The sequence below is a fragment of the Neophocaena asiaeorientalis genome, unplaced genomic scaffold (assembly GCF_003031525.2).
Source record: "Neophocaena asiaeorientalis asiaeorientalis breed wild unplaced genomic scaffold, Neophocaena_asiaeorientalis_V1.1 scaffold320, whole genome shotgun sequence".
Lineage (NCBI taxonomy): Eukaryota > Metazoa > Chordata > Mammalia > Artiodactyla > Phocoenidae > Neophocaena > Neophocaena asiaeorientalis.
Genome location: NW_020174826.1, coordinates 943,891 through 1,223,135, shown reverse-complemented (window position 1 = coordinate 1,223,135; position 279,245 = coordinate 943,891). Strand labels below are relative to the sequence as shown.

General features: G+C 36.8%; 3 protein-coding genes and 1 pseudogene across 6 annotated transcripts in view; 3 read left to right on the top strand and 1 right to left on the bottom strand.

The window, feature by feature from the left end:
* The window catches only part of PIP4P2 (phosphatidylinositol-4,5-bisphosphate 4-phosphatase 2), an 81,203-nt gene extending 2,756 nt beyond the window's left edge, over window positions 1–78,447 (bottom strand). For 2 of the 3 annotated variants that reach the window (XM_024760418.1, XM_024760420.1), the window contains exons 1-5: window positions 78,323–78,428; window positions 55,991–56,157; window positions 41,581–41,687; window positions 34,713–34,836; window positions 20,360–20,412 (exon numbers count right to left, since the gene is read on the bottom strand). In XM_024760418.1, coding sequence (XP_024616186.1) covers window positions 20,360–20,412; window positions 34,713–34,836; window positions 41,581–41,687; window positions 55,991–56,157; window positions 78,323–78,428 — 557 coding nt within the window. Of the gene's footprint in view, window positions 1–20,359; window positions 20,413–34,712; window positions 34,837–41,580; window positions 41,688–55,990; window positions 56,158–78,322 lie in introns of all 3 variants that reach the window. The other variant, XM_024760419.1, reaches the window with a different exon arrangement.
* Window positions 78,448–137,167: 58,720 nt separating this feature from the next.
* OTUD6B (OTU deubiquitinase 6B) lies at window positions 137,168–153,590 on the top strand. The gene is given in 8 exon segments (XM_024760424.1): window positions 137,168–137,201; window positions 137,204–137,341; window positions 137,994–138,145; window positions 140,406–140,486; window positions 145,535–145,847; window positions 147,457–147,518; window positions 150,338–150,444; window positions 151,228–153,590. Coding segments are annotated over 8 exon segments (972 nt in total). The 3' UTR covers window positions 151,313–153,590.
* An 8,682-nt stretch (window positions 153,591–162,272) lies between these two features.
* Window positions 162,273–254,181, top strand: LRRC69 (leucine rich repeat containing 69). 2 transcript variants are annotated; one of them, XM_024760422.1, is made up of 8 exons: window positions 162,273–162,455; window positions 175,928–176,054; window positions 177,595–177,667; window positions 180,348–180,543; window positions 183,220–183,291; window positions 228,688–228,789; window positions 234,747–234,926; window positions 254,071–254,181. In XM_024760422.1, the coding sequence occupies exons 1-8, from the start codon at window positions 162,273–162,275 to the stop codon at window positions 254,179–254,181; spliced, it is 1,044 nt and encodes a 347-aa protein (XP_024616190.1). The 2 variants fall into 2 exon arrangements, with proteins under 2 accessions (XP_024616190.1, XP_024616191.1); XM_024760423.1 differs by lacking the exons at window positions 175,928–176,054; window positions 177,595–177,667; window positions 180,348–180,543; window positions 183,220–183,291.
* A 2,843-nt stretch (window positions 254,182–257,024) lies between these two features.
* LOC112410008 (40S ribosomal protein S20 pseudogene) lies at window positions 257,025–259,548 on the top strand (annotated as a pseudogene).
* The last annotated feature ends 19,697 nt before the right edge of the window (window positions 259,549–279,245 follow it).

Here is a 279,245-nt window from a genome sequence, read left to right as displayed (position 1 = left end):
TTCTTTTATTTTTTTTTTTTGCGGTACACAGGCCTCTCACTGTTGTGGCCTTTCCTGCTGTGGAGCACAGGCTCTGGACACGCAGGCCCAGTGGCCATGGCTCACGGTCCCAGCCGCTCCGCGGTATGTGGCACAAACCCGTGTCCCCTGCATCGGCAGGCGGACTCTCAACCACTGCGCCACCAGGGAAGCCCCTATTTGTAGACTTTTTAATGATGGCCATTCTGACAGGCATGAGGTGGTGCCTCATTGTAGTTTTGATTTGTGTTTCTCTAATAATTAGTGACATTGAGCATCTTTTCATGTGCCTGTTGGCTATCTGTATGTCTTCTTTGGAAAAATGTCTATTTAGGTCTTCTGCCCATTTTTCAATTTGAGTTGTTTGTGTTTTTGTTTTTGAGCTGTATGAGCTGTTTGTATATTTTGGAAATTAAGCCCTTATCAGTCACATCATTTGCAAATATTTTCTCCCAGTCTGTAAGTTTTCTTTTCACTTCCTTTATGGTTTCCTTTGCTGTACAAAAGCTTGTAGGTTTGATTAGTCCCATTTGTTTGTTTTTGCTTTTATTTCTATTGCCTTGGTAGACTGACCTAAGAAAATATTGGTACAATTTATGTCAGAGAATGTTTTGCAAGTGTTCTATTCTAGGAGTTTTATAGTGTCATATCTTATGTTTAAGTCTTTAAGCCATTTTGAGTTTATTTTTGTGTATCATATGAGAGTGTGTTCTAACTTCACTGATTTATATGCAGCTGTCCAAATTTCCCAACACCCTTTGCTAAAGAGACTGTCTTTTTACCTATTATATATTCTTGCCTCCTTTGTCAAAGATTAATTGACCATAGGTGTGTGGGTTTATTTCTGGGCTCTCTATTCTGTTCCATTGATCCATATATCTGTTTTTGTGCCAATATCATACTGTTTCGATTACTGTAGCTTTGTAGTATTGCCTGAAGTCTGAGATGGTTATGCCTCCAGCTTTGTTCTTTTTCTTCAGGATTGCTTTGGCAATTCTGGGTCTTTTATGGTTCCATATGAATTTTAGGATGATTTGTTCTAGCTCTGTGAAAAAGGTCATGGGTAATTTGATAGGGATCACATTAAATCTGTAGATTGCTTTGGGTAGTATGGCCATTTTAACAATATTAATTCTTCCCATTGTGCTTATTTTTCATTGTTTTCTTATGATAAATTTTTAGAATCAGAATTACAAAATTAAAGAGATTAAACTTCTAAAAATCTTTTAATACATACTGCAAGAAGCCTATGGGAATTTCATAAAATATATTTCTCAATTGAAATTCCAAATCCAATAGTTTTCAGTTCTCTCTACTTCTAATTTTTTTAATTTCCAAAATGATAAAAGTATAGCAAAGATCAAAAAGCCAACTGGTATTTTTTTCTCTTCCTAAATAAACATATATTAACACATATCATATATCACACATTGTGTTAGTGGATGATATAATTATCTGATTTGTTTGTGTATGGCCAGTGTCCACATTATGCCTACCACATGGTAAATTACTCATAGAATGTCTACTAAATAAATGAAACACAGAAATGCATCACTTACTAGGCATAATTTAGAAGTGTGCTATTCCAAAAGGTTAATTTTGCATAACAGAAAAATAGCTTCAATTCCCAAATCTTTTTTAAAATTGATGAATATTATTGCAAATATGTATCATAAAAATTCCTGAATAGTTGAAGAAAAATAGAAACATGTGGATGACCTGGGGGGGTCATCATTAATTGCAGTAGTGTACAACCTGCTATCTGGAGTTATTAGGGCATCTGTGATTCATTGCCTTTATGTTACATTTAGCCTTAGACTGCTTTTAGTTTTAATAACTATGTCTGCATTTGGTGATTTTTCCTGCCTTATATCTCACAGCTGGCCATCATTTCTCATTTACCTATGTATCTGCCTCTGGCAGTCTAATCTACCATGGATTAGAAGGCAACAAATTTGTTAGAATATACTCAATAATTCAAAAGGGTCTAAGTGAATACCAGAGTAGCTTTTCTGTGAGCCAAAGGAACACACTTTAGTATATTAATTTCAGTGCATGAATTCTACTTAGAAAACCCATGCTCATTTTTCATCACTCAACTTAAATAGTCACTACCTCTGGAAAATCTTCCCAGGAAAGAAATAACCTACTGCTACTCTACAACCCAAGTGCCATCTTATCATAGGGAGAAGGCAATGACAAAAACACCTATCACATGCACAATAAAATCTCATACATTTAATACAAATATGGTATCTGTATGCAATATATAGTATTGTTTTGCAAGTGTTAAAACTTTACACGTACATGTGTTAAACTGTATGCTTCTGTGACTTGATTTTTTTTTCCTCAGTACTCTACATGAGACTCTTCCATAGTCATATGTGGAAGCTTACTTCATTCATTTGCACAACTATCTTCCATTATATGGAATAACACAGCTTACTCATTCTCCCTGTTGATGGACAGTCAGGGTTTTGTTTTGTTTTGTTTTAAATGTTTTTGCTATTATAACAAGGCTACTTTGAATTTGCTTTTACGTGTTTCCTTATGTACATATGCAGGAATTTCTCAAACATATACCTAGGAATAGAATTGCTGGGTAGTACTGTAGACATGTTTTTAATTTTAACAAATGCCAAATTTATATACCCACCAACACTATTTGAGAGCTTCCACTGCTCCACCTACATCCTCATTAACCCTTCAACACTTGGTATTGTTCTCATGTTTGACAATTTCACGAGTGTGAATGGTATTTCATTGTGATTTTATTATGTATATCCATAATTTGCAGTGAGGTTGGACATCTTTTCAAATGCAGGTTGACTACTGGTTTTATTTTTCTATTAATTGCTTGTTCATACCTATTGTCTCTGTCTTGGGCTGTCTTTAACTTACTGATCCATAGATGACATTTATATAATCTGCATACTATTCCATGTAGCTATATATACTGAACATATTTTCTTATAGTCTGTTTTTATAAATTCAACTTTAATAACATATTTTGATCATGAGTATTTACTAATGATACCAATGTAACACAAAGTACTTCTAATATAGTCAAAGCTATCAGTCTTTTCCTTTAAGGTTCATACTTTTTATGCCTTGTCTAGGAAACTCTTTCCTACTTCTGTCATAAAAATATTTTTCTATCTTTTCTTCTAAAAGTATTACAATTTTGCTTTTTGTATTGCCAGCTACAAATTGGCACTTGCCATCTACCTCTACAAGGATTAAATCATGAGTCACTGCAGCTGCTGACCTTCAACATCCCCTGAAAGGAGTTCACGGAGGAGTTCAGGAATGAGGCACTTTGTGCTCTGGGAAAAACTGGCAGAACAGGTCTTCAGATAGTTAGATATTTTCAGGAGATTTTATGAGCCCAATTCTTGTATTTCCTTGTATCTAGAAAAGTACTAAAATCCTTCATGGTGATGTCTGCTCCTTGTGACTAGTGGTAATCTTCATGAGACTAGCAGCAACCTCCTGCAAAAAATATGTGCTTGCCTGCATGTACTCCCCCTTTGCCAAAATTGCATTATACTGACCTTCCCCCCTCCCTCTTTGGAGCAGTTTCTCAGGGCTATCTGAAATGCAGTCTCCCGGGCTATAATCCTCATTATGCCCCCAATAAAAACTCACAGCTCTCACATTGTGTATTTTTTTTAGTCAGTAGTATTTATGTCGATCTATAAGAGCAGATTCCTTATAATTATATATTTTTATTTTACATATTTCAAAGTTAGATTATTTGTTGCACTCAAGTTCAAAATTTATATTTCTGATGAAGTGACCATAATGATAAAAATTCTTTTTACATCTGTTCTATGATTGCCATTGACTCAATATGGTAACAAGTCTTCTGCTGCAGTTGCCTTTTCCAAGCAATTGGAGGAAGGGAGAGAAAAGGAGGCCAAGCAGCTTTTGTCTTTAAGGAGAGTATCAGGAAGATGTATTCATCACTTTGTTCATATTCCATTGGCCCTAATATAAACACATGGTCACAATTATCTGCAAGAGAGGTTAGGAAATGTAGTCTCCAGCTGGGTGGCCATTAAGACTGACAGTTCTACTGCAAGGAAAAAGAGAACAGCAGTCTTTGCTATTTTAACTAATATTACTATTGCTATTTTATTGTTGGTTAGTGTTTGCCTGGTATATCTTTCATTTTGGTTAGTGTTTCATGGTTTCACCTTTTACTTTCATTCTATGTTCTCATATTTCATGTGTTTCTTCTTCAAATTGCATACAGATGTACTTAAATCTAGTCTGATAATTTCTTGCAAGTTTTATTGACAAGTTTAGTCTAATTATATATATTCTGACAAGTAATATATTTTGATTATCCCTTCTACCGTATTTTGGCTTTCTATTGTTTCTCTATCTGCTTTTCTACCCACTTTTCTGGACTTCTTTTGGATTGACTATGATTCTTTTATTTCATTTTCTACCTACTATTTAGAAAGTTTTACAATTTATTTTTATTCATTTAGCAGTTGCACTTAAATTTTTAATATGCATACCTTTTAAAAACTAAAACCATTTGGTAAATCTATCTTCCCAATAAATGCAAAGATCTTAGAAAGCTTTAACTCTAAACATTGCACTCCCATCTTACATGTTCTTGTTCTTCAATATTTCAGTTCAATTCTTTTATCTATCTATCTATCTATCTGTTTATTTATTTATTTATATAATTTTGGCTGTGTTGGGTCTTTGTTGCTGCATGCAGGCTTTCTCTAGTTGAGGCAAGCAGGGGCTACTCTTTGTTGCAGTGCATGGACTTCTCATTGCGGTGGCTTCTCTTGTTGTGGAGCATAGGCTCTAGGGGGCACACGCAGGCTTTGGCAGTTGTGGCATGTAAGCTCAGCAGTTGTGGCTCGTGGGTTTAGTTGCTCCGCATGTGGGATCTTCCTGGACCAGGGCTTGAACCCGTGTCCGCTGCATTGGCAGGTGGATTCTTAACCACTGCGCCACTAAGGAAGTCCCAATATTTCAATTCAATTCTATTTTTGTTCTCCAAATTTGTTAGCATTAATACTATTACTGTTATGTTTTTGGTATTTTATATAGTTAGTGTTCCTGATGAATGTTTAGAATTTCTTGGTTTATACTTTCCTTATTCTTACAGAGCAGAAATTTCTTCAGGGATATTTTCCCTAAATTCATCTTTTATCAATTTTTTAGTGAGGGTATCAGAATGGTAACCACTCTTTTTGGTTGTTACTGCTGGTTAGTTGGTTCTGCATCTGCAAATATCTTTATTTTACCTTCATTAGTCTGTGATGGTTTAGACACTTTGACAGTTAATTTCTCTTAGAACTTTGAAGTATTTTTAAACTTTTTGGCTTCCATTGTTGTAGTTGAGATGTTTGCTGCTATCTTTTTCATACTAAAAATCTGACTTTTCTGTCTTTGCTTTTAATATGTTCTATTTATTTTAGGTTGTCTGCAATCTCACTATAACATATTTGTTTATTCTGCTTGGATTTCATTGTTCCTTTTGAATCTACAGGTTCATATCTTTCATAGATCTGAAAATCCTTAGGGATTATCTCTTCAAAATTCCTCTAGCCCATTCTCTAGTTTTTCCTTCTAGATCAGAAATATATCAGATGCTCTTATATATATTTATTTCAATATTATTTTCATCTTTGTCTCTCTGACAGATTCTAGGTAATTTACTTTACTCTATCTTCCAATCCATAACTTTAGTTGTCAACTTAATCTGACCTGCTGTTTAGCTTGTTCCACTGTACTTTCATTTCTGTAATTTTTAATTTCCAGAAGTTTTATTGTATCTTTCAAAACCTGCCTGCTTATTGTTTGGGTTAATTAATTTTTTATTTTTAAATAATTGTAGACTCAAAAGCAGTTATAAGAAATAATACAGAGCGCTCTCATTCATCCTCTACCCAATTTCCCCCAGTAGTAACATCTTGCAAACTACAGTACAATATTATAACCAGCGTACTGGCATTAATACAATCCACTGATATTCATATTTCCTGTTTTACTTATATTCATTTATGTGTATGTGTATATTTAATTCTGTACAATTTATCCCATGTGGAGGTTCATGTACCCACCACCACAGTTAAGATACAGAAGAGTTCCATCACTGCAAGGATCCTTTTATAACCACACTCACCTCCCTCTTGCCTACCCACCCCCTGTACTCACCACACTATCACGCACCTGTTCTCCATTCCTAAAATTTTGTCATTGCGAAACTGTTATATAAAAGGAATCATGCTGTAAGCCACCTTGTGTGACTGGTTTTCACTCAGCATAAATTCCCAAAGATTCACCCAAATGGTTGCATGGATGAACTGTTGTTCATTCCTTTGACTGTTGAATAGTATGTCAAGGTCTGGAAAAATCACAGTTTGTTTAACAATTCAGCCATAGAAGGACATCTAGGTTGTTTCCAGTTTCAGGCTATTAAGAATAAAGTTGCTATGAACATTTATGTACAGATTTTTGTATGTGCCCAGGTCGTTTCTTATAGACTCTTATCTGTCTTCTCTTATTTCTATTTTAAAAAAAAGACATTTTAGACATGGTTATAACATATTTTATAGCTAACATTATAATATCTGAAGTTCCTAGAAGTCTAATTATGCTGTTTGTTATCAATGCCAATTCTGCTTATTGTATCTTGTGTCCTCATGTTGGTATTTTTGTTAAGAACTTATTTTGACAGACCTTAATATAAGAAACCCTAGCAGGCATGGTTTAGGAATGTCTTCATCCACAGAGAATTTTCATTTGCTTTTCCCAGGCTCCCTAGGAGCCTAGAATGATACCAATCTTAAACTACTTTAAAATGATTTCTGGGACTGGGTTTTCTTAGACCATATAAACAAGGTAAAATATAAACCTGAAATTCACTGTTCTTATAAAAATTTCCATTTGTATTCTTCCTTTTCTGGTGGGCATTTTCCTTGACCTACTCTATTCATGAAGAATAGTCCTTTATTGGGGGGGGGATGGTATTCCAACTCTCCACCTTCTGCAAGACCAAGGTCTTCTCTCTCATTCTTCATTTGAACACTGAAATCCAAGTATCTGGGTCCCTAGTATCCTTAGGACAGCCCTGGTGGTCATTTGCTCTCCATTTTTGTCCCCTGGGGATTTTCTTAACTTTCATATGAGCTGAACAATGCATTTAAAAGGATATTTGTAATGGTTAACTAGTCTTTCATATTACTGGATGTGAAAGTCAAGAGCCTCTAATATACAAAAATGTGGACACTGAATATCCAAGAGGAAAAGATCATGCAAGGTTTCTCAAACATCTGATTATTCACCCTTCAAATTATTTACCTTCCCCTTCATAACACTCCCCTGTGAAACACTAGCATTGTGAAGGACACCTGGAAAATAAAGATGGTGCCAAGCAGTGTTATTTAAGCACAATTTTCAGATGAGTTAGCCAGGGAAGTCTTTATTAGGTGAAACTTAAGGGCAGGGTAAGATGTGAATAGGTGGGAGAGTAAGTCATCTTAGCTGCTAACAGTAGCTAGAAAAAATAATACTTTTGTTCAAGGAACAAACAGCAAAATAACCTTTCTTCCAGAGAATGTTTCTGTAAGTGAGTAAAATTAAAGGGATTTTCAGCTAATTTGTGAGGTTAAGTAGTTATTTTCCAAGTAAACAGGAATGAGAAAGGGACGAGCCAGGTCACTCCAGTCCTAGCAGGAGATTAAGGGACAAAAGCAAGAAACTCTATTGTATATTTATGGAAGTAGAAGAATTTGTTGAGGCTGGTGGTGTGTGTAGAGGTAGAAGAAAACATAATAAAGATACCACTAGAGAAATTAGGCAAATATCTAAACTTGGAGGGCTGTATAAATCTTGATAAGAAGTTTAGCGTTTGATTTTGGATTTTAGGCAATGGGCCTGTAATAATCTACATGGTGCATTTATGTCAATAAGTATAAAATATCTTTCCTTAGCACACTTCATATGGCCCTAATAGAAAAACCTAAAATAACAATGGCAATGGCACCTCCTTGGGTTGTGCAATATACAACCTGCACAGATGTATGCTATGGCCATGAATTTGGGAGCTACTAAAAGGTTTGAAGCTGGAGAGTTTGAAATCATATTTTCACTTGGAGACCTTTACTCTAATAAACTGGAAGAGAACTATAAGGCGGAAGACCAAGAGATAAATTAGAAAGCTATTGCAGTAGTCCTGGTGAGAGATCCTGAATGCTTGAACTGTATATAATACAAATAGTAAGAATAAGGTGACAGAATTGAAATGTCAAGAGACAGAATTGACAGGACCTGTTTCCATTTGGATATTGTGAATAAAGATACACTCAGATTTCTGGCTTGGTCAGCTGAGCAGATAGCAAAACATTCATTAATGTAAGTTATTCATCAACACACAAGGACGATTAGTTTGCAGAGTGGGGTGGGCAAGTTGGATACATTCTGTTTGAGATGCCTATGGGACACCAGGTTGAAATAACTACAGGCAAATGGTGAATACAGATTGTATATTTACATCTGAAGGTCTGAAGAGAGATCTGGGGTGATTTAATGATATATTGGTTGTGATTTAGTGGCATATAAATGATATAAAAACATATAAGAAAGCACAGATATATTGTGATTAGATTCCAATCCTGGAGAATAGCAATATTTAATGAGTTGGAAGAGGAAGTGGAGCCAGGAAAGGAGATAGCAAATGAATGTTCTGAGAAGTGGGAGAAAACCAGGAGAAAGTGATGTCTGAAACCGAAAGAAGAACAAATTTTAAAGAAAAAAAGCAGGGTAATCAACAGAACCAAATACTAAAGAGAAAAGAAGGAAATGAAGATTGAACAGATCTATTAAACTTTGCAAGTGGGGAGAGCAATCAAGATGGCAAAGTACTCAGACGTGAAGCTCACCCTCTCTCACAAATACAACAAAAGTACATCTATACATGGAACGATTCTCATAGAATATCTACTGAATGCTGGCAGAAAACCTCAAACTGCTGAAAGGGCAAAGAAAATCTCCATGTAACCAGGTGGGAAAAAAGAAAACAGGAAAAAAAAAAAAAGAAAAATGAAAATTAAAAAGGAATCAGGACCAGACCTGTGCCCCTGGGAGGGAGCTGTGAAAGAGGAAAGATTCCTGCACCCTGGGAAGCCCTTTCAGCAGCTCCCCGGACAGACGTAAGGGGAGCTTCAGAGCCTCTGAGGAGAACACTAGTAGCCGTTTGCAGCAGCCCAGCCTGACACGCCCATCTTTGGTTCTGGCAGGGACTGTGTGCTGGAATTCGGGCTTTAGAGATCAGAACCAGGGAGAAGACTGGGGTTGGCTGTGTAGAAACAGACTCAGAGGGCTGGAATCCAGAGTGGCCATGCTGCGGGTGTACACCAAGGAAGCCTAGGCCACCTTAGAGGCCAGTCGCCATTGTTTGGGGGCTGCTCTAGGGAGGGGCGGGACCTGGATTGTAGCTTTTTTCCCTGTGCACGTGCTTGCAGAGGCAGGATACTGCCTGCACAGGCTCCAAGGGTGGTCCCGAGCCTCCACTGCAGCTCACCCAGACACCAGGAGTGGTCGCCGGGCCCCTGCGGACACCCTCCCAGACCCCAGGAGTGGTTGCCACGCCCTGCTGACTCCCTTCTGGACCGCAGGAATGGTCATGGGCCCCTGCTGATGCCCTCCCGGACTCCAGGAGTGGTCATGGCCCCCCTACCGACTTCCTCCTGTACCCCAAGAGTAGTTGTGGACTCCCACTACCACCCATCCGAACTCCAGGAGTGGCTGTAAGCTGCCTTCATTCCCATTGCATGCCCCAGGGGGTGTGCCTGAGCCACCCGCTGCTGTCAAAAACCCCAAGACCAGAAACCAGCAACCTCAACCAGCACCCCCTATCAAGGAAATAACAACCAGCACACACTGAAGAAAGAAGTAACAGGCATCCGTATTAAAAACAGCCCTTGCACCAAACATACTAAACCCACACAAGCTACACAGGGACAGCCCTACATATAAATAGCCCTCCAAGACCACAGTAGATAATTGTTTCTCCTAAATTCACAGAGTAAGAGAAATATAAGTAAAATGAAAAAGCAGAGGAACCACTCACAGTTAAAAGACCAAGAGTATTCCCCTGAAAGAACAAACAACGAAGCAGACCTCTTCAGTCTAATAGATACAAATTTCAAAGAGAAGATAATGAAAATACTGAAGGAATTAAGAAAGGCTATTGACAGAAATGCAGAGTATTGTAAAAAGGAACTAGAAACTATAAAGAGGAACCAAGAAAAATTAGAAACCTCATTTGCAGAGACGAAAGCTGAGCTAAAGGCAATACATACCACAATAATGCAGAACAAATAAGTGACCCGGAAGATAGAATAATGGAAATCATGCAATCAGGACAGAAGACAGAAAGTTAAATGAAAAAAAAATGAAAGTGATGTAAGAGACCTATGGAATAATATAAAGCATGCCAACCTATGCATAATAAGGATTCCAGAAGGGGAAGAAAGAGAAAAGGGGATCAAAAATGTATTTGAAGAAATTATGGCTGAAAACTTCCCAAACTTAAAGAAGGAAACAGATATCCAGGTACAGGAAGCAGAGAGGGTCCCAAACAAGATAAACCCAAACAGACCTACACCAAGACATACCAAAATGGCAAAAGTTAGATAAAGAGAAGATTCTAAAGGCAGCAAGAGAAAAGCAAAGAGTTAATTACAAGGGAACCCCCAAAAGGCTGATTCCTCTACAGAAGCGATGAAGGCCAAAAGCAAGTGTCAAGATATACTCAAAGTCCTGAAAGGGAAAAATCTGCAAATAATCTCTACCCAGCGAGATTATCATTTCGAATAGAAGGTGAGACAAAGAATTTCTCGGGCAAGCAAAAACTAAAAGAATACAGCAATACTAAATCTATCCTAAAGGAAATATTGAAAGCTCTTCTCTAAATAGAAAAGAAGTAAGAATCTATAGAAAAGAGAAAATCACAATTGGAAAATAAATCACTTAAATAAGCCAGTACGCAGATTAAAAAAAAAATTATGTGAAAGTTATGATAACCACAATGAACAGCAAAAGGATGAAGATGAAGATGTAAAAGAGGACATCAAAATCATAAAATGTGGGGGAGGATAGTAAGAAAATGTAGATTTTTTTCCCCTAGAATGTGTTTGAGCCAATATGACTACCAGTCTAAGGCAAGTAGATATAGGAGGGTGTTAACATTTTTGATAAACAGGGTAACCACAAATCAAAAACATACCATAGATTTACAAAAAACAAAAAGAAAAGAACATAAGCATAATACAAAAGAAAAGCATCAAGCTACAAAAGTAAAAAGAAAAAGAAAGGAATAAAGAAGAAATATGAAATCAATGGGAAAACAAGGTTTAAAATGGCAATAAATACATATCTATCAAGAAGTACCTTAAAAATCAATGCACTCAATGCTGCAATCAAACAACACAGAGTGACAGATTGGATAAAAAAAAACAAGAGCCTATGATATGCTGCCTACAAGAGACTCACTTTAGGGCAAAGGACACAATAGATTGAAAGTGAGGGGATGGAAAAAGATATTTCATGCAAACAGAAATGACAAGAAAGCGGGGGTCACAATACTTACACTAAATAGAATTTAAAACAAAGCCATAAAGAAACATAAAGAAGGACATATATAATGATAAAAGGACCACTACAAGGAGAGGATTTTACACTCATCAACATATATGTACCTAATACAGGATCACCCAAATACATAAAACAAATACTAACAGACATAAAGGGAGAAATTGACAGGAATACAATAATAGCAGGAGACTTTAACACCCCAGTCACATCAATGGACAGATCTTCCAGACAGAGAATCAATAAGGCAACAGAGAAAATAGATGATACAATAGAACAGTTAGACTTAATTGATATTTTCAGGACATGACATCCAAAAAAAACAAGTGCACATGTAACACTCTCAAGGATTGATCGCATATTAGGGCCAAAACAAGCCTCAACAAATTTAAGAGTATAGAAATTATCTCAAGCATTTTTTCTGACTACAAAGGCATGAAACTAGAAATTAACCACAGAAAAAGAAATGAGAACAAAATGATCACATGGAGACTAAACAACATGCTACTAAAAAACAAATGGGTCAATGATGACATCAAAGATGAAATTTAAACAAAATACCTATATAGTACTACCATATGACCCAGCAATCTCACTACTGGACATATTCCCAAAGAAAACCATAATTTAAACAGACACATGAACCCCAATGATCATTGCAACACTATTTACAATAGCCAGGACATGGAAGCAACCTAAATGACCATCAACAGAGGAATGGATAAAGAAGATGTGGTACATATATACAATGGAATATTACTCAGCCATGAAAAGGAACAAAACTGGATAATTTGTAGAGATGTGGATTGACCTAGAGTAGAGTAAGTCAGAAGGAGAAAAACAAATATTGTATATTAATGCACATATGTGGAATCTATAAAAATGGTATAGATGATCTTATTTGCAAAGCAGAAATAGAGACACGGACATAGAGAACAAATGTATGGATACCAAGGGGGAAAGAGGAGGTTGGGGGGAATTGGGAGATTGGGATTGACATATATACAGTATTGATACTATGTATAAAATAGATAACTAATGAGAACCTACTGTATAGCTCAGGGAACTCTACCCAATGCTCTGTGGTGACCTAAAGGGGAAGAAAATCCAAAAAATAGGGGATATATGTATAGCTGATTCAATTTGTTATACAGTAGAAACTAATACAACATTGTAAAGTAACTATACGCCAATAAAAAATAATTTAAAAATAAGTAAAAAATAAAAAAATACCTTGAGACAAATGATGATGAAAACACAACCATACAAAACCTATCAGATACAGCAAAAGCAGTTATCAGAGGGAAGTTCAGAGATACAGGCCTTCCTCAAAAAACAAGAAAAATCTCAAATAAACAACCTAACATACCACTTAAAAGAATTAGAAAAAGAACAAACAAAATCTAGAGTCAGCAGAAGAAAGGAAATAATAAAGATCAGAGAGGAAATAAACAAAACAGAGATTAAAAAAATAGAAAAATTAATAAAACCAGGAGCTGATTCTTTGAAAGGGTAAACAAGACTGACAAACCTCTGGCCAGTCTCACCAAGAAGAAAAGAGAGAGAATACAAATAAACAAAATAAGAAATGAAAAAGGAGACATAAAAACTGATACCACAGAAATACAAAAAACCATAAGGGAATACTATGAACAATTATATGTCAACAAATTCGAAGACCTAGAAGAAATGAACATTCTTCTAGAAGCATACAGCCCACCAAAACTTAAAGAAGAAATAGATGATTTGAACAGACCAGTCACTAGAACTGAAATAGAATCTGGAATTTAAAAACTCCGTACAAACAAAAGTCCAGAACCAGGTGGCTTCATAGGTGAATTCTACCAAACATACAAAGAACTTATACCGATCCTTCTCAAACTCTTCCGAAAAGCTAAAGAGGAAGGAACACTCTGAAGGACATTCTATGAAGCCACAATCACCCTGATACCAAAACAAGACAAAGACACCATGAAAAAAGAAAATTACAGGCCAATATCTTTGATGAATATAGATGCAAAAATTCTCAACAAAATATTAGCAAATCAAATCCAGCCACACATAAAAAAGATGATAAACCATGACCAAGTGGGATTCATCCCAAGTTCACAAGGATGGTTCAACATACGCAAATCAATGTAATATACCACATAAACAAACGAAAGGACAAAAACCACATGATCATATCAATAGATACAGAAAAAGCATTTGACAAAATTCAACATCCATTCATGATAAACATTCTTACCAAAGTGGGTACAGAGGTGACATATCTCAAAATAGTAAAAGCTATTCATGACAAACCCACAGCCAACATAAAATGAAATGGTGAAAAGTTGAAAGGCTTCTTGCTAAAATCTGGAACAAGACAAGGATGCCACTCTCACCACTTCTCTTCAACATAGTATTAGAAGTCCTAGCAACAGCAATCAGACGAGAAAAAGAAATAAAACATATCCAAATTGGAAGAGAAGAGGTAAAACTGTCATTTTATGCAGATGATATGATTCTATGTATAGAAAATGCTAAATACTCCACACAAAAACTACTAGAACTGATAAACGAATTCAGAGAGATATCAGAATATAAGATTAACATACAGAAATCAGTTGCATTTCTTTATGCCAACAATGAAATATCAGAAAGGGAATGTAAAAAAACAATACCTTTTAAAATCACAACCCAAAAAATAAATACTTAGGAATAAACCTCACCAAGGATGTGAAGGACTTACATGCTGAGAAGTATAAAACATTAATAAAGGAAACTGAAGGTGATTCAAAGAAATGGAAAGCAATCAACAGATTTAATGTGATCCCTTTCAAATTACCCATGACCTTTTTCACAGAACTAGAACAAATAATCCTAAAATTCATATGGAACCATAAAAGACCAAGAATTGCCAAAGCAATCCTGAAGAAAATGAACAAAGCTCGAAGCACGACCATCCCAGACTTTAAGCAATACTACAAAGCTACAGTAATCAAAACAGCATGATATTGGCACAAAAACAGACATATGGAACAATGGAACAGAATAGACAGCCCAGAAATAAACCTACAGGCAATTAATCTTCAACTAAGGAGTCAAGAATATACAATAGGAAAAAGTCTCTTCAGCAAGGGGTGTTGGGAAAGTTGGACGGCTGCATGTAAATCAATGAAGTTAGAACATGCCCTTACACCATACACAAAAATAAACTCAAAATGGCTTAAATTCTTAAACATAAGACATGACACCATAAAACTCCTAGAAGAAAGCATAGGCAAAACATTCTCTGACGTAAATGGTACAAATGTTTTCTTAGGTCAATCTCCCAAGGCAATAGAAATAAAAACAAAAATAAACGAGATGCAATCAAACTAACAAGCTTTTGCACAACAAAGTAAACCATAAACAAAACAAAGAGACAACTTACAGAATGGGAGAAAATATTTGCAAACGATGTGACTGACAGGGGCTTAATTTCCAAAATATACAAACAGCTCATACAACTCAACAACAAAAAAGCAACCCCAATTGAAAAATGGGGAGAAGACCTAAAGAGACCTTTCTCCACAGAAGACATACAGATGGCCAATAGGCACATGAAAAGATGCTCAACATTATTAGAGAAATGCAAATCAAAACTACAATGAGGTACCACCTCACATCAGTCAGAATGGCCATCATTAAAACGTCTACAAGTAACAAATGCTGGATAGGGTGTGGAGAAAAGGGAACCCTCCTACACTGTTGGTGGGAATGTAATTTGGTGGAGCCACTTTGGAAAACATTATGGAGTCTCCTCAGAAAACTAAAAATAGAACTACCATATGATCCAGCAATCCCACTCCTGGCATATATCCTGACAAAACTCTATGTCAAAAAGATATATGCATGTCTATGTTCATAGCAGCACTATTCACAATAGCCAAGACATGAAAACAACCTAAATGTACATTGACAGATGAATCGATAAAGAAGATGTGGTACAGGGACTTCCCTGGTGGTCCAGTGGTTAAGAATCCACCTTCCAATGAAGGGGACACAGGTTCAATCCCTGGTCGGGGAACTAAGATCCCACATGCTGCAAAGCACTCTAGAGCCTGCGCACCACAACTAAGACCCGACACAACCTAATAAATAAATATTTAAAAAAAAAAAAAAGATGTGATACATATATACAATGGAATACTGCTCAGCCATAGAAAAGAATGAAATAATGCCATTTGCAGCAACATGGATGCAACTAGGGATTATCATATTAAGTGAAGTATATAAGAAAGAGAAAGACAAATACCATATGATATCACTTATATGTGGAATCTAAAATATGACATAAATGAACCTATCTATGAAACAGAAACAGAATCAGGGACATAGGGAATAGACTGGTGGTTGCCAAGTGGGGAGAGGGTTGGACTGGGAGTTTGGATTAGCAGATGCAAACTGATATATATAGAATGGATAAACAACAAGGTCCTACTGTATAGCACAGAGAACTATATTCAATATCTTGGGACAAACCATAACGAAAAAGAATATGAAAAAGAATGTGTGTATATATATATATATGTATAACTGAATCACTTTGCTGTACAGCAGTAATAACAACATTGTAATTTGACTAAACTTCAATTAAAAATAAATTTAAAAAATAAAATTTGCAATTGGGACATGAATTTTGTCAGAGCAAATTTCAGTGGCCTAGTGGGGACTGATAATAATTCTACTTTACTCCTGGAGAAATGTGGCACCATGATGAACTAAAGAGATATGTCTTGAAAGGAAGAGACATGCATCCCTCTAAGAAGAAATAAAGTGAGTATAGATATAAAAAATTGTTTAGAGGTAGGAAGTGTGAAGATGAGGGAGTTCACAGATAGCCTTAAACATCTGAGAGAGACAGGAAGAAGGCAACTCATTTGCTGAGATAGAGAAGAAGGTATGAGGGATGGGGGTTTAAGAGGAACAGAAAATATCTGGAGATAACCACTTTGAGGAATGGGGGAGAGAGTTAATCAAGGACACTTAAATAGGGAATATCAAGCAAGGGTTTAGCTGAAATGTAAAGCTCTACATTTGTAAAGAGCTAATCAACATAGAATTTTTTCAGCTCTCAGTTGTCTTGGTAAAGGAAGGAAGAAGCCATGGCCATATTGATGCAAGATTGGTGGTTTGAAAAGCAGGTAGATGGATCTGAATTTCAAGGGATGATGATCTAGCCAATCTAGAAAACCTAAGAGTCTCTCTATACCTACATTCAAAATGAGCTTATCATCTCTCTGCTGGACACAGTTCTTCTAGATCTTTCATTCCCTATCTCAGTGAATGGTTCTACAGCCTCTCAGATACAAGGTCATTCTTGACCCCAATCTCTCTCTTGTCCCTTCACATTAAACCCTATCTATTCCATTTCCTTCATAGCACACCTATACTTTGACTCCTCTGTACCTCTATACCATTGCACAGGTTGCTCCTTCTACAAGGAACCATTGGCCCTTTTTTTCATATCACTCCAAGTCATTTTTAACATCCCTCCTTCCTGGAAGCTTTCATTCACATTCCCTTTCCCTCCAGTCTGGATTAGGGGCCCTTCAGAGCAGAGCATGCTGGGTATACCCTTCCAAAGCGCTTAAAACTTTATTGTAATGGTCTATTCTCTTCCGTATACCCACAAGACTAAGTCCCTTGAAGGCAAGGTTATATCTTTATTTTGAGCACCTAGTACCTAGCACAGGACATTGAATTAATGAATAATTATAAAAGAAAGCACTAAACAGAAAAATAAAAGGATAACTTCTAAGAATGAGTCTGCTATTGATTAAAATGACTGGAAGAGATCCCTAAAGTACCTCAGTGATGTAGGAGAAATGATATTCATTGATAATTATCATGAATTAAATCATCATGTCTACTAATCTTAAGTCCATTAAAACATCTTCATGGAAATATCGCCCAAGTTGTTATTTCAGAATGCTAGGACTACATCTCCTGCCCAGCAGTAGCTACAAGCTGCCCAATTGAAAGAGAAACCTCACCTTCAGCTACAACAGCCTCAGTGATTGCATGAGTAAAAAACAGTGAGATAAAAAATGCTTCTTGGTCTCTGGAGCCCTGGGGGAAGGTATTCCCCACTTGTTTTGTGAGATATAAAAATAACACGCTAGTTTCATAGCAATGATTTAGTAACTTTTATAACTTAAAAATAATTTTAGGACATTTGCTATTTGAGTTTAAAGAAATAAAAATCTCAGAATCTTACTTCAACAGATGACTCATCAGTTTTTTAAGAAAAACATTCAAAAAGAAAAGAAATCTAGATATGACCCATGAGTGTTCATGTAATAACAGCATCTTTGCTCAAATAAGTAATGCATGCCCTAAGTCCTCCCAAGCTCAGCATGTGATTCCAATTCTACACACACATTCCTCTAAGAATGATATTTAAGCTGATTTATTTCATGTGAATTTGAAAGCAAGTTGTTCCTTAATTGATAAATTCTTCTCCACATTAATACAGTCTTGTGATACCTTAACCAATGGTAGAATATCTAGACATTCAATACTTCTTTATTATTAGCAAAATATTGCCATTGTTCTAAAATAATTAACCAACCAAGCAAATCACTTGAGCAAAATCCTTACCCTTTCTAACAGTTCCTCATCTAGAAAATGAGGATAATAATTCTTGCTATCCAGGATTTTTGTAAAGATTACAGCTAATATATATGTGTACACAAAGCAACAATCACTGTGCTTAGCACACAATCTGCTAATCATTAGAAGTTTTTTATTTTCTAAAAGATTTTTAAAATCTAATTTAATGTTCTTCATAAAGATATATGCAACTTAATTGTCTTCATTTTTGTGAAAACACAGATAACATACAGAAATATGGATTATTCACACACACGTGTATTTGGTATGTCCCTGAAGTATATATTTTTCTGTGCACTTATTTTGGGTTATCCACTTTGCTTCTCCATGTACAGACTTGTCCTGGATTCAGCTAAGTTAAGCATTCATATGATTAATTTCACAAATAAATAAAAAAGGAAATATCTGTTCCTTTGAAGCTAGAAATGTGCTATAAAGAAGTTATTCCCACAGGATTATATTTAGTTGGAATCAGATCTAGCACAAATAAATGGCAATATTTTGTTACATATATTCTACTTCTTAGACACTTTTTAATTCTTTCCTCCTATAAACCACTCTTAGGATTATTTTACTCTCAAAATAGATATAGTATTTATATTATTCTAAGGATCACAAAAATGTAACTATGAGCTGATATTTTTATTTTAAATATTAATTATCAAAACATTCCAGTCTAATTTCCTTTGCTTACTTTCCACACATGTAAGTGGAAAACAGTAATTTTTGAATTAAAATTTCATTATCAAAATAGATGCTGTGGGGGCTTCCCTGGTGGCGCAGTGGTTGAGAGTCCGCCTGCCAATGCAGGGGACATGGGTTCGTGCCCCAGTCCGGGAAGATCTCACATGCCGCAGAGCGGCTGGGCCCATGAGCCATGGCCACTGAGCCTGCGCGTCCAGAGCCTGTTTTCCCCAACAGGAGAGGCCACAACAGTGAGAGGCCCGTGTACCACAAGCAAAAAAAAAAATAGATGCTGTGCAGAAAAGAGTATAGCAGGCCTAACACTGCTATCCTTAGACAAGTTGGCTTGTAAGGTAAGCCCTGGCTGACACCTGGGAACTTAGATTTCAAAAAAGTTCTAACTATTCCCTTACTGATAAGAGTGGGTTGCTATACCTAAATTAATTGTACAACCAATATGGCTTATGCCAAATACCTGCTTTCCTTCTGGGAATATGGAATTGTGGCATGCGCTATGCAGCAGGTGCCTATGTGACCAGCTCCAATTAGACCTAATAAGCTTCTCTGGTCAAAAACATTTCACATATGTTGTTAACAATTCATTGCTGGAGGAATGAAGTCCTGTTATGACTCCACTGGGAGAGGACTCTTAGAAGCTTGCTCCTGGTTTCCTCCAGATTTTGCCCCACATGCCTTTTTCTTTTGCTGATTTTGTTTTGCATACTTTCACCATAAAGCTGTGAGTATAACTGTATACTAAGTCCTATTAGTTCTCCTAGAAAGTCAAAATATCTTAGGGTGACTTGGGCGTCTCCCAACATAGATGGCATAAAATGTCTTTAATCAAAATGTCTTCTAGTTTCTCCCATTTTTATATTGCCTTTTGTTATTTTCCTTAGGTACACCATTTAGGAATACAGAGAAATTGACTGAAGAGAGATAAATAATTATAAAAACTTTGCCATCCAACTTCCTAATTATAAACCCCCCAAAATTTGGCTTTTTCTCCAAGATTACAGTCCAATTTTTTTATACAGTCCATTTTAAAAATATAAATTTTAGATTATTTGCAATAGATTATATAACCACTTAGCACATTTGAAAATCATTACCAGGTTACTGATAATTTTAGTAATTTTCACTTTCTCTAAAGGTAAATTGATTTACCTTTAGAGAACAGATAATCCCAATCATTTCAATTTCAAAATGGAATATATTAATCAGTCCAAAGACGTCTTTTTTTTAGTCTTGAAAAGCATAAACATGTTAACCATACATTCATCCCATAGTATGTCTTAAAGTCAAAATTTACTTAAGTGAGAATTCTGAACTCTTTAAATTGTTCTCAAATATTTCCCAACATTATTTCCAGTGGTACAGAACTTACATTTTTTTGCAGTGTGGGCATTTTGCCAGAGTGTTGAACCTCAGTTCCATCCACTGTAAAACAAATAAGAAGAGAGGTTGAAAACAAAAACTGAAAACTATCCAATCTGATAAGATGTTTCTTTTAGTTCAAATGTCCTCAGGGATCACAGCAGAAGCCATCAACCTTTTCATAGTTATATGAGCTTTTCCCCTCCAACACATCTCCCCCTCCCTTGAAATAAAGGTTGGGATTCCCCTCTGAAACAGTTCCCACGATTTTTTCAAGGTTCTGATGCAATCTAGGTTTGCTTTACAATGAAAACTGGATGTAATGTTGAAATTCGGGTCATTTCATTCACCTTTATGTTTCAGTCCACTGCCAGAAAATAAAAACGTATTTCATGTACCTTCAATGTTGTTTTTCCTCTAAATATTGATGATTAGCTTTTTAAATACATGAGTATTCAGACTCATTACTAAAAATGCAACTATTCTATTTATGTAGAAAATGCACAAAGTAAATAAACTAAACAAATTAGATACAGGTAGAACTAATGTCAGGAAGCTGCTTTCTGTTCTATAGTAGCTTATTCTATGTAACAAAATACATTTCTTCTACAGACAACTTTCTTTCAATTTTCTTCCCTGTAACATAGGTAATAAAATGGGTTACCTTCCTCACAGTATTGTTATTCAGATGCTTGAAACAGCTTACTGGTAGTAAAGTCTTTGAAAGGAGGTACAATATACATTTAAAGTAAAACTTAAAAATTAAAAAAAATAAAGTAACTCTTTACCACAAAAAATATATTTCAAAATACCTTCCTCACCTTCCATCATTTGCTTTTCTATATATCTTCTTGTAAAGTGTATATTTCTTTTGTATAATTCCGTGTAGTACATTAGCAGTTTTATCAAAATAACTTTTCTTTCACTAAAATTAATTTTTGCTTAGGATTCCAGGTCACTCAGTTTTCTTCAAAACTCTCAAGTTCTAGGTATAGTAGAGCTTCAAAAAGTTATGCATATTCAAATGTTTTCCACATAATAGGGGAAAACTTTCAGAAAGTATGTGTTACTTGACTATTTTTTCTTTTTAATTTTTTAATGATTAGCTTTTTAAAAAGAACAAAAATAAATCTGAGTTTGTTTGGACTTCTTTTTATTCATTTTTATTTCAAACCTCCTGAAAGTTACTTAACCTTGAAATAATCTCTCTCAGTCACAGTAGGAATATAAAGTCCCAAGGTAAATAAACTAGAAATGAAACTTTACATGAATGTTCACTCTTTTCACAATGATTATTTTTCAATATCTAGAATGTCAAATGAAGGCTACATTGTTTTTCAAGAAGCCTTAACTCTTTCTTTTAGCGTTTATTTTATAACAAGTTAATTTATTCTTAATAGAAAAAATGCTTAAATTAATGTGCTAAACAGATTTACATAGATTTCTACAGAAATTGGCACCAGAACAGTAAGAAGTGAAGAATACAGAAATCTTACTAAGTACTTTTTCATGTTTTTGAAATTAGTTTTAGGGTAGTTGTTGAACTTGTAATGTCATTTCAAATTTTATTTATAAATAACAAACACGTTTTTCATTGTTAAGAGAAGCAAAGTGGCTGAGGAAGCAATTATGAAACCCTTAAGAGAAGAGTAACTCAAAATCCAAGCTTGAAGGCTAACACACTGGCACAGAAAATCTAGAATTTTAGATGACCAACCTATGGGAGATTATTTAGTCCAATTTTATCATTTTAGCACAGATTATATATGATAAATTCAATTATTACTAACAAACAACTAAGACTCTGTTGTATGATTAGTAAGTTATACAGCCAGCAACCTAACACATCTGGTTTTGTTGTTATCTGTAAGTACTCATTTGAATGCCGCAAACTAAAAATAGAAAAATATTTATTATTAGAAATGTTTGTCATAATCTATTTGAATGAATGCAAATACCTGTGATTTTGAAAGGATTTACTACTATTCTCTTGTCTAAAATGCAGCCTCTGCACTTTTAAAATTTTACTGCCAAACCTTGAAGTGTCAATAGAAAAAAAATCTAATTTTTCCTGTTTTTTTTTTTTTTTTTAAATATTTATTTTTTAATTTTTATTTATTTATGCGGTACGCGGGCCTCTCACCGTTGCGGCCTCTCCCGTTGTGGAGCACAGGCTCCGGACGCGCAGGCTCAGTGGCCATGGCTCACGGGCCCAGCCGCTCCGTGGCATGTGGGATCTCCCGGACCAGGGCACGAACCCGTGTCCCCTGCATCAGCAGGCAGACTCTCAACCACTGTGCCACCACGGAAGCCCTCTGCTTAATTTTTTTATCCTAGCAATTCCCAACGATCCTGGAACTCTTTACTGGCATAACACTTATTATTATCCTATAAAATGAGTGTTCTAATGAATACACTTTGGAAAACACAAATCTAGCTTTTCTCAACATTATCCATGGTTCCAGCCAGGCTGTTAAATGAATACTGTGAAGTGAATTCCTAGTAAATTTAATTTTAGCATTAGAACAGTGATATTATATTACATTGTATTATGTTATTATAAATGAAGAATATTGTTGAGGACACAGTCCATTATAATGTTGTTTTATCTTAATCCATGGGAATAATTCTCTCTTAGGTCTCAGTATTCCAGTAAAAGCTCCTATGTGAACTTTTATGAAAACTTCACAAATATCTTATAATACAGCAGTCCCCAACTTTTCTGGCACCAGGGACCGGTTTCGTGGAAGACAATTTTTCCATGGACCGGGGGAAGGGGGGAAGGGATGGTTTCGGTATGATTCAAGCACATTATATTTATTGTGCATTTTGTTTCTATTATCATTACATTGTAATATATAATGAAATAATTATACAACTCACCATAATGCAGAATCAGTGGAAGCCCTGAGCTTGTTTTCCTGCAAATAGATGGTCCCATCGGGGCGTGATGGGAGACAGTGACACCGGAAGTGTGTTGCTTCTGTCCAGTCTACTCTGTAATCTCGTTTTGGTTGCTGTCACTGCAGAAAACCCTGCTTCACAAAGACAGGATGTTGGAAATTGAAGCAGGCTTTTCAGTGCTTTTGTGGCAATCTCAGGATATTCTGCCTTGACTTTAATCCAGAACGTATGGAGATTTGAAGTTGTGTCAAACATACTTTTAAGGCCACCGTCATCTTCAGTCTGAAGAAGTTGATCCTCTTCTAGCACGGACAAAATTGATTCACCTGGCTTATTCACAAGTGGGTCACAGATCCATTCCTTCCCAATTCAGGGGTCTTTTCTGGTTGGGAAGTAATGCTCAAACTCTTCTGATCATTTTGAGATAGGTGATCATGCACCAGCTGGGAAAAAGAAGGCCCTGGCTCAGTCTCTTTCAAAATTTCTGCTTATGTTTGAAACATGACAAAAACCCCAATGTTCACTCATCGCCCCCATAATTCCAGTTTGGCTTTGAATGTAGCCACTTTATCTGCCAAATTGAACACAGTTGTCATTCTCCCCTGAAGTGACAGATTGAGTTCGTTGACCAGGTTGAATATGTCACACAAGTAAGCAAGTTTTGCAACCCATTCTGTATCACTGAAATGTGCAGCCAGTGGTGGCTTTTTCTAAAAGAAATCTCTGGAGCGGCTCTCGTAACTCAGAAACTCTGGTTAGTGATCTACGTTTAGAAAGCCATCTCACTTCTCTGTATAAGAGAAGACCTGTGTGCTCTGTGTCCCTCTCCTCACAGAGCCACGCAAACAGGTGTGAGTTAAGAGCATGTACTTTAATGTGGTTGATAATTTTAATCACATCCTGCAAAACGTTGTTAAATTCAGGTGATATTTTTCAGCTAGCCAGCATTTCTCTATGGATGACACAGTGTGTAGACTCACATTCAGAAGCGACCTCCTTGACCAGACTAGTGAAACCAGAAAGTCGTCCAGTCACTGCAGCTGCTCCGTCTGCATATCCAGACACAAAATGACCAATTCAGTTTTCCTGATATGTAATCATTCAAAAACTTGAATAGTTCTACAGCTGTGGTGTTGATTGGCAACAAAATTGCACATAACATACACTCATGCACATCCTCCTGAAAAATATATCACACAAAAGCGAGCATTGTTGCCTTGCTGTCAACATCAGTAGACTCGTCAACCTGGGTTGCATACCACGGTGACTCATTAATTCTCTCTGACAATTGTGCCTCAATATCCTCTGCTAATTCATCTAGTTATGGTATTAGCTGAAGAGGAACACGTATCACCTTCTGAATTGCAGCCTCTCCTAAAAGTTCACGACAAACGTCCTTATCAGTAGGCAGGATCAACTCTTCACCAATAGTAAAGGGCTTCTTAGCTTTAGCAATGCGGTTAGCCACTAAGAATGATGCTCTCAATGCAGACACATTTGATGAAGTGGTGGCCTTCAATAATTGCTTCTGTTCTTCATGTTCACATTTTTTTCTTTTGAAAGACTCCAAAGACTTGTCTTTTAATGCAGGGTGCTAGGTCTCCCTGTGGTGAAGCAGTTTTGAAGGTTTCATGGCTTGTTGGCTAGCTGGTCGCCACATATTATACAAAGCAGACTTGCAGAATGTGAATCACCTGTGGCAATGAACCTATAATTTAAGTAGGACTCTTGGTATTTTCTTTTAAATGCAGCTTTCTTTTCGTTGGCAGTATTAGAGTCTTCTGCTGTCTAATCATTGAGTCTCTCCCCCTTTTCAAAGAAGCTCTCCAGCAACATTTGTTTTTTACTCATTTTGGCTAGGGTTAGCTTGTGGGCTTACCAAAACTGTGACTGAGAGAAGTGTGCAGCGTGGGAAAGAGGCGCAGATGGAAGTGGTAGACAAAATAATGGGCGGGCCATGCACGGACTAAAATAAGTGTAGGATTCTGACTTAAAGCCTGCCATTAGATGCAGCTGTACAACTGAAGTACATCAACTCACTTGCCACCATAATGCCTGCCACCAGATGCAGCTTAATTGTCACTTGCCACTCACTGATAGGGTTTTGATATGAGTCTGCAAGCAATTGATTTATTATGGTCTTTGTGCCATCAAACTTCTCTGCTAATGATAATCTGTATTTGCAGCCACTCCCCAGCGCTAGCATTGCTGCCTTAGCTCCACCTCAGATCATTAGGCATTAGATTCTCATAAGGAACTTGCAACCCAGATCCCTCGTGTGCGCAGTTCATAGTAGGGTTTGCACTCCTGTGAGAATCTAATGCTGCTGCTGATCTGACAGGACGCAGAGCTCAGGCAGTAATGCAAGCAATGGGGAGCAGCTGTAAATACAGATGAAGTTTCTCTCGCTGGCCTGCTGCTCACCTCCTGCTCTACGGCCCAGTTCCTAACAGGCCACAGACGACTATCAGTCCGTGACCCAGGAGTTCGGGACCCCTGTTGTAATAGATTATGTTTTCCTCCTTTCATTAACCATAGAAGGCTCATAGCTAACATTCAGTAAAATTTTATCAACTACACAGGAATAAATATTATGCGTACTTATACACTTATGCATGACCATCATATTTCTGTCCTATTTTTCATTCTCCCTGACCATTTCATATTTTATTTTTCAATGCTATTGGACTTTGTAATTTTTCTCAATTGCTTTTGGGCCTTGTAAGCCAAGGCTGAAACAAAGTATGGAATAAATAGATGAATTATCCTATTAGTTAAAAACTTGAAGGGCAAAGACTACTACAAAGAATATAAGATTACTTGGATCAGCATAATAACAAGGATAAGGTGAAGTTCTCAAGTCAAAATTAATAGTTTCCAGGTCTGTTTATTTTTTATTTTTTGTGCTGTACGCAGGCCTCTCACTGTTGTGGCCTCTCCCGTTGTGGAGCACAGGTTCCGGACGCACAGGCTCAGCAGCCATGGCTCATGGGCCCAGCCGCTCCGCGGAATGTGGGATCTTCCCGGACCGGGGCACGAACCCATGGCCCCTGCAATGGCAGGCGGACGCTCAATCACCGCGCCACCAGGGAAGCCCCAGGTCTGTTTATTTTTTGTAACACTCAGTATCTCTCATTAGTCTGAAACTCTCCAAGGTAATAGCCACCCTAAAGGTATGTACTCTGTTCTAGTCACCAAAAACTTTGTTTTCTGGGAATTTTGAAATAATCTTTAAATACCACACGTTAATCCAAAACACCCTTTCCTGCCAAAGACTTAAAGTTTTAAAATCATAATTACTATGCTAATATGATTCAGGTGCCTGCACTGAATATTAAGTAAGAAGGAGCTTACTTTTAGAAGTTCATTTCTGACTTGCAAATTACTTTAGTAATTTTCTTCTGTGGAGAAAATATCTAAATGCATAATTTTTTTTTTTGTTTTGTTTTGTTTTTTTTTTTTGCGGTACGCGGGCTTCTCACTGCTGTGGCCTCTCCCGTTGCGGAGCACAGGCTCCGGACGCGCAGGCTCAGCGGCCATGGCTCACGGGCCCAACCGCTCCGCGGCATGTGGGAGCTTCCCGGACGGGGACACGAACCCGCGTCCCCTGCATCGGCAGGCGGACTCTCAAGCACTGCGCCACCAGGAAAGCCCTAAATGCATAAATTTTAATAAAAGCCATGTCACACACATCTATCTAACCTCTCAACTTGGATCATTCTCTAGAATTCACTTCCAGATGATTTCAAAAACTTAAATATAAACCTTTGTAAGAGTTGTCTTTAATTTTACTTTTTTCCTCATTCCTTCATCTATACTAATATCAGTATAGCCAATTCTTTCTCAAATTCTTTATGCTATTCATGACTATCATCATCACTTTTCTGAATAATAAAACCTAAATATCTGGTCTTGTGTTTCTTCAGGCTTGCCCATATGCAATCTATTATAGACATAGCATCAATACACACAAAATTAATTATAAAGCCCTGCTTTAGCTTTCCATTACTCTTAGGATAATTTCACTTCCTCTAGGCTAGATGCTTCCGTATGTACACTAAGAACACTCCATATTTCTCTACTTAGCCTAACTAGATTTCATATAATTATTGTTTTAATTTTCTTTCTCCTATTAGACTGGAAAAATCCCATAAGGGCAGGGGACACAGCATGTAGCCCAGTGTCTGGTACACACTCAATATATATGTTTGAAAAAATGAAATCGGCTCACTTACAATGTGTCTTATAAGGACTATCCATGCCAAGGATTTGGAATATAAAACATAACTGGGCAAAAATGCAAATGCAAGGTAATTGTGGAAGGGAACTCACTGAAGTAAGCTGAAAAAATCTATTTTGAAGAGTTTTAAATGATATTTCAAATGAAATATGCTTGCATATAAGAAAGAAAAAGATAGTAAATATATTTTATTTATATTTAAATTAGTCGATTAATTCATATATATCAATACTTACAGAGGGAGTAATCCTATAGTAAATCAATAGTGATTTCTTTTTCTTTTTTTAACATCTAAATATTTTCCTTTTATCTATTTATTTACTTTTAAACATCTTTATTCGAGTATAATTGCTTTACAATGGTGCGTTAGTTTCTGCCTTATAGCAAAGTGAATTAGCTATACATATACATATATCACCATACCTCCTCCATCTTGTGTCTCCCTCCCACCCTCCCTATCCCACCTCTCTAGTTGGTCACAAAGCACTGAGCTAATCTCCCTGTCCTATGTGGCTGCTTCCCACTAGCTATCTATTTTACATTTGGTAGTGTATATATGTCCACGCCACTCTCTTTGTCCCAGCTTACCCTTCCCACTCCCTGTGTCCTCAAGTCCACTCTCTATGTCTGCGTCTTTCTTCCTGTCCTGTCCCTAGGTTCTTCACAATCAATTTTTTTTTTAGAGTCTATATATATATGTGTTAGCATACGGTATTAGTTTTTCTCTTTCTGACTTACTTCACTTTGTATGACAGACTCTAGGTCCATCCACCTCACTACAAATAACTCAATTTCGTTTCTTTTTATGGCTGAGTAATATTCCATTGTATATATGTGCCACATCTTCTTTATCCATTCATCTGTTGATGGACACTTAGGTTGCTTCCACGTCCTGGCTATTGTAAATAGTGCTGCAATGAACATTGTGGTACATGACTCTTTTTGAATTATGGTTTTCTCAGGGTATATGCCAAGTAGTGGAATTTCTGGGTCGTATGGTAGTTCTATTTTTAGTTTTTTAAGGAACCTCTATACTGTTCTCCATAGTGGCTGAATCAATTTATATTCCCACCAATAGTGCAAGAGGGTTCCCTTTTCTCCACACCCTCTCCAGCATTTATTGTTTCTAGAATTTTTGTTTGTTTGTTTGTTTTTTTGTGGGACGTGGGCCTCTCACTGTTGTGGCCTCCCCCGTTGCGGAGCACAGGCTCCAGACGCACAGGCTCAGTGGCCATGGCTCACGGGCCTAGCCGCTCCGTGGCACGTGGGATCTTCCCAGACCGGGGCATGAACCCATGTCCCCTGGATCGGCAGGCAGACTCTCAACCACTGCACCACCAGGGAAGCCCCTGTTTGTAGGTTTTTTATGATGGCCATTCTGACTGGTGTTAGGTGATACCTCACTGTAGTTTTGATTTGCATTTCTCTAATGATTACTGACATTGAGCATCCTATCATTTGTTTGTTGGCCATCTGTATGTCTTCTTTGGAGAAATGTCTGTTTAGGTCTTCTGCCCATTTTTGGATTGGGTTGTTTGTTTATTTGATATTGAGCTGCATGAGCTGCTTGTAAATTTTGGAGATTAATCCTTTGTCAATTGCTTCATTTGTAAATATTTTTCCCATTCTGAGGGTTGTCTTTTCATATTGTTTATGTTTTCCTTTGCTGTGCAAAAGCATTTAAGTTTCATTAGGTCCCATTTGTTTATTTTTGTTTTTATTTCCATTTCTCTAAGAGGTAGGTCAAAAAGGAACTTGCGGGCTTCCCTGGTGGAGCAGTGGTTGAGAGTCTGCCTGCTGACGCAGGGGACACATGTGCGTGCCCCGGTCCGGGAAGATCCCACATGCCGGGGAGTGGCTGGGCCCGTGAGCCATGGCCGCTAAGCCTGCGCGTCCGGAGCCTGTGTTCCGCAACGGGAAAGGCCACAACAGTGAGAGGCCCACGTAGCCCCAAAAAAATGGACCTTGCTGCGATTTATGTCATAGAGTGTTCTGCCTGTGTTTTCCTATAAGCGTTTTATAGTGTCTGGCCTTACATTTAGGTCTTAAATTCATTATGAGTTTATTTTTGTGAATGTTGTTTAGGAGTGTTCTAATTTCATTCTCTTACATGTACCTGTCCAGTTTTTCCAGCCCCACTTATTGAAGAGGCCATCTTTTCTCCATCACATATTCTTGTCTCCTTATCAAAGATAAGGTAACCATATGTGCGTGGGTTTATCTCTGGGCTTTCTATCCTGTTCCATTGATCTATATTTCTGTTTTTGTGCCAGTACCATACTGTCTTGATTACTGTAGCTTCAGTATAGTCTGAAGTCCAGGACCCTGATTCCTCCAGCTCCATTTTTTTCTCAAGTTTGCTTTGGCTGTTTCAGGTTTTTGTGTTTCCAAACAAATTGTGAAATTTTTTGTTCTAGTTCTGTGAAAAATGCCAGTGGTAGTTTGATAGGGATTGCATTGAATCTGTAGATTGCTTTAGATAGTAGAGTCATTTTCACAATGTTGATTCTTCCAATCCAAGAATATGGTATATCTCTCCATCTGTTTGTATCATCTTTAATTTCTTTCATCAGTGTATTATAGTTTTCTGCATACAGGTCTTTTGTCTCCTTAGGTAGGTTTATTCCTAGGTATTTTATTCTCCTTTCATCACTTTAAATATGTCCTGCCAGAACCTTGTGGCTTGCAGAGTTTCTGCTGAAAGATCAGCTGTTAACCTTATGGGATTCCCTTGCATGTCATTTGTTGTTTTTCCCTTGCTGCTTTTAATATTTTTTTCTTTGTATTTAATTTTTGATAGCTTGATTAATATTTGTCTTGGCGTGTTTCTCCTTGGATTTATCCTGTATGGCACTCTCTGCACTCCCTGGACTTGACTGACTATTCCATTTCCCATATTAGGGAAGTTTTCAACTATAGTCTCTTCAAATATGTTCTCAGTCCCTTTCTTTTTCTCTTTTTCTTCTGGGACCCCTATAATTCGAATGTTGGTGCATTTAATGTTGTCCCAGATGTCTCTGAGACTGTCCTCAATTCTTTTCATTCTTTTTTTCTTTATTCTGCTCTGCAGTAGTTATTTCCACTATTTTATCTTCCAGGTCACTTATCCGTTCTTCTGCCTCAGTTTCTTGTATTTTCTCCATTCTATTTCGAAGATTTTGGATCACCTTTCCTATCCTTACTCTGAATTCTTTTTCAGGTACACTACCTATTTCCTCTTCATTTGTTTGGTCTGGTGGGTTTTTACCTTGCTCCTTCATCTGCTGTATGCTTCTCTGACTTCTCATTTTGCTTAACTTACTGTGTTTGGCGTCTCCTTTTTGCAGGCCACAGGTTCGTAGTTCCCATTGCTTTTGGTGTCGGCCTCTAGTGGCTAAGGTTGGTTCAGTGGGTTGTGTAGGCTTCCTGGTGGAGGGGACTGGTGCCAGTGTTCTGGTGGATGAGGCTGGACTTGTCTTTCTGGTGGCAGGACCACATCCAGTGGTGTGTTTTGGGGTGTCTGTGACCTTATTATGATTTTAGGCAGCCTCTCTGCTAATGGGCGGGGTTGTGTTCCTGTCTTGCTAGTTGTTCGGCATAGGATGTCCAGCACTGTAGCTTGCTGGTTGTTGAGTGAAGCTGGGTCTTAGTGTTGAGATGGAGATCTCTGGGAGAGCTCTCGCCATTTGATATTACATGGAACTGGAAGGTCTCTGTTGGACCAATGTCCTGAACTTGGCTCTCCCACCTCAGAGACACAAGCCTGACACCCAGCCGGTGCACCAAGACCCTGTCAGCCACAAGGCTAGCTTCCACTGTCACAAACTTTGGACAAATGTCTTTACTACTGCTCTCAGCAATCTTGTGAATATGCTATTATTCTCCCCATTTTCAGATGAGGAAATCAGAATTTAGCAAAGTTACATAACTTGCCCAGCATCACATAGTCAGGCTTTAGTATGGCCAGGACCCAAATCCAAACCTAATTCTCAATAGTGATTTTTTAAAAAGAAATCTTTTCACTATCCCCACCAAATATATCCCCTAATTGATGTACTTGGTCACTGACTTAATCAATAAAATATAAATGCAAGGAAGAAGATTTATCTTATCCTAGTAGATCAGAAAAATCATAGAAATTCTGGTTAAATGTAATAAGTTGGACAAATGCATGCATTTGTATTTCCTTTCCCAAACCTGACTAAAATGACAGTAAATTGTGTTTACAAATGTAAAATACCATAAGAACAAATAGAATCCGAAGAGAAATTACCTTGAATTTTCAGACAGTGGAAAGCTGATGGAGACTTGGTAACAAACTGAAAGGGATGCTGAAACCTGATTGCCTAAAGAGAGATATCCAATGAAAAGCAGGCTGATTCAACTGAAGAACTACAAAATAGTTCAGACCTTGGGACTCCAAGGTGCTTTCAAAGATAGGAGTTAGGGGTAGTGATAAAAACAGGAGTATCAGTTCTAGACTCTTCCCTCCATATCACAAAACCAAAAACCCCTCCCTCCCCAACACATGCAAGAGAAGAGTGATTTATTCTCTCAAAGAAGAAGGACTGTGAACTTAGGAACACCAGGCACAGCAGAAGGCAAGAATAAGACACCATTCTAAAAACAAAGGAGTTAAATAAGTCTACAGTCTGAACAGTAGATGAGACCTTCATTCCTATTATCCTTTCTTAGCTCCTAGAATGCTGTCTCCCAGATATACCTCTTACAAGAAGTCAGAGGATTATTCCCCAGAGAAACTTGCCCTAAAAAAAAAAAAAAAGACATTGATACTAATAGTTGGCAGTTCTTCAAGAAAAGAGAAAAAGGAGAAGAGGAAGAAGAAAGATGAGGAGGAGGAGGAAAGAGAAGAAGAAAGGAAAAAGGGAGGGAGGGAGGAAAGAAAGGAAGGAAGGAAGGAGAAAAAGTTTAGCCCCTGCTGCATACTTAGAGATTCCAATCAGTAACTTGCTCTCATATATAAATGAGCTCCTCATTAAAACCTCTATCAGAAAATAAAAACAAATAGAAGCAATGGAGAGAAAATAGAGACAAGGCATAAAGAAGAATAATACCTCAGAAAACATAACTAATAGCTTCAGAAAGATGCCATAAAGAAGAGAATGTGATTTAGAAAAAAGAAAAATTAATCAGAGAACACAGGAGAACTCTTAGAAATTAAAAATTAATTTAGATCATCTGAAATTTAAAATTTTAATTAAGTTTAGAAGATATAGTTGAGGAAATTTCCCTGTAAGTAAAAGAAAAAGCCAAAACTGAAAGATATATTAAAAAAAAAAAGAGAGAGAGAGAAAGAGAGAGAGTGTGTATGTCAATTCAGGTGATCTAATCTCAGGGGTTGTAGAAAGATGGAAGAAAGAAAATGGAGTGGACTATTAAAGGATTCACTGAGTAGCCAGACAATGAGGTCAAAAAGATTCTCCTTAAGGCACATTCTAATACTATTTCAGAACCTTGGAGAAATGAAAGAGGAAAATAAGAGAAAATAAAGAGAGAAAAATAGGTCCATGGTAAGGGTCAGGAGCCAACAGCAGTTGATCTTCCCATCAACAGTGGAGCAAAGCCCTCAAATTTCTAAGGAAAGAATTGGCAACCTATAATTCTACATCTGGACAAATTATAACGTGAAAATAGGGTTAGATTAAAAACTGTTTAAGAAGTAAAAGGTTCAAATTTATTTCTCTGCATCTTTTCTCAGAAAGCTAAGAGAGGATGTGCTCCAACAAAATAAAGCAATAAACCAAGAACTGTAAGGATGGCAGAGGATCCAACACAGGAAAGAGGTAATAGGAATTCCTAAGATAAGATGAAGGGAAGTCACAGGATGACAGCTGTGAAGGAGGAAGTCTAAATAATAGATTCCCTGACCCATTTGACTATATTGACAGGAATTTTGTAGTTCTATGAAAGAATATGAGAAGAACTAGTGATTTGTACATAAAAAATTAAAACAAATCTAAAAGAGGGAGGGACAGGAGAGAAATGTAATATATTACTTGGCTCAGCTGTGAACACAATTTACCTAATCATAAAAAATGTAAAGACTAAGTATTAAATAAATAAAATATTATAACTCTACTGGGAGTATGAAAGTGGAGAAAGGACTATGAGAGCAGGCAGGGTGGTAAGAGTGCTAAATCTTCAACCTGCGTTTTACAAAGTAATAGGTAATATCTAAAACTGCTTAATCAAAAAGAAAAAAACAAGCAAACAATTTAAACACATGGAAGTACATACCAGAAGAGCAGCTGAAAGAGTCAAAAGTATTTGGGGGATGAAAACTGGGGTTGTGTTAGGTAAAGAGATGACCACCATTTTCCCTTTAAGCTTTACAGTCCTATTTGACATGTGAAGTTATTATACATGAATTACTTTATCAAAAATAAAAATTAGAAGGGAAAAAGAGCAAACAGTCTACACTTTCTTAAGCTCATTCATCCCTTAGTGACAGCAGGTCTTGTTTATAAACCACTGCAACCTCAGCTCTCCCCATGCCTACACTCTGGAAGGTTTCTTTAGTACTTAGGTTCTAAGGATAATCTTTTGTCTCCTTTGGAGGCTAAATAACAAAGAAAACCTGTTCTTATTCTTCCTGATGGGGTAAGTCATTATGAAATTAACATTTAAAAATCAAGCTTAGGGTTAAAGTTAAAAGTAGTAAAACAAGAACTCCTATAACTTTTGTTCATGTCAAACTACTTATACTTTATTTTTTATCCAATAACTTATCTAATTACAGATACCACAGTAATTCCCGTTACTCCAAGTTTCATATATAACAATCAGAAAAATTTTGATAAATTATAATGAGAATATTTCTTGAATCCAGAACCATGAAACAAGGCCACTACATGAGAGTGTGCATTTTGCGCTCTGCTGAGGAGATGAGGGTAGGAGGTAGATTCAGTTACTCACTAAGCCAGGATACCCAAGTTGCTCTGCCTGGAGCACAGGGTTCTTGTTTGTTATTAGCCTACCCAGAGAGGCCCTTTTTGTAAATGAATCAGTCAGGGGATGCACCTTATATGTAATTCACAAACAATGCAGTACATCCTAGTCGTGGCTCTGATTGACTGTCTTTCTAACAAAGGCTCTATTTTAATCTTTTGATCAATTTTCACTTGGACAAACTATAAGACTATGAGCAGTGGTCAAATCTGTGTGATCAAGACCTACATTTACAGATTGATGTCCCTATCACAAATGTCTTGTTACGTACCAAGAACGTATTTCCACAGTGCCCACACACAACTCTTGTACCTTCTGGTTGGACTGGCAGTGCAGGTTGAGCTGGCTGTTCTTCAGAAATAAGCATTACTGGGCCAAGGTTAATTATGCGTCTACTGTGGAAACAGACAGGAAACAACTTCATTATCCCACAAATGGACTGAGAGCGAAACCTACACTATGGGGCCAAAAACATGGAATATAGTATTGAAAATAGGTTATACTTGTTTTATAAATTAAGTGAATTAAATGTCAGCCTTTAAAGCCAAAATCACAGAAAACAGCAATAGTCAATATTTCAAAAGCAAAAAAATTATTTGGAATTGGACCTAATCAAATCACCTTGGGAACCATTTAACTACTGTTTCCAAGTTCTTATAAATTCAAATCTTATCATTCCTTATCTTATCTTACCCTATCTAGGAAGACAACTTGAGTAAAAGACTAAGTAAGTTAAAAAATTGTACATTAACAGATATATGTGTGCCATGAATGTACCAAAGTGCTGAGTCACAACCAAATTTCTCTGGGTAGGCTGGTACTCCTTAATGTCTGTTTAATTGGAGTTGGACAGAAAGGACAATGGTAGGCTCCTTTCCTTTCCATTTCCCAGGTTACCATCAGATGGGGTTGCAAATGATTCACATAATGGTCAAGAAGACAGGAAACACAGAAACAAAACACAGTTAAGGTTTTGATATACTTCTATCGGTGCACTTCCATACACCATTTGGCAGAGGCACATGACTACAGAATTTATTGCATAGCTTATACTCAGCAAAGACTAGTGAAATAACACAATTTAAAGTATACAATGATTACTAAAACACTTCCAACTTAAGATGAAATATATCAAAGATAAACTAATTGTTTGTTTTTAATAAAATATGAGTCACTGATTTATTACAATCTATTAAGTAGTTATGTAGCATCAAGAAAACTTTCATTGCTTATTCAAGAACATCAGTTTACAAATAAGTGTAACCAGAGGGGATTCAAGATGGCGGAAGAGTAAGACATAGAGATCACCTTCCTCCCCACAAATACATCAGTAATACATCTACATGTGGAAAAACCCCTACAGAACACCTACTGAATACTGGCAGAAGACCTCAGACCTCCGAAAACCCAAGAAACTCTCCACGTACCTGGGTAGGGCAAAAGAAAAAAGAAAAAGCAGAGACAAAAGAATAGAGACAGGACCTGCACCATTGGGAGGGAGCTGTGAAGGAGGAAAGGTTTCCACACACTAGGAAGCCCCTTCGCGGGCGGAGACTGCGGGTGGCGGAGGGGGGAAGCTTTGGAGCCGTGAAGGAGAGCGCAGCAACAGGGGTGTGGAGGGCAAACTGGAGAGATTCCCGCACAGAGGACCAGTGCCGACCAGCACTCACCAGCCTGAGACGCTTGTCTGCTCACCCACCGGGGCAGGTGGGGGCTGGGAGCTGAGGCTCCAGCTTCGGTCAGATCCCAGGGAGATGACAGGGGTTGGCTGCGTAAACACAGCCTGAAGGGGGCTAGTGTGCCACAGCTAGCCAGGAGGGATTCTGGGAAAAGGTCTGGAGCTTCCAAAGAGGTAAGAGACTTTTTCTTCCCTCTTTGTTTTGTGGTGCGTGAGGAAAGGGGATTAAGAGCAATGCTTAAAGGAGCTCCCGAGATGGGCACGAGCCGTGGCTATTAGCGCAGACCCCAGAGACGGGCATGAGATGCTAAGGCTGCTGCTGCTGCCACCAAGAAGGCTGTGTGCAAGCACAGGTCGCTCTCCACACCTCCCCTCCCATGAGCCTGTGCAGCCCGCCACTGCCAGGGTCCTGTGATTCACGGACAACTTCCCCCGGAGAACACACGGCATGCCTCAGGCTATTGCAACATCATGCCGGCCTCTGCCACCACAGGCTCACCCTGCATTCTGTACACCTCCCTCCCTCGGCATGAGTGAGCCAGAGCCCCCGAATCAGTGGCTCCTTTATCCCTGTCCTGTCTGAGAGAAGAATAGGTGCCCTCAGGTGACCTACACTCAGAAGCGGGGCCAAATACAAAGCTGAACACCAGAAGCTGTGCGAACAAAGAAGAGAAAGGGAAATCACTCCCAGCAGCCTCAGGAGCAGCAGATTAAATCTCGACAGTCAACTTGATGTACCCTGCATCTGTGGAATACCTGAATAGACAATGAATCACAACAAATTGAGGAGGTGGACATTGGCAGAAACGATATATTTTTTTTTCTATTTTTCACTTCTTGTGAGTGTGTATGTATATGCTTCTGTGTGTTATTTTGTCTGTATAGCTCTGCTTTTACCATAAGTCCTAGGATTCTGTCTGTCCATTTTTCTTTCTTTTCTTTTTTTAGGATAGTTTTCAGTGCTTGTTATCATTGGTGGATTTGTTTTTGGGTTGGGTTGCTCTCTTCTTTCTTTATTTTTTATTACTTTTTAAGTTTTTTAACTTTATTTTATTTCATTTTATTTGACCTCTTTCTTTCTTTCTTTCTCCTCCCTCCCTCCCTCCCTCCTTCCCTCTCTCCCTCTCTCTCTCTCTCTCTCTCTCTCTCTCTCTCTCTCCCTCTCTCTCTCTTTTTCTTTCTTTCTTTCTTTCTGCATTTTATTCTCAGCTGTGTGGATAACAGGCTCTTGGTGCTCTGGCCAGGCATCAGGGCTGTGCCTCTGAGGTGGGAGAGCCAAGTTCAGGACATGGTTCCACCAGAGACCACACAGCTCCAAGTAATATCAAACGGGGAAAATCTCCCAGAGGTCTCCATCTCAATGCCAAGACCCAGCTCCACTCAACGACCAGCAAGCTACAGTGCTGGACACCCTATGCCAAACAACTAGCAAGACAGGAACACAACCCACCCATTAGCAGAGAGGCTGCCTAAAATCATAATAAGGTCACAGACACCCCAAAACACACCACCAGACATGGACCTGCCCACCAGAAAGACAGGATACAGCATCATCCACCAGAACACAGGCACCAGTCCCCTCCATCAGGAAGCCAACACAACCCACTGAACAAACCTTACACACTGGAGGCCGAAACCAAAAGCAATGGGAACTACAAACCTGCAGCCTGCAAACGGGAGACCCCAAACACAGTAAGTTAAGCAAAATGAGAAGACAGAGAAACACACAGCAGTTGAAGGAACAAAGTACAATCCCAGCAGATCTAACAAATGAAGAGGAAATAGGCAGTTTACCTGGAAAAGAATACAGAATAATGATAGTAAAGATGATCCAAAATCCTGGAAATAGAATGGAGAAAATATAAGAGACATTTACCAAGGACCTAGAAGAACTAAAGACTAAAAAAACAATGATGAACAACACAATAAATGAAATTTAAAATTCTCTAGAAGGGATCAATAGCAGAATAATTGAGGCAGAAGAACGGATAAGTGACCTGGAAGATAAAATAGTGGAAATAACTAATGCAGAGCAGAATAAAGAAAAAATAAGGAAAAGAATTGAGGACCATTTCAGAGACCTAGGGGACAACATTAAATGCACCAACATTCGAATTATAGGGGTCCAGAAGAAGAAGAGAAAAAGAAAGGGACTGAGAAAATATTGGAAGAGATTATAGTTGAAAACTACCCTAATATGGGAAAGGAAATAGTTAATGAAGCACAGAGAGTCCCATACAAGATAAATCCAAGGAGAAAGACGCCAAGATACATATTAGTCAAACAATCAAAAATTAAATACAAGAAAAGAGATTAAAAGCAGCAAAGGAAAAACAACATATAACATACAAGGGAATCCCCATAAGGTTAACAGCTGATATTTCAGTAGAAACTCTGCAGGCCAGAAGGCAGTGGCAGGACATATTTAAAGTGATGAAAGGGAAAAATGTACAACTACAGTTACTCTACACAGCAAGGACCTCATTCAGATTTGACAGAGAAGTTAAAAGCTTTACAGACAAGAAAAAGCTAAACGAATTCAGCACCACCAAACCAGCTTTACAACAAATGCTAAAGGAACTGCTCTAGGCAGGAAACACAAGAGAAGGAAAAGACCTACAATAATAAACTCAAAACAATTAAGAAAATGGTAATAGGAACATACATGTCGATAATTACCTTAAATGTAAATGTATTAAATGTTCCCACCAAGAGACACAGACTGGATGAATAGATAAAAAAAACAAGACCCATATATATGCTGTCTACAAGAGACCCAATTCAGACTTTCAAGAGACAAAGAAGAACACTACATAATGATCAATGGATCAATCCAAGAATAAGATATAATATTTATGCACCAACATAAATATTTATGCACCAACATAGGAACACCTCAATACATAAGGCAAAGGCTAACAGCCAAAGAAGGGGAAATCGACAGTAACACAATATAGTAGAGGACTTTAACACCACACTTTCACCATTGGACAGATCATCCAAAATCAAAATAAATAAGGAAACACAAACTTTAAATAACACATTAAACAAGATGGACTTAATTGATACTTTTAGGACATTCCCTCCAAAAACAACAGAATACACTTTCTTCTCAAGTGCTCATGGAACATTCTCCAGTATAGATCATATCTTGGGTCACAAATCAAGCCTTGGTAAATTTAAGAAAACTGGAATTGTATCAAGTTTCTTTTCTGAAAACAACGCTATGAGACTACATATCAATTACAGGAAAAAATCTGTAAAAAATACAAACACATGGAGGCTAAACAATACACTACTTCATAAGCAAGAGATCACTGAAGGAAACAAAGAGGAAATCAAAAATACCTAGAAAGAAATGACAATGAAAACACGCCAAGTCAAAACCTATGGGATGGATTAAAAGCAGATCTAAGAGGGAAGTTTATAGCAATGCAATCCTACCTTAAGAAACAAGAAACATCTCAAATAAACAACCTAACCTTACACCTAGAACAATTAGAGAAAGAAGAACAAAAACACCCAAAAGTTAGCAGAAGGAAAGAAAACATAAAGATCAGATCAGGAATAAATGAAAAAGAAATGAAGGAAATGATAGGAAAGATCAATAAAACTAAAAGCTGGTTCTTTGAGAAGATAAACAAAATTGATAAACCATTAGCCAGACTCATCAAGAAAAAAAGGGAGAAGACTCAAACCAACAGAACTAGAAATGAAAAAGGAGAAGTAACAATTGACACAGTAGAAGTACAAAGGATCATGAGAGATTACTACAAGCAACTATATGCCAATAAAATGGGCAACCTGGAAGAAAAGGACAAATTCTTAGAAATGCACAACCTTCTGAGGCTGAACCAGGAAGAAATAGAAAATATGAACAGACCAATCACAAGCACTGAATTAAAACTGTGATTAAAAATCTTCCAATAAACAAAAGCCCAGGACCAGATGACTTCACAGGTGAATTCTATCAAAGATTTAGAGAACAGTTAACACCTGCCTTTCTCAAACTCTTCCAAAATATAGCAGAGGGAGGAACACTCCCAAACTCATTCTACGAGGCCACCATCATCCTGACACCGAAACCAGACAAAGATGTCACAAAGAAAGAAAATGACAGGCCAATATCACTGATGAACATAGATGCAGAAATCCTCAACAAAACACTAACAAACAGAATCCAGCAACACATTAAAAGGATCATGCACCATGATCAAGTAGGGTTTATTCCAGGAATTCAACGATTCCTCAAAATACGCAAATCAATCAATGTGATACACCATATTAACAAATTGAAGGATAAAATCCATATGATCATTTCAATAGATACAGAGAAAGCTTTTGACAATATTCAACACCCATTTATGATAAAAACCCTGCAGAAAGTAGGCATAGAGGGAACTTACCTCAGCATAATAAAGGCCATATATGACAAACCCACAGCCAACATCATCCTCAATGGCGAAAAACTGAAACCATTTCTATAAGGTCAGGAACAAGACAAGGTTGCCCACTCTCACCTTTATTATTCAACATAGTTTTGGAAGTTTTAGCCACAGCAATCAGAGAAGAAAAAGAAATAAAAGGAATCCAAATCGGAAAAGAAGAAGTAAAGCTGTCACTGCAGATGACATGATACTCTACACAGAGAATCCTAAAGATGCTACCAGAAAACTACTAGAGCTAATCAATTAATTTGGTAAAGTAGCAGTGGAATGTAAATTGATACAGCCACTATGGAGAACAGTATGGAGGTTCCTTAAAAAACTAAAAATAGAACTACCATAGGACCCAGCAATCCCCCTACTGGACATATATCCTGAGTAAACCATAATTCAAAAAGAGACATGTACCACAATATACATTGCAGCTGTATTTGCAATATTTTTGTTATAAAGCAGAAACTAACACACCATTGTAAAGCAATTACACTCCAATAAAGATGTTTAAAAAAAAAAAGAAAGAAAGAAAAAGAAAAGATAAATGGGCAGAAACAGAGTAAGTAAAATACGAAAAAATCTGAGTGCACTGCATATAGCAAAGGTAAATTTTTTGTGTGAAACTTTTGTTTCAAATATATGTGTGTGTATGTATGTATGTAGATGAACATATATGAATTTTGGGTTGTAAAATAAAATGTATTTTATACTTGGCATGCAGCCAAAAGTTTAAAAATTGTGGAAAGCACTGATTTGAACTATTTATTTTCTCTCTCAGAGCTTCAGATTTGTCATCTATAAGCTGGAAATAAACATAACAGCAAATAAAAGTAAAGCAAATAACTGTAACCATTAATTTCAAACTAAGCAGTATTATTCCTTTAACAAAGAAAAAAATGCTGTAGGCCATATAATTACTTTGAGGTGAAAGACTGTTTAGCACAAACCTGCCACATAATGAATCTTTAATAAGTACTTGTTGAATGAACAAATGAATGAATGAATGAATCTTCATGTCTTACCAGTTGGGTCTTGGACATCCTATTCGCCGTGATGTGTCCTTACAAATGAGGAGACAATTACAAGGGCATCTAACATACTTCTTCCCTGTTGGGGGGTTTTTGATTGGCTATATAAGAGAAGAAAATATAAACACAGCAAATTAACCAAAGTACAAACTGCCAAAACTTGTTTGTATATAAAATGGAAATGATTCTTAAAATCTAAGGCTCCCCATAGTGCTACCAAAGTACACATTAAGGAAAAATGCATCGTAAGTGATTTTTTAAATTTTATTGTAGTTGATTTACAATGCCATGTTAATTTCTGCTGTACAGCAAAATGTCTTGGTTATACATATTCTTTTTCATATTCTTTTCCATTATGGTTTATCACAGGATATTCAATATAGTTCCCTGTGCTATAAAATAGGACCTTGTTTTTTATCCATCCTATATATAATAGTTTGCATCTGCTAGTCCCAACCTCCCAATCCTTCCCTCCCTAATCCCTCTGCCCCTTGGCAACCACAAGTCTGTTCTCTATGTCTGTGAGTCTGTTTCTGTTTCATAGATAGTATCATATTTTAGATTCCACATATAAGTGATATCATATGGTATTTGTCTTTCTCTTTCTGACTTACTTCACTTAGTATGATAATCTCTAGTTGCATCCATATTGCTACAAATGGCATTATTTCATTCTTTTCAATAGCTGAGTAATATTCCATTGTATATATATATATATATATGACATCTTCTTTATCCTTTCATCTGTCAATGGACACTTAGGTTGTTTCCATGTCTTGGCTATTGTAAATAGTGCTGGTATGAACATAGAGGTGCATGTACCTTTTCAAACTAAAGTCTTATCTGGGTATATGCCCAAGAGTAGGATTGCTGGATCATATAGCAACTCTGTTTTTAGTTTTTTGGGGAACCTCCATACTGTTTTCCATAGTGGCTGCACCAATTTACATTCCCACCAACAGTGTAGGAGGGTTCCTTTTCCTCCACAATCTCTCTAGCATTTATTATTTGTAGACTTTTTAATGATGGCCATCCTGACCAGTGTGAGGTGGTATCTCATTGTAGTTTAGATTTGCATTTCTCTAATAATTAATGATAAATCATAGGTGATTTTAAATAGCTCAAATGTTGGTAAACACTCTATAAAATTTGGGGAACTGTAGAGATTTAATTAGAAGGGTATATTTCAAAATTAGTTTGTATTGGCCTGGAGTTGTTTTCCATTTAAAGTTCACAAGGCAAGGTCATTTATCTGCCTGGCCAGGGGCAAACATTCACTGAGGGTTCTTGCACATGTCTGAGAAAAGCAAGCTCAAAAAGAATAGTAAGGAAAGAGGAGTATATTACAAATTTGAATTTTTCTTAAACTTTACTCACTAGAATACAAGTGATTAATTTTATGGCAACTTTTAGCTTAAAAAACACTTATTATAGCTCCTAATGCTAGCATTTCCTTTTTTCTTTAACTTTACAGTAAATTTAAAAGTTAGAATAAATAACACCAAAGAAAACACTCCTCTCATTACTAGGACTTAAGCTTGTTAAAGCAAATAAACTCTGATGCACTGAGAGGAATAGAACACCACTCCTGTGGCATGCTTGCCAAAATGTATAACCTGAATTTAATCACAAGATAACATCAGACAAACCCAAATGAGGAACATTCTACAAAATATCTTACCTGTACTCTTCAAAACTGTCAAGGCAATAGAAGACAAAGACTAAATTTCAGATTAAGGGAGATTAAAGAAACATGATAATCAAATGCAACATGTAATTCTAAATTGACTCCTGGACCAGATTTTTTTTTTTAATGGAACAATTGGGCAAACGTGAATTAAGTTAAAAGATTAAATAACAGTATTGCATCAATGTTAATTTCCTGAATTTGATAACTGTACTGTGATTATATAAGTGAATGTCCTTTTTTTTTAGGAAAATTTACACTAAGTTTTAGTAAATTTACACTAAAATGTTTAGGGGTAGAAGAGCACCATGTCCACAATTACCTTAAAAGATTTTGAAAAAAATATTTATTTATTTAGAGAGAGAAAGCTACTTTGGCAAAGTGTCAATGTTTGTGGAATGTGGGTGAGGGGCCCACATGGGAATTCTCTATACTATGTACTACTATTTTTCTAACTATCTGTAAGTCTACAACATATTTTTTTTTAAGATTTAAGAATTTTAAGTAAATAAACTTGGTAGAAATATATATAAGTTAGCAATAAGCCATCTGCAATTTATTAAACTATATTATAGATAGAATCTGACAATCTAAAATTCACAAACATCCAGAATGTGTTCCTATATAATCTAAAGTATCAAAAACCAGAATTTGTCTTAATTTCTCTGTATACATATTTTACCATTAAGTAAATGTGTGTTGGGCAAATGACAAGATTTATTTTTATACAGACATACCTCATTTTACTGTGCTGTGCTTTATTGTGCTTTGCAGATACTGTGCTATTTTACAAATTGAAGGTTTGTGGCAATCTTGCATCAAGGAAGTCTATCAGCATCATTTTTCAAATAGCATTTGCTCACCTTGTGTCTCTGTGTCACAATTTTGGTAATTCTCACAATTTTGGAATGTTTTTCATTATTATAATATTTGTTATATTGATCTGTGATCAGTGATCTTTGATGTTAGTACTGTGATTGTTTTGGGGTGCCACAAATTTTGCCCATATAAGACAGCAAACTTAATCGATGAATGTTGTATCTGTTCCGACTGCTCCACCTAGTGACCCCTTCTCTCTCCCTCTCCTTGGGCCTCCCTATTCCCTGAGACACAACAATATTGAAATTAGGCCAGTTAATAACCCTACAATGGCCTCTAAGCATTGAAGTGAAAGAAGATTCACACATCTCTCACTTTAAATCAAAAGGTAGAAATGATTAAACTTAGTGAGGAAGGCATGTCCAAAGCTGAGACAGGCCAAAAGCTAAGCCTCTTGCACAAAACAGCCAAGTTGTAAATGCAAATGAAAAGTTCCCAAAGGAAATTAAAAGCACTACTCCAGTGAACATACAAATGATAAGAAAGCAAAACGGTCTTATTGCAGATATGGAGTAAGTTTTAGTAGTCTGGATAGATGATCAAACCAAATACAACATTCCCTTAAGCCAAAGCCTAATCCAGAGCAAGACCCTAACTCTATTCAATTCTATGAAGGCTAAGAGGTGACAAAACTGTAGAATAAAAGTTCGAAGCTAGCAAAGGTTAGTTTATGAAGTTTAAAGAAAGGAGCCACCTCCAAAAACTAAAATTGCAAGGTGAACTGCCAACGGCCCAGCTCGCAAATTCCAGATATCAGGAGCAGCTCTGACCTGGAAACTCTAATCCAAACTAATCCAACTCATTAGGTGCAAGTCCTCTGCACAAGGTCCCTGAAGCTAGACTAAGGGTGAAAGAAGAGGTATAAATTCCATGAAGATAGAGACATTAGCTGTCAATCACATAGAGGTTAAAGGAAAGAAGCTGAATCTGAACCCCAGCAGTCTGACTCCAGGGCTTGTGTGCTTAACTGCATAACCAACAGTATGTGTTATGCAAAACTGCAGAATTTTTCAATTCCTGTCCAAGATGACAGAGTAGAAGGGCCTTCAGCTTACTTCTTCTCATGACTCACTGCTGAACAACCATCGATTAAGAAGAGTGGAACCCACTAAAAAAGATATTTTACATCCAAAGACATAAGAAGAACCACAATAAGACAGTAGAAGGGGTGCACTCCTGATATAATAAAATTCCATACCCCCCCAGGTGTGTGGCCCACAAACTGGAGAACAATTATATCGCAGAAGTTCTCCCATAGGAGTGAGAGTTCTGAGCCCCACATCAGGCTCTGCAGCCTGGGGGTCTGGCATTGGAGGAGGAGCCCTCAGACCATTTGGCTTTGAAGGCCAGAAAGGCTTGATTGCAGAAGCTCCACAGGACTCCTGCAGAGACTTTGGAGACTCAGAAACAGAGACTCCACTCTTAGAGGGTGCACACAAGGTCCTATGTGCACTGGTAGCCAGGGTAAAAGCAATGACTTCATAGGAGCCTGGGGCAGACCCACCTGCTGGTCTTGAAGGGTATTCTGCGGAGGCGGGAGGGTGGCTGTGGCTCACTCTGGGGACAACAACACTGGTGATAGTGCTACCAAGGGACATTCATTGGTGTGAGCTCTCCTAGAGGCCAACATTTTGGCATCAAGACCTGGTCCCACACAACAGGCTGTAGGCTACAGTGCTGGGATATCTCAGGCCAAACAACCAACAGGGTGGGAACACAGCTTCATCCATCAGCAGACAGGCTGCCTGAAGGGTTCCTGAGCACACAGCTGCCTCTAGACACACCCCTTGATACAGCCCTGCCCAACAGAAAGCCAAGACCCAGCTCCACCTACCAGTGGGTAGGCACTGGCTCCACCCACCAGGAAGCCTGCATAAACCTCTAGACCAGCCTCACCCACAAGGAGGCAGACACCAGAAGCAAGAAACCACAGTCCAGCAGCCAGTGGAACTGAGTCTACAAACACAGGTCAGAATCTACCCTGGGACCAGCTGGTCCCTGGCCCTCGGTGATGAGAGGGGACTGTACTACTGGGACACACAGGAAATCCCCTACAGATGGCCACTTCTCCAAGGTTGAGAAACATAACTAACCTTCTATATACATAAAAATACAAATAGAATTTTAGACAAAATGAGAAGACAGAGGAATATGTTCCAGACGAAGGAAAAAGATAAAACCCCAGAAGAACAACTAAGTGAAGTAGAGATAGGCAAACTACCCAAGAAAGAGTTCAGAGTAATGATAGTAAAGATGATCCAAGAACTCAGGAAAAGAATGGATGCTCAAGCAAGAACTTACAATAACGTTTTAACAACGAGTTAGAAAATATAAAGAACAACCAAACAGAGTTGAAGAAAACAAAAATGAAATACACACTAGAAAGAATCAATAGCAGAATAAATGAGGCAGAGGAATAGACAAGTGAGCTGGAAGACAGAATGTTGGAAATCACTGCTGTGGAATAGAATAAAGAAAAGAGAATGAAAAGAAACAAAGACAGTTTAAGAGATCTCTGGGACAACATCAAATGTACCAACACTTGCAATATTGAGGTCCCAGAATGAGAAGACAGAGACAATGGGCCTGAGAAAATATTTGACGAGATAATAGCTGAAAAATTCCCTAACATTGGAAAGGAAACAGGAACCCAAGTCCATAAAACCACAGAGAGTCCCATACAGGATCAACCCAAGGAGGAACATGCCAAGACACATAATAACTTAACTGATAAAAGTTACAGATTAAGAGAAAATATTAAAAGCAACAAGGGAAAAGCAATAAATAACATACAAGGGAATCCCCAAAAGACTATCAGCTGATTTTTCAGTGAAAACACTACAGGCCAGAAGGGAGTGGCATGATATATTTAAGTGATGAGAGGGGAAAAACCTACAACCAAGAACACTCTACCCAGCAAGGGTCTCATTCAGATTTGACAGAGAAATCAAAAGCTTTACTGACAAGCAAAGTTAAAAGAATTCAGCACCACCTAAAACAATTTTACAACAAAAGTTAAAGGAACTTCCCTAGGCAGAAAAGAAAAGCCCACAACTACAAACAAGAAAATTATGAAATGGGAAAGCTCACTGGTAAAGGCAAACATAAAGTAAAGGTAGAAAATTATCCACACACAAATATGGTATCAAGACAAGTAATCATAAGAGGAGAGTACAAATTCAGGATATTTGTAATGCATTTAAAATTAAGAGACCAGCAACTTAAAACAATCATGTATATATAGAGAGACTGCTATATCAAAACCTCATAGTAACCACAAATCAAACATCTATAACAGCTATACACACCAAAAAGAAAAAGAAATCCAACAAACACTAAAGTTAGTCATCAAATCACAAGAGAAGAGAACGAAAGAGGAAAGGAAGAAAAAAGACTTAACAAAAACAAAACCAGAACAATGAACAAAATGGCAATAAGAACATATGTACTGATAATTACCGCAAATGTAAACAGATTAAATGCTCCAACCAAAAGACATACACTGCCTGAATGGATAAAAAACAAGACCCATATATATGTTGTCTACAACAGAGACCCACTTCAGATCTAGGGACAAATACAGACTGAAAGTGAGGGGATGGCAAAAGGTACTCCATGCAAATGGAAATCAAGAGAAAGATGGAGTAGCAATACTCACATCAGACAAAGTTAGACCTTAAAATAAAGACTGCTACAAGAGACAAAGAAGGACACTACATAATGATCAAGGGATCATTGTAAGAAGAAGATATAACCATTTTAAATATATATTCACCTAGCACAGGAGCACCTCAATATATAAGGCATATGCTAACAGCCATAAAAGGAGAAATTGACAGTAACACAATAATAGTGGGAGACTTTAACATCTCAGTTTCCTCAGTGGATCATCCAGAAAGAAAGTCAATAAGGAAACACAGGCCTTAAATGACACAGTAGATCAGATGCACTTAATTGATATCTATAGAGCATTCCATCCAAAAACAGCAGAATACATTCTTTTCAAGTCCACATGGAACATTCCCCAGGTTAGGTCAAATGCTGGGCCACAAAGTAAGACTTGGTAAAGTTAAGAAAATTGAAATCATATCAAGCCTCTTTTCCAACCACAACACTATGAGATTAGAAATCAACTACAAGAAAAATACTGCAGAAACCACAAATACATGGAGGCTAAACAATAGGCTACTAAACAACCAAGAAAAAAAGAAGAAATCAAAAAATACCTAGAGATAAATGAAAATGAAGATGCAATGATCTAAAATATATGGGATGCAGCAAAAGCAGTTCTAAGAGGGAAGTTTACAGAGATACAAGCTTATCTCAGGAAAAATCTCAAACCTAACGTTACACTTAAAGCAACTAGAGAAAGAACAAACAAAACTAATAGTTATTACAGGAAAGAAATCAAAGAGATCAGAGCAGAAGTAAATGAAATAGAGATGAAGAAAACGATAAAAAAGATCAATGAAACTAAAATCTGATTCTTTGAAAAGATAAATAAAATTGATAAACCTTTAGCCAGACTCATCAAGAAAAGAGGGGAAAGAGGCCAAATCAATAAAATTAGAACTGAAAAACAGAAGTTACAATGGACACCACAGAAATACAAAGGACCATAAGAGACTAGTACAAGCAATTATATGCCAAGAAAATGGAAACTTAGAAGAAATAGACACATTCTTAGAAAGGTGCAATCTTCCAAGACTGAACCTGGAAGAAATAGAAAATATAAACAGACCAATTACAACTACTGAAACTGAATCTGTGATTTAAAAACTACCAACAGACAAAAGTCCAGGACCAGATGGCTTCACAGGCAAAGGCAAATTATATAAAACATTTACAGAAAAGTTAACACTATCCTTCTGAAACTGTTCCAAAAAACTGCAGAGGAAAGAACACTTCCAAACATTCTATGAGGCCACCATCACCCTGATACCAAAACCAGACAGATACCACAAAAAAAGAAAATTACCTGCCAATATCACTGATGAACTTAAGACACAAAAATTCTTAACAAAACATTAGCAAACTGAATCCAACAATACATTAAAAGGATCATACCCCATGATCAAGTGGGATTTATCCCAGGGATGCAGGGATTTTGAATACCCGCAAATCAATCACTGTGATACACCACATGAACAAATTGAAGATTAAAAACCATATGATCATCTCAATAGATGCAGAAAAAGCTTTAGACAAAATTCAACACCCAGTTATGATAAAAACTCTCCAGAAAGTGGGCATAGAGGAAACATACCTCAACATAATAAAGGCCATATATGACAAACCTACAGCTAACATCATACTCAACGGTGAAAGCTGAAAGCATTTCCTCTAAGATCAGGAACAAGACAAGGATGTCCACTCTCATCAGTTTTTTTTTCAATATAGTTTTGGAAGTCCTAGCTGTGGCAATCAGAGAAGAAAAAGAAAGAAAAGGAATCCAAATTGGAAAGGAAGAAGTAAAACTGTTACTGCAGATGACATGATACTATACAAAGAAAATCCTAGATATGCTAGCAGAAAACTATCAGAGCTCGTTAATGAATTTGGTGAAGTTGCAGGATACAGAATTAAAACACAGAAATCTGTTGAATTTTTATACACTAACAATGAAAAATCAGAAAGAGAAATTAAGGAAACAATCCCATTTACCATTGCATCAAAAGGAATAAAATACCTAGGCCTAAACCTATCTAAGGAGGCAAAAGACCTGTATTCTGAAAACTCTAAGATACTAAAGAAAGAAATCAAAGATGACACAAACAGATGGAAAGATACCATGTTCTTGGATTAGAAGAATTTATATTTTCAAAATGACTATACTACCCAAGGCAATCTACAGAGTCAATGCAATCCCCATTAAATTACCAGTGGCATTTTTCACAAAACTAGAACAAAAAATTTTTTAATTTGTATGGAAACATAAAAGACCCCAAATAGTCAAACAAATCCTGAGAAAGAAAAATAGAGCTGGAGGAATCAGGCTTCCTGAATTCAGAGTATACTACAAAGCTATGGTAATCAAGACAGTATGGTACTGGCACAGAAACAGAAATTTAGATCAATGGAACAGGATAGAAAGCCCAGAAATATACGCATGCACCTATGGTCAATTAATCTATAACAAAGGAGGCAAGACTATACAACAGAGGAAAGACTTCTCTTCAATAAATGGTGCTTGGAAAACTGGACAGCTACATGTTAAAAAAATGAAATTAGGATATTCTTTAACACCATACAGAAAAATAAATTCAAAATGGATTAAAGACCTCAATGTAACAACAGATACTATAAAACTCTTAGAGGAAAACATAGGCAGAACACTCTGACATAAATTGCAGCAATATCTTTTCTGAGCCAACTCTTAGAATAATGGAAATAAAAACAAAAATAAACAAATGGGACCTAATTAAACTTAAAAGCTTTTGCACAGCAAACGAAATCATAGACAAAATTAAAAGACAACCCACAGAATGGGAGAAAATATTTGCAAATGATGCAACAGACAAGGGATTTGTCTCCAAAATTTACAAACAGCTCATGCAGCTCAATATCAAAAAACAAACAACCCAATCAAGAAATGGGCAGAAGACCTAAATAGACATTTCTCCACAAAAGACATACAGATGGCCAAGAGGCACATGAAAACATGCTCAACATCACTAATTATTAGAGAAATGCAAGTCAAAATTACAATGAGATATCACCCCACACATCATCATCAAAAAGACTACAAATAGGGCTTCCCTGGTGGCGCAGTGGTTGAGAGTCCACTTGCCGATGCAGGGGACACGGGTTCGTGCCCCAGTCCAGGAAGATCCCACATGCCGTGGAGTGGCTAGGCCCGTGAGCCATGGCCGCTGAGCCTGTGCATCCAGAGCCTGTGCTCTGCAACGGGAGAGGCCACAACAGTGAGAGGCCCACGTACCAAAAAAAAAAAAAAAAAAAAAAGACTACAAATAATAAATGCTGGAGAGGGTGTGGAGAAAAAACCCTCCTACACTGTTAATGGGAATGTAAATTGGTGCACCCACTATGGAGAACAGTATGGAGATTCCCTTAAAACTAAAAGTAGAGCTACCACATGATCCTGCAATCTCACCCCTGGGCACATATCCAGAGAAAACCATAATTTGGAAAGATACATGTACCCCAATGTTCATTTCAGCACTATTTACAACAGCCAAGACATGGAAGTAATCTAATTGTCCATCAGATGACAGATGAATGGATAAAGAAGATGTGGTATATTGGAATGGAATGTTACTCAGCCATTAAAAAGAATGAAATAATGCCATTTGCAGCAACATGGATGGCCCTAGAGATTATCATACTAAAATGAATAAGTCAGACAGAGAAAGACCCATAGCATATAACATTGCTTATATGTGGAATCTAAAAAAAATAACTTATATACAAAATATAATTAGACCCACAGACATAGAAAACAAACTTATGGTTTCCAAAGTAGAAGCGGGGATGAGTGATAAATTAGGAGTTTGGGATTAACATACACATACATACTAATCATAAAATAGATAACCAACAAGGACCAACTATATAGCACAGGGAACTATATTCAATATTTTGTAATAATCTATAAGGTAAATGAATCCAAAAAGGAATATATATATGCATGTGTGTGTGTGTGTGTGTGTGTGTATACATATGAATCACTTTGCTGTACACCTGAAACTAACACAACATTGTAAATCAACTATACTTCAATAAAAAAAAAAATTGCAAGTTCTGATGTTGAAGCTGCAGCAAGTTATTCAGAAAATCTAGCTAAGCTAATTAAGAAAAGTGGCTACACTAAATATTTTCAATGTAGATGAAAAGCCTTTTAGCGGAAGAAAATGCCACCTAGGACCTTCATAGTTAAAGAGGAAAAGTAAATGTCTGGCTTCAAAGGACAGGCTGACTCTCTTGTCAGGCTGATGCAGCTGGTGACTTTAAGTTGAAGCTAATGCTCATTTACCATTCTGAAAATCCTAGGGCCCTTAAAGAATTATGCTAAACTACTCTGCCACTGCACTACACTATAAATAGAGAAACAAAGTCTGGATGACAGGACATCTGTTTACAATATGGTTTACTGAGCATTTTAAGGCCACTGTTGAGACCTACCACTGAGAAAAAAAAATTCCTTTCAAAATATTACTGCTCATTGGTAATGCATCTGGTGACCCAAGAGCTCTTATGGAGATATACAATGAAATTAATGTTTTCACGCCTGCTAACACAACATTCATTCTGCAGCCCATGGATCAAGGAGTAATTTTGACTTTCAGGTTTCATTTTTTACGAAATAGATTTCATAAGGCTGCCATAGATAGTGATCCCTCTGATAGATCTGTGCGAAGTAAACTGAAAACCTTCTGGAAAGGATTCACCATTCTAGATGCATTAAGAACATTCGTGATTCATGGGAAGAAGTCAAAATACCAAAATCAACAGGAGTGTGAAGAAGTTGATTCTAACCCTCATGGATGTCTTTGAGATGTTCAATTTCAGCGGAGGAAGAAAATGCAGAAGTGGTGGAAATAGCAGGAGAACTAGAATTATAAGTGGAACCTGAAGATGTGACTGAATTGCTGCAATCTTATGATAAAACTTTAATGGATAAGGAGTTGCTTTTTATGGATAAGCAAAGAAAGTTGGTTTCTTGACATGTAATCTATTCCTGGTGAAGATGCTGTGAAGATTGTTAAAACGACAACAAAGTATTTAGAATATTACATAAATTTAGTTGATAAAGCAGCCGCAGGGTTTGAAAGGATCGACTCCAATTTTGCAAGAAGTTCTACTGTGGGTAAAATGCTACCAAACTAAATTGTGTGTTACAGTTGGTTGTGGTTCAGAATTGTGGTACAGAATTGTGGTACAGAATTGTGGTTCATGAAAGGAAGAATTGACTGATGCAGCGAACTTCACTGTTGTCTTATTTTAAGTAATTACCACAGACACCCTAACCTTCAGCAAGCACCTCCATGATCAGTCAGCAGCCATCAAAAGGGAGTCAAGATGCTTCACCAGCAAAAGGATTATGACTTGCTGAAGGCTCAGATGATGGTTAGCATTTTTTAGCAATAAAGTATTTTTTAATTAAGATATATCCTTTATTTAGACATAATGCTATTGCACACTTACTGAATAGTGTAAAAACTTTTATTTGCACTGGAAACCAAAAAAATTGTGTGACTTGCTTTATTGCAATATTTGCTTTATTGAAGTAGTCTGGAACTGAACTTGTAATGTCTCTGAGGTAGCCTGTATTTTATTCCCACCATACTTCTAGACCTCAGTTCTCTCATTTGTAAAACAACATGATTGAAATAGAAGATTTCAAGCACTGGTCCTCAATGCCAGTCCTCACCATGTCATGTCTGGTCTACAGCAAAATGGTGGGGCTGGGGTGGGGAGGCAGCAGGGGAGATGACATTGTTCATATGCATAAGTTTTGATAGTCTTACTTGGCAAAATAAGCTTACATGTTCCAGGAACTGTGCTGGGCACTTTACCTCTGTAATCCCAACAGCAACCCTAAGAGGTAGGTATTATTACTATTATACCTCTTTACATGAAGAACCACAGTTTAGAGAAGTCCCCAAGGATATATAGCTACTAAGTGGCAGATTCAAACCCCAGTCTATTAGTCTCCAAATCTCAGACGCAATCAAGTATGCAGCCAACTAGCTCCACTCTTTCTCCAGGACTTCTCAAATTTTCCATTAACTAGTCATAGATATTGCTTCTCCTTTTAACCTTAAATTCTGTGTCCTCCAAGTGTTGCTAAAATTTGTCCATATTCTTTCTCTCTCTCATATACAGACACACACACACACACACACAGACAAACACACACACACACAACACACAACACACACCTTACTTCCCTTCCTAATTCTATCTACTGAAGTAAAAAGGACTTTTATTAACCTTGATTTTTTTGTTTTGTTATGTTTTATTTCTTTCAATCTCCACAGGAATGTCCAGTTCCTGTTAAAGGTGGCTACCCAAGAGAATAGATACACTGACATCCTGTTTTAGGTGACATGAGGAGAATGAATAACCAGTTAAATTGAGTAGGAAACAGTGATAGTGAACATAAGAGAACTGTTCTCTTGGGCCCTGGTCCACTATATCTGTCTATTATATCTGTTCTTTTCAACATAGAATTTCTCCAGAGAAGCTGCCAGTTGCCTAACCTCTTCATTCATAAATTTAAGATCACATTACACTGTAAACATTAGCAGGTCATATGTTACAGCATTCCTCAAAGGCTTTTTTTTTTCAATTTTTTCTTCCCTTGTAATGTTACTAATTCCATACAAGGCAATCTGATTAAATACTATTCATATTCTCTAGAATATTCACAATTATTTACATTTCTTTACTTAACAGGGATAGTAATGATATAAAAATTTCAGCACAATTTTCTTTATGTCCAAAAGTAGCTAGCTTATTTGTAGCCAAATTTTATTGACCCTATATGAACTCATCACTTCTAAGTAACCAGCTTGAGACTGCTGGTTAAATCCATAATGACTTTGAGATTCTTTCATAATTGACCTACTCTGTTCTGTTTACTTCCACATGTAAATATAAAGCTTTAAATCTCCTTTCTTTCTTCTCATTAAAGAACAAAGTTTGTATGGGTGAAGGAAGAGGTGAAAAAATTCAACACTAATGCCAAATCCAAGGAAGCCTTTAAGACACTTTTATTTTTTTAAGTTGCTATTTGTGTCTAACAATTCTTATTTGCTTGCCAACTCTAAAAGGAGCACTAAGGAAGTTGATATTAATTAAATTTACTATTTAAGTGTTCAACTGATAAAGAAAATAGCTAGTTTTGTAGGTATCATCTATTTACACAATAAAGTTCTCTAAAAGATGTTCCTTATAGAAAAATTATTTACAATGATATATATTGCTTCATGACTTAAGGTTTTAGCTTATGACTTTTCCATAAAACATATTATAAAGTCCCAAGTATTCATGTTTCAGGGTTCTTAGAGATACACTAATCATTGGCTGACTTTTTTTTAGGCTTTTTCTAAAGAGGAAAAACTACAAATACCAAAAATTAAATTAATATTTAATTTCAAATTTTGAGACAGATTGAAATTTAAAAAATAAAGCCTAACCATGAAAGTAGAAATATATTTACTTTAACCAGTATACTCTTTATACCAGTTTATTACTTAAAACTGTAAAAATCTTACTTAAAATTTAGTTGCTCTTCCCAAAGTTCAGTAAAAAAATATGCCCTTAAGTTGTTTTGAATATTTCACTGAATTAATATTAAATAAATGGAATAATATACCAAGCTGTTAATAAACACTTCGACACAAATGCCAATAATAAATGCACAATCACGAAAGCCCAGAAAAATTATATCAACAACCTACAGACGTAAAACAAGTTTAAATAATTTTCCACATAATAAGTACAAAGTCCACATTTGTAGTGAAGCTCAGTATATTTCATTTTAGTGATAATCAGAATGGATTTCGTTGAGATGTGGATAGACACTGAAGATAATTGTAAATGACTGTCCATGGTCAGTCTCATTTTAGAAAATAAAGAGCCAAATGGCATTATATTTAAATTCATCATGAAATTTTCATAATGGAGTTAGCTTTAAACACCTGGAGGCATCCTTGTATGATAAAAGAGAAATAGCCAGAAGGAAGAAAGGATAAAAAAATGGCCATTTCAGTATCCAGCCCACATCTACTTGTAAGTAACATTACTGGAGTACATTTTTAGGGAGATGTCAGATAATAATTTCTGCTTTTATTAATGAAAATCTCCACTTACCGTAGCTTCATTGCAAACCGTGCACTTAACCACATGCTGGTGAAGCTTGCCATCCAAATTGATGAGAGATTGGCACACGCGGCAGTTTATTACTGGAATACCACTGGCATCTGGACTGGCAATGGCTGTATACGGAGGTGGGAGTTCCGCTAAAAAGATATTAGCCACTGAATCAGAGTCTCAGAGATATTACGGCTGGTTTGAGCAAATAAGCAATAGAAGTAAAGAAGGAAAACTATCAAAATTCTCCTGTTCTTTATGTTTTTAAAGCTGGCCAACATAATATAGTTTCAGAGCAGAAACACATATAGGCCTATATTGCGAAGTAGAATAATTCTTAGCTCCTAAAATCCAAATCACACCTGCCTACATTTACACCTTTTATTAACCTATACTTGAAACATTCACTCAATTTCTATGTGCAAATTCATAGAGTTTGTAATAGGAAGGTGATAATTTATGCCTAAAAGTAAAAATCTTACACTAATGATCTGACTCCCAAGAAACAGAAATAGTCAATGAAGACAAAGCTTTAAAATCACTTACATATATACATATACGTAAATTGTGTAGTTGTCATGCTCTGTTTATACTAGAAGCAGTATAATAACTGCTGAGTATGACAAGAACAAAATAGGGTTTTGGTGGCAGTCAAGGAGAGACAAAAATGAACCCAGAAAACTAAACATATCAACATGGAACATGTTTTAATTAGAATGGAATTATGCTAATTTCAGAGAAAAAACAAGAATGAAGTAAATTTAACAATTTTTATCTCAAACTTTCACCTAACATTAAAAATCTAGAAAATGTATCAAAGTATTTATGGGTAAAAAATATATTGTCTGGGATTTAATTTAAATACTCCAAGAAAAAAATGGGTTAATAGATGCAACAAGAGTAGCAAAATGTCTATATTTATGAATATAAAGACACAGAAGGTCATTTTGCTCTTACTACTTTTGTGTATGTTTGAAAATTCTGAAAATACAAAGATACATACACACACACACACGCGCACACACACACACACACACACACACACACACACACACACTGCTTTTTGAGAGTCCTTAAGTCGACTGATTGGGTAGAGGGTAGAAGCCCAATTTCAGAACTGTGTTAATCTACCAGAAGTATATATTTGTTACAAAAGTTAGAGAAAAAGAATCTAGATATACTATTCCAGAATGGGATTTCTAAAGGGGACTGCCTAGCCTCATTTTGTAGCTATCTTAATTACAGGAATAGGAGCCCCTTTCAAGGTAAGATTTTGTCATAGGCCATCTAGAAAAGGCTATGCCTCAACACATGATTGAATCCCCACTAAAGAGAACTGATAGTTCAAGGGGCTACTGTGACACTGTAAAATACAAAAACAATACCTAATCATGAAAAGAGCTATTTTTGAAATAGAGATTTTTCTATCCACTGGATTAGATTCTGAACTCTATGATAGTCTGAAATGAGTTAGAGCACAGCACATTATGGTATGTTTAAAATCCACATATTACCACCTGGCATCCTTAGGGTATATCAGGTAGATTTTTTAGACTTGCAAAGAATTAACAACAAGTGTTATCCATTCAAATATTCATAATAAACCAAATTTCTCCAGCAGCCAAGGCTCTGAAAGAGGTCACATTGAAATGACAATATGCACACATCCCTGGAAGTCTTATACCAGAACACTGCCAAACACTAAATTTAAAAAGAAGCTATAGATGTCTAAATTATAAAAATAGTTTTATAATTTATAAAACTATAAATTAGGTACACAAAAAGCTGCTCAACATCACTAATTATTAGAGAAACTCAAATCAAAACTACAATGAGGTATCACCTCACACCAGTTAGAATGGGCATCATCAGAAAATCTACAAACAATAAATGCTGGAGAGGGTGTGGAGAAAAGGGAACCCTCTTGCACTGTTGGTGGGAATGTAAATTGATACAGCCACTATGGAGAACAGTATGGAGGTTCCTTAAAAATCTAAAAATAGAATTACCACATGACCCAGCAATCCCACTACTGGGCATATACGCTGAGAAAACCATAATTCAAAAAGACACATGCACCCCAATGTTCAATTGCAGCACTATTTACAATAGCCAGGACATGGAAGCAACCTAAATGCCCATTGACAGATGAATGGATAAAGATGTGATACATATATACAATGGAATATTACTCAGCCATAAAAAGGAACGAAATTGGGTCATTTATAGAGACATGGAATGGGCCATAGAGACTGTCATACAGAGTGCAGTAAGTCAGAAAGAGAAAAACAAATACCGTATATTAACGCATATATGTGGAATCTAGAAAAATGGTACAGGTGAACCAGTTTGCAAGGCAGAAATAGAGACACAGATGTAGAGAACAAATGTATGGACACCAGGGGTGGTGGGGGTGGGATGAATTAGGAGACTGGGATTGACATATATACACTAATATGTATAAAACAGATAAGTAATAAAAACGTGCTGTATAAAAAATAATAAATAAAATTCAAAAAACAAACAAACAAAAAATAGTTTTAAATCCTTGAAAGAATTTAAGGTTGATGCAGAATGACCTGTAATGTATTAATCAAGAAGAAAAAACAGGTTAAAGGATCAATGTGTCAAAATACATTTGAGCCTGTGCAACTTGCAGATTACTTTATCAGATCTTGGTAAAGAAGGTATTGTTCTGGGAAAAAGCATACACACCTCACTAGAAATTCAACACACACTGCCTGGTGTGTAATAATAATTTTTTTAAAAATAATTATTAGCAATAGCATTATTAATAAAAGTTTCTTCTTTTGCCTTTTCCTTGAGTTATAAAGTAACATAAAGTAGGTCTCCCATTAATACCAGGTTTCCACCTTACATAGTGTGATAGAAAAGAAATTTAAAGACAAGATAATTTCACAAAGAAAACAAGGGTATTGAGGGTGAGGGGAAGAGGCCACACATTGCAGCTACATATAAGGATGGTAAAACCCATTCACTCCAACAGGCAAAAGTTTTGTTCAGTGGAATCTCCTAAAGATTTTAATGGTTGATCTTTTTTGGTTCTGATACGTTTGAAGTGTATCAGAACCAACAAGACCCTGTGAACTTTTCCTCTAAGATTTGTACTATATAATTTTTAACCTGTAAAATAAAAAAAGCTTTCAATGACAAAAATATGCCAGAATCTTCTGGAGGCTTGGGAAGTGGAAGGAGGGGGAAAGAATGAGTGAGGATTAGGAGTCTAAAATGGGAAAGACTATAAGCTCCATGAGGCCAAGGTCATGTTTGGCTTGTTCAGGACTGATACAGCACTTGTTATAAGTGCTTGGTCTATGATAGTTGCTCACTAAATATTTATTGAATGGATGATGGATGAATAAATGAATGAATAACTGAATCACTGAAATTTATCAGGCTCATCTATTTCTCCTGGGAAAATGATACTAAGTATATTACCACTACTCTCCTTGAAGAGGAGCTAGGGTCCTAGCAGGGGAGTACAGCATGACTGAAAAAAAGGCTCTCTTCTATATATAGAATACCCTCTCCAAATCATGCACTGAGAGAGGGAAGTGGACAGGGGACACTGGCCTGGCCCACCAGATAAGTACAATCAATCCAAGAGATCAATAGAATGACAGATGTTGCAGCCTAACTGCTCCACTAAACAGTGCTTTCAGGCCTATAATTTCAATTTTCTGTCCATTAATTACTTTAGCACTAAACTGATTTAGAGATATTTCTTGTACTTTTATCCCAAGGAAACCTTGACCTACAACTCCATCTCCTCTTGTAAAGGACTTGTAATTACAGAAATTTATTTCACTGTCGGTAAACCTGCAATAATTAACAACTTAGATTGTTCATTTCGTCTCTTTTCACTTTAAAACAGTCAACAGATCACCACTATTATACCTATTTTAAATTTCTGCCTTGGATAAAAAGTCCACTGTAATCTCAGAACTTGGGATCATTGGATATTAAGAGTCACAAAAGTTCTTCATTTTGGAAGAGTCTTACTTGTTATTTAAACAATGATCATTTTCTCTATGGGGTTTGCCTAAGTGAAAAATCTTTTTTCTCCAAGTGAGCAGTATTTGTTAGACCAGTAGTCCTCAAACCTGAAAAACCCCCTCAAAGTTCCAGAATTATACAGTGTTAGAAATTCAAGCAATCTTAGTCTAGTATTTAGTCTAATTTCTTCATTTTATGGAAGAGAAAACTGAAGACCAGGGATTCTGACTTCTTAGTAGACTTTTATATAGCACTTCAGCAAAGCCAAGAGCTGACTCTTCTCCCAGAGGTCACTCCATAATGACAGCTGCCTCTCTTAATGAATATGATTTAATATAGGGAAAAGATGTAAGGACTAATGGGCATTCTGCACAAATACTTAGACAAGAATCAGATCTGAGTTAAAGGGGATTAGGAGGAGGAGAAAGAAGAGTCAGGGAAAATGAAAATTAGAACATAATATGAAGAAAGAATTAGTTCATGATAAAAAATTCACAGGGCTTCCCTGGTGGCGCAGTGGTTGAGAGTCCGCCTGCCAATGCAGGGGACACGGGTTCGTGCCCTGGTCCGGGAAGATCCCACATGCCGCGGAGCGGCTGGGCCCATGAACCATGGCCGCTGAGCCTGCGCGTCCGGAGCCTGTGCTCCGCAACGGGAGAGGCCACAACAGTGAGAGGCCTGCGTACCGCGAAAAAAAAAAAAAAAAAATTCACAGAAAAACTGAGACTCCTAAAAGAGACAAGACAAAATAACATAGATCACAAGGCATGCATAATGGTCTTCCTTAAAACACTCAAAAGGAACCATTATTATTCTATAAACCCACAAGTGATCAAATTACACTTTTCCATCATAAACATCAACCTAATTAATCTATTTTATGCCCAAAAGCTCCTCTTTCCTGCTAATTCATGCTGGTGTAATAATCCATACTTCATTTTTTACCAGATATACCCAGATATAGCATTTTAAAGGTTGCAAATGTTTTGCTGGATAGCTCTGATCTTTATTATCTCAGTTATTCCTTTATAAATCTCTGCAGTGGCAATATTTTCCAGTTTAATTCACTTACTTCACTAATACAGTCTTATATGCAGTCCTTGCCCTTGACAAAGATGTACCAAAGTTGAAAAATGACATCAGATTAAAATGAGAGATCATTTAGAACACTATGATTATAGGATGAGCAAGAAAAGTATAAAGGACCAGCCTGTGAGGAAAGCTCTGGCTTTTTCTCCTCCATAGGATTTTTGTGGATAGTATGGTTAGGGACAGGTTGCGCTTGGCTGCTATGGGATATCTACTTCCTGTGTAAAACCTCTCCAGTCCAGTTCAACACAGAGAAAGGGAAGACCACCTTCTGTTCCTCCCCTCTCTGAAACCAAATAAATAAAACTATTCCAGGAGACTCTTGGATTCTTCTAGAACCATTATACCCTCATAAGGATCCATCTGGCTAAAGTCAGTTTGGAAGGTAAATGTCCCAGCTATTAGGCTACTGAATCTCAGCTCCAAATCCACCCTTCTATGCTTTGTCATGCTGGTGCTAAAACTCTCCAAACCACATTTTTTCTTTGCCAGCTGGCTGCAGGTTATGTTTTGTTAATAGGAGGTGATAAACAGAACCTGCAAGGTTGAAGGAGGAAGAAGGGACTTGTAGCCCTTTCTCCAGGTGTACAAAATCTCCAGGGCTGAGACATCACCACCAGTGGGCTGGTACCTCTGAGAAGTCATGTTTCAGTTATGTTCCTCTAAATTACTAAATTTTAATAATTCCAATCTCTTCCCTTTGTTCTCACAACCCTAGAGGTAATAGCTGCTTCCTGCATTTAATACCTATTTGATAAGTTAGAGTAATATCTTTACCTTTTAGTTACCTACTTAACAACTTTATACCAAATTAATTCTTTCTGTTATATTATATTGTTTGGTTTCTATCTTCAGGTCCTAACTGTTATAAAACTCATACCAGGTGTAATCCCAGGAAACAGACCCTCAAAAATGGGATTGGAGAAATGGGTTGGTCATGCCTTGGGCTTGAATGCAGTGCTGAGCTCCTTTACCAGTGAGACATGGTATGGTAGTGATTGATGGCATGCAGTGGCATCCTGGTGAATCAGATTATCTCCTATATATGATTGTGATATTTGAGGCTCCTTTACTTGACCATTATGGCAGTAATAATTACTGTGTGGATTGTGATATGGGGTAAAATGAGAATCTCAGGTCTTTAAACTCTCAGCACAAGTCATGGTCACAGAACTTCTATTGCAGCCCTAAAAATACTGCTTATTTCTAATTGTCACAGGGCTTATATTGCTGAAAATCAAACACAAAATTTAATTGTATAGATAGCTAAATTATAAGGTCAGGGAAACCCACAGCCTTACCAAGTCTGCCATGTGAAACTGAGGACACTGATTGCAAAGAAGTGGAACTCTGAAACTTGGAATGGGGCCATCTAGTTGTACCCAAACAGAGCTGAGAATCCTACACTCCTGAGTCACTCTGAGCCTCCCCTGTGAGTGGAGCACAACATTTCTTCTTATATCTGAGAACATGAGCCTCCTTTTAATGGAAAACTGTAATAACCTCACCTGAAGTAGTTGTCTTACAAGGAAATGACCATTTTTCTTAAGACCCATCATCAAACCCCTTGTTGCCTCAAGACCCATAAACTAGGATCAGATCTCAACAAGCTTTAGGAGGACAAGTACAAAGTGTGACTCAGAAAGAAGCAACTAATACATCAAGAGAATTGCAATGTTTTGATAATATATATTGTCAGAAACCTGGAGAATATGTGTGGGAGTGAATCCTATGGGGGTTAAAGCAAAGAGGATGGAATATAACACTGAGTTGAGCCAAATTTAACAATCCTGGTGTACTTGACAAATGTTCTGGTTTCAATGTTTGTTTGAAATCTGGAAGTGGCTCTATCAGTTTACTTTTTGGTTTGATGAGACTTGGCCTTACATTCAATGAGGCTGAAATGTCAAAACATCCCTAGCGTGATGCAGAAGAAGCAATCAAAGGTTTAAGGAGTCAGGAATATTAGAGTGAGTTTATCATATGAAATCTGCATCCCACACCCCACTACATCCCCTGAGAGGACCCAGAAGATATGCCTTTAACTAAGGCATTGATTTATACATTATTTAGGGGAACACAAGCATTCTGCTGTGGTGGCTCTCCTACATAGGCCAGGCATTACAGTGCAGGATGACTCCAATTGAGACCATGGAATCCCAGAGTAACAGAGGCCAAATGGCAGCACTTAAAAGTCAAAGAAAAAGTGGGTACATTTAATGTAATGGGAAATAGTGGATATTAGAAAATTTTGATCCATGAGGACCTTTGGCAGTGGCTCATTGAAATAAGCCTAAGAATGAAATGGATGGGTAACCTACACAAATGTTACTTGGTTATATATAATAGAAAAATCTAGGTCTTAAAACCAGCAACCTGACTTGAGTAGCCACAGTGACGAGTCCTAGTTTTTCAACCAGTTTCCAACAAAGCTAATTCACAGACCCAGAGCATCTTTATTGAGGGTTTGTTGATGTCTCTGACAAGTGATCCAGCAACACTACTATAAGTATATATTATAAATCTCCAAGTCTCCCCCAAAGACCTGAGATCATTTACTAGAGTGACTATTCACTGGGGAAAAAGAAAATACCCAGATATTTCAGGTATCACTAGAAACTGGCTCATAGATGGTGTTAATTCCTCAAGACTCAAAACTCCAATGTGGGCGGCCTGTCAGAGAGGTTATGTAGATGGTCATCAGGTTACAGATGGAGTCTTGCCCCAGATCCACCCATAGTGGTCCCAGTAAATCTGGGTACCCATGCTGAAGTTATTTTCCCAGTTTCTGAATATATTATTGGAACAGACATTCTTGTCAACCAGCAAATACCTAAATTGGTTCTCTGGCCCACAGATTAAGGTAGGAAGGGTCACACAGAGGGTCCCTGTATCTTCTACTAAGAGCAGCTCCACATTCCCTGGAAGGACTACAGAGGCAGTGCTACTATGAAAGATGTAGGAGTGGTAATAACTGTCACATCTTCATTCAACTCACTCATTTTCTAAGTTTGACTGCTGCTCCAGGGCAATTCTAGTTTTGTAACTGAGGAGACGTGATATAAGCCCCCTCTATGAGCTCTGATGCCAGAGGAAGTCAAGAGGCCTTCAGCTATAGTTAGGCAAAAAGCAGCAGCCAGCCAGGCCCTCTATGGTGGATTTCCAAGAGTTAGTTAGCACTCAGTCACAAGTACTTAGCATCTGTTCTGTACCAGGTACTGTACTGGATGTATGTCAGGGATACTAAGGAGAAGAAGGCATACCCCAGGGCTCAAAGAGCTCACATTCTTAACATGTAGAAAGACAGTAAAACTACAAGTACAACTTGGTGTGGTAAGTGTTCTAACAAGGATATGCACACACGGGGCTTTGGGAGTATAGAAGAGAGCATATAAACCTGACTAAGGCGCAGTGTGTCAGGAGCGAGGTGTAGGGGTGGAAGAGAAATGTCACCCTAGCACAATTTAGCATTCAAGTACTGCAATCTTTCTATATACTTTAACCATCAACTCCTTTCTCCAAACTGCAGCTCTAGAAAAACAGCTATACCTTATTAAGTTTGGTCGTGAAATCAGCTTGGCACCAATACCAATCTACATCCTAGTGCCTCTAGTATTGCTTGTAGGCGCTTATGTGGGTCCATGGTAGACCCCAAGGCAACAACAAACTGGGTATTCTTACACAGCTGGTGATGATGAGTACTGAATTCCACTATGGGTAGCTTATCTGCCATTTTTCCCTCCCTAAGTGGTCTTAGGCATTTGGGTTGTATCAAAATGCTGCCATATAACTGGAGATACTGGCAAGAAATGCCCAGTGACCTGCCAATGACAAATTCCCAGATGACAAAAACTTATGCTCTGTCTTTTCTATTTCTCATTAGGCAATATTTTTACCTCATTCTAGTGCATTTCATTTGTGGTACTAGTACTTCCTTCCAGTATTGGCAGTTAATAAGTTACATATTCTCTCATTTTATCAACTACTGTGCTTATTTTTATTGAAAATACAATTTTTTCTGACACGATTTATGTGAAATCATATTGTTTGTATATGCATGGCTCCATTCTTAATTTTTTATTTACAATATTGCTTCCAAGAACGCATGTGTTTCAAGAAAAATATAGAGATACTAATGTTTAGTACAGAAAAACAAATTGTTTCCAAGGCAAAAAATGTACCTGCCTAGAAATTTAGAAACTCTTCCCATAGCCAGAGGAGGTAACAGATTCCTACTCTGTCACTCTTCCTAGACAGCTCATTTTCACTCTTACAGACTTGCTTTTTCTAAGAGAAAGCAAGACACTCCTTTGCATATACCTACTATACACACTAAATGATAACTTGCAGGTTACAAGTATTCATGAATCACAGTTATAAAATGTACTTAAATATAACTGAACCCAAAATTTGTTTTAAGACATTTTAGATGAGAAAATATGAGGGGGGAAATTACCTCAGTATATGGGGAAGGGAAAAATTTCAACTGGATTTGCAATGTTTTATTTGCTTCAATATATGAAACAGTATGGCATAATGTTAAGGTCTGATAGAATTAGATGATGATATATGAATGATTATATTATACTCAGTATTTTTCTATCTTGAAATATTTCACTCATTTTTTAAAAAATGACTTAGCGATTAATAGATTATAGATAAAAGTCACCAGTTTAGTAATTTTAGAATTTGGGACATATTCATCATAAATCTAAGCAAAATCAGATAGATACAATATATGGAGTGAACTGAACCTCTTAGAAACAGTATTTATTTTTTAAGCATATTTAGTGAATAAACCCCTTAAATTCTAGTGCTTAGATATTTCTACCACATGGGTCAATTAAATTTTATTTTAAAATATAGCGATTAATAAAAAAAATCCAGAAGTTAATCCATTAAGAGGAGAGTTCTTCATTGTAGCCAGCAGAAAGTATAGTGATGGAGATCCTTCCTTTGCTATGTGGGCATTTCTAATGAAACAAATGGATTCAGCTACATGCTCTGCTGGATCACTTCCATTTTTTGTTCTCATGTTCTTCTGTAAACCTGTAAAACCTTCACTCTCTAAGTGACTTCAAAATCACCATGATGGCATCCTTCTTTATTTTCTCACTCATTCATTCATACGACTGATCCTTGTTCAGTATAAGATCAAGTGCAAGAGACTATGTAGGACTCACAGATAAAAGATACAAGAATCCTGTCTCCCTCTTTGTCTTCCTTGATAAGGTCATGTACACAAATAAGTATTAAAATATATAGTAGAAATGTTGAGAGATATTGCTTTGGGAACATATATCGTCCAGTAACAGAGATTAGAAAGGATTACATGGAAAGAAAGGACTTTGACGAATGGATAGAATTTGAATGCTTCAGTTTCTAAAATCCCTTTCCTACTTATCTACCCATAGGAAGCAAAAAGTAAATCCTCATCTAGAGAAGACCAGAAGTGCCTAATAAATGATACTGGTATGAGGCAACGAGCATGGTCTTAGGAAAAAGCAGATACATATAGTGATACATTTCCCATATCAAAACAGGATTCTTCCTATTAAGATCTTGACAAGTGGGAGTAATGGACCAAATCAAACACAATGAAATATAAGGTTCCACTGCAAGGACCTGTATAGAGATGTGGGGACATGGTCTAAAAAATAGCATTTGTTACATTGTTCAGGGTCCTAGTGAAGGATAAACTCTACAAGGATCAATAACATAATGTGGCCAAAGTGCTTTCTGATACATTAAATTTTTATTAGTAACATATTTCCATGGCTCAAAAATCAATATTAATGTAAAAAATATATGCTTAGAATTGTTACTCCAATTTCTGTGCCAATCTACCACGCCCCACTTCAGAGATTTCCACTTAAATTACTATTTTTTTAATCCTTTCAGTGTTTCTTTAGCCTGGTACAGGTAATATATACCTGTAATGTGTAATACACATATTCTTTTTTCTCCATCTTTCGTACAAAAAAAGGGAATATGGGGCTTCCCTGGTGGCGTAGTGGTTGAGAGTCTGCCTCCCGATACAGGGGACATGGGTTCGTGCCCCGGTCTGGGAAGATCCCACATGCCGTGTTGTGGCTGGGCCCGTGAGCCATGGCCGCTGAGCCTGCGCATCCGGAGCCTGTGCTCTGCAACGGGAGAGGCCACAACAGTGAGAGGCCCGCTATAAAAAAAAAAAAAAAAAAAAAAAAAAAAGGGGGTATATGCCTTCCTCATTCTTCATCTTGCTTTTTTCACTTTATATCTTGGCAACCTTTCCACAATGGTACGTAGAGTTTCCTCATTTCTTTTCCAGCTGCACAGTGTTCCAGTTTGTGGGTGTATCACAGCTTATTGTGGTGGTTTTAAAATATTAAATTTTAAAATGCAAATTCTTTGATACTCATCCCATTAGAATTGAAGTCTATGTTCCTTCACCTTACGTGCAGGTGTTTGGACCAATAGAGCATGGCAGAAGCGACACCACATTTGACTTCTGAGACTAGGTCATAAAAGACCATATGGCTTTCACTTAGGTCATCTTGTGTTCAGGCATGTCTGATAGTTTTAATAATAACCTATGTCCTCATTAGGGACTGGCAGTAAATATAAATACTACTTTTGTTGAGCAAGGCAAAGCATTCTATATAGAGAAACAGGATCCCTGAATTCTGTAAACTTGGAAAATGGTTTTCTTATAAATAACTTTGTATTAATTGGCAGAATCCATACAGCTCAGTAGAAATCAATGTTTATTTGGGAAATTCCTATGGTCTAAGATTAATAACAACTCAGGCATCTGTGAAAGTCTTCTACTTTAAATCTGCTCACTATCCCTTCTATGTATTGCTGTTCCTCTGGATGGTGAATCTTAGCACTTTAATCTCTGAAACTTTAAAACTTCACATGTTCAAATGATGAACTATTAGAGGCTTTCTTGTATACTGTGTGTTTTGTTTTTTGTTTTTTGTTTTTTTTTTTTTGCTGTACGCGGGCCTCTCACTGTTATGGCCACTCCCGTTGCGGAGCACAGGCTCCGGATGCACAGGCTCAGCGGCCATGGCTCACGGGCCCAGCCGCTCCGCGGCATGTGGGATCTTCCCAGACCGGGGCACGAACCCACGTCCCCCGCATCAGCAGGCAGACTCTCAACCACTGGGCCACCATGGAAGCCCTATATACTGGTTTTAAATCCATATTATGGATCTGTGAAGCTTAACTATCTCAACTTGACAAAGCATAGGAGGAAAAAATATTTTGCCATTGCCTTTAGAAATACATGCTTTGAATAGAATGCCCTGACTGGTCATGTGGCACATACAAATACTTCCTATGGAAGAAAAAAATATTGCACACTAGTTGGTCTTCTGATGCTTAAAAAAGCCATGTAACACTCCTTAATGTTCAATAATACTGTCTTTGCAATTTTCAAAAGGGTATTGGAAGAAATAGAAATTTAAGTAAAAAAGGGACATTGGAAGTAAAAGAATGAGGTAAAAAAAGATAATCATCATCTATATTTTAAAGTCACAGATATATTCTCTTAGGTGTATCCAGATTCCTTACCAAGAACAACTGTGTTATGGAATATAAAAGCAAAAGGGAACACACTACACCACTCCTTCTCAGGTGGAAAACTGAGGCCCAGAGATGTAAAGTAACTACTCTGAGGTCAACAGCTAGTAACTGGCAGAAAGAATTCAAGTGTCAGGTCCCCCAGGCCAAACTACACCTGGTGGCAGATCATTTCTGAGACTATACAGGGATTTAGTTATATAATACTTGAGAAACACATGAAGACCAGGAAGAGGAGATACACTTTTCACTTCTTTTTCACATGTTTATTTTTATTCTTATAAAGAAAAAGAAGTTCACTTTATAACAGCAACCAGGGAAAGGAAAAAAAATCTAGAAAAGTGCCAAAGCAAAACAAACTCTGATGCACTCCCTACTCAATCCACCAAAAAAAAGTATGGAAGTTCTCTTGAAAGAATACCAGGCAGAATGTGTTCCCTTTTAAGAACTATTAAAGGGTTGTCATTCTCAGGTTATGCAATATCTCTACATCCTTATAAAAATGGAACTCATAACAGCTGAATGTAAAGCTGTACTCAGGGTTGTCTGATTTTCCCCAAAGTGGAAGGATTAGCATTTCCATTGATCACTTCGCAGACAGTAGCTTACTGCCTTCAAATATAGTTATGAACATCTGTCCTGCTAACTCTCCTCTCTAACATCTGAGCTATCTAGCTAACATCTGCATCTGGCAAATCTTGCAAGATTTTTACAGAATGCTCTGTCCTAGAAGTTTGACATTCCTGAAAAGAGTTTGAAGAATCCTTGGAAATAAATGAGAAGCCGAAAGCATCATCTCCCACTACAGTGAAGTATTACCATACATATAATAAATAATTGTTGAATGAAATGTACTCCTCAGGCCTGATCTCTCCCCAGACTCCAGACTTGTACATCCAATTGCATACTGGACATTTCCAATTGAATGATGACTAAAGGTATTTCAAACTCCACTTGTCTGAAACAAAATATTTATTTCCACTGTCCTTCTCCTCACCACCCCCGCAACACACATCCAACTCCTTCTGTTTGCCCATTTTAGAAAAAAGTGCAATTTTTTACCTAGCTGTTTAGGTCATTTTTGAGATTTGTGATTCCTTTCTTTCCACTGATTCAATCCATCAGCAAGTCCTTCTGCTCTATGCATAAAATATGTCCTGAATCTAACCACATTTCACTGCTTCCATCACCTATAGCCTGGCTCAGAACAACATTACCTCTTGCCTATTCCACTGTAACAGCCTCCTGATTAGTTTCATGTCTTATTAGCCTCTTACCATTTTTCACCCAATAATTCATTCTCCAAACACCAACCAGGATGATCTACTTAAATGTAAAACATTTAATATCTCGTGTCTCTCGTCTGCTCCAAGCCCTTCATGGCCTCCCATTATCCTCCGCACACAATCCCATTTCTGATGGTGGCCTACAAAGCTGCCATAAAACTTGTCACCCTCCATCTGCCTCTACAAGGATGAAGTACTAGCCACTGCAGTTGCTGACCTTCAACACACCCTGAAAGGAGTTCACGGCAGAGATCAGGAATGAGGCACTATGTTCCTTGGGAAAAACTGGCAGAACAGGCCTTCAGAGAGTTAGGTATTTTTCAGGAGAAGATATTATGAGCCCAATTTCTTGCATCTTCTCATATCTAGAAAAGCACTAAAATCATTAAAGGAGACATCTGCTCCTCATGACTAGCAGCAACCTTCTGCCAAAATGTGTGCTTGATTGCATGTATACCCCTTTCACTAAAATCACATATATACTGACCTCCCACCTTACCTCTTTGGAACAGTTCCTCAGAGGTATCTGAGGGGCTGTCTCCCAGCCTATATTTCTCATTTTGCCCCAAATAAAACTTAACTCATAACTCTCACATTGTGCATTTTTTCAGTTGACAAAGCTCTCCTGGACTTCCTAGTATAGTCCTCTAACTTCTTCTACCACACTCCCCTAAGTAACCACACTCTAAACTGTCCTCCTTGTTTTATAACAGCATGTTTTGTGCCTGTTGTTCCAGCTGCCTGACACACGCCTCCCCTAAATCTTCCAACAGCTGATTCCAACTCATTTTTCACGTCTCTGAGCAATTGTCATCTTCGAGATATCTTTCCTGAACACACTACCTGAAATACTCCCCACACCACCATTTACTCTATCCTCATGCCCTGCTTTATTCTCTTCACTCTCTGGAGTTATAATCCTTACCAAGGGTATCTCTCACTGAAATGTAAGCTCCCTAGCATCTGGAACAGTATAACAGGTGCTCAAATATTTGAAATGATAACTGACTGAATGAAACATTTCTTGATTAATGTTCTAAAGATGTTTGGTAGAGCCAGAAGGAAATGTGGGCATTATAAAATAGAATAAAAGAATCATAGAGCTTGATGCCTGCTGAATAACAGAAAAGGATTATAATAGGAAATGGGCTTGCCATAATATTGGAAAACTGGAAGCAGATAGACTTCAGCAACGTTTGGGCTCTATTTTCCCTTCATAAGAATGTGGTCTCACTGAAGGAGATTTTGATTCAAGAACAATTTTGTACAAGTATCTACTGTACAGCACAGGGAACTATATTCAATATCTTGTAATAAACTATAATGGAAAAGAATCTTAAAAAGACTATATATATATAGTATAACTGAATCACTTGGCTGTACACCTGAAACAACATTGTAAATCATTTGTACTTCAGTAAAAAACAAACAAAAAAGAACCATTTTGAAAAAAGAAAAAACTCCCTTAAATGGAGCATCAGCTTTAGCACACAGCACAATATCAAGCTTCCCTACTTTCTCAGTATCACAGCAGGTCCACACCCATATTGGGACCTTCACGGAGCTTCCAGTAGCTGCTCTCAAATATGCTGCAACTATTTCCACTCATTGTGACAAACTGGTTTCTAGTGGGTTTCAGAAACCTTGGCAAATATTGATAAAATGAGAATTTAATTTAATCTTACAGTTGGTTGTGCATATAGTGTGGGTCCCTGGGTCTACATCATCTCTTCCTGCTGGTCCACAGCCAATCTTAAACTCTGCAAGGATGCAAGGAGGTTCCGAAATTTAAAAGACTGCCCAGGGCTTCCCTGGTGGCGCAGTGGTTGAGAGTCCGCCTGCCGATGTAAAAAAAAAAAAAAAAAAAAAAAAAAAAAAGACTGCCCAAATAGATTCAAGGACTCTAACTCAGTGCAATGGACTGAATGTTGTGTCCCCTCAAAATTCATATGTTGAATCCTAACCCCCCATTAGGAGGTGGGATCTTTGGGAGGTAATTAGGTCATGAAAGTGGAGACCTCATGAATGAGACTAGTGCTCTTATGAAAAGAACCCAAAAGAGCTCTCTTGCCCTCCTCTGCCACATTAGGATACAAGGAGAGGTTGGGGGTCTGCAACCCACGAGTTCTCACTAGACAACAAATCTGCTGGCACCTCCATCCTGGACGTCCCAGACTCCAGAACTGTGAGAAATAAATGTTTGCTGTTTAAGCCACCCAGTCCATGGTATTCTGTTATAACAGCCTGAACCAAGACACTCTAGTGCCTAGTAAAACTCTAGTCTAGTGTAGAACATAGTTCCACGTGAAATAAAACTTTGCCTCACTTTAAAGTAAGGCACCATTTTTAACTTTAGATTTTTCAGGTAGAGGATCAGTAAAAATATACTTTATTTATTGTACAATTTCTAAGAAGTACAAAAGTTCATATTAAATAACTTATCTCTCAAACCAGGAGTCAATTTATTTTCTAGTCACCGAAAACATTTCCTCAAGCAACTTCCAATTTACACACTTTTTAAAGTGAAACAAGGTGAAAAGGAAATGGCAATGCCTTCTAAACTGCAATTATGTTTCATAGGAAATCTAAGTGTGTTTCAGAATAAAGGAATATTAACCTCTTCATTGAAGTTAAGTTGCTTTGAGGTAATTTTACAATTAAAATAAATGCACATTAGAGTATTACATTAGATGGAAATGAACAGTTCTTCAATGCTTAAAAAGGATTTGAATATAAACATCTTTTTTTTGAATTTTATTTTATTTATTTTTTATACAGCAGGTTCTTATTAGTTATCCATTTTATACATATTAGGGTATATATATGTCAATCCCAATCTCCCAATTCATCACACCACTACCCCCACCCCCACCCCCCTTGCCGCTTCTAAACAAACTCTCACTAATAACCTCCATGGCACTAAGTTCAAATGACATTTTTTTAGACCTTACCTATTTGCTCTTTCTTGTAGCTTTTGACATGTTTGACCACCCCTTTCTCGAAGTGTTTTCTTCCCCTTGATTCTGTGATATTACAGTCCCCTGGCTTTCATCCTACCTCACTGGAAGACACTTATCAGCCTCTTTGCAGGCTCTTCTTAATCTGACTGCTCATTAAATTTGGGAGTTTCTCAAAGCTTTGTCCTAGGCTCTCTCTTCTTTTATGTTATTGTTTCTCCCTGAGTCTCATATAAAGCTTCCCAAACTTTTTCACATTTTGGTACACGGAGAAAACAACAATATTTGTATAGCTACTCAGAGCTGGAGGCCACTGGACTAAAGGCTTCTGCTACTCCAAGGACTGAGGATAATCCATATCTTAACACATGTATGTTCTATCTCATCATATTCCATGGAACACTGATGGGGCTTTGGGAAACTCTAAATCAAGATCCATGTATTTGGCTGTCACCAATAGGTAAATAACATAGTTTTATATTTTCAGCCCAGATCTCATTTCTTAGCCCTACACCTGTAAATCCAATTGCTTATCTGACATCGCTTCTTGGATATTTGAAAGCACCTTAAATGTATCATGTCTAAAACTAAGCTCATGATCTGTATTCTTCAAAACCTAGTCTTCTTCTAGTGTTTTGCCTCAGTGTAGGCAATCACACCAAGTTGCAGAAGCCAGAATTCTAGGAAATATCCTTTCCACCTCCCTCTCATTCCTACATTCAATCTATCATCAACCCCTCTTCAGTAATTCTTAACATCTACGTATCTCTCCACTTCTACCACCACCTGAGTCCAAGTTATCATCACAGTTTATCAGATTTGTCCAAATCATTATAGTAGCCACTCAAAGTCATCTATCCTCATCTACTCTGGCCCTTCTCTAATTCATTCTCTAATCAATAGATAGAGTAATTAAAAAATAATAAAAGATCTAACCAGATCATCCCTTTTCTTAAGGCAAAATTCTTCAACATGACCAATCATCCCTGCATGCACTGATTAATACTTATTGTTCTGGTCATCTGTTGCTGCAGAACAAATCACCCAAAAACTTAATGCTTAAAACAACAATTTAATATTAGCTTTCATGATTCTGTAGATTGTTCAGACTCAGTTGGGATGTTAATTACCTAGAATCTGCCATGCAGGTGCAGTAAGAATTTGGCTTGGCTTGGAGTCATCTGAAGGCTCAAATGGGCATCCAAGACGGCTTCTTCACTCACATGTTTGAGGGCTGGTCAGGCATCCCTCTCTCCATATAGCCTCTGCAGGTGGCTAGTTAACAGTTCCTCAAAGCATGGCAGTCTCAGGATGTTCAAATTCTTATATAAGTTACTTTCCTCAGAGTGTACTTTATAAGAGACCAAGGCAAAAGCTGCAAGACCTCTTGTGACCTAGTCTCCTAAGTCATTCAGCTCTCTATTATCTTATTCTGTAGGCCAAAATCAATCACAATGTCAGCCCAGATTCAAGAGAAAAACTATCTAAGGACTTGAATATCAAAAAGCATAGTTCTAAGGAGAGTCTCTGGAGAATATGAACCACACTAACCTCTCCACTCCCATTTTGCAGCACCTTCCCTATTGCTGTTTCTACTTTGACCACACTGGCTTTCTTTCAGTTCCTAGTACTTACTATACTCTATCCTGCTAAAGGCTTTTGCACATACTTTTTTTTTTTTTTTTTTTTTTTGCTTAGAGTGTTCTAATCCCCTCCTTGCCAAGTTAACTATTGCTAAGCTTTCAGAGCTAAATCAAGTCTCAGGAAAGCCTTTCCTGACCAGGTCAAATCTTTTCATTATATACTCTCATGGCGCTGGATATATTTTTAGCACTGTCCTCATCCCCACTGCACTTTTGCATTTGTTTGAATGATTATGTAATTTATGTCTCAATATCCCCCACTAGACTGGAAGAGGAGCCATGTCTGTCTTTCCCTTCTTACCACAGAGTTTGGCTAGTACTCCAATATTTATTTGCTGAATGAATAACAGAAACAAAGTAAGCAAATGAAACTATCTCTGTATAACAAAGTACTCTTTTCCTTATAGAATTATAGTGAAGTAGATAATCACATTCCCATATTCAATACATAATCAGACAACCCAAATATAAACCATTTTTCACAGATGACGTCTCATAAATTTAGAGGTCATATTCATTTGCCACATCCTTCCTATAAAATTAGCAGATGTATAAAGAAAGCAAACAAATATAGCCAAATTGTATGTTTTGTGGTATTTTTTCCAACCTCCTTTCAAATGAGCCTAAAACTCTCTTTGATTTTAATTTCTATGATTTAACAAAAGCTGACAAATATACCAAATGGGGCACTGTGATCACAGGAGAGGTGATGTCCTCCTACTCTATGCAGGAATCCAGTACTGACAGCAAAGACCACTAGAAGCATTCCACTTAGAAACCCAGGAGGATTTGTTACACAAATAAAACCAGATGCAAAATACTAACTGCTCCCCCACTACATTATCGATAACTTGTCTATAAATAAACACTCCATCAACTTTCAATCTGAAGTGGAATATTTCATCTTGGGGTGGGATCTCACATTCCTGTTCTTAGAAGGTTACACAAATAGCGAAGAGTTGAATTGGAGAAAATAGTCACTAGTTATGGCTATTAACCAGTTCTACGAAAATTTTTTAATGTCTGGGTAATTATAGATGGTAATTATCATAAACCAAAGTTCTTTCCCAAAAAGTACATTCTATTTCTGGTCTTTTGAATCCCAAGCTTCAACTCTACTGTTGTCAACTACTGAAAATATTTGGTCTAGTGACAGACTGTTTCTTACAATCTGAAATGATTCAACCATGCCTTTACTTATTCTTTTTCCTCATGTTCCATGAGGGCATGGATTTGGTTACTCTTGTTTACCTAGAGCAGTCTCCGGCACGTTGTCCCACCTGATGAATTACTGAATGAGTAATTAGCACTGTTCTTCTAGAATCAGATCTTGTGTAGTTACTCAAAATATTTATCAAGATTCTTATTTGTTATTAAGAAAAGATATTTTGCCGAAAATGCAAAAAAAAAATGTCTTTTACTTCTCATTTATGCTTCTTGTTTCCTAGGTATTATGCCATATGAAATTAGTGTTTCTAATTATCTAACCTGTCTCATTCACCAGTTAAGAAAAAAAAAAAATTGTTCTACAATAGGCAGAAAGAGTTTTTGCTAAAACATGGTTACAAACAAGACAACAGACCCAAAATGGAGTCACTTATGCCTCTCTCAGAAATGGACTCTTAACCCAATCAATCAGGAATCTCCTGATCAGCACTAGTGAGGTCATCTGCCTGATAGGCCCCTGCCATCCCCTAAAGAAAAGTGACCTTGCCACAACCAATCCACATTTTGCTAGTATAACTTCCCTGTCCCACTCCCTTCTGCCTATATGAGTCTTTAATTTTGTACAGTTCCTTAGAGCTCCTTTTTATCTGCTAGGCGGGATTCTGCCTCATTCATGAATCACAAAATAAAGCCAATAAGATCTTTAAAATGTACTCAGTTGAATTTTGTTTTATAACACATTGAATTTCTTTGGTAAAAGTTTTCTGGAATGAAACTTCTTTTTCTTAGTGGCTGAGCTGAAATTGTACCATATTTTGTGCTTTGAGAAGTCTTATCAGAATAACAACTATTTGGCAAATGATAAAGAAGTCTACAAGCAGGTCCGGGAGTATGACCATTTTTGTGGGATAATTTAGCCACTCTCCGACTAAAAATAAAAAACATAGATGCAAGATAGAGAGCATGAAAATCTGTTATGGGACAGTTTCTTAAATCTAAATTCTGTCTCTCAATAAATCATCAAATATTTTGTCTTAAAAGGGTGAATTGATGAAATTGAAACAGTCATTAAATAAGTGTTTAAACCTGTTGTAGACCATACAGTTTAGATAACAGTAAACACATTAACATCAAATTTGCCTTTTAAGGAAGTTCCCCCAAGAGGTGTCCTCTGACACGTGTTTAATGCTGACAAACATGACTTGTGGGTTTTCTATGGGTGAGTATCTCTACCATTTTGCACCTTATTTCTCAACTCATTAATCACACTAAATTATTCACAGCTAAACATCCTTTTCCTTTGTCCTGCTTCTTGTTAAGTGTGGATTAAGATCTAGATTGTTGCTTTTCAAGTTATAAAGTATTAAATGGAAATTTTAAATACTTGACAAGTTCGACCTGCTCTACAGTTGCTCCAATTCCAGACTTGAATGTAGAAAAAGTTGTGCTACAGGAAACAGGATCCACCCACATTTTCAAAGGCATTAATGTTTGCCTCCTTGGGTTTTTAAATGTCTCACATTCAGCCAAAAAGGAGAGATGCATTTAACCTACATTTGCAAGTGCCATATTTGACCAATCTTTTCACTACTCTAAGTGGTTTTTTAAAGTCTTGCCTTCCATTTTCTATAACTACTGACTCCGCCTTATTTCTACTATAGGAATCAACTAAAAGGCTTAGAACAAGGATAGATCTTTGAATAAATTGAATAGTTTGGTAAATAGATTTCCCCCTTCTTTCTTCAGACCCCATTGCCATCAAATCTTTCTTGATTCCATTTTACGAAGAGAAATAAATAGAAATATTTATTTTATTAACTTGGGTTACTTTTAAAAGTCAATTTCAATCTCACTCAATGCACTCAATCTCACTGCATTTTTGATATGCATCAAAAATATTCCATCTTCTCTTCTATTCCTCATTTTACCACTAAAACTAACACATACTCCTTACAAGTAGAAGCAATAAGGAAGGGCAGAGATTTCAGACATGTTAGGAATATTGATTAACTCTTCTCCTTTTGCTAAGGCAATTCCCTGATTGAACAGACTACTGGTGGGTGAATGGTAGGAAATGCATATTTTTCAAGCTAAGCCCTTTCAAGGACAGATGCCAAGGTGAGCAGTACTCCTGGTTTCTCAGCAACGTGGAAGAATTTGTGAATGACTGTGAAAGATTTGCACAACCATCCAGCTGCACTTAGGAGCTGCTCTAAAACAGCAAAGCCCAACCTGGGAAATTCATGTCACATCCTGTACTCCTGGGTCAGAAGTGGTGAAATACACACACACACACACACACACACACACACAAAAACAGCAGTGGGTAAGACACGGTGCACACACACACACACACACATCCCATACCCGTGGGTAAGAAGGGGCGAAATACACACACACGCACACACTCACACACCCCACACTACACCACGAGAAAGCCCTGCGGTGAAGCTCTCAGGCAGGCAGGCAGGCTCTGCTTCAGAAGGCACAGTCAGCATCCCTCTCTCCCAGCCCAAGTGAGAGGCTGGCCTCCGCCTCAGAACTCCCTGGTCTTTACATCCTAGGCTTTTTCTTACAAAGTAGAAAGATCTATGCTGGCCTTACCTCTGGGGCTGCTTTCTTGTAAGTATGGTGGGGCCGTGGGAGTGACATTTCCAGAATGGGATGCAGAGAGCAGAGGCGAGCGTTCGTCCACCCCATCAGCAGCCATGACTGCAGCAGTGGCGCCGGGGCCGGGGTGGAGGCTGAGTCTGGGGTTGCGGCTCCGGTTGGAGGCGCTGTTAGTGCTACTGCCGCTGCAGCCGCCTCCGGGAGGACCCGGGATGTGTCACAAGGTAGGAGGCGGGCAGGGAGGGGGGATGCGGGATCGAGAGGCAGGGAAGAGAAGCGCGCTGGGAAGCACGCCTAGGGGAGGGGAGCGGATGAAGAAAAAAAAAAAGAAAGGGCCCGGGAGAGCTGGGGGAGGGGAGAATGGGAGGAGCAGGAGCCCTGGGAACTTAGTAGGGCTGACTGGGAAACGCTGGGAAGGGAAGGTGCCAAGTAACCGAACGCAAAGAGGAGGTAAGTGGGAGGGAGGGGTTACAACTCTTTCTTCTTTGTACTTCACATTTGCTTAACTAAGTAAAAAGAAGAGTGAAGGGCAGCCTGAAAGGGGGCAAAAGGCCTGTGGCTTGATTACAGGAAAACTACAGCAATCACAAATCCAAGTTTAACTCCTCAAGGGAGGAAGAGGAGTTCTTTGCTGTCAAACTTTGCAGCAATTATATAAAGAAAACTTATTCCTGGGTTATCAATTCCTTCTCGAGGGCTGCTGCTTTTGTTAGGAAATCATTTTTCAACATCTGTTGTCTAAGAGGACGTAAATTTTTGTATGAGCAGTGCCATTTCCTGCTTTTCCTTGTTAATTATTAAATATCTGTTTGGCACTCTAGTAACTGTATCTTATTGAAACTATGCATAGTGTGTTGGTTTTTACAAGTTTAATTTAACAAAATAGGTTGTCATTTTAGTTTTGTTTTTGTACTGTATTGTCCCTGACACATATAAGATAATAAAGCTTATGAATAATGTAAGACAAATAACTATTTTCTTTAGTAATGTCTTAAAATAATCATTCACATGTAAAACAGTATTAAAAACAAGCTAAGTACAGTTCTCATCTTGCTTTTTGTGTTTATTTTTTCTTTTCTTTTTTGGTGGCTTGCTAGTGTGGTTTTAAAATCAAAGTTTTGAACATGCCCAGATAAAAAATGCAGTGGGAAAATAGTCATCGTCTCAAACCGATCATTTTTCTGCAATAGTTCTTTGAGTCATTCATCACATATTATCATATGATTACTGGTCTACACATATGAATAGGGGATGGTCTTGGTCTTCAAGATGTCTGTGAGATAGCACAGTCAAAAACAAACCAAAAATGAGGCTGGTAGTCTTTAAAGGGGCTGGAGATTTAAAGGGGCATGAGTAAAAGCAAACTGTAGACATTTGAAACTACCTCTTATATTACGTGCCCTCTGAAGATACTCTTTATTCTGAAAATTCCATTTAGGCACCAGCTGGAAATCCTAAGGGAAAATCAAAGAATAATGTTTTCTATTATGCAGCATCCTTTGTGGATCAGTAGTATCAGGAGACAACACAATATAAGGATTCCCAGGGACTTCCCTGGTGGTCCAGTGGTTAAGACTCCGCACTCCCATGCAGGGGGCCCAGGTTTGATCCCTGGTCGGGGAACTAACACCTCACTTTTGGCAACTAAGGCCACACGCTGCAACTACTGAGCATGTGTGCGTTCTAGACCCCCCCCCCCGCACTCTGCAACTAGAGAAGCTGGCACACCGCAACAAAGAGCCCTTGCCCTGCAACAAAGACCTAGTGCAGACAAAAATAAATAAATAGGATTCCCATAGGATATAATCCAAGGGCATTTATAGGTCTCTAGGAACTTGGAATGTGAGGGGTAAAGATGTAGCACTCCCTGCAAAAGTGAACAATTTACAAAAGAAACAACAGTGTTTTTACAGTTGCAGCCTAGAAGCTATTGAGATAAAGAAACTTTTAAAAAGAATCAACAAAATCCTATTTCTATACAGTTAGCCCTCCATATACATGGGTTTCCGCATCCACAGATTCAACCACAGGTGCAAATTTTTTGCAAAAAACAATTTCAGAAAGTTGCAAAAAGCAAAACGTAAATTTGCCATGCTCAGGCAACTATTTACATATCATTTACATTGTATTAAGTATTATAAGTAATCTAGAGATGATTTAAAGTATACAGGAAGATATGCATAGGTCATATGCTATACTGTGTAATACTACACTATTTTATGGAAGGATATCCAAAGATTTTGGTATCCTTTGGGGGTGGCTGGGAGATGGTGGTCTGGAACCAATCCCCCAGGGATACAGAAGGACAAAGGGCGATTTTATTGTCCTATCCTGTCACCTATCACACTTTATTGTAGCAGTGTATTTACATTTCCATTACCCACCCACCTTTTATCCCCAACTGACTTTGTGAGGTCAGAAACCAAATCTATCTCATTCACTATTATATCTCCAGTATCTAACACAGTGCATGACACATTAATAAGCACTTGATAAATGTTTGCCAAATAAATAACAAATGAGTATATGAACAAATCCTACACAGTCCCAGAATCTTACTAAAACAATTGTTAACGGGAAAAAAGTTAAGAGCGTTTCTTGACTTTTTGATGAAGATGAGAGTTTTGCCACCTGACTATTTTATTGTTGCATTTTATCTTTACAGCTAGACTTTCTTTATTGCCCAGGTAATAATGATCAGTATAAAGGTTTTTTTTTTCTTCATTCTTTACTTCTTTATATGACTTCTCTATTAATTTCAGAATTCAATTGAGGGTGATACAGTTAATGGGTATATTGAGATTATCTTTGCAACAATGCCAAATTTCACAAAAAGTAAAAAACTTATTAGATGAGTATCACTTCATTCTAGTTTAAAGATAATTCTATAGTTTATGGTTACTCAGTAAATGTTAAATAATACTGATCAATCTAAGGCCTTTTATGATTATGATACTTTGCCATCACTATTCACTTTTGGAATAATTGTATGATTAAACAGATAATGTATGAGCTAGTAAGAGATCTATCTTACCACTTACTTAAGCTGCTTAAACTACAGTTCCAGTTATCTACTACTAAGTAACAAATTATATCAAAACCCAGTGGCTTAAAATAATGTGATTTGTTATTTTTCATGATTCTGTTGGTTGACTGAGTAGACATTCTGTTGCTCTTACCTAGCCTTACTTAGGCAGCTGCATTCAGCTAGCAGGTTGTCTGGGGGCTGGGCTCAGCTGATGAGACAGCTGGGATGGCCACGAGTCTCTCTCCATATAGTCATTCAAACAAGGCTTCTTCACATGCTTAGTAGCTCAGAGCAGTGTTCTAAGAGGGCGATTGTGGAAGCTATGGCACCTCTTAAGATCTAGGCTCTGGACCTCAAATAATGTTACTTTCACTACATTCTTTGACCTCCTTCAGCCTGCCTCCTGCCCAAAGAAAGCTGGAGGCCCAGAGACCTCTTTTCATGGTCAAAGGTAGTCACAAGGCCAGTGGAGGAATAGATTCCATATCTTCATGGATGGAGTGACAATGTCACAGTGCAAAGGGCTGTGGAACACAGGAAGGCATGATTCATTGCAGGCCATTATATAGCAAGCTACCATAGTCTATTCTCTGGCCACAATGGTTCATGTCCCTCTCACGGGCAAACTACATTTGCCCATTCCTAAGACCCCAAGGTCTCATTTAATCACCAAAGTCATGTTTGTATATCTTGTCACCTAAATCAAGTACAGGTACAGGCAAAGTTCCTTGGGTATGATTCCACAGGTTCAGCTCCTTGGGTGCAGCACCTGTTGATTCAAAGAACTGTGAACTAAAAAGACAAATTATGTGCCTTCCTCATCTCCCCCTGCCCCAGCCTCCAACATTTAACAGTGAAACACGAGCAGCATAACAGCAATAAACACTCCAATTTCATAAAGTGAGGGGAGGGAGCAGATGTGCATTTAGAATGGAAAGAACATAGTGTAACATAGTGTACACTGAACCACAGAATTCTGAAATCCAGTTGAGCATATGTCACTAGCTCCCTTGACACTAGAGCCAGGGAACGCTCCTTTATTAGGGCATAGTTCTGCTCTTAGTGTTACTGGGTTTCCTCATCTATTGCTGTCCTTGGCTCTCTGCCCTGCCACTGACTTCTTTCTTTTCCATAAAGTACGACTCCTGTTTGTAGTTGAGTAGCTTTCCCAGTCTGCCTCCGACCCAAACAAAGTTGGAGGCCCAGAGGCCTTTTTAAAATTTTGAACTGTCTCTGTTCCTTTTAATCCAAGTTAATACAATTCCCTTAAAAACTTTGCAGGCTTCTTATAAATCTGACTGGGGTTTACTTCCTGCCCCCAAAGCCACAGACATAATTCTTTTTGAGATAGGCATCTCTCTACATTGGGCCACATTTGAGACCCTTCAGATTTGTAGAAACCCCTTTGTCTTACCTAAGGAAGTCTTCAAATCACTGACTGAATCTTTCAGAGGTCTTAACAAGGAGTTTTATAGCCATCCCCTTGGATTAAAATTTTATCCTGAGGCCATTTCGTATGTTAAAAATCTTTTACTGGACTGTTCTGAGTCCTCTATATTTCCTCTAAATTCTGTTGTAAACTGAAAGTTCTTTTTTAGTTCATCTCTATGGTAGGGAAAATAATGACCCCCAAAAGGTGTCTACACCTAGTCCCTAGAACCTAGGAAACCTTACATAGCAAAAGGGATTTAGCAGATGTGATTAAGGGTTGCAGATCTTATGATGGGGACGTTATCCTGGGTAATCCAGGTGGGCCAATGAGTCTTTAAAAGCTGAGAACCTTCTTGGCTGTAGCTAGTGATATTCACAGAAGAAGAAGGAGGAGAGATTAGAAGTGTGAGGAGGACACAACCTACCATTGTTGACTTTGAAGGTGGAGGAAGGGAACCAAAGAGTGTGGGTGGCCTTTAGAGCTAGGGGTGACTCTCAGCTGACAGCAGCAAGGAAATGAGGATTTCAGCCCCACAAACACAAAGAACCAGATTCTATAAACAACTTTAATGAGCAAAGAAATTGTGAGCAAAGAAGAACATAGAGCATCGCTCATCACCCAGCTATATAAGGGTTAAGTTGAAACCCACTGCAGTCTCCCCTGAGAGGAATTCAAGATGAAAAACAGGATGAGGCACTCTGTGCTTTCAATAAACAGGCCCCTAGATAGATTCATGTCTCAGGAAGAATTTCAATGACCCCAAATTCTTGCATCTTCCATACATAGAAAAGCATTAAAATCATTAACTCGAGGCTGTGTTCTTTGTGATTAGCAGCCATCTTTTACCAAGATATATGCGTGACTACATGTATTTTCTGGCCAAAAAAATCATATATTCTGTCTCCTCCCCTATCTCTTTGGAGCACTTCCTCAGAGCTGTCTCCCAGGCTATACTCCTCAGTAAGACCCTGAATAAAACTTAAACTCACAACCCTTTATGTTGTGTGTTTTATTTTCAAGTCAACAAATAGATCTTCCCCTAGAGCTTATAGGCAGAACACAGCCTTGCTGATCTCTTGATTCTGGTCCAGTGAGAATTATTGGACTTCTGACCTATGGAAATGTTAAAATAAAATAAAATAGAGGGCTTCCCTGGTGGCGCAGTGGTTGAGAGTCCGCCTGCCGATGCAGGGGACATGTGTTCGTGCCCTGGTCCGGGAAGATCCCACATGCTGTGGAGCGGCTAGGCCCGTGAGCCATGTCCGCTGAGCCTGTGTGTCTGGAGCCTGTGCTCCGCAACGGGAGAGGCCGCAACAGTGAGAGGCCCTAGTACTGCAAAAATAAAAATAAATAAAAAATAAAAATAAAATAGAGACCAGGCTTGAAAATCCTACAAGCAGACAAAATCATTTAAGTTACATAACGAAAATAAATCTAGCTTATTTCATGAACATAAGTAAAAATCAACATAGTTTTTTTCTTCTAAGTGCCTTTGATAATCATCTTCCTAAAATGGTATAAGTTAATCACTGTTAATGAATCCCCTACCATCTGGAAACCCCCATTGTAATACCCGATCATTGTAAAGGTTAAACACCTTTCTTACTTCTACTTTACAAAGCCATCCTGTGACATCATGCCTCTGAGTTTCATCTCAGTGTTGGATTTGAAGACTCCCAGTTTGCAAAGTATCCTTCTGTACACCATAAACTCTTACTTAATACTATTTTACTGACCTAGTCTTAATTTTTACTATCTCTAAATTTTGACAGAACTATAAAATAATAAACTTATGTTGTTTAAACTGCTAAGTTTGTGATAATTTTTTTATGGCAGCAATATAAAATACCACCTCTCATCAGACAAAGCTAAAAGAAGCTAATTGTTATTTTCTATACCCTACATGGAAATTAGTGAGATCAATAAGTTCATTAGGTGCATTTTCTACCTTCCAGGTTACCATAAGCAATAGTTAATTGGTAGACTTCTGTTCTCGGGTCTCCCGTAGCAATTTCCTCTCTGCTTTTTAGCTTCTACTAACAGTTTTCCCTCTATTCCTTTCAGCATTCTCAGGCTACCTAGTCCTGAAGACAGTGCCATATACTTGGGTTTATTTTAGAGCAATACTAATTTCTATTATATTTACCTATTGCTTTGTACTTCCAGTACCACTTTCTGCTTTTTTATTGCTTTTTAAGAATCCATCATCTTACAACTTAGTGGATTAAAACAACAATGTATTATTTTTCAGAAAGATACATCCATCTGGTGGATCAGCTGGGGACTGAGCTCAGCTGAGAAAGCTGCATTGGCTGAACCCCTGTCTCCAAATGTACTTTTACCCTGGGCTTCCTCTTTACTTGTCAGTCTCAGAATAGTACACTTAGAGGGCAAAGGCAGATGCTTCCAAGGCCTTATAATGTTACAGGGAAGAACAAAATCTGACTACATATTGGATCTGTTACTTTTTCCTTAACCTCTTCTTCCGGTTGCTTTTGTTCACTAAGAGGATACTGTCTATACATAACGGCCTGCCTCCGGGAACCCTGCCCCTCTGCCTGAATGTTAAACCAAAGTGCCTTTGTTCAGGGAAACATCCTGACCCTGTCCACCTATGGATGGCTAGGAGAAAGAAGAAATTAACACATCCCCTTCCTGAGGCTGGCCATTCCAGGAGATATTTGCAAGACTTATGGCCTTTTTACTTTATTCCCTTACCTCCTCCCCGTCTCTGTTCTATAAAAGAAACTGGTATCCAGACTCCAACAAAATGGTTCTTTTGAGACACTAGTCTGCCATCTTCTCGGTATACTGGCTTTCCGAATAAAGTCATTATTCCTTGCCTCAACACCTCATCTCCTGATTTATTGCCCTGTCATGCAGTGAGCAGAATGAGCTTGGACTCAGTAACAATAAGCCCAAGGTTTTGGAACATGTACAAGTTTACTTCTACCACATTCTGTTTGTCAGAGCAAATCACAAGGCCAGGTCACATTCAAACAGGCAGAGGGATAAATTCAGTCTCTTGATGGAAGATGTGGCAGTTTCACAAGCAGAGGAGCATGGATGCAGGGAGATGTGATTCATTGGAGGTCACTTTAAATTGATCAATCACAACCACAAAGGATATTTTGTGTAAAAAAGGAATAAAGACAAAGGAGAGTTCTTCAAGGGACATGATGCTTTGGAGAAGTTTAATTTGAAATTCTAAAGTCCATCTGAGAAGGCTATTTTATGAATATCTATGCAAGATATCTATGATATTTAATGAATATCTATCATAGATTTTATGAATATCTATGAATATTTTATGAAACTCTATGTAAAGTATGTTCATATTAAATATGTACTCGTAAGGGTTATAACTGCTTTCCTTAGCACATACCAGGGTACCACCTCTACTCTCTCACTCTGACCTCTGTTTCTCTACTCTGTGCCAGGAGAGCCCAGGCTTGGAAATCAAATAAAATTATACTTGAATTCACTACCTCTGAGTAATGATCTTATTTAAGTTAGTTTAACCTTTCAAAACCTCAGTTGTCTAACTAGTCTGTAAAACAGAGTAATAATACCTACCTTATGGAGTATTTATTATAATTTAATGAGAAAATATATGGAATGTAACTATCAGTGACTGGCATATAGACTTGCCATAAACATAAGCTTTTTTATCACTCTCCTCTTTTAGCTCTATTAGAAAGAAAACCAGGGGACAGGCATCACTGAACTAGGCTAGAAGCACAATGGGCCAGAACATGTTTGTATTTTTAACTCATTAATTCATCTACATTCACCTTACAGTTATTATATAGTACATCTCAGGTGTGTAGTCTGTATGCTTAATGTAAGAACTCCAGGGTATCTCAGCAGGCCTGAGGGAGTTGTATTTATGCATGAATGGGGACTTCCCTGGCAGTCCAGTGATTAAGACTCAGCACTGCCAATGCAGGGGACACAGATTCAATCCCTGGTCAGGGAACTAATATCCCATATGCCACGTGGCATTGCCAAAAGAATAAAAAAATATGCATGAATGTTCCTAAGGCTTTTGGAAATGCCCAGTGAAAAAGACTTTGAGGAAATAGGGATTTAGATTTCACATGAAGGATGAAATATGAATGCCCCTTCATTATATGCATACCCTGAAAAAGCAGGAAACTGGTTCTTAAGTGAGGAAAACTTGAAGGATGGGTACACACTCTGCTAAGACTAGGGTAAATAGGTTTACCTTCAGCTCTGAGGGATTTTGTTTACTTCTCCAGCAAACAGAATTATAACTCTGAGAAAATAAGACCATGTTCTGAAGTTGAAAGAGTGCAACATTTTGCAAAAACAATAGAGGAGGGTTGAAATCTTGACTATAGTCATAGAAGAGTCATTTTTTTCAATTAATTAGTCCTAGATTGTCTCTTATTTTCTCAGTTTCATCAGCAAAATGGGAGATAGCTATCCTACAACTCACAGGATGCTAATAAGAGTAAAATAAGGTCCAAGCTCTATAAGCACACCACAACAGAACAGAGTGAAATACAAAGTTCCATAGACAAAATTTGACTTGAAGTTGTGTGGAACTTTTCTTGTTGATCCAAAACTGATAATTAGGGTCCAAAACTGAGGCCATAAAAAAGCAGTAAGTATCTCCACATACTAAATCAGCAGAACTGGCCCCTCAATAACCACAATTACCCCAATCCGTATAAACAGGAGAATGAGAAGGAAGAAAATGGAAATTATTGAAGTCATGAATTGTTGGCTTAGGGAGTTCTGTGGCTTCTCCCTGCCCTCTTCTGAAAAGTCAAGTGAGAAGTGCTCTAAGAATAATTTGCAAAGTTTGGATGTATCTGCATAAAAGGAAAACTAACACCTCATTTTCAAATTAGGACACAGATTACCTGCTCTTCCCAAAATCTGTGTGAACAGGAAAAAAAGAATTGGTGAATTATGGCAGGGCAAACAGAAAGGCCTGTGGTGTAGCTCAGCTATCACTTCTGCTTTGATGAGAATGTGAGTTTCTTGTAGGCCAAAGTAGCACCACAAAAATTAGCTGGGCTTGTGCCATCATGATGGCAGCAACAAAAGAAGCTAACTGCTGGGTGAAAAAACTCCAGCAACCAGAGCCCATGGGGTATTCCACTGAGTACAAGAGCTGAGGAGGACTGGAAGAAGTTAAGCAGGACACCATAGATTGGGAAGGCCCTAAAGAACTCACATTTGTGCCTCCTCTAGAAATCCAGTGTTTGAGTGCCTGCTGTGGAGAGAGTATTGTCAATGGCCAGTCAGTGTTGGCCCAAGAGTTAGTATCAAGGAACACAAGGAAGACTACGACAGCCCATTGACTCCCTCCAACTCCTCCCTGTGTCCACTTCTTGAAGGAGGTAGAAACTAGAAAAGGGAGGAAGGACCTGAAGCCCAGAGGTAAACTACATTCTTTCCCCCAAGGTGGAAAATGGGAAAGAGGCAAAAGGAAGACCATACCCCCTCCCCATTTCAGGTCCTTCAAGCCACAATACTAGCAGATGACAGAAAAGAGGAAATCTTTGATTTGGATATGAAATTGGAGTTTTAGACTGGATGGATTTTTAATCACTGAAATTGACAAGGAAGTTATAGAACCTACCCAAGATGTGATGATGTGATAAGATATGTTACAGTAGACAAGTGAGAATTTTAAATGGCCCTATTAGGGGCAGTATTTGTAGGAAACTATAATGGTTTCTTATCTGTACTTTGATAAGTTCTGTTTGTTTAATAACTTGTAGAGATAGATGATTAGATCGATAGATAGATATGGATAAATGTAGAAATATATATGACTGTTGCCTCAAATTCAAGCTTTTCCTTGATTCAAATATTTTTGATTAATAAATATAAGAGTTTGGTAGTAAATGCTGCGGCTACAAAGATGACAGGGCATTTAAGAGGTAATTGAGGTTAGGACTTCTTTGTTAGTCCAGAGGCTAAGACTCTGCATACCCAGTGCAGGGGGCCCAGGTTCAATCCCTGGTCAGGGAACTAGATCCCACATGCCACAACTAAAGATTCTGCATGTCGCAACTAAAAGATTCCACATGCTGCAACTAAAAATTGGTGCAACGAAGATCCCTCATGCAGCAAGGAAGATCCTGTGTACCACAGCTAAGACCTGGCGCAGCGAAATAAATAAATACTTTTTTAAAAAAAGAGGTAATTGAGGTTAAATGAAGTCCTAATGGTGGGACCCTAATCCAATGACATTCATGTCCTTATAAGAAGAGACACCAGAGAGCTAGCTTGCTCCCTCTTTCTTTCTTTCTCTTTCTCGCTCTGTCTCTCTCTTTCTCTCCATGAATCTGCACTGAGGAAAGACCATGTGAGGATACAATGAGAAGACAGCCATCTGCAAGCCAGGAAAAAGTCCTCACCAGAAACTGAGCCCTTGATCTTAGACTTCCAGCCTTCAGAACTGTGAGGAAATAAACTTCTGCTGTTTAAACCATCTGTGGCATTTTGTTATGGCAGCTTGAGCTAATAAAATCTACATAGAATAAGATTGTTTTTTTAAAATACTTTTAGCCCTTGGAGGTACACATACGCACATTTCACGGATAAACCTATTTGAGACCATAGAAGCAGTTGATTAATGTAAAAACACATTTTATGATAAGAAACCTACTTTTCCTATGGTTTCAGAAAACAGTTGGGTAAGAAAAATACCTATTACCTCTTTAGAAGTTGGTATTCCCAGCATTTCTTCCTGTGAGATACAGAACCACATTCTAGTTTTCATTTCCTCACTTCTAGGCTTTTTTAATTTCTACTTCTAGCTCTTTGAAGGGTCTATCTGCCTGATACTTAAGTGCAACATCCCAGTTTATTTAACCAGTCCTCTATTTTTTAATTTTTCAGAATTGTTGCAGTATTTTTCTATTCATTCATTCAGCAAGTGTTTATTAGGTACCTTCTATGTGCCAGGCACTGTTTAAGGAGTTACAATATCCCTGACCTCATTATAATGAAAAATATAGGTAACAGTTTAACAAGGATATATAATATATCAGATGGTGATAAATGTTATAAAAGAAATAAAGCAGGGTAAGGGAAAATGGCAAAGATGGGTGGAGGAAGCACATTGCTTTTTTACATGGAGGAGCTAGGATAGGCTTCACTGACATTTAAACGGGTATGTGGACAGTGAACATCAAGGCCCTGAGAAGGGAGCATGCTTGGTATATGCAGGAACAGCAAGGAAGCCTGAGCAAACTGAGCTGGGGGGTTGGGGTGGGGGGGGGGGGAGTAAAAGATGAGATCAGAGAAGTTTGGCATGTACCCCAGATGGGGCAGATCGTATGAGGCCAGTTTGGTATATCTTCTGAGTTGAGAAAACTTTGGAACTCTTGTTGGCTTTTGAGCAGAGGAGTAATGATATTGTAAAGGAGCAGGACCCTATAAGGCCTTCCCAAGACAGACCTTCCCCCATATCCTCTGCTTTAGCTCCTCTCTGAAGTACCTAGATAACAGTATTTGATGCTCATTTCCTGAGTTGTTTTACAGATGTGAAAACCCCCCACCAAATGGAAGATATTAACTACTTGATGACCCTGAGCACATAGCTCCAGGCCTCTTGGAGCCAAAAGATTGATAAGGTTAACCCCTGTGACACCAGCCTGTTCCCTCACCATCAGCCAGTCAGAGACTGTGCACAAGCTGATCACATACCCTGCAACCACCTCCCTCACCTGGCTTTTAAAAATGCTTTTCCAAAATTTTGGGGGAGCTCAGGGCTTTTTCAGGGCAGGAGCCACCTGTCTCTTTACAGGGCCCTGCAATAATCCTTTCTCTGCTCCAAACTCCAACATTTTGGTTTGTTTGGCCTCACTGTGCACTGGGCACACGAACTTGTGCTAACAATATGACATAGACTTTATTTTTTTTAATATTTATTTATTTATTTTTATTTGATTGTGCCAGGTCTTAGTTGCGGTAGGCAGGCTCCTTAGTTGTGGCTCGACAGCTCCTTAGTTGTGGCTTGCCATCTCCTTAGTTGTGGCACGTGGGCTCCTCAGTTGTGGTATGCGAACTCTTAGTTGCGGCATGCATGTGGGATCAAGTTCCCCAACCAGGGATCAAACCCAGGCCCTCTGTATTGGGAGCACAGAGTTTTAACCACTGCACCACCAGGGAAGTCCCAACATAGACTTTATAAGGATCACAAGGGCTACTATGTTAAAATTGAACTATAGGCAAGAAAGACAGAAGCAGTGGAGGTGGGAAAAAAGGGATCAGATTCTGGATATCTTATTAAAGCAAATCTAACATGATTTCCTTATGGATTTCACATAGTTTATGAAAACCAGAAGTTAAGGATGACATCAATCTATCTTAGAACACTTTTCTGATTATTTATTCCTGAAAAAGGTTTTGAAGTGGTAGGCTGGATCAAAGGATATGCACATTTTATTTTATTTTTAAAATATTTATTTATTTATTTATTTGGCTGTGCCAGGTCTTCGTTGCGGCACACGGGATCTTCATTGCTGCATGCAAGGTCTTCATTGCGGCATGTGGGATCTTTAGTTGTGGCATGCAAACTCTTAGTTGCAGCATGTGGGATCTAGTTCTCTGACCAGGGGTTGAACCTGGGTCCCCTGCATTGGGAGCACGGAGTCTTAGCCACTGGACCACCAGAGAAGTCCTCAAAGACTATGCACATTTTAAAATCTTTGGATATATATTGTCAGTTGCTCTTTAGAACCTGAGAACAATTTTTTACCCTCACTTGTGGTGTCTCACACTACATTTTTCAGCAGCCAAGGAAAATAACATTATTTTTACTGTGGATAGTTTAATAGGAAATATGTTATTTTTGTAATTTACTTTATTCTTGATGATTCTGAATATTATTTTTGTTCATTGGTATTGGACATTTTTCCACTGGGGAGTTCATCTTTTTGTTATCATTTATAGTTTTATTTATAAATTTAATATACATTTTATTGATTGATAAAACCTATTCCCTTTTCCTCCTGGGAATCCAGCTAAACTATATTTCCCAGCCATCTTTGCATTTAGTGGTCTTCATATGTCCAAATTTTGACCAATGGAAGGTTGGTAGAAGTGTTATAGACTACTTTTAGACCAGGCCATAAAAACCTCCCTTACATCATCCTCCATGCTCTTTTCCCCTCTAAGATAGAATGTAGGAGATGACTCCCAAGGAGACTGGGGGAGTTACATGTTGAAAATGGCACAAGGAAGGAAGGATCTTGAGATACTACATCACTGCATATAGGAGAATTGCCCACAAAGAACACCAGTTTTGCAGTGTTTTATGAGCAAGAACTATACTTCATTGTGTTAAGCCACTGAAATTTCAGAGTTTATTTATTACAGCAGGAGGTGTTTTTTCTAATTAATAAAGACATATATATTAAAGAGTTATAAAGAATTTATCTTCATATAGTAAATATATTTATCTTTTGTCTGTGTGAATAAATGTAAAATTTTCTTCTCTGAATGTATACTGACATCCATGCTCCCTCATACTGAGAGACTAATCCATTCCTCTAAATTCTTTCTTTGAGTTGGCAATTCCAAGAACAGGACACAATGGACTGAAAATGGCCAAATGCTCTCATGCATGCACACACATGCACACACATGCACACACACACATGCATGCACACACACACACATTTTCTGAAAGACTACCACACTTGCCTGAATGGTCACCAGAATTGCAACTGGAGCTCTGCTACTTTTGTTTCTTTGCCATATAAAACCCCTCTTGTTTCCCATTTTCCAGGAAACACTCCCTTTGGTTATTCTTCCTACTGCAACAGCCTGAATAACATACCCATCCTTGAGTCCTGGACAACTTTTAAAATTTAGACACACAGTAAATACAGTATATATTTTTCCTAGCTTATTGGTTGTCTTTTGATTTTGTCTGTGTTGAAAATATGTTTAATGGTTGTCTAATTTTCCACTACAAGCTGTCTCTGTATGATCTTTCTTTATATTCTCTGTAATTTAGAGCCCATGAAATATCAAACTGTCTTCTTTTGCTGGTAGAATTCCTATCCTCATTCTTTCTCAATTTGGTTACACCCAGAATATAGGATGCATGAGAGAACAATGTGCCATTTCTTGCTTTGTCCCTCTCATGCCTCATTCACTCTCAAGACTACTCTCCCTTTTGGTTATCTAACTCTTAAGGTTATGCTTCAGGTCACTCAGTCTTTCAGAGGGATCCTGCCTTGTCTGGCTGGTCAGTTTGTCATTGACCTCACTTGTCACATATTCTCACTGATCGCCCTGTTCACTCTAGTCAACACTAACAGGTCAAGCTAGCTAAACTCATCACAAAAGCTGCCTGCATGAAATATAAAATGGCTTTCACTAGGCTAAAATAAAGCTGTCAGCAATACTGCATTTCTTTGTGAAGGCTCCAGGGGAGAATCCAGTTTCTTATCTTTTCCAGCTTTAAGAGACCACCAGTATTCCTCGCTTGTGTTCCTTTCTTCCATCTTCAAAGCCATCATCTTCAAATCTGTCCCTGACTCTCCTGCCTTCTTTCACTTACAAGGACCCTTGTGATTATTCACTTGGCTAATAAAGGATAACCTTTCCATCTCAGTATCCTTAATTTGATCATATCTGTAAAGTCCCAATTGTCATGTAAGGTAACATAGTCATATGTTCCGGGGTTTATTATATGGGCAGATATCTTTGGTGGGCCATTATTCTACATCTCACAGGAGAATTTCAACACAATGCAAAGCCTTCTGCATGATCTCTTCCTGACTCTGAAATGGTGTCTAGTCATGGACCACTCAGTGTAGAAATTTTTTCAGACAAAAATCTTTCTTCTTTACTTCTTCATTTTTTCCCCTAATTACTATGAGTTGGTTAACATAAGTTAAAAAAAATCTAGCAGAACCTAAAATATATAAAAACAAAAGTCAGAATATTGCACAAGAAATAACCCCTTGATAGAAACAACGTTAACTTCAATTCAGAGTTATAATTAGAGATAAATAGGTAACTTTTGGTTCGGCTGTTACAAGAAATATCTGTACTTACATATGATTTGCTTTTGGTTTCTTAAAGTTTTAAAGTCTCCCTTGAAGATAATAATATAAATTCCCATTTAGGAAACATTGATTAAAAGAAAACATATAAACTCTAAATAATATTTCCTCCATTTTGTGTTCTCCTATTTCAAATGAACCAGGGGATCAGAATCATAAATCAATATTATATTTTCAGGATCAGTACAACAATATAAAATTTTAAAATATTAGAAATTCTTTCATTAAAAATAATATTAGAGAGAGTTTCAAATTCAACCGTGTAGTTTGTTTGTTTTCTCCTAGAAGCTATTGTTATCATCTACCTTTTTCTACATTTATAAAAATCACTTATTGATTGCTTACTTAGTACCAAGCACTATCATTAGTGTGGGTACATGAAAATGGATAGAGCATGAGTTCTAATTATGAGAAGTTTACAGTCTAGTGTGACATACACTTTAAAAATTAAATATTTCTGCAATGATGGATACATGAAAAAAACACCATGGAAACACAGTTAAGGGAACATCTTATTCTTAAGCAATCATACCTTAGAAAATAATGTACTCAGTCTCAGCTAAAATTCCTATTACTAATATGGAAAAGAACAATGAAGAGAATGGACCTATATGTATTATATAGCCAGTAGTGGAATGAAGGAATATTTAGGGAAGAAAAATGAATTGTAAGCACAGACTGCAGTAAAATTATTGTTGTTGATACCAATAATTTGATTACTAACCTTATCTCTTTCAAAAAGATATGATTGCTCCTTTGACCAACCGGTATCTTCTTATCCAAATGGCTTTTACTTACACCAATCTGGATGACTAGAAGGATTTATTTGACTGAATTTAACTTCCATGTTTAATTTGAACAAATATGAACTACATATACAGAAAATAACTTCATAGAGCAGGTAGCTGCATGCTTGTCTTTTGTAAATTTGCTGTGTAATCTCTAAGCTAAATGTGCCTTTTAATGCATCATTACTCAAAAACATTTAAGAGTGGGCCTACTTTTAAACAAAACATACTCTAAACAAGTTTATTCTTGGAGAGGTAAGGAATTAGTGTAATGATACTCCTGTAATTGGAAAAGTTATATCTCTATGAAGAACATACCAAGTCTACTCAACAAGCCTAGCAGCAACCACTTATTACCATAAGAGTTATTAACTAAGCAAGAGAGAACATAAAACAGACTTCTTTAGAAAACTCAGCTGAGGAGAGTAAATACAGATGACAGAAGGACAGATAGGCAGACACATAAAGATGGAAGATAGAGAGACAGACAAGTGGTCAGATAGACGATAGATAGTGAAATAGCTAGATAGATAGAGTTAATTTAAGAAAATATATACTGGTTGGCAAGATGGTGGACTAGACAGAAATGGGTTCACTCCTTCTTACAAAAACACCAAAATCAAAACTAACTGCTGAGATTTCTCACCTGGCACAGTGGTTAAGAATCTGCCTGCCAATGCAGGGCACATGGGTTCCATCCCTGTTCTGGGAAGATCCCACATGCCGCAGAGCAACTAAACCCATGTGTCACAATTACTGAGCCTGTGCTGTATTGCCTGCATACCACAACTACTGAGCCTGCATGCCACAACTACTGAAGCCTGTGCACCTAGAGCCCATGCTCTGCAACAAGAGAAGCCACCACAATAAGCCCGCACAGCAAAACAAAGAGTAGCCCGTGCTCGCTGAAACTAAAGAAAGCCCATGTGCAGCAATGAAGACCCAACACAGCCAAAAAAAAAAAAAAAAAAAAAAAAACAAAAATAATTAAAAAAAACCTAACTGCTGAACAACTATTGACAGAAAAAGAAGAATGCAGGGACCTTCCAAAAATGATACCCTAACACTCAAATACAAAAAAGAAGCCACAACGAGATGGTAAGAGGGGTGCAATCATGATAAAATCAAATCCCATTCCTGCCTGGTGGGCAACCCAAAATCTGGAAAATAATTATACCACAGAAGTTATCCCACAGGAGAGCAAATCCTGAGCCCCATGTCAGGCTTCCCAGCCTGGGGCTCTGGCCATGGGAGGAGGAGCCCCCAGAGAATTTGGCTTTGAAGGCCAGTGGGGTTTGATCACAGAAATACCATAGGACTGAGGGAAACAGAACCTTTACTCTTGTAGGGCTCTCACAAGGTCCTATGTGCACAAGGACCCAGGGGGAAAAGCAATGATTTCATAAGAGACTGGGCCAAACCTACTTGCTAGTATTGGAGGGCCTTCTGCAGAGGCAAGGAGTGGCTGTGGCTCACTGTGGGGACAAAGACACTGGTAGCAGCAGCTCTGGTGAGTATTCATTGACTTCAACCCTCCTGGAGGCAGCCATTTCCTTCCCAAGACCTAGTGCCACCCAACAGCCTGTAGGCTCCAGTGCTGGCATGCCTCCAGCCAAACCACCAACAGGGCAGGAACACTGCCTCACCCATCAGCATACAGGCTGCTTAAAGTCTTCCTGAGCACAGCCCTGCCCACCAGAGGGACAAGACCTGGCACCACACACCAGTGAGCAGGAACCATACACTCCCACCAGGAAGCCTTCACAAGCCCCTTAGCCTCATCCACCAAAGGGCAGAGAGCAGAAGCAAGAAGAACTACAATCCAGCAGTCTGCAGAACAGAAACAGATCTGAGGTAGAAGAACAGATAAGTGAGCTGGAAGACAGAATGGTGGAAATAATTGCCATGGAATAGAATAAAGAAAAAAGAATGAAAAGAAATTAAGGCAGTCTAAGAGACCTCTGGTACAACATTAAATGCACCAGCATTCACATTATAGGGGTCCCAGAAGGAGAAGAAAGAGAGAAAGGACCTGAGAAAACACTGGAAAATATAATAGCTGAAAAATTCCTAACGTGGGGAAGGAAACAGTCACCCAAGTCCAGGAAGCACAAAGAGTCCCAGGCAGAATGAACCCAAGGAGAAACACGCTGAGACACATAGTAATCAAATTAACAAAAATTAAAGACAAAGAAAAAATATTAAAAGCAACAAGGGAAAAGCAACAAATAACATACAAGGGAACTCCCATAAGGTTATCAGCCAATTTCTCAGCAGAAACTGCAGGCCAGAAGGGAGTAGCATGATATAAAGTGATGAAAGGGAAGAACCTGCAACCAACCCAGCAAGACTCTCATTCAGATTCAACAGAGAAATCAAAAGCTTTACAGACAGCAAAAGCTAAGAGAATTCAGCACCTCCCAACCAGCTCTACAACAAATGCTAAAGGAACTTCTCTAAGTGGAAAAGAAAAGGTTGCTACTAGAAACAAGAAAATTATGAATGGAAAAGCTCACCAGTAAAGGTAAATATAAAGTAAATGTAGTAAAACAATTATACTCCAATAAAGATGTTAAAAAAAATTAAAAAAATAAAAAGAATGTTCTATAAAAAATAAATAAGTAAATAATAAAAAATAAAGTAAATGTAGAAAATCAACTGAACACAAATATTATATCAAAACAAGCAATTGTGGGGAGAGCACCAATGCAGGATATTGTAAGTGCATTTGAAATTAGAAGACCTGCAACCTAAAACAATCTTCTTTATATATAGACTGCTATATCAAAACCTCATGGTAACTGCAACCCAAAAATCTACAGTAGACACACACACAGAAAAGAAAAAGGAATCCAAACACAACACAAAAGTTAGTCATCAAATCACAAGAGAAGAGAACAAAAAAGAAAGGGAAGAATAAAGACCTACAAAAACAAATCCAAAACAATTAACAACATGGCATTATGAACATACATATTAATAATTACCTTAAATGTAAATGAATTAAATGCTCCAACCAAAGACATAGACTACAAGAGACCCACTTAAGATCTAAGGGCACATACAGACTGAAAGTGAGGGGATGGAAAAAGATACTCCATGCAAATGGAAGTCAAAAGAAAGATGGATAGCAATACTCATATCAGACAAATAGTCTTTAAAATAAAGACTATTACAAGAGACAAAGAAAGATACACATAATGATCAAGGGATCAATCCAAGAAGAAGATATAACAATTGTAAATATGTATGCACCCCGCATAGGAGCACCCCAATATATAAGGCAAATACTAACATCCATAAATGGAGAAATTGACAGTTACACAGTAATAGTGGGGGACTTTAACACTCCACTTTCATCAATGGACAGATCATTCAGACAGAAGATCGATAAAAAAACACAGGCCTTAAATGACACATTAGACCAGATGGACGTAATATTTATAGAGCATTCCATCCAAGAGCAGCAGAATACATATTCTTCTCAAGTGCACATGGTACATTCTCCAGAACTGATCACATGCTGAGCCAGAAAGTGAGCCTTAGTAAATTTTTAAAAAATTGACATCATATCAAGCATGATTTCCAACCACAATGCTATGAGATTAAAAATCAACTACAAGAAAAAAACTATAAAAAACACAAATATGTGGAGGCTAAACAATATGCTAATAAACAATGAATGGATAACTGAAGAAATCAAAGAGGAAATAAAAAAATATCTCGAGACACATGAAAATGAAAACTGGATGATCTAAAACCTATGCGACATGGCAAAAACAGTTCTAAGAGGGTAGTTTATAGCAATACAATCTTACCTCAGGAAACAAGAAAAATCTCATATAAACAACCTAACCTTACACCTAAATCAACTAGAGAAAGAAGAACAAACAAACCTAAAGTTAGTAGAAGGAAAGAAATCTTAAAAGTCAGAGCAGAAATAAAGGAAATAAAGACAAAGAAAACAGTAGCAAAGATCAATGAAACTAAAAGCTGGCTCTTTGAAAAGATAAACAAAATTGATAAACCTTTAGCCAGACTTCTCAAGAAAAAAAGGGAGAGAGAAAAGATCAATAAAATTGGAAATGAAAAAGGAGAAGGTACAACAGCCACCACAGAAATACAAAGCATCATTAGAAACTACTACAAGCAACTATATACCAATAAAGTGGACAAACTGGAAGAAATGGACAAATTCTTAGAAAGGTACAATCTCCCAAGACTGAAACAAGAAGAAATAGAAAATATGAACAGACATATCACAAGTACTGAAATCGAAGCTGTGATTTTAAAACCCCCAACAAACAAAAGTTCAGGACCAGATGGCTTCACAGGTGAATTCTATCAAACATTTAGAGAAGAGTTAACACCTAACTTTCTGAAACTCTTCCAAAAAGTTGCAGAGGAAGAAATACTCCCAAACTCATTCTATGATGCCATCATCACCCTGATACCAAAACCAGACAAAGATACCACAAAAAAAGAAAATTACCTGCCAATATCACTGATGAACAAAGACACAAAAATCCTCAGCAAAATACTAGCAATCCAAATCCAACAATATATTAAAAGGATCATAACCCAAGATCAAGTGGGATTTATCCCAGTGTTTCAAGGATGTTTCAATATCCACAAATCAATCACCGTGATACACCACACTGAGAAACTGAAGAATTAAAACCATATGAACATCTTGATAGATGCAAAAAAACTTTTACTAAAATTCAACACCTGTTTATGATAAAAAAAAAAAAAAACTCTCCAGAAAGTGGGCATAGAGGAAACTTTTGCACAGCAAAGGAAACCATAAACAAAATGAAAAGACAGTTCTCAGAATGAGAGAAAATACTTGTAAATGAAACAACTGACAAGGGATTAATCTCCAAAATATACAAACAGCTCATGCAGCTCAATATCTAAAAACAACCAACCCAATCAAAAAATGAGCAAAAGATATAAATTGACATTTCTTCAAAGAAGACATACAGATGGCTAAAAAGCACATGAAAAGATGCTCAACATCATTAGTTATTAGAGAAATGCAAATCAAAACTACAATGAGGTATCATCTCACACTGGTGAGAATGGCCATCAGCAAAAAATCTACAAACAATAAATACGTGAGAGGGTGTGGATAAAAGGCAACCCTCCTACACTGTTGGTGGGAATGTAAACTGGTATAAACACTCTGGAGGACAGTATGGAGTTTCCTTTAAAACTAAAATTAGAGCTAACATATGATCCTGCAATCCCACTCCTGAGCATATATGCAGAGGAAATATTTATTCAAAAATCTACATGCACCCCAATGTTCATTTCAGTACTATTTACAATAGCCAATACATGGAGGCAACATAATTGTCCATCAACGGAGGAATGGATAAAGAAGATGTGGTATATATATCTATACATTGGACTATTAGCCATTAAAAAGAATGAAATAATGTCATCTGCAACAACATGGATGGACCTGGAGATTATCATACTAAGTGAAGTAAGTCAAACAGACAAAGACAAATATCATATGACATCACTTATATGTGGAATCTAAAAAAATGATACAAATGAACTTATTTACAAAACAAAAAAAAGACTAACAGAGAGCAAACTTATGGTTACCACAGGGGAGGAGCAGGTTGGGGGAGGGATAGATTGAGAGTTGGGGATTGACATGCACACACTGCTATATTTAAAATAGATAAATAACAAGGACCTACTGTATAGCAGCAGGAAACTCTTCTCAGTATTCTGTAATAACCTAAATGGGAAAAGAATTTGAAAAAGAAAGGATACATGTATATGTATAACTGAATCACTTTGCTGTACACCTGAAACTAACCCAACATTGTTAATCAACTATTGCTCCAAAATAAAATAAAAATTTTAAAAAGAGAAGATATATTTACTTTAAGATATGGAAACCAGCCATGTGTTAAAAAATAAGAAAAGTGAAACTTCTAACGAACTGAGCTCAACTGAACTCCTGAATTTTTGGAAAAATGTTTTTTTTTTATTTTAATAATGTTTTCTAATTTATTATTATAGAAGAATGTTTTTTCATATTTTAACATTTGGTAATGGAGAAAGGACAGAGAAGACAACATAAACCACCTTAATCTCATTACTCAGTGATATCCACTCCAAACGCTTTCATGTATTTTCTTCATTATTTGTCTATGCAAATGTGTCTTACACATGAGCAAAATCAAGATCCTTCTGTAAAATGTGTTTTGTAACTTGACTTTTTGTTTAAACATTTGTTATTACATTTCCCATGTCATTAAATAGAGTTCAAAAATTTAAGGATATTCCTTGATTTATTTACCTAATGTTGGAATTATTTATTTAATGTTGGAATTATTTCCATTTTTTTGCTATTAAAATATTATAACAAGTATATTGTAATAATTATATGAAATTTATTTCTTCAGTATAAAATTTTAGTAATAAAAGTGGAATTGCTGAGTCAAATAACCTTGACTCTTTTAAAAGACTATAAATGGTGTCAATTTGTTTAGCCTTCCCTACAACAAAGGTAATACATGAGGCATGTATATCCCTTTTTTTAAAACATAAATTGAATAATTCTATATACAATTTTCTGTATTTTGTTTTTACCTTGATAATCTATTTTGGAGATTTTTCTATATCAACATATAAAAATAAGTTTCACTCTTAGATTTGCATTTATTTCCATTGTATGAATATACCCACTATGTCCCAAGCCTTGACTTGTCCCATCCCATCATGTGTAAGTTCTCCTGGAATGGCACAGAAATTCATCATCAGGTACAATAGGAGATAGTGTAAAAGCCCATCTGAGAGAGGCACTAACATCTCCCCGCTTCCCGCAAGAAATAGGAGCAGCCTATTGGATGAAAATAAAAAAGTATAAAGGACATGAGGGGTGAAGGAAGTGGAAGGTAAGAAAGAAAGAGGAAAAAGGGAGAAGAAATGTAATGAGGTAGCCATATCAGGGAAACAAAGGCATGACAAGAAAGGCAGAGGAAGGGAGAGCTGGAAACAAAAAAGGAACTTCTGTCCATTATCATTATAGTGTTATAATTTAGATTTTAAAATATGTTTTGTGTATAGACTTTCATTTTACAGTAAACCTGTGAAATTAATAAGTAGGACAGTTAATACCATTGAGCCATGTGACATCCAAATCCCAATTTCTTACTTTATGAAACATCTCCATGTTTTCTATACCACAATCCAGACTAGCTTGACATTGATACATCCTGGGAAATACTAATTATTTTGAAAGGTAAAGGTGGGGTGTCAGAAGTCAGAATAAATAGGTGAATTGTTATGAGCATAGGGTAGGCTCCTGCAACATAGGTTAACACTGTCCAAATGGTCAGGAAAAACTGAAGCTTGTTCCAAATCAAATCAGTACCAAAGGGCTTCTGACCTATCTGTTAAGGTATAGCAGCAAGAGAATCTAGGAAGAACTGAAATTCTATATTAGGAGAGCAGTGATCTAGCTGACGAAGGGTTAGAAACTAATCAGAGGCACATGTTCAGTTCCTACGGAGAAAGGGCTGGCATCGGCTCTGTAGGTTGTTGAGCACTAGTAAAGCAGGCTTAAATTCAAGGAAGGGCTACTGTATCAGCATCAGAAATCAGAAGGCTAATCAAGAGCTGGGGGCAAGTAGGGGCAGACACTCTGTCATACTGACAAATATAATATACTGGCAAATGTAGGGGAAGCCTGCAACTTGGAGGACACAGTTTTATAAGCTCAAAGTTCATAAGCAGATGCCAGATGGTATCCTAACCACAGCCCTGGTTGAGGTGGGTTTTTAAATCTATTTCTTGCCCTGGTTAGGAATGGCAGAGATACAAAAATAAGTCAATTGGGGAAGTCAGGGATAATTTATTTCTACTTCAAGTGAAAAAGTTTCTAACATTAAAGTGGGATATATTTGATAATGACAGTAGTTAGCATTCTTAAATGAGGGCTATTTCTTTATGTTGGATTAGCCCAAGTTATCCTCAGAACAACCCTTGAAGCAGGTACTACTACTATACACATTTTACAGAGGTAGACACTGAAACTCTTAAGAGATTGGATTGCTCACTCATGATATTACTAGGCTTAAATGTTAGAACTGGAATCTCTACCTAAGTAATCTGATTCCAAATCCTTTGTTTTTAAACATAACTGCCTCCTTTATACAGAGGTTGTATATGTTGAGACATATGAAGCTGTATACAGATGGAAGTAGCTACTACAAACCTTTAATCTATTTTTAGCCATAGTATGCCAATGTTTATCTTTTTCAGTCCTATTAATATGATCTGCTCCTGAATCTGAAAACTAGGCTGTTCACTTTGACCATCTACCTCAACTCTACACTACCACTCCTCTCTCACCCCCAACCCCAAGGTTATTTGCATCTGATCATTTCTCTTAGCTGCATTTCTTTTCTTTGTTGTCTTCTCCCAAAGGTTTTTTTTTTTTACCTGTTATCTGAATCATTTATTTCAGTCTCTCCATATGGAGGATTAACATAATAAGGATTCTTATCTTCACTAAAAACATAACTTTTGAAAAGAGCTCTTCTAATTAAATTGATTATATCTAATAAAATAAATGTTTCCACCCCCTGAGTTAATTACAGATTTTTTATATTTTAGAAGTGTGCATTACAATTTTATTTTTTAAATAATACAGAATTTCACCTCTGAATTTTAAGTTTAAAATTGGAAGATAATCATTCTGTTCTAAGAATTTCATGCGCTACTATAATAGTTTCTATAGTAAACTTTAAAATTTCAGCTACTACTGCCTAACAACAGCATTTTAAGCTGGTAGTGTTAATGATGTTTCATATATTTCTTTAATTATTAGAGTCTCTGCTCTAATAATTATAAATTTTCTGATTCAGTTTCCAGGTAAAACTATCTCATTAAAAATTTTTAGGAATATAGGAAGAATTTCTGTCAGATAGAAATCAGTCCTTGGGAATTTACTTTCAAGAGCCTCCTAATGCTGGGTGAGACATTATAGGACTTGATATCAGGAGGTGGAAGGTATCAGGAGAAATCAGAAAACTGCTCTTCATGAATAAAGGAAAGACATTTTTCCCTCTGACAAGGGTATGGGAGAAGAATGAGAAATAAACAAGAGTTGAAGAAATATGAGCCAAAAAAGAGAGGAAGGAGCTAGAAAGACTGGTAATTTTTTGTGAACAAGCAATAACAAGATAGAAAATATAATCAAAAAACATACTTTTACATTAACAGCAAGGCAAAAAGTGTACAAATATTAATCTCACAAAGCAGTACCTAAGACCCTAAACCCTTACCAACAAAATTATAAAAACTATATTACACTATAACTAAAGCTATATTCCAGGAAGGGCTACTGTATCAGCATCAGAAATCAGAAGGCTAATCAAGAGCATTTAAAAAACATTTAAAAGAGCCAGAACAAATGCATAGATGAAGAAATATAACATGTTCAAGAACAAAAGAAGTTTGGAAGGAGATAGGGTCAGCATGTGACTATGAAGGGGCAGCACAAGGAGTTTCTTTGATATGATGGAGAAGTTCTGTGCCCTGATTTTGGTGGTGGTCAAATAAATCTGTACATGTAGTAAATTTTATAGACACAAAAAGAGTGCTTGTAAAACTGGTAAAATCCAAATAAGGTCTATGGTTAATGGTGTTGTAACAACAGCACTTGCCTGGTTTTGATAAAATTCTATGAAGCTGGCTGAAGGGTACACAGGAACTCTCTATATTATTTTTGCAACTTCTAAGTGAGTCTAAAATTAAATCAAAATAAAAGTTTTTATTTTTATAAATGACTTTAGTTTTTGGCTGCGTTGGGTCTTCGTTGCTGTGCGTGGGCTTTCTCTAGCTGCGGCGAGTGGGGGCTACTCTTCATTGCAGTGCACAGGCTTTTCATTGCGGTGGCTTCTCTTTGTTGTGGAGCAAGGGTTCTAAGGTCACGGGCTTCAGTAGTTGTGGCACGTGGGCTCAGAAGTTGTGACTCGTGGGCTCTAGAGTGCAGGCTCAGTAGTTGTGGCACACGGGCTTAGTTGCTCTGTGGCATGTGGTATCTTCCCAGCCCAGGGATCGAACTCATATCCCCTGCATTGGCAGGTGGATTCTTAACTACTGTGCCACCAGGGAAGTCCCATAAAAAGTTTTTTAAAAGTCAAATTCTAAATGACTCATGAATGAAAGAACTCAAAGAAGAAATTAGTAGTTTGAATCGAAAAAACCCCAAAAACACAATGTAAAATTTGTGGGATACTCTAGAGAAATCCTCAGAGAAAAAATTATCACATAAAATCCCTATATTAGAAAAGGAGTTCTTATACCAATAGTCTCAGCTTCCACCTTAAGAAACTAGAAACAAAAGAGCAAATAAAATCTCAAGTAAGCAGTAGAAAGAAAATGATAAAACTAAGAGTCCTAGTGCCTTCAGTCGGAGAATAGCCCTGGCTGACACCTAGATTTCAGACTTCTGGCCTTCAGAACTGTAGAAAAACACATTCCTGTTGTTTCAAGCCACCTGTTTTTGGTATGTTTTTATAGCAGTCTGAGGAAACTAGTACAGCTGGTAAGAATCAAGCTGGTGCTATTCCTAAAATGTTATTAACAGTAAGTGGCTTTATTAACAGTAGTCCCATCTGGGAACTGGAGTTGATTAGAGGAACTTTTTAATATACTTGTTACCGACCAAGGTTCTTGACCTTCCTTAATCAATAGAAATTGATAAGAGGACAGACAAGAAATTCAGGCAAGGCTTTATTGGGGCTCCTGCTGTAGCAGGAGGGAGTGAAAACAAGTTACAGGTTCCCTTGCTCGCTCACCAAAGTGCAAGCAAACTGGTTAACCTTGGGAGAGCTTCCTTAATTGTTGACCATACAGTAGAGACAATATCACCCTTGTCAAAATTGTGAAGCCATTCTGCTTGAGTGTGTATTTTTGTTAATCTCAGGGTTAAAGTTTAACATGTTTCTCTATTTTTAAAATGAAAGGTCTGGACCTGTTTGTCCCAGGTCTCCTTCTTGGACCAAAAAGTCTTAGTCACAGATTTACAACAGTGGGGAAGACAATGGAGTACTAGACAAAATATAGCATAAATCAGTATAACTGAAAAGAGAAGGGTTATAAGAAATGAAGGGCAAAACCTCCTGTCAGAAAGCTTTTTATTCCTCGTGGGGTGCAAGAGAACAAACTAGATAACCAGTTTTCAATTTCCCCACCCATATTGAATAGCGAGGATTGGTGGTTAGTTGTAAACTACTGCCGTCAGTAAACCATTCCTCTTCAGGGTTTTCTATGGCCTGGTCTGTTAGATCAGGCCTACAGGCATAAACCTGGTCAAGGGTTTCATGGCAGGAATGTGTTAGTTTGGGCTTTCAGTGGGCATCAGGGAAGCCAGGTTAAGGGTGTGGCAAGTTTTCAGGGTTACCTCTGAGGAGTCAAGGAGAAAAGCCTGGTATTTAGTAAGACAGCCTCCAGTTAGTCAGTGGTAGCCTTTAATCTCAAGAATCCCTTGTACTTGATGAGGGGTCTGGAATTCCAGTGACTATCCAAGGATAAGCTTGTTAGCTTCTTCTACTAATAAAGTGGTGATAGCTACCACTGGGAGGCAGCCAGGCCAACCTCAGGCCACAGAATCTAGTTGTTTGGAAAAATAGCCTATAGGTGGAAGAACTTCTCCTAGCTTCTGTATAAGGACCACCCAGAGCTGTCCCCTGCTTTTCAACTACATATAAGATGAATGGCTTTTTTAAATTGGGGAGACCCAGAGCAGGAGCTCTGGTGAAGCCCTGTTTGATAGTATTAAATGCCTTTTCTTGTCCCCCAGTCCAAAGTAATTGTTCTGCATCTGGGCCTTTTGTGGCTTCATATAGGGATTTAACCATTAGTTCAAATCCTGGAATCCAAATTCTGAAAAATCCTGCCATGCCTAAGAAGGTACAAAGATGTTTCTTTGTCTTTAGAGTGCTTAGGCCCAATATAGCTTGTTTTTTTTTTATCTGGAGATAAATGTCTACTTCCAGGGTTTATAATATATCCCAGATATTTAACTTGTTTTGAGATCTGTGCATTTTTGGGAGACACTGTAGCCCTGGGCCCCAAGGAAATTAAGGACTTCAATGGTATTTTGATCTGAGTCCTCCATAGTGGGGCTACATATTGATACATCATCTACATAATGTAGAATAGCCCCTTCTTTTAGGTGTATTTCCCTTAGTTCTTTTCCTAGGGCCTGGGCGAAAAAGTGTGGGCTGTCCTGAAACCCCTGAGGCAACACTTTCCAGGTATATTGTTGCATTTGGCCCAAGTGGGGGTTAGTCCACTTGAAGGCAAACAGGTATTGAGATGAGGGATGTACTGGGATGCAAAAGAAGGCATCCTTGAGGTCAAGCACAGTAAACCATTTGGCATCTCTAGGAACCTGGACTAAAATAAGGATTGACCACAAGGGGGTGTGGCTGGGCATGGACCAGGGGGGCTCTTTCTGGCATTAATGAGCCCAGTGGCTGGTTGGCTTGCATTTGAAACATTCCCCCTTACTGGTTTCACCTCTAGACAGATGGTTAAAACTTCTTAGCCCCCTTGGGTTGTCCTAAGGTTGCAAGGTATGGCTGACAGCAATGGCTATCAGTTTAGCGTGAGCCCTGGCCTGCCTGTTTTCACATTGGATTCTTTGATCTCTATTATTAAATACCCAAAAGGCCACCTCTAGGAGTTGGGGCATAGGGGTTTGAGGGCCTAATTGTAACTTTTGGAGTTTCCAGTTTCCACCTAATATCAAGGGCAGACTGGCTGATATAATATTGTCCCAGCAGTGATTGACCCTCAGGGGTAGAGGTATTAATGTTAGTAAATTTTCTAAAAGCCTCCTCAAGCCATCTATAAAAGAGGGCTGGATTTTCTTTTTCTTCTGGGTCACTCCTTTAACCTTTTCATAGTTAACTGGCTTTTTGATACACTTTCTCATCCCTTCTAATACATATTGGATTATGTAGTTCCTGGCTTCTGTTTCCTCCAGGGAATTATAACCCCAGTAGGGTTCCTGATTTGGGACCGCGTTTCCACCCATAACAAAATGTTGGTGTTGGTCCCTGGCAAGCTGTTCACCGTGCCCCTGGGCTGCTGCTGAAATTCTCTGTTTTTCCTCACGACTAGAGCAGGTAAATAGGACTATTTGGACATCCTTCCAAGTTAAATCAAAGGACAGAGCTAGAGCTTGAAATCCTTCACCAAACTTCAGAAAATCAACCCAGTGTCTTTGCTTTGGGCTAAATCAGTTAAAGAGAAGGGCACATGTACTCTGATTGCCCCTTCACCATTTGCTACTTCCCTAAGAGGGCATATTTTCCCTGATCCTGGGTGATAAGAAGTTCCACTACAAGTTACCCCAGGGACTAGTCTCTCTCTCCCGGGGCAATGGAGGATATAAAGGGACATAGGGAGGTGGAGTTTGGGATCAGTTAGAGGAATCTGGAAAACTAGGTGGCTCCAGAGAGGCAGGGGAGGCATGGTTTCCCCCTGAGAGTTGGAAAGTTTAGAAGGGATTGTTTTCTGACCCTAGGCTTTTGATTACAAAAGCCACATAGCGCAGGATTTTGGTAAAGGACCGTGAAGGCTTGAACATAGGGAACCTCAGTCCATTTTCTCATCTTGCTACAGTAAAGATCCAATTGCAGGATGATATTATAATTTAGGGACCCATTTTCAGGCCATGTTTTCCATCCCCTCAACTTATATAAAGGCCAAGCAGTGTTTCAGTAAAATTTAAGTTTTTCCTTTTTCAGCCCATCTATTTTTTAAAATTTCCAATTTTTAAGGATACACTCCAGAGTGTTTCTTCTGGTTAAAAGGGGATCCTCCCATGTTGAGAAACCTGCAACTGAAAACAAGAGAGCTGTCCTAGAAATGGAATCCAGCGTCCTGGAAACATTTAGGGGGCTTTAACCTGAAGGGGTTGAAGTGTTCTCTGAATTCCCTTCAAACCTAATGGGGTTTTGAGTGTCCTCTATTCTCCCATTGCATAACCAGATGGCCTTGGTTGACCCAGTCCCTTATGCAAGTCTGGGGTAGAGGGGAGAACGTTTGAACCATTGCCAGTGCATTGCCAGGACTCTCCTTGAGGGTAATCTGTTGTCTATGAAGTTTATGTCCTATAATAAGTTTCCCTATGCTGTCGTGTATTCCTTGAGATTGACCATCTATAAAGCCTAGAATGTGGGCTGCTTGGAAGCAGCCAGCCCAATAGGTAGTCTGTAGTAGTGAATGGGCTGCCAACGCCTGAGGTGAAGGGTGTCCCAGAGGTGCAAAAAGGAACTCCTAGAAGAATTGGAGTTGGGAATTATAGAAGGTAGCATGGGGTTCAAGACGTGAGGACCAGGAAATGGAGAAATTCTCATAGTATACTTTTGGACATTGGGTGAGATGAGTGAGAGACTAGACAGCAGAAGAACGCCAAATCCTTTCCCTTATCCACGTTTGGTGGCTACGATAAAATTGAAGAGAGCCTGATGATTCCTTCTGACACAGGCAACGGCGAGTTTGGACAATGTTTCCCATGTAACTTAACATACCAAATGATCCCAATTAGTTTAAGATTTCTCTTTGGGATGCTCCAGGGGCGATTTGAAGCACCCCAAAGTTAGCTGGAGGTAAAAAGAACATTAATTAGAGTTTGATATTTGGGAAGTCTGTCAAAAACTTCAAAAAATTTTAAAACATCTGGTCAGATAGGATCATAGTTTGCTGTGGAAAAATACTTACTCCTTTAACCAAAGTGACAATAAAAGGTTTCAAAGGGCAAATAGGAAACAGATCATTCTTTTTAACACCTTCTTGGAGTATAAATGCTTTAAAATGTTGTGTTATTTTCTGCTGTTTAACAAAGTGAATCAGCTATATGTATACATATATCCCCATTTCCCCTCCCTCTTGCGTCTCCCTTCCACACTCCCTATCCCACCCCTCTAGGTGGTCACAAAGCACCGAGCTGATATCACTGTGTGATGAAGCTAGTGCTTCCCACTAGCTATCTGTTTTACATTTGGTAGTGTATATATGTCCATGCTACTCTCTCTCTTTGTCCCAGCTTACACTTCCCCATCCCCATGTCCTCAGGTGCATTATCTACACCTGTGTCTTTAATCCTCTCCTGCAACTAGATTCATCAGAACCATTTTTTTGAGATTCCATATATATATTTTAATGAGCAGTTTACTTCATTTTTTAAAATTAATTAATTAATTTTTGGCTGTGTTGGGTCTTCGTTTCTGTGCGAGGGCTTTCTCTAGTTGCGGCAAGCGGGGGCCACATTCATCGCAGTGCGCGGGCCTCTCACTATCGCGGCCTCTCTTGATGCGGAGCACAGGCTTCAGACGCGCAGGCTCAGTATTTATGGCTCATGGGCCTAGTTGCTCTGCGTCATGTGGGATCTTCTAAGACCGGGGCTCCAACCCGTGTCCGCTGCATTGGCAGGCAGATTCTCAACCACTGTGCCACCAGGGAAGCCCAAGATTCCATATATATTTGTTAGCATATGGTATTTGTTTTTCTCTTTTTGACTTACTTCACTCTGTATGACAGACTCAGTCCATCCACCTCACTGCAAATAACTCAATTTCGTTTCTTTATATGGCTGAGTAATATTCCATCATATATATGTGCCACAACTCCTTTATCCATTCATCTGTCAATGGCCACTTAGCCTGTTTCCATGTCCAGACTATTGTAAATAGAGCTGCAATGAACATAATGGTACATGATTCTTTTTGAATTATGGCTTTCCCAGAGTACATGCCCAGTAGTGGGATTGCTGGGTTGTATGGTAGTTCTATTTTTAGTTTTTGAAGGAACCTCCATACTGTTCTCCATAGTGACTGTATCAATTTACATTCCCATCAACAGTGCAAGAGGGTTCCCTTTTCTCCACACCCTCTCCAGCATTTATTGTTTGTAGGTTTTTGATGATGACCAGTCTGACCAGTTTGAGGTGATACCTCCTTGTAGTTTTGATTTGTATTTCTCTAATGATTAGTGATGTTGAGCATCCTTTCATGTGTTTGATGACAATCTGTATATCTTCTTTGGAAAAATGTCTATTTAGGCCTTTTGCCCATTTTGGATTGAGTTGTTTGTTTTTTTGATATTGAGCTGCATGAGCTGCTTGTATATTTCGGAGATTAATCTTCTGTCAGTTTCTTCCTTTGCAAATATTTTCTCCCATTCTGAGGGTGGTCTTTTCATCTTGTTCATGGTTACCTTTGCTGTGCAAAAGCTTTTAAGTTTCATTAGGTCCCATTTTCTCTTTTTGTTTTTATTTCCATTTCTATAGGGGGTGGGTCCAAAAGGATTTTGCTGTGATTTATATCAAGAGTGCTCTTCCTAAGTTTTCCTCTAAGAGATATATAGGGTCTGGCCTTACATTTAGGTCTTTAATCCATTTTGAGTTTATTTTTGTGTATGATGTTAGGAAGTGTCCTAATTCCATTCTTTTACATGTAGCTGTTCAGTTCTCCCAGCACCACTTATTGAAGAGGCTATGTTTTCTCCACTGTATATTCTTGCCTCCATTATCAAAGATAAGGTGACCATATGACCAAGGGTTTATCTCTGGGCTTTCTATCCTGCTCTATTGATCTATATTTCTGTCTTTGTGCCAGTACCATACTGTCTTGATTACTGTAGCTTTGTAGTATAGTCTGAAGTCAGGGAGCCTGATTCCTCCAGCTCTGTTTTTCGTTCTCAAGATTGCTTTGGCTATTTGGGGTCTTTTGTGTTTCCATACAAATTGTGAAATTTTTTGTTCTAGTTCTGTGAAAAATGCCAGTGGTAGTTTGATAGGGATTGCATTGAATCTGTAGATTGCCTTGGGTAGTATAGTCATTTTCACAATGTTGATTAATTATTCCAATCCAAGAACATGGTATATATCTCCATCTGTTTGTATCATCTTTAATTTCTTTCATCAGTGTCTTAAGTTTTCTGCATACAGGCCTTGTGTCTCCTTAGTTATCCCTAGGAATTTAATTCTTTTTGTTGTAGTGGTAAATGAGAGTGTTTCCTTAATTTCTCTTTCAGATTTTCCATCATTAGTGTATGGAAATGCAAGAGATTTCTGTGCATTAATTTTGTAGCCTGCTACTTTACCAAATTCATTGATTAGCTCTAGTAGTTTTCTGGTAGTATCTTTAGCATTCTCTATGTATAGTATCATGTCATCTACAAAAAGTGACAACTTTACTTCTTCTCTTCCAATTTGGATTCCTTTTATTACTTTTTCTTCTCTGATTGCTGTGGCTAACACTTCCAAAACTATGTTGAATAATAGTGGTGAGAGTGGGCATTCTTGTCTGGTTCTCTGATTTTAGAGTAAATGGTTTCAGTTTTTCACCATTGAGAATGATGTTGGTTGTGGGTTTGTCATATATGACCTTTAATATGTTGAGGTAAGTTCCCTCTATGCATACTTTCTGGTGAGTTTTAATCAAAATGGTGTTGAAATTTGTTGAAAGCTTTTTCTGCATCTATTGAGATGATTGTACAGTTTTTATCCTTCAGTTAGTTAATATGGTATGTCACATTGATTTATTTGCATATACTGAAGAATCCTTGCATTCCTGAGATAAACCCCACTTGATCAAGGTGTATGATCCTTTTAATAGGCTGCTGAATTCTGTTTGCTAGTATTTTGTTGAGGATCTTTGTCTCTATGTTTATCAGTGATGTTGGCCTGTAGTTTTCTTTTCTGTGAAATCTTTTTCTGGTCTTGATATCAGGGTGACGGTGGCCTCATAGAAAGAGTTTGGGAGTGTTCCTCCCTCTGCTATATTTTGGAAGAGTTTGAGAAGGATAGGTGTTAGCTCTTCTCTAAATATTTGATAGAATTCACCTGTGAAGCCATCTGGTCCTGGGTTTTTGTTTGTTGGAAGATTTTTAATCACAATTTTAATCATAATTATTTCTTTCCTTCTGCTAACTTTGGTTTCTTTTTGTTCTTCTTTCTCTAATTGCTATGTGTGGGGTTAGGTTGTTCATTTCAGATGTTTCTTGTTTCTTGAGGTACGCTTGCATTGCTATAAACTTCCCTCTTACAGCTGCTTTTGCTGCATCCCATAGGTTTTGGGTCATCGTGTTTCCATTGTCATTTGCTTCTAGGTATTTTTTGATTTCCTGTTTGACTTCTTCAGTGTTCTCTTGGTTATTCAGTAGGATATCATTACACCTCCATGTGTTTGTATGTTTTACAGTTTTTTTTTTCCTGTAATTGATATCTAGTCTCATGGTGTTGTGGTCAGAAAAGATACTTGATACGATTTCAATTTTCTTAATTTAACCAAGGCTTGATTTGTGACCCAAGATATGATCTATCCTGGAGAATGTTCCATGAGCACTTGGGAAATAAGTGTATTTTGTTGTTTTTTGATGGAATGTCCTAAAAGTATCAATTAAGTCCATCTTGTTTAATGTGTCATTTAAAGCTTGTGTTTCCTTATTTATTTTGATTTTTCTGTTTTTTTTTTTGTTTTTTTCGTTTTTTTGCAGTATGTGGGCCTCTCACTATTGTGGCCTCTCCCATTGTGGAGCACAGGCTCAGTAGCCATCGCTTACGGGCCTAGCCACTGCACAGCATGTGGGATCTTCCCGGACTGGGGCACGAACCCGGGTCCCCTTCATCAGCAGGCGGACTCTCAACCACTTCGCCACCAGGGAAGCCCTATTTTGATTTTTGATGATCTGTCCAATGGTGAAAGTGGGGTGTTAAAGTCCCCTACTATATTGTGTTACTGTCGATTTCCCCTTTTATGGCTGTTAGCATTTGCCTTATGTATTGAGGTGCTCCTATGTTGGGTGCATAAATATTTACAATTGTTATATCTTCTTCTTGGATCGATCCCTTGATCATTATGTAGTGTCCTTCTTTGTCTCTTGTAACAGTCTTTATTTTAACGTCTATTTTGTCTGATATGAGAAATGCTGCTCCAGCTTTCTTTTGATTTCCATCTGCATGGAATATCTTTTTCCATCCCCTCACTTTTAGTCATATGTGTCCCTACTTCTGAAGTGGATCTGTTGTAGACAGCATATCTAAGGGCCTTGTGTTTGTATCCATTCGTCCAGTCTATGTCTTTTGGTTGGAGCATTTAATCTATTTACATTAAAGGTAATTATCGATATGTATGTTCCTATTACCATTTTCTTAATTGTTCTGGGTTTGTTATTGTAGGTCTTTTCCTTCTTTTCTGTTTCCTGCCTAGAGAAGTTCCTTTAGCATTTGCTGTAATGCTCGTTTGCTGATTCTGAGTTCTCTTAGGTTTTGCTTATCTGTAAAGGTTTTAATTTCTCTGTCAAATCTGAATGAGACCCTTGTTGCGTAGAGTAATCCTGGTTGTAGGTTTTTCCCTTTCGTCATTTTAAATATGTCCTGCCAGTCCCTTCTGGCTTGCAGAGTTTCTGCTGAAAGTTCAGCTGTTAACCTTATGGGCATTCCCTTGTATGTTATTTGTTGTTTTTCCCTGGCTGCTTTTATATTTTTTCTTTGTATTTAATTTTTGATAGTTTCATTAATATGTGTCTTGGTGTGTTTCTCCTTGAATTTATCCTGTATGGGACACTCTGTCCTTCCTGCACTTGATTGACTTTCTTTTCCCATATTGGGGAAGTTTTCAACTATAATCTCTTTAAATATTTTCTCAATTCCTTTCTTTTTCACTTCTTCTTCCTGGACCCCTATAATTCAAATGTTGGTGCATTTAATTTTGCCTCAGGGGTCTCTGAGACTGTCCTCAATTCTTTTCATTCTATTTTGCTTTTTCTGCTCTGTGGTAGTGATTTCCACTATTTTATCTTCCAGGTCACTAATCCTTTCTTATGACTCAGTTATTCTGCTATTGATTCTTTCTAGAGAATTTTTAATTTCATTTATTGTGTTGCTCATCATTGTTTGTTTGTTCCTTAGTTCTTGTTAAACGTTTCTTGTATTTTCTGCATTCTATTTCCAAGACTTTCAATCATCTTTAGTATCACTACTCTGAATTCTTTTTCAGGGAGACTGCCTATTTCCTCTTCATTTGTTTGGTGTGGTGTGTTTTTACCTGGCTCCTTCATCTGCTGTATGATAACTTCTCATTTTGCTTAATTTACTGTGTTTGGGGTCTCCTTTTTGCAGGCTGCAGGTTTGTAGTTCCCATCGATTTTGGTGTCTGCCCCCAGTGGGTAAGGTTGGTTCAGTGGCTTGTGTACGCTTCCTGGTCGAAGGGACTAGTGCCTGTGTTCTTGTGGATGACGCTGGATCTTGTCTTTCTGGTGTGCCGGATTGCATCCAGTAGTGTGTTTTGGGGTGTCTGTTAGCTTATTATGATTCTAGGCAGCCTCTCTGTTAATGGGTGAGGTCATGTTCCTGTCTTGCTTGTTGTTTGGCATAGGGTGTCCGTCACAGTAGCCTGCTGGCTCTTGAGTCGAGATGGCTCTTAGCATTGAGATGGAGATCTCTGGGAGAGCATTTCCTGTTTGATATTATGTGCAGCTGGGAGGTATCTGGTGGACCAATGTCCTGAACTTGGCTCTCTCACCTCAGAGTCACAGGCCTGACACCTGGCCAGAGCATGAAGACACTGTCAGCCACACAGCTCTGCAGAAAAGGGAAAAGAAAAGGAAGGAAGAAAGAAAAAAAAGAAAGAAAGGAAGAAAGAAAGAAAGAAAGAAAGAAAGAGAAAGAAAGAAAAGAAAAGTTATTAAAATAAAAAATTATTATAAATAAAAAAATTAAAAAGTAATAAAAAAATGAAGAAAGAAGATAGCATCCAAACCAAAAAGCACATCCACCACTGATAACAAGTGGTAAAAACTATATGAAAAAAACAAAACAAAAAAAAAGGACAGACAGAACCCTAGGACAAATGGTAAATGCAAAACTATACAGACAAATTCACCCAGAGAAGCATACACATACACACTCACAAAAAGGGAATAAGGAAAAAAAAAATATATCTTCTGGGAAGTCTGAGGTCTTCTGCCAGCATTCAGTAGGTGTTCTGTAGGAGTTGTTCCACATGTAGATGTATTTCTGATGTATTTGTGGGGAGCAAGGTGATCTCCACATCTTAATCCTCTGCCATCTTGAAGGTCTCCTCCATGTATCTTTTTGAATAATAGTTCCCTCTGGATATATTCTCAGGAGTGGGATTGCAGGATCATATGTTAGCTCTACTTTTAGTTTTGAAGAAACCTCCATACTCTTCTCCAGAGCATTTGTACCAGTTTACATTCCCACCAACAATGTAGGAGGGTTACCTTTTCTCCACACCCTCTCACACATTTACTGTTTGTAGGTTTTTTGATGATAAGCATTCTGGCCAGTGTGAGGTGATACCTCATTGTAGTTTTGATTTGCATTTCTCTTATAACTAGCAATGTTGAACACCTTTTCATGTGCTTTTCAGCCATCTGTATGTCTTCTATGGAGAAATGTCTATTTATATTTTTGCCCATTTTTTGATTGGGTTCATTGTTTTTTCGATATTGAGCTGCATGAGCTGCTTGTATAGTTTGGAGATTAATCCCTTGTTGGTTGTTACATTTGCAAATATTTTCTGTCATTCTGAGGGTTGTATTTTGATTTTGTTAATGGTTTCCTTTGCTGTGCAAAAGCTTTTAAGTTTAACTAGGCCCCATTTGTTTATTTTTATTTTCATTACTCAAGGAGGTGGATTGAAAAAGATCTTGCTCTGATTTATGTCAGAGTGTTCTACCTATGTTTTCCTCTTAGAGTTTTAGAGTGTCTGGTCTTAAATTGAAGTCTTTATTCCTTTTTGAGTTTATTTTTATGTATGGTTTTAGGGAGTGTTCTGATTTCTTTCTTTTACATACAGCTGTCCAGTTTTCCAAGCATCATTTATCGAAGAGACCGTCTTTTCTCCATTGTATATTTTTGCCTCTTTTGACATAGATTAGGTGAGTGCATGGGTTATCTCTGGCCTTTCTATCCTGTTTCATTGATGAATATTTGTGTTTTTGTGCCAGTACAATGACTGTACACGTTTAGAATAGTCTGAAGTCAGGGAGCCTGATTCCTCCAGCTCCATTTCTCTTTCTCAAGATGCTTTGGCTATTCATGGTCTTTAGTGTCTCCATACAAATTGTAAAATATTTTGTTCTAATTCTGTGAAAAATGCTGTTGGTAATTTGATAGGGATTGCATTGAATCTGTATATTGCTTTGGGTGGTACAGTCATTTTCACAATATTGATTCTTCCAATCCAGAAACATGGTATATCTCTCCATCTGTGTCATCTTTTATTTCTTTCATCAGTACCTTATAGTTTTTTTGAGTGTAGGTCTTTTGCCTCCTTAGGAAGGTATTCCTAGGTATTTTATTCTTTTAGATGTGATTTTAAATGTGATTGTTTCCTTGAGTTCTCTTTCTGATCCTTCTTTGTTAGTGTATAGTAATGTGAGAGATTTCTGTGTATTAATTTTGTATCCTGCAGCTTTACCAAATTCATTGGTGAGCTCTAGTAGTTTTCTGGTAGCATATTCAGGTTTTTCTATGTATAGTATCATATCATCTGCAAACAGTGACAGTTTTACTTCTTCTTTACCAGTTTGGATTCCTTTTATTTCTTTTTCTTTTCTGATTGCCATTTCTAGGACTTCCTAAAATATTTTGAATAAGAGTGGCAAGAGTGGACATCCTTGATGTCTTCCTGATCTTAGAGAAAATGCTTTCTGTTTTTCACCACTGAGAATGATGTTTGCTGTGGGTTTGTCGTATATGGCCTTTATTATGTTTGAGGGAAGTTCCCTCTATACCCAGTTTCTGAAGAGTTTTTAATCATAACTGGGTGTTGAATTTTGTCAAAAACTTTTTTTGCATCTATTGCAATGATTATATAGTTTTTATTCTTCAATTTCTTGATGTGGTGTATCACAATGATTGATTTGCGGATATTGAAACATCCTTACATGCCTGGAATAAATCCCACTTGATCATGATGTTTGATCTTCTTAATGTGTTGGTGGATCCGGTTTCCTAGTATTTTGTTTATGATTTTTGCATCTATGTTCATCAGTGATATTGGTCTGTAGTTTTCTTTTTTTGTGATATCTTTGATTTTGGTATCAGGGTGATGGTGGCCTCGTAGAATAAGCTTGGGTGTGTTCCTTCCTCTGCAATGTTTTGGAAGAGTTTCAGAAGGATAAGGAGTAACTCTTCTCTAAATGTTTGATAGAATTTGCCTGTGAAGCCATATGCTCCTGGACTTTTGTTTGCTGGAAGATATTTAATCACAGTTTCAATTTCAGTACTTGTGATTAGTTTGTTCATATTTTCTATTTCTGCCTGCTTCAGTCTTGGAATGTTGTACCTTTCTAAGAATTTGTCCGTTTCTTCCAGGTTATTGATTTTATTCATGTATAGTTGCTTGTACTAGTTTCTTATGATCCTTTGTATTTCAGTGGTGCCTGTTGCAACTTCTTTTTCATTTCTAATTTTATTGATTTGGACCCTTTCCTTTTCTTCTTGATGAGTCTGGCTAAAGTTTCAACAATTTAGGTAATCTTCTCAAAGAACCAGCTTTTAGCTTCATTGATCTTTGCTATTGTTTTCTTCATCTCTATTTCACTTATTTCTGCTCTGAGTTTTATGATTTCTTTCCTTCTACAAAGTTTTTCTCTTTTTCTTTCTCTAGTTGTTTTAGGTGTAAGGTCAGTTTGTTTTTTGTGATTTTTCTTGTTTCTTGAGGTGAGACTGTATTGCTATAAACTTCCCTCTTAGAACTCCTTTTGCCCCATTCCATAGGTTCTGGATCTCTGTGTTTTCATTGTTATTTGTCTCTAGGCAGTTTTTGATTTGCTCTTTGATTTGTTCTGTTATCCATTTGTCATTTAATAACATATTGTTTAGCCTCCATGTGTTTGCGTCTTTTACATTTTTTTTCCTGTAATTGATTTGTAATCTTATAGCACTGTGGTTGGAAAAAATGCTTGGTATAATTTCAATTTTCTTAAATTTACTGAGGTTTGATTTGTGATACATGATATAATCTACCATGGATAATGTTCTGTGTGCACTTGAGAAGAAAGTGTGTTCTGCTGCTTTCAGATGTAATGACCTATAAATATAAATTAAGTCTATTAGGTCTAAAGTGTCATTTAAGGCTTGTGTTTCCTTATTAATTTTCTGTCCTGATGATCTGTCCATTGATGTAAGTGGGGTGTTAAAATCCCCCACTATTGTGTTACCATCAATTTCCTCTTTTATGGTCATCAGCAGTTACCTCATATCATGAGGTGCTCCTATGTTGGGTGCATATATATTCACAATTGCTATGTCTTCTTCTTGGATTGATCCCTTGATCATTATGTAGTGTCCTTCCTTGTCTCTCATAACAGTCTTTATTTTAAAGCCTGTTTTTGCTGATATGAGTATTACTACTCCAGCTTTCTTTTGATTTCCATTTGCATGGAATACCTTTTTCCATGCCCTCACTTTCAGACTGTATGTGTCCCTAGATCTGAAGTGGGTCTCTTGTAGATAGCATATTTATGGGTTTTGTTTTTGTATCCATTCAACCAGTCTGTGTCTTTTGGTCAGAGCATTTAATGCATTTACATTTAAGGTAACTATTGATACATATGTTCTTATTGCCCCTCTCGTATGAAACTACCAAATCCCTATGTTGTACACCTGAAACTAATATAATATTGTAAGTCAATTATACTTTAATTAAAAATATGTGGCTGTCAACTATATTTCAAAAAAAATAAAACATAAAAATAATAAAAACATTCTTATTGGTTGCCTAAAAAATAAATATGTAGAAATACTGTGTAGGTGAAACACATATTCTATTACACTAGATGCATCCCTCAAAATGTATGCTTCCTCCATCCTAATGGATATTTCTCAGTTTCAGCTGATAGAACCTTTGATCACATATACTTGGGATATTTAAGGAGAGAATGACTATTGAGTTCCTTTCACATTACATAACAGGTACTTAATAAATTCTGTTGACTAGGCTAAATGAAGAAATCATCCACACTTTGTTATATGGTTCAAAATTCGGATGAATTGGGAGATTGGGATTGACATATATCCATTATATGTATAAAATAGATAACTAATAAGAACCTGCTGTATAAAAATAAATAAATAAAATTCAAAAAATTCAGTTATTAAATTATATGAAGAGAGAAAACTGAATACGTTTACTGACATATTTGGTAACTGTAATAGTTTTTTTAATTGATTTATAGTTGATTTATAATATTAGTTTCAGTTGTACATCATAGTGATTCATTATTTTTACAGATTGTAATCTATTAAAAGTTATTACAAGATAATGGCTATAATTCCCTGTACTGTCTTATATATCTTTGTTGCTTATTTATTTTATATAGAGTAGTTTGTATCTCAATCCCATACCCCTATCTTTCTCCCCTTTCCTAATCCCATTGGTAACCACAAGTTTGTTTTGTATATCTTTCTGTTTTGTTACGTATATTTGTTTTATGTTTTAGATTCCACATACAAGTGAAATCATAAGGTATTTGTTATTCTCTGTCTGACTCTTTTTCACTTAGCACAATATTTTCTAGGTCTATCCATGCTGCTGCAAATGGCAGTATTTCATTCTATTTTATGGCTGAGTAATATTCCATATCACATCTTATTTATTCACCTGTTGATGGATATTTGGCTTGTTTCCATATCTTGATTATTGTAAATAGTGCTATGAGCTTTAGGGTGTATGTGTCTTTTTGAAGTAGTGGTTTCAATTTTTCTGGATATATACTTAGGATTGGAATTGCTGGATCATATGGTGTTTCAATTGTTAGTTTTTTGAGGAATCTCCATATTGTTTTCAACAGTGGCTTCACCAACATTTCCTCCAGTGGTGTACAAGGATTCCCTTTTCTCCATATCCTTGCCAACATTTGTTATTTTTAGACTTTTTGATGATAGCCATTCTGATAGATGTGAGGTGGTATCTCACTGTCATTTTGATTCACTTTTCACTATATAATTAGCAATGTTGAGCATCTTTTCATGTGTCTGATAGCCATGTACAGTTTTTTTTTTTTAAAGTATCTCTTTAGATCTTCTGCCCTTTTTTTGATTGTAGTTGCTTTTTTTTATATTGAGTTATATGAGCTGTTTATATATTTATCTTTATATGACCTTGTTGGTTATAGCATTTGTAAATATTTTCTCCCATTCCATAGGTTGTCTTTTCATTTTGTTGATGGTTTTTGTTGCTTTGCAAAAACTTTTGAGTTTAATTAGGTCCCATTTGTTCATTTTTGCTTTTATTTCTTTTACCTTAGGAGACAGATCAAAAGGTATTGTTACAGTGTATGTCAAAGAATGTTCTGCCTATGTCCTCTTCTAGGAGATTTATGGTTTAAGGTCTCATATATATGTCTTTAATCCACTTTATTTTTGTGTACAGTGTGAAGAATATTCTAATCTCATTCTTTTACAAGTAGCTGTCCTGTTTTCCTAGCACCACTAATTGAAGTGACTGTCTTTTCTCCATTGTATATTGTTGCCTCCTCTGTTGTAGATTAATTGACTGTAGGTGTGAGGGTTCATTTCTGGTTCTATATTGTCTTCCATTGAACTATGTGTACCAGTACCATGATGTTTTTAGAACTGTAGCTTTGTAGTGTAGTCTGAATTCTAGGAGGGTGATACCTCTAGCTTTGTTCTTTTGTTTCAAGATTTCTTTGGCAACTTGGGGTCTTTGTGGTTCCATATGAATTTTAGGATTATCTGTTCAAGTTTGTGAAAAATGTTATGGGTATTTTTACAGGGATGGCACTAAATGTGTAACTTTTTTGGGGTAGTATGGCAATTTTAACAATATTAATTCTTTCAATTCAAGAGCATATGTTGGTTTTCCATTTCTTCAATTTCTTTCATCCATGTTTTATAGTTTTCAAAGTATAGGTCTTTCACTTCCTTAGTTAAGTTTATTCATAGACATTTTATTCTTTGATGTGGTTTTAAACAGGATTTCTTTTTTACTTTCTCTTTCTGTTAGTTCATTATTAGTGTATAGAAAAGCAACAGATTTCTGTTTATTAATCTTATATCCTGCAATACTGCTGAATTCATTTACTAGTTCTAATAGTTTTTGTGGTGGATACTTTAGGAGTATCATGTCATCTGCAGATAGAGAGAGTTTTATTTTTTCCCTTCCAATTTGAATGCCTTTTATTTCTTTTTCTTGTGTGATTGCTATGGTACGACTTTCAATACTATATTGAATAGAAGTGGCAAAAGTGGGCATTCTTTTCTTCTTCCTGAATTTAGTGGAAAGGCTTTCAGCTTTTCACCACTGAATATGATGTTAGCTGTGTGTTTGTCATTAATGGCCTTTATTATGTTGAGATATGTTCCCTCTACACCCACTTCAATGAGAGTTTTTATCATGAATTGATGTGGAATTTTTTCAAATGCTTTTTCTGCATCTATTGAAATAATCATGTGATGTTTATCCTTCCTTTTGTTAATGTGGTGTATCACATTGATTGATTTGTGGATATTAAAACATTGTTGCATCCCTGGAATAAGTCCAACTTGATCATGGTGTCTGTTTTATATATTGTTGGATTTGGTTTGCTAACATTTTGTTGAAGATGTTTCAGTAAAAGATATTGACCTGTAATTTTTTCTTTAAGTGTCTTTGTTTTGGTATTAGAGTAATGGGGCATGATAGAATGAATTTAGGAGTGTTCTGTCCTCTTCAATTTTTTGAATAGTTTGAGAAGGATACGTATTTTTTCTTCTTTATATGTTTGGTAGAATTTCCCTGTGAAACCAACCAGTCCTGGACTTTTTTTGGTGGGAATTTTTATTTTTACATCTTTATTGGAGTATAATTGCTTTACAATGTTGTGTTACTTTCTGCTGTATAACAAAGTGAACCAGCTATATGTAAACATATATCCCCATATCTCCTCCCTCTTGCATCTCCCTCCCACTCTCCCTACCCCACCCCTCTAGGTGGTCACAAAGCACTGAGCAGATCTCCCTGTGCTATGCGGCTGCTTCCCACTAGCTATCTATTTTACATTTGGTATATATGTGTATATATGTCAATGTTACTCTCTCACTTCATCCCAGCTTACTCTTCCCCATTCCCATGTCTTCAAGTCCATTCTCTATGTCTGCATCTTTATTCCTGTCCTGCCCCTAGGTTCATCAGAACTATTTTTTTTAGGTTCCATATATATGTGTTAGCATATGGTATTTGTTTTTCTCTTTCTGACTTACTTCACTACAGATAACTCAATTTCGTTTCTTTTTATGGCTGAGTAATATTCCATTGTATATATGTGCCACATCTTCTTTATCCATTCATCTGTTGATGGACACTTAGGTTGCTTCCATGTCCTGGCTATTGTAAATAGTGCTGCAGTGAACATTGTGGTGCATGACTCTTTTTGAATTATGGTTTTCTTAGGGTATATGCCCAGTAGTGGGGTTGCTAGGTCATAGTCCTATTTTTAGCTTTTTCAGAAACATCCATACTGTTCTCCATAGTGGATGTATCAATTTACATCCCCACCAATAGTGGAAGAGTGTTTGGTGGGAATTTTTTTATTAAAAATTCAGTTTCAATTCTAGTAATTGGTCTGTTAAGATTGTCTGTTGCTTCTTGATTCAGTCTTAGTAGGTTGTATGTTTCTAGAAATTTGCTCATTTCTTCTAGGTTGCCTAATTTTTTGGTATATAACTGTTCATATTATTCTCATGGTTTTTGTATCTCTGTGGTATTGGTTGTTATTTCTCCTCTTTCATTCTTTATTTTGTTTATTTGCGTCCTCTCTTTTCTTCTTAATGAGCCTGGCTAAAGATTTATTAATTTTTTTTATCCTGTCAAAAAACCAGCTCTTGTTTTCTTTGATCTATTCTATTGCCTTTTTGGACTCTAGTTCATTTATTTACTCTCTGGTCTTCATTATTTCCTTTCTTCTTCTTACTTTGAGCTTGTTTTTTATTTTTCTAATTTCTTTAGGTGGTAGGTTAGCTTGTTTGTGATTTCTTATTTCTTTCTTTTTTTTTAATGAGATTTCCTTATTTCTTGATGAAGGCCTGTATTGCTATAAACTTCCCTCTTAGAACTGTTTTTTTGTGAATGTCATAGATTTTGGAGTTAGTTTTGACATATTTTCTGATTTTGTCTTTTATTTCTTCATTGATCCATTGTTTTTTTGATAGCATGCTGTTTAGTTTCCACATTTACTTTTTTCCCATTTTTCATTCTGTAATTCATTTCTAGTTTCATACAGTTCTGGTTGGAAAAATGCTTGATATAATTTTAATCCTCTTAAATTTACTGAGACATGTTTTGTGGCCCATGATGTGATCTATCCTCGAGAGTGTTCCATGTGCCCTTGAAAAGAATGTATTCTGCTGTTTTTGGATTGAATGTCCTGTAGCTATCTATTAAGTCCATCTGTTCTCTTGTGTTATTTAAGGCCACTTGTGCCTTATTGATTTCCTGTCTGGATGACCTATTAATGTAAATGGGGTGTTAAAGTCCCCTTTTGGGCTTCCCTGGTGGCGCAGTGGTTGGGGGTCCACCTGCTGATGCAGGGGATGCAGGTTCGTGCCCTGATCTGGGAGGATCCCACATGCTGCAGAGCAGCTGGGCCCGTGAGCCATGGCCACTGGGCCTGCGCGTCCGGGGCCTGTGCTCCGCGGCGGGAGGGGCTGCAATGGTGAGGGGCCCACATACCGCAAAAAAAAAAAGTTCCCTTTTATTTTTGTATTATTTTCAATTTTTCCCTTTATGTCTATTAGTATTTGCTTTATATATTTAGGTGCTCCTGTATTGGGTACATACATGTTAATGAGTGTAATATCCTCTTCTGGTATTGATTCCTTTATAGTAATATAATGCCCTTCTTTGTCTTTTGTTACAGCCTTTGTTTTAAAGTCTATTTTGTCTGATATCAGTATTGTTACCCCTGCTTTCTTGTTATTTCTGTTTGGATAAAATATCTTTCCTATCTCTACACTTTTGGTGTGTGTGTGTCTTTAGCTCTGAAGTGAGTCTCTTTTATGCAGCATGGAGAAGGGTCTTGTTTTTTGTTTTTTGTTTTTGTGGTATGCAGGCCTCTCACTGTTGTGGCCTCTCCCGTTGTGGAGCACAGGCTCTGGACGTGCAGGCTCAGTGGCCATGGCTCACGGGCCCAGCCGCTCCATGGCATGTGGGATCTTCGTGGACCGGGGCATGAACCCGTGTCCCCTGCATTGGCAGGCGGACTCTCAACCACTGCGCCACCAGGGAAGCCCGGGTCTTGTTTTTTTTATTCCAATCAGACGTCCTTTGTCTCACCCTTCATCTTTTGATTGGAGCATTTAGTGTGGGAACCACTGTTAACAACCTGAGCACTTTCCATGTGCTCGTCACCACGCAAACAATTTGTAGGCCTCACCTTACCAAATTATTATGATAATTCTATGTAGTAATACTATCACTTTTCCCTAACTTGTCCAAAGAGTTAATAAGCTTTAGAGTTAATATGGGGAAGAGATATAAAATAACTCAACACTGACTCGAAAGCTGATCTTCTAATAATTAAATAATTATTCTATGTATTTGTATGAAGAACAACAAGCTCGTAATAAAGCCTAAGAAACAGTGTTTTGTTTTGGAAGATGATGCTGGTTTGGGATAAGTTAGGTAACAAAGAATAGAGGTATAATGGAATATAAGAATTTGGGGAAATCCTAGGACTTTTGGAGATGTTGTAGGTGGAGGAAACAAAATAAGGACCCAGATTCAGATGAGAGACTTACCTTAATGAAAATCAGTGAAAAGACAAGCACTCACATTCAGGAAAACTCTATCCAGAGACATTATTTCCAATCCCATTAGTCACTGGAGAGTTTCTTAAAAGAATATACCTGCCTGTTCTCAATAGCTGACTTTTTGGGAGAGAGACCAGGACATCAGTATTAGAAATAAAACTAATCAAAGCAAAGCTGTTCATTTGATTCCAAAGTACAGATGATTAAAAACTTCTGCCTTAGATTTGCCCAGTGATATTCAAACTAAACTTCTATATGTTCCATAAGGTGCCTGAAGTTTACTGAAGAGTAGGTAGGAGTCCACACTATTCATTCTTTTTAGTTTCATTGGCTCCATTTTAATCTGTTTTATATATTGGACCTCTGTATAAGATTTCATTTGAAAAAATAGGTTTATAGTTAAAAATAATTCAAAACAGATGACTTTTCATCTTTCTACCCCCTCAGTTTAAAATAGGAAACTGAGGTATAAAGAGGTTAATACAGAGGCTGCCACAAGATATGTTCAATTTAAGAACATATAGCTGTGGCTTTGATCAGAGACCCTAAAGATACCCAGAGATGAGGCTAAAGTACTGGACACTGCAACACTGTTGCAGTTCCACCCAAGTTTTCCATAAATGTCCTGATTAGTAATGACAGCTGAAATAACAGAAAAAAGAGCACACCTAATTTAGCCTTGGGCAAGTGTCCCTAATAGATGGAAATTTGCATCCAGAAGCCTATATGAGAAGTATAGTATTTAACTTTCAAGTCTTTGAAAACTTCTTTCACATCTAGGGAGAAGATGGAATGGATGCTAAGTACAAGTTTGCCATATCCACCACACCAGTTTCCACCATGTTACGATTCTTGCTCAATGTCACATAATTTTTTATAACAGGCAAAAAAAGATTCATGAAAAAAGCAGAAAAATAACTTAGCAAAAAGGATTTGGAAATGGGTGAGAAAACAAAAATGAGAGATTTTAAAACATTGCAACTGAAAATATTTGAAGAAAGTGAAACAATATAAATTAAGAGACATACTAGAAAGTTAAAAGGGCAAAAGAGAAAGTTCTGTAAGGTGTTTAGTTTCATTTACTGGTATTCTGTTATTTGCCATTGGGTAAAACCTCATCACAGGGACAAGATCTGATCTTTCATCTTATAATTACCACTGAGAAATATTGAAGATAAAATGTAAGACAATATTTCCATAACTGTATAGTTCAAAGATGAAATGAACCTTAAATGCTCTTTTATCTGCCTTTACTATTGCTAAATTATTATCCTGTCCATGCTTGATTTATTTAAATGTTTACTGAAGGAATTCTCTATGCTAAGCACCATGTTTGGTATTGAGGACACAAATGTGAAGAAGACAGATCTAGTTAGTACTTACTTCATGGAAGTATATTCAAGTGCAGGAAACAGAGAAGACAAGTAAAAGTATTACAAAGGAGAAAAATAGGGTACTTCCAATAGAGAATGAATGGATAAGAATTGTGAATTACTTTAGATAGTGTGGTCGGGGAGTGATGACAGATCAATATTTGCAGTGGTGAGAAATCACTGTTTCCAAAGTTATCCCATTCCTCATAAAAAAAAGTGTGGGAGTTCAAGTTACCAAAGTCCAGATGGCTTAAACAGATTATAACAGAGTGTGGCATGGGATGAAACTGGAGATGGCCTTGAGAAGCATATTAAGAAGTATACACTTACTGGAAAAGTAGTTAAGAGTTGAATCTTAAATTTGGCTTGAATTTTTAAAGATAACTCTTATTGTGTTATAAAGAATAAGTTTGAGAGAGGCATGTTTTTGTAATACAGGTGAATAATGATTCAGGCTTGGACCTAGAGTGGTGGCAGTGGAACTGGATGTAAGTGGATTGATATGAGATATATTTAAAAGGTAGAACTTAATGATTTGTTGCAAGTAAAGGGTAAGGGAAAAAAAGTAGTTGAGAATGATCCCCAGGTTTTTGATGTAAGCAACTGTCCTCTCAACAGTGGTGCCATTTATTGGTTGATTGGTTGTAATTTATTGTATGTCAATTACACTTCAATAGATAAAACTTTAAAAAGATAAAAGGTTAAAAGAAGATGCTATTAGAGAGTAATTAGGGCTATGACAGTGATATAGCAGGTAAAGTGATTGGCAGTGCCTTGAGAGAGGTGCTATATACTTGATGGCAGGGGTGCCATGTAGGCTGTTGTGTAGTTGAGGCAACTTTGATAAAGTGAAACATATGAATTTTTACCTGAATGATGATAAAAGCCCAGTTTCACAAAATTTGGTGAGTATTTTTCCCAAGTTGAAAAAGCACTTAGGGAAAAACTCCTGTGGCAAGAAGAAACAGAAAAAAAGACCAAAATTGCTGAAGTCTGGGGTTGGGAGTAAATGAGATCAGACATAAATGCAGGAACAAAAACAGGTGGGGTCTTCTAAGATGTGGAGTGATGCCGTTTACTGATATTTAAAAAAAAAAATTCTGTAAATATGTAAATTTTTTTAAAAAAAGAACAAAACCCAAAACAAACAAAAAATCTGGAGAACAAATTTAGATGAGTTTAATCATGTTAAGTCCGAAGTACCTGAGGGGCAATCCAAATGAAGTCACCCAGGGGGCTGTATATGTATGTATGACCCTGGCACTTGGAAGAAAGGTCCAATTGGCACATAGATGTAGTAATTAAACCATGGGAACTGAAATTGGCAGAAAGTGTATAGAGTGACAAAAGTTTCTGGGACAGAGCCCTGAGGGATCCAGCAAATTTCAGTGAGTGATAGAGGAACAGCCAAAATCAAAGGAGAAAAAGCAGGAGAGGGTGTGTCATGGAAGCTAAGGGAGGAGAGAGACAACACTCAACTTAAGAAGAATATATATATCAGATGGTGATAACTGTTATGGAGAGACATTAAGCAGGTTAAAGAGGGAAATAGGAAAGCTGGGTGGGGAGAGCACATTGTTTTCTTTTTATATGCAGGGACAAGGCAGGCTTCACTCACATTTGAGTAGAAATGTGGACAGAAGGGATAGTCAATAGTGTCCAATATTACTGAGAAATTAAGCAAGTTATAGGCTGAAAAGTGGTGATTTTGACAGCTGTGTTATGTGATGGGAAAATATGCAGCAGTTAAAAATGCTTTTGAAGAGTAAATGACTTAGAGAAATTACTATAATTGCAAGTGAACAAAAAGCAGAAATTTATATGTAGTATTATTCTAAATATGAAAAGTAATTTAATTTCCAGAAAGAAATATCCTGTTCTCAGGACATCTCTGCATGGTGGGATAATGGATAACACATCATCATCTATACTTTGTTCAAAATTTCTGCAGAAATGTTTTAATTAAAAAGAGTAAAATAGCTTTAGTTTTCTGTTAACAAGAACATGCTAATGAAAGATAAAGAAGAAAATAATTATTCAAAAAGCTACCACTCAGATGTAAGTACTGTTAACATTGCAATATCCAAATATTTTTCTACATTTTCTAGATAGATGGAGAGATAAAGATATATGAGCACAAAAAAACTTGTAAAAAAAGTATTATTATATTTGCTGTTAACTGGCTTTTTTCCTTCCTACATGTCATGAGGCCCTTTCCATTATCAATCAGTATAGATCTTACTCTTTTTAATGGTTATACATTAATGTATTTAACTAAGTCCTTAAAACTGGACATAAACATTGTTTCCAATTTTTCCAAATTTTGTATATTCTTTTATTGTTTTCCAGGATAAATTCATAGAAATTAAATTGTTGGTTTTGGTATGAATTATTAAGCTGCCTTCAAAACATGTAAAAGGTTAATCACATTGAATGAATTTATTGATCATTTCATCACTGTTATATTAGTTGCTCCATTTTGAACCTCTTGGACCTTATTTTCTTTATCTCTAACATAGCGTTGATGATGGTAGTAGTTTTTTCTTATCTTAATGAATTGAGGTTTTAAAATAGTAATAATATATAAGGATTTTTAAATCATAAAGCACTGTGTCCATTTTAGCAATTGTAGAAGGTATATTATGGAAATAAATTGAATATTTCAGCTCTTCTTTAAAAGAAAACAATGTAGAAGTCCAGTTAAAATAATTTTTTTCAGAAGCCAAAAAGCTCTTAAACTCACACTTCCAAGTTGATTTTCATTCAACATTTTATTATTATAAAATATTTAGCATATAATAGCTGAGTAAAAAGGTGCTGCCTAAGAGCTCAGTGTTGGTAAACTAGCAGTTGTTTTAGGCTTCATATCTCAAAATATATTACTGCCTTCCCATATTGCTGTAGGTTGAATTATGTCTCCCCCCAAATTCATATATTGAAGCTCTAACACCAGTATGGCTGCATAAGGATGTAATTAAGGTTAAATGAGGTCATAAGGGTGGAACCCTAATTCAATAGAATTAGCATCCTCCTAAGAAGATGCCAGAGAACACTCTCTTTCCTATTCCCACACCTTGCCCTCCCTGCCCCCCAACCCCCAAACATATGAGGAAACAATGATAAGGCAGCTGTCTACAAGCGAGGGAGAGAGCCCTCATTGGAAACAGAATCTGTTGGCATCTTGACCTCGGACTTCTCAGCCTCCAGAACAGTGAGAAATAAATGTATGCTGTTTAAGCTACCCAAGCAATGGTATTTTGTTATGGCAGCCCACATAGACTAAGAAACATATTTCTTTTTTTATCATTATGATAGCCTTTAGGATGAGATGCTCAAAATTGCCAGTTAATCAAAACTGAGGCCCGATTTCCTTCTGCTGTGTGTGTAACCCTGCTGAGGTAACTTGTGACTGTTGAATATCAATCTTGTTTCATAAATGGTTGCATGATATCTCTCAAATATGCAGTCTTGTCAACCAAACAGAAAATGGAAACCCTCAGTTTTCCTGTATCTTTTTTGGCATATAGATTTGTACCATCCTTTAGTCTTGTTGAGAGTTCTTTGAAATTAACATTTGGGACAGGTATTCTAGATTTCAATTTGTCCTGTTTTATGTTGGGAATATTCTTCTCCTTCTGTCCCAGAAAGGACAACAAAATAATGGTTACTGGCAATCTAGACTTCCTGGCTGAGTGCCAACAGAAAGGAATACAGCAGAGTCTTCTGAGCGGTTCATGGTAACCATGTATAAGTCCTTCAGAACCTTTGTAGCAATCCTTAATTCTATGGGAGTCATCAGTGCTGTACGCTCTCAAAAAAAAGCCAGAATTCTTAAGCTTCATTAGTGGAAACATGGCTTCCCAAACTCAAGTTGGAAAAATTCTGAAGAAAACACATTGAATGAATTAGTCCATACTTATTTTTCACAGATTCTGTATTTGTGAATTTGTTTACTAAGATTAGTAACCCCCGAATCAAAACTAATGGCCCGTTCATAGGTATGTACATGTGCAGAGCAGCAAAAAAAATTTGTCATCTGACACGTATAATCCCTGATGAGGTGGAACAAGGTGACACCCTATCTTGTCTCAGCTCTCATACTGTAAACTAGTGTCCTTTTCAGGATATATTTAGTGTGTTTTTTGCAATTTTGTGCTTTTTATGGGTGATTTTGCTCTTTAAAATAGTCCCTAAGTATAGTGCTGTGTATTGTTCCTAAGTACCTTACAGAGAAAATATGTGTTAGATAAGATTCATTCAGGCTATGAGTTATAGTTCTGTTGGCCATGAGTTCAATGTTAGTGAATGAACGACAGATACTAAATAAGGTATATTAAAATAAGGAGACACCCTAAGGTTATGTATTCATCCATTGGTGACAATAATGTGACCAGAGGTTTGCAGAAACCTAATTCTATATTTCTCCTAGGGACAATGATATAGTATTCACTAATTCAGTGTCTGAGAAACTTTAAAGAACATAACTACCACCAGTAACAAAAATCAACTAGATGTAGATATGTAGCAGTGAACTAAAAAATTAGAATATATAATGGAATAATGTGTGCTATTGCAGATTTTTTTATAGTTTGCAAATTATAAGTTAAAAAAATTTAGTACAAAGATAAAAGGCCCTCCTGCTCGTTATTCAACTCAAAGTATAGGTTTGACTGTAGTGCTTTTTTTTTTAGACCAAATTAAAATTTAACATGACACCAAGTTGCCACCAAACATGCAAATATCAGTTATTTAATTAACACCCAAACCTGATTAGACAGAGCTACTGAGAGAAATACTCCAGAAGACAGGCATACAACTCAAGTTCACAACAATGACCTCACTGAAGGGTGAGTGAGCCCTGCTGTAAAGCTCCTGCAACTGGTTACTGGTAGGTCCAGTCACAGGGGAGAATGCAGCTGGGTCTCTGGCTGGTTCCCATCCCTTGGACAAGTCCTGTTTCTGGGTGTCTAGACAGGAGATTGGAAAGGAGAGGGAGCCAGAGAAAGAGACAGTGACAGAAACAGAAATAGAGGGAGAGGGAGAAGGGGAGAGAGAGAGAGAAATAGACTGAGAAGCTAAGGCCTAAATAGAGTCAAAGAAGCAGAAATACAGACAGAAAGATATCAAGCAGGAAGAGAGAACATACAGAAGAAGATAGAGTCAACAGAGAGAGACAGAGAAAGAATGAGGAAGCCAGACTTATTTTTAAAAAGAGAGAGAGTTAATCCAGGAGAGGAGATGACAGGTAAGGACACAGAAAGAAATAAAAACCAAGAGAACAGGGAGATGGCAAGACAGATCAAGAGATACAGAGAGGTAGAGAGAGAGTCAAAGAGAAATACAGAAGGAGAGGCATCCCTCTGACCCAGGGATGCCTGCTATCAACATCCTGTGGTGCCCCGGGCTCCCTGGAGGACCACTGGCCCATTCACACCTGGAACTAAGTACTCTCTGACTGGCCAGCCAAGGCTGAGTCACCTGGGCCCTAGCCCCGTTTAAGCTGCATTCCCGGGGCTCTTCCAGGTATCTGGCATGTAATAGATACTCAACAGATGGAAGAAAGGGGGAGAGAGAGGGATAGAGAAACAGAGGAACACAAAGAAAAGGGATTCTCACAAACTCCTGGGTGGGAGGCCACTTGCCCATCCCACTTTGTGAAGGAGCTGAGGTTCAGAGGGGCTTGATTATCTGTCCCCAAGTCATACGGTGGGTGAGTCACACACATTCCAATCCGTGGGCAGATGAGATGCACACACTTTCTTCAACCATTAATGTTTCATTAGATTTCTCTCTCTTTCCAGACACTTCTTGGAAGTGCCTTATTTTTGATGTTTAATTCAGTTGGAACTATAAATCTAAATATTCAATTCCTCTGTAATACCTACCCATCAAATATAGGTGTGGCCCTTAAGGTTTAACCTCCTTTCCTTTTTTCTTCTATTTCCTATCATTCTTTCCAGGGTGATTTCTCATGGCCTCAAATACCACCTTCAAGTCAGAAAACTAAAACCAGAATTTCCAACCATGACATCTCTTCTGGCTCTGGACCTGAATCTGTAAATACCTGTCTGACTTATCCACAATGTCCCTGTCACAAATCATGCTCAACATGTTACAAACAAAACTCATTTTCCCCTGCATGAGCCATTGTTTTCTGCAATATGTAACTTACCTGAAGTAATGAACTTTCTTCCTCATTATATAAAGTTTACCCTCACAACAATCTTCTAATTAGGTGCTGTAGTATGGATGAGGGCAGGGTTGTACAGATGACATGAATTAGTCTTGAAATCATATTTGGTTCTCATACTTACTGTATGGTCTTAAGCCAATTACTTTTTTTTGAGCCTCACTTTCATGGACAGTAGATACAACATAGGTTTTATTATTGTTCTACTTGAAAGTATGGTAGGTACCCAAAGTGGCAGCATCAACAGCCCACAGGGACTTGCAAGAAATACAGAATATCAACTTTACCCTAAACTTGGTGAATCAATACCTGCGACTTAATATGATATTCCCAGGCAAATGGTTTGCATATTTAAATTTGAGCATCGCTGGTCTTGCCCACCCTTGCTAATACAAGGGTGTCATCACCTTCAGGGGAGTAGATCATTCAAGAATAGAAAACATCCTGTCTATAACTTACTAGAGCTACTGTTCCAAGTATTGCCAATGCTCCTGTTTATCCACCCACTATCAACTATATATAGCTGCTGTAAATGGATCTTTGATTTTATCCAGAAACCTTGAAATATTTAATTTAAATTGACTCCATGTTTATTTTATTCACTAGAGAAAGGCTCATTCTTCATTTATCATTTTAAATTGTACTCCCTCAACATTTTAAAATTTGGGTCGTTCAATCTGAAGTTTTCTTTGTGTCCCATCCTTACAAGGAAAAATAGAAGTACCAGTTCTCGCCTGAAATATTTGGAAAATGCAACCAAATCTTTGATTCAAATAGGGATTCCGCAATAGCTTACAATTCAAGCACAAAATCTCTCATACAATAACACTGTTTAAGCAAAACTGTTTCTAGATTCTAATACTACTTAACATTTATTAAACATTCATAATATACAATGCACTGTGTGAACTGAGGAGGCTTATAGATGCTTAATAATACATTTTATAATCTAATCTTGGGTTGCTATTACCCTGACATACCACATTTCTAACAAGCTCCCAGGCAATGCTTATGCTGCTTTTCTGAGGACCATACTCTTCAATAAAAAGATTGTGGAACAAGAAGTATTACATGGAAGTCTGAGAAAGGAAGAACAAAAACAGTGATGGGGAGGAGGGCAGTAGGTGGTGGTGAGAGAAGAGAATTTGGCTTCTCTCTCTTTGAGAGTCAACTGTTAGCTCCTTAGAATCCATTATGGTAAAATTCAGTTGGGAAAAATCTGTCACTAAGAAGTTAACCATGGCACTTACAATAGCTTATATTGAAGTAAATCCACTACTTAGAATTGGAAGGTAGCAAAATTTAGAAAGTCCAGTAACTATGTCTTTCCTAGGTGCATATTCCATTCTTCATCTAGTGTTTTCATTCCTAGTTCCTTGACTTTTGTACATCCATCACATAACATATAACTCATAATGTCCTTATTGTTGCAGATCCTAAATTATCACATTTATTATAATCTCCTCTTTGACCCAAAGGTAATTCATAACATTAAAAAAATTCCAAATATGTGATTTTTCAGCATTTGGATTTAGTTCCTAAGCTTTTTTGCAATGTGATCATTGTGCTTTCTAGAAATATATTAAAGTTTTCCCTGCACCTTAATATGTCACTTAGAAATGTTTCAGGAAAATCTGAAAAGAACGCAAATACACACACACCTCTGAACTACTTAACTACTCCTTAACTATCTCAACTTTTCATTTACTTGACTTATTAAAGATTGTAAGTACTGAAGTCATAGTCCAACAATTTTTGCCATGTGTATTTTCTTTAATTAAAGGATTACTTTATTAATTTTAAGTACCTAAAATGTACTAATTTTAAATGTACAATTTTTTAAAACATATATACATCAGTAAAACTATCACTCACATGAAGGTATCGAACATTTATTTTACATATGAATGCCATGTTATTTGCCACATAAAGCCTCTTAAATGTTACCACCTGTACTGTATGTTTTATAAATATGTTATAGCTTGAGTTCTAATAAAAATATTGCTCCCTACTTCCATTTCTATGACTTATCATTTCCATTATCTTTAAACTCTTTTATCCTTTGCTTTATACAAATGTGAGTATCCAGGGTTATAGATTGATTTTTGACCCAATTTTAATCTCTTTAAATAGGACTATTTAACCTGTTTACGAGTGTGATGACTCATCAGTACCTGTGTCAATCTATCTTATGCCAATTTTAATGCTTCCTTGTTGTTTTTCACCACCTCCTCTACAATCCAAACAATTGGAATATGTGCTCTACTTTTATTTGTAACACATCTCATTGTCAAATTCACTTACAATGATCTACTACTACATGAAGCAGTAGGTATTGATTTTCTGAGGGCAAGATGCACATAAAACAAGGTTTTAATTCATGATCTCTCCAATGAGTAATTTAAAAAATTTTCTTTTTACACTACCAGTATTAGCATTACACACAAATTTGCTACTTTTCCCCCTTCTATAATTAAAACTAGGGAAAACAAAACTGTACTGACTGGTTTTCCCATTTTGCCAGATTAACATTTGGTATGCCTTTATTCTACAGGTTCTGTGCACAGTGACAAAGTCCTTTTATTTTACTTATGTTTAGATTAAGAACATGAATATCTTTATCTACGTTGCATGCTAAAAATAAAACCGTATTTATTTCCTTTATATATTGAACGTTTAGCATGCCTTTTCACAGTTTATAAACTGAAATTTTAGACCCAACTTACAAATTTTAGCATTTAGTTTTATAACTCTACCTAACAATGTAACCTTAATGCTGTTTAACTAATGCTTACCACTAATTTTTTCATACAATTGCCTCCTTTTAAGTTATTTTAATTCATGTTCTTTGTTGGCTGCAGTACATAATTCAGCAAATTTTTCAAGGATGGTACTTGAAAGATATACTTTCTCAACCCCTGCGTATCTGTGAATGTCTTCCAGTTGCCTTGGTACAGAAATAATTTGGCAGGGTATATAATTGGTTTAAAATTATTTTCCCTTAAAACTGTAGATATTGTTCTACTGTTTTCTGGCATTTACAGTTGCAAGAGAAAAATCTGAGGTCAGCCTAACTTTGCGCTTTTATAAGTAACTTGCCTTCTCTGTCTGAGATACTTGTAGAATATTTTATGTATCCTTCCAATTAAAAAATATTACCAGGATATGTCTGGGTGTTGCTTTCTTTTCATTAAATTTTAATGGTACCCTGTGAACTTTTTCAATTTGCAGATCTAGCTCCTTCTTCAACTCTGGACATTTTTCTTCAGTTAGTTCCTTATAGTTTCAGCTTCATTTGCTTTGTCCTGTTTCAGGTGTTCCTATTCGACGTAGATTTTATCTCCTGGGCAGGTGCTCTAGGTCTCTCTTCTTCTCTTTACTTGATTTCTTTTCTCTTTTTTTCTGCATGAAAATTTCTCTTGTTTTGAGTTAAATTCAGTAATTCCATTTTGTGCCCTATGAGGCTTGCACATTTCTGTTATCTCCATGAGCTTCCTGATACTTGTCAATCTCTCTGGCAATAGCCTCTTTATCATTGAGCATAGGTCTTTAGGCTCCTGTGTGATATGATACTCAATCCTTACTACCTCATCTATTTCCACCACTATATTCAAGAGGCGGCATTTTCTCAATTACTTAGTTGTCTTTCTTCCGAAATAAGGTATTACGACCTTGAAAATAATAAACAGAACTTAATTCCCGACTGTTTGATTGAATCAGCACAAAGATTCTCACCGATAATTATTCACGGTTTTATTGAAATGTTTTATTTTTCCTTCTTACCTTTTGAATAGTACTTCTTAGCAATGGGACCAAAAGTGGTCCCATTAAAGTAGATGTTCCGAAGTACCGAACAAAACAAACGTCCAAAACAGTGTCCCTACGTCTTCTCTGCCCGCCTCACGTCAGGGCCAATAGACTGGTGTAGCTTTATTGCTGAAGGGGCTGTAGCGCGGATCAATTGCAAGTCTGCAAACTTCAACCTGCTAAGCCAAACTTGCTGCATCAGCGCGGGTCACGGGAGTGCGCACGCGCAGCATCCGGTTCTTCTTCCTCCTCTCTCCGATGACTCAGCTTAGATCCGGTACCGCCTTGAAGGCGGGGTTGGATCCTAGCTGCGGCCAATGGCGCACGGGGTGAGGGTTGAAGGGTGGAAGGTGCTCCTTGCCGGTTGTGCTGGTTCCTTTCAACAACTGTCCTGGGTTACCTGGTCGTCATGGAGGCAGTCTTGACTGAGGAGCTTGATGAGGAGGAGCAGCTGGTGAGAAGGCATCGCAAAGAGAAGAAGGAGTTGCAAGGTGACGGGGGAATGGGAACCTAGAAGTCGCCAGGACCCAGGGAAGGGTGCGTGGCGGGTCGCTTCTGGGAAATCTTGAGGGGTTTCTGATCTGGATCCTCCAACGCTTTTCCAAAGTAGCCAGTGGTCTCTTCCTTCCCGCCTTTCCAAGGTCCCTTAATCCCCCAGACCTTCCTCTTCTCCGGTCCGTCGCGTTCCCCCTACCCCGCGCCGCCGCCCGGGTGTGGGTTTCTGAAAACACCGGGAAGCCACCGTCTTGGACCCAGACCCCCTTTCCTGTCTCCCCTTCCTGTACCTACCCTATTTGCCGACACTTGCCCTACTCGGTGCGTTTTGAAATATCTCACCTAAATTTTGAGGACTTGGAAGGGGTACTTGAAAGATTTAAAAATCTACTTTTTTCTTTTTAAGTTTTTCCACCTCCCACACCAAACAAACTCACGGTTATGTTAATAAAATTTTTCTTTTTTTTTTTTGAGGGGGTGTCTTAGCTTCATCTGGGCCCTCCTCTGTAACTATCTGTTGTGTAATTACTCTTCTTGCTTTCATAATTACTTTTTCTAAACCCTTCACCGTTTACCATCCCCTTATTGTTACTATTTCATATTCTTAATCCCAGGGTTTATGACTTAATGGTTTTGGTGGCTTTTCAGCCAAAATTCAGGGTATGAAGAATGCTGTCCCCAAGAATGACAAAAAGAGGAGGAAGCAACTTACTGAAGATGTTGCTAAGTTAGAAGCAGAAATGGAACAGAAACATAAAGAGGAGCTGGAACAATTGAAGCAGACTTCTAAGGAGAGTAAAGTAGGTGAAGTAATGTTTCTCTTTGTCTACCTTTGAAAGCAACTGCCACTTCTACTACACTGTTTATTATATAAAATCATAAAATCGGCGGGAAAGAAGTCACTTAGTCACGCTCATGCCATCACCTTTCATTGATATTTTTCCAACCAGGTTTACATGGTAGTGTGTTTTTTAAGGAAGGCCATCAAAGAAAACTATTGCCCCAAAGATGAACTGATTGATAAAATGGACTAAAGGAAGCTTTACCAAATGAAAGTTGGAAGACCAGTCTCCTAGTCTCAGAATTGCCATTAAATAGGATTGTAACCTGGGCAAATTTACTTAATCTTCTTGAGCATAAGTTCTTCACATATCATATGATACAAATAGTACTGCTGTTTAAGCACACGTTTTTTAAGAAATGGGATAACAAATGTGAAATCATTTTTTAAGTTAAAAGTGCTTTATGAACAAGTTGTAAAAGATGAAATTTACTGATGTTTCTTGGGTAAATTGTGGCATGTTAACTGTCATCATTTTAGCTAATATTTATCTCATCATTGTAGCCATACACAATGTGTTGTTTGCCACACACTTTGTTTAATATATTACATTAATTTTCTCATAATTCTCATAATAACACACTATAAAGTATTACCTCTGAAGTAAGTGTAGATAATCCCATTTTTCAAATGGGAAACAGACTCAGAGATTTAAAACTTTGTTCTAAATTTATAACAGCCATTGAGTACCAAAGCCTGAATTCAAAATGAGAGCTGTCTTACTCCAGAATGTGAATACTGAATTCTGTTATAATTTTATCTAGAGTGGTAGCTTATTACATGGGTTTTAGATACCAAAGATCACAGACTCCATAACCTCATTCTCATTATTGATAGTTAGAAAGTTCTTATGTCTATGCAAAATTTTATGTACCGTAAATAAATTTTATTTTATTTGGTTCATTTTTGGTCTGCTGTTGACAGGGAAAACAGCTTGTCTGTACTGATTTACAGTTATTGTATTAAACATAGTTTCATTTTCTTTAACTTTTTTGTCAAGAGCCTGGCTTTCCGTGCCTTTTATTTCCAAGTAACAAGGCATGATGCTCTAGGTGTTTGTGTTGTTACAATCATGGTATTCCTAATTGTCTCCCTATCTTTTCTATTAGTGAGATAGTTTTGTTTGCTCTCTCAGGCCTTTCAATTTTGAGATTTCTTTCCTAGGTTTCCAAGGACAAAAATGTTTAATTGTTAAGCTACATATTGTCCAACTGTTAAAATACAAACTCTCATTTTACTTTATCTTTTTTTTCTTAAACTGAAGCCTGTTTTCTTTCTGAATGTCACCTGAATTCTTTTGTCACTGCTTTCTCCTTTTTTTTCCAGATGCTTTTTTGTACCTTGCCTGTTGTCAGTATGGCAGTTTGTAAAATTAGCACATTCCTCAGAAAAATATAAGAATCCTAATTTCACTAAAGTTGATAACTGCTCTTTGAAGTCTTAATCTGATTTTGATATTTTGATCATTTGGTCCATAGCCTTAGGGACTGCTGACTCTGGTATTAGAGGCCTTGATATGTTTCATGTATGTGTCATACTAAAAACTAGCTTAACTTATACTTGTGGTAATAAAATACTAGCTACTAATCCTGATAGTTGTAAGTCTAGCAGTTTATTCTTCAGCAAACACATAACAGCCATTTGCTGATTAAGGTTAGTTGTAATATCCTAACAATAACTATAGATTAAATTTTCTACCTAAAAGTTTTTCAGTTTGTAGATGGGAAAGGATAGAAAAATCTCAACTTCCTACCAGGGTCAAGAAACAGTGCTCATCAGGTTCTGGCTAATTAAGATGGAGAAAGGCCTTTGCCACCACATTTGAGGTTATGAAAGTAGTAATGACAGAACCTTACATATTTTATAACATTTAGAGAAGGGAAGGGTGGAATGCTGAATGAGTTGTGGCCCTTATAGGAAGTATTTAGATGAATGGAGTAGGCATTCTAAGAAGGAAGGAAACCATGCAGGAATGAGCATTGTCTTTAAGAGCTATAAGGAAGGTTCTTGGGAATCTGACAATTCTCCCTTAAATACAGAGAAAGTAGACAGAACCATGTCTCATTTAGTATTGTGCTGTATCTAGTGCTGTTATTCAAATTTGAATTGTGGGATGACACATATTTGTGACTTTTGATAATAATTTAATAATCTAATACTTTGAATAATAACTTAAAGGTATTTTTCATTAACTTGTTAATGTTTTTTGTTTCCCTCAGATAGATTCTGTTGCTGTCAATATTTCAAACTTGGTTCTTGAGAATCAGCCGTTTCGGATATCAAAAGCACAAAAGAGACGGGTATGAAAGTCACCTAGTATTTGTTAGTGCTGTGTGTGTAATACTATCTTAGGTGTTGTATTGGAAGTGAATAGAAAAAAAATGGAGTTTCTTGCCAGAGGAGCTGAACTAACATTTATTAGGCTTTAGATTATATGAAATCTCATTTAGTCCTGACAGTAATCCTGTGAAGTAGGATTTCTTATCCCCATTTTATAGAGAAGAAAATAGCCCTGAAGCAGTATAAAATAACATGTCCAGTTTGCAGTTCTCATAGGAGGGTGGGGCTAGGAAAGGGGATGTGCAAAGGGAAAATTTTTTTTTTTTTTTTTTGAGGTATGCGGGCCTCTCACTGTTGTGGCTTCTCCCGTTGCGGAGCACAGGCTCTGGACGTGCAGGCTCAGTGGCCATGACTCACGGTCCCAGCCGCTCCACAGCATGTGGGATCTTCCCAGACCGGGGCACGAACCCATGTCCCCTGCATCGGCAGGCGGACTCTCAACCACTGGGCCACCAGGGAAGCCCACAAAGGATATTTTTTACAAATATGTTATTCCAGACTTAATAATTCAGAATTTGAAGAGTGTGAGCCCAGGTGATACTGATGTATAGCTTTGGTTAAAAACTATGGTATTAAGTGGTAAAATAAGAATTTGAATCTAGAAGTTAAGCAAGATATAAAAATATCAGAATTATGTAGTTATATATGTATTGGTTAGTTGTGATGAAAATTCAGAGAAAGAAAAACTCATTGTGCTAAGTGTTATGTAGTTGGTATTTAAGGAAATATAGTTATTTAGTTAGGATATTTAAAGTCAGTGAAACAGCATGCACAAAAACAAATATGGGAATGAAATTTTGTGTCACCAAAGATCTGTAAGGAAACTGATTTATTGGACGTAATAAGTTTATGATATCAAAAGTATGGGCATGAGATTAGATAGGTAAGGGCCTTTTACTTTGAAAAAGAACAAGGGGTTTAAATCTAATCTTTCTTTCCCAAATATTGTTTTATTAACACTTGATGTTTTCTAGGATTTAAATGTTTAAACGAGCTTTGCATCTTATAATTTAGTAGTACATAATTTAATAGAGCATGGAATTTGGTGTCAGTCAGATGGAGGTTTTAATCCCATTGTGGTGGCTTTGCGTAAGATTCTTAACCTTTTTAAGCTTCAGTTTCACATGTATAGAATGGGGGAAAATAATACCTACTTAATAGAGTTATTGTGAATATTAAACAATTTACTGTTTCCAAAGCCCTAAAACAACAGTTTTACTATCATTTGGGTCAACAAGTGATAGTATTGTTCACTATGTTAAATACTGCATAGTACACCTCTTAAGAAATTCAACCTAAGACAAGTTTTTTTGTTTGTTTGCTTGAAAGTTGCTTAAGTTGCAAATTGTCAAACATTTCTCATACTATTGTAAAATTTTGTTCTTGAGTAATTATTATAACTGTGAATTTCATAGACTGAAGAAATTTAGGTTTCATGGTATTTTGGAGGTTATTTAGTTCACCAACTCTATACTTATGATATGTATTCTGTTATAGCCTTATTACTGTCATCTATTTTCTATAGATCAAAAGTGAAGGGCAGAAGTTTTGCTTGGCAGAAACATAACAAATATTTGTTGGAGTTGCCTCTACCTAGTAATTGCTGTATCTTAGAGTAGCAACTATTTAATTCTGGCAAACATGACACAACTCTTTCCTGTCTTTATCAACACTTGTTCACCCTACCTGGTACCTTAGGCAACAAAACAAACTAATTCCCTTACGTTTCTCAAACATTGTCACTTTTCTCCTAAAATATTGCATAGCTGAAATGCATACCTTTTCCAGCTATACTCTCAAAAAATGTAGTATCTTTTATAGTCAGCTGCTTGGCAACACTTCTCTGCTGAGTCAACACTTGGTAGAGAAATACCCTGTAAGTAATGGCCAAAGTTTCTTATTGCTTTGTTATATTAATAGGATTTGGGGACAGAAAACACTGAAAGTTTATAATATTTAAGAAAATGGAACCTGAAGACAGGGTAGATAATTGGGTATTAGACTTATGCCGAACCACATTTTTTTTCCCCCAGAGGCACCAAGGAATGAAAAGTCAGTTAACTAATGATGTCATCTTTGGGAGAGATACAACTCTCTGGTAGAAAAACATGACAAAACTTTATGAAGATTTATTATTGGAATATTGTGGAGCAAATCCCATATTTTCGATCTAGAAAAACATAGGGAGTATTTTATTTACTTCAAAGAACTTCAGTGAAAACTTATTGGTATGGTGGAAAGAGCCCAAAGTAGAACTTAGAAGAACTGGGTTCCAAAAATAAGAAATTTGAGAGCTGGAATGAGATCTAGTTCAATTTCTTTATTTTATAAATGAGAAAGCTGAGGCCCAGGTTGTCTCAGTGGCATGCTGAAAGTTTAATACAACCCCTGCACTAGTACCCAGCTCTTAAGATTTCTCTTCAGAGTTGTTTTTGCTGTATTACTGTACTATTACTACATGACTCTAGTTTTACTGACAATGTATTTATGATTTATGTGCTATTTTCATCATACATACATTTTCATTAGAATTTATGGGTGCCATTCTACCTCCAGGACTAGGGTTGTAGAAAGGAAAGTGCCTCATGCCACTGGAAAACTCTGCATGGTTGGGAAAACAATGCAATGTGTTTCCCACCTAGTGCCCTGAAAAGGAAATACAATTGCTTTGTAATATTGAAGCAGAGCATGAGGGAAAAAAATGAAATGATTGGATTAGTATTTTAGAGGCTTAAATTAAGGTTTTACAGATAATATAAAGTTCCACTCTTCCAGTAACTAGTACCTGACGTCATTAACTCCAGCTCCCATCTACTCCAACTTTTATTCTGATTCAGGTGCCTGGATAGAAGGAGCTCTCTGTGTTGTCCTTGGTCCCTGCTCTGCTTCTAACCAGCTGTATGGCCTTTGGAAATCTTTCTGCGTGCTGTTTCCTCAGAAGAGGAAAATGAGGGGTTTTGGATTAGATGATATTCAAGGTGCTTATCCTTCCTCTCCCCTCTGAAAATGTTTTTTATAGTCTTTTAAAAAGTAATAGTGCCATCTTGTGTTTTAAGATTTTATGCCACTGTGATCCACAGTTGTAGGTATGCAGTGAAATAAATTGTTTCATGGTATTTCTGGCATGGTTGGATTTGGGAAGAAAAAGCAAATAGGTTTATGTTTTATTAAGAAGATAATACTGCTTTTGATTCAGGTAACTTAGAACTCACTTTAGGTTTATCTGGCACAGCACATAACAGGCATGTAGTAGAAGCAGGTGGCATTAAGTGAAATAGAAATTTGCCTTTCCATTCACATCTTCTGTCGTAAGGAAAGGTTAGAGCTGGGGAAATAAAAATCTTTACCTTTTCCTTCTTTTTCTTGGCTTATCTAAATCCTTCACTGTAGTTTGCTACCAATATCAAGATTTATATTGATAGAATGTAGTTTAACGATTTTTATTCTCTTAAATTGAAAAGCACTTGCTCCCAGTATACAAGTAAAACATACCATAGAGAGTTAGAAAGATGTTCACACACACACATGCAGGCACACACACAAAGCAAAATAAAACTTATTTTGTAATCCTGCCATCCAGAGAAAAGCACTGTAAATATTTTGTGTATCTCCTTCTAGTGTTGTTGTTTTTTAAACTATGTATGCATAGACTTAATATATATTAACTGTATACCATCTTTTTGGCCCCCCAACCTCGTCTCTTGACACTTTTATCTGGTACTCTAGCTATATGAACCGTGTTCAGCTGTGAAACATATAGTGCTTTCTGTCTTTTGATCCTTGCTATTCCAAGTGTCAGGAGTTTTTTCTCTTTTTTCCCAACCTTCCCACTCTACTTCTTATCCACCCTTCATGTCACAAATCTCTCATTACCCTCTCCCCATCCCATTATAACATTTGAATAAGGAAAGCAAGCTGCAGAGTGTAACGTATGATAGGACTTTTGTTAAAATATTGTTTTCTGTACATTTTCTATGAGTACATCTGTATTTATTAAAATACATAGAAAAAAAATCTAGAAGGATACACATCAGACCTCTAGAGCAGGCACTGGGATTGGCAGGGGAACTTTAGATTATATGTAATATTTTAACTTTTTTATAGAGAAGAATATTTTTATCTGTTACTTTAGTTAAATGTGTGTGTGTTTGTATGTACACATTTCTTTTTTTTTTTTAAGCTGGATATATAGAGCTCCTATACCCTCCTAAAGACCTTAGCCATTTAATGCCTCGCTGGTGAGCTGGTGATTTAGCACATTAAGACCTCACTGGTGGAGTGATAAGTTAAAAAGTTTGGATTAGCTTGGACTTAAGTATGACAATGATGTTGCTTTAAGGCCTAGGACAACTCAGTCCTAAGATAGTACTTTGAAATCGGTAAGTAAAGTTTTTAGGTACTTGGCATGTAGTTTCTTTTTTTAAAGAAGATGTTGGGGGTAGGAGTTTATTAATTAATTAATTTATTTTTGCTGTGTTGGGTCTTCGTTTCTGTGCGAGGGCTATCTCTAGTTGTGGCAAGCGGGGGCCACTCTTCATCACAGTGCGCGGGCCTCTCACTATCGCGGCCTCTCTTGTTGCGTAGCACAGGCTCCAGACGCGCAGGCTCAGTAGTTGTGGCTCACGGGCCTAGTTGCTCTGCAGCATGTGGGATCCTCCCAGACCAGGGCTCGAACCCGTGTCCCCTGCATTAGCAGGCAGATTCTCAACCACTGCGCCACCAGGGAAGCCTGGCATGTAGTTTTTAAATAGACTTCAAAGAAAAATTTGAGGGCTTTCTTTTGTCCTAGTACAGAGCTAGGTGCTGTACACACAGATGAGAAATAACATTTGCCTTTAAAGGAGTTCACAATATAGAAAATTCTACAAGTGATGAGATCATCAATATGATAATGCTTGTGGGAGATGGGAGAAAAATGTTTCTGAGAATTTTATATTTTATCCCCATAATAAATGTAAATTAGTCCTAATTATTAGGAATTAACTTTCCTACACTGTCCTCTTCATAGGACAAAAAAGCTGCACTGGAAAAGGAGCGGGAAGAAAGGATAGCTGAAGCTGAAATTGAAAACTTAACTGGAGCTAGACATGTAGAAAGTGAAAAACTTGCTCAAATATTGGCAGCTAGACAGTTGGAAATTAAACAGATTCCATCTGATGGCCACTGTATGTATAGAGCCATTGAAGATCAACTGAAAGAACAGGACTGCAGTCTGACTGTGGCTGCCTTAAGATGTCAGACTGCTGACTATATGCAAAGCCACGTGGAAGACTTTCTGCCATTTTTAACAAATCCTAATACAGGAGATATGTATACTTCAGGTAATTTATTTTTCTTTACTATGTCTTGTTGTGGTTGTGGTGGTTGTTAAATAAAGTGCTTCCTGGAACTGATAATAAAAATAACCTGAGTGGTCCTTATGGGGGAAAAAATCTCAACATTTAGGCAAAATTATTTTCTATAACTTTAATAGATACTAGCACATTTTGGTTTATTAAGATCTTTTAAGTACTTAACTATTTTGTAGTTAAAATATATTAATCTTTTATCTAAGATAGGAATAGGATTCATTATTACTATTTTTAAAAGTGTGTTAATAAGTTCTATTTCACAAAGTTAAGCTTTGACTAGTCTCTGGAAGTATAGGGCCTGAAGACCACCAGTATAGAATGATTAGGAAAGCTAATTCCTCCTTTTATCATGTAGTTTGGGAGATTTAATTTTATTCTAATAAGCTATAATATTCAGGCAAAATTTGACTTTGCAAAACCAAAAACAGATGAGTTAATAACCTGCCTTATTATTCTCTATAATACCGTTGATAGTTGGGAAGGTAAAAAAAATGTACAACTAGCAAATAAAGGAGAGAGCAAGTGAAAATCTGAAAAAGTTTCTTAAAGAGAAAGGGGAGTAAGAGAGAAAGTTAGTCCTTGAGATAAGACAGCAGGTGTGTCAGTATCTGCTGGGAGCAAGTCATATGGCCAGGATGTATTGAAGAGGGAGGGGATGGTTAAGGGTGACTTGTTTAATGGAGTCCCCAACTGCTAGTTGTAGGGCAGTGGAGAGGAGGTGGCAACTCAGCATGGTGAATCAGAGAAAAAGACAAAAGACTTAAATTACCTTCATTCCTTTAGACAATATTTATTGAAGGCCACAGTGTGGCAAGAACTACTCTAGGCACTGTTCTGAGCACTGGATATGAGACAGTGAATGAGACAGATACACAGGACATATTTTCTCCTAGATGCCCATAATTCTTTCCCCTTCCTCTAAACAGGAAGTTAGAGGTGTTAGTTTCCCATGTTAACTTTCTGTATAAAAGTGTGTATGCTCAAGATATGGCATTAAACTCTGCAATTAGGTCTTTTATGTCCTCTCAGGACTGATCTAGGAAGACCTTTCTTTGGCTAGAACTGATACTGATAACAAATAAAGTAGACGTTTCCAAAATACGTGAAGGCACTATTTGATGCTATCACTGGGAAAGGAGTTTCAACTCATTTTACTTTTACTCTGATTCTCTTCTCACATTTCTTACAGTGTCTTATAGTGAACCTGATATTATAAAGGATGCATTTTTTAGTCTTTCAACATATTCTTTCAGATGCAAATTTGGACTTTAAAATGTGAATATGGTGGCAATCTTGGGGTCATTGCTTGGGTCAAGAGAGAGGTAGTCTTGTAATGTAGTTGAGGTCACTGGGCCTTAGGCTGAGGGAGAGAAGCAGAGATGAATTGCTTTGCTCTTCGATGGAAAGTTTGAATGAATTAAGTTTGGATTGGGAAATGGATTAAATTCTGGAGAATATAGGTAGAGAAGGAGGAAGTTCATAACTTGGGCAGTTTCATCAGAAATTGTGGGAGGTATAAAAGGGACTAACATGAGTTCTAAAAATTATTAAGTGCTATATTCTGATCTATTTTCTACAGAAGAGTTTGGAAAATACTGTGATGATATCATAAACACCGCTTCATGGGGAGGTCAGCTTGAGGTAAGTTTGTTATTATTCATAGTGGCATTGTTAAATTATTTTAAAAAATCCCTTCTGTAGTTTTCAGACATATTTTTCAGATGATCCAAATTTCCCTTTCAAGCTTCCTTTTCTTTATATATTTGCTGTTTCTCTACTGAAGCATTGAAAAAGGGAGTTAATATTCTTAGGCCTTTAATTTAAGTATGTACCTTTGGGAACTGAAGCACTATTTCATTTTAAATAGCCCAGTGTTTGATCATTGTGTTGGTGAGGCTAGTGTTGCATCTGCATATTTCCATTTGTGATATTGCTACTGGCCATATATTTGAATTTATGGACATATGAAAGTGAAGATTTTACTCAAGTACAGTAAAATTTACCCAAGTGGCTCAACTGATGAAAATCACTATTGGAAAAGTAACATCTCTTACATCAGAAATAGAAAACAATATTTTAATGTGAGAATACACGTCAAATCCTCCCACAATACATCAATTACAATTGTGTCTTGAGTTCCTAGTTGATACCGATTGACTTGAAAGCAGTATTTGATGCATTAAAATTCACTTGTAAGAAAACAATATATTTAGTCACTTGTAGGGAGTTAATCACGATTTTTTTAAGCTCTAATTATCTTACTGTTAACTTTGTTTCATTAAAGCAAAATAAAACACCTAAGTGGTCCAAGTGGTGATGAGATAGCCTGGGGTATTAGAAGTCAGGGAGTAGTGGGGAAAGACTTGGGGCTAGGTTGTGGGGTTTTTTTTTTATTTTTTTTTGTGGTACACGGGCCTCTCACTGTTGTGGCCTCTCCCGTAGCGGAGCACAGGCTCCGGACGCGCAGGCTCAGCGACCATGGCTCACGGGCCTATCCGCTCCGCGGCATGTGGGATCTTCCCGGACCGGGACACGAACCCGTGTCCCCTGCATCGGCAGGCGGACTCTTAGCCACTGTGCCACCAGGGAAGCCCTAGGTCGTGGTTTTTCCTTGTGCTTCTCAGTTTTGTGACTTTGGGGGAGTCAGCCAACCTCCTGAGCTCCATTTTCCTTATTGAATGGGGATAATAAAACCCCTATGTGTATATGGTAGGCCATTTGTGGATATTAAATAAGGCAAAAGGTATATGCATAGAAGTTTGTAAGCTAAAGTGCCAGATAGATGAATCTAGCAGTATAATTAATATTATTGTGTAATTATGATTAGTCATCTTAAATAGTTTGTGGCTCTGACTATTTCACTTCAAGAACTATGTTGTTTGGAGATATGACATAATTGCTTCTTCAAAGTCTTTTTCTTAGCAGTGCTATATTTGTACCTCTTCTGAGCCACCAGAGGGAACTGTGTCCACTTGTTTTGTATGCCTCTCCTGGGTCTCTGAAACTCGGGAAGGTTAGCTTTGTGACTGCATTAGGAGTAATTAAAGATGCTTGAACTTTTTAATAAGAATCTCAAATTAATTTGAGCTCTGGAGACCTAAGTGACTCTTTTTAAATTGAGAAAAACCTTTTAAAACATCTTTTGAAGGACATTTTCTCATAAATTGTTTGTGAATTCATTTGAAATGAGTTGCTGTTTTCACAATGGGGTAAATTTAAATTATTAAAGAGAAATTCTTTGTATGATTTCTGAAGACTTAGATGGGATATTAAGATTTCCAGAGCTTGTTTTGCACCCTCCATTCCATGCTGCCTTTTAAAAAATGTTATTTTAGGTATAAGAAAAAGGTGCTTCAAAGGAATATTTTACGAGATAGAACATGGGATTAAATTTGCTACTGTGTAGCACAGAAGCTTTTCCATATTCTTGAATTAATTTCTTACCTTCGTTTAAAATTTCCTAAAAGGTCCATGTTCTGTTATAATGGGGCAAATAAACAGATCAGGGCATTATGACTGAAAACTGTTAAATGATTAATTTGTTTATGAACTTGAGCTCTAGAGTCAGACTTCTCAGTTCAGTCGCAAGTCATTTTGTTTCCTTGTGCTTGACTTCTCTTAACTTTTCTCTACCTGTAATTATAGTCTTTAAAATGTATAACAGTAGTACCTATCCCGTAAGGTTATTGTGAAGACTGAATGAATTAATACACATAAAGCACTTAGAATGCTTGGTCAAAGTAAGTCTAAAAGAATGTTACTACCAATATTCATTATTAACTATTATTCATCCAACTTTAAGCTCTAATTTTATATCATGTGGCATGAACTTAAAATTGTATGTTAATCAGTTGGAAATTCCATGAAAGGATAGTACAGTTCATAAGCTAACTCATTCTACTCATGCCTTGAAAATTATAGAGCAGTTGTTCTCAACATTAGTACAATAGAGTCATCTGAAAAGCTTTTAAAAAAATAAACCTCCTATTCTTTCCTGCTTCCTCTGTCCTTCCCCCAGCCCCTCTCAATTGTAATTGATTTGATCTGGTGCCTGAGTAACAGTATTTTTAAAAATCCTTTATTATGGAAATTTTCAAGGCATATTCAAAAGTAGAGAGACTAGTATAATGAACTCAATTTACTCATCCCCATGCTTCATTAACTATGGCATAGATATTTCCAAAAAGCTGTTGTACATCCAGGGCTTGAAGCTTATGCATTTGATTTAGTAAACATTATATTTATTTGATTTTTAACAAATATGTGTTAAGTGCCCACTATGTGCTGGGCTCTTGGTGTACATTAAGGAAAAAGAGTAGATCCCTGCTCTGACTGGTTGCCCTATTCATGCATAAATTCAGTAGTTTATGATTTGAATAAGATTTACCTCCTTATTTCCCTTACTAACATATATATTGTTTGTTTGTTTGTTTTTTGGTTTTACATTTTCTCTTTTATAGCTAAGAGCCCTGTCTCACATTTTACGAACACCAATAGAGATAATACAGGCAGATTCTCCTCCTCTTGTAGTTGGTGAAGAATATCCAAAAAACCCATTAATACTTGTGTAAGTACCTAGAAATTCCTACTGTTAGTATTTTTCATGATTAAGGCAAAAAGGATTATGAAAAAATTTTAGGTTATATATGTTGATTAATCGAAACAAGTCCATCTTCAGCAGGATTAATTATGCTTATTTTATGTAAAAGGCAATTACAGAATTAGAAAGCATTGTCAAAATATGTGATTTAGATAATTGTTTAAACCTCTAGTGATTTAATCTTGTATATGAGTTAAGAATAAAGTCATTTCTAAAGGTTACAAAATTTTAGGATTAGTTCTCATGTTGTTCTGGTTTGACAGTAATGCTAAAAGTTTCAACAGGTGTAAAAGCTGAAATACATTCATGTTGCCTGATTGTTTATTCCTTAGAGATTTTTTTCTTCATATTGTAAAAACATGTTACATAATTGAGAGTTCTCTGAAACAGCATGGAGAGTTTGCCATTGGCTTTAGTGTTCATTAGCTAAGCGTACTAGGGTAGTCATTAATGTCTTGGGTTTAGGTAATAATTTAAGCTTGTTGAGCACTCAGCATCTCAGTTTCTCCTTTTTCACTCCAATGATTGTGTTTTACCTGACAAATTCAGCAGACAGTTATTGAACCAGATCTTACTGACTGCTGATGCTTTTCAAATGGTGTTGAACTTTTAAGTAATGAAGTCTATTGAATGATACCCTGTGAAGTGATTAATTCAAAATACTTGGTTTTATATACATAATAAACATTTATATACAGTGAATTGAATTACTTTTATCTAAATTACTTATTTCTCCTTTTTTTATTTCAGTTATATGAGACATGCATATGGCTTAGGAGAACACTACAATTCTGTTAAACGGTTGGTGAACACAGCTAGTGAAAATTGCAGCTAGTCTATAAAATGTTGCTGTTATGTTTTAGTACAGTGTGCTGATCTGAGTATTAATACCAAGTGTTGGATTGTTCTAAATGTTTCTGGAAAAAAAACAACTACCTTAAATCAGTTTTATGGCAAAGCTACTAACAGGTTTTTTTAAAATGTGTCAAAGATAAACTTTCACCAATGTCCCCTTAGTGGTGTTTTAAAAAACAGTTGTAAGTCCCTTGTGGAGAACATAATTTATAGACCAAGACGGTACGCTGTTTGCTGATATTTTTATTAAATATAGGATCCTGAACATTCTGTTCTGTGTTGAAATAGTTAAAATTTTTTTTTCTCCCTATTACTGAAAGCTTTCAGTAACCGTGTCAGTGTAATTTTTCTTGAAGAAGTGAAATGACTCAGTCTCTTTGACATTGCAATAATGTGGTGTTGGTGATAGCAAATTTAATGAGTGCTTATAAATGAACGTGATTGCAGTAACTTTGGTGTTGATGGGATTAATGCTCTGACGCTTTTTATATAGCCCCATCAAAGTGCAGCTAAGAAACTTGCTTTAATAAAGAATTTAAAAATATTTATTCAGATGGGAATCAGTGGTTATATTTTAGGAAATGAGACAAATTCATAGGTAAATATGTTTCCAATCAGATTTAAACCTCTAAAGAAGTACAGATGTCTTTTATTTGTATATAACTTAAAAAGACTCAGCAGATTATTGCTTTTCTAATTCATTTGTTATTCCTTTCTGTTTCTTAACTTCAGAATGGTTGTACCATCATTTCTTGATTATCTTCTTAACTATAAATTTTTATATCTTTGTTGTATTTTCTCCATCACTACTCAGCTACTTTGCTTGCCTTGCAGTCTTTTCCACTAAGAAATAGTTTTTAGTTTCTCTTATTCTTTAACTTGTGAAAATTGAAGGAGTAGCAATATAAAAGGGTCCAAGGCCAAATTTACTTCAAATTCTTCCTCTTTTACAATTTGTCTTACAAGATCTCTCCCTTTGCTTCATTCTCTAGTATTAGAGAATGCCTTCGTTAACTTGTTATTTTGTTAGCCTTATTAATGTCACCTTTCCTCAAATATTTGAGAATATTTGTCTCAAGTATTTGGGCATTTTTTATGTGGCTGAAAGCCACTGTTGAGCCATGACTGTATAATAAAATCAGTACAATACTTTTCAGTTGAATGATTTGTCTAGCTCAGATTTTAGGTTACTTGTAACAGTATTCTAAGAAGATAGTACCCATATGTACAAATGTGTCTGATAATTTGTTATGTAAGGGGGTATTATAAAAATGAAACCTTTCTGGTTTGATCTGTTTTTCTCAAATAAGAAAATAACTAGTAAGATTTTGCATCAAGTTTATGAAATTTGAATTTTTTCTCCATGAATGCGACTAATTTTTATAAGTAAATATTGGGTTTTATAATATTAAAAACAGGGTATCAGTATCACATGCCCAGCAGGTGACTGTGTGGGAACCTGGCAGGAGCCAGGAGCATGGTCATCTAGAGCAAATAAGTACTACATGAAGGTATTCAACTGCCAAAGATTAAAACCATTCTGCTTGCCAAACAAAATATATTCTGAAGGCTGCTTGCTTTGTAATCCTTGATCTGAATTTTTTTGGGGTCTGAAATTTATAAAAGAATGATATTGTAAAATACTAAGCAGCTTGGCTTTATTTTGAAGTAATCCGCTACTTTAAAAGAGAAGCATTAAGAAGTAATAAAACAAGATACAAAGATATCTAGTTATTATAAATTCCATCTATATTTAAAGTATTCTAAAATAACTTATTGGTAGCTATTTTTTTTCCTAGCAGGATGAATAGAATTGTCGATTGTAGATATATTTTTTAATTTTTATTATTTTTTATTTTTTAAATGGCCAATATGGTAATGAACAGGGTTTGTATGGTTAGCTTCTCTTCTTTATTAAAACTTGAGATAAAAATTATTTTAGCTGTAACCTAAATACTAAAATTAAAGTCTTTAAAAAATGGCAGATGTTAACTTAATAGCAGCATATACTAATTTAATTTGCTGTATGATGCTGGTCTCTTAGGGCAGTTTGATAAGCTTTCTTTTGTCCTAACTCAGAAAAGTATATGTTAGAGTTCTGGAATATGTCTTTAGCCAAGAATTTTATCCACTTAAATATGTTTTTTAATTTATATAAAGCAAAAAAGAATGTGTGTAACTATAGTGAGCAATAAAATTTTGTTCATATTATCTGATGTTTGCTAAAAGAAAAATAAAAGATGAGTGGATTAAATCAACATTTGTTCAAATTGTTATTCTTTAATAATTTTAGAAGTAGAGAAAACTTTTGTTTTAGAATTTTATTCAGCTTTTATTTTGTCCTCATATATAATTGAAAATAATAGTCACAGATTCTAATATTTATAACATTTATATTATTTTAAAATTATGAAAGGCAAATTAATTAGAAAAATATCTACAACTATTGGGTGTTAAAGAAGAAAAGAAAAATGAATAAACATCTGTGTGTAAGAATATGAAGCAGTAAGAAGGAAATCTGTGCAAATTAGTGCTGCCACATATTTGTTAATACATTGTCTTGGTATAGGTTGTCATGAACTAGCTGAAGGACAGTTTTTTTCTGAAAATTTAGTTTGTAATTTCATACTGTTTTTACTTTTACTGAACAAATGAGAGAGGGATGTTTCTTCATGTTCGTGTGTTTTTATATACGTTGATTCTTCTAAATCTTGTTTGAAATATATCTTTCTCTATCTTATGGAAAAAGTAGAACTCACAGGGTTTCTAATTCATTTTTTAAAGTAAGTTTTAGAAACATCAGTTCTTGTTCTTTACCCCGTCTTGTTCCCTCCTGTAAGACCTTTGAACTGACATTCGGAGTTGGGTGCAACCTGCTTCACCTAGCTTACTGTCCTGGTCTCAGCTTAAATAGCACCGACCTAGGTAAGTTCCCCAGAGTTCTCCTACCTGGGCTAGGTTAGGTACCCCACTTGATGCATGTTGCTTTCTAGTAACTCTACACTTATAATTAGTTATTTACATTTAGTTGTTTATTATTGTTGTTATTATTTCCCCTTAGTCTTTAAGTGCTTAGAAACAAGGACTTGCTGATTACTATTAAAATATGTAGCACATTGCTTGGCCTATATATTAAGTGCTTAATGTTTGTTGATTGTTGTAAGATCAGCTGAGAGGATAGGATATGACTCTGAGGAGTTTCATTAGGCTAATGGAATAGGACAAGATAGTGACTTAGAATTCTGCTTGCTCACAGAAGGGCTGCTTTCTAATTTATATTACCCTTGGATGAATTCTTAAGTCTTCTGGTTAGTTGAAAGGAAGAATGGAACCCAAGAAAGGAAGAATGGAACCCAAGAGAGCTTTCTTTTTTCTTAACTTCTGATAGTGTGTTACAGTTAATTTACCTTCATGTGTCAATTAAGACAATTTGATTTTAACGAATCTAAAAAATATAATGGTCCTCTAAAATAAGTATACAGACCAAAAAGAAAACCTTGGTTAATATACTGACCAAGAAGAAGATTACAGTTGTCTTATTTCAGTGTAATCAGGATGACTAGTATACCTTACTGAAACAAATTACTGCCTTTGTACAAGCCTGCTGAATTTATTATTTTTCTGAACAGGAATGACTTATAATCTTTCTCCCGATTTTGCTTAAAATACCAACCCCTGCCTTCTGTAAGGATTAAATAAGTCCACTTATATGAAGAATTTAGTACACTGCCTGACACAGTAAATTCTCAGTAAAGGTAGTTACGTTTTCTTTTGTACAGCTTCACATAGACATTTAAATCAAGATCTTCACCTTTTGTTAAATCTAAAGTGTGCAAGTACTACTCTTGGGACTGATAGAAGGTGCTAACATATGCCTCTTGCACCAAGGACTTGTCTCCCTGCTGTGTGTTAGGTTGAAGTAGTGATAGATAAGGAAGAGGATAGTGGAGCTAAGGTCCAGCAGGGGTTGTTTTGCCCAATACCCTGTTTTCATAGATAATGGGGATGAGACTTGAAGAGGTTAAGAATGAATAACTTGCTAAACCATACTGCTAGTAAATGGCAAGGCTGACCATAGAAGGCAGGCCTTTGAGAATCCAAAACCCTTTAAATCAAAACTTCCATTTCCATATTTAAACAGAAAACCAAGAGAAATACAATAGCCTTGTTTATTACAGAAGAGAGAATTTCTACAGTAGATTTCTAGTACATGAAGCATCTGCTTATGTTTGGAAACTTCTACCTTGGGACTATCTGTGCCCCAAGTCTCAGACCACATTTTAATCACAAAATAAGCTTGTCAGAACAAATCAAATAAGTGTATTGGTTTCTGCCATAACCTGTATTTATGAACTCCAGTTTTCCATGCATTTCTCTAGCATTCAAAGCTTTTTTAATTTGTCATAGGGACCCCTATAAGAGTAGGAATTACCCAGGTTCTCTGTATTATAGAGTATTAATAAATGGAACAAGCCCTCTCTGTGTTAATAAAATTAGTGAATTTTTTAACTTTAAGGTCCTTGAGATTCTAGAATGCTATATAGTTTAGCATTCTTATAGCACTTTATCCTTCCACAGTAGTTTACAGTCATTAGTTAGATATTTCTCACACATCTCAGTGGAATAGTTTGGTATCCTTTCTTGTTTTACTGATGACAAGACAGATATAGCTTAGTTTGACTGACTTATTTAAGTTTCCATAATAAGTCAATTGCGCCGTTTGGATTAACATTCAATTTAAGGTTCCTTGTCCTGTGCTGAATTCACAGGATGATGCTGTCTCAAAACCTGGTGATTTTTCATCAGATTATCCTGCCAAATAGATTGATTTCTGGTTGCTAGGAAAGCTCTGGATGCTGACATTCTACAAAGCTAACACATACAGCAAAGAAAGCAACCCTTTCAGCTGGGCTTCCATAAGGAATGCATTTAAGATGCAGGTCAAAACTCAAAACGTTGAAATGGTGAACCCCATCTCCTTTTTTACTTTTCCTATGTCTTCATAAAGCTGGACCTGTGCCACAGCCTGACCCTGCCCAACTCTTATTTCCCAACTCACATCCTAAATTATGGTTCATCCCATCTAATGTACCTATGAGATCAGGTTCTAGTCACAATCTTACCTACATTATGCTTTATCATTTCCTCTCTATCCCTTTTTCTCTTTCACCTAGAATAGTACAGAAGCCTCATAATTGCTGTCCCTCCTCCAGTCTTAACTCTCATAAACTCTCCCTTCATGCTGCTGTGAACTGCCAGAAATGCAAATCTGGCTACTGTTTTCCCTACCTAAACTTTCCAGTGGCTCCCCATTCCTATGGGATGAAGTCCACATTCCTTATTGTGGCATTTAAAGGAGATCCTTCACGACTGGTCCTACATACCTCTCCAGCATCAACTTCCATCACTCCTTTCTTTAGACTTACGCACTAGAATTATTTATATTCCCCATGGCCCTGTGTATTTCATGCCATGAACATTTTTTCATGCTCCTTTTATTTAAATTCTTTCCCCCCTCACATTTATTTCATCAACTAGTTAGTCCTTTTAAACACATTATGACTGGACTCAGCAGTCAACAGCAAGAAATCTTCCTTGAACCAACAAATCAGATTTTTTGCCACTTTGTGTATTTATTTAAATTAGCATTTATTATATTGAAATGTTGGCTTCATGAAAGAAATGACCTATCTTGTTCCTTACTATGTCCCCCGTGCCGCAGTGCTGTAATGCTGCCTAGGCATGTAATGGGCACTTGATAAATATGTGATTATTGTAATATTTGCAACATATACATATACCAAAGCATTATGTTGTATAGCTTAAACTTATGTACTTACAATGTTAACTGGAAAACTTACAATGTTAACTGGAAAGCTTACAATGTTAACTGGAAAAACTGGAGGCATCTAGTGTTAATATCACGCATCCTGTTGCTAGTCTACTGGCTCACTTCACTAGTGTGAAGTAACAGTTGAGCCTGTAGCTTCTCCCACTTCTGTTGGATATTTGCTTAAGCATCTCAATTCTGGGGCAGGCATAGCACCAGACACAAAAGCAACAGACCTACACAGATGGTTTAACCAGCTTCTATAATTACCTAAGGTCAAAGTCTATATGATTCCTAGTTGGACTTTTTCTCTGATTGAACCCTGATACAGAATTTGCTGCTATAACAAATTATCTAAACCACGTAATGGGCTTTGGGACTGGGCCTCAGGTGTAAGTAAGAAAGGCCTTGAAGAGATTGTTAGCAGGGGCCTGTTGTCAGTCCAGGAGACTGTTGGTGAGGGTTTAAAGGAATATGAGGAAAATGTTATTGGAACCTGGAAGAAAGGTGACTTCTCTTACATAGTAGAAGAAAGTTTAGCAGTGATGCCAGCAGCATTAACATGGAAAATAAGAAGTATATCTCATCAACTGGATGATCTACCTAAGGAACTATCTGGATTCTTCTAGCTGCCTATAGTAAATGACGGGAAAGGCAAGCAAGAGGACAAATTATTAAATATAAATGAGCCACGAATTTTGGGGTTTGAAAAACAAAACAAAACTTTCTCATTCCTAGCCTCTCCAGACAGTAAATGATGCTAAAATTAAGAAATGAATTCCAGATAGGGAACTGTCACGAAAATGAACTCCAAAGATGAAGCCAAGAGCATGACTGTAAAACGCTTTGTTAAGACTTCAGGAAGATTAAAGACATTTTCTAAACAACAGATGAGAGAGCTTCTAAAATTCTTAAGGCTATTGTCCCACAGTAGTTTCACATGGAAACCCAAAATAGAGAAGGGCAATTGCAAAGAGATTTTGGGGTGTTGCTTTTGTCTGATGGAGTGAATTATGAACTGTTTCAAGGCAAACATACAAAGTTTTTAAAGGGATTGTATCAGTTTGGGTCAAAAGTGACAGTATAAAGTGAAAAGATGAACCCTCATACATTGCTGGTAGCAATATAAACTGATGCAGCCACTTTGGGAAACAGTCTGGCAGTTCCTCAAAGGGTACCATATGACCTCTCCTATATATATGCCCAAGAGAATTGTACACAAATGTTCATAGCATTATTTGTAATAGCCAAAAAGTAGAAACAATCTAAATGTAAGTCAACTGATAAGTGGATAAATATAGTATAGCCATATGATTGAATATTTTTAGTCAATAAAAAGGACTGAAGTACTGGTACATGCTATAACATGGATGAACCTTGACAACATTATGTTGAATAAAAGACATATGATTCATCTATATAAAATTCCCAGAACAGGCAAATCTATAGAGACAGAAAGGAGAGTAGTGGTTACTAGGGCTGGGTGGACGGGAAGAATGGGGAAGTGATTGCTAAAGGATCCAGGGTTTCTTTTTGGAGTAATAAGAATATTGTAAAACTGATTGTGGTGATGGTTGAACAACTTGGTGAATATACTTAAACCAGTGAATTATACATTTAAATGGCTGAATTGTATGATATGTGAATTATAATTCAAAGTTGTTACAAAAAAATAAGAAAATGAAGAGAGGCCTTTGGACTCTTCTATGGACAGGAAGCAGTCTGAGGAAATTCAGCAAACATGGGCTGTGTTTTATGGAAAGAGAAAAACAATTCAAGAGCCCTAATCAAGGAACTGACAACATATATCTAGCTGGGTTCCAGAATTGCTATGATCCAGTGGCTGCTTTGTGCCTCTAATTTTCTTCTTTTTTGAGTGGAACTGTCTATTGCCTGTTCCATGTTTCACCAGTTGTTAAATTCTGGTTATGTGGGGACAGATATCTTGGCTCTTTAGCTCATAGGTCTTCAGATCAAGATGAGCTGTACTTGAGCTGGACTTAAGGAACTGCCCCAGAGAAGCCACATTCACTTTGTACCTGATTTAGATGACAAGATTTTGGGATTTGATGCTCTAAATAACTGAAACTTTTGGGGAGGTGGGCTCTTGGTAGAAGGCAACTCTATTTTGTGTGTTGGAGGAATATATGTAACTCATGGCCAGGGGATAGACTGTTTTGGGTTTTAAGACATGTCTACTTACCATCAAGAGGCTGGGTCTAATTCTTCTTGCTTTGAATATGGGCTGGCCTCAGTGACTTGTTTCTAATGAATAGAATGTGGCAGAAGTGATGCTGCATGACTTCTGAAGCTAGGGCAATATAACTTCTGCTCCATTTTCTCTCTTGGGATGCTCTCCATTAGAACCAAGCCACTGTGTTGGGAGGAAGCTCAGGCCACATAGGAGAGGCTACAGGTAGGTGTTCTGGCTAACTGCCCTAAAGTTCCAGCCAACAACCAGCACCTACCACCAGATATGGGTGAATGAGCCTTTAATTTCTTCCCCAGACCCCAGCTGTCACCAAGAGGAACATTGACAAGCTGTCCCCATTGAGCCCTGCCTAAATTGTAATTTGTGAATAAAATAAATGTTTTAAGCCATTAAGTTTCACAGCAGTTTGTTATTTAGCAATAAATAACTGGAACAGGCAGTATTAATAGGATTGATTGCATATTGGAAGTAAGACAGGAGGAGGAATTAAGAATGTTTACCAGATTTTCTATGTTAAGCAAATGAATAAAAAAGCAGTATTCGATTGTGGTGGCCTCTTTACCCATTTAAAGCAGGAAGAAATCACCAGGGTTTAGGTAGTGTCAGCTGCGGTACAGGCCATACAGTGTTACTTTAGAGGAGATGAGTGTCCATGAGACTTTTTTTTTTGAAAAAAGAACCAAAGCTTTATGATCACTTTGTTTAGATAGTAACAGCATGATTGTTCTTAGGAAACTAAAAGAATATCAAAACAAAGACATTGGAAGATAGGTTTGGAAGAGATAAAAAGAGCAGTGATTAAGTATCTGAAAAATGATTTTATCATTTTAGCAATTGGAAATCTATTAATCAGCACCTCTTTTTTTACTGTTATGATATTGATGTTCATTATAATAGCCTGTTATAAATTTAATGATTCTTCTTTAGGACTTTGGCACTTGCTTTGCCCTCTTATTGGAAAAGCTCCTGTCTCTAATAGTACCCTTGCAGTAAAGCCTTCTCAGGTCATCCTAACATTGCAAACTCCTCACTCCCACACTTCCTAGTTTTTTTTAACCTGTTTTTATTATTTTTTCCTAAGCACCCAACGCCATCTAATGTACTAAGTTTACTTATTTATCTTGCTTTCTTTTCTCCCCCTTCTAGAATGTGATTTCATTGAGAGAGGGGTTTTTGTCATTTTAATTCACTCCTCTATCCCCAGTGTCTGGAACAGTGTTGCACATAGTAGCTACTCCTAAATGTTTGTTGAATGAATGAATGAAGGGATTTGTGAATTACAATGGAAGATGGAATTGTGTTCTGACTACTTTCAATGTGGAATACATTTTACAGTATTCATGTTTTTGAAAATCAGCAGTCTAAATGTGATATACATATGTAGCCCAAATGCCTCCAAGCCTCATAACTGGCCCAAATGGGGTTCTAATCAAATATCATTGGCTCCATCTCCTCTCCCTTAACTCTTTTGTCTTTGTCCGAATCTTTCACTTGGAAATTTTCAAATATTATACAAAATATAATAAGAATAGTATAATCAACCCCTATGTACCCATTACTGAGCATCAATAATTACCAATGTTTGGTCAATCTTATTTGATCTGTTTCTTCCACCCACGTTTCTGCCCTGCTTATTTAAAAAGAAAATTCAAGACATCATGGCTTTTCACTTGAAAATTCAGATGCATTTCTAAATGTTAGGTACATTAAAAAAAATACTACCACCATGTAATTACTACACATAACAGAATTAGCAGTTCCTATCATCTAATACCCAGTCCATGATCAAATTTCCTCAGTCGACTTAGAAATATTTTTATTCAAATAAGGATCCAAACAAGATTCACAGATTGCATTTGGCTGTTACTTTTCTTAAGTCTCATTTCACAACAGTTTCCCCTTCTTTTTATTAATGACATTGATTTGTTGGTTAAACATTGTGTCATTTGCCTTGCAGAATTTCCCGTGTTCTAGATTTGGCTGACTGCTTGTCTGAGATTAATTTAGCTTGTTTTCTAGTCCTCATATTTTCTGTAAATGGTATTTAGATATAGAAACATGATTAAACTCAGATTCAGTTTTTAGGCAAGAATATTTTATAGGTGGCACTGTGTAATTTTTACTGTATGACATCATGAGACTTAAAAACAATAAATGATTGTCTCAATTTTAGTGGTGCTAAAATTGATTAGTAGGTTAAGTTATTAGCCTGATTTCTTACTTGCAAATTTCCTCATCAACCTTTCACCTAATGCTTTTAGCACCCAATTATGATCTTTACGTATATTCATTATTTCATTAGATTTACCAAAATGGTGATTTTTTCTAAATCTATTTTTTTCTTCCTCATTTATTGGCTTCTATTTTTCTATGAGTAAGAACTTTATTAGGTTACACCAAAATGCAGTTTGTACTGGAAAAGCAGAATAAATGCTTCATTTTTTTTCCTTTATCATTTTTCAGTCTTATGAGTTGGTTCCCTGGCAAGTCCCAAGGTAGTCAATGGGTTTCTTTTATTTTTATAATAACATTATGAGTTCTTAGATTTTAATTATTTTGATGTTTCGGTCCACTCATCATTCTTTCTGATACTCAAATATTCCCATTTTAGACTAGTGGGAGCCCTTAGAAGTGGCTTCTGTGTCCTTTGATGTGATCTCATTAGTCCTTGGTAACTTTTGTCTCTGGCACAAGATATTCTAGGCTCATCTTGTACATTTCCTGCCCCAAACCCGGAATCAGTTATTTTCCCTCCGTACCTTTTACACAGGAACCTATCTAATGCCTCCCACCTTCAACATGGTAGATCTCAGAATGTTTTTGTTTCCATGACACACCAATTCTACAATTAGAGGTTCTAAAGATGTGTAATAAGGAAGCTATTTCTCTTCCAAGCCCATGGCTGAAAAGTTGTTAATAAGAGCACTGAAGGGCGGTAAAAGCACTAAAATTGTTACCTTAAATGGAAAGAACATGACAAAGATGCCCTCAATGTTAGAAAAACTGCCTGGCTTGAAGACTCTAGACCTTCAGAATAACCGAATCCCCAAAGTGTGCCCAGAGATAAGCACCTTGACCCAGGTGAGGAACAGCATTATCTTTTTCAATTGAGGATGGAAAATAGGAGGAGAGAAAAGAGTTGAGAAAACAAGAAGCCTTCAATCTCTGGAGACTTAGCTCCCTGGAGACTAATGTGGATGGTTGCTGGAAAGGGATCAGAAGGCTTTCTCCCTTAGTGAATTACATATGGTAGGGAGAGAAGATTCAACTTATCCATGTGTTCTATGACCCATATTTGGAATCAGAGGGTTAGGTCTCTGCTATACTCATCTTTCTGGAGGCTGTCATCTGGAAAGGGGTGGGGAGCCTGGATCTACTTGTCTACCTTGGGGGTTCCATCTGGAAGTGGGTTTGAGGATCCTGGAGATGCTGTTCACCCTGGGTACCATCCTGAAGCTTTTGCATATGGAATGAAGAGATATTTCTGATGTAAGAAAGGAGTTCTTTTCAATTTCCTGGAGCAGGCTGAACATTGAAATGGAGTGTTCGCAGGAAATGGGAAGGAGGGAACATTCATTTTTTCTGAAGTAGTCTTTAAAAGAAGGTTAGTATTTTAAATAAAGAATATCCTTAAAGAGCAACAGGATGAATCCCAGATGCTTGTGTTAAACATTTCTGCTGAACAATGTGAAACTCCAGCTGCTAACATCTTGAGGTTGGGAGAAGGCAAGGGATATTAACTTTGCAGTTTTCTTTTTCTTCACTTCTAAACTGTCATCAGCACTGAAACAACCTTATAACAGCCAAGTCACTGTAGTTCATTATAGTTCATTACTTTTGAGTTCAGAGTTACAAAATTTAAAAAAAAAAAAAAAAAAAAACAAAACTCTAGTTTCTTACCTTCACCTACCTCATTTCCTCTTAGTTTTCCAAAATTATTTGAGTTTGTAGTCTGTGGCCATATCTTTCCAAGAAATATGGTAATACTCAAAAACTCCCCCTTTAATAATAACTTCCAAAAGTGCATTTGTAAAACAGATTTGGACTTTTTTCCCCCTGAATTTTATTTATTTATTTTTATACAGCAGATTCTTATTAGTTATCTATTTTATACATGTTAGTGTATATATGTCAATCCCAATCTCCCACCCCACCCCCCACTGCTTTCCCCCTTTGGTGTCCATAAGTTTGTTCTCTACATCTGTGTCTCTATTTCTGCCTTGCAAACCAGTTCATCTGTACCATTTTTCTAGATTCCATATATACACATTAATATATGATATTTGTTTTTCTCTTTCTGACTTACTTCATTCTGTATGACAGTCTCTACATCCATCCACGTCTCTACAAAGGACCCAATTTCATTTCTTTTTAATGGCCGAGTAATATTCCATTGTATATATGTACCACATCTTTATCCATTCATCTGTTGATGGGCATTTATGTTGCTTCCATGACCTGGCTACTGTAAATAGTGCTGCAATGAATATTGAGGTGCATGTGTCTTTTTGAATTATGTTTTTCTCAGGGTATATACTCAGGGGTGGGATTGCTGGGTCATATGGTAGTTCTATTTTTAGTTTTTAAAGGAACTTCCATACTGTTCTACACAGTGGCTGTATTGGTTTACATTCCCACTAACAGTGCAAGGGGGTTCCCTTTTCTCCACACCATCTCCAGCAATTATTGTTTCTAGATTTTTTGGTGATGGCCATTCTGACCTGTGTGAGGTGTAGTTTTGATTTGCATTTCTCTAAATATTAGTGATGTTGAGCAGCTTTTCATGTGCCTCTTGGCCATCTATATGTCTTCTTTGGAGAAATGTCTATTTAGGTCTTCTGCCCATTTTTTGATTGGGTTGTTTGTTTTTTTTAATATTGAGCAGCATGAGCTGTTTATATATTTTGGAGATTAATCCTTTGTCTGTTGATTCATTTGCAAATATTTTCTCCCATTCTGAGGGTTGTCTTTTCATCTTGTTTATGATTTCCTTTGCTGTGCAAAAGCTTTGAAGTTTTATTAGGTCCCATTTGTTTATTTTTGTTTTTATTTCCATTACCCTAGGAGGTGGGTCAAAAAGATCTTGCATGATTTATGTCAAAGACTGTTCTTCCTATGTTTTTTTCTAAGAGTTTTATAGTGTCCAGTCTTACATTTAGGTCTTTAATTCATTTTGAGTTTATTTTTGTGTATGGTGTTAGGGAGTGTTCTAATTTCATTCTTTCACATGTAGCTGTCCAGTTTTCCCAGAACCACTTATTGAAGAGACTGTCCTTTCTCCATTGTATATGCTTGCCTGCTTTGTCATAGATTAGTTGACCACAGGTGCATGGGTTTATCTCTGGGCTTTCTATCCTGTTCCATTGATCTATATTTCTGTTTGTGTACTGGTACCATATTGTCTTGATTACTGTAGCTTTGCAGTATAGTCTGAAGTCAGGGAGCCTGATTCCTCCATCTCCATTTTGTTCCCTCAAGATTGCTTTGGCTATTTGGAGTCTTTTGTGTCTCCATACAAATTTTCAGATTTTTTTGTTTTAGTTCTGTAAAAAATGCCATTGGTAATTTGATAGGGATTGCACTGAAACTGTAGATTGCTTTGGGTAGAATAGTCATTTTCACAATATTGATTCTTCCAACCTAAGAACATGGTATATCTCTCCATTTTTTTGTGTCATCTTTGATTTCTTTCATCAGTGTCTTATAGTTTTCTGAGTACAGGTATTTTACCTCCTTAGGTAGGTTTATTCCTAGGTATTTTATTCTTTTTGCTGCAGTGGTGAATGGGATTTTTTCCTTAATTTCTTTTTCTAATCTTTCTTTATCAGTGTATAGGAATGCAGGAGATTTCTGTGCATTAATTTTGTATCCTGAAACTTTACCAAATTCATTGATTGGCTCTAGTAGTTTTCTGATGGCATCTTTAGGATTCACTGTGTATAGTATCATGTCATCTGCAAACAGTGACAGTTTTACTTCTTCTTTTCCAATTTGTATTCCTTTTATTTCTTTTTCTTTTCTGATTTCCGTGGCTAGGACTTCCAAAACTATGTTGAATAATAGTGGTAAGAGTGGATATCCTTGGGATATGGACTTTTCTAATGAGACAGAGGAGTTTCTTTGCAAAGGAATTTAAAATTTGACTGAACCAAGAGCCAATTCTCCACCCCTGCTTGAATTTTTTTCCATTAAAGTAACAGTGCATTGTTTTAAAAAAATCAAATAGTATAAAAGGTTTATAATAAAAAGTAACTCTCTTCTGTTCCACTCCCCCTCACCCACAATTAATTTTGACCTCTATTTATAACCACTTTTAATTTTTTTGTTTTCTTGATTTGTCCATTTTAGATATCATACTCCTTCATCTTCCAAATATATTTATATTAATATGTTTAGTTTCTCCATAGTTATCTTTTAAATTTAATATTATTACACCTTTGTTTCTTTTTTTAAGTTAATTTTTATTGGAGTATAGTTGATTTACAATGTTGTATTATTTTCTGCTGACAGCAAAGTTAATCAATTATACATATACATATACCCACTCTATTTTATATTCTTTTCCCATCTAGGTAATTACAGAGTATCAAGTAGAGTTCCCTGTGCTATACTGTAGGTTTTTATTAGTTATCTGTTTTACATATAGTAGTGTGTATGTGTCAATCCCAATCTCCCAACCTTTGTTTCTTTCTTCATCAACTACAATCTCTTTTTATTCCCCACTTGGTAAGATGGCAATGTTGGCATCTGTAATCCACTTTCAGCTCTCCTTCCCTCTTCCTCTTCACAAATTATAAACTTCTTACTTTTATGAGATGTATAGTATTTATAATCTATTCAGTTATCACCATGATTAAATCTTTGTCTCATGGAGAATTCTAAAATTCTAAAACATATACTTTTAATAAGTAAATATCATTTATATGGAACCAATTAATATACTATGATTATATTTTCTTCCTCAAATACCATTTTTGTTTCCTTGGGGTTTCTAATTGTCTTTCACTTATTCTTGTGCCTTTTGCCTTTATCATGGCCTCATTTTATTTTAAATGTGATCATATTACATACCCTATCAAATATGCTTTTTCCTTGAGTAACTTCCTTCCAGGAGCCTCTGTCCTCCTGCCCCAATTTAAGCTGCTTACTGTCTAGGTTTGCTGAATACTGTCAGCCCGGATATCCCTTTGTGGCTCCTGACTTGGACCCACTGTTACCTGGAACCATGTTTTCCCTCTTTTTTCGTTCACTCACTTATTTTGTAGAAATAACTCTCCAGATAACACCCTAGTCTAGGTATGTGGTAATTAAATTTTTTGAACTCTTGCATATCTGAAAACATGTGCATCCTTCTCTCCTGTTTAATAGTTGTTTAGTAAAAAAGTTACAGATTGTAGGGCTTCCCTGGTGGCGCAGTGGTTGAGGGTCCGCCTGCCGATTCAGGGGACACGGGTTCGTGCCCCGGTCCGGGAGGATCCCACATGCCGCGGAGCGGCTGGGCCCGTGAGCCATGGCCACTGAGCCTGCGCGTCCAGAGCCTGTGCTCTGCAACGGGAGAGGCCACGACAGTGAGAGGCCCGCATACCACAAAAAAAAAAAAAAAAAAAAAGTTACAGATTGTAAATTATACCCCCTCAGGAAAAAAAGCCGAAGAGTCTGACCATTATTACTTTGTCTTCTTGTGGCTCCCCCATTACTCTCCTCCTCATCCTTTGACTATTTAGGAGAGATCCTAAATTTTGACTTCCCAATTCAATTTCCTTAAACAGGGTGTTGGCTCAGCTCAGCCCTTACTTTGAAAGAAGAAGTCACATTTTACTTTTAAAGAAGAATTCAACTGATTAGAAACTAGGCTTCTTGTGGTCTATCTTTAAAGTGCTTTACAAGTCAGACTCAGGCTAATGGCATTATTGTTTCACTGCTATGAACTAGCAATTTTTTTCATGTAGAGTTTCCAATGTTGTGGAGTTTTGAAGAACATCTGTTTTCCCTTTATAATGGGAGTTCTAGAAGCAGCTTGAATAAAATGTGCTAGAAACCCTCAAAAGATGGATAGAGGTTATTTACACAGTTCAGAAATACTGCTCATTCTCCCAGCTGCTAATAGAAAGGGAAGACAAAACTTTCAGAAAAGAGAGAGCTTAGAGAGCTGCAAAGAGCCCTGGAAGAGTGTCTGCAAGTCCTGATACTTCAACCTTTTCAGCCACTCACCAACTAAACATAAGATATTTAATCTCACTGGGTCTCAATTTCTGCCTTCATTTATTCAAAGCCACACTTAAGTATTGAGCACCATCTATGTCTCAGGTAATTTGGCAATTAAAAAAAAAAACAGATGAAAATACCTGCCTTCATGGAGCTATGTTCTAGTCAGAAGAGATGCAAGAAAGAAACATGCAAAACAGATGGGAGGTAGTATTAGTGCTAAGGAGAAAAATATAGCAGATAAAGCAGGCAGGGTGCATTGCGGCATTCAGCTGAAATGCTGCCAAGTGTCCTTGTGGTCTTCATATCTTGATGATACTTATGTCATAGTTCAAAGATGATCATGATTCTTACTCTAACAATTTTCTATAAAATCCCCGAATGTGTTTTTTAAAAGTTAGTTTGAATTCTTTCTTGTGGTGCTACAGGTCATGCTTTTAATAATGATTGAAACTCCCCCTATCTTTTTTTTTTTTTTTCCTTTGGGTCTAGACTCTGCTTGATTTTTGGGTTAGTCTTTCTTTTATCATTATAGGAAGTCCAGTTTGCACCAATATACTGATTTTTTTGGGTTATATTTGCCACAGAATGCACAGCATTAAAATAGTCTTGATATTTAACTTCCTAAAACAAAAGTAATACTTAGAAAATTTTTGCACTCACAAAATGGTATCAAATAGAATAACAGCATCCACCATACACTGAGAGCCAGGCACAATGCTAGGAACTCTGTTCATTTTCAAGGAAGTTATAATTATCACTCTCATATGGTTAATAACATTTATGATTCAGAAAGGTTAAGTCATTTGCTAAGGTCAACCAGTGAATACATGTATAAAATGAGGTCTCTCTTTTTTTATTTTTGCGGTACGCGGGCCTCTCACTGTTGTGGCCCCTCTCGTTGCGGAGCACAGGCTCCGGACGCGCAGGCTCAGCGGCCGTGGCTCACGGGCCCAGCTGCTCCGCGTCATGTGGGATCCTCCCGGACCGGGGCACGAACCCGTTTCCCCTGCATCGGCAGGCGGACTCCCAACCACTGCGCCACCAGGGAAGCCCTGAGGTCTCTTTTGAGGTTGTTTTCAGCTGTATTGTCTTATTATTCTATACACTTGGTGTGAAATTCACCAGGGTGTGTTTTTCAATTTATAGTTCCTAAAAACAAAAATTGGATTGCCTAAAGGTGGCAGGTTTGAACAATACATGAATTGTTCCCACTCTCCATTTGTTTATATATCCATTCTTTTGACAAATATTTACCATTCATCTTCTTGTGTCTATGGTGGTCCTGAGGACGCAGATGTGAAAAAAAAGTAAGGTCTTTGTCTTCATTTGGGAATTAAATTAAATGTTAATATTTGTAAGCTCAATGCCTGACACTGAAACTTTGAAATAAATTAGAGTTGCTATGGTGGTATAACTAGCAACAATGATAAAATGGAAGGAGATTCTTTAGAGAATACAGATTCTATTCTTTTTTTTCTTTGCTAATTTGACTAATGAAACTGGAAATTTTCAATCACTTCTAATGACATGATAAAAATGGATTAATGTCCTATAATTTATGGTGAATGCATTTGGCCTAGGACTAATGAAGTGCTGGTATATCAACAATTTTCAAAGATGCACTTTATTATAACTCTTTAGGGTGGAGACCTTTGTCTTGTCCCTAGTGCCTGGCACTTAGTAAACCATCAAATGTCAGTTTGAGTGAAATGGGATGTAAGCCATTTTCTAAGTCCAACTTAATCAAACACAGAGCTATCATGATAGGTTTAAAATCTCCAAAGAAACAAATAGCCATTATCTCTAATTGTGTACAGCATTGTTGACATGCATCATAAAGTCCAGTGGTAGTACAGCAATGTTTACCTTAAGTGGTTCACACGTGTAGCTGTCCAGGACAAAGATGTGGTCTGCCATAGCTTTTTATTTGACCATAAACAATTGACAGTAAATAAAGGCAACTCTAAGCAGAGTTGGGTAGTTTGTAAATTGTTATTGCATCCCTAGTCTCTCCTTTTCATACTTTTACTGTCCTTTTGGAGGACCCCCTAACCCAATCACCCCCCTCCCTTCCTCCTTCCCTCCCTCCCTTCCTGCCTTTCTTCTTTTCTATGTTTAACAAATAGTTATTGTGCCTGCTAGTAGTAGACTAGCACTCTGCTAGATGCTGATAATACAAAAAGGAATGAAAACATCATGTGTCCCAACTCTCAGGTTTAGTGGAAAAAGGTAATCAAATATACAGATACATGTAAAATTATAATTGTGAAAAGTGTCATGAAGAAGAATTATATTGTGTTATGAGGAGTTGTAGTCAGAGAAATCAGGGAAGGTAGACCTGAGAAGTGCAACTGAGATAAGATCTGAAGGATGGGAGTTATGCAGAGGAACACAAGAGGAAAACCATATGCAACAACTTTCCCTATCTCTCCCTCCTTGGGCATTCTGGGTCTCACTAAGTCTGGCAGAACAGAAAGGATCTGACATTGTTTTTACTGTTTGTCAGCATCAAGCCTGTCCTTTCCCTGTCCCATCCACTGGAAATGCGCTCTTCCTCCATCGAGTAGGTAACGCCTCATGTTTTCTAAGCCTGGCTTTGCTATAAAAACAAGGCTTTCTTATACTTGTTTATTGTATCCTGTCCTGGCACACAGACACCTAGTGAATTCCTTCTCTCTACACTACTTTCATTCCTCCTTTGCCTCTGCTTGTATGCCCAAGCCTGCATTAAGCCTCTTGAACCCCTACTGGAACTTCTGCTTCTTCCTCTAGCTGTCAGATGTCTAGAAGAGCCCCAACCCTCTTCTCTGACTTGCCAACTGAGCACATAATCTCTCTGTGCCTCCCTTGATTTATCTCATGTATAGTGTCTTAACCATGTAGGTTACTCAGAAAATTTTAGCCTCTACCCCAACTCAAACATACAATTGCTTAGTTTTTCCAAACACTTGAAAGTTTTACATTTTACTTGAATGAGTTTTGTGTTGCAATTCCCCTTTTCCAAGATTTGGAACTCTAATCCTTGCTTCTTTAGTCTTTCCTTTAGAAGCTTCCGACAGGATGCTAAAAGGTAAGCCTTGTTAATGCTTCTGCTGTGAATGCCAGAGATTCCTTGTAATACTGTTGAGTAGGAAGTGCCAATTTCATGACACTGGGATTAATTTGGGGCTCTAAGGGAACAGGTCTTAGGGGTCACAGGGATTCTCTAGAGATTAGATGGACCTTGATACTATTTCCAATGAAACTATAATTGTTTTGAGAAATCTGACTTGATGTATTGGGTTGTCCAAACAGCTCTTTCATTTTTGTTCCTGTAAGATGACTCTAGTAGCACTTAGTTGTCTTTAAATTCATTCAAAACAACTTTGTTAGACTGTATTGTGACAGCTGTAATATCAGCGTGCATTAAAAAAAAAAAACTTATCAAAATTGGTGATTTTTTACCCTCAGAATGGGAGAAAATATTTGCAAACGAATCAATGGACAAAAGATTAATCTCCAAAATATATAAACAGCTCATGCAGCTCAATATTAAAAAAAACAAATAACCCTATCAAAAAATGGGCAGAGGGGCTTCCTTGGTGGTGCAGTGGTTGAGAGTCCGCCTGCCGATGCATGGGACACGGGTCCGTGCCCTGGTCCGGGAGGATCCCACATGTTGCGGAGCGGCTAGGCCCGTGAGCAATGGCCGCTGAGCCTGCGAGTCCGGAGCCTGTGCTCTGCAACGGGAGGGGCCACAACAGTGAGAGGCCCGCGTATTGCACACACACACAAAAAGTTACTGAAAAATTAAATAATAGTTTTGAAATTAGCCAAGAATAAGCATGTAGAAAACAAACTATGATTACTAGGGTGGAGGGGGGGAGGGATAAATTGGGAAATTAGGATTGACATATACACGCTACTATATATAAAATAGATAACTAATAAGGACCTGCTGTATAGCACAGGGAACTCTACTCAATACTCTGTAATGGCCTATATGGGAAAAGAATCTAAAAAAGAGTGGATGTATGTATATGTATAACATTCACTTTGCTGTACACATGCAACTAACACAACACTGTAAATCAACTAAACTCCAATAAAAATTTTTTTTAAATTTTCCATTAAAAAAAAAAATAGAATTAGTAGAGTGAGCCCTAATGCTGCCCTGTCCCACATACCTTGGCCATATACATAACTAAAAAATGTAAATGTCTTATTTTTCTTTTATTAATTTGATTCAATTATTTTATTAAGTAGTTTACAGAATGTGACACTATTTAGGTACAGTGAATGGAAATATTCCATGTCTTTTAAGGAATTTAAGGATTAATATTTCAAATACCAGCTCAAACATATTTGTATATGTTACAGGTGAATGATTTAACAGTTTGTTCCAAAATGGTATCACCAAGCCATAATTTAGTTTAGAAAGACTTCCCATTAAAAATGGACATTTGAGCTGGTATTTTTTTACATAAAAAAAAAATTTATCCAAGTTAGTCATGGAAATCATTTTAAAAGTCAAAAAAGTAATTGAAAGATATAATAAATAGCATAGAGTTTTCTAGTAATAATTAATAGCTACAAGCACAGCATAATTAAATGTTAGGATACCTGGCCCAAGTTCTAGGCATACATATGATAGGCATCTCATTGAATTGATTATAGGGGTTATTGAGAACGAGCAGATGGTTAGAATAAAGAAGGCATGCAGCCCATTAGAAGGAAGTGAATCCAGCTGGGTAGATTGGCACTGACTGAGCTCAATAGATACTTGATTTTGAAAAAAGACAAATGATGTGGAGCCATAATGAGTATCTTCACAGTTTGAACCATTAGCTTATTAAAGAAATGATCTAAGCAGACAGCATTCAACTAACATTTATTAAACAGCTATTGTATTCCAGACACTGTTTTTTGAATGCTGGATGAATTACAGATACCCTATCATTGCAAAATTTCCAACTTTATAGTAAAGGTAAGATATATACATGAGTCCCTATAATACACAGCAGAAGATAATAATTGGCCATAGAAAGTACACAGTGTTATGCAACTACAAAAGGAAGATGGCTTCCTGGAGAAGGTGATATATGCCAAGGGGGAGCATTAAACACAGAAATCCATTATAATATTTGGAGAACCAAAGTATAGTGATAGTTTAATGGAAAGAGAATCCTAACCACATTATCACTGTAGAAATAATAAAAAAAATTTCCAGCAAAATTAACTGATTAACAGAAAGTCATTATTCCTGTGGCCAACAGAATAACAGAGATAATTTTCTCTTTCCTGAAAATATCATTCATAAGTGGCTGTGAATTTAGAAATCTTTCAAAAAAAGGAGTTAGAAATCATTAAGAAAACAGGTTTAAAAATTGAAAACTGAGTCAAAGTGTCAACATATATACTATATGAAGCATTCCTAGCATCATGTATGTCTAACATCTTGTTCCATGGTCTTCTCCTGAGTCTAAAAGATTATAGTTAGCGTTTCATAATATCCACTATTTGCCAGGTACTTCATTATATTGTCTCTAATCCTTAAGGCAGCCCTGAGAAGTTGATGCTAGTATCTCCATTTTTAAAAAAAGAAAGGGAGACAGGAATTTAAGTGACTTTCTTGAGATCCCATAGTGAGTACATTGCATAGCAGATGGTCTCCTAAGCCTGTGCTTTTGCCTACTGCAAAATACTGACTAAATGGTGTAACCCACAGAACAAGAATATTTAAAATGAGAAATCCATGTATTGCATACAATTCTATTGTGTGTGTGTAATGGGTGTATGTATGTATGAATGAATGTATATATTATGTGCATATATATGATCGTTCTGAGCAACAATAAATTCTTTTTAAAAAGTTTAAAGTAAATAGTGTAATGTAGAAATTAAGAGTATAGGCCATTGAGTGAAGCTATGTTATTTCACCATAAATCACAGCCTGTACCTCAGATCCCTTTTCTGTAAATTAAGGGTACCTTGAAGTCCACCTGAGGCAATGTACAAGGTTGCATGGCACATTATTTGGCATATATTAAATTCTATTTAAATGTTAGTCATTAGTATTAATAAGTTAATCAGTACTTTTTCTTCTCAAACTTCTTATCATCTTCTCTCTTTATCCAAAGATTGCTACACATTAAATCTAGAGTCTATAACCCAAAGGCATCAATGGACACTGATATGCTTACCTCATATCCAAAATGTAAGAGGAAACACACACGTCCATTTCAAGGCAGGCTACAGACAGGTTATAACTTAGAGGTATGGGTAGGCCAATGCAATTAAATAAATCAAATCAAATTTAGGACGAGTTGGGATACACAGACACTATTTGGGACAAGCATACAAAGATGAGGAAAAGGCCACAGGGAGCCAAGAAACATTTAGGACATACTAAGTAGGGAAATTCCTCATGGACTGATTATTTGGGCAACTCTTTATATATAATCCAGTAGGACAGGTAAAAGGAGTTTAAATGATAAAATAGCCCATTCTTTACATTCTTAAGTTAGGTAATGCTATAGGCAGGCAGTAATGAGGATTAGTGTTAGGGTAATTGCAATGAGAGTTGAAAAAGTTGCATCTAAGAGGCATTTTGAGAATAGGACTTGGTTACTGATTGAATTTAGGTGGCGAGAGAGAGAGAGAGAGAGAGAGAGAGAGGGAGAGAGAGAGAGAGGGAGAGAGAAAGTTCTAGGTGATTCCAAAGTTTGGCTACCATATGATTATGAGAAAGATGAGTGCATTAGCCAAAGTGGGGAGGGGAAAAACAGATCTCATTTGTCCACTGACATTGTCTAATTTAGATTCTGAATTTAGAGTGACAGCATCACATCCACTTATGTCTCTTGAGCCAAAACCAACAAGATGACATTTTTACAGGGATAACCGTAAATTCCTACATTTAAGTTAAGAAAAGCATTCAATTGCACAAGTTCAGGATGTGAGTTATCTCCTTGACAGTAGGTTTTTCTTGGCCACAGACAAAATTAATTATGCACCAACCATGTGCCCCATTTCTGAAAGAGTGCATGTTGTAGTCATGTTAGGCTGCAACAGAAGTATAGTCATCTGCCTGAGGCAAATTCCATGGTCCCAACAGATCTATGCTATGAGATCACATTTCCTGTCTCACTCTAGGTACCATGTTTCTAGAGAGGAGTACTTAGAAAAATAAGAGTGTAACCAGGATGGTAAAGGGTCTGGAAATTATGTCCAGAGGGAAATGGTTAAGGAAGAATGGAACAAATTCAGGGGGAAGTCCCTGCTCTTATCCAAGGCTATCACCCATTTGTATTTTGGATCCTATCCTTGCTCGTCTACTAAAGGATTTTGATGCTGCAATTATCCCTGTCCTTATATCATTAGTTTCTCACTATCTATAAGATTATTTTCATCTGCATATAAATAAGCTGTACTATATTTTATTTTAAACAAAATACAAACCCTCCAGCTCCCTCCTAATTTTCTAGTGTCCCTTCATAACAAAAGTTCTTTAAAGAATTGTATTTTAGTCATTGTCTTCACTTTCTCACATTTTCTCCACAGCATACTTCAGTTTCCTCCTCAGCACTTCACCCCTGTTATCAAGGTCACCAATAACTTTAACGTTGCTAAGTCCAGTGGTTACTTGTATGCTTTTATTTTACTTAACCTTCCTTTGGGATTTGACTTGAATCTTCCTCCTTAAAATAGGGGTGTGTTGGGGACCCCTGGATTAGAGGATCTAGAGGATCTTTCTAACTCCTTTTATGTATCCTTCCTATGTCTGACCAATCTGATGTTAGTAGGTACATAGGGCAGATCTTCCCTACCCTACCATATCATGCCAATAGTTTCTCTTATGAACTTTGTGATCACAGAGTGATGTTAAAGGCCACCCTCCCACCCCAGCCCCATCCATGTATTATAGAAATCTTATTGGCCTAAGTGAAAAAGCTCATTTGGGATTAGTATGACAGAAGGACCTCAGATCTCCAGCTAATTTCTGATTTCAGGAAATTAGCCCCTTTGCTGAATTTTTAATGTTAGGATACTCCTGAGTTGCTCAAGTGACTTATGAATGGATCATTAATTGTGTTTTTGAATACCCGTGAAATGGTTTGTAATACAATTTTAATGAAGTTAAGTACTTTAATTGAGAATTAAATTGTGCTTAAATTAACATAAACTGTTTGAACATGAACTCAAATGACCTTTATTTATATAGGTAATTTTAGGTACATGTGTAATAATTAAGATTATGTTGTTTTTTTAGGTTATATGTATCTCAGCAAAGGGGCTTAATTATTTCTTTTTTCTCATGTAAAGTGGATAATGTATGAGTTCATTAAATCTCTATATGTTTGCAGTTGACAGCACTAAATCTGGGAAACAACCTTTTGGAAGAAGTTCCAGAAGAGATGAAATACCTTACATCCTTGAAGAAGCTCCATTTATTTGGAAATAAGATTCATAGATTTGCATCTGGAGTATGTGGTGAGTCAGACGAGCATAATTATAGTGTCAAACTTAATTTCCTTATATTGAACAATTTGAAAGTAAAGGGAAAAAGGAATTTTACGTTTTAATCTTTCTTGGTTGGAGATATTTACACTTGAAATTAGGGAATTTGGGGAACAACTTTTTTTCCGACTACCATATTATGTATTTCTTTACATATAGATCTAAGAAAATAAATAAGCATTAGTGTTAGTAAATTTTCCCCTTTTCAGAATCAGTGTACATTTAGACTCTCAAATCTGGGCACCCTTTCTCTGGCCCAGAGAGAAAACTAGTTGAAAATCAAATAAAGAAAAGCTCTACACAGCTCTCCTTGTTCTTTACACATTTTACACTGTCTCAAACACTAAGTCACAATCTTTGCTCAGGATGTTAAGCGTAAATCAACTTGGGGAGAATTTTAAAGAAAAGATATGAGATTCAATAAATGGCATTTTTTATTTTTTTCTTTGTGTTTCCCTTAAACTAATAATTTCTCCATTTAATATGACATTTTTCCTATTTAATATAGGTAGAGTATGCTTAAGGACAGAACACAGGACAGAGATCCAGATAATTTTTATAGGTTCATTAACTCATGTAAGGCATTTTACTACTATGTGTCCCCAATAGTAAAATTAGAACTATATAATAGAATTTATAAAGTTCTGTGAACTTTTGAGGCATGGGTGCTATATATTATCATTGTTATCATTGAGCAGCATTTATTAAGGGTATTATTTCATGGGCCCTCAGTTAGAGGTATATATGAAAGAGCACAGGTAAATTCTGGTACTATCTCTTTAAAGTACTTTAAAATATTAGCTCATGTATCTTGCAGAAATATTTTTCCACAAAAAATGAAACTCAAGTGCATAGTCCTCTAGTACGTCGACTTTGTCTTGAGCTCCCTGCAGAAACTGGTGACCCAAGAGGACCTGCTCCCCACTAAATACAGCAAGAGAATTCCCCAGCTCCTTCCAGTCTCCGGTGAAGAAGATCAGCAAGTAGCTGTTTCACGCACCAGCGCCCATCTACTTCTTCCACTTCAAGGAGACTCTGGCTCTGGAATAGAGTTGAACACACTCTATGTCCACTTCGCCCTCTTCGCCAGGGAGTTGTGGGCCGTGGTGCATTGGGCTGGTTTCCCGTGCGTTTTTCATGTTTGGTGGATGAGTTCGGCTTGTCAGGAAGACCCTTTGGTCGTCATTCATGCATTTCACAAACATTTGTGGGACTACGGTTCTGAGTTTCAAAAACAAAACTAAAACCCTGGGTTCCAGTGCCTTTTATAATAGTTTCTGGTTCCAGTTTGTGGTGAGTTTGGCCCTCTATCCTCAGGTGCCAAGACTTAGCTTTCTAACTGGGATAAATTATGCCTTTTTGATTAAGTTAATCTGAGAGGGTATCAGTTACCAGCAACCCAAAGAGCCTTGGCCAAGGCAAGAAACCAGAAGGAAAACAAAGGTGTACAGAAAAGTGACTAAAAATTATTTTCTAACGGATATCTAAAGTGACTAAAATTGTTTTCTAACAGATGGCTTACAAAATTTGATCCTGCTTAATCTGAACAACAATCAGCTTACATGGATTCCTCAAGAAATCAGCAGGTAATTTTGTTTCTAGTGAGAGCTGGTTACCACTACTCCCCCCCACGCCCCCGCCCCCAAACTGCCATTTCTCCCCATCCTGGTCATTTGAACACGGTATGCCTAGCCTCTAGTCCTTGTGGGATTTATACATAGCGAAGCGGCACCTGAAGGACTGAGGCAAGCCACTGATTTTAAGCAGACGATTCTTTAAACACTTCAGAGAAATGAGAAAGAGCATGACTTGGTAGTCTAAGTATAAAAGTGAGGGTTTGAAACAAAGTTCTAAAGTTGATTGTGTTATTGATTTCCTAACTGGGGGGTTCTTGGAGCTTGCTCTGTTACAGAATTGGGGACATTAAACTTTACTGTAAAACATTTTCAGCTTGATGGAAAAGGTAATATGAAAGCAAAGATTTTAAAACCAATATGTCATTTTCATTAAAAAAAAACACATTTTATTATCATTAACAAAAACAAAAACAAAATGTTATTTTTCCTTATCCTGCACATTTGCACAGATGAGCTGCTGTTACAGTGACTTTCTGGAGCCAGCTGAGGGCCTTGTCCTTCTGCAGACAAAACACCCTCTTGGGCTTTTCTTCTGACGGATGGAGACAGAACCCTACTCAGGTTTACTTTGGAGACTCTCTTTATTGCCTGTCAAACAGAAACAGATGTATTACAACATAAGAACATCCAGATTTTTAAAGGATACAAAACTATTAATAGTTCTCAACAAAGGGCTTTCTGCAACACCTAAAGTCTATTCCAATTTACTTGTCTATACCTCTAGCTAATGTATTTTTCCCCAGATAGATTTTTACAGAAAAAGTAATGTTTTAAATCAGAGCAACTAGAAAAAAATTTGAAGCTATCTAATTTATGAAGAAGAGGAATATTTATGGTAATGAAAATGCCAATAGTTGTCTGCTTGCTTTTTCACTCATTCAGCTTATCAACTGATTTATGTGTTGGTCATGTAATGAAAAAAGGACACCTTGGAAGATCTGGTGAACTAGGTTCAGGTCATAATTTTGTGCAACTAGCCTTATGACCTTGGCCAAGTAATTTAACTGTCTTGGACCTTGGTTTTCTCATCTCTAAAGGAAGAATTGTGAGGAGATGAACTTTGAAATTCTTGCAGCTATAACATGTTAGGATTTCACAATTTAGTAAGCTTAGCTCTGTTTGGAGAACAAAGTACAATATTGTCTTTTGTTAAATGTATTCTTAACTATTTTAAGTGCTTTTTTATGTTATTATAAATGGAATTTTGAAAACTTTTATTTTCAGTTGTTTGTGGCTACAATATAGACATAAAGTAGATTTTTTAATAGTGACTTTGTAGTCTGTGACCCTTCTTTTAGTTCTAGTAGGTTTGTTTGTTTTTTTTTGCAGTACCTCTCTTTAACATTTTGACTATCTTTCTAATTTTGAAATACTCTCCTCTCATACCTTTAGAAATTCCTTGTTAACCAGGTTCATCTATTTTTCTGCTCATGCCTTCTCTGGGTGCCTTTGGTTTTCGTTTGTTTGTCAGATGTTCATATTTCTCAAGAATCTTTCCATCTGCTTCCTCTCTATCTCCTTCTGCTCTTTTGTAGTTGTTATTCTTTCTGTCAGTCTCATGTATTCACATGGCTTCCACGATAGAGTTCATAGAATCTTCCCCCAAATGTCTTTTACTAGCACTGACTATTGTTGTAAGCAACAGTCCCCTATTTTAAACTGTCTAGAAATGTCACCTCATTATGTTACTAATTTAACTTCAACAGCTTGAGAGCATTATAAATCTTCATTCTTAGCTTTGCAAGAAGACACATCTGCATTTGAATCTTGACATGGTTTTCTGATGTTTAAGTTGGGCAAGTTATTCACTGCCTCTGATCCTTTATTTTCCTCATTTCTGGATTAAGGGTGATAACTCCAGCCTTAGGGTTGTGCTGTAGATTAAATTTAATGCACAAGTACATAGTTGGTGCTCAGTAGTGCTAATTTGTTCCTGCTTCTTTATTCAAAATACTAATATTTTCTCAGTTCGCTATGCCTTCCTGTTGCTCTAATTTTACAGGTTCTATTATTCAAGGCCAAGTTCAAAATGTTGTTTCTTCCGAAATGCTTCTGAGGGACCTCAGGTACTATATCTGCAATTACAGACTCAAATCTTAACCCTTTTCTCCTTGTTTGTTGGCATTTTCTATCCTCATTTTATGGCTCTATCTAATATCTCCTTCTAGACAATGATATACATAAAGGCAGAATTTGTGACTGATCTGTCTTTGCATCTTCCACAGCAACTAAGTGGTACAGGATGTATAATCTATATCTAAATCTATACCTGTCTATATCCATGTGTGTGTATATGTTCTCCTTTGTCCTCTGGCTTCCTCTTCAGTATAGCTACTGTATATGTACAAAGAATAAAGATAGAATTTTTTTTTCTTAAATATAAGTTTTGATTAGATAAAATTTTAACTTTTAACATAAACCATCTGATTATAAAAATCTTTAAAAGTTAAATTACAACAAAGTTTTTTTATGCTCAAATGATTCATAGTAGTTGTGAACACTTGACTGAAGAAAAGCTCAGGTGAGCTACAAAAAATATGAATTGATACATGGTTCTGATAAGTGGGGTCTGTACAATGGACTTTCTTATTCTTGTGAATTTCATTCATACACTTTGTTTATTTTTTAGATTAAAAAGCCTTACATATCTGAGTATAAATCATAACCAGCTAGCCAGCATTCCTAGGGAACTTTGTTTCCTTGAGAATCTTTCTGAACTTCAACTTAACTACAATCAGCTCATTTGTATACCCAAAGAGATTAATTTCTTGAAGAAGCTCCAGAAGCTTCTTCTGGTCAGGAACAACATTGAATCTTTGCCAGAGGTAAGCAAAAGATGGAACCAAATTTTCTTTTGTTGGTGAAGAACTCATTACACCATGATAAGGAGCAGTTGAAGAATAGATTTGGGCATCTGAGTACAAGAGGTCATTTGCTTTCCCTCTGATTAGGTATAATCAGTTCCCAAATCCCTATGACAAAGGAAGGTTATAACCTGGATTTTTTCACAAAGCTAGGGATGCCAGATTTAGTAAATAAAAATACAGAATGCTTAAATCTGAATTTCAGATTACCGATGAAGAATTTCTTTTAGTATAAGTATGTTCCAAATATTACATGGGACATACTTATATGTTTTAAAAATCTTACTTTTTTTGTCTGAAATTTAAATTTAAGTGCGTGTCCTGTATTTTATCTGGCAACTCTATATACAGCACAAAATATTAGTACTTTTTGGTTTTCAAGTATGTGCTAGATATCTTCCATTTTTTCTTTACATCCACTCTCCATCCTTTTCCAACCTGCTCTGTGCCTGGGAGACTGACCCGTATGGGCATCAATGAGCTCCTTTGTCCTCAGGCTTCCTCTAGGATATGGCCAATGAGGGGCAATAGCAGGAGGTGAAAGGGCAGGGGGATATTGAGTACCATATAGTTTTCCCCTGGTGTTCTCTCTAATAGGGTGCTGTGAGTTGCCTGCATGCTTTTCTGGAGGGTCATAGCAAATGTCAGGTGATCCTCAATGGACATTATTACATTCCCTTGACTCTTTAGGCCTGTGGTATTACAGAACTCCCTGCTGTTGCTAGCTTTTGGGAAACTTGTGGTTTTAGGGAACTACCTTTCTTGGTTTAGGGAACCTCGTTGATTTCCCTGAACCCTGTCAAACTTTTATAAATAGTGGCTTTATTAAACTCTCCTCAAATTTCCCAGTTTAAGAGTACCGTTTCCTGTTAAGAACCTGTCAACGGCTTTACCTTCCTTACTTATGCAAATTAGAATTAATTTGATAGGAGGAAATGCATGGCATACAGTAACTTGAGGAATAAAAAAACAGATTAATTCCTACTGTTTCACTTTTCTCTCAAGAAGATATTCCCTTGGGACTTCTCTGGTGGTCTAGTGGTTAAGAATCCACCTTACAATGCAGGGGATGCGGGTTTGATCCCTGGTCGGGGAACTAAGATCCCACATGTTGTGGGGCAATTAAGCCTGTGTGCTGCAACTACTGAGCCCACATGTCACAACTAAAGAGCCCGCCTGCCGCAACTACTGAGCCCGCGTGCTCTGGAGACTGTGCGCCACAACTAGAGAGAAGCCCATGTGCTGCAATGAAGAGCCTGCGCTGCAACTAAGACCCGATGCAGCCAAATAAATAATAAATGAATAAATTTTTTAGAAAAGAATATATTCCCTTTAAAAGGTCTGTGCACCCTGTAATGTGATATGTAAAAATATACCAAGGTATAGGCTATAAATAAGTATATTTCGAAAATTTTATTGTTATATTCCTTAAAAATTTGACTTACTATAAACAAGTAAGAAAATGTCTTGGAATTACAGATTAAACCTATTAAAAGCATGTCTCCCTCATTTGAGGGAAAAGCAATAACAGCAGCAATAGGATCATCATGAAGCATTACATTACTTAGTGTTCATAACAACTTTATAATATATCTCTTACTATACCCATTTTAGAATAAAGATCAGAGAGGTTATGTGACTTGAACATAGTTTGCAAAAGTCAGGAAAAGAGCTCAGATCCATGTCTTTCTAACTTAAAAGTCCGTATTTCAAATCAATAGTCTTACAATTTTATAAACCCAAGGCGTTTAGACTTTAAAAAATTTGAATGCTAGTAAGTCCTGTCCTGAATTATCATGTAAAGAATGCCTATAATCATTTATGTCCTTGTACATTTAATACATTTCAGTCTATCATTGTTCTTTTTGGTCTGAATTATAAATGATAAGACATTACAGAAAATACTCATTTGTTTTGTTACTAAACATATTATGAATCATTTTCTGGTACATTATAAATTATGTGTATGTCTGCACACATGCATATGAAGGTATATGCCCATCCAGTCACATCGGGCATGTGGCTAGACTAACAGATTTCCCTTATAAGGAAAAGGTTGTGTTAGCACAATGCCACACAAAAGGTAGATGTGAAATAAATACCAGTGGAATTGTTGATAGAAATAGCTTTCTAAGATTATGTCTGTGTTCTGTCTCCCAAAGGTTCTTTCTGTTTTAATGATAGAAATGTCCACTAAGTGCTCACTATGTATTAAGCCCTTCAGTAAGCCCTTTTGATTAGTAATTTATTTAATGCATTCAGCATCCATATTGAAGATAGTGGCTTCCATTAACATTTCCATGTTACAAATGGAGAAACTAAAGTACAAAGATTAAGAAATTTGCCTATAGATATATAGTAAGTGTTGGAGGTGAATTTGAACCTACAGATATTTACTACAAATACTCTAGTTCTTGGTCACCATGTATGTTGCCCTGGAGTGGTCAGAGGAAATGGAGAATTGAAAGAATCTGGTGATCCAGACCTAGTGATCTCCCTGGGGAGATATACTGAAGAATTGACCAGGTAATTAGGAAAGGTGGTCAACTTCATCAAGTTTAAGCTTACAAGAAATGTTTGTGATTCTACATATTAGACTTTTAAAAAGCTCTCTCCCTCTTTTGTTTCCTGACACAGGGACTTTGTGATCTTTTGAACCTAAGAATCCTAGACATAGCTGGAAATGTTATTCAGATATTTCCACCAGGAGTAAGTAGAGTCAACTTGAAATATAATTGAAAAATAATTTTGTTTATGCTATTGGGAATAGGAAAAATAGGCAGCCAGTAAAACCTATAGTAATTGGAACCTTGAATTATACAGATAACTCAAAGATTTGCTTTGTTCTGGAATTTCAAGACCTGTTCTTTCCCATTCCTTCCTTTGTGTTCTGTGCCTGCTGAACTTGTTTGAACTGAGTGAACTCTGATTGTTATCATAAATATTTTAATATACTAGCTATGGTTAAATGGTTTTTTTTTAATCATATACTATTTTTGGTCACCTCAGACTTTTTGAAAATATTACGTTCCAGAACATATTTTTATCTCTTGAAATTAATCCAAAAGAGACACTACTATTAGTTGTTTTTAAGCCATAAACAGTGGCTTTTTTCATTTGGAGATGAATTTTGACTTTGCTTTATATCAAATAACTGAGAAGCAGTTGGTCTTAGCAACTTGTAACTTCTGGGAAAGAAATGGCAGTTTTTCATGTTGGCATGAACATGTTTCCACTGCAAGGTAGTAATTAGAAGCCCATCAATCCACAAGGTATTCAATAAATAGTTGTCAGTCCATTAATTACTTTTTCTGATTGATCAACACAAAATTGAGATTTCAGTCCTTTTTACCCACTGAACAATATTTTACACTGAAGATGACTCAAATAGGAAAAATGAGTGTAATTTCTGTGTTTTAGAAAAAAATGTAGAGTTTTTTTGTGGTAAATTATACATAACATAAAGTTTACCATTTTAACCATTTTTAAGTGTACAGATCTGTGGCACTATGTATATTCATGTTGTTGCATAACCATCATCACCACCTGTCTCCAGAAGTTTTCTATCTTTTCAACTGAAACTGGACCCATTAAACACTATAACTTCCATTAACATTTCCATGTTACAAATGGAGAAACTAAAGTACAAAGATTAAGAAACTAACACCTGGCAACCACCATTCTACTTCTTGTCTCTAAGAATTTAGCACTCTAGGAATCTCATATGAATAGGATCATACAATATTTGTCCTTTTGTGACTGGCATATTTCACATAGTATAATGCCTTCAAAGTCTGTATATGTTATAGCCTGTGTCAGATTTCCCTCTTTTTATGGCTGAATAATATTCCATTGTATGTATATGCCACATTTTGTATATTCATTCATCTGCCCATGGACAATTGGGTTGCCTCCTCCTTTTGGCTATTGAGAATAATGCTGCTGTGAATATGGGGTACAAATATCTGTTCAAGTCCCTACTTTCACTTCTTTTGGGTATATACCCAGCAGTGGAATTGCTGAGTCATATGGTAATTCCATGTTTTAGTTTTTTTTAAGGAATTGCCAAACTGTTTTCCAAAAGTACAGTTTTGAGTGTTTAATAAGCACTGGATGTTGTTAATGTTGACCTGGTAAATGATGCAAGATTTTTTTCATCCTGCTACAAGATATTATTCATGTCTTCATTTAACTCTTTTTCTGCCCTATGATGCCTTCTCTGATTGCCAAAGCAGCCTTCTGATGCTAATTCTTCTCTGGTACCATTATAGTTTGTACATACCACAAAGTAGAGTAATTCTTTTTAAGTCTGTCTTCCCATTAGACTGTAATCTTACAGAGGAAAGGAGTACTCTTTTTAACCTTTATACCTGCAGTGTCTTAAATTTCAATTGAATAAATGTTAAACAAATAAATAAAAATAATGTTCTTAAACTACATTCAGTATTTGCCTTCGTAGTATCGTGAATTCACAGTTTCTTCTACAGTGATTCTGTACTTACAATTTTGATAAAACACCATTATTTAGATCCCATTAATTTAGAGTAATTTTGGCAGAATCTGAGTTAGTATCACCTTTGTAACATCTATTTCAGAATTTTCTGAAAACTCTGAAGTAAGATATTCTGTGAATTCATCTGAGCTTTGGTCCAACTGGTTCAAGTTATTAAAATTTCCACATTTTATTAGATGGGACAACTAATGGGGAAATGATGAACACAGAGGATAAATGACTGACTCTAGGTTATGCCATGATTATCAGTGAAAGAGAGTAAGTTTCAAAATAATGGTAGTGAACTTTAAAAGCAATTAGACCATCCTTTTCAGGAAGCAACATAGTATAGAAATGAAGAACATGGACTTTGGGGTCATATACACGAGTTTAAAGTTCTAATTTTCTATTTACTAATTTTGTAATCTCTAACAAGTGGCTTAACTTCTCTGAGTTGCTGTTTTATTTGTCAGATGGGTATATTAATACCACTAACTTTAGGAAGGTTGTTAAGTTACATAATGATTTAAAGCATTTTGTACACAGTCGGCATTCAAGGAATGGAAGCTCTAATGATTATATGTTGTATGTACAATATATACCAATAGTGAAATACTACTAATATGTATAATTATAGTGATCATCCACTGTCTACTAGCATTAATAGGAAGAATTAACCTTGTGAGGTGCATGTCCTAAAAACTTATTTTTATTATAAAAACTTTCAAACATACATAAAAACAGAGAGAAAAGCAAAAGGCAATTCCATATACCTATTGCCCTGAAGTGTAGTATTAACCCAAAGATTTGAAAATGTGCTCTGTAGAAGTTTCTTTAAGTGGCTTATTGCTTACAGCTATTGCTTTTTCTTTTTCTTTTTCTTTTTTTTTAAATAGGGCTTTATTTAAGTCTGTTGCTATTTTATGACCTGAAACTTGGTGTGCTATTTGGAAAATGCAGTTGTTTCACAGAAGTTTGATTTTTATTCATATGGCTTTTAAATATTTGAAACTGAATTTTCACCAGGATTTTTGTATAAGAGTATACATTAAATGTAGATCTGCAGTAAGACAGTGGGACTGTTATAATTATTTGTTCATATGTGTTGAATACAAAGAATTTCTAGATTATTAAGAAAAATGCCATCATGATCAGATAGTGAGTTAGCTGTATTAGAAATGCATTGGTCCTTTTATTACCATGTAGTCAGATCTAGTACATTGAGACTTTAATTTCTTTCCTTATCTCTTTTTTTCTCTTCTTCATTTAAACTTAAAACTTTTTTTGAAAGTTGTACAAATTATACATTCTTCTTAAAGTTTCAAACAACAAAGAAATACAGAATAATAATAAAAGTATCCATTCCAGGACCTCTACATGTGTGTTCTTTAGAAAAGTCTGTTAAAGCATATATATATATATTTTAAAGAATTTTAAGGGAGTTTATTGCCAGAAAGAGCCAGCGTCTGAAAAGAGAGCTATAAATGCTCCTAAGCAAAGGTAATCACCATCCTTTCAAAATATGCCAACAGGAAAAGAGGTGCCAAAGCAATGTAGTTCCAGAAAGGGAGTCTTCCTCCTGCTTCCTTGAGGTGTGGCAGGAAGGTCCTCAAAATCAGGCTGTCCCCTAAGGACTTCATTCTACTACAGAGCAGGAAGTCACTTCACCTCTCCATGGCCCTTCTCCTTCTCTATCTTTCAAATGGAAGATCTTTTGGTGATAATGATATTGTTTATCCTTTCCTGTGTATTGTGAGCTTGTTGGGATGATCACATTCATCATTTAGCTGGACCATTTACCGTTTGCTGGACCATGAGGAGCCACATTTGAAACCCACCAAGAGGAATTCACAGCCCATGGAGATCTTAAACTCAGAGCACAATTCAGAAACTGGACATGATTTTGGTGTCTTTCTTTGAGAAGAGGATGATACATTTTCAGTTGGGCATAGGTATTTGAATGAGATTAGATGTGCCATTTTTGGAATTAGATATATGGAAAAAAGAAAGTGTGTGGATGTGGGCACTGAAGAAGGTGGTTAATAATGAATAATACGTTTTTCACGTTATGCTATGTCTGGATTGGTTTCATGATACTTAATTTCCCAGTATAAATTTTCTTATTTATTTATTTATGGCCGTGTTGGGTCTTAGTTGTGGCACACGGGATCTTTCGTTGTGACACATGGGATCTTTCATTGCAGCACACAGGCTCCTCTCTAGTTGTGATGCGTGGGCTTCTCTCCAGTTGTGGAATGTGGGCTTCTCTCTAGTTAAGTGTGCAGGCTCTCTAGTTGTAGTGTGCAGGCACCAGAGCACATGGGCCCTGTAGTAGCAGCACGTGGGCTCTCTAGTTGTGGCATGCAAACTCAGTAGTTGTGACACTCAGTCTTAGTTCCCCGACCAGGAACTGAACCCGTGTCCCCTGTATTGGACGGCAGATTCTGAATCACTGGACCAGCAGGGAAGTCCCTGAATTTTCTTTTTAAAGAAGTACCATCCAAGTATGTAAAAGTTGTCATTGGTAGTAGAAAGATCAGTAGAGAGAAAGCAAAACTCTGGGGCTGATTTCTTGATTTGATATACCATTGCACACTTTGAGGAAATTTTCAGTGCCTCAGATAAAATTATTTGATATCCAATTCCTATCTAAGACATGTCAAACTTATTCATTTTAATAGTTTGCAAAGTGTCCTGTGCTTCTTGGATGAATAGGGATTGTTAAGATTTTTTTTAAGATAAATTTTTTTTCTCCCATTTAGTTCTCTTGTCTTCAAATAACCTGTGTAAATAACATTTTTCTGGTCATAGAAGTAATTAATTCATTGTAGAAAATCCAGAAAATGAACAAGGATAGAAAGAGCCAAATATAAGGTATCTTTAGGTTTGTCTCCCAGAGTATTTATTGCTGTTTTTTTTTTCTTCAAGTATCTTATTTTTATATGTGCACTTAAAAAGTTGAAAGCATATTTCATAAGAAATATGTATCTTGTTTTTTCTTTTAACATTATATATTGAGCACTTTCCTTAAATGAAAGTTCTTCAAATATGTGACTTTTAATGACTGGGTGCCCTTTTACCTTTTCTAATCATATGTTCACTTTTTCTTACATTTTTTATTATATTGATGGAATTGGATGTGGATTTTGAATGAACAAGCCTTTGAGGAAAAGGATGATCTGAAACAAAATGTCTTTTATTTGTATCTCTTTTGGGGGGAGTAACAATTTTGAGACATGGCCTGTGATGGATAGTGAACCATAAGGAAACATTGCCAGTTGCTCAGATAGTGGGGGAAACAGTGATGCTTGGTTTACAAGTTTCCTAGTTCTGCTGTGATGAAGTACCACAAACTGGGCATTAAAATAACATGTCTTTGTTTTCTTATAAGAACACCAGCCCTAGGATTAGGGCCCACCCTAATCTAGTATACTCTCATTTTAACAAATTACATCTGTAAAACCTCTTTCTAAATTAGGTCACGTTCTGAAGTTCTAGGTGGACATACATTTTGGGGGTATGTCTCATTATATTTGGGTAGAATAACTCATTATATCTGGGTAAAACAACGAGTTTTAGTATTCTATCTAGCACCTGTATGTGTGAGAGATATAACTCTCCTAAGTGAGGCTTATATGACAATTCAGTTCAACCAAGCTAAACTCTCTTCTGTGATTTGGTCATGAAGATTTGAAGAATTTCTATCCTCAGGAATTTCTGGGGAGACAAGTAAACAAATATGAATGTTGTTCTGTAAGAACTTTGGATTTCATGTTTGAAGTGGGCCATAGAGAGATCATAAGAAAAATATAAAGACAGAAATTTAAAAGTAGAAAAATTAAAGAAAGTGGCATTAATTAGCTTGGAAAGAGAAGGGAGGTAGGTAGGTGCTAATTTCATTGTTAAGTTCATTATATGAAGGGAGACAGCAACCAGCTGCCTTAATAACTTTTTTTTTTTAACTTTTAATAATGGAGAAAAAAAACCCCACACTGTGATTTGCTGCAGAAGGGCTTTGGATTAAGATATTATAGAGGGATTTCTAGGAGGAAAGGGTTACCAACCTCTTTCTAGATTCTAAAAGAAAGAATAGAAAACTCAGTCTGAAGTAGTTATGATTCAGCCATTTCAACAGGGAGAAAAGTAAGTCACTGAGTTTTTTAGTTACCTTGAAGCAATTATATATATATATATATATTTATCTTTAAGAAAGATTTTTCTCTGGCTCCTGTTTCCCTCAGGAGACTGGTTGTTTCTCAAACTGCAGCCATTTGAAAAAAAGTTGACCTGACAAAAGTGAGAAAAAGTTTTAATGGTCATCATCAGGTGGTATAATGATGTTTATTTTTGATGTGAAGTATAGAACAAAATATTATAACAGACAAAATAGACTTTAAAATAAAGACTATTACAAGAGACAAGGAAGGACACTACATAATGATCAAGGGATCAATCCAAGAAGAAGATATAACAATTGTAAATATTTATGCACCCAATATAGGAGCATCTCAATACATAAGGCAAATGCTAACAGCCATAAAATGGGAAATCAGCAGCAACACAATCATAGTAGGGGACTTTAACACCCCACTTTCACCAGTGGACAGATCATCCAAAATGAAAATAAATAAGAAAACACAAGCTTTAAATGACACATTAAACAAGATGCACTTACTCGATATTTATAGGACATTCTATACAAAAACAACAGAATACACTTTCTTCTCAAGTGCTCATGGAACATTCTCCAGGATAGATCATTTCTTGGGTCACAAATCAAGCATTGGTAAATTTAAGAAAATTGAAATCATTATCAACTATCTTTTCTGACCACAATGCTATAGACTACATATCAATTACAGGAAAAAACTGTAAAAAATACAAACACATGTAGTCTAAACAATACATTACTAAATAAGCAAGAGCTCACTGAAGAAATCAAAGAAGAAATCAAAAAATACCTAAAAACAAATGACAATGAAAATACAACAACCAAAAACCCATGGGATGGAGCAAAAGCAGTTCTAAGAGGGAATTTTATAGCAATACAATCCTACTTCAAGAAACATGAAACACCTGAAATAAACAACCTAACCTCACACCTATAGCAATTAGAGAAAGAAGAACAAAACCCCCCCAAAGTTAGGAGAAGGAAATAAATCATTATAATCAGATCAAATATAAATGAAAAAGAAATGAAGGAAGTGATAGCAATGATCAATAAAACTAAAAGCTGGTTCGTTGAGAAGACAAACAAAATTGATAAACCATTAGCTAGCCTCATCAAGAAATAAAGAGAGAAGACTAAAATCAATAGGATTAGAAACGAAAAAGGAGAAGTAACAACTGACACGGCAGAAATACAAAGGATCATGAGAGATTACGGCAAGCAACTCTATGCCAATAAAATGGACAACCTGGAACAAATGGACAAATTCTTAGAAAAGCACAACCTTCCAAGACTGAATCAGGAAGAAATAGAAAATATAAACAGACCAATCACAAGCACTGATATTGAAACTGTGATTAGAAATCTTTCAGCAAACAAAAGCCCAGGACCATTCACAGGTGAATTCTATCAAACATTTAGAGAAGAGTTAACACCTATCCTTCTCAAACTCTTCCAAAATATACCAGAAGGAGGAACACATCCAAACTCATTCTATGAGGCCACCATCACCCTGATACCAAAACCAGACAAAGAAGTCACAAAAAAACACTACAGGCCCATATCACTGATGAATATAGATGCAAAAATCCTCAACAAAATACTAGCAAACAGAATCCAGCAGCACATTAAAACTATCATACACCATGATCAAGTGGAGTTTATTCCAGGAATGCAAGGATTCTTCAATATATGCAAATCAATCAGTGTGATAAACTATATTAAAAAATTGAAGGATAAAAACCATATGATAATTTCAGTAGATGCAGAAAAAGCTTTTGACAAAATTCAACACCAATTTATGATTTTAAAAAATCTCCAGAAAGTAGGCATAGCGGGAACTTACTTCAACATTATAAAGGCCATATATGACAAACCCAGAGCCAACATCCTTCTCAGTGGTGAAAAACTGAAACCATTTCCACTAAGATCAGGAACAAGAGAAGGTTGCCCATTCTCACCACTATTATTCAACATAGTTTCAGAAGTTTTAGCCACAGCAATCAGAGATGAAAAAGAAATCGGAAAAGAGAAGTAAAACTGTCACTGTTTGCAGATGACATGATACTATATAGAGAGAATCCTAATGATGCTAGCAAAAAAACTACTAAAGCTAATCAATGAATTTGGTAAAGTAGTAGGATACAAAACTAATGCAAAGAATTCTCTTGCATTCCTATACACTAATGATGAAAAATCTGAAAGAGAAATTAAGGAAGCACTCACTTGTACCATTGCAACAAAAAGAATAAAATAACGAGGAATAAACTGACCTAAGGAGACAAAAGGCCTGTATGCAGAAAACTATAAGACACTGATGAAAGAAATCAAAGGTGATACAAACAGATGGAGAGATATACCATGTTCTTGGATTGGAAGAATCAAAATTATGAAAGTGACTATAATACCCAAAGCAATCTGCAGATTCAATGCAATCCCTATCAAACTACCAATGACATTTTTCACAGAACTAGAACAAAAAGTTTCACAATTTGTATGGAAACACAAAAGACCCCGAATAGCCAAAGCAATCTTGAGAAAGAAAAACAGAGCTGGAAGAATAAGGCTCCCGGACTTCAGACTATACTACAAAGCTACAGTAATCAAGACAGTATGGTGCTGGCACAAAAACATAAATATAGATCAATGGAACAGGATAGAAAGCCCAGAGATAAACCCACACACATATGGTCACCGTATCTTTGATAAAGGAGACAAGAATATACAATGGAGAAAAGATAGCCTTTTCAATAAATGGTGCTGGGAAAACTGGACAGCTACATGTAAAAGAATGAAATTAGAACACTCCCTAACACCATACACAAAAATAAACTCAAAATGGATTAAAGAGCTAAATGTAAGTCCAGACACCATAAAACTCATAGAGAAAAATATAGGCAGAACACTGTATAACATAAATCACAGCAAGATCCTTTTTGACCCACCTCCTAGAGAAATGGAAATAAAAACAAAAATTATCAAATGAGACTTAATGAATCTTCAAAGCTTTTGCACAGTAAAGGATGCAATAGAGAAGAGAAAAAGGCAACCCTCGAATGAGAGAAAATATTTGCAAATGAAGCAACTGACAAAGGATTAATCTCCATAATATACAAGCAGCACATGCAGCTTAATATCAAAAAAACAAACAACCCAATCCAAAAATGGGGAGAAGACCTAAATTGACATTTCTCCAAAGAAGATATACAGATTGCCATCAAACATATGAAAGGATGCTCAACATCACTAATCATTAGAGAAATGCAAATCAAAACTACAATGAGGTATCACCTCACACTGGTCCAAATGGCCATCATGAAAAAAGTCTACAAAAAATAAATGCTGTTGAGGGTGTGGAGAAAAGGGAACCCTCTTGCACGGTTGGTGGGAATGTCAATTGATACAGCCACTATGGAGAACAGTATGGAGGTTCCTTAAAAAACTAAAAATAGAACTACCATATGACCCAGCAATCCCACTACTGGGTATATATCCTGAGAAAACCATAATTCAAAAAGAGTCATGTACCACAGTGTTCATTGTAGCACTATTTACAATAGGTAGGACATGGAAGCAGGCTAAGTGTCCATCGACAGATGAATGGATAAAGAAGATGTGGCATATACATACAATGGAATATTACTCAGCCATAAAAAGAAATGAAATTGAGTTATGTGTAGTGATGTGGATGGACCTAGAGTCTGTCATACAGAGTGAAGTAAGTCAAAAAGAGGAAAACAAATATCGTATATTAACGCATATATGTGGAATCTAGAAAAATGGTACAGATGAACTGGTTTGCAAGGCAGAAATAGAGACACAGATGTAGAGAACAAATGTATGGACACCAAGGGGGGAAGGGGGAGGGTGGGATGAATTGGGAGATTGGGACTAACATATGTGCACTAATATGTATAAAATGGATAGCTAATGAAAACCTGCTGTATAGCACAGGGAATTCTACTTCACTTCGCTGTGCAGTAGAACTAACACAACATTGTAAAACAACTATAACCCCCTCCAAAAAAAAAAAAAAAAAAAAAGAATCTCTGGAGTGCTTGTTAAAACCCAGACTTCTGGGCCCTACCCCTAGAGTTTCTGATTCAGTAGCTTGGAGAGTCCAGGAATTTTCATTTCCATTAATTTCTTAGGTGATCCTATTGCTTTAAGTCTGTGGACCACACTTGGAGAGCCACTGGTCTGACGTATAGAGCTGTGGTAGAGCTTGGACTTGCACTCAAGACTTTTGCTGCAAGCCCATATTAGAAGCCTGCCTCTGAGAGAAAATAAATGCTGGGGAATCTATTCTTTGTCTCAGGAGTGACAGGCAGGGGCAATCCCTGTTATGTTACACAAATAAATAAGACATTTCTTTCATCTCAGTGAGTATTTGGGTTCTGAAGATTTCCCTGTGTCCTTGACTAAAATGATACTCAAGGAACTATAGAATTCTTGTATACTCTGGAAAGTACTTTACATAGAAACTAGGATTTTGGTATGTGAGCACAAGGAATGCCTATAAAGTTGGAAGCTGAATCCTCTTCAGCCACTCTGGATGTAGTTGGTGCATATATGCCATTACATAACCTCTTAAATATGTATTCATCAATCTAAAAATTGGAGAGGTTTCTAGCATATGACTTTAAGCACTAAGTTTTATTTTGGAGAAAGCTTGGCAAGGCCAAATCTTTACCATGTAACTTTTAGTTGTTTCTGAGTTTTGTCTTCATAAAGTTTCCTATTTACATTGGATCTAGAAGTGAAACTCAGGTTTAGCTAAAACATTTACAAGGACACGTATAAATATGACAACTTGTGAGAAGCACTTTGTGGTGAATAGACATTGAAGAAATGTTCTTAAAAGATATAAATCACAGCCAATGCTACATTTTCTAAAGTTGCTGCTCTTTCAGTTTCAAATTCATATTAACAATATTCATTTGAATCTGTGCTCTCCATAAACAGATTCTGTGTCAGAGTTAAGAATCGTAAGTATTTGTATATCTTAAAGTTGTGTGGGCACATAGTGTTTTTATGAGAAAAATTATGTTTCGATTATTTAAGGGGGATAATGGTTATAGTACTTAGTCCATTTCATCAGTGCTCCTTTTTTTCCTTCAAGAAACACCAGAGTTATCATAAATCAAATTTGAGAATAGTGTGAGCACTTTCCCTTTTACAGTATGAGAAACACAGGAGAGAAAAACAAAATGTAAGCAACTTTCCCAGAAGCACAAATCGTTTGGATGAAGAGAAGATTTGAATATACTGTTCCCAAACAAAAATTAAATATGCCTAGATTATCAATTTACCAGTTGTGTGACCCTGAGCACATAACTCAATTACTCTTTGCCCACCCCCCCTTTTCCCTCTGTAACTTAAGGATGGTAATAAACAATTGTATCATAACATTGCTGGGAAAGTATATGACACAACAGTTGGTGCTTAGCAAATATAGAACAAACAAATGATTAAATGAGATAACATATATAAATCCTTTACTAATGCTTGGTCCATGATAGATATTAAATGTTATTTTCTTTTAATTTTAAAGTTTGGTCTGAGCTACCTGCTGCTGAATCCATCCCAAATGCAGGGATGTCTTTCCAAGCCATGAGAACACCTGAAAGTTTCTAACTTGCAATTTGCAGGGTAACAACTGTTCTGTATGCAAGGGTATAGGGGGAGGTGGGGGGAGTGCAGTCTCTGTTAGCAGCACACTATTTTGGGTTATTTTCCTCTACAGACCAATACATTCTTCTGGCCTACTTTAGTTAATCAACAAAATAGTACTAATAAACTATCTCTCTGAAAGAGGTCCCTCTTTCCCTGGATCTTAACGTTTGATTCTCTGTTTATTTCTGTCTCATCCTTTCCCCCTTCCTCCTGGCTGACTTGGTTTCTGATTGTCAAATGAGATCCCTCTGAAAACAGGACCCCTTGTTAATTGAATTCTCCTTTTCTTAGACCCTTTACACAACTTGTCACCTACTACTTATCTCTATGTCCTTTCCTTCCTTGAATACTTTTAATTTAAAATGGTTTCTCTGACATAGAGAATGGACTTGAGGACATGGGAAGGGGGAAGGGTAAGCTGGGACAAAGTGAGAGAGTGGCATGGACATACATACCCTACCAGATGTAAAATAGATAGCTAGTGGGAAGCAGCCACATAACGCAGGGAGATCAGTTCCATGCTTAGTGACCACCTAGAGGGGTGGGATAGGGAGGATGGGAGGGAGATGCAAGAGGGAGGAGATATGGGGATATATGTGTATGTATAGCTGATTCACTTTGTTATAAAGCAGAAACTAACACACCATTGTAAAGCAATTATACTCCAATAAAGATGTTAAAAATATAATTAGACAATTATTATTGAAGATCATATGTGATCAATTATGTGAAGATCATAAAAGAGAAGGGAAGACTGAGAAATGGTCACAGGTTGGAGAGACTATGGAGACATGACAACTACATGCATTGTGTGATCCCCAGACTCAACCTTGGACTAGGAAAAGGAAATTAGTGGGAATATTGGTGAAATTTGCATAAGGCCTGTGTATTAGTACAACCTATAGTATTGTATCTGATAATTCCCTGGCTTGGGCCATGTACAGTGCTATGTAAGATAGCGACATTTGTGGAATTTTAGTGAATGGTTTATGGGACTTCTTGGTACTTCTTTTGCAATGTTCTGTTATTCTAATATTGTTTCAAAATGAAAGTAAAAATTAAAAGTAAAAATAAATAAACAAAATGGTTTCTCTGTTCATAAGCAATGCTGATTGATTTTTTTTTATTGAAGTATAGCTGATTTACAAAGTTGTGCCAACCTCTGCTGTATAGCAAAGTGACTCAGTTATACACATAGAGTTTCTTTTTTTAATATATTCTTTTCCATTATGGTTTATCACAGGATATTTAATATAGTTCCCTGTGCTATACAGTAGGACTTTGTTGTTTATCCATCCAATATATAATAGTTTACATCCGCTAATCCCATACTCCTAGTCCTTCCCTCCCTTACCCCCCTTCCCCTTGGCAACCACAAGTCTGTTCTTTATGTCTGTGTTTTGTAGATAGGTTCATTTGTGCCATATTTTAGATTCCACATATAAGTGGTATCATATGGTATTTGTCTTTCTCTTTCTGACTTACTTCACTTAGTATGATAATCTCTAGTTGTATCCATGTTGCTGCAAATGGCATTATTTCATTCTTTTTTATGGTTGAGCCATATTCCATTGTATATTTGTACCACATCTTCTTTATCCATTCATCTGTCAATGGACATTTAGGTTGCTTCCATGTTTTGGCTATTGTATGAATAGTACTGCTATGGACATAGGGGTGCCTGCATGTTTTTTTGTTTTTGTTTTTTGTCTTTTTTGCAGTACACGGGCCTCTCACTGTTGTGGCCTCTCCCATTGCGGAGCACAGGCTCTGGACGCTCAGGCTCAGCGGCCATGGCTCATGGGCCTAGAAGCTCCGCGGCATGTGGGATCTTCCCGGGCTGGGACACGAACCTGTGTCCCCTGCATCGGCAGGTGGACTCTCAACCACTGTGCCACCAGGGAAGCTTGCATGCATGTTTTTGAATTATAGTTTTGTCAGGGTGTATGCCCCAGGAGTGGGATTGCTGGATCACATGGTAATTCTATTTTTACTTTTCTGAGGAACCTCCCCTGTTTTCCATAGTGGCTGTAACAACTTGTGTTCCCACCAACAGTGTAGGAGGGTTCCCTTTTCTCCACACCCTCTCCAGCATTTGTTATTTGTAGACTTTTTTTAAAAATAAATTTATTTATTTGTTTTTGGCTGCACTGGATCTTCGTTGTTGCGTGTGGGCTTTCTCTAGTTGTGGTTAGTGGGGGCGACTCTACATTGCAGTGCATGGGTTTCTCATTGTGGTGGCTTCTCTTGTTGTGGAGCATGGGCTCTAGGCACACAGGCCTCAGTAGTTGTGGCACTTGGGCTCTGTAGTTGTGGCTCGCAGGCTCTAGAGCTCAGGCTCAGTAGTCGTGGCACATGGGCTCAGTTGCTCCATGGCATGTGGGATCTTAGTTCCCTGACCAGGGCTCGAACCTGCATCCCCTGCAGGTTGGCAGGCTGATTCTTAACCACTGCACCCTATAGAACCTGGTTTAGTGTTGCTCTTGGCTTCATATTTGTCTAATTTCTAAAGCCTAAATATTTCACAAATGTTCTAGTGCCTTTTGCTTCTTTACTTTTTTGTGCTTAATCCAAAGTCAAGTGATGAAAGCCATTTTATTTTTGTATGATTCTCATCATTTCCAAATGATCTCAACTGGCTTCAGTAGAATTATTTCCAAGTATGAGCAGTTACACAAAAATATGTTCACATACACACAGGGAGGTCATTTAGCTTTGGATTAAGATAAATATTTTTGTGAAATAGACTGGACACTTTGAGAATTGTTATATACACTTTCAACATGTCTATAACCAAAAATGTCCTTGAGTGGTCAAAAGCCCAAGACAGTTGTGGGAAAGGCACTTGGGAAAATTAAATTGTGATGTTTGACTTGTACCAAAATTTCTATCAAAACTTTTGAAACTCTTTTGCAAGTATAAAAGTGATATTCAGGAGGGCTTCCCTGGTGGCGCAGTGGTTGAGAGTCTGCCTGCCGATGCAGGAGACACGGGTTCGTGCCCTGGTCTGGGAAGATCCCACATGCCGCGGAGCGGCTGAGCCCGTGAGCCATGGCCGCTGAGCCTGCACATCTGGAGCCTGTGCTCCACAATAGGAGAGACCACAACAGTGAGAGGCCCGTGTAACGCAAAAAAAAAAAAAAAAAAAAAAAAGTGATATTCAGGGAAACATTCATAAAGCTGTGGACAAGAACATCTCCAAATATCTCCACATTCTAGTGATTTGGTTTGAAGTATTCACTCTGCTCAAATAGCCATGAGATATTCCAGTTGTCTACCTCCATCCCCTTTGCTTTTCTGCCTCTTTTGAATAGCAACATTAGAGATTAACTTTTTTCTTGTTCCATGTCTATAGTTTATTTTCTGTCTCAGTTGAATATTAAGGAAAACTGTACCCTATCCTTGAAGCTTATTACATCCTCTCTAAAATTTGACTTTAATTTGAAAATAGTATATTTTTCCTTGTCAGTGCTGCCTTCAGTGACTCAATTTATTAGGAGATACACATTTAAAACAACATTCAATTACCTTTAAAAAATGGGACACAAGTCAATGCTTGACTAATGAAAACCGCTTGTGGGCTCTATCGTTTTATGTAAGTGATGTAAGCTTAGCTAATATAGAATTAGTGAGTTCCAAAACTTGACTACATGCTTCGCCTGTCACTACTTTTACAAGAATGAGATCATGTTTTCTGCTTTCTAATATGGGGGGGGGGGGTGCGGTGGGCAAAGAGAAGGGTGTTGGATTATATGTGATTGCTTCTTTTGCCATTCTAATTTTAAAATTTCATGAGATAGATGTTTTGAAATGAAAAACATAGAGAAAATCCATAAAATATTACCCTGGATGCTATGAGGGTTTTGTTAAAACTCTGATTCAAAAATTGAGGGCTTAAAAAAATCTAAGTTAGGGGGTATAAATGTTTTTCCCTGTTTAGCTAAATTAAATAATCTGGGTTCTGCCTTTCAACTTCTATATGTGCTATGGAATTAAAGACAGGCTGGTCCTGGATGCCTGTAAGTGCTTCAAAGGACCCTATTCCACATTTACGGTGGTTGGTGAACAGTGTTTAGCTATCATTTAGTTATTCTTGGAAATATTTTTCTTCTAGTCAAGTATATAAAGAAAATGATTCAAGAGGTAAAAATGACGCTGCTTATCTTCAAAATGGGGATTCCAAAATTTAAGCTACACCCACTTCACTTGTTGGGAGAAAGGGAGGTTAAGGTTATTTGCTAAAAAAGAGAGTCAGAGCTGCTATCTTTTATGCTTTGTGATAAAAGTGGAGTTTAAATGACTTCAAAATGAGTGCCAATATTTTTCAAGGAGTAAACCTAATAAAAAATGAGAAAACTTGTAAAGAAAGGCTTTGATTGAAATCCAGTAATGCAGCTCTTATGAAGCCTATTTAGACATTGGTTTTCATTTAGATGTTGAGTCCTTTCTGTTGACCCCTCCCCCGCATACCCCCATCAACAATGTAAATGTAAGCTCTATGAAACCCTGGTTTTAGGGATTTACTATTTATTCTTCTATGGTTTTCCAGGCTATAATTCTTATAAAATATATCATTATCAAATAGATTTTAGAGTGCATAAGAATCAGTGGTGCTTATTAAAATTTTGATGCCTTGGCCCATGCCCATATATTCTGAATATGGCTAATGCTTTTTGCTTTAAAGTTTAGTTTTCTTATATTAATTTAGCTATATCAGCTCTATTTTGATTCATATTTGCAGAATACATCTATTTTAATTCCTTACTTTCAACCTTTTTATATCCTTAGGTTTTAGATATATTCCCTATAAATAGTATATGACTCTTCAATTTTTAAAATCCAGCATGATAATATTTGTATTTAAATTGCAGCATTTAGTTCATCTGAGTTTAATGTAATTGCTGATTTATTTGGGACTAAATCAATTTATTCCTATATATATTTAATTTGTTCCACTTGTTCTGTATTCCTTTTTCTAACTTTTCTTCTTTCCTTTTGAAATGATTAGATATTTTTACAAATCCATTTTAAAATATGTCTAAGGGAATTTTGTACAAATTATTTTTTTAATTGACTACCTTAAAATTAAAAAAAATCTTACTTGCTTTATGAAAGTTAATTATTAATTGATACTTATACTCTTCATTTTAGACAATGCAAGAACTTTATGACAGTTTTAATCTATTTACTCACCTCCATTCTTTGATATTTGGTGTGTATTATAATTCTTTTTGTATTTTCAAAGATTTTGTTATTATTTTACACAAATAATATTCAGTTAGATTTATCTGCAGGTTTAACATTTTTGTTGTTATTTTTTCCTGTATCTCCAATCTTCCTTTAGGGATCCTATATTTACCTTCAGCTCAAATTACATTTTTTAGCCTTTCCTTTAGAATGAGTCTACTGATGGTTTATTATTCCAGTTTTGGTTTGAGTTAAACTATTTTTATTTTAGCCTATTCTTGAAGAATAATTCTTACATGGTATACAATTCTGAATTGACAATATTATATTTCACTAATTCCAAAATTTCATTTCACTATCTTCTAGCTTCCATCTTTGATGTTGATAGGTCTGCTGCAAACACTACTGTTTTTCCTCCTTAATCTGTTTTTCTTTTCCTGGCAGCTTTACAATTTTTCTCATTATCTTTATATTCTGCATTTCAATTATGATGTGTGTAGGTATAAATTTCATTTTATTTATCCTGCCTGGAATTTATTTGATTTCTTAAATATGTAGATTGATATATTTCATTATTTTTGAAAAAGCCTTAGTCATTGTCTTTTCCAGTATTGCTCTGCCTTCCTCTCTCCTTCTTTGGTAATTCTAATTCCCTATATGTTATTACTTCTCACTTTATCTTTTTTTGTCTTATCTTTCCCTTCTCTGTTTTTGATCATTTTGTCTCTCTGTGCTTCATTCTAGATAGTTCCTCCTGATATATTTCACAGTTTAATAATTTACTCTTCACCTGTGTCTAATGTGCTATTTAAATTTTATTGATTTCAGTTTTATTCAATGTTACAATTTCTGGTTGGTTCTTTTTCAAATCTACTACATTACTTTTTTTAAAAAAGATTTATTTATTAATTATTTATTTAATTTATTTTTGGCTGCATTGGGTCTTAGTTGCAGCATGCAGGATCTTTGTTGAGGTATGCAGAATCTTTCGTTGTGGCGTGTGGGCTTCCCTCTAGTTGTGGCGTGAGAGTTTTCTCTCTCCGGTTGTGACACGCAGGTTTCAGAGTGCGTGGGCTCTGTAGCTTGTGGTACACAGGCTCTCTAGTTGAGGCATGTGAGCTCAGTAGTTGTGGCACGTGAACTTAGTTGCCCCGTGGTATGTGGGATCTTAGTTCCCCGCCCAGTGATTGAACCCGCATCCCCTGCATTGTAAGGCAGATTCTTTACCACTGAACTACCAGGGAAGTCCCTACTATGTTACTTTTTATATTTTCAGTTATCTACTGAAATTGTTAAGCCTGGCTTTTATTTCCTGGAACACGTTAAGTGTAGTTGTTTTAATATCTGAGTCTGGTAGATCCAATATCAGAGAGTATTTTTGGGTTGATTTCTGTTCTCTGTTATTTGTGAAGTTTCATTTATCCGTATCAGAGTTCTCCAGAGAGACAGTATTCAACACAGTGCACCATATTTTCTTCTCATATGCTTGTTTAGATTTGATTGCATCCTGGACGTTGTATTTGAAACATTATTTTTGAAAATAACTTGAGACCTCAGATGTAACTTTCTAGAGAAATTTTCATTTGCTTTTGCCATGTGGAAGCAATATGATACCTCTTTAGTAAGATGGAGACATTAATAATTTGGTACTACTTTAGTCTAGTTTCAATGCTTAAGAGTCACCTAGAAAATTCAAAGCTGGGCTTCTATCTGTGGGGGGCTGATTTACTTTTATTCTTATGTGAAAATCCATTTCTGGTCTCAGTGTGGTAAAGTGGTTTTAAATGTAGGACTCATTTCTCTAGATATCTGTCAGCTCCTAGATTTTGTCTTGGTTATTCCTGATGGTCTTATTAGCTCTTTGATGCCCTTAAGAAGATTTTTAATATATTTTGACTTATGTAAAATGTACTGGGAGGTTTTGTCTGAGTTACCTTGTTTTCCGTTACTGAGAATTGGGCATTTTTGATAGATTTCATTAAGATACTGAGAAAACTTGAGTAACTTCATTCTGAAAAACTTACTTACCTTCCTCAATAACCTATACAATTCCTTTTCTTTAATGAGCACTAACCTCTACTCATTTCTAGGACTGTTCTACAGGTTTCAAAATTTGAAGTTGCAAAACACTCTTACTCTGGCTCAAACCATTCTCTTGGTGACGCATAGGTACTAGGTCTGGTTCTCTAATTAAGTGGCATTATTGTCTCCTTCTCTCCTGCCTCTCTGAGGAATAATAATCTTCTCTCTGATTTTCCTATTGCTGGCTCTTTTGTATCACAACAGGTCTCAGGTCAAATATTAACTCTTCAGAAAAATCTTCCCTGACCACCCAACAAAGTAGCCATCTATCTCATCATTCTGTTAAAACAGTTTATGAATTTTCTTTATGGCACTTGCTATTGTTATAAATGTTTATTTATTTATTTGTTTACATGTTTATTGTTTGTCTTCATGCTCCATTCTTTTATTCCCAATGGAATGTAGTTCCCATGAGAACAGGACACTTGCCTGTTTATTCATTGTTATATCCTTATTGCCTAGAATAGTGCTTGGCAAATAGTAAGCATGCAATATATATTTGTTGAATGAGTAAGTGACTGAATGGCATGATCTTAGCCATTGTTTGATTTTCCTACTCTTCTTATAATGCCCATAAGTCACAAGCATTTAGAAGGTCTCAATAAATCTTCTCTTTGGTGTGAGAACACTTATCTGCATTTTGTCCCTAAACTTCTACTGTATTTGCTTGGTCAGATACTGCTTTCCTGCTCCATTTATCCTCCAGAGGACTCTGTGTTCCTGTCTTCCAGACTTACTTAAGGTAAATCTCTGTTTAATAGCTGCATTACATTTCTATTAAAGTTCTATTTCCTTTTTAATTTTAAAAGATAAAATAATTATAGAAGCCCTTTAATAATCTTTTTGACTTGGATGCCAAGAAGTTCAGAACAAAATTTAGAGATTACAGTTTTAGAATCATCTTTTCCTATATTTTTGAACTCTAATTTTATTGGCATTAATGTATAGGTCTTCTTTATATAATAAACCATCTAAAGTTCTAGGAAGATAATTGAGAATATATTAAAAGACAAACAAAAATAAAAACTCAAGTCCTGACTGAGAAGGTATCCCTAAGAACCTAGGGGCAGGACAGGAATAAAGACACAGATGTAGAGAATGGACTTGAGGACATGCGGAGGGGGAAGGGTAAGCTGGGACGAAGTGAGAGAGTGGCATGGACTTATATATACAACCAAATGTAAAATAACTAGTGGGAAGCAGCCACATAGCACAGGGAGATCAGCTCAGTGCTTTGTGACCACCTAGAGGGGTGGGATAGGGAAGGTGGGAGGGAGACGCAAGAGGGAGGAGATATGGGGATATATGTATGCATATGTATAGCTAATTCACTTTGTTTTAAAGCAGAAACTAACACACCATTGTAAAGCAGTTATACTCCAATGAAGATGTTTAAGAAAAAAAGAATTTCAAAGCTCTCTATATAAAATTGCATGGCGTTTCAGAACATTTTATTTATAATCAGCAATCAAGGTAGGAGGGAGGAGCATCAATTTTCTCATTATTCCTAGGATTTTTGTGAAGTGAAGATCAAATAAATTTATGGAAAACTGCCTGCTACTCCAAAAATTTAGCTTTCTCTTGCTTTTTCCTCTAAGTGCCATTAAGCAGAAAATCACACTGTAGTGTGCAGAGAAGGCATAATGGTGAAACAGGTATAGTGATTAGTGACAGTAAAGACAGAAGGTTCTAGAACATAATAAAGGGAAAAAGTCACTTCTCTATCAAGAAGACAACTACCCAGAAGTGTCAGAGAACTAGGCCCAGAAGGCACATAGTTCATTCTTTTGTTAGAACTAGTGCAGTTTTCCTTTAGGAAATTCTGGCAAGAAAATTCCATGGATAATTAGGGAAAAACCATCAGGGATAGGCAAAGGCCATCACAGGAGGGATATACTCAGGATTGTTAGTGAGAGTTTCATCTACCTAGGTCACAGATGCTTGCTAGAAACAGTAATATGCCAAGGGAGATATGTAAAAGTTACTATATAAAAACAAACAATATTCTTTGAAAAGTATGTGGTTGGTTTTGTGCTAATCACTTTAGGACCATCATCTTATTTAATCCTCATTATAGTTCTATAAACTAAGTAATATTACTATTGACATTTTACAGATGAAAAAATTGAGCTTTGGAAAAGATTACTGTACTTTTCCCAACATTATATAGAAGAGCTGAAATTAAAACCTAGATTGCTTCAAAGCCAAAATATACTTAATTACTAGTAGTACTTTTAGAAACATACCATGCCAGATTATCATATATTGTTCCTGTTTGTTAAGATTGTATGTTCTTTTAATTATTTTGGAAGGCATGGCTGAGCTGAACTAGCCAGAGAAAGGACGGCTCTCTGAACCCTCTTTCCCCTGCTGCCTAGCCCCCTATACTCCTATAGTCTCTAGCTTACTTTAGAAAACTGAAGTCAAGACTCCTGGAAATGTGTTCTTTAGGAGAACTAAAAACATAGGTTCATTTGAGGTGAGGAGTTGAGATTAGCAGTTGACTCTGAAAGCTCTTGCTGTAACAGACTTTTTGTGCCTGGTAATTAGGAGGAACAGTTGGTAGCATCCGGAGTCCCCCCTGCAAAAGGAACCTCTAAATTTAACTGTTGAGAGGAAGAAAGGATATTGGAGCTGGACAGTATTTTCAGACACCATATCTGAGAGTCTGTTGCTGGCATTCCTGGCATAAAGGGGAACTTCAAAGAGATTGCAGGTGTGTCTTTCTAGGAGGATACACTTAACAAGAAAGCAGAGCTATAAGTCAAGGAAATAATTACAAACAGAAGACACTGTGTTAGTAGAAGACTTAGACAATTAAGCTGTGTAGTGGAAGTCACGAAACTGACTCAAAGGTGTGAAGACAGTAGGTGACACTGAGGAAAGTTGAATGTGTCACTGTGGGAAGACTGTGAGGCTTTTGATATTGTAGTTTTTTGTTTCAAAATATAAAAGTTTTGCTTACTTTCCCTTTCTTATGTTTTAAGTAGGGTGTTGGTGCTAATCTCTTAAAATCGCTTGGTGGCTAGATTCTTCCAAGTGTTTGAGTGGTTATCTGTTCTTGAGACTTTCTTCCATGTGTATCTCTGTCCCAAGAATTACAGCTGCATCAAGTCACATGCACAACTCTAATAAACACATGCAGTTAATAAGTATTCCATTTCCATGTAATATTGGAGTCAGCAGGCGGACTCTCAACCACTGCGCCACCAGGGAAGCCCTATTGGATATATTTTGATCTTTCTTTTTTACATTAGTGGAAAAGCATGATGTGTGAAAACAGCAGGCAGACAGAATCTGGAACCAGACAAGCCTGGCTTTGAATTCTGGCTCTGACACTTATGTTTGATTTCCTATGATTCCCACAGATAACAGGCCATTGCAAGAGATACCTGAGTTGGCCATAGAAGAAGACAGGTTTTTCTTGGTGGATTTACAAGTTAGCTTTCCAAGGGAAATGTGGTGAGTCAAGGTTTTGGTAGTGACTTCTTTTTTAGGTCATAACAGAATGAAGAGCAGCTAGTGTGCTGTCTTCACTGGAGGTGGCATTGTGTAGTAGAAGACACATGAACTTTCATGGGCTGTATGTGAATTCCAGTTTTGGAACTTCCTAGTTGTATGACTATAGGCAAGTTTTTTAAAGCCCTGAACTTTAGTTCCCTTATCCAAAAAAAAATGGGATATTAATACAGATGATCCTGGCTGCTGTGATAAATGACTGTGCTAGCAAATATAAAGCACCAGAAACATAACTAGTGCTTTATGTGTTATTTTAGTCCTAATTCCTATCTTTGCCTATCACCATCAAAGCACAAGAATGTTCTCCCACCCCATACACACTATTACAGTGATATGAGACTGCCGCCATGATGCTGAGGTCTTAAGATAAGTTGTGCTAGAAAGTGTAATTTTTGCTTCCTCCCCTACTTTTTCTCCTAGGGTTAGGGTTCCTTACATATTCCTTACATATACCTGGGTCAATCTGACCCAGACTGTGAACGAATGAATGGGAAAAAGCATTGGGAAAAAATTGAACACCGGATGAATATTGTTGAAAATCTAATTTAATATTAGAAGTTTAAAAAAAACTGTATGGCAGGAAGAGGAATTATAATGTATGTTCCTGGATCAAAGACATACTCTGTAAAGCAAGAATGAGATAAAATAAAACACACATATATCTAGTGTTTAATATTAGAGTGGAAGCAGCCACTTAATGAAATTATTTTACAGCACTCCCATATAATTTTTATTCAGGTATTCACTGTTTTAGAATACAAGTTCCATTGAATGTCTTTTGGGGAATAACAAATAGAGTCAGTCAAGCACTAACTCCTCCTTGGATTAAGCCCAGGACTGCCAACCATGAGCTGTCTTTCAAAGGTTCTGCTCCGGCGCATTTTCATAGACACAGAGCTGGTTATAAATTCTGTTGCTCTCTTTCCCCACCTATATCCCAGTGACCTTGCCCGCTTTGCTTGTTGAATAGTCACAATTTTTAGTTTTTATTTGCTCCACCCTGGCTGGGCTGTGATTCTTGTTCAAAGATTTAGAGATTTGGAAATTGGGGAAAGCAAAAGAAGGGCATCATGCTGAAAACTCAGTGAGTTTCCACAGAAGCAGCCAAATAAAGACTGCTCATAGGGAGAGAAATCTGGATAGCTCACGTATGTGCTTTTAGCATTAATAGAGACAAGGAAGTGGGGTGGGAAGGAAATCTCCAGTGGTTTGCCGGCAAATGTTTAGTAACCAGCTCTCTGGTCAGGGAAGGGAGCCCTGATTTGTGGAATCTGCCAGTTGCTGGGAGTAAATATTTCCAACATAGACTGTTTCAAGTTACCAACATGATATCACTTAAAGCTAGGTTGCAAATTGATGTTCATAATTAGCTCTTCTGAGCCAATACCAGTCAGCACATCAATAGTAGTAGCCTTGGCACTGCTGATTGAGATAAGGAGGATCTGGTATGAATTTTAAAAGATAATGTCTTTCTTTTGTGTCAGAGATTCTTAAAATATTAGCTTTGCCACTTATTAGCTGTCTAATCTTGGGTAGAAACCCTTAAATTCCCCAAGCCTAATTTTCCTCTAACCCGCGTCCCCTGCATTAGCAGGCAGACTCTCAACCACTGTGCCACCAGGGAAAGCCCCACTTGCATGTTTTTGTATGCCAGGAACTGTTCTAGACAATCTGAAGACAGAGTTGAATAAAACAAACTCCTTACCCTGTTAGAGCTTACATTCTAGAAGGGAAGACAGATAATAAGCAAGTAAACAAAAATATTATAATTTTAGGTAGTTTATAAAGAAAACACATAGGGCACTGTAAGCCCAGGAGAGGACATTTTGTGTGTTTTGTGCACCTCTTTATTCTGAGTGCTTACAACAGTGCAAGAACAAATCAGGACATAAAGGAAGGGTCTGCTACTCTAAGTGGTACTGTCAAGAAAGGCACTTTGAGGGGCTGATATGTAATCAAAGAGACTTAAGTGCTTTTGGGTAGCTGGTTGAAGCCCCCATCTCCAACCTTCTTCTCTTGCACTACTTACAGGGGGAGTGGCCATGTGTCATAGCTCTGGCCAGAGAAAAATAAGTAGAAATCATTTGGGTGAGACTTCTAGGAAAACTTTTATTTTCCCAGTAAAATTGGACAGACTTATCTGGTTCGCACTAATCTCTCTTACCTCTCGCCAACTTAGATCTTTCCTTCTCTAAGTTGCTTGGACTTGATTGAGAATTATCAGCTATTATGAGACTATAAAGTGACAAACATGAAGATAATATTATAATGCATACTCAATATTATAATTTATTAATATATCTTAATTAATGCATGTTCTTCATATTATAAAGGACTCAATAAGTGATAAAAAATGGTTAAATATTTTTAACCCCTAATTTGTGCTTTATTACAGAAGTCATAATAATGTGAATGATTCCAGAGTCAACTTTAAAAAAACTTTATCTAAGATCTTGGGGTGATGTTAATAGCTATAAGTATACACTTCTTCAAAGCTTTAAACACTTATATTTGCAAACAAAAAGCAATACAATGCTTAGAAAAAAATCTAGCACTTTATAAAATATTCTTTTTGGTCTAGAAAGTTCAATATAGAAGCGAGCTATTGAAGAGCAAATGATAGAGCTTTCTAACACAAAGAAACATGTGTACATGTATGTGTGTGTACATGTGTAATTAAAAAATAAAAGTAGTGAATACTTTTATTCTAAGTTCTAACCAAGAGAGAGGTTATAAGAAAAAAAAAAAGAATTTGAGTTTTATGTTCTAAAGCTGAACCAGTGTTTCTCAGCCTTTTTTTCATTGTCCTCCTCACCTCCAGGAGCATTTTAGACATTTTTCCCCCTAATAGCCCTTCCCCAACCCCATTAAATTTTAGTACCAGGTATATACTGTATATGTGTTTATACTGTCAGGCAATATTGAGTTTTGAGGGCCACAACCCATTGTAATATGTAATATTTTTATCTCCTCCCCCCAAACCAATTTTCACCTCCTTGGGGGGTGCTGTCAGCTCTGACCCTTACTGTTGAAATGTATGAGCTGAACCAGCACAGGACCTGACAAAGTATTTCTTACATTCCTACTTTTATACTTCATGGGCAAGATACGTGGGAGAGTTTTCAAACTTCTGAGAAAATCTTAGAATCACCACAGATGTTGAGATAGCTCTTGAAATCCTTGAAATAGTTTTAGCCCTGGGAAAATTTTATTCACTTCGGGGTAGTTGTATTTCCAGTCTTTTAACCCAGTATAGGATGAGTCTGTGTCTGTTGCTGCCATTCCCAAATTTATCTTCTGAAGGTTTGCAGATTGGTAATCAGAATTAGGGTAATGTAAGTTATATCATTCCTGGAAAAACATTTAAAAATTTCTTTTCACTGTGGTTTATTTCTTCCTGTTCTTCCAGGTTTTTTTTTTAAAGTCTGTGAATGCATGTGTACACATGCACATATAGTTTTTTCCCCAAAATGGAGTATTCACACATGTTAATGTGTTAGTATTATTAATATTATTGTATTAGTGTATTATTCACGTACATGTTTCATAACATTCCTTTTCAGTTTTTATTGTAAACATTTCCCCATGGTTTAAAGTATTTTCCTATATCATTATTTCTAATGGCTGCATAGCATTGATATTGTATATATTTAAGCAGTCCTCTATATTTTGACAGGTAGGCTATTTCAAACTTCTTGCCACAATAAAAAAAGCTTCAATGAATGCCACTGTAGCTAACCTTTGTACAGAGCATTGATTACTTCCTTAGGAAAGATTTCTTGAAGTGTTGTTGCTGGATCAAAACTTGTGCATACTTTTACTGACTTGATAAATATTGCCAAATTTTGATTCAGAAAGCTTATATAATTCAGCATTTCCAAGTTTTAAAATTGGTTCTTATTCTTCCTTTGAGCAAGCAATGTTTCACATATCTAGTTTGAAGATATTAATTGTACTATTTATTTTACAGTCCTGTCCTATTAGTTTTATTTCCTGGTATAAATTCTTGCATCTGTTAACTCTAATGATATTGGCACTCACTGATTATCAGGTAATTTCATTTTTCAATTTTCAGCTTATTTAATTTGAGACACTCGAGATTACCTGAAAGACTGCCAGCTGTCTTTTCACTTCAAGTTATGGGAGAAGAACAAGTTCTTACAGGAGCTTGCATTGGTCAGTGTATTGAGAGTGAAAAATGGTTGGATATTCCAGCAGGTATACTGCATTCTGATAGGTCCTCAGTCTTCCCTGGTGTTGCTAGCCCCGCAGGGCCCAATCTCACCTTTCCTCTAGTCTTTCTATAATAAATTTATTTATTTATTTATTTATTTGGCTGCGTTGGGTATTCATTGATGCACGCGGGCTTTCTCTCTATTTGTGGTGAGCGGGAGCTACTCTTCACTGCCGCTGCGGGCTTCTCATTGCGGTGGCTTCTCTTGTTGCAGAGCACGGGCTCTAGGCACACGGGCTTCAGTAGTTGTGGCACATGGGCTCAGTAGTTGTGACTCGCAGGCTTTAGAGCGCAGGCTCAGTAGTTGTGGCGCACGGGCTTAATTGCTCCGCGGCATGTGGGATCTTCCCAGACCAGGGCTCGAACTGTGTGCCCTGCATTGGCAGGCAGATTCCCAACCACTGAGCCAACAGGGAAGTCCCTCTCTTTTTTTAATTGGGGTATAATTGTCTTACAACGTTTTGTTAGTTTCTACTGTACAGCAAAGCGAAGCAGAGTACCCTGTGCTACACAGCAGGCTCTCATTAGTTATCTATTTTATACATATTAGCGTGTATATGATAGTCCCAATCTCGCCATTCATCCCAACCCCCTTTTCCCCCCTTGGGGTGCATAAGTTTGTTCTCTACATCTGTGTCTCTATTTCTGCCTTGCAAACCAGTTCATCTGTACCATTTTTCTAGATTCCACATACATGCGTTAATATACGATATTTGTTTTTCTCTTTCTGACTTACTTCCCTCTGTATGATGGTCTCTAGGTCCATCCACATCTCTAAAATGACCCAATTTCATTCCTTTCTATGGCTGAGTATATTCCACTGTATATGTGTACCACATCCACTTTATCCATTCATCTGTCGATGGACATTTAGGTTGCTTCCCTGATCTGGCTATTGTAAACAGTGCTGCAATGAACACTGGGGTGCATGTGTGTTTTTTTTTTTTTAACATCTCTATTGAAGTATAATTACTTTACAATGGTGTGGTAGTTTCTGCTGTATAACAGAGTGAATCAGCTATACGTATACATATATCCTCTTATCCCCTCCCTCTTGTGTCTCCCACCCACCCTCCCTATTCCACCTCTCTAGAGGGACACAGAGCACTGAGCTGATCTCCCCGTGCTATGCAGCAGCTTCCCACTAGCTATCTATTTTACGTTTGGTAGTGCATATATGTCAATGCTATTCTCTCACTTCGTCCCAGCCTACCAGTACCCCTCCCCATGTCCTCAAGTCCATTCTCTAGGTCTACGACTTTATTCCTGTCCTTCCCCTAGGTTCATCAGAACCATTTTTTTTCAGATTCCATATATATGTGTTAGCATACAGTATTTGTTTTTCTCTTTCTGACTTACTTCACTCTGTATGACATTCTCTAACTCCATCCACCTAACTACAAATAATTCAATTTTGTTTATTTTTATGGCTGAGCAATATTCCATTGTATATATGTGCTACATCTTCTTTATCCATTCAACTGTCAGTGGACACTTAGGTTGCTTCCATGAACTGGCTATTGTAAATACAGCTGCAATGAACATTGTGGTACATGACTCTTTGAATTATGGTTTTCTCAGGGTATATGCCCAGTAGTGGGATTGCTGGATCATATGGTAGTTCTATTTTTAGTATTTGAAGGAACCTCCATACTGTTCTCCATAGTGGCTGTATCAATTTACATCCCCACCAACAGTGCAAGAGGGTTCCCTTTTCTCCACACCCTCTAGAGCATTTATTGTTTGTTGATATTTTTATCATGGCCATTCTGACCAGTGTGAGGTGATACCTCATTGTAGTTTTGATTTGCATTTCTCTAATGATTAATGATGTTGAGCATCCTTTCATGTGTTTGTTGGCAATCTGTAGGTATTCTTTGGAGAAATGTCGATTTAAGTCTTTGCCCATTTTTGGATTGGGTTGTTTGTATTTTTTGATATTGAGCTGCATGAGCTGCTTGTATATTTTGGAGATCAATCCTTTTTCAGTTGCTTCATTTGCAAATATTTTCTCCCATTCTGAGGGTTGTCTTTTCATCTTGTTTACAGTTTCCTTTGCTGTGCAAAAGCTTTTAAGTTTCATTAGGTCCCATTTGTTTATTTTTGTTTTTAATTCCATTTCTCTAGGAGGTGGGTCAAAAAGGATCTTGCTGTGATTTATGTCAAAGAGTGTTCTGCCTATGTTTTTCTCTAAGAGTTTGATGGTGTCTGGCCTTATATTTAGGTCTTTAATCCATTATGAGTTTATTTTTGCATATGGTGTTAGGGAGTGTTCTAATTTCATTATTTTACATGTAGCTGTCCAGTTTTCCCAACACCACTTATCGAAGAGGCTGTCTTTTTTGCACTGTATATTCTTGCCTCCTTTGTCAAAGGTAAGGTGACCATATGTGCATGGGTTTATCTCTGCCATATGTGTGTGGGTTTATCTCTGGGCTTTCTATCCTGTTCCATTGATCTATATTTCTGTTTCTGTGCCAGTACCATACTGTCTTGATTACTGTGGCTTTGTAGTATAGTCTGAAGTCCGGGAGCCTGATTCCTCCAGCTCCGTTTTTCTTTCTCAAGATTGCTTTGGCTATTCAGGGTCTTTTGTGTTTCCATACAAATTGTGAAATATTTTTTCTACTTCTGTGAAAAATGCCATTGGTAGTTTGATAGGGATTGCATTGAATCTGTAGATTGTTTTGGGTAGTATAGTCATTTTTCACAATGTTGATTCTTCCAGTCCAAGAACATGGTATATCTCTCCATCTGTTTGTATCATCTTTAATTTCTTTCATCAGTGTCTTATAGTTTTCTGCATACAGGTCTTTTATCTCGTTTGGTAGGTTTCTTCCTAGGTATTTTATTCTTTTTGTTGCAATAGTAAATGGGAGTGTTTCCTCACTTTCTCTTTCAGATTTTTCATCATTAGTGTATAGGCATGCAAGAGATTTCTGTGCGTTAATTTTATGTCCTGCTACTTTACCAGACTCCTTGAATAGTCCTAGTAGTTTTCTGGTAGCATCTTTAGGATTCTCTATGTATAGTGTCATGTCATCTGCAAACAGTGATAGTTTTACTTCTGTTTTTCCCATTTGGATTCCTCTTATTTCTTTTTCTACTCTGATTGCTGTGGCTAAAACTTCCGAAACTATGTTGAATAATAGTGGTGAGAGTGGGCAACCTTGTCTTGTTCCTGATCTTAGTGGATATGGTTACAGTTTTTCACCACTGAGGACAATGTTGGCTGTGGGTTTGTCATATATGGTGTTTATTATTTTGAGGTAAGTTCCCTCTATGCTTACTTTGTGGAGTGTTTTTAACATAAATCAGTGTTGAATTTTGTCAAAAGCTTTTTCTGCATCTATTCAGATGATCATATGGTTTTTCTCCTACAATTTGTTAATATGGTTTATCACATTGATTGATTTGCATATACTGAGGAATCCATCCATTCCTGGGATAAACCCCACCTGATCATGGTGTATGATCCTTTTAATGTGCTGTTGGATTCTGTTTGGAAGTATTTTGTTGAAGATTTTTTCATCAATGTTCAGTGATATTGGTCTATAATGTTCTTTTTTTGTGTGATATCTTTGTTTGGTTTTGATATCAGGGAAATGGTGACCTCGTAAAATGAGTTTGGGAGTTTTCCTTCCTCTGCAAATTTTTCGAAGAGTTTGAGGAGGATGGGTGTTAGCTCTTCTCTAAATGTTTGATAGAATTCGCCTGTGAAGCCATCTGGTCCTGGACATTTGTTTGTTGGAAGATTTTTAATCACAGTTTCAATTTTAGTACTTGTGATTTTTTTTTTTCATATTTTCTATTTCTCGCTGGTTCAGTTTTGGAAGATTATACCTTTCTGAGAATTTGTCCATGTCTTCCAGGTTGTCCATTTTATTGGCATACAGTTGCTTTTAGTACTCTCTTATGATGCTTCCTATTTCTGTGGTGTGTGTTGTAACTTTTTCATTTCTAATTTTATTGATTTGAGTGCTCTCCCTCTTTTTCTAGATGAATCTGGCTAAAGGTTTATCAATTTTTTTTTTTTACCTTCTCGAAGAACCAGCTTTTAGTTTTACTGATCTTTGCTATTGTTTTCTTTGTGTGTATTTCATTTATTTCTGATCTGATCTTTATGATTTCTTTCCTTCTGCTAACTTGGGGTTTTGTTTGTTCTTTTTTCTCTAGTTCCTTTAGGTGTAAGTTTAGGTTGTTTATTTGAGATTTTTCTTGTTTCTTGAGGTAGAATTGTACTGCTCTAAACTTCCCTCTTAGAACTACTTTTGCTGTGTCCCATAGGTCTTGGGTTGTTGTGTTTTTGTCATTTGTCTCTAGGTATTTTTTGATTTCCTCTTTGATTTCTTCATTGATTTCTTGGTTATTTACTAGCATATTGTTTAGCCTCCATGTGTTTTTATTTTTACAGTTTTTTTTTTCCTGTAATTGATTTGTAATCTCATAGCATTGTGGTCAGAAAAGATGCTTGATATGACTTCAATTTTCTTAAATTTACTGAGGCTTGATATGAGACCCAATGTGTGATCTATCCTGGAGAATGTTCCATGTGCAGTTGAGAAGAAAGTGCAATGTGCTTTTTTTTGGATGGAATGTCCTATAAATATTGATTAAATCGATCTGGTCTCTTGTATCATTTAAAGCTTGTGTTTCCTTATTAATTTTCTTTCTGGATGATCTGTCCATTGGTGTAAATGAGGTAGTACAGTGGTTAAGATTCCACAGTCCCAATTCAGGGAGCCGGGGTTCAATCCCTGGTGAGGGAACTAGGTCCCACATGCATGCTGCAATGAAGAGTTCACATGCCACAACTAAGGAGGCTGCAAGCCACAACTTAGATCTGGTGCCAGTAAATAAATAAAAACTTTGGACTTCCCTGGTGGTGCAGTGGTTAAGAATCCACCTGGCAATGCAGGGGACACAGGTTTGAGCCCTTGTCCAGGAAGATTCCACATGCAAAGGAGCAACTAAGCCCGTGTGCCATAACTACTGATCCTGCACTGTGGAGCCCATGAGCCACAACTACTGAGCCCACGTGCCTAGAGCCATGCTCTGCAACAAGAGAAGCTACCACAACGAGAAGCTTTTGCACTGCAATGAAGAGTAGCCCCTGCTCATCACAACTAGAGAAAGCCCGCATGCAGCAATGAAGATCAAATGCAGCCAAAAAAAAGGCCCCCTCTATTATTGTGTTACTGTCGATTTCTCCTTTCCTAACTGTTAGCATTTGCCTTATGTATTGAGGTGCTCCTATGTTGGGTGCATATATATTTATAATTGTTACATCATCTTCTTGGATTAATCCCTTGATCATTATGTAGTGTCCTTCCTTGTCTCTTGTCACACTCTTTATTTTAAAGTCTATTTAATCTGATATGAGCTTTGCTACTCCAGCTTTCTTTTGATTTCCGTTTGCATGTAATATCTTTTTCCATCCCCTCACTTTCAGTCTGTATGTGTCCCTAGGTCTGAAGTGCATCTCTTGTAGACAGTGTATATATGGGTCTTGTTTTTGTATCCATTCAGCCAGTTGACTTTTGGTTGGAGCTTTTAATCCATTCACATTTAAGGTAATTATTGGTATGTATGTTTCTATTACCATTTTCTTAACTGTTTTGAGTTTGTTTTTGTAGGTCCTTTTCTTCTCTTGTGTTTCCCACTTAGAATAGTTTCTTTAGCATTTGTTGTAGATCTGGTTTAGTGGTGCTGAATTCTCTTAGCTTTTGGTTATCTGTAAAGCTTTTGATTTCTCCATTGAATCTGAATGAGATACTTGCTGGGCTATGTAATATTCGTTGTAGTTTTTTTCCCTTTCATCACTTTAAATATGTCCTGCCATTCCCTTCTGCCCTGCAGAGTTTCTGCTGAAAAATCAGCTGATAACCTTATGGGGATTCCCTTGTATGTTATTTGTTGCTTTTCCCTTGCTGCTTTTAATATTTTTTCTTTGTATTTAGTTTTTGATAGTTTGATTAATATGTGTCTCGACGTGTTTCTCCTATCCTGTGTGGGACTCTCTGCACTTCCTGGACTTGATTGACTATTTCCTTTCCCATGTTAGGGGAAGTTTTGACTATAATTTCTTCAGATATTTTATCATACCCTTTCTCTTTCTTTTCTTCTTCTGTGACCCCTATAATTCAAATGTTGGTGAGCTTAATGTTCCAGAGGTCTGTGAGAGAGCCCTCCATTCTTTTCATTCTTTTTTCTTTATTCTTTTTATGTTTCCACCAATCTATCTTCCAGCTCACTTATCTGTTCTTCTGACTCAGTTATTCTGCTATTGATTTCTTCTAGAGTACTTTTAATTTCAGTTATTGTGTTGTTAATTACTGTTTTTTGCCCTTTAGTTCTTCTAGGTCCTTGTTAAATGTTTCTTGTATTTTCTCCATTCTATTTCTAAGATTTTGGATCATCTTTACTGTCATTACTTTGAATCCTTTTCAGGTAGACTGCCTTTTTCCTTGTCATTTGTTTGGTCTTGTGGGTTTTTACCTTGCTTCTTCATCTGCTGCATATTTCTCTGTCTTCTCATTTTAGCCTACTGTTTTTGGGGTTTCCTTTCCACATGCTGCAGGTTCCTAGTTCTTCTTACTTCTGGTGTCTGCTCCCAGTGGGTGAGGTTCGTTCAGTGGCTTGTGTAGTCTTCCTGGTAGGAGGGACTGGTGCCTGTGTTCTGGTGGGTGGAGCTGGATTTTGTCCCTCTGATGGGCAGGGCCGCATCTGGTAGTGTGTTTTGGGGTGTCTATGAGCTTAGTATGCCTTTAGGGAGCATGTCTGCTAATGGGTGGGGTTGTATTCTTGTCTTGCTTGTTGTTTGGCATGTGACGTCCAGCTCTGGAGCTTGCTGGCCGTTGCATGGAGCCGGGTCTTAGTGTTGTGATGGAGACCTCTGGGAGAGTTCTCAACAATTAATATTCCATGGGGCTGGGAGTTCTCTGGTGGGCCAATGTATTGGACTCGGCTCTCCCACATTGGAGGCTCAGGCCCTATCCCTGGCCCAGAGCACCAAAGCCCACAAGCTGCATGGCATGGAAGAAAAGGGAAAAGGAAAGGAGAGAAAAAAAAAAAAGAAAATGAACAGACAGACAAAACCCCAAGACAAGTGGTAAAAGCGAAACTGAACAGACAAAAACACGTAAAGAAACACACACCCACACTGAGAAAAAGAAATAAAGAAAAAGAAAAAGAGAAAACAAAAAAGAAGAAAGCAACCAAACCAATAAACAAAGCCAATAATGAAAACAAACACTAAAAACTAAACTAACAAAAACAAAAAATCTAAAACAAATCAAATGCAGAGCAAACTAAAAAAAGGAAAGGAAGCATAAAAGAAACACAAAAATGATTTAAAAAAGTAAAAACAGAAGAAAGAGGAAAATAAAAAGATAAATAGAAAACAACAAAGAAGTAAAGTAAAAATAGAAAAATGTAAAATTTAGTTTAAGACAAAAACGAAGCAAAACAAAGGAAAAAAGAAAAACAAGGAAGAAACACAATATAATGAAAAAGTACAGTAGAATAGGAAAACAATAAGATAAAAAACATATTAAAAATCAAAGCATAAAAGAGGGGGGCTTCCCTGGTGGCACAGTGGTTGAGAGTCTGGCTGCCAATGCAGTGGACACGGGTTCATGCCCCGGTCTGGGAGGATCCCACATGCCGCGGAACGGCTAGGCCCAGGAGCCATGGCCACTGAGCCTGCGTGTCTGGAGCCTGTGCTCCGCAGTGGGAGAGGCCACAACAGTGAGAGGCCCACGTACCGCAAAAAATAAAAAAATTTAAAAAAAGCATAAAAGAGAAAAGAAAAAGTAAATTAAAAAATTAAAAGAATAATAAAAAAAGAACAATAATAGAACAAAATGAAAAAAAAGAGAAAGTATATATAATAGTAATAGTAGTTATATTTTCCTGTGGCCTTGGTTGTCAGTGTCCTTGCCCCCATGGTGAGCCACTGTTATTCCCTGCCTACCCAGGAAATCCTCCAATACTTCTAAGTAGGTCTCTGGCCCTGCTGTGGGCACTGTGGGGCCAGCTCAGACTCTGATCTGGCCTTACCTCCCCCATCTAATTGCTCCCAAAGTCCACAGCCTCGATTGTGGGAACACTCATTGTCTATTCATATATTCCACAGAGGCAGGCTTTACCAAGCCAGTTGCAGGGGTTTAATCTGCTGCTCCTGTGGCTGCATGGAGAGATTTCCCTTTGGTCCCACAGCCCCTGGAGTTCAGCTTTGGTTTTCACCCTGCCTCTGTCTGTTGGCCACCCTCAGGTGTCTTTTCCCTGCCCAGGCAAGAGGCTGTGTAAGCAGTGACTGATTAGGGCTCACTTGCTCTCTCAGGCCAGGGGAGGGGAGCGAGGGATACAGCAGTCACAATTGGGATGTGCAGGGACTGTCTGTGGTGACAGAGGCTGGTGTGAAGTTGCTACAGCCTGAGGTGCGCCTTGCGTTCTCCCAGGGAAGTTAGTCCCGGATTGTGGGACCCTCAGCAGTGGTGGGCTGCACAGGCTTCCGGGAAGGTGTGGGCAGTGACTTGCGTTTACACACAGGACACTTGGTGGCAGCGGTGGCACCCATCGATCCCCTCTCACGTCAGAGATAACAACCATGGTTTGTGCCCACCTCTGGAGGTCACGTAGGTGGTGCCCAGCTGTCTGTGAGCGCACGGATCAGGAAGCTCCTATGGCGGGCCCACCCCTCTCCTCATGCAGACCACAACAATAGATTCCTGACTCTCTGGCAGGCCTGATTTTTTTCCCGGACTCCCTCCCAGCTAGCTGTGGTGCACTAGACCCCTCAGGCTGTCTTCATGCCACCAACCCGAGTCCTCTCCCTGGGGTCTGACCTCCAAAGCCAGAGCTTCAGCACCCATCCCCCACCCGCCCCGGCAGGTGAGCCAATAAGCATCTCAATCTGGTGAGACCTGGTTGGCACTGATCCTCTGTGCAGGATTCTCTCCACTTTCCCTCCACACCCCTGTTGCTGCCCTCACCTCTAGGGCTCCCCTCCCTCCCATCTCCTCCAGTGAGGGGACTTCCTAGCATGTGGAAACTTTTCCTCCCTCACAGCTCCCTCCCAGAGGTGCAGGTCCTTTGTCTCTTTTTCTTCTTTTGCCCTACCCAGTTATGTGGAGAATTTCTTGCCTTTTTGGAAGTCTGAGGTTTCTGCCAGCATTCAGTAGGTGTTCTGAAGGAGTTGTTACACATGTAGATGTATTTTTGATGTATTTGTGGGGAGGAAAGTGATCTCCATGTCTTACTCCTCCGCCATCTTGAAGCTCCTCCACCTTTCTCTATTCAAAGCACTGTTCTCACCAGGCTATAGGTGTGTGGGATTCAGGGAAAGGAGCTATAGGAGTGGGAGGTAGAGTGTGGCCATGGGGATGAGAGTGGGTAGGTGAGTTCACAGTGTCTGCCTGCTTCTGAAAGAGTACAGTAATATTGCTGTTTCTTGTTCTACTATCCCATACTTCTCTGGAGGCCTCTACTACCTCTGTGTATCGAGTTACCTCAATTCCATTTCTTTGTAGGAATTCTTCCTCTGGCTTCCATGTTCATCCTGGGTTGATGCTTCCTCCTTCACTTGATACTGTCTACACATAGTTTCTGTTCCTGTGAGAATTTATCATCCTGTTTTTAAGTGGTTATTTATTTTCTTGAAAGTTATCTTCTTATCATTTCTAGGATTTGGCATGGGAGAGGAAGAGTGCTAAATGTGCTTAGTTTTGCCTTCTTGAAACTAGAAGTACACGTATCAGTTTGCTAATAGATTTGCAGCATATGAAATTGCCTTTATCCTTGTCTGGTAGAGCTTAAATGAAGCAAAGTAATGAGAAAAATGGAAGACAAAATATTGGCTGACCCTAACAAGACTCTTCTGTTGAGAGAAAAGTAATAAATATGACTTGCCTACTTTAGACAATGGACTACATGCTGGTGTAGTACCTCATTTTTCTAGGATGTCTCATAGTTTACCAAGTACTTTATACATTCCTTATTTGATCTTTAAAATCCAGTGAGATGGATATTATCATATCTATTTATACATGAAGAACAGGCTCGGATATTTGAATGACTTGTATGGGGGGGTTGTGTGGATGAAATGAATTTGAAACCAGTCCCCAGCATTTGGGCCCAGTGTTTTCTCTATTCTACTATTAAGTATAGATGAAGTTATATGAAAAGCTTAAAAGAAAAGAATGTTTGGTAAAAACAGCAGTCACTTAAGAGAAGGTAAATAAAAACAGTCAAGAATCCCTTGAAACAGTGATATTTAATATGAATGAAGAAGAACAAAGATATATCAGGAGGAATTAAAGGTGTTATGCCTTTGAGAGGCTTTATTTAAAACAACATTGGGGCTCATTTGGAAACCAAGGGAGAAGCTACAAACTGACGTTCTTTCTGCGGTTCCCATTATGAATCTGGTTACTCAAACTTTAATTTCCTGTCAGAATAAAAAAATAGAAGATCAAAGATCTCACAATTGGTTTTCAGACCATAAACAGCTTTCACAAACTCTGAATATCTTTTTTCTAGTTCAGTGGTCTGAATTGTTGCCTGGTCTGACTAAATTTTAAAGTGGAATTTTTCAGTTTAAATCATAGACTATCCCAGGGCAGGGGTTGGGAACTTTGATTTCTTTGTTACTGCCTTTTATAGTTTGCTTACTACTACTTTCTGCTTTTTCTCTGTAACCAGGTCTGTGAGGTTTAGGAATATGGGTGAAAAAGCATCTCTAGATATATGGCTCCCCTATCCAGTGGAGAGGTACTAATTATATATTTTGCTTTCAAAACCTGAAAAGAAGATTGCTTCTAAAGAGTGAGTGACTAAAGTTTGGAAGTCTTATCTAGATTTAGAGAAGGAAGAGGTAGATTTTTGTGTTTTGCAAAGGAGGATTCACAGAAAAGCACATAAGAAGGTTACTTTGAGCAATTCAGAGACGTTAGAATTGTCTATCTGCTGATGGTAGAGCAAGAGAATTCTATGATGTTGAAATTAACGTGCATGTTTTCTTTTGGTTCTTTGGCTGCATTTTAAATGGAGTTTAATTAAAGTTTCAGAAGGAAGAGTAAGGAGGATCTCATGGGGATTCAAGCAGGGAATATGGTAAGGCTGGGCAGAGCTCAGAGATACTGAAGCAAGTGTGTGGTTCTCAGGTCAACAAGCTTCTGGGATTCTTAGAAGCATGAACTGTTAGTTCATCACACTTATTATACTGTTGGAATAATGTAGCCATATTCCAAATGCTTGCTCTACTTATACCTTGTTTCTGTTCCCCTTTAACATCAATCTATACATAGCCCACTGTGGACTCTCCAGCTCCTTGCCATAATAGTTGCTCTGTTCCAGTTTCCAGAGCTAAATGGCAATTTTCCATGTTTCTTGTTCAAATTCCACAGAGTATATGATTAGGAATGGAAAGACCTGAACAGATTCAAGAGACATTTACGAGGTAAATTTAGAAACAGTGATGGGCTTGTGAGCTTTCTATAGTCCAAGATAGAAAACACTGGAAAAAGACCAACTCTAGGAGGGCAGATCATGAGTTCAATCTTGGACACAGTGAATTTAACATATATTTAAGACATCCAAGTGAAGATTTTGAGTAAACAGTTGGCTGTAGGGTGTGGAACCAGAGTCATTGGCATAGAGATTTCACTGAGTCATGGAAATGGTTAAGATTGCCAAGGGAAAAAAAATAAAGTGAAAAGAGAATGTGCTAGGCTCAGGGGAGAACTATTTCATGGTTGGGCAAAGAAAGATGAGCCAACAAAGAAAACATGGAGTTGTGTTGACTAGAGGAGAATTTCCAGCAATCACTGAGGGCATATTGGAAGTTGGTGAAGATGAATTTATTGTGATTCTAGCCTGCCCTAAGGTGTAACTGCAAACAGCACTTATTTGCTTGTGTACAGAGACAGGGAAAGCTGATGGCATGAATGACCCAGGCTTAGGTTTTGCTAGACATAGAGAGTGAAAAGGCAGAATACCTGAATATTACATGTGTAATATAACTTATCATACATTTTTTTAATATAGGAAAGGATTTTAAAATTTTAAATAATTCTGAGAAACACATATCGTGTATACATATTTGCTCCCATTTCAAATATTTTTTTGGATGAATTCCTATCAGTAGAATTAACAAAGAGTAAAAACAATTTTCACACTTTTTAATGACATTGCAAATTTTCTTTTTTTGCAAAAAACAGATTGCCCCAATCTTGTTTGTATTGGGGCAGTGTGCATTCGACTTTTTATTCTTTGCATTTTGACAGGCAAAATGAATGTATTACCCAAATTCTTGGTTTTTGTTACTCTCTTTCAGTTACTGTGTCTTGAGTAATTTTCTTTGGTTAAGGTACATAGCTCATGCATGTGAGAATGTCTTTCCATTGCCTCTGCACATTAATGAAAACTTGTCTGGTTATCAAATCCTTGGGTCATAAATGTTTCCCCTCTCAAACTGCTAAACATATGATTTCATTTTATCCTGAGTGTTAATGGTATGGACAAATCTGAGACAAAAGTGTTCCAAGAAGAGGGAAGTGCAAAGGTCCCAAGGCAAAAAATGCTTGGAAAGAAAGCCAATGTTGCTAGAGGGGAGAGAGAAATAAAGAGAGAGGGAGAGAGAGAGGGAGGGAGAGGAGGAGGGAGGAGAGGGGAGGGGGAAGGGGAGGGGGAAGGAAGAGGGATAGGCAGAATGGTAGGATATAAGGTCAAAGAGATTGTACAGGGTCCAATCATAACAGAGTCCTGTAGGCCAGCTTGAGGGCTTTGCATTTCGTCCTGAATGAGAAATGAGATGGTTTTGAGCAAGGTAGTGCTGGATGGTTTTGGGCTAGGTACTGCTGTGATCTGATTTACATTGTAAGATCACACTGTTGGAGTTGGAACATACAGGGCAGAGTGGAAGCAGAGGCCTCTTCAGTTACTGGTTCTCAGGTGGTTCAAGGATAGAAGTGGGGTCTTATGCAGGTATGGATGGGGATTGTGAGGCAATAACAAATAAGTCCTCCCAGATCAATTTTCCTTTTTACGATGTTTAAATCAAGAGGCTGAAGAGGATGCTGGAGCTACTTTCCCATCAGCTATAAGGTTCAGGATATTGAAGGCAGGGAGAAGCATGAGCTTAAGGGCCTTCAGCTGCTTCTCCCTAGCCACCAGAATGAGGAAGGGGTGTGTGTGTGTGTGTGTGTGTGTGTGTGTGTGTGTGTGTGTGTGTGTGTGTGTGTGTGTGTGTGTGTGTGTGTATGTTTAGATTTAGATCCTGGGGGTTCAGTTATCTCCTTCCCTCCAGATTTCTCTTGGCAGCTTCTCTTCAACTCCCTCCGGGGGTCTTCTCTTGGGTCAACTATCCAGCAGATACTGAAGGATTCTTATTTTAGGTCACATTCTGCCTATTTTCCCTCCCACTCATGCACAGTGTGTGAGAGAGTGGTTCCCACAACAGAATTTTTGGCTTCCTTATGTTCAAATGATATCATCAGCTGAATCACTCCACAGTTCTGATTAGATATCAAGTTTATCATACATTTTCTTGAATTTCTCATTGGTCACAGATCTTATTCATGTCCTTTTTTTAGAATTGCTAATTATATATTTTTGGATGACATACTCCCAACACTTAAAACCTTACCCTCCTCACATGTCAACTGTTAGCATATTTATAAATTCCAATTCTTGCTAAAGTGTAACCCTGTGAGCTTTGAGATGGTCTGAAGGGTCCATGGTTATTTGCCATCACCTATTTATCTGTTCTGTTTTTGAGCTCATGTGAAATCTCAGCCTCCCTTCTCCTTGTTTACATTAACAAATTTCTTCCTAAATTAGCCCCCTTCTGATCTCCCTCATTACTTAAGGCTGGCCTGAAGCAATAGAAGGGCTTGCTGAACTTATACATTGTTCCTGAGGCCTGGGGCTTTGCAGGAACACTTATAACAATTTACCAAGTCTGGAGAAGAAGGTCTTTGCAAATCTTGAGTGCCCAGGGAGAGTTGTGTGTGGTTGATTATTTATTGGGCCTCAGCTATGTACTAGGTACTAAATTTAGAGCTAGCATTAAATAGTCACTTAAGATATAGCTCTTAAAGAGACTAAACCTGATAGATGAAGACAAACTTTTCAACAATGATTGTCTCATAGTATTTACAGGTGGTATGATTAATTAGGCCTAAGGAGATATAGAAACATTTGATAGAAGTTGCAGAAGCTTACAGGGGTGATATTTTAGTCGTGAAGAGATGATCCAGGAGTGGACTGAGTAATGGGCACAGCATGAGTAATAATTGTAAGTTAAGACACAGGCCTCTTATGAGACCCCTAAGTACTACAGGATGGCTGGTGTATAAGGGTGAAAGTAGAGCTTACTAGGATATATGGTTGGAAAAACAGGCCAAGGAGAACCAAGTATGATATACTAGGGCTTTTAAATTTATCCTATGGACTAAAGGAAGCCTTGAAAAGTTTTAAGCAAGGTTGTATTTTGACCAGCTTCTCATTTTAAAAGACCACTTTGGCAGCAAAAGTTTGCACTGAGACCAATATAAGTACTATTGCAATAATTCCTGTAAGATGAAGGCCTCAGTCAAGCCAGAGGGATTAGTGGCTGGGTCAGAGAGTAGGAGAAGAGATTGTGCAGAGGTGGCGAGGAGGTGGGTGGATAGGGGGATGGAAAGAAAGGATAAATTCTAGAAGTTTTAAGAAGGTAGAATTGACAGGACATGGCAGGAGATTTGATGTGGGGAAAGGAGCAAGGAAAACTGGGGGAAATTAGTGTTCGACTTTTGAATGTTAGAATTTATGGTGATTGTGGGACTCCCATCTGGAGATGTGCAGTAGGCAGCCAACTATTTGAGAACATTACTCAAGAAGTTGTTTTGTAAAGGTGGTCAATATAAACAACTTAGGCTCAAAGTTCCTTGATTTTAATGAGCTTTTCAGGTCTTCAGTTCAGCAAACCACCATCACAGTCATGTCTAGGTCACAACATCATCTTCAGCTGCTCTAAATATGAAGCATTAAAGTCCAGTAAGGCAGTTTGACCCCTGGTTCCTCCTATGTTCCAGCTCTCTTATTGCTTTATAGCCTTATCTTTCCTTTTAGATCACAGACTTCATGTCGCTCTACATCTTCTTTTACTCATAGTCCATCGAAGCTTCGTACTATTTCTTTTTCTATCTGGTCTAAACCATAAAGGACCCAGTCCAATTCAGTTACTTTTTAATATGTATGAGCTCATGCCCTTGCTTTCTGACATATACTTCTGCAGATTCTTAATGTTGTATCTAGACTGCTGGGTGTTAAAGGAGAGCACACAATCTGTGGACAGGGATTGCCACAAATGTGTGTTCCCTCAGCACCCCTGTATAATATTTTTCCTTGTCCCATGCCAGGTTCATTTTCCAAAACCTATTCGATACTTTCACTACCTTCTTCATGCCTCCTTCCATATCGACACCTTGCCTTCACAACTCAATTAGCAAATGGTCTTATTCTCTATTTCAAAGACAAAATTGAAGGGATCATGTCTGATTCCTTCACATCCAATTCCACACCTTCAAACTCATTCATGCCTGCATCTTCTTGCCACGGAGGAGAGGATAATTCAAAGATGTTAATTTTCAAAAGTCTTTCTGTGTTCTTCACCTGATCGTTACTCTTTCAATTATTCCTTTCTCTTCTAAATTAATTTCTCTATGTTGGTACTTACCGTCTACATGATCAAGTCTTCACGTTAAAAAAAAATAAAAACTCTCATTTGAACCGTCATTTCTCTCCAGCTGCAAATCCCCTTTCCAGATAAATGGTCAGTGAATGTTTATGACCTTACACCTCTAAACCAGGGTTTTCCCAACTTCAACACTCTTTTGGGACTGATAATTCTTTGCTGTGGGAGCTATCCTGTGCATTGTAGGATGTTTAGCAGCATCCCTGGTATTTACTAAATAGATGCCAGTAATACTGCCCCCTCCCCCAGTTGTAACAATGAAAAATATCCGTAGACCCCTGAGAAGGCGGGAGGGACAAAATTGTTCACGTTGATATTAAACCCATAACACTGGTAGTTTGAGTAAGCCTGTGCAAAGAGACTCTGATCGCAGGCTCAGTTGCCATGGCTCACGGCTCAGCCGCTCTGCGGCATGTGGGATCTTCCCAGACCAGGGCACGAACCCATGTCGCCTGCATCGCAGGCGGACTCTCAACTACTGTGCCACCAGGGAAGCCCTGTAACAACGTTTTATTAGCAGAAGAGATTATGCTACTGGAGTGATGACACTAGCAAAGACTATTCTATTAAGAAGCTAGGCTGGCAGGAAACCTAGTAGTGCATATAGAGAAGATATTAAAAAATGTTGCTCTGGGGAATATTCAGAGTGGACTTTGAGAGATTGTGTGACTTCAGGTTATTGAAACTTACCTGCTGCAAAACACATGCTAATGAATTCCTTTATTAATTTCTTTTCATTAAGATAATTTCTTTCTGATATATTATGTGTAGTAAGTTAGCAAGCTGGGTAACTCACTACCATGTTTGATGGAAGAATGATGATAGGATTTGAAGGAAGAGAAACATGACCCCTAAAGAAAAATGTATGCCCTTTGAACTGTGGTCAACTTTGAAATGAGGTTCACATATGTTAATGCTTTTGCAGATACCAAGTTAGTCGTTTGTATCAGATTTTTATAAAAGGAATGTGAGTTAAGGTATAAATTATAGAATGTTATTCTTTAGAGCCAGAAGGAAAAAATGATGTTTCCATTAAGCAGAAGAAGTGTTCTTTTCATTTCAGCACACCCAACACTGACTTGTGGCTACCATTAGGTTCAACTCTCTAGGTTGCTCCTTGTTGGTGGATAACATAGGAAACTGAATTAAGAAAGTCAGAATGTCTGTAGGTGATTCCAATGTAGCCTTAAACTCTTTTTTATTTTTAAACCTTGTCTATGTTGTAGAAATTTTGTGAGACATTTAGACCTGATGACATGATGCCCCGGAAAGATGTTTTAAATCAATTATTTTTAATTTGTTGAGTGCTGTGTTTCAAACCATGGGCTGAAATCAAGGAAATCTCTAATTCTTCCATAACTGTGAGGTGCAGTGGTGTAATGCCACTACCTCATCCTGGCTCACAAGAACCAATTTTCAACATCTCTTCCCAACTCTGTGTTCAGTGACTGGAATCAGCTATGGTAGGAGTATTTACACCATAGAATCAAAGCATGCCACAAATCAGGGCTTTTTTTTTCTTTCCAGAGAACTGTTTTATCTGCACACCACTGAAGATAGGTCTTATTGTCCCCATTTCACAGCTGAAACTAAGTCTCAGAAAAGTAACTCCCTAAATGAGTTTAACTTTGAAAACCACATGAGCTCAAAGTCATGTGAACTCAAGGGAGTCAAGGTGTAATTTTTTTTTTTTTTCTGTTGGCACAGTTTTTTTTTTTTATCCTGTTTTGTTTTGTTTTTTGGCATATAGTTGCTTTACAATGTTGTGTTAGTTTCTTCTGTACAGCGAAGTGAATCAGCTATATGTATACATATATCCCCTCCCTCTTGGACCTCCCACTCCCCCTGCCCAATCCCACTCATCTAGGTCATCACAGAGCACAGAGCTGAGCTCCCTGTGCTATACAGTAGGTTCCCACTAGCTATCTGTTTTACACATGGTAGTGTATATATGTCAATCCTAATCTCCCAGTTCATACCACCCTCCCCTTCCCTCCCCCATATCCACATGTCCATTCTCTACATCTGCATCTCTATTCCTACCCAGAAGATAGGTTCATCTGTACCATTTTTCTAGATTCCACATACATGCATTAATATACAATATTTGTTTTTCTTTTTCTGACTTACTTGACTCCGTATGACAGTCTCTAGGTCCATCCACATCTCTACAAATGACCCAATTTCATTCCATTTTATGGCTCAGTAATATTCCATTCTATATATGTACCACACCTTCTTTATCCATTCATCTGTCTATGGACATTTAAGTTGTTTCCATGTCCTGGCTATTGTAAATAGTGTTGCAATGAACATTGGGGTACGTATGTCTTTTTGAATTATGGTTTTCTCAGCAATCCCACTGCTGAGCATATACCCTGAGAAAACCATAATTCAAAAAGATATAATATGAACATAAGAGAATTACTTTTTTTCTACTCAAGGGGTAGAATCCAGCTGAATTTAGGTTTTCTTCATAGAAGATTCCATATCCTTGTGAATTATATATTTTTCTTTTCATTGTACACAACAGAGAAATCAACTGTACTTCAATATAATGATAATTTTTTGATGTTCCTCTGTTTCCCTTACCTTCCTCACTGATCATAAATGAATGGATCATAAGACAGTATTTGAGACCTAGATTTTGGTGTATATTAGAGTGTCATTTTTCATCATACTTGGTTCCTAACAAACGTATTATTTGCAAACAGTTCCCATCATTTGATTAATTAACCTCTCTTCTATTACTAACAATTCTCTGATCCTGAACAACTTTTCTCAGCTGTCTAGTATGGGGGATGTCACTGGTGACCTCTAAGGTCATTGCCATCCATGCCAACATAAAGATTCTTATGCTTCTAATAACTAGAGTATGCCCTGCTGTTAAAATACTAATGTGGAATACGTCATAAATAAAGTAATTTTAGTCTAATTTTATTGAAGATGTAGGCTCAGAAATGAAGTTTATTTTGTTGTGTAGTGAAGTTTTTATTTTGTTTTGAAAGTTTCAAGACCTGAAGCTGAGGGAGTTCTACTGTGAGGGAAACCCACTGTTCCTGAAGCAGCCAGTTAATGCTGTAAAACACGAGGACATCTGGAGTCTACAGGTGAAGCCTTATAGCATTCACACAGGTCTTCAAACTAAAGCCATGATTTAAGTTTTAAAGAGTTTTCTTCTAAAGCATTCTTGCCAAGCCAGCGAACGATCCATACAACCATAATCCATTGGCATTGTGGACCCTAGTTATAATCTTTTTGACTTGCTTGAAGAATCCATTGTAATCCTATCTGATTTCCAGAGTGACCAAATTCAGAGACATTTGAACATTTTATTGGATGAAAACATTTTGTTGAAAACAAAGGAATTTGTTTTCACTATAACCTCCAAGTATTTTTTCAGTATTATCTAAGGATATATTTGATTAGTTCTTACTGGGGTGTTTTGTCTCTTCCATCCCCTTTTCACTTGTCCCCACTCCTAGTGGATAAATGAATATGATCCAGAAACTGTGTTCCCTTTAGTCAACAAGTTGATGATATTAAAGGAAGGAATAGGGAAATACATTACGAGACTCTCTTTGTGAGTATTTTGGTGATAGATGAGTTAAAGATTTCAGATCTTTCCACATTTAAGTATGAGTCTCCATCGTGAATTTGGACTCCTCAGGTCCTTTTAGGTCTGTAGCTGAACATGCAGAATTGTCTTAAAACTTTCAAGAATTGCATAGGATTCAAGTTTCCTGGTTACAGGAAACAACAAACCTTGTTTGACAATTTAGTTTAAAAAAATAACATTTCCCCCTTATTGCACAAGTAATATATGTTTAATACAGAAAAGTAGAAAATACAGATGAGTGAGGAAGAAAATATTAGTTATAATGCCATACTTATTTTAAAATTTATTATAAAAGTATACAGACTTATTTAGAGAAATTAGAAAAATGGCAATAGAAATTGATTAAAAAAAAACTCAGAAATCCAATATGCAGAGTTACAATCACTGTTCTCTCTGACATTTATTCTGCTAGAACTTTCCATAAGTCCAGAAATTTCTGTCATCAAAGATGATTTCAAACTCCACATACTATTTAGAGACTTGCTTTTTTTACTCAAAATATTGTGAATATCTTTCCAATCAATAAGAAATATATCTATGACATCTTTTTTGATGAATACATAATAATATTCTGGTATATGGTTATACCATAATATTTTAAACTACTTTCCTACTGTTGGCTGTTTAGATTATTAATAATTTTATAACTTTTAGACCTTTATAAACAAGGCTACGATGACTGCCCTCTTCTTATGTCTATATTATCCCTGTGAGTGAAATTGCTGGGCCAAAGAACTTTCATCTTTTAAAGTCTGATTAGCTCTTTTCAAATTCTTTTCCAGAGAATCAATCTATATTTCCACAAACAGTATTATTTCCCACTCTCAAGTAAAGAAAAACTCACTTGATGTTTAATTGTAAATAATTTTAAAAACTGAAGTATTTAATTTGTTTAATTCCTTATAACCTAATTATCTCCTTGAATCAAGTATTTCAGAATAGTAGTAGTAAAATAATAACAATAATAATAGACAGCTAACACTTATTATGCTTACCATGGGCAATGCATTGTTCTAAGCACGCAACAGGAATGAACTAATTTAGTCCTCCATTAACGCTTGAAAGGTAGGTACTGTTATTGTCCCCTTTTATAGATAAACTGAGACTCGGAGAGGTTAAATAACTTGTCCAAGTTCACAGAGCTAGTAAGTTTTGGAATGCTGATGCCATTCTAAGCAGTTTTGCTCCAGACTCCATGCTGCAGTATTGCCTCAGAAAGGGGCTGCCAGAAACTGAGGGAAAGGGAAACAGGGGTAGTCTCTGGTTGGAAGAGGTTCTGGTTTGTGGAGGGGACTGGATGAGCAGTTAACCCAATGTGGCAGGTGTCTTACAGGGAGCACTTGAGAGCAAGAATGTTACCTTGGGCCTGGGACCCAGGAGCAGGGTGAGAGAGCAATATTTCTTCCTTCTCATTTCAAAACTAAGGACCCAGGAACACAACAGTTTTGGATTTTTGTTTTGTTTATTTAGTAGAAGTAATGATTTTTACTTACAGTACATAAATGACTTGGGTATTTTTGAAAGTATCTCTAAGAATTTTTCTTAGAAAGGTGATAAATTTATTATACATTTTATATTTGTACTTAAAGTAAAAGCCATTTCTACTGGGTATTTGGTTAACATTAATGATTAAATTACTTGGGCTGTCAAAAAACTATAGGGATTGTTTCAGGCTTTGCATTCGTTAAGGTTTTTTAAAGACTTTTCCTCACCTCAGAGATTTGTGAACTAAAATTTAATATTTATAACTACATTATAACAAAATATTAGCTAGAATATACTGCATCAGCAGATGCCAGACTGAGTTTTACCTGTGTTATGTAATTTAATTCTCTGAACTCTATGTGATAGTACTGGGAAAAAAAATCCCTATTTTACAGGTGAGGTATCCAAGATCAGAGAAGTTAAGGACTTGTCCAAATAGGGTCACACTAATAAGTCACAGAGCCAGGATTTGCACCTATTTATCTATCTGACTCTGACTCAGTATCTTTGCTCTTCATGCTACATTTTAGTGCCTATCATACAGTAACAATTGATCATACAATAGTTCCAAAGTTCAATATTCCTTCTAAGGATTCACATTTGTTTTTACATTTTATAATTTTTTATATTTATATAAATATAATTTGTATATGGATAATTTTATACTTCAAATGAAATCATCATATGTAAGGAAAAATAAAAGAAACACCCGAAACTAATTTTAATCTATGATGGTTTAAACATAGAAATAATCTCTGACCTACATATAGTTATCTAACAAATATTCTAACAGAATAGCATATAAACTATTTAAAAGGAACAATTTATTTGTCATAGAAGTTTTCTTGACTTTTAAATAGTGCCGAGATTAGGCCATCATTAAGTTGTGTATCCTCAAAAACTGCATTGCACGTATCTTTACGAGTTTTCCTGAAATGTACTATTGGTCGTGCCAAAAGTATCTTATTTTATATACACTTGAATTTTCAAGTAATAACTTTATATTTCAATGATATATGTTATTCTTCCACAGTAACACATTGGCAGCAAGTAGGAGAAGGATATAAATAATGGGTAATGTAAGAGTTGTCAAGAGACATACTGAGTGCGACAAACATGTTTGGTTCCAGAAATCATAAATGGAAAAAGTGAACTGTATGAATTGTGACCTATTTATTCGTTCCATGTACTTCAGCAAATTCTACCACCTGCTATTTTGGGGTTTGAATTCTTGTCTATTAGTTTTCTGCGGCTTTATAGTGAGACTAGCCGTTGAATTCTGGTAGATAAAACTTACCTCTAAAATCAGTGTTTCATTCAGAATCACAACCTATGCTTTGTGTAAGTAGTTAGAGAGGAGTGATAACAAACATCTAATTTAGGAGTCCTGTAATATTAGTGTGAAAGGGTAATTCTTTCAGAAAGGATGACCTCATTATGTAACCATCCCCGAGAATAAGCTGAAGTGTGTAGGAGGTTATGCTGTTGAAGGATCAGGCAGTTAGGAACCAATGCTCAGGGCTGTTTTTGTATAATGGCATCTTTCCCAGATGTTTGTTAAGTGGAATGGATAGAGAAATAAGGGAAAGAGACACAGGAATTTATAGGATTTTGTTATTATTTAAAAGATTTTAATTGGAATAGATGAGTGAAAGATTATGTCTGTATGTATTGTGTTGGCCAAAAAGTTCCTTTGGTTTTCAAGTAAAAATAAAAGACACTTTATTCATTTTACCCAAGAACTTTATTGAACAATGTATTCACCATTTTGTTCCACTACTTTCTGCCATTTCTTAGGCAACTTCATAATTCCATCTTCCCAAAACTTTTTATCTTTTTGAGCAAAGAACTGTTCCAGGTGCCTTTTACAGTCTTCCAGGGAATTAAAATTTTTTCCATTAAGACTATTTTGTAAAGACTGAAATAAATGGAAATCCAAAGGTGCAATGTCTGGTGAATATAGCAGATGAATCAGAACTTCCCAGCCAAGCTGTAACAGTTTTTTCCTGGTCATCAAAGAAACATGCGGTCTTGCGTTATCCTGATGGAAGATCATGTGTTTTCTGTTGACTAATTCCAGACCTTTTCATTGAGTGCTGCTTTCAGTTGGTCTAATTGGGAGGAGTACTTGTTGGTATTAATACTTTGGTTTTCTTGAAGCTCCCTTCCAATCCCACCATATACAAAACATCACCTTCTTTGAATGAAGACTGGCTTTTGGTGTGGTTGGTGGTGGTTCATTTCACTTGCCCCGTGATCTCTTCCATTCCACATTATTGTACAGTATCCATTTTTCATTGCCTGTCAAAATTTGTCTTAAAAATGGAATGTTTTTGCTATGTGTAAGTAGAGAAACACATGCAGAAATATGGTCAAGAAGGTTTTTTTCACTTAGCTTATGTGGAACCCAAACATCAAAGCGATTAACATCACCAAGCTGGTGCAAATGATTTTCAGTGCTTGATTTGGATATTTTGAGTATGTCGGCTATCTCCCATGTGGTTTAACGTTGATTGTTCTCAATTAATGTCTCGATTTGATCGCTATCAACTTCAGTTGGTCTACCTGACCGTGGAACATCGTCCAGCGAGAAATCTCCAGCACAAAACTTCGCAAACCACTTTTGACATGTTCGATCAATCACAGCACCTTCACCATACACTGCACAGATCTTTTTTTGCATTTCAGTTGCATTTTTACCTTTCTTGAAATAATAAAGCATTAGATGCTGAAAATGTTGCTTTTTTTCTTCCATCTTCAGTATTAAATGGCTACACAAAAACTCACCAATTTTGGTAAGTTTTATTTTAAATGCACGCTGATATGACAGCTGTCACAATACAATCTAACAAAACTGTTTTGAATGAAGTTAAAGACAACTAAGCACTACTAGAGCCATCTTACAGAAAGAAACAAATGAGCGGTTTGGCCAACCCAATATGTAGGTATGTATTTCCAAAGATTCCTATCAGAACCTGATGTGGACTACCTTAATACCACTGGGAAATCTTTCACTTTGGCCAGGAAAGAAGTCTTATACACTATTAAAATTCATGCAGTGTTTTTGTAACATTTACACAGAACTTCATGCTATTGGCACAAACAATGAGGGACATTTAATGGAGTAAATCAAATGTTTATTTTGTTTGCTTGCTCAGTGAAGATATAGTTATGTATTATATATATTTTTTTTTACTTTAAGCTGATGATGTTGATGGTCATCGTGACCATCCTCACCACCCCTTTTATTATTTAATATTATAATATTATTATTATCTAAAGTGAAGTATCTGGAAATATTTATGTGGATAGGTTTAATACATACCAAATTCAGAGACTTGGGTAATAGAAATCAGTACTCTTTACCAGTCTGTCTCAATTCAGACAATGCAGTAGATAACTTAGTCCAGTGCTTCTCAAACTTTAACATACATACAGAATACATACAGAATACCCGGGAAACCTTGTTAAACTGCAGATTCTGGTTCAGTAGGTCTGAAAGTGCAACAAAGTCTGAATTTCTAATAAGTTTCTAGGTGATGCAGATTCTACTGATCCATGATCTACAGTCTAAGTAGTAAGGGTTTAGAGCTTAGTAAATATGACAGACTCAGTTTTTGGGTCCAGTCTGAATATTTGTACTGTCCTTGCCTATTGTAATGAGAGGTACAAAATTTGAGCCTAAACTTTATCTAATAATGTAAATTTATTGTAACTTGAATTCCTGTATGTCAGAGACATAGAGATATTACAATGGAAGTAACTTCCTTTTCATATAATGTTGAACACTAAACTTACAATGCCAGTCATTGACAATATAATTCATTATATATACTATAGAAAACTAATTTAACAGAAACTGAGGAATAAGCCAAAAATATAAATTAGTGAAATGGGAATCAATGTAACATAAACCAGTTATTTTGAGAATAATCTGAGGAACCATATTCTTTTTTAATCTAGGAAATAACATCAAGATTTATAATGAATCAGCTAGCAGAAAAGGATCCTTTCCTAATGCAAGCCATAGAATGGTACCCACAGGTCAGGAACATAATCTCGCAGGGAAGAAAATGTGCAATATGTGGAAAGTCCTTTTTAACCACATGGCTGGAATGTGTTGAGTTTTTTCCTCCATCAAAGGTAAATGGTATTTTTTGTGTGAATATGAGCATAAGACCTCCTCTTATTCTTTGTCCTTATCTAAGTTGACCAGTACTAACTTCATTTGTATCTAAGAATTGACCTCTATGATGATGTAATGGGTTTTTTTTCCAGCTTTATTGAGATATAATTGACAGATAATATTGTGTAAGTTTAAGGTGTACAATGTGTTGATTTGATACATTTATAAATGCAAAATGATTACCACTATAGAATCAGCTACTATCTCCATCCTGTCACATAGATATCATTTCTTTTTTGTGGTGAGGACATTTAAGATCTACTTTCTTAGCAATGCTCAAATATGTGATACAGTATTATTAGCCATAATCACCATGCTGTACATTAGATCCTCTAACTTGTTATCTTATAACTGGAAGTTTGTACAGTTTGACCAGTATCTCCATTTCCCCCAGCCCCCAACCCCTGGTAACTCCCACTTTACTATTTCTCTAAGTTTGTCTTTTTTAGATTCCACATATGTGTTATTGTGCAATGTTTATCTTTCTCTGTCTGATTTATTTCACTTAGTATAATTCCCTCAATGTCCATCCAAGTTGTCATAAATGGCAAGATTTCCTTATGTTCCTTGGCTGAATAATATTCAATTGTATTATATATATATATATATATATACACCACATATTCTTTATCCATTCATCTGTTAACAGACACTTAGGTTGTTTCTATATCTTGGCTATTGTGAGTAATACTGCAGTGAACATGAGAGTGAAGATATGTCTACTAAATCCCGATTTCAGTTTCTTTGGATATATAATAAGAAGTGGGATTGCTGGATCATATGGTAGTTCTATTTTTAATTTTTTGTGGGACCTGCATACTGTTTTCCATAGTAGCTGTACAAATTTGCATTTCCACCAACAGTGCACTAGGGTTTCCTTTTCTCCATTCTCGTTAACACTTGTTATCGCCTGTCTTTTTGATGATAGCCATTCTAGCTGGCGTGAAGTGATACCTCATCATGGTTTGGATTTGCATTTCCCTGATGATTAGTGATATTGCATACCTTTTCACATACCTGTTGTCCATTTGTATGTCTTCTTTGGAGAAATGTCTATTCAGTTCCTCTGCCTATTTTTAAATTGGGTTGTTAGATTTGTTGCTATTGAGTTGTGTGAGTTCTTATTATATTTTGATATTAACCCCTTGTTAAGTATATAATTTGCAAATACTTTCTCCCATTCCATTGGTTACCTTTTAACTTTGTTGAGTTTCTTTTGCTGTGCAGAAACTTTGTAGTTTGGCTTAATCCTGCTTATTTACGTTTGCTTCTTTTGCTCGTACTTTTGCTGTCATATCCAGGAAATCATTGCTGAGACCAATGTCAAGGAGTTTTTTCCCCTATGTTTTCATCTAGAACTTTTATGGTTTCAGTCCTTAAATTTGAGCCTATAATTCATTTCAAATTCTTTTTTGTGAATGGTGTAAGATAGGGCTCTGATTTCATTCTTCTGCATGTAGTTATCCAATTTTCCCAACCCATTTATTGAAGAGAGTATCCTTTCTTCATTGTGTATTCTTGGCTTCCTTGTCAAATATTAGTTGACCTTATATGCAGGGGTTTATTTCTGGACTCTCAATTTTTTTCCATGGGACTATGTGTCTATTTTTATGCCAGTACTGTACTGTTTTGATTACTGTAGCTTTGTAGTATAGTTTGAAGCCAGGAAGTATGATATGTCCAGATTTGTTCTTCTTTCTCAGGATTGCTTTGGCTATTTGGGGTCTTTTGTGGCTCTGTATAAATTTTAGGATATTTGCTATTTTTGAAAATATCATTGGAAATTTTGAAAAATGTCATTGGAATTTTGATACAGATTGCATTGAATCTATAGACAGCTTTTGATAATATGGATATTTTGACAATATTAATTCTTCTGATCCATGAACATAGGATATCTTTCCATTTGTTTGTGTCATCTTCAGTTTCTTTCTCCAAAGTCTTGTAGTTTTCCATGTACAGATTTTTTTACTCCTCAGATTTATTCCAAGAACTTTATTGTTTTTGATGCTATTGTGAATTTATTTTTCATATATTTTATTGTTAGTGTATGGAAATGCAACTACTTTCTGTATGTTGATTTTGTATCCTGCAACTTTACTGAATTTGTTGATTAGTTCTAACAGTTTTTTGGAGGAGTCTTTAGGACTTTGTATATATAAGATCATATCATCTGCAAACAAAGATAATTTTACTTCTTTCTTTTCTGTTTGGGTGCCTTTTATTTTATTTTTTAGCCTGACTGTTCTGGTTAGGATTTCAAGTAGTATGTTAAATAGGAGTGGTTAGAATGGGCATCCATTATATAGACAGAGCTTAGCAGAGTGCTTGGTACATATTTTATTTCTAAGAATGACTGATGAATCACAAGAACTGGATTTTTAAAGATTGTTTTTTAACTTTTTCTTTTATTTATTTATTTTTGGCTATGTTGGGTTTTCATTGCTGCACATGGGCTTTTACTAGTTGTGGCGAGTGGGGGCTAGTCTTCACTGCGGTGCACAGGATTCTCATTGTGGTGGCTTCTCTTGTTGCAGAGTGTGGGCTGGCACAGAGGCTTCAGTAGTTGTGATGTGCAGGCTCAGTAGTTGTGGCTCATGGGCTCTAGAGCGCAGGCTCAGTAGTTGTGGCGCATGGGCTTAGTTGCTCTGTGACATGTTGGATCTTCCCAGACCAGGGATGAAACCCATGTCCCCTGCATTGGCAGGCAGATTCTTATCTACTGCACTACCAGGGAAGCCCAAGAACTGGATTTTAATACCAGCTCCTGTGTTCTATTAGGTTATTAATATGTTACATCAAATGTATTGTAGAGAAAAATCTGGCAGAGCTGTTGCCAATGAGGGATAATGTCAAGGTGAGATAATGGTTGAGGAGAAATTTAAAAGTTAAACCAGTTGGACATTAAACACAAAGAGATAAGAGAGACCATCAGTGGAAAATGAAAATTGAAATGTATGTTGGTTCTCAAGATGGGAAATACATCTGTAATCTTGATTGCTTATGTAACCTATCTGTGAATTATTCACATCACCTTCTGGAATAGATTGTTATATTCCAATCTATATTCTGGAGTAAATTATTACACTAATGAGTATAACACGTCATATTATTTGGCAAAGGTTTCCAAAACACTCTACTTTTCACTGGCTATGACATGAACACCTTCAACAACTTGCCATGTTCATTTTTTCCCAATGAATATCTTTCTTGGGAAAGATGTTCTTGCTCTGATAGATTCCAAGTCAAAATCATCTGATGAGCTGCTAGTCTCATTTCAAGTAGAGTAATTGCAATGTTATAATAGCTCTGGCCCTCCAGGAACTTACATATTCCTAGGAGAAGTGATATAGTAAGGTAATTGAAATCTGACAAATTGGGATTGATGACCAGCCCTACAATTTACCACCTGTGTCATCTTAATTTCCTCTTTGAAGCTAAGTTTTCATCTCTAAAATTGGTATAAAAATAGTACCTCTCTCACAGAGCTGTTATGAGTGAGACATGAGGTAGACAGTGCTTGGTACAGCAGGTGCTTAATAAAGGTAGTACATAGTAGCTACTTAATAAGGGTATTCTTAAAAATCAATACCTTTAGACAAGAAAGAATGACTATATTCTTGTGATAGGTATTGTGATAGAGGTGTGCACAGGGTGCATAAGAAGAAGGAATCTCAATTAAATAGGAACATTCTCTGGTGTATCCCTGAGTCCTAGCACAGTGATTGTGCTTGGTACTTGGAGAGTACCTAATACACATTAAAATTATTTTAATAGGCATTGCTTGTAAATGTGCTTGGAATGACAGGGAGGCATAAGAATAGATAAAGAACCAGTGGACAGGCATTTTAGGTGCAGGAACTGCCTGTTCAAGGTAATATTGTACAAATAAATTGTACAGTGAGTGCAGGGAACTCACTGAGTGTGAAGTATGGGAGATGAGGTTAGAGAGGTATGAAATCAGGATGGCTCTTGTATGTAAAGTTTGAACTTAATTTCAAAAGCTACTATATTAGTTTGTTACACCTCTCATAACAAAGTACCATAGACTGAGTAGCTTAAACAATAGAAATTTATTTTCTTACAATTCTGAAAGCTAGAAGTTCAAGACCAATGTGCCAGAAGGCTTGGTTTCTTCTGTGGTCTCTCTCCTTGGCTTGTTGATGGCTGTCTTCTCCCTCTGTCTTCATATTATCTTCCTTCTCTACAAATGTGTGTCCAAATTTCCTCTTCTTGTAAGTACAGCAGTCATATTGAATTAGGGCCCACCCTAATGATATCATCTTAACTTAATTGCCATTTTAAAGACTGTCTCTAAGCACAGTCACATTTCGAAGTACTGTGGGTTAGGACTACAACATATGAATTTTGGGGAGGATACAATTCAGCTACTTATAGTTGTCGAAGGAGTGGAGTAGCAAGATGAGGCTTTGTCTGTTTTTTGACAAAGAATGGTTGGAGCTGGTGATTTGGATTCAAAGATTGTTTATGTAAGTGTGACACTTGAAGCCATGGGAATGGAGTTGCCTGAGAAAATTTACACAGTGAAGTGAGAAGGCCAGAAGGACAGAACCCTTGAAGACAACAGTATTTAAAGGGTGGGCAGAAGCAGGAGTCAGCAAAGGAGAATAAGAAAATGCAATCAGTGGGGGAGGGGCAAAACCAGGTAGAGTGCCTACAAATTTTAAAGCTATCAAAGACAGATGTGCAAGAAATAAGATTATTTTTACTTTTTCTTCTGCTGGATCCAAAGGCCCCACCTCCTAATACATTAGTCATGACTATTTCAATATAGGAATTTTGTGAGGGACACAAACCTTCAGCCTATAGCAGAAGGCTTAAGGGAAACTTCCCTGAGAAGGTGATATTTGAGTAATGTGAGTCCCGGTCCTCTTTATTAACTTTGTGACTTATTTTTCATTGTCTCCATTCGCAGGTGAGGCAACTAAGTTAGTTAAATAGTTTCTTCACAAATTTAATATCTACGAAATAACAGAATTAGAACTTTAGTTTACACCTCCTGATACCACCTTCAGGTCACTTTTTGCTGCACTGTAGATTGCATGCACATTTTTATTTTGAACCATAAGAGAAAGTGTAAATAAATTCATTGATTGATGGTGATATCAATACAATTATCCAAACAGCTGCTTTCTTATGTTTAAAAGACTATCATGTGAAAGAGATATGAGGCTTTTCTTCTCTTGACTTGTGGAGTGGAACATAGACTGACTGGTATTCAGGCCAGATAAATGGAAGAATTTTCCTTCAGGATTTCACCCACACACACTCACACACACACACACACACACACAAGTGTGTGCACAGCTTAACATTAGTCATCACTGAAGAAACAATAAGGATGGAAGAAAGAATAAGAAAATAAAGAGATTTTGTTTCTACATAATTTCATTTTAAAAGTTAAAAGTAAGAATATATTTTAATCAATTAAATATGTCTGAGTGCATTATAAAAACTGCAACACAGTGGCATAAGAATATAGCATGAGGTAAAAACATAATGGTTAAAAAATCCCAAAAGATTCTGTAGGTTGTCTTTTCATTTTGTTTATGGTTTCCTTTGTTGTGCAAAAGCTTTTAAGTTTAATTAGATCCCATTTGTTTATTTTTTGTTTTTATTTCAGTTACTCTAGGAGAAGTATCCAAAAAGATATTGCTGTGATTTATGTCAAAGAGTGTTTTTCCTGTGTTTTCATCTAGGAGTTTTATATCATCTGGTCTTACATTTAGGTCTTTAATACATTTTGAGGGTTTTTTTTTTTGTTTTTTTTGCAGTATGCGGGCCTCTCACTGTTGTGGCCTCTCCTATTGTGGAGCACAGGCTCCGGACACGCAGGCTCAGCAGCCATGGCTCACGGGCCAAGCCGCTTCGTGGCATGTGGGATCTTCCCGGACCGGAGCACGAACCCGTGTCCCCTGCATCAGCAGGTGGACTCTCAACCACTGCACCACCAGGGAAGCCCTTGAGTTTATTTTTGTGTGTGGTATTAGGGAATGTTCTAATTTCATTCTTTTACATGTAGCTGTCCAGTTTTCCTAGAACCACTTATTGAAGAGGCTTTCTTTTCTCCATTGTCTATTCTTACCTCCTTTGTCATAGATTAATTGACCATAGGTGTGTGGGTTTATCTCTGGGCTTTCTGTCCTGTTCCATTGATCTATATTTCTGTTTTTGTGCCAGTACCATACTGTTTTGATTACTGTAGCTTTATAGTATAGTCTGAAGTCAGGAAACCTGAATCCTCCAGTTCCATTTTTCTTTCTCAAGATTGCTTTGGCTATTCAGGGTCTTTTATGTTTCCATACAAACTTTTTAAAAAAATTTGTTCTAGTTTCATAAAAAATGCCATTGGTGATTTGATCGGGATTGCATTGAATCTGTACATTGCCTTGGATACAATGGTCATTTTGACAATATTGATTCTTCCTGTCCAAGAACATGGTATATCTTTCCTTCTGTTTGTGTCATCTTCGATTTCTTTCATCAGTGTGTTATAGTTTCTGGAGTTCAGATTTTTGCTTACTTAGGTAGGTTTATGCCTAGGTATTTTATTCTATTTTATGTGATGGTAAATGGGATTTTTTCCTTGAATTTTATTTCTGATCTTTTGTTGTCAGTGTATAGGAATTCAGGAGATTTCTGTGTATTAATTTTGTATCCTGCAACTTTACCGAATTCATTAATGAGCTCTAGTAGTTTTCTGGTAGCATCTTTAGGACTTTCTGTGTATAGTACCATGTCATCTGCAAATAGTGACGGTTTTACTTTTTGTTTGCCAATTTGGATTCCTTTTATTTCTTTTTCTTCTCTGATTGCCATGGCTAGATCTTCCAAAACTATGTCGAATAAAAGTGGTGAGAGTGGACATCCTTGTCTTGTTCTTGATCTTAGATGACATGCTTTCAGCTTTTCACCATTGAGTATGATGTTAGCTGTGGGTTTGTCATTTATGGACTTTATTATGTTCTCTCTATGCTCACTTTCTTGAGAGTATTTTTTTTAATCATAAATGGATGTTGAATTCTATCAAAAGCTTTTTTGGCATCTATTGAGATATTCAAATGTTTTTTATTCTTCAATTTGTTAATGTGATATATCACACTGACTGATTTGCAGATGTTGAAAAATCCTTGCATCCTGGGGATAAATCCCACTTGATCATGGTGTAGGATCATTTTAATGTATTGTTGGATTCGGTTTGCTAGTATTTTGTTGAGTATTTTTGCATCAATTGCAGCACTATTAACAATAGCCAAGACATGGAAACAACCTAAATATCCATCGACAGATGAATGGATAAAGAAGATGTGGTATGTTCATACAATGGAATATTACTCAGCCATAATAAAGAATGAAATAATGCCATTTGCAGCAACATGGATGGACCTAGAGATTATCATACTGAGTGAAGTAAGCCAGAGAAAGACAAATATCATGTGATATTGCTTATATGTGGGATCTAAAAAACAATTATACAAATGAACTTATATGGAAAACAGAAACAGACCCACAGACACAGAAAACAAACTTATCATTTCCAAAGGGGATAGGCGGTGAGGGGAGTGATAAATCAGGAGTTCGGGATTAACATATGCACACTACTCTATATAAAATAGATAACCAACAAGGACCTACCATATAGCACAGGGACCTTTATTCAATATTTTGTAATAACCTATAAGGGAAAAGAATCTGAAAAGATGGACATTTATGTTTGTATAACTGAATCACTTTGCTGTATACCTGAAACTAACACAACATTGTAAATCAACTACACTTCAATTAAAAAAAGAAAGAAACAGAGACCTGGGTGTGAATTCTTATTAACGGAATAAAATATTAAAATATTGAAGAAAGACTTGATCCCTCACATTGAAAAAGCACACTGAGTGTCAGGTAGAATAAGAATAAATCCATACCTAGACACATTTTGGTAAAAATGTACACTACCAAAGAGAAGCTATTTAGAGCAAAAGGTAAAATTTTAAGAAAATAGATCACCTACAAAGAAATGACAATGAACTGAAAGCAGAGTCCAGAAAAAAGATAGCATAATATCTTCAGTGTAGAAAGAGAAAATAGCTCAAAATATAGAGTTATATTCCTAGATAAGTTGACAGGCAGAGTACATGGAAGTGTTGGAAAATTGGGGAGAAGAAAATTTTCTAAAGGAAAATTTCTGTGAAACAATCACTGATTCTAACCTTTAAAATAATCGAAAAAGTTAAACAAGTAACAGTAAGTATATGTAGTGAAAAAAATGTGTCATGTAATTCCATGATAATGGAATTACAATTAGAATAAGTGTATAGTATGAATTTATAAATTATGCTAAATAAATGTAAGGGTATTTTAAAATGGCTAACAATTGGATAAAAATTTAGGTTGGAATATATATTACTAGATGCTTGGCAATCAAAACATTATTTTTAATTATTTTTAATTAATTAACTTATTTTATTAAAGTATAGTTGATTTGCAATACTGTGTTAATTTCTTCTGTACAGTGAAGTGAGTCAGTTATATATATATATATATATATATATATGTATATTTCTTTTTTCTTTTTCATATTCTTTTCCATTATGGTTTATCAGAGGATATTTAATATAGTGCCCTATGCTATACAGTAGGATCTTGTTGTTTATCCATTCTATATATAATAGTTTGCATCTGCTAATCCCAAACTGCCAGTCTATCCTTCGCCCCCACCCCGCTTGGCAACCACAAGTCTGTTCTCCGTGTCTGTGAGTCTGTTTCTGTGTAACATTATTTTAATGGAGTTGTTTAGTTCCCTGTTTCTAGAGTGAGAACATACAGAAAATACATAGGGATGATAATCAGATTAACCATGTTATTAAAAAGTTGCTTTTACATACATTTAGGATTTTATGCTATTTTTCTATTTAAGTAAAGGGAGAGTATACAAAGACTAGTTTGCCTAGAAGCCTCCCTTTCTGTTAAAAAAACATTCAGCTTTTTATTATCTTTTCAGGATGCTAACCTTTAGAGTTTAGCGTGAAGGAAGAACCCAATTTGATAAGGCCAACATCTAGTTACCCTGTTGTGTTTTACAGAATGTTCTGTCTCTGATGGGTTTGTTATCTGAGGGCACAGTTGAAGAAGGGAGACACGATGACAAATGGGACTTTGTTCTTGATATAAAAGGCTAGACACAACAAAATATCCAATTGTAATTGCTTCTATTCAGGTGAATGTGAAATTATGCCATGCTTATCTCATGAATTAGTGAGAAGAGGATTGGAAATAGTTGATGAAAAATTTTACACAATCTCAAATATTAACTTTTACCATAATTCATTCAAATGCTTTTGTCTTTTTCAAATGTTATAGCCCTTGCCATTCAGTTAGTCCTTAGCAATTACAGAATTGTCAATAATTTCAATATAATTGATATTTAAGTAATAACTACTAATGATATAATGCTTCAAAACAACAACAAAAATTAATCCTTTTTAATTACTACCAACTTGGGTCATAATTGAACCAGTGACTTAGAGGTTACTAAATAGTCTCGTAAAATTCTTTCCAAATACTTGAGTGATCCAGTGCCCAATATATGAATTTGATATTTTCATTTCACATAGTTACACTAGTTGAATGTAACATTTCCCTAGATTCCTTTAAAGTTGAAGAGTTTAGGGAGGGAACAGTATGGAACATGAACTCTCAGCCCTGTATTGAATGATGTAATGTAATTAAAACTTCATTCAAAGGAGATTAGATTGAGTAGGTTTCACCTATAAATGAGTGAAAAAGCTGATCTACTTTATGAAAATAAATGAAAAATTGCAGCCTTAATTCCTTTTTTATGACAAGCTGTCAGTAATGAAACATAAGATTACATTTAATAATTTTACTCACTACTGACAGAGCAAAATCTTACTTAGCAATAAAAAGTTATTACTGTTTATATACCACTGACATTCATTTATGAAACTGATCATTTCAACCAGTCAACTGTGAAAATAAATGTAGGTCTTAAAACATGCAATGGTTAGTTAATTTAATGTAAATTGGACACCTAGAGGATCAGAAGGCATCACATTTCTAATTCTAAACAATCATGAAAATAATGTGTATTTATTGTTCAGAAAAATGGAAATGGCATGAACGATTCTTATCATTTTATTCAGAAAACAGCAAAACAATTAGAGTATAAATGATCTCGCACACTGTCTCTTGATTGCTTCTACTTCTATGGGAAATCACTGAATTCCCCTTTCCCTTTAGGGAACTCTCCCTTTTGTTCTTAAACTGCTAGGTAGAGTTAACAGTTGTATTCAGTATACATGATTTTTTTTTTCTGCTAAACAATCTTAAGTTGTATTCACTGCAGCACATTTATCTGAAGCTGTGCATAACCAAAATATTTGAACCTCCCACGTGAAATTCAGAGGACACTGATTATGCCAAGATGGTGATGAAGAGCAGGATCACTCTGTAGTAGAGTGAATGCTGCATAGCTGGATGGGTGGCTGGAACATGAGCAGGATTTTCTTTCTGGTTTCTGCCCTTACTACAGTCCAAACTACCCTAAGGGTAGAATTACCATATATAATGTATCATCTAAGCCAAGAGGTGTTTGAGAGTGAAGGTGGGCAACATTATTAATAACTGGAAAATCATCAGGAAGCCAGGACTGTCCTAGGCAATCCTGAATGTATGGCTACACTTCCTTAATGGAGCAGTTAACTTTAGAGGAGTGCTCATTGCTGGCGCTTATCACTGATGGAATAGAGAAGTTGTCATTCTGAATGTTCATCTTGTATTTTTAAAATTACTTTCAGTCATTCCATAAATATTTGAGAACTTGTTTAAAGCAGGGAACTCTGGATGCTAAGTACAATGCAAATAAATAGGGAACCTAGTTTGTCCCCATGGCTAAAATCTAAGAGTTTAAACTCTGTAAAGATGTAAAAGACACTAGTTATAAAAACAAAATGTTAAATGAGACCAATTGCTTTAGGGCTTCAAAGTGTAAGGTGAGATTGCTGTAGGTTGTCAGGCCTAGGAAGTGCCCAGGCAGATGCTGGAACTTGTACAGGGACTTGGCATAGACAGAATTCAGATACATGGAGAAGGAAGCTGAGAAAATATTTTAGGAGAAGAGAACAATTTGGAGAATGAGTCCTGTTCATAAGGAAGTAAATCAGTTAAGTTGGTTTTTGCCTGGGAGTGGGAGAAAGACAAAAAAAAATTAGGGTCAAATTCTATGAACCTGTCAAAGGATAGAATAAAGAGTTTGAACTTGATCCTGTTTGGAAACGGAGTCCTCCTGAATGTGTGGGGACAAGTCAATGATACAAAAAAAAAGATGTACTTTAGAAGGAATCATTTGGCTGTACTGTGCTGGGTTAATTGGAGTTTGAAGAGAAGAGAAACTGAGGAACAGAGACCTGTTAGAGTGCTTGCCTAGTGGGGTATAAGGGGTAGCAGTAGAAATGCAAGGAAAGGAAGCACCATGAGGGAGGAAGGACGGCAGAACTTGGTGATTGATTGAATGTGGGAAACCTCAGAGGGTGTGAGGGAAAAAAACAGAAGATTCCAGATGGAGCTGATTTGGGAGGCAGAAACTCAAGTTTCATTTTAGACTTGTTGAGTTTCAATTGGTGGGTGGATAATTCAAGTGAATATGTTTAGCCATCAATTGGAGACAGACCAGAACAGCAAAGCAATATGCTTCTTCTATGCTTTATTTGAAAATATGTGCATTTTCCAATAACTGTTCGTTCTTGCAAACAGTTCTGCAAATTGTTATTAAACTATAATCAAAACACTACATTGGTGAAAGAAGCTGGGAAGCATACTATGACTAAAAATAATCTAGAATTTAGTGAAATTATATTCTAGTCATGTCTCTGCCTCGAACTATGAGGTCTAAGGTAAGTCACCTTACTTGTCATTATATCTGGGCCAGTTTCCTCATCTGGACAATGAAGTGATTAGACCAAAGTCTCTTCTAGCTCCAGAGTGCCTTGAATCCATAATGGGGAGAGGGGCTCTCATAGTCATGCCTTTCTTGGTCCTGTTAATTTGGAACATGATGCTAGTATTAATTTGGAACATGATGCTAGTATTAGTTTTCTATTGCTGCTGTAACAAATTTCTATAATCTTGGAGTCTTGAAAACAAAATTTATTATCTTATAGTTTAGTAGGTCAGAAGTCCAATATGAGTCTTACTGAGCTAAAATCAAAGCTAAAATCAAAGGGCTACATTCCTTTCTGGAGACTCCAGGGGAGAATCCATTTTCTTACTCTTTCCAGCTTTTAGAGGCTACCCACATTCCTTGGCTCATGGTCTCCTTCCTGCATCATCAAAGCCAACATTGGCAGATCTAGTTCTTCTCAGACCCCATCCCTTGGACCTTCTCTTCTGCCTCCCTCTTCCACTTTTAATGATCCTTGTGATGAAATTGGGTCCAGCTGGATAATTCAGGATAACCTCCTGATCTCAAGATACTTAAGTTAAAAAAAAAAAAAAAGATCCTTATGTCAATCACACCTGCAAAGTGTGATTAACTTTTTCCATGTAAGGTAACATATGTAGTCACAGGACCTAGACATCTTTGAGGAGCCTTTATCCTGCCTGCCATTATAACTTTTATTGAGAAAATAGGAAACCATCTATCTCTTCTTTCCTAGTCCTTGTGATTCATGTAATATTGAAACTTTATCCAAAGCTTTACTTTATACTGTATGATATAAATATATATGTAGTTAATTTTTGATTTCTCAAAGTTTAAAATATGGTAGTGATTATCACTTAGGCATATTTTAAAAACATCTCTCAATTCCACCATTCAACAAATATAAAACTTAGTAAGCATGCATATTCAAACTTAAAGCACAAGACTACTTTTCCATAAAATAGCAAGAGGATTATAATCATATGTTTATTTGTTTCAGGAAATAATGCATTTCACTGTAAAGAGTAAAGAATGAAAATTAGACTTTATATAGCATTTCACATTTTAAAGATTTTGGTAAAAAGATATAAAAGCATGTCTAATCATAGACCGACTCCTTTGCCTCTTCTCTGACTTTGGCTTGACAGAAAGGATCTTTTAGTGTTTCAGTTTCTAACTGTAAACAATGACCAAAGCAGTAATTATCTTTGACAGCGTTGTAAGGTTTTATTAATTGAGGTTTGTGAAGACATGTCTACTATAAGAATGTGTGTTGTAATTCCTTTGTAAAAGCTTATTTCAAATGGACATATTTTATACTGGTAGAAATATATGTCATACTGGAGATGATGCCACAAATGAAAATAGAAACTTAAATGGGTATCAAGAGATAAGGTATTAGAGACATTCTTTTCTCATATAACATTATTGAGTTCGATGACTCTCGATGGAAAACTATGTTACCAAGGAATTATGATGAGTCCATTTTTCTCAGTAAAATTTCCAGGAAACAATTACTAGCCATGAGAGATATTATATCAGAAATAGTAAGTATTAAGTTAGAGAATAATCACATGCAAAGTTTCCTATTCAATACAAAGCTGATAATGGCCTTTGGTAAAATATGTTCCCAGCCAACATCATTCTCCATGGTGAAAAACTGTAACCATCTCCTCTAAGATCAGGAGCAAGACAAGGTTGCCCACTCTCATCACTATTATTCAATATAGTTTTGGAAGTTTTAGTTATGGCAATAAGAGAAGAAAAAGAAATAAAAGGAATCCAAATCAGAAAAAAAGAAGTAAAACTGTCACTGTTTGCAGATGACATGATACTATATACAGAGATTCCTAAAGATGCTACCAGAAAACTACTAGGACTGATCAATGAATTTGATAAAGTAACAGAATACAAAATCACTGCAGAGAAATCTCATGCATTCCTATGCATTAACGACAAAAAATATGAAAGAGAAATTAAGGAAACACTCCCATTTACCATTGCAACAAAAAGAATAAAATATCTGGGAATAAACCTACCTAAGGAGGCAAAAGACCTGTATAAGACACTGATGAAAGAAATTAAAGATTACACAAACAGATGGAGAGATATACAATGTTCTTGGATTGGAAGAATCGACATTGTGAAAATGACTACACTACCCAAAGCATTCTACAGATTTAGTGCAATCCCTATCAAACTACCAATGGCATTTCTCACAGAACTAGATAAAAAAATTTCACAATTTTTAGGGAAACACAAAAGACTCTGAGGACTTCCCTGGTGGCACAGTGGGTGAGAATCTGCATGCTAATACAGGGGACACAGGTTCGAGCCCTGGTCTGGGAGGATCCCACATGCCATAGAGCAACTAGGCCCGTGAGCTACAACTACTGAGCCTGCGCGTCTGGAACCTGTGCTCTGCAACAAGAAAGGCCGCAATAGTGAGAGGCCTGTGCACTGTGATGAAGAGTGGCCCCCTCTTGCCACAACTAGAGAAAGCCCTTGCACAGAAATGAAGACCCAACACAGCATAAATACATAAATATATTCCTACTCCCAACATCTTCTTAAAAAAAAAAAAAAAAAAAGACCCTGAATAGCCAAAGCAATCTTGAGAAAGAAAAACAAAGCTGGAGGAAGAGGTTCATGGACTTAAGACTATACTGCAAAGCTACAGTAATCAAGGCAGTATGGTATTGGCACAAAAACAGAAATATAGATCAATGGAACAGGATAGAAAGCCCAGAGATAAACCCACATGCATATGGTCACCTTATTTTGATAAAGGAAACAAGAATATACAATGGAGAGAAGACAGCCTCTTCAATAAGTGGTGCTGGGAAAACTGGACAGCTACATGTGAAAGAATGAAATTAGAACATTCCCTAACACCATACACAAAAATAAACTCAAAATGGATTAAAGACCTAAATGTAAGGCCAGACACTACAAAACTCATAGAGGAAAACATAGGCAGAACACTCTATGACATAAATCACAGCAGGAACCTTTTTGACCCACCTCGTAGAGAAGTGGAAATAAAAATAAACAAATGGGACCTAATGAAACTTCAAAGCTTTTGCACAGCAAAGGAAACCTTAAACAAGACGAAAAGACAGCCCTCAGAATGGGAGAAAATATTTGCCAATGAAGCAACTGACAAAGGATTAATTTCCAAAATTTACAAGCAGCCCATGTAGCTCAATATCAGAAAAACAAACAACCCAATCCAAAAATGGGCAGAAGACCTAAATACACATTTCTCCAAAGAAGATATACAGATTGCCAACAAACACATGAAAGGATGCTCAGCATCACTAATCATTGGAGAAATGCAAATCAAAAGTACAGTGAGGTATCATCTCACACCTGTCAGAATGGCCATCATGAAAAAAATCTACAAACAATAAATGCTGTAGAGGGTGTGGAGAAAAGGGAACCCTCTTGCACTGTTGGTGAGAATGTAAACTGATACAGCCACTAGGGCAAACAGTATGAAGGTTCCTTAAAAAACTAAAAATAGAACTACCATAGGACTCAGCACTCCCACTACTTGGCATATACCCTGAGAAAAACATAATTCAAAGAGTCATGTACCACAATATTCATTGCAGCACTATTTACAATCGCCAGGATATGGAAGCAACCTAAGTGTCTATCGACAGATGAATGGATAAAGAAATTGAGCACATATATACAATGGAATAATATTCAGCCATAAAAAGAAATGAAATTGAGTTATTTGTAGTGAGGTGGATGGACCTAGAGTCTGTCCTACAGAGTGAAGTAAGTCAGAAAGAGAAAAACAAGTACCGTATGCTAACACATATATATGGAATCTTAAAAAAAAAATGGTTCTGAAAAACTAGGGGCAGGACAAGAATAAAGACACAGTTGTAGAGAATGGACTTGAGGACACAGAGAGGGGGAAGGGTAAGCTGGGACGAAGTGAGAGAGTAGCATTGACATATATACACTACCAAATGTAAAATAGATAGCTGGTGGGAAGCAGCCACATAGCACAGAGAATTCAGCTCGGTACTTTGTGACCACCTAGAGGGGTGGGATAGGGAGGGTGGGAAGGAGATGCAAGAGGGAGGAGATGTGGGGATATATGTATACATGTAACTGATTCATTTGTTGTACCTCAGAAACTAACACAACATGTAAAGCAATTATACTCCAATAAAGATGTTTCAAAAAATATTAATGTAACTGGTGAATGACTGCTTGAAGCAGTCAAAATGTTTGAACCTATACATAGATTACCATGAATGTGACAACTATAAGTACAGATTGGTACCACAAATTTAAAAAAAGTTTAATAAAACATTGTATTCTAATTAACTAAACAATAATACCCTCAAGTAGGGGAATGAGGGACACAGACATTTTGTGTTTCTGCTTGCAACAAGAGCCAAAGGAAACTGCGCATACAATTTCTTAATGACCCAAGGCAAAACAGCTAAAACCACAGTGGAAATAGAAAATGCCTTTAGTAATTTCTATTATAAACTTTTCACCTCATGGAGAAACTGGACAAAGCAAATCTGATAGCTGTATGGCCACGTTTAATTCCTTGGTGTATGTTTGTCTTTTACCTCCTCTGTCCTAGTTTCTTAAACAGAAGTTGAGTGAAGTTCATGTAGCATGGTTTATTTTAATAGCCCTTTAGTTCTAGATGAGATGTGTTACAGTAGTGCACAAGAATAGCTTGTTGGATGAGAGGGTTATCTACTATGTATACGGAAAAGGAAAAGGCCACATTTAGGTTTTGGCTTTTGTCACTAGTTCTTCAAGCACAATTTTAACATTAAGCCATTATAATCTAATTAATCAATATGATCTCATATAAAGTAGATCTGAAATATTATACATAATGTGTCTATCATTGAACAACTACTTATGAATTCTTTTTGTCCCTGGACTAATATGCTTATTGTTGATATCCCATGACTCAAGATTTTATGATCCATTTATTGTTTATACTGTATTATTTTCCCAGTTACCAAATGCACATTCTTGAATTACTGCTCTCATAGTTCACCTTTTCTAAATGTTCTTTCATAACTTTTCCAGGTAGCCACATCCTGGACATCCCTCAACATCTAGTTCACCGTTTTGTTATATTGTAAAGTGTTGCTTAATATGCAGCTTGTGGTGGTGTCTCCTTTCTCTGTACTCATATAGAACCTATCATTGTATTGAGCCTTATGTTTCTAGTTATTTTTTTGTTTGTTTTGTTTGTTTGTTTTTTGTGGTACGTGGGCCTCTCACTGTTGTGGCCGCTCCTGTTGAGGAGCACAGGCTCCGGACGTGCAGGCCCAGTGGCCATGGCTCACGGGCCCAGCCACTCCGTGGCATGTGGGATCTTCCCGGACTGGGGCACGAACCCGTGTCCCCTGCATCGGCAGGCGGATTCTCAACCACTGCGCTACCAAGGAAGCCCTCTAGTTATTTTTTGTGTTTATGTCTTATCTTTCCAACTAGATGCTGAAAGGTTCTAAGAGGCAGGAATTGTTTGTTATATATCTTTGTATCTTTGCCACTTTGTCTAACAGGGTGCAGGTTTTTGGTTGTTTGTAATTTTTCAGAACTCTTGGTTGCAAGTTAAAGAAACTGAACACTAATTCAAGTGATGAAGAAGGTCCAGGGATGGGTCTGGCTACATATTTAGTCTTGCTGGATCAGGTATCCAAATTTTTCATCGAGAATTTGTCCTCCTGCTTTCCTTTGTCTTGGCTTTGCTCTCAGGTGAGAGCTCCCTAAAGTATGCCTTCTGGTAGTAGAGGAAGAGCTTCCTTCTCTCAGTAGATTCAGGGAAAGCTTTGGGGCTGATGATTATTGGTTTGGGGTCATGTGCTCGGCCTGAGTTACATGGTTATGTCTTGAGATGGGGGGTGGGATCAGTTGCCCTCTCTCTTTCATGACATTTGCACTGAAATTGGAGAATGGGTAGTTCCTTAAAGGAAAAGGTGGGCTTTGGTGCTGGCAGATGGGAAATGGATGCTGACAGGCAAAAACAAGATGCCCATTGGGAATTTCAGTAAATGTTTCCTGGTTGATCACGTAAACTTCTAGGAAAGAAGTCAGATTTGTAGAGATTCCATTTTTTCACCTTCATCCAAAATACTTGTTAGAATAGTGCCGTGTATTCTCTGAGCCCTTCCTAGTCACTGTTGGAGGTGGATGTAAATGTGATATGATGTATGGCTTTGGCTCCCCATTGATTTATCACCAGAGCTGAAAACTCTCTCAAGGATGGATTAATAACTATGCTTAGGTGCTTGAACCTTTGAATAGGCCCTCAAAGTTCTTTTGTGGAAGAGTGAACAGAACAGTAATGAAATCTCTCAGTGTGGATTGTGATGATGATAGACCAGTGGGTTATGATAAAACTAAGTAGCATTATCAACAAATTAAACGGTGACTGTTTTGGATTCTCTCTCTGAGAGCTATGTTGTTTATAAACAACTTCAAAAGTTGTTTATAAAACATATAAATAGTAAGCTTTGAGGTTGCCATTATTTCAAAATAGTGGTCAGGACATGTACACTAAGTTGGCTGACAGGGTATTTGACTGCCTTTTTTTTTGTACATTGAGAAGTTAAGATCAGAGATATTTTAAGTACAAAAACTTAAGTCATATATTGGTCAACTTGCCTGAAACCCAGCCAGTGAAGATCTTAATGAACATTGCAGACAATGAACAGAGTATTAGCAAGATTAATTTCCATGAGAAATGGATGCTAGACAGGTAAAACTGAGATGTCTACTGAGTGTTCAATTAGTCTCTGCTGATTGATCAACTTAGCATCCCTGTAGATCAGAGTCAGGTTTGTGTGGATTCTGTATATTTTTTCACCTTCATCCCAAACACTTTGCAGCTAGGCAATGTAATAATATCTTTGGATAAAAGTGTAGATAATCTTTTATCATTGAATGGTGTTTAGTGTTGCATATGCCCTTCTTAGCTAGTTAAGTTTGTTTATATGTGTGTGGGAAAAGAGCAAATCAAGCATAAATACTTTAGTGTGTTCTTTAGAAATCAATGTTCTGAAATCTCTGAGATAGTTAATATTTATTTTATTCAAAAATATTTATTGAGTACTGCCTTAATTTTATTTTTAATCTTTACTTTTTAGAACTGGAAAATAAGCAGAAATCTACAGCTGGTACCACTTCGAATATTAATTTGTTCTTACAAATGTTTTAATCAACGTGACCCTAATCTCTTTGGAATTGCTCAAGTGTAGAGCAGGTAAGAAGCTCACTTAGAGCCTCACATGACTTGCCCCATCAGCTCTGCACAGTCAGATTATGCCCTACTTAGGATACCATGCTCTTCTCTTTGTCAATACCTTGAGTAAAGGAAGAAAAATAATTTAATTGTGAAGGTCCCAATTTAAGCATTACAGTCTACCTTTAGATTGTTTAGACTCTAAGTGTGCTGTTTCTTCTTTGACTTAAAAACAAAATAAAAAATGGAAAAATAAAGATCAATGTGGAAAATGAGTATTATTTTCTTTTGTCATTTTATGAATACCACCCTCCATTTCTAAATAGTATTAAGGACTTTGATGGGGACAAGTGTTTATTTTATGCATGTTTGGCAAATGAAAAAGAATCACTTTTTAGTGCTAGATAGTTCAACTATATTTGTATGATTTCATTTGAGTTCTTATTTTCTAAGTGGCACTAACATCTTTTTTTTCTTTCTTTTATATTTTTGGGAGGAAGGCGATCTCCGCGTCTTACTCTTCCGCCATCTTCAAGGTCCCCCCCCTCTTTCTTTTATTAAGGTAACAGTTTATAACATTAAGTTTCATGTATACAACATTGTATTTCAGCTTCTGTATACACTGCTGTGTGCTCACCACCAAAAGTTTAGTTTCCATCCATTGCCATACAGTTAACCTGCTTTACCCATTTCACCCTCTTCCACCCCACTTCCCTTCTGGTAGTCACTAATATGTTCTCTGTATCTGTGTGTTTGTTTTGCTTGTTTTATTTTATTATTGCTTGTTTTATATTCCACATGTGAGTGAAATCATATGGTATTTGTCTTTCTCTGACTTATTTCACTTTGCATAATATGCTCAAGGTAGCAAATGGAAAGATTGCATCTTATATTTTATGTCTGAGTAGTATATATATATATATATATATATATATGCTATATATATACTATATATAGTAGTATATATATATATGCTATATATATATGCTATATATATATATATACTATATATAGTAGTATATATATATGCTATATATATATATATATACATATATATATATGCTATTGTAAATAATTCTGCAGTGAGCATAGGGGGCATATATCTTTTCAAACCAGTGTTTTTATATTCTTCAGATGAATACACAGAAGTAGAAGAGCTGTATCATGTAATAGTTCTATTTGTAATTTTTTAAAAAAAAATTATTGGGGTATTATTGATTTACAATGTTCTGTTAGTTTCAGGTATACAGAAAAGTGAATCTGTTATACATAGACATATATCCACTCTTTTTTAGATTCTTTTCCCCATAAGAGTACTGAGTAGAGTTCCCTGTGCTATACAGCAGGTCCTTATTAGTTATCTACTGTATATATATGCCATTTGCAGCAACATGGATGGACCTAGAGATTCTCATACTGAGTGAAGTAAGTCAGACAGCAAAAGACAAATATCATATGATATCACTTATATGTGGAATCTCAAAAAAGGCTACAAATGAACTTATCTACAAAACCAAAGTAGAGTTACAGATGTAGAAAATAAACTTATGGTTACTGGGGAGTAAGAGGCATGGGAAGGGATAAATTGGAAGACTGGGTGTGACACATACATATTTTTAATTTTTTGAGAAACCTCCATACTGTTTTCCACAGCAGCCGCACCAATTTACAGTCCCACCAATGGTGCATGGGGGTTCCCTTTTGTCCACAACCTTGCCAACACTTGTTTCTTGCCTTTTTGATAATATCCATTCTAATGGGTGGGAGGTGGTATCTCATTGTGGTTTTGATTTTCATTTCCCTAATAATTAGTGATGTTGAACATCTTTTCATGTGCCTGTTGGTCATCTGTATGTCTTCTTTGGACAAATGTCTATTCAGATCCTCTGTCCATTTTTAAATCAGGCTTTTTGTTGTTTTATGAGTTCTTTATATATTTTGGATATTATCGCCTTATTTGATATATGATTTGCAAATATCTTCTCCCATTTGGAGGTTGTCTTTTCATTGTGTTGATGGTTTCCTTTGCTGTGCAAAAGTTTTGAGTGTGATGTAGTCCTTTTAATTATTGCTTTTTTTTCCTTTGCCTGAAGAGACATATCCAGAAAGATGTTGCTAAGACCAGTGTCAAAGAGTGTGCTGTCTATGTTTTCTTCTAGGAGTTTTATGGTTTCAGGTTTTACATTCAAGTCTTGATGTTTATTTTTGTGTATGATGTAAGATAGTGGTCTAGTTTCATTTTTTATATATGGCTGTCCAATTTTCCCAACACCATTTATTGAAAAACTATCCTTTCTCCATTGTATGTTCTTTGCTCCTTTGTTGTAAATTAACTGTCCATTTATGTGTGAGTTTATTTCTGAACTCTCAATTCTGTTCCACTGATCTGTGTATATGTTTTTCTGTCAATACCATGATGTTTTAATTATTTTTGCTTTGTAGCGTAATATGAAATCAGGAGTGTCATACCACCATCTTCTTTTTCCTAAGGGACACTAACATCTTATTGACTAAGATAAAACCTTCATTCCACTTAAAAATGAGTAGAAGCTGAAAACCCAGGCTTGGTTACTCCTAACATCACTTTGTTCTTGCTTTTAAAGCTTTAAATTTTTTTCCACAAGAGAAACTGACAGAAACCAGGGAAGTAGTGCTGGGGTGAGAATTTGACTCCTTTTCTCTGAAGGACAACAGGAAAGTAGGGGAAAAATTATTATGAAAATATATATACAGTTTGCATAGAACAGTAGTTCTTGGAAGTGTGGTTCTGTCCAGCAGCCTCCACATCACTTGAGAACTTGTTAGAAGTGCAGATTATCTGTCCCCACCCCAGACCACTGAATCAGAAACTGGGGGAGTATGGCCCAACAGTCTGTGGTTGAACAGCTCCTCCAGGTGATTTTGATGCACACTCTTATTTGAGAACCCCAGGGACAGATTAAGATAAGTTTGCTGTGGGTTCAGAAAAGCAAGAAATTTAATTATAATTTATATTTAAACCCCACTAGAAATATGTTTCTTCATGTAACTATTTGGTGGTTCTTCTTGTGGAAGAAGAAGGGCCTTCCTAACTAGGCCCTTTATTAGTTCACTTCAGGACATACTCCTTCATGCATCAGGGTGGCCTCTGGCATACCTGGGAAGCTAAATCAATGGAGCACAGCTGAGAGGCTATCAATTTCAAAGAAAACAAGGGTCAGTCCCCACTGAGACAGAGTCAGGACCTCGAGGTAAATTTCTAAAGGCTCCATTAACCAAGAATACCAAGAATGCATTTTAAACAAAAATAAAAAACAAGGTACAAATGAAAGTCATAGGAGCTCACTTAAAAATGAGTTACAGGAATAAACTGTATGTTTATTGAGGGAAAACTACTGAGAAAATTGATTTTGATTAGGGAAATATTTTTATACAACCTATGTTGTTGAAAAGAGTGTTTTGTTTACCATTTTAATCTCATGACTTCAGCTGCAATTTATGTGCTGTCTTGGTTCTGGGGAGAAAACTATTCATTTATCTATGTACTCATTTATTCAACAAATATTTCAGGTACTCTTGAAGCTCAGGGGAGATGAAGAGACTCTTGACTCTCTGCCTCCACATTTTCACCCCATCCTCTTCATATCTCAAGGCACTGAGACTTAGTTTCTGCCCTATTCCAAAACTGGTCTTTCAGAAGTCATCAGTGACTTCCTACCAATCCAGCTGCTCCTTATCTGGCTGTTCTTCTCTGTAGGTTTGGGCTCGATTGACCATCTTCTGCCTCTTGGAACTGTATGCCTTAGGATCATTCTTTATTTCTCTGAAGGCCTCTTCCCCATACCTTTAACTGAATTCTCTTCTATACCTTCATTCATAAACAAGGGTTCTATGAGATTTCTCTACTTAGTCCCATTTTATTCTCTCTTAGCACTTTTTCTTTACCTGAAGGAACTCACCTACTCTTATCAGTTTCATTTAGCTTCATTTATCACACCTAGGTGGGTAGCTGCTAAATCTCTTTCTTCATTTTTAACCCATGTTTCCAAGCTCTTCAATTTCAACATATCTAAAATAGAGTTGATTCTCTTCTTCACAAATTATTTATTCATGTATTAGGCAAATATTTATTGAGGGGTTACTGTCTACCAGGCACTGTTTTCTGTTCTAAAGATATAGCAATGAACAAAACTGACAGGGTCTCTGATTTCAGAAAGCTTATGTTCTGATGGGGTGGGGGAGGCAAACCATAAAACCAGGAAAATAATATGGTGATACGTACTTTGAAGAGAAGTAAAATAAGATTCGAGAGATAGAGAAATTATGAGAATACTTTTTATACAGGGTAGTCTGTGTCTGATAAAGTAATATTTGATAAATAATCTGAAACAAGTGAGGGAATGAGTCCTGTGGGTATAATGATTAGGAATCAATTGAGTGTTTGAAAGGCATAAAGTTCAGGATGATGCTGGAAAGCATCAAATAACTGAATATGTGTTAAAGAGAAAGCATGACTCTGAGGTCAAGAGATTTAATGTTGCTGGATGCATGGTCATGCATCAAGTGTCACCATGAGAACTAGACTGGGGAGGATGCATCTGCTTCTGCCCTGTGGGACGACCCTGTGTTCTGAATCATTATTTAATTAAATCAGAAATTAATCTTACTCCGCATAAATGTGGGTGCCTGTATGCATGTGAGTTTGTGGTCTCTTCTTGCCAATCTATAATCCTTCCGAAATGTTGGAATCTGAAACACTGCAAAATATTTTTATTTTCTAACAATTACAGCCAACCTTTATTTATTCAAGTGAAGTTGAAGCAATTGGAGCATTAACTTTTTGTGAATTTTTTTGGATTTAATATTTTTCATTTTTTCTCTTCTGTGGGTACTCTCTGGAATTTTTTTGGTTCACTCACATTTGCCTCATAAAGACACAGGAGAGCTCTTGGAGGAAGACGCGGTTGCTGCTGCAGCAGAGCCTCAGGCCACCCACTCATGCTCCTGACTCACCGCTGTTCGCCCTCGCTGAGGAACAAGTTGGTCAGGAAGCCATGCCGCAGCCATGGCTTTACAGGTACCGGACCGCCGTGGAGCCAGAGGTGGCGATTCACCGGATTAGAATCACCCTCACCAACCGCAACGTTGAAGTCTTTGGAGAAGGTATGTGCTGAACTGATCAGAGACGCTAAGGAGAAGAATCGTTCGGATGCCTACCAAGACTCTGAGAATAACTACAAGGAAAACTCCTTGTGGTGAAGGTTCTAAGACTTGAGATCGTTTCCAGTTGAGGATCCACGAGTGACTCATTGACCTGCACAGTCCTTCTGAAATTTTCAAGCAGATCACGTCTATCAGTATTGAGCCAGGAGTCGAGGTTGAAGTCACCACTGCAGATGCTTAAATCAACATTTTAAATAAATTGATAATCAGTTGTTAAAAAAAAAAAAAGTAAAAAAGAGAAACTCAAGTCTCTTTTTCTGTTATACATTGTTATCATCTGTGTTGTGGGGAAGTAGTTTCAAAGAGAAAAGAAAAATTTAGGATTAGTAATAATTCAACAATAATTTCTGATTGTTAACATTTCTGTGTTTCCTTTGTTTACATAATCCAAGAGAGATTTTTCTCTATGTAATTACCCAAGAGCTCTAACAAGTTTTCAGAATGATGTTAGTTGAATCCAGTGGGTAAAGAATCAGTAGATCTTGGGACTTCCCTGGTGGCACAGTTGTTAAGAACCCACCTGCCAGTGCAGGGCACATGGATTTGATCCCTGGTCCAGGAAGATCCCACATGCCATGGAGCAACTAAGCCTCTGCGCCACAACTACTGAGCCTGCAATCTAGAGCTGGGGAGCCTAGAGCCCATGCTCCACAGCAAGAGACGCCACTGCAATGAGAAGCATGTGCACCAAAATGAAGAGTGGAGCCCGCTCACCACAACCAGAGAAAGCCCATGCAGCAATGAAGACCTAACGCAGCCAAAATTAAATAAATTAATTAATTTTTAAAAATATCAATAGATCTAGCTAAAGTACTGATAATTGTTTTTCTATAATCAAAGCAATAAGCCATTAAGGATATTTGCTTTTTTTGAAATTTATGTTGAAAAACATTGTTTTCTTTTATACTATCATATTTGTTAATGGAGATTACTGAGAAAGTTTTAAATGAAGGTAGATTTACTTTTTTTTTTTTTGCTGAATAAGGCTTCTAAAATCTCTAAAATAAACACTTGGAACCCTCATTGGCATTTTTTCATAAAATAGCTCTTTTCATGATCCTTGTTGTGTAGGTTATTTTCTAGACTGCAGCTATGAGATAAAAAATGGCTGGAAGTCTCCTGCACTTGCTAAAGAATTGTTTTGCTTCTTGGCACAGAAAAAGTCCCTGTACAGATTTTCTGCACACTTGCTGCTGGAACTTTGGGAGCCTTCTGTAGGCCACAGGGCTCCATATCTCATGAAGGCTATTGAAGCTATTGGAGTTCAAGAGGGCCCTTGAGACCTAGACCAGACCTGACACACCAGGATTAACAAGGAGACTTTTAAATAATTCTCATCCCACTCAGTGGGTGTCCTGAGGGTCCAGAGAAGTCCCCTATGGTGGAAGGGAGTCCAGGACATGTGCCCTGCTTCTTGGTACAGCATTGGAGTGAGTGAAGATGGCAACATTATAAGTAAACATGGGGATTGGTGGTGGATCAGTGAGCTACAAAAGCTAAAAGAGTAAAGCTGCTTCAGAAAGCAGGATTTTAGATTCTGTGTCTTTATTCATGCCTTGCCACTAGGTTCAACAGTACCATTTTTTTAGATTACATATATATGTGTTAGCATACGGTATTTGTTTTTCTCTTTCTGACACTTCACTCTGTATGCCAGTCTCTAGACCCATCCACCTCACTACAAATAACTCAATTTCATTCCTTTTTATGGCTGAGTAATATTCTATTGTATAAATGTGCCACATCTTCTTTATCCATTCATCTGTCGATGGACATTTAGGTGCTTCCGTGTCCTGGCTATTGTAAATAGTGCTACAATGAACATTGTGGTACATGTATATTTTTTGAATTATGGTATCTCAGGGTATATGCTCAGTAGTGGGATTGCTGGGTCATATGGTAGTTCTAATTTTAGTTTTTTAAGGAACATCCATACTGTTCTCCATAGTGGCTGTGTCAATTTACATTCCCACCAACAGTGCAAGAGGGTTCGATTTTCTCCACACCCTCATCATTTTTTGATGATGCCCATTCTGACTGGTGTGAGGTGATACCTCATTGTGGTTTTGATTTGTGTTTCTCTAATGATTAGTGATGCCAAGCATCTTTTCATGTGTTTGCTGGCAATCTGTATCTTCTTTAGAGAAATGTCTATTTAGGTCTTCTGCCAATTTTTGGATTGGGTTATTTGTTTTTTTGATATTGAGCTACATGAGCTGTTTGTATATTTGAACATTAACCTTTTGTCCATTGATTCCTTTGCAAATATTTTCTCTCATTCTGAGGGTTGTCTTTTCATCTTGTTTATGGTTTCCTAAGCTGCACAAAAGATTTTAAGTTTCATTAAGTCCCATTTGTTTACATTTTTTAAAATTTCCATTACTCTAGGAAGTGGGTCAGAAAGGATCTTGCTGTGATTTATGTCATAGAGTGTTCTGCCTATGTTTTCCTCTAAAAGTTTTATATTTTATAAGGTCTGGCCTTACATTTAGGTCTTTAATCCATTTTGAGTTTATTTTTGTGTATGGTGTTAGGAAGTGTTCTAATTTCATTCTTTTACATATAGCTCTCCAGTTTTCCCAGCACCACTTATTGAAGAGGCTATCTTTTCTCCATTGTATATTCTTGTCTCCTTTATCAAAGATAAGGTGACCATATGTTTGTGGGTTCATCTCTGAGAGTTCCATCCTTTTCCATTGATCTATATTTCTGTTTTTGTGCCAGCACCATACTGTCTTGATTACTGTAACTTTGTAGTATAGTCTGAAGTCAGGGAGCCTGATTCCTCCAGCTCTGTTTTTGTTTCTCAGGATTGCTTTGGCTATTCGGGGTCTTTTGTGTTTCCATACAAATTGTAAATTTTTGTTCTAGTTCTGTGAAAAATGCCGTTGGTAATTTTATAGGGCTTGCATTGAATCTGTAGATTGCTTTGGGTAGTACAGTCATTTTCAAAATATTGATTCTTCCAATCCAAGAATATGGTATATCTCTCCATCTGTTTGTATCGCCTTTGATTTCTTTCATCAGTGTCTTACAGTTTTCTGCATACAGTTCTTTTCCTCTTTATGTAGCTTTATTCCTAGGTATTTCATTCTTTTTGTTGCAATGGTAAATGGGAGTGTTTCCTTAATTTCTTTCTGATTTTTCGTTCTTAGTGTATAGGAATGCATGAGATTTCTGTGCAGTAATTTTGTATCCTGCTACCTTACCAAATTCACTGATTAGCTCTAGTAGTTTTCTGGTGGCATCTTTTGGATTTTCTATGTGTAGTGTCATGTCATCTGCAAGCAATACAGCTTTACTTCTTTTCCAATTTGGATTCCTTTTATTTCTTTTTCTTCTCTGATTGCTGTGGACAGGACTTCCAAAACTTTGTTCAATAAAAGTGGCAAGAGTGGGCACCCTTGATGGAAGGCGATCTCCGCGTCTTACTCTTCCGCCATCTTCAAGGTCCCCCCGGTTTTTCATATATGGTCTTTATTATGTTGAAGTACATTCCCTGTTTGCCCACTTTCTGGAGAGTTTTTATCATAAATTTGTATTGAATTTTGTTGAAAGCTTTTTCTGCATCTATTGAAATTATCATATGGTTTTTATCCTTCAATTTGTTAATTTGGTGTATCACATTGATTGATTTGCATATATTGAAGAATCCATGCATTCCTGGAATAATCCTCACTTGATCATGGTGTATGATAGTTTTAATGTGCTTCTGGATTCTGTTTGCTAGTATTTTGTTGGGGATTTTTGCATCTATGTTCATCAGTGATATTGGTCTGTAGTTTTCTTTTTTTTTGTGACATCTGTATCTGGTTTTGTTATCGGGGTGATTGTGGCCTCAGAATGCATTTGGAGTGTTCCTCCCTCTGCTATGTTTTGGAAGATATTGAGAAGGATAGGTGTTAGCTCTTCTTTAAATGTTTGATGTAATTCACATGCGAAGCCATCTGGTCCTGGGCTTTTCTTTGTTGGAAGATTTTAAATCACAGTTTCAATTTCAGTGCTTGTGATTGCCCTGTTCATATTTTCTAATTCTTCCTGGTTCAGTCTTGGAAGGTTGTACTTTTCTAAGAATTTGTCCATTTCTTCCAGGTTGTCCATTTTATTGGCATATAGTTCCTTGTAGTAGTCTCTCATGATCCTTTGTATTTCTGTGGTGTCAGTTGTTACTTCTCCTTTTTCATTTCTAATTCTGTTGATTTGAGTCTTTTTCCTTTTTTTCCTGATGAGTCTGGCTAATGGTTTATCAATTTTGTTTATCTTCTCAAAGAACCAGCTTTTAGTTTTATTGATCTTTGCTATTGTTTCTTTCATTTATTTCTGATCTGATCCATTTCTTTTTCATTCATTTCTGATCTGATATTTATGATTTCTTTCCTTCTGCTAACTTCAAGGTTTTTTTGTTCTTGTTTCTCTAATTGCTTTAGGTGTAAGTTTAGATTGTTTATTTGAGATTTTTCTTGTTTCTTGAGGTAGTATTGTATTGCTATAAACTTCCCTCTTAGCTTTTGCTGTATCCCATAGGTTTTGTGTCATTACATTTTCATTACCATTTGTTTCTTGGTATTTTTAAATTTCTTTTATAACAATATAGTATTGTTTGGCCTTTGTGTGTTTGTATTTTTTACAGTTTCTTTTTTACTATAATTGATATCTAGTCTCATAGCATTGTGGTCAGAAAAGATGCTTGATATGATTTCAATTTTTAAAAATTTAATGAGGGTTGATTTGTGATCCAAGATGTAATCTATCCTGGAGAATGTTCACGTGCACTTGAGAAGAATGTATATTCTATTGTTTTTGGATGTATGTCCTATAAATATCTGTTAAGTTGATATGGTCTAATGTGTCATTTAAAGCTTGTGTTTACGTATTTATTTTCATTTTGGATGATCTGTCCATTGGGGTAAGAAGGGTGTTAAAGTCCCCTACTATTATTGTGTTAGAGTCAATTTCCCTTTTTATGGCTGTCATCATTTGCCTTATGTATTGAGGTTCTCCTATGTTGGGTGCATAAATATTTACAATTGTTATGTCTTCTTCTTGGATTGATCCCTTGATTATTAGGTAGTGTCCTTCCTTGTCTCTTGTAATAGTCTTTATTTTAAAGTGTATTTTGTCTGATATGAGAATTGCTACTCCAGCTTCCTTTTGATTTCTATTTGCCTGGAATATCTTTTTCCATCCCCTCACTTTCAGGCTGTATATGTCCCTAGGTCCAATGTGGGTCTCTTGTAGACAGCATGTATATGGGTCTTTTTTTGTCCATTCAGCCAGTCTATGTCTTTTGGTTGGAGCATTTAATCCTTTTACATTTAAGGTCATTATTGATATGTATTTTTCTATTATCATTTTCTTAATTTTGGGGGGTTTGTTTTTGTAGGTGTTTTCCTTCTCTTGTGTTTCCTTCCTAGAGAAGTTCCTTTAGCATTTGTTGTAATGCTGGTTTGGTGGTGTTGAATTCTCTTAACTTTTGCTTGTCTATAAAGCTTTTGATTTTTTCATCAAATATGAATGAGATTCTTGCTGGGTAATATTGGTTATAGGTTTTTCCCTTTCATCACTTTAAATATATCCTGCCACCCTCTTCTGGCCTACAGAGTTTCTGCTGAAAGATCAGCTGTTAACCTTAGAGGGATTCCCTTATATGTTATTTGTTGCTTTTCCCTTACTGCTTTTAATATTTTTTCTGTGTTTAATATTTGTTAGTTTGATTAACAGGTGTCTCTGCATGTTTCTCCTTGGGTTTATCCTTTACGGGACTCTGCACTTTCTGGACTTGACTATTTCCTTTCCCATGTTGGGGAAGTTTTTGACTATAGTCTCTTCAAATATTTTCTCAGACCCTTTCTTTTTATCTTCTTCTTCTGGGACACCTATAACTTGAGTGTTGGTGTGCTTAATGTCCCAGAGGTTTCTGAGCCTGTGCTGCATTCTTTTCATTCTTTGTTCTTTATTCCGCTCTGCGGCAGTTATGTCCACCATACTGTCTTCCAGTTCACTTATCCGGTCTTTTTCCTCAGGTATTCTGTTATTGATTCCTTCTAGAGTATTTTTAATTTCAGTTATTGTGTTGTTCATTACTGTTTGTTTGCTCTTTAGTTTCTTTACGTCCTTGTTAAATGTTTCTTGTATTTTCTCTATTCTATTTTTGAGATTAGAGCATGTTTACTATCATTACTCTGAATTCTTTTTCAGGTAGTTTGCCTATTTCCTCTTCATTTATTTGGTGTTGTGGGTTTTTATCTTGCTGCTTTGCCTGCAAGATATTTCTCTCTCTTCTCATTTTGTCTAATTTATAGTATTTGAGGTCTTCTTTCCCTAGGCTGCAGGGTTGTAGTTCCTCTTGCTTCTGTTCTCTGCCCCTGGTGGTGAGGTTGGTCCAGTGGCTTGTGTAAGCTACCCGATGGGAGGGACTGGTGCCTGCATTCTGGTGGGTAGAACTGAGTCTTTTACCTCTGATAAGCAGGGCCCTGTCAGGTTGTGTTTTGGGATGTCTGTGAGCTTAGTGTGACTTTAGGTTGTCTGTGTGCTGATGGGTGGGTTTGTGTTCCTGTCCTGTTTGCTGTTTGGTGTGAGGCACCCAGCACTGGGAGCTGCAGGCAGTTCAGTGGAGCTGGGTCTTGGGGTCAGATAGTGTCCTCCATGTGAGCTCTTTCCCTGGGGCTGGGAATTCTCTAGTGGTCCAATGTCCTGGACTCTGTTCTCCCACCCCAGAGCCTCGGGCCCGACTTCTGGTTGGGGAACCAAGACCTCACGTTTCGCTTGTCCTGGCAATAAAGGGGATTAAAAAAAATTTTTTTAAAGACTAACAGAACTCCAGAAAAATAGTAAAAAGTAAAATCAAACAAACAAAAACAGAAACAAGGAAACACGCACACACACAAAAGAAATAAAAGAGAATCAAATAAAACAAAAAGCAAGAGAACAACAAACAAAAGAACCCAAGAATGAAATCAAACAATTAAAAAGAAAACTAATGAAAACACAAAACCACAAAACAAAACCAAAGCAGAGTGCCAACTAAAGAACGAAGCAAAGAAACAAAACAAACTGAGAAAAATGATAAAAGAAAAGAAAGAAAAAGAAAAAGGAGAAAGAAGACTGAACAACAGAAAAGCAATGTAGAAATAGAAATTTAAAAAGTATAATATTAAAGAAAAAAAAATGACAAACCAATCCCCAGACAAATGGTAAAAACAAAATCAAATAAACAAAAACAGAAACAAGGAAACACACACACATACAAAAGAAACAAAAACAGGACCAAATAAAACAAAAAGCAAGAGAACAACCAGACAAACAGAAGAACCCAAGAGTGAAATCAAACAATTAAAATCAAAAATATCAAAAACACAAAACCTAAAAACAAAACCAAAGCAGTGTGCCCACTGAAGAATAAAGCACAGAAACAGAAGAAACTGATAAAAATGATTAAAATTTTAGAAAAGGGAAGAAACACAGAACAACACAAAAGCAAAGTAGAAATGGAAGTATAAAAAATAAGTTAAAGAAAAAGAAAAAGAAAAAAATAAGGGAAAAGAACACAGAACAGAAAAGCAAAGTAAAAATAGAAATATATATTAAAAAAAATAAAAACGATGTTACAAAACACAAAGATCCTAAAAGACTAAATAAAAAAAGTAAAACGACAAACAGAAAAAGCCATAACCAACAGCAGAATGAGTCAACACATATTAAAAAGAATAGTAATAATTATGTTTCCCTGAGTCTCAGCTGTAAGTGTCCTTGCATACACTGTGAGCCACAGCCCACTTCTGCCTCCCCAAGAGGCCCTCCTCTGCCTCTGGGCTGGTCTCTGGACCTGCTGTGGGCCCTGTGGGGACCATTCAGACTCTGATCTGGCCCAATTCCTGCATGTACTTGCCTCCAAAGTCCTCAGCTGCCAGAGCTAGACTGTTTTCATTTGTGGGAACACTCACTGTCTACTCAGATATTACATAGACACAGGGTCTACGTAGTTGATAGTGGGGATTTAATCTGCAGCTTGTGAAGCTCATGGAAAGATTTTTGATCCTCTTCTTTAGTCGCCCCATCCCTGGGGTTCAGCTTTGGTTTTATCCCCACCTCAGCGTGTGGTCCACCCAGAGGAGTCTGATCCTGAGGCTGCCTTGGAGATCTTGGGTCTGCCCCAGTGAGAACAGGGTGCAGAGGTGGTATGATTGCTTGGATCACAGAAGCCCTGGGATGAACCAAATGTTCAGGGAAGCTGGTGGCCACAGGCACAAGAGATATGGCCCTAGTGAGGGTCTTTTCTAGCTCCTTGCATAAGTGCATGAGGACCAGCCCTGAGGGGGCTGTTTTTATTGCCCTGAAGCCAGCGTGTGAGGGCTAGCCCTGAGAGGGCTGCTTTTATTGTCCATGCAGGCTCTGGCATGTGGGGAGAGAGAGGCTACAACAGTGGTTCCTCTCCCTGCGTGAGACTCAGCAGTAGCGCCTGCTTCCATGGCAGTCCAGTCTTCCTCCATAGGCATTCCTTGCTATGGATTTCCTCCCTCCCATCCCCTCAGTCTGTCTCGCCACAGCCAACAGCAGTTCTCACCGTGGGCCTGTTCTCCAGTCCCAACTCTCCAGCTCCCAGCCCCCTTGCACACCTGTGAACACACATCCCAGTCCAGGGTACATAGGGCTGTGGTACAGACCATCTGTGTAGTTCTCACTCTGTCACGTCTGCCACAGACTTGCTGCTTCACCCTCTTCCAGCAGCCCCAAATGCTTCCCTTCTCTCCCAATCGATTTCCCCATCAAATTCCCTCAAATTCGGGAATCTCTCCTCTGCTTCAGTTCCCCTGTGCCAGGGTGCAGGTCCCATCCCGATTCCTCTCCTCCTCCTTCTCCTTTCTTTTTCTTGTCCTGCCCAGTTATGCAGGGATATTTATAGTCCTTTCCCATGTCCAAGATCTTCTGCTAGTGTTCAGCCAGTGTTCTGTGAGTATTGTTGCATCTATAGGTGTATTCCTGATGCATCCATGGAAAGAGATGAATTCCACATCCTCCTACTCCTCCACCATCTTAACTGTCCTGGATGTATTTTAAAAGTATATGTGAGTACCTACCTGATAGAAACATTCATGGAATTAAATTCTTTCAATTTAAGCACTTTCAGAAGTTATCTAACCAAGTGAATCTGTTCATAATATGTTATTTGTATTTTTGTTCATATGAGGATCTGTGTTATGAACTAGAATTCTGATACATTATATTTTTAGAGAGGTATTTAGAGAAAGTGAGAGAATCTTTCATGTAACAGATACCACTTATCTTACCACTAATTCCAAACTTCTCATTTCATGAAAGGAATTATTTGTTAGAAAAATATTTTTCCACTGTACTATTTTTCTTACAATGCTAAGGGGATTCCTATTTGCTTAGTACTGATATATTTTCCAGGGTGTATGTCCCATAATCAGTTGTAGTTGAGCATGTCTTGCTGAATTTCAGAAGCATCTAAAGAAATCACAGTGGTTTGGCATGGGGAAACCATAGAGCCAGAATGCTTGAGTAGGTGACAAGGAGGGGGGAAAGTAGTGAAGATGTCGCCAAGCATGCTAAATTTGTTTATTTCGTGGTGCTAGTGTTTGTTGAATTAACACTCACAGGGCTCTAAGTATTATATAAAATATCAGGCACTGCCTATGCCTAGCAGGCTTATGATACAACTCTGTGTAGCTTCAATGTATACAAAATGTTGATTTGTTTAGGGGGAAAAATGTTTAGACAATACAGATGATTGAACGAGGTGATCTCTTGAAATTATTTTTGGTCCTGTGATTCCAAGAAGGGCTATGCATTTCTAAACCTGGTGATTACTGACAAATTAAGGTGTGAAAACTCTAGCCAAGAATGCTGCTCAGTGCTCATTGGGAGAGCTGAAGTATATTGGGAATATTCCCAAGTTGGTGGAGAATACCCTGGATTTGCAAGATGCTTTCCTGACTGATTATATTTAAATTTTGCTTTTTTAGTATGCTTTTGAGAGCCTGATGAAGAAGCAACCCTGAAACAAAGAATAATTTATTTTAGCCTAGTTAAGACTCATCAGATTGACCCTTTCATTAAGGGGACTATAAAGCACTGTAAAGCAGAGTGAGCCCCAGAAGGAAAGAAGAGGAAATGTGAAGAGAAAAAGGAATAAATAAGTTGATCACTGAAGAGACAGTGTGGAAAAACAGTAGGCAGCTTTCCCCTCAGAAAACATGGGAGAGGGGCATATAACCTGACATCTTGCTTTTCAAACAAATATGTTTCTGAAGCCTGAAAAGGTAAAGTAACTTGTTCAAAACCATACAGTGTGTCAGTGGAAAAGGCTAAACTCTTAGCTTAGTTCAATGTGTTTTATTTCAACTATGCCTATAACTTGCCCATAGAGTCTTCCAGAAAACCAGAATTTCTACAACATATCTCTTTAATTTCCTTGCTGCTACACAAATGCTGTTCTTTAAACACTTAAGTGCAGTTATTGCCTTTTAGCCCTGTGACCCTCCTTTACTCTGTCATTTATCTCTTTTCTTCTCCAACACCCTTAAGGATGGTATTCTAAATTTGAGTTTTCAGAAACATCTGCTTATTCCATATAGATTAGATGGCAGATATAGAAGACTGGGACAATGAAAAGAATGGATTTAATTTTGCTGTGAATCTGAAATTCATTTTCATATTTAACTTAGTTTAATTTTTCTTCAACTGGTATACATATAGGCATACCTTGGAGATATTTTTGGTTCTATACAATTTATGTCAGAGAACCAAAAATTTTTGGTTCTCTGATATAAATTATAGCAATATTTTTTTGTATCTGTCTCCTAAAGCAAAGGAAATAAAAGCAAAAATAAACACATGGGACCTAATCGTATAAGCTTCTGCACAGCAAAGGAAACAATTGACAAAACAAAAAGACAACTGTTGAATGGGAGAAAATATTTGCAAATGATATGACTAATAAGGAGTTAACCAAAATATATAAACAGCTTGTACAACTCAACATCAAAATCAAACAACTTGATTAAAAAATGGGCAGAAGACCTGAATAGACATTTTTCCAAAGAAGACATACAGATGGCCAACAGGCACATGAAAGGATACTCAAAATGACTAATCATCGGAGAAATGAAAATTAAAACCACAGGTGACTTCACACCTGTCAGAATGGCTATCATCAAAAAGACCACAAATACATTTTGTCAAGGATGTGGAGTAAAGGGAATTCTCATACACTGTTGTTGGGAATGTAACTTGGTGTGTCCATTATGGAAAACAGTATGGAGGTTTCTCAAAAAACTAAAAAATTAAACTATCATATGACCCAGCAATTCCACACTTGGGTATTTGTAAAAAAAAAAAACAAAAACACAGAAACACTAATTTGAAAATACACATGTACCTCAATGTCCATAGCAACATTATTTACAATTGCCAAGATATGGAAGCATCCTAAGTGTCCATCAACAGATGAATGGATAAGGAAGATGTAGTATATACATACAATGGAATACTAATCAGCCATAAAAAAGAATAAAATTTTGCCCTTTGCAACAACATGGATGGACATGAAGGGTATTAAACTTAGTGAAATAAATCAGGCAGAGAAAGACAAATAATGTATATCACTTATGTGTGGAATCTAAAAAATAAAGCAAGTGAGTGAATATGACAAAACAAAAACAGTGACAGTTATAGAGAACAAACTAGTGGTTTGGGGAGAGGGAATGGGGGAGGGGCAAAATAGGGGTAGAGGATTAAGAGGTACAAACTGGTATGTACGTATAAGATAAATAAGTTACAAGGATATATAATACAATACAAGAAATATAGCCAATATTTTATAGTAACTGTAAGTAGAATGTAACCTTTCAAACTTGTGAATCACTAAGTTGTACACCTGAAATTTGCATAATATTGTACATCAACTATACCTCAATAAAAAAAGAAACAAAAGTTATGTTTACACCAGACTATAGTCTATTAAGTGTGCAATAGCATTATGTCTAAAAAAAAGTACATGCCTTAATTAAAAAATACTTTATTGCTAAAAAATGCTAACCAACACCTGAACTTTCAGTGAGTCTTACAATAACATCAAAAATCACTGATCACCATGACAAATATAATAATAATGAAAAAGTTTGAAGTATTGCAAGAATTACCAAAATGTGACACCGAGATATGAAGTGAGCAAATGCTATTAGAAAAAATGGTGCTGATAGATTTGTTCAACACAGGGTTGCCATTAACCTTCAATTTGTGAAAAATGCAATACCTGTGAAGTGCAATAAAGTGAAACACAATAAAAAGAGGTATGCTTGTAATTCTCAGTTCTCTGAAATTTTCAGAGTACCTGTTTTTTGTTTTTTTCTCTTCACAGTGTGACCACCATCCTTATAGGTGTGGAATGTTGGTCAAGAATATATTTTGGAGATCACTAGCTTATAAATTAATTGGGTTTAATAAACTCTGTTGGCCTTATAATAAATTTATTAAAACATTCTTGCTGAAAGTTTTAAACCTGTTATTTTTTCATAGTGGCTCCCCAAAATCTTCATTAGTTGGTTTGTGTATTAGGAAATTCTTATAGATTCCTTAAGTAGTAGATTATGTAGAATAGTTGCTTATCATTAAGTCATTACTAAAACAGTTATATATGTATGTATACACACACGTATATGTCATAGTTCTTGCATCAATTAACATTGGATGGCTCCTCTATTATTTATGAAAATGTTGCAGAGAGACTTAGCAGTGAAGGGCACATATCTTTGCCTTCTTTTCATCTGCATAAAATACCTGGCCCATTCTCAATTCTAATGAAGGAATTGAGAAGTTAATTTTTAAGTGTTTGGTGCTCTTAAATAAGACAGCTAAACCTGAATGAGACCTTGTATTTTTTTCAGATGGTAAATGATCATGATTGAAATCAGTCTTATTCAATGAATACACGTTATGGACAGTCGTGTTGCTAGTTGGTTTTCTCAGATGTATTCAGATAAGCAGTACATACATTCAAGGAGAGCATGTCATTCTTTTCCTTGACTAACTCATAAATTAGTTCAAGGGGATTCTGTGATATCTCCTGTTACTTCAAATTTAGCTTTTCTTCTAGTAGCAGTCATTGATGTCCTGCAAATAGACGTGACATGAATTAGTGAAGTGGTTTCCCAGGTATGCTGGAGTTGGAGGTTTTTATGGGATGAAGTGCTCTGGCCTTGTTGCTATACCTGGGACTTCTGCATGGTAGAATTTTATCTAAGCTATCTACCTCTGGTATTGATAGCTTAGTCCCCCTAAGTCCTAAAAATAACCATCAAGAGGAGAAGGAACAACTAGAGGAGATGGAAAGAAATCTTACAGGATTTTTGCTCATGTTTAGGACTGGTTTTAGGGACTGTGGCATGTTCTTTCTAATAAATTATCCATGTGAATATTTTTACTCGTTCTTATCAGGAGAAAAAGAGAAAGTCATAATTCTCACCAGTCCAGGAACATTGTGAATCAATGTCAGTCATGAAATATTTATGAAAGCTTTTGGATGGAGTCTGGGGAAGAAAGAACTGTGAAAAGTCTGGGAGCCACAGAAATATTTTGATAATTAAGAATCTTTGGGGATTTAAAATATATATCTAAGAAAGTTTGGTTCTTTAAAAGGAATGATTCCTAACAGATGTTTGAAATGTGTGTGTGTGTGTGTGTGTGTGTGTGTGTGTGTGTATTTCTCACAAACTCAGGAAATATTTCTAGTAGTCATTGATTAATAACTCTTGAGTCATATCTGAGTTGATATATTACCAGTTTTAATGCAATGTTTGCTTAGTTTAGCCATCTGTTGACCACTAGTCCATGGGATTCTAGTTTGGGACTTCTATAATAGTCTCATATAAGAAGTAGATTAAGTAGGGTCAGTAAAATCTCCCCCAAAGGCTACTTGGGATTCTTAATTTCTCTTGACATTTTTGGAAGTGATCACAACCTGCATAATTCATTACTTCTTAAAAATTTTACTTACATACATAACCCTAAGAGCTATAAATCTCTTATCTCCTTGAGAGGCCCTCAGGACAGAAGCTATAAAATATAACTGAAGTAGACACTGGTTCCCAGCTAATATAGAAACAAAATTTGTAATTGAATATTTATATCTCAATTTGAGTTTTAGAAAAGCAACATCTTTTCTTTTCCCAAAGAAAATCATAGATCCTCTTGACTACATGCAAAAGAAAAGAGAAACCTCTAACCTGAATAGATGGAAAATAAATTTGAAGCTGGTAATTGAGTAGGCCTCAAGCTTCATATTTCCAGTTCTCCCCACCATCTCCTCCCCTTCTGCTGAGGTTTTCAGGGAATAGTAGAGTTAGGAGATGCTGTGAGAAGTTCAAAAACTATGAGTAATTTTATAATTAAAACATCCTGGGCAGCAGGAATTTGTTTCTTTAACAAAGTATGTTAGACTGTTAGGTGAAGGTAGGTAAAAGCAGCAGATAGCCAATACTCTTCTGTAGGTAGTGTGTGCATCATTTTAATGCAAAGTGAGACGACTTTGATGTAATATATTATGAAAAATATCAATTACCATCAAAGTCATCACTGACATAAATTCGTTAAGTTCTGTACAGATTTTGCCCTAGCAACCTTTATCCAGGTGTTCGTAATCGTTCGTTGTTGACAACCACTAGGTGACACTGTTGCTTCACCAAGTTAGTGCAGGAAGCTCCATTAGCTACACAAGTTATACAGGAAGCACTATTGTTTATATTAGCCTGAAATTGGACCAATACTGATCATCAGCATTATTACTATCTATTATATAAAATATACACATGCTTATAATAAAACAAACTACTAAGTACTACTACTGCTGCTGCTACTCCTAGTACCATACACCACAAGACCAATGTCTAAAATTTGTCAACGCTGTGATGACCTTTGTACTTTAACTTAATCCTTCTCTCAATCAAACTTGTAGGAGATTACAAATCTAAGAAGTGGCAGAACTGAAATTCAAACATTGTATGACGGCTTCTCTGGCCCCTTTAGTCACACAGCAAGCTTAGTGACAGGTTACAACCTGAGCTCTGTGATGGTATGTATTTCCAATCAAGTTGTCTATATTAAAATAAGAGGGCCTATGGAAAAACAGCAGGGTGAGTTTAACATAAACATAATACAGTTTCCTTTCCATTACTTTTTTTTTTATTGGCATATAGTTGCTTTACAATGTTGTTTCTGTTGTACAATGAAGTGAATCAGCTATATGTATACATATATCCCCTCCCTCTTGGACCTCCCTCCTACCCCCACACCACCCATCCCACTCATCTAGGTCATCACAAAGCACTTTTTAAAAGGTGTTCTTGGAAACTCATATCTGTGAAAAAACTCTGGGTCTATTTGGTATACCTACTAATATTTTTATTCACAGGAGGAAACCTTAATTTAGGATTGCTAGATAAAACACAGGATTCCCATTTAAATTTGTGTTTCAGATAAATGATTTCTTAGCATAAGTATGTCCCATACAAAAATCTGTATTTCTGGTACACAACAAATATATACATTTTTTGTATAAGTATGTCCCCAATATTGCATGGGGCATATCTATATTAAAAATAAAAATTATTTCTTATTTATCTGAAATGCAAATTTAAGTAGGTCTCCTGTATTTTAATTTGCTAAATCTGTCAACATTACCTTATCTATTATTTCAGTTAATTTGGGGCAGTTTAACAAAACTCACTCAATTTTCTCCCTTTCTATCTTGGACTCTCTCCTTTCACTATTTCCCCCTCCATTCCTGAGGAATATATATTTATCCTTTTAGAGGATGATCCTATGATCTGTATCCTTTATCCTTTTGCTTCCTGCTTCTCTTCAGACTTGCTCCATTTGTTATCATCATCCCTGTCTCATTTTCACTGTTTTTCTCACTACCATGTCTTTTTCCCATCTATAAAAGTGATTAGAGATTTGTACCTCAAAAAAACCTCAAGCTTCTTCTCTACTCTATTTGGTTATACTTCTTCAAAGAGCAGACCCTATTTTCTTATCACCCATTTACTCTTCAAACAACTGCAACTGGTAATAAAACTTTTCTCCCCAAACTCATTCAACAGCTTTCTAATTGCTAAATTCCATACTTTTCTAAGCCCTCATCTTTCTTTTTTTTCCTCTCTATTTGATGGTGTTCCATCTCTAATTCTTTATTTTAGTCTCTCTGTATTTTTTCTCATGGATGAATCATCACCTTCTTCTTGTGATAGATTCTCAGATTCTCATTGTAGAATGAGAATTGTGTCTCCATTGTAGTATGACATCACCATATAATATACTCAGTCACATAAAAACATTCCTCTTTGACATTTTTTGGCCTCCAATTTTTCTGCTGTATTACGTGGATTCTACCTCTGCTACATTCTTGCATCTCTCTATTCCTTTTGATTTTCAATCTGATTATATTACCATCAAAAGGAAGAGGATTCTTCAAAAGGATTTAAGATTGACAGTAAAAGAATTGTATTTCATCTTTCTTGCCTTCATCCCCTTAACTGATGATTATCCTGGGACTGCCAGAATTAAAAGGCATATTCTGTGGTGGGGTTCTTCTTTTCTGGACTTGTGAATAAGTTGATAATCCCTCTGCTTTCAGCTGGTTGATATTTGACAGTGATCTTCTAGTCCATGAGAATGGAGGTTAGATATGAAAGTAATTCTTTTTTCCTGTACCCGAAATGGGTTATCAGATTCAGAAATTGCTTTGTTGCTGAATGTGATATAGGTACTTTCACTACATTCACTGTTTTGGGCATTATCTGCTTAAGATGCTGATTAGAATGTGGGAAAGATAATACATACAATCTACCTTATTCCTAATCTCAGAAATCAATTCCAGAAGAGAAGTTTAGACCTTGAATTTTTAAATCTATTGTTCTTGGTTTTACAATCCTAATTATGTTAAGTCTCCTGAAGTATAATTCTCCCTCATTCTTGGGACTTCCTTGGGAATGAATAATCCATGGAGATTTATCAGAAAACATTCTGATCATCCAGTGTAATTTTTAAAGCAACCAATTAAAACAGTGGCTTCAAATAATAAGACTGTTCATTGGATTGGAGACTTTTGGAGTATAAATTTAATTAAGTGGAGTTTTTCTTTTAAGTACAGGTTAATAGGCTGTCCACCAAAAGTAATCCCTTCTCTATAGACAGCTGAAAGAATTGACAGGCATAAATACTTGTGCTACTAAGCATATTCATCACTTCTTACTTCACACGAGTTTTAAGTTTCTAGGTACAGTAAAACCTTGTTTTTATAGATTGAGTTGAGACCCCCCAGTCAATTTGTTAAAAGCAGTTTATAGATGAAAATATTTCTCCTGGCTCTCATAAAGAATTAATTTAGATTAATAACTGCTAGAGCAATAATGTTAAGTTTACACTCCCACCAATAACCATGGCATATATCACTAAGAGATTTATGCAAATTTTCTTGCTGAGCATGGATGCACTGCTTCAGAATTCTTCTGAACTCATTTCAGTAATTCAGTTGAAGAACTAATTCATCTGTTTGGCCCAAGATATGGATGGCTTTTTTGTTAATCATTTTCAGAATGTAGAAGGTATAAATACAAGAAGATAAAGTCAAGAGCTTAGGCATTTCAGGATCACCTTGAGGACATGACAAAGGTTAGAGTGTGAAAAGGAAGAATGGAGTTGACATGCAGATCTTTAAACTAAACAGGGATACATGACCATTTTTTTGGGGAGGATAAATAATGTCATAGTCCAATTCAGAATTTTGATTTCAAGCAAGGCAGATAGAAATAGATTTGGTTTGTTATTCTATTTGGAATCTAAGTAGTCTGGTTTGCAAAAAATATAAACTGGATAAGATTGTTCATCCCAGAAGAAGAAAATATTCCATTCTAACTGAATAATGATAGGACGTAAGACATATATGGTTTTCTTACTTTATGCTTTCAATGCATTAAGACATATTAAAAAGTCAGTTCAAAACTATTGAAATACATTATTCAAATCGTCTTAGCAAGTAATGAAAGAAATTTATAGACGTTAACAACTAACATTTATCAGTGCTTTTCCCATATGCCAGACATTGTCCTTGGTACTTTACTTATCTAAGTCCTCCCCTCAAAGACCTTGAAAAGTTGGCATGGAATTTTAGCTTTGTTCACCAATGTGCTGGTTGATTATCCAGTTTCATAATACAACACTTCAACTACTTCTTTATTCTTGTTCTCCTTTTGACATGAATAAAAAGTAATGTTCCCCGGGCTTGGTTTATCTCCTCTAGTGTATTTTCTTTCTTTCTTTTTTTTTTTTACTGCCAAATATATAGTGAATATGGTACAAAATATCATTGTAATCTATGTGCAATATAGATCTTGCAACTTCTCATGTAAATTTCAGTTATGCCACTAGGTAATTGGGAGAATGAGGACTCTGGTACTATTCCCTACATGCTACTTCTTTTTTTTTTTTTTTATTTGCCGTACGCGGGCCTCTCACTGTTGTGGCCTCTCCCGTTGCAGAGCCCAGGCTCCGGACGCGCAGGCTCAGCGGCCATGGCTCACGGGCACAGCCGCTCCACGGCATGTGGGATCTTCCCGGATCGGGGCACGAACCCGTGTCCCCTGCATCGACAGGCAGACTCTCAACCACTGCGCCACCAGGGAAGCCCTACATGCTACTTCTTGAAGTGAAAGAAATGCTTTATAGAAGTCCTAAAAAGCACCTCAAAGATTTGAATTTTCAATAAGCTAAAATTATTTGAGTATTTGTCTACATCTTCCAATAAATGATAAATATTTCTTTTTTTTAATTTGACTCCACTGTCTGAGTTATACTTAGCCACCAAATTTGACTTCCTATGGGGACAAATAAGCTTGAGCACTGAGAATTTCTGAATATTATTATGTACATTTTGGTAATAAGACATTAGTGATAGAAACCCATATTTGAATTATGTCATTAAGTATGGAATGTAAACCAGCAAGAAAAAACTAGCTCAAAAGAAAAATATGTTTCATGGCTTCAAGGTCCCAGGAAATTCTAAGCATAAGTGCTCTAAATTCCCATTGGGAAGTCAGTTGATCCAGAAAACTAGACATCCTTAAGTATTGTGGAAGTCAACATGTAACATGTTGAAGAATGTCCCAATAAGACCACTCAAAAGATGAATTTCTTATACATCTTGCTGGCATAAGATGTTAACCCAAAAAGCCTCATTGGAGCATGAGAACAATATCCACCAAAAAAAATGACATGATTAGTAAGATGTGTAGCCTAGTGTTATTTGAAAAAAAAAAAAAAAACTCCATAAAACTGGAAGAACCAAAGTATCTATTCCTAGGAAGATGGCTATGTAAACTTTGGTACATCTTTATGAGGGAATATTGTGCACTCATGAAAAAAATGGTGTTCTCTAAGAGTTTTTCATGATATAGCAAAGGCTTATAATGTTCAATGAAATAAAAAAAAGTTATGTGTACCGTATTGTCTCAACTATGTAAAGAAAAATATTTCATAGAAAAAAAATGGAACAAACTATATCAAAAATTTAATCAACAATGTGATCATGGAACATATCTTTTTGTTTAACGCCACCATTTCTATACTTTACAAAACTTTCTATTTTATAATAGTAATTTGATTATGTAATAATCACAAAAATTAAAAGTATTGGAAAAAATAAATGGCTTCTGAATTCTTATCAAAGTGCAGGTGTTCTACTTTTTGACTTATTGCTCCTTGGCACAAAGTAGGCAAAACCATGGAAGCTGACCACAGAAAGTAAAAGCAATGGAATAAGTAGAAACTTGGGTTTTAATTTTTGGTATATATATATATATA

What these genes read in the sequence shown, in the direction of transcription:
- LRRC69 (XM_024760422.1), top strand. Translation starts at nt 162,273, where the DNA reads ATGGCTGAAAAGTTGTTAATAAGAGCACTGAAGGGCGGTAAAAGCACT. An exon ending in AGATAAGCACCTTGACCCAG is followed by an intron (nt 162,456 to 175,927) that starts GTGAGGAACAGC and finishes ATATGTTTGCAG; the next exon opens with TTGACAGCACTAAATCTGGG. An exon ending in AGTTTTTTCCTCCATCAAAG is followed by an intron (nt 234,927 to 254,070) that starts GTAAATGGTATT and finishes TTTACTTTTTAG; the next exon opens with AACTGGAAAATAAGCAGAAA.